General features: G+C 44.5%; 1 protein-coding gene across 1 annotated transcript; it reads right to left on the reverse strand.

Annotated features, from left to right (window-relative positions):
- Nucleotides 1-23,996: 23,996 nt before the first annotated feature.
- On the reverse strand, nucleotides 23,997-238,426 carry SEZ6L (seizure related 6 homolog like). Its single transcript, XM_030915875.1, has 17 exons — nucleotides 238,147-238,426; nucleotides 114,048-114,770; nucleotides 112,747-112,880; nucleotides 110,180-110,372; nucleotides 108,073-108,258; nucleotides 101,429-101,594; nucleotides 96,765-96,931; nucleotides 95,646-95,840; nucleotides 93,687-93,825; nucleotides 65,195-65,391; nucleotides 57,873-58,067; nucleotides 54,409-54,600; nucleotides 39,381-39,575; nucleotides 31,242-31,274; nucleotides 29,047-29,161; nucleotides 26,644-26,746; nucleotides 23,997-24,200 (listed from the first exon to the last, which is right to left on the reverse strand). The coding sequence occupies exons 1-17, from the start codon at nucleotides 238,238-238,240 to the stop codon at nucleotides 24,171-24,173; spliced, it is 3,057 nt and encodes a 1,018-aa protein (XP_030771735.1). The 5' UTR covers nucleotides 238,241-238,426; the 3' UTR covers nucleotides 23,997-24,170.
- Nucleotides 238,427-288,358: the final 49,932 nt, after the last annotated feature.

Consider the following 288,358-nt stretch of genomic DNA (forward strand, 5'->3'; position numbering starts at 1 on the left):
TGCTTCAGGAATTCTTCTTGTAGGCAGGGAGATCACAGGGAGCTGAATTAAAACAGTAAGAAGGCTGTTGCACATAAACATAGGGTTTTTAACACAGTGGAGGGATGGGCAGAATTGGCAGGGAACAATAAATCATGCCCCTAAAAGCACAACCTGCCTGTGTCCTAAGAACACGAGGATTAGAAGAGTTCAAAAGTTCACAAACTGATGGCAATTAGAATATCAGGTATGAGGAGCTACAAGTCTTGAGAATTTGTTTCTTTTTTTAACAAGGTGCTAACTCACCATATCAAGTGGCTTTGCAGTGAGCACCGCTTGCTTGGTGTGTGGAGTCCTTTAGAACAGGGATTTTTAGTCTGAGGATGTGGGTGGACTCTGGTTTGTTGGGAGTCTCCTGAGTTTGGATAGAGCTTTCCTGGTTTGGTTCTCTGGAAGCAGATCCTGAGTCATGGATTCCTCTAGAAGTGGTTCATTTGGAGGTGATACCAGGATGCACCAGAAAAGGGACAGAGAAGTGAGGCTTGGAAAGGAAGAAAGGCAATAAAAGGCATGTTACTGAGCGCCGTGGACAACCGAGGCCCTGATCTCCTTGGGAACTCTGGGGACAGCGCAGAACATGCCTCAGAGGTGTCTTTCCCAAGGAAAGGGGGAGCTGGGTATTTACCCCTCAACCCCATCCCTCTTTAGCTGAGGTCTGCTTCCAGGCATATCTCTCTGGCAGTTCCAGATACCTTATGAGCCACCAACATAGAGTATTTGATTCTTACCTGTGGGTCTTGAATCCTTACAGATCTCAGACTCACGGTTAGAGGTAGGAAAACTGCTTGTACGTTACATCAATATGATAATTTTTCAGATGAAGTATAGGTTTTTTGTGAGTATGACTGAATTCTTAATAGCTCTCTGTATGTGTGAAGTTGGGGTGGGGTGGGGAGACAGGATGTATTTTCTTTCTTTCTTTCGTTCTTTCTTTCCTTCTTTCTTTCTTTCTCTCTTTCTTTTAGACAAGGTCTTACTCTGTGGCCCACGCTGAAGTGCAGTGGCACCATCATGGTTTACTGTAGCCTTGACCTTCTGGGCTCAGGAGATCCTCCTGCCTCATCCTCCCAAGTAGCTGGGACCACAGGTGCACACCACCACACTTGGCTAATTTTTAAATTATGTATATGGATGGGGTCTCCCTATGTTGCCTAGGCTGGTCTCAAACTCCCAGACTCAAGGGATCCTCCTGCCTTAGCTTTCCAAAGTGCTAAGATTACAGGCATGGGCCACAGCGCCTGGCCGATAGGATGTATTTTCTTAATTACTTGAGATACAAATAGTGTTCTATTACCAAGACCTCTTTTAATTTCAAGGGACAGAAACCCAACTCAAATTGGCTTCATCCCAAAGAGAATGTTTGGTTCATATGATTGCAAAGGTGAGAGGTGGGTAGGTCTCACTTTCTGTTCAGCTGAATCTAGCAACTCCAACAGCATCACCAGGGATCTTTTTCTCTTTCTAGGCTCTGTTTTACTTTCTCTTGTTTTCATTTGCAGTCATGATTGCCCTGCATGGCAATAAAATGGCTCCCAGTGGATCCATGCACACCTCCTAGAGGCCTGGGAGCTCCTGCCAAAAGAGCGAGTCAGTTTCCCATTGGCCAGTCTGGATCATGTGACTTTCTCTGTGCTATCGTGGAATCTTTGATCACCCAGGCTGCGGTCAGGTGCTCATGGTGTCAGGAGGCAGGATCAGTTCTACTTAAGCACATAGCCCCAGAGTCCCTGTCTCTTTCCTCAAAGGAGTAATTGAGGACCTGTTACCATGAGGAGAGGACCTAGATTTCCATTATAACCAACATATGGAGTCCCTGAAGTGAAAAAGGGACCCTTCTTTTGGAAAATGTTGAGCTCTAGGCCAAAATGTAACAGGGTCTTTTTAGAGAGACATGCAATTGCTTGGCCATGGTGTATGGCTGCTGTTTCGTCGTTTGAGGAAATCCTCTTGATTATATAACTTCTCAGAAAATTCTCCAGTAGAAAATAGTTGAAAGAAAGGAAGGAAAGACGATGAGGAGGGAAACTGGGGAAGCAGAGCAGAGCAAGGCTTCAAATAGTCATTGGAGAGGAGGGCCAGGTGGAAGTCATCTTCCTCCAGATGGGCTCCTGGAGTATTGAAGGTCAAGTCCAGGCTGATGAGAAAAGATGAATTCTAGAGCCACTAGTAAAGGCTCTAGAGATAAAGAAGCTCATCCTCCTGCTGATTGTCCTTCATAGTCTTTTTAGCTTTCGATGGAACAAACTGTGCTGTGATAAACAACACTGTATAAACATCCTGACCCCAGGTGTTGAGCATTTCTGTGGGATCCGTGGAATAAATTAGGATGCAGCACACTGTGGCCTATAACTCAGCTTTAGAGCTCTGTGTAATGATGTGGAGAGATGTCCATATGAGATATGTTCTTTCTTCCTGAATCTATGTTGAGAGAGACATAAAGATATAGATATATCAATGGCAGGAGCAGGGGGAAGCAAAGTGCATAATGACTTCTTTTTTTTTTTTTTTTTTTTTTGAGACGGAGTCTCGCTCTGTCGCCCAGGCTGGAGTGCAGTGGCGCAATCTCAGCTCACTGCAAGCTCCGCCTCCCGGGTTTACGCCATTCTCCTGCCTCAGCCTCCCGAGTAGCTGGGACTACAGGCGCCCGCCACCATGCCCGGCTAGTTTTTTGTATTTCTTTTTTTTAGTAGAGACGGGGTTTCACCAGGTTAGCCAGGATGGTCTTGATCTCCTGACTTCGTGATCCGCCCATCTCGGCCTCCCAAAGTGCTGGGATTACAGGCTTGAGCCACCGCGCCCGGCCTCATAATGACTTCTTTTGAGGAAAACAAAGTCTCTCATATGTATCTTTATGAGCAAAGAGAATGATGTGGAAGGAACTACACCAAACAATACTGGAAACTGTTGTTTCCAGTTTCGATGTTTCAAAGATGTGGGACGAGAGGGGATGAGAAAGGTTATTAGCTTGCTTACTAGCCAGATGTGTTGCTTGAATCCTATAATCGCATGTGACTTTTTTTTTCTTTTTCTTTCTTTTCTTTTCTTTTTTTTTTTGACAGGGTCTCACTCTGTCGCCCAGGTTGAAGTGCAGTGGTGCGATCTCGGCTCACTGCAACCTCCTCCTCCCAGGTTCAAGTGATTCTCCTGCCTCAGCCTCCTGAGTAGAGTAGCTAGCACTAAAGGCATGGACCACCATGCCAGCTAATTTATGTATTTTCAGTAGAGATGGGGTTTCACCATGTCGGCCAGGCTAGTCTTGAACTCCTGACGCCCCTCAAGCAATCTGCCCACCTCAGCCTCTTAAAGTGTTGGGATTACAGGTATGAGCCACCACGCCCGGCCACATGTGACATTTTAAAGCATGTATATATTTCACATGCCATAAAACAAAATATGAAAAGAAAAACAATTATTGTATTTGTGAACGGTCTCCCAATATTAAACTCTACAGAAATCTACTTCCCCCTACTCCTGCCTTCTTAGAAGGAAGGACACCAAGGAGGGTCCTGCAGGTTGGTGGATGGGGAAGCGAAAAGGGAGACCTTTCTTGTATGTATCTATGTATGCATTTATTCAGCCTGAGATTTTATTCGTAAAGGAAGTCCTCTCAAGCAGTCTTACTTGGCACAAAAGTTGTGAGATTCATGATGTTAGAAAATTTGCAAATCAAATGGTTCATTTTGTATGATACTGTACTTTCAGGTGGGATTATGTTGATTATGCACTATGAATAGCATATTTTATTTTTCTTTCTTTTTAAAAAATTGGTTGGCCGGGCGCGGTGGCTCACGCCTGTAATCCCAGCACTTTGGGAGGCCGGAGACGGGCGGATCACGAGGTCAGGAGATTGAGACCATCTTGGCTAACACGGTGAAACTCCGTCTTTACTAAAAAATACAAAAAAACTAGCCGGGCGAGGTGGCGGGCGCCTATAGTCCCAGCTACTCGGGAGGCTGAGGCAGGAAAATGGCGTGAACCTGGGAGGCGGAGCTTGCAGTGAGCTGAGATCTGGCCACTGCACTCCAGCCTGGGCAACAGAGCAAGACTCCGTCTCAAAAAAAAAAAAAAAAAAAAAAAATTGGTTGTGGCAAGAACACTTAAGATGAGATCTCAACTTTTAACAGATTAAAAAAAAATTTTTTTTTGAGACAGTGTCTCGCTTTGTCGCCCAGGCTGGAATGCAGTGATGTGAAATAATAGCTTACTGTAACTTCAAACTCCTGGGCTCAAGGGATCCTGCTGCCTCAGCCTCTCCAGTAGCTAGGACTACAAGCATGCACCACCACACTCAGCCAAGTTTTTAATCTTTTTGTGAAGATAGGATCTTGCCATGTTGCCCAGGCTGGTCTCAAACTCCTGACCTCAAGCGATCATCTGACCTTGGCCTCCCAAAGTGCTAGGATTACTGGCGTGAGCCACTGCATTTGGCCCCGAACAGATTTTTCAGGGTACAACGCAGCGTTGGAGAACTTGTTCATCTTACGCGTTATTTTTATATAAGAAGGGTGTGGTGGTAGGGTTGCTAGAGAAAATTCAGGATCCCAGTTAAATTTGAATTTCAGATAAACAACACTTTTCTTTTTTTAAGTATAAATATGTCCCAAATATTACACTTTCGCATTGGCCCAGCTTGGCTCATGCGACCATCTCTCCACTACTCATGGAACCTCTAATTGGCCAGACCATGGTCAGGTGTCCCACAGTCAGAACTTTATTATTAATACTACAGGTTTAACTTTCAAATTTAATTGGGTATCTTGTATTTTTATTTTGTACATTTGGTAACCCTACGTGGAAGAAAGTCAGATGGGTAGGGAGTGGGAGAATCCTGAGTTTGGGGAAGGAGAGAGATTTGAGTAGGTTCCCAGGAATGTGAGAGTCTTGGAGACAGAAATGGGTACAGAGGATTTTATAGAAGTTTTTCTGTGTGATGTGCCTGGTAATACACCTCCCACTCCGTCCCTTCTAGAGAACATCAGCACAAGTTAGAGTGTTTGAAAGTCTTTTGTGTAGTTCACTGGTTGGGGGCAGCATTGTATGAGCCCTGGGTCCAAAGCCACCCCATTTTTTATCCGTAACACGCAGCCTGGGCAAGGAGGAGCAACAATGATGCTGGTTTCTTTTACTCACAAGAATGAAGGGCAGCCTGCTCATTCTCCAAATCATATTTTGTTTTACCGGAATGAATCCATTTCATCAGATGTCTTTGTCCAAAGAAAATAACCATTGCGAGGAAACAGAAGTGCGATTCCGTTTCTATAGGATTCACAAGGCCTTCCTTGAGAACCCCATGCTGAGGATGCCATCTGGTGGTTTAAAGGGACCCAGCTTGCCAGTGACATTGGCCCTGCTTTGGGCTTCTCTATTGGCTGATAGTCATTTCTTCACCAAATATTTGAGTGCCTACTCTGTGCCAGGCACCGTGATAGCACCACCAACAATAGTATTAATGACATAGTTTTAGAATGGTATAGGCATACCATGTTTCATTGGGCTTTGCTTTATTGCACTTTGCAGAGACTGATTTTCTACACATTGAAGGTTTGTAGCAACCCTGTATGGAACAAGTCTACTGATGCCGATTTCCCAACAGCTTGTGCTTACTTTATGTCTCTGTGTCATGTTTTGTTAATGCTCACAATATTTCAACTTTTTAACTATTGTTATGTCTATTAAAGTGATCTATGATGGGTGATCTTTGATGTTACTAATATAATTGTTTTGGGGTGTCATGAACTGCACCCATAGAAGATGGCAAAAGTATTCCATAAATGCTGTGAAAGTGAATACTTTCTGAGAACAGCCCCTCTGCCTCAAGCCAATTTCTGCTGAGGCTCATTGGCCAAAAGGAGTCAAGAGGATCAACCCTAGCAGTAGGGGAGGCTGAAAAAAATAAGTGGCAGGATATTCTAAGTAAAACCAACCATGATGCATTGCCTGTGGCCGGGTTCACAGTTGCTCCAAACAAAACTGGGATTCTGTTAGCAAAGGCAAAGGAAACAGATATGGCAGGGTACTTTGGAGTGTCTGCCCCAACATTCTATGACAGTTAGTATAACTTTTTCTCTTTCTTTTCCATGGGGAGGTAGAAACCCCCTCTTGGGGAGTCCCACAATGATGCAGGAGGAAATTTACCCCCTCCAGTGTCCCTCACCCCACTAAGCTGCTAATCATGGCTGGCGTTGAGATTCAAACCCAAAGTTCCAGCTCTTAGCCACTGCCTAATCCATCCCTAACACCTCCTGGGATATGAGCCAAATAAGGCCAGACTCCTGCATTCAGGGCATCCCCAGGCTGAAAGAGCCCTGCTTTGTTCTGAGCACCCTGGGAGGAAGTGGCTCAGCTCTCTGAAGGTTGGCCTTTAGTGATTTCTACCCTGGTATCCACAGGGAGCCAGACCTCCTGGGTGCCGTTCCCTCATGTACCAGCTGTGTGAACCTGGGTAAGTGACTTAGCCTATTTGCACTTCAGACGCCGCCATCTGTAAAAGAAGACGGCTGGTTTCTTTACCCACAAAAGTAAATGAGATACGAAAGTGCATCGAATAGGAAATCTAAAAAGTATTCTAGAATTTAGAAGGTGTATTTAAAATGTAAAAAACAGCCAGGTGTGGTGTGTCACACTTGTAATCCCAACGCTGTGGGAGGCTGAGGTGGGAGGATGGCGTAAGTGCAGAAGTTTGAGGTTGCAGTGAGCTTGTGATTACACCATTGCTCTCCAACCTGGATGACAGAGCCAGACTCTGTCTCCAAAATAAAAACATACCTTGGCCGGGTGCAGTGGCTCACGCCTGTAATCCCAGCACTTTGGGAATCTGAGGCAGGAGAATCGTGTGAATCCAGGAGGCGGAGCTTGCAGTGAACCAAGATGACGCCACTGCACTCCAACCTGGGTGACAGAGCGAGGTTCCATCTCCAAAAAAAAACAAAACAAAACAAAACAACAACAAAATACATAAAATAAAGTAAAAAAAAACAAACAAAACCAACAAACAAAAAAACAAGCCGGGCGTGGTGGCTCACGCCTGTAATCCCAGCACTTTGGGAGGCCGAGATAGGTGGATCACTTGAGGTCAGGAGTTCGAGACAAGCCTGGCCAACATGGTGAAACCCCATCTCTATTAAAAATGCAATAATTAGCTGGGTGTGGTGGCACGTGCCTGTAATCCCAGCTACTCCAGAAGCAGAGGCAAAAGAATTGCTTGAACCCAGGAGGCGGAGGTTGCAGTGAGCCAAGATCACACCACTGTACTCCAACCTGGGCGACAGAGCGAGACTCTGTCTCAAAAAAGAAAAAACAAACAAAACAATGACAAACAAACAAATAAACAAAAACAAACAAAAAATAATTAGCTAGCAGTCAACAAATGCCAGCAATTATTATTATTGTCGTTACTGTGTTATCCTGACAGGGATCTCTTTGGTAACTTTTTTGGGGTCCTTTCTCTCTCCTGGCCCAGGTCTCTCTATCTTGTTTTGTTTGTCTAAAGCACATCTACTAGTGAGGTAGGTTCTGATCCCAGGAGAAGCTCTGTCTCTTCACTATTACTCTAAACTTGGAAGACAGCCAGGCCTGGGAAACAGGATCTGGGTTTCTGAGGCATCTGGGGCATGCAATGACCTTTCCATCTTTTTTCTTTCCTTTGTCCTTCCTCGGAATCCCCATTCTTTTACTGGCTGAGTGACAAGCCCATGAATGATCAGCTGAGCTCTGGACCTGCCAGCTGTCCCAGGTTCACTGAATAGGCTTCTCCCCATGGGGCCTGTCAGATGCCCAGCCCTCTGTTTGCTTTTTTCTTTCTTTCTTTTCAATTTTTTTTTTTTTGTTTTTTTGAGATGGAGTCTCGCTCTGTCACCCAGGCTGGAGTGCAGTGGCGTGGTCCCAGCTCACTGCGACCTCCACCTCCCAGGTTCAAGCGATTCTCCTGCCTCAGCCTCCTGAGTAGCTGGGACTACAGGTGCCCACCACCACGCCTGGCTAATTATTGTATTTTTAGTAGAGACGGGGGTTTCACCATGTTGGCCATGCTGGCGTTGAATTCCTGACATCGAGTAGTCCTCCCACCTCAGCCTCCCAAAGTGCTGGGATTACAGTGTGAACCACCACGCCCAGACCTTTTTCAAGTTTTTGGAATGGTGTCTCACTCTATTGCCCAGGCTGAAGTGCAGTGGTGCAGCCATAGCTCACTGCAGCCTTGACCTCCTGGGCTCAAAGATCCTCCTGCCTCTGCCTCCCGAGTAGCTGGAACTACAGGTGCATACCACCATGCCCAGTCAGCAGCTCTCGGTTTTCTAACCGGAAAAAATTGCACCCCTAATGGAAAGGGGCAGCCCGACATGCACCTAGAATGCTTGCCTGACAAGACTCCCCAACTTCTGTATGTGTTGTGCATTCTCCATGAAGGTAAAGGGTGAGCGTGGAGTCCCCAAATCCTCCTCCTTGGAAACTACCCAAACTGTTGGAGTCCCCCATGTGGCCGACAGAGGGAGTGTCACACATGAGGTCCACTCTTGTCTCTCTCCTACTTCCCTGGGTTGAGGTCTGCCCCTGTGGCCTCTTCAGCCCCCTCCCACTATGTGACCCCCTCCCTCCAGCCTCCAGCCACACTGGTTGTCCCTCAGAGATGCCAGACTCCTGTTGTCCTCCCTCCATATCCTCCATCTGCCCTGAAAACTTTCTCTGACGTTCCTTTACTGCTCCACTCTTGCTTTAGGTCTCAATACCAATCACTTGCTTGACCATTCACCCCAATCACAAGTTCCCCTGGTGCACCCCTGTATCTTTCATTCTTTGCACATTTCCTAGCTTATGCTCCTATGTTTACTTGCCTAGGTAATTGATTAGGGTCTGTCTTCCCAATAGATTATAAGATCTAAATGAATAAGGGCATGTTTTATTCTCTGCTCTAACCTCAGATCCTTGTGCACAGCCAGCCACAGCGTACTACTACATGCTACATACTACAGTCCGTCATGCTGCTGTCTGCTACAGTCATGCTTACTTAGCCACAGGACACTACAGTGCTACTACAAGTCATGTGTCACTTAATGACAGAGATACTTTCTGGGAAAAAACATTAGGCAATTTCAATCACTATGTGAACATACTAGAGCGTATTTACATAAACCTAGCTGCTATAGGACAGTATATGCCTAAGCTATATGGCATGGCATAGCCTATTGTTCCTAGGCTACAAACCTGTACAGCATGCTGCTGCACTGAATACTGTAGGCAATTGTAACATAATGGTTTATCTTTCTGTATCTAAACATAGAAAAGGTACAGTAAAAATAAAGCATTATAATCTTAGGGTACCACTGTCATATATGTCATCCATCATTGACTAAAACGTTGTTATGTGGTACATGACTGTATATATATGTGCGTGTGTGTGTGTGTGTGTGTGTGTGTGTGTGTATATATATATATATATATATAAAAACTTCTAGCTGGCCTGGCGTGGTGGCTCACGCCTGTAATCCCAGCACTTTGGGAGGCCAAGGCGGGTAGATCACCTGAGATCGGGAGTTTGAGACCAGCCTGACCAACATGGAGAAACCCCGTCTCTACTACAAACACAAAATTAGCCAGGTGTGGTGGTGCACGCGTGTAATCCCAGCTACTTGGGAGGCTGAGGCAGGAGAATCGCTTGAACTTGGGAGGTGGAGGTTGTGGTGAGCTGAGATCATGCCAATGCACTCCAGCCTGGGCAAAGAGAATGAAATTCCATCTCAAATAAATAAATAAATAAATAAATACCAAATACTTCTGGCTACCTTTCAATGATCTTAGAACAATAGCTAATACAGTTCATGGCAAACAGAAAAGGCCTTTGAAGTTTCAAATGTATCTAGAGATCATGCAAAGTGACTGGTTGGTTAATCAAATAACAATATGACACTGATACTACAGAATACAATAACATAGGAGCATTTATTCATCAGATTCTAAATTACGAGTCATCTGTACTTATAAGATCCTGGCCTATATATTATGATTCTGTTGAGCTTCAGTGTGAACAAACCCCCAGTCTCAGAAACATCTGTAGTTAAACTACAGAGAGAGATGGTGGGATGGCTGGAGAAGAGTGACAGGAACATCTCCAGCTGGGATTTCAAACCTTCTGAAGGAGGCCTCTTCTTCTTCTTTTTTTTTTCTTGAGATGGAGTTTTGTTCTGTTGCCCAGGCTGGAGTGCAGTGGCATGGTCTCGGCTCACTGCAACCTCTGCCTCCTGGGTTTAAGCAATTCTCTTGTCTCAGCCTCCTAAGTAGCTGGGACTACAGATACCCACCACCACACCCAGATAATTTTTGTATTTTTAGTAGAGATGGGGTTTCTCCATACTGGTCAAGCTGTTCTTGAACTCCTGACCTCAGGTGATCCACCCACCTCGGCCTCCCAAAGTACTGGGATTATAGGCGTGAGCCACCGCACCTGGCTGGCTTCTTTGAAGGCCACCTCGGATTGCATGGATTCTGATTCTCCCTATGGTGACTGTGCCTTCCTGGGTACAGAGGGCATCTCTCCCAGCTCTCCTGTCCTGCCCCGAGCTTTAGGCATGGCCAGGATGTTCAATGGGAGCACTGTGGGATACAGTTGAAGGATGGGCACTGACTCCCTTTATGGCTGGGGCTTCTTGGAATTCCCAAGCGGCCATTAAAAATTTGAAAAAAGGGCCGGGCACGGTGGCTCAAGCCTGTAGTCCCAGCACTTTGGGAGGCCGAGACGGGCGGATCACGAGGTCAGGAGATCGAGACCATCCTGGCTAACACGGTGAAACCCCGTCTCTACTAAAAAAAATACAAAAAACTAGCCGGGCGCGGTGGCGGACGCCTGTATTCCCAGCTACTCGGGAGGCTGAGGCAGGAGAATGACGTAAACCCGGGAGGCGGAGCTTGCAGTGAGCTGAGATCCAGCCACCGCACTCCAGCCTGGGCGACAGAGCAAGACTCCGTCTCAAAAAAAAAAAAAAAAAATTGAAAAAAGTCAGCTCTTCATCGTCTTACTTTTCCCCAGTGCCCCCAGAGATTAAGACAGCCATGGAAATTCTTATCTCTCAAGAAGGGCTCATCTCTTTCTGGAATTTAAGAATTTGGGTGTATTTGTATCCCCGGATCTCTGACAGCTTTGGGGTTTTTTTTAAAATCTTTTTTTTTTTTTTTTTTAAAGCTTAACTGACTTGTTCTCAGGGTTGGGTGGAAGTAATGGTTTCTTGAGCCTTTTCTGTTGCAACTGGAGGTAAATATCCAATAAGCAATTTCTGAATGAATAAATACGATTCTGACCCCTTATGGGAACTTGGCATTACCAGGCTCAAGAGAGAGATGCGGATATTGTTACTGATCTCTATTTCATAACCAATACAGTCACAAAACATCACAGCTAGTTTTTCTATTCTTTGTGTATGTGTGTGTGTGTGCTGAATATTTTGCTGCATTTAACGCCAGAGGAAAGGCTGTAGATGGAACTGTCTTTCTTATTTTTCACCCCTTGGTCCTCTGCCCAATTGCTGGGGAACAGATTGAACTTGAAGGCAATTTTGGTGCCACCGCTTGGCCAAATTGTTTTCTTTGGGCTGTGTCGCTCTAATTCCCATCAAGATTTTTCTTCTGTCCTTTCTTCTAAGCATCATCGGGAGATTGGTTTGTCAAATGGATACAGGCCTGAGAGAAAACATGAACTAAAAAGACATCAGTTTTGTCTACCTCACGTCACCTTCTGGAAAGGCTGTAATGTGATCTTTTTGATGGCTGACTCTAAATCCTATGTAATGTGTAGGAAACATTTGATGGTACTTGGGTATATTACGGCCAAGGAAAGTCACCCCAAAGGCATTTTCTCTGTTGCTTAAGGATGGTAGGGGACACTACTTGAAGGGGTGGCCTGCCCCTCCACACCTGTGGACGTTTCTCGTTAGGTGGAACGAGAGACTTGAGAAAAGAAATGAGACACAGAGACAAAGTATAGAGAAAAAAACAGTGGGCCCAGGGGACTGGCGCTCAGCATACAGAGGACCCACGCTGGCACTGGTCTCTGAGTTCCCTCCGTATTTATTGATCATTATCTTTACCATCTTAGAAAAAGGGAAGTGGCAGGATAATAGGATCATTATAGGCAGAAGGTCAGCAGTAAGACATATGAATAAAGATCTTTGTGACATGAATAAGTTTAAGGAAAACTGCTGTGCCTAAATATGCACATGCAAACATCTCCACAAACCTTTTTAGTGCATAAAGAGCAGCATTGCCGCTAGCACGTCCCACCTTCAGCCCTAAGGCGGTTTTCTCCTTTTTCAGTAAACAGAACATACAATCGGGTTTTACACCGAGATGTTCCATTGCCCAGGGACGGGCAGGAGACAGATGCTTTTCTCTATCTCAACTGCCAAGAGGCCTTCCTTCCTCTTATACTAACCCTCCTCAGCACAGACCCTTCACGGGTGTCAGGCTCGGGGACGATCAGGTCTTTCCCTTCTCACGAGGCCATATTTCAGACTATCACATGGGGAGAAACCTTGGACAATATCTAGCTTTCCTAGGCAGAGGTCCCTGAGACCTTTGGCAGTATATGTGTCCCTGGGTACTTGAGATTAAGAGAATGGTGATGACTTTTCACAAGCATACTGCCTTCTGTGTTTAACAAGCATACTGTGTTTAACAAAGTACACCCTGCACAGCCCAAAATCTGTTAAACCTTGAGTCACCACAGCACATGTCTCTTGCAAGGACAAGGTTGGGGGTAGGGTCACAGATTAACAGCATCTCAAATACAGAACAAAATGGAGTCTCTTATGTCTACTTCTTTCTATATAGACACAGTAACAGTCTGATCTCTCTTTCTTTTCCCTACACTACTGTAATCAAAGCCTTGTTTTATACTGTCAATTCAACTTTTTTGTAGATTTAGGAAACAATCTGTGAGGAAACAAACAATGATGAATTAATTCTCATGCAGTATCATGGCATGAAAACATATACTTGTCCACAGGGTCTTGCCACTGTAAATGTGCCCAATCTTGTCTGATCTTGGAAGCTAAGCAGGATCAGGTCTACTTAGTATCTTGGATGGGAGACCGCCTGGGAATACAAAAGCCTACAGGTGCTGTAGGCTTTTGAAAAAACAGAACGAAAAAACACACACTTATCTTACACTGCAAATCTGTGTCTGTCATGTGAATAGACTTCCAATTTATAAAGGGTAGATCAAGAGGCAGTTATAAAACTCTTGGGTTACCTGCAAACCCTCGTTTAAAAAAACTCTCTATCCTACAGAAAGCTATACAAGAAAGAAGTGGGGCCAGGTGCAGTGGCTCGTGCCTGTAATCCCAGCACTTTGGGAGGCTGAGGCACGTGGATCATTTGAGCTCAGGAATTCAAGATCAGCCTGGGCAATATGGTGAAACCCTATCTCTACAAAACAAACAAACAACAACAACAACAAAACCCCCCAAAACAAAAATTAGCTGAGCTGGGCATGGTGACAGGTGCCTGGAGTCCAGCTACTCGGGAGGCTGAGGCAAGAGAATCACTTGAACCCAAGAGGCGGAGGCTGCAGTGAGCCGAGATTGCGCCACTACACTCCTGCCTGGGTGACAGAGTGAGACCCTGTCTCAAAACAAAAAACAAAAAAGAAGTGCACAGGGTAGACTCTCTCTGCCCAGAGTAGAAGCGGTTTAATCAAAAAAAATTTTAAGCACAATTAAAATCCTTGTAATTCTATGTTTTCTCCCTGCTGACCTCACCAACAGCCACTGTTTTACCACGTCATGTTCCAACACTTTGGTATTACGTATACTATCAATTTCTTTCCTTCCTTTTTATTTTCATTTATTTATTTATTTTTGAGAGGGAGTCTCACTCTTGTTGCCCAGGCTGGAGTGCAGTGGTGTGATCTCAGCTCACTGCAACCTCTACCTCCTGGGTTCAAGCGATTCTCCTGCCTCAGCCTCCCCCGAGTAGCTGGGATTACAGGTGCCTACCACCATGCCTGGCTAATTTTTGTATTTTTAGTAGAGATGGAGTTTCACCATGTTGGCCAGGCTGGTCTTGAATTCCTGACCTCAGGTGATCCACCCACCTGGGCCTCCCAAAGCGCCAGGATTACAGGAACGAGTCACCACGCCCGGCCTTTTTCCTTCTTAACACGCCTATTTTGCCTGTTTTAAGGGTAAGCATTTATAGAAGACAAAGACAAAATGTAACCTCATCAAGACTGAAGACTACCACTCCCTTTTGTTGAGATCTTTCATCCATCCTTTCCTGGTCTCTAATAGCCTCATTTTCATCCTCTTACAATTCCCTCCTAGCTAACATTTTTGGTCCCATTAGTGTTAGAGGTGATATAATGAAACATGAACGCAAAACTAACCAGAATTTTGCCACTCAGATTTTTTTCTTTTTTGAGGAAAGATACAAGCTCTTAAAAACACAAATTGCTGATGCGAGAATTTTGTTTTTTTCATCTCAAATTTTATTACTGAGTTGGAAACACTGGTTTCGAAAATGTCAATTGAAAAATTTCTAAACATTAGGGACTTTTGGCCGGGCGCGGTGGCTCAAGCCTGTAATCCCAGCACTTTGAGAGGCCGAGACGGGTGGATCACGAGGTCAGGAGATCGAGACCATCTTGGCTAACACGGTGAAACCCCGTCTCTACTAAAAAATACAAAAAACTAGCCGGGCGTGGTGGCGGGCGCCTGTAGTCCCAGCTACCCGGGAGGCTGAGGCAGGAGAATGGTGTAAACCTGGGAGGCGGAGCTTGCAGTGAGCTGAGATCCGGCCACTGCACTCCAGCCTGGGCTGTAGACAGAGCGAGACTCCATCTCAAAAAAAAAAAAAAAAAAAAAAAAATAGGGACTTTTTTTTTTTTTTTTAAGAAATGAGCAAAAGAAAAAAGAATTAAAAAACAAAACAAAGAAATGAGTTAGTGTGCCTTCTTTTGAAAACACTGTTTAAACCTGTATTTTAATTGAAAGACATTATTATCATCAGAAGGGGAAGGGTTAATTTTAGATAAAATTACTTTGATTGAAATCTTTAGGCTTTCTTTCTTTCTTTCTTTCTTTTTTTGTTCAGTCAGCTTTCTCAGGTTGAATGACATCTTTAGTCTTTTAAATTTCAATCCCACATTTACTTACATTTTTAGGCTTTCCCACATTTGACCAAGTTACCAAGGTGTTGGCATCACAATAAGCTGCATTTTTAGGTGCTAAAAATATTTGTTGATGAATTGATTGATGATTGACTTGAGCAATAAGTAGGCGTAAAAGATGCTGTAGGTGCTTTGCCCATATTCCTCTGGCAGTCGCTTTTCCATGAACTCTACTTGATGCTTTCTACCTGCAGGCATAGATAACTCTCTTTCTCTAAGCACAAGGAAACCCAGAGGTGCCTAGGAGTTAATGCCTCCCAGAAACAATTGAATCTGTGACAGTTGGGAACTGGTGGATAAATACCCCAGCTCCCTCACTGCTCAGAGGGAACAACCCTGAATCTTTTTCTTCACCATCTCACAGAATTATCCAGCACGACTGATTCCCAGTTGTCTCCAGGAGTAACTTGCTTGACCAATGCACTTTGTATTGGCTTATTTTCCTTTCTAGTCTCACTTTACCACTCCTCTACTGGTACTCTGTGGAATTGCCTAGCAAATACATTATTTGCTCTTGAATTTTGATCTGAAGCTTTGCTTCTGGGGGAGCCCAACCTAAGATGTGAGGGTAAGTCAAATATGTCTATATCTTAAGAGTTGTGGAAACATTCTTCTGTTTCTCTCTGAGAAATAGCAATGTCATTGCAAGACTTTAGCATGGACACCATAGCTCATTAGAGCGGTCACCTTGCATTTATAGGGCTTTGGGAGTGTGACAGTTATTTTTTTTCAGTTTGACTCAGTGATGGGATGTCCAGCTATTTGGTCAGACATTATTCTGAGTGTCCTTATGAGGGTGTTTTGGGATAAAATTAGCATTTGAATTGGTAGACTAAGTAAAGCAGATTGCCCTTCCTAATATAGAATGCTCATCCCATCAGTTGAAGGTCTGAATATAACCCAAAGGCTGACCCTCCCATCAGTAAGAGGGAACCCCTCCTGCCTGACTGCTTTGAGCCAGGACATCATTCTTTCATGACCTTTGGATTTGAATGTAAGTATCTGTTCTTCTTGTGTCTTATGCCTGCTGGCTTCCAGATGGGAACTTACATCATTGGTTCTTCTAGGTCTCAGGCCTTAGGACTTGGACTGGAACTACGTATCAGCTTCCTGGGTTTCCAGCTTCCTGGCTGCAGATCTTGGGACTTCTCAGTCTCCATAATAGCATGACCTAATTCCTTATAATCTCTCTCTCTCTGCCTCTCCACACACACACACTCACTTTATTAGTTTTGTTTCCTGTGGAAGTGGCTTTGGAACTGGGTAATGAGTAGAGGCTGGAAGGGTTTTGAGTTGCATGCTAACCTACATTGCCATGAACAGAATGTTGGTAGAGATATGAACATTAAATGTCATCCTGCACTTTGGGAGGCTGAGGAGAGTGGATTACTTGAGCCCAGGAGTTCGAGACCAGCCTGGGCAATGTGGTGAAACCCCATTTCTACAAAAAACACAAAACTTAACTGGGTGTGGTGGTGCATGCCTGTGATCCCAGCTATTTGGGAGGCTGAGGTAGGAGGATCAACTGAGCCCAGGAGGTCTGGGCTGCAGTAAGTTGTGATCACTTCATTGCACTCTAGCCTGGTAACAGAGTGAGACCTTGTCTCAAGAAAAAAACAAAAAAACAAACAAAAAAACCCCAAAAAACAAAAAAACAAAAAACAGTTCATTCTGGTCTGCTGAGGTCTCAGACAGAAATTAGAAACATGTGATTTGAAAGTGGAATTAAGGCAGTCCCAGTTGTAAGTGAAAAAGAACTTAGCTGAACTTCCTCCTAGTGTTTTATGGAAGGTAGAATTTGTGAACAATGAAACTGGAGACAGTAGTTCTTGCTTATCTATGGTTTTGCTTTCTACATTTTAGTTACCCAAGGTCAACTGCCATCTGAAAATCTTAAATGGAAAATTTCAGAAACAGGCTGACTGCAGTGGCTCACGCCTATAATCCTAGCACTTTGGGAGGCCGAGGCCAGTGGTTGACTGAGGTCAAGAGTTCGAGACCAGCCTGGCCAAAAAATTGAAGTCTCGTCTCTACTAAACATACAAAAATGAGCTGAGCATGGTGGCAGGCACCTGTAATCCCGACTACTCGCAAGGCTAAGGCAGGAGAATCACCTGAACTCCGGAGGCAGAGGTTGCAGGGAGCTGAGATTGCGCCATTGCATTCCAGCCTGGGCAACAGAGCAAAAACTGTGTCTCAAAAAAAAAAAAAAAAAAAAAAAAAAAAAATTCCAGAAGTAAACAATTCATAAGTTTTACATTGAGCCCCGTTTTTCTGAGTAGCATGATAAAATCTTGCACCATCTCACTTTGTCCCGCCTGGGACATGAATCACCCCTTTGCCTAGCATGCCCGTGCTGTCTATGCTACCTACCTGCCCATCACTTAGTAGCCATCTTGGTTGTTAGATGGACTATTGTGGTATTTCAGGGTTTGTGTTCAAGTAACTTTTACTTTATTTAATAATAACCCCAAAGTTCAAGAGTAGTGATGCTGGTATATTGTTATAATTTTTCTATTTTAATATTATTCTTCATCTCTTTACGTACCTAATTTATAAGTTAGACTTTATCATAGATATGTATGTATATGAAAAAACATAGTTCCATCCTGGCTAATACGGTGAAACCCTGTCTCTACTTAAAAATACAAAAAACTAGCCGGGCGACGAGGCGGGCGCCTGTAGTCCCAGCTACTCGGGAGGCTGAGGCAGGAGAATGTCGTAAACCCGGGAGGCGGAGCTTGCAGTGAGCTGAGATACGGCCACTGCACTCCAGCCTGGGCGACAGAGCGAGACTCCGTCTCAAAAAAAAAAAAAAAAAAAAAAAAAAGAAAAAACATAGTATATATAGAGTTCAGTACTATCTGTGGTTTCAGGCATACACTGGGCATCTTGGAAGGTACTGCCCACAGGTAAGAGGGAATTGCTATATTTAGCTGAAGAGATTCCGAAGCAAAGTGTTGAAGGAGTGGCTTGGTTCCTCCTGACTGCTTATAGTAAAATGTGAAAGGAGGGAGATTAATTAAAGAAGTGAGAAGTCACGCCTATAATCCCAGCACTTTTGGAGGCTGAGGCAGGTGGATCACCTGAGGTCAGGAATTTCAGACCAGACTGGCCAACATGTTGAAACCCTGTCTCTACTAAAATACAAATATTAGCTGGGCGTGGTGGCATGCACCTGTAATCCCAGCTACTTGGGAGGCTGAGGCAGAAGAATTGTTTGACCCTGGGAGGCAGAGGTTGCGGTGAGCCAAGATTGTGCCACTGCACTCCAGCCTGGGCAATAGACTGAGACTCTGTCTCAAACAAAAAACAAAACAAAACAAAACAAAACAAACAAACAAAAAAAGTGAGAAATAACAATAGAATTCTCAGCTCCCAACTGACGGAATGAATTTCCTCTTGGCCAAGGAGACCCCAGAGAAACTGAAGCTGAGTTTCTGGCCATGATGGGATGGAGGTCAGAAACACCTCATTATCCCCTTGCCCTCAACAGTTGCCATCAATCTTTCTTCTCTAAGGGCTAAACAGAAACCACCCCTTTCAAAAGACTCTACACTGATAATGTAGATAACTAGCTTATTTCCCCAGGTACAGAACAAAGATGAGATTAATCGTTTCTTCACCCCTCCCTGAGATGTCTGCTTCCTCTGTTCCTTTTATCTTCATTCATCTTATCTTATGTAAAATGTAAATTTTGGGGGTACTAACTAAAGTCTCTCAGCTATGTAATCATTTACCTCATTGCCCCCTCCTTCCTTTTAAGGAAAATGTAGAACTACTAAACCTTTTAAGAACATCTCTGAAAAATACAGCCACAGATGTGTCTGTGACTCACATCTTTCCTGGGTGCATCCTTCAGCTGGCTCCATAAACCTCGACTGATTGAGACACCTGCCTCTGTCACTCGTTTTGGTTGTCAGAAAAAAACAATTAAGCAAAAAGGAAGCAGAACTTGAAGATTTTGCAAAATTTCAGCCTTTCCCTATTGCAAAAAAAAAAAAAAAAAATTAGAAAGCTTGTTCTGAAGAAAACACTGAGAATGTGTCTGAACAATCACGTGGTGAAGAGATCATGAGGCCAGGAATGGCGGCTCATGCCTGTAATCCCAGCACTTTGGGAGGCTGAGGTGAGGGGATCACTTTAGCCCAGGAGTTTGAGACCAGCCTGGGCAACATAGTGAGACCCTGTCCCTGTAAAAAATAAAAATAAAAATTTGAACAATAGAGATCATGAGTACATCTCATGCACTTCATCAGCTATCTTGGCAGAATCCAGGAATGGGATTATACAAGTGAAGACACTGCCAGTTTGAACTAAAGTGGGTAGGGAAAGCAGGACAGAACGAAGGATAACTCTCAACCTTCTTGGAATCTACAGGACCGAACCATAGAGCCATCAGCTACGAATGTGTGCTAAGAATGAAGCAGAAGGTGATTAAAGAATCATCAGGGGTGCCACTGCCACCATAGGCCCCAGAACCAAGGTGTTTTCTCCTCTGTTTCCAAGGGCAGGGCTTTGTCTCTGGTTTCAGCCAGGACAATCCCATCCAGTGCCTCAGGGGTGGACTGCTCTCTGAAGAAAGCTGTGTGAACAAGGAAGCTTGAAAGAGCTGTGGAGGTGATGCTGCCACCTCAGTGGGCCTTTAGGGCAGAGCATCAAACCAAAGAAGCTTATTCTCAAGTCTTGAGATCTAATGGAATTTGCCTTGCTAGGTTTTGTACTTGCTTGAAACCCGACACTCCTTTCTTATTTCTTTCTTATTGTTCTTTCTTATTATTCTCCTTCCTTATTTCTCCCTTTTGGTATAGCAATGTCTATCCTATGGCTGTACCCCCATTGTGTTTTGGAAGCACATAACTTGTGTGCGTTCACAGATGTACAGATAGAGAGCAGTTTGCCTCAGGATAAATCATGCCTTGGTTCTCACTCATACCTGATTTAAATGATATTTAGATGAGACTTTAGACGAGTCGATGGTGTTATGAGTTAAGACTTTGGAGGCTGTTGGAGTGCAGGAAACGTATTTTGCAGTGCAAGAAGGACATACATTTTGGGGGTGCCACGCGTGCAATGCTATAGACAGCTGTGTCTCTCCAAAATTCATATGTTAAAGCTCTAACCCCCAATGTGACCGTAGTTGGAGATAAGACCATTAGCAGGAAATTAAAGCTAAATAAGGTCATAAGCATTGGACCTCATTTGATAAGACTGTGGCTTTTTAAGAAGAGGAAGAGCTGCCTCTCCCTCTTTCTCTTCCTCTCCTCCCCTCCTTCCTGCCTTTTCCCTTCCCTCCACTGTGTGAAGACACAGCAAAAAGGTCATCTATAAGCCAGGAAGAGAGCTCTCACCAGGAACTGAATTGGCTGGTACCCTGATCTTGGGCTTCTCAGTCTCTAGAACTTTTAGAAATAGGTTTCTGTTGTTTAATCCATCTAGTATTTTCTTTTGACAGGCTGAGCTAAGACAGGGAGGATGGTGGAACATCTGATGATGGCAGTGCCGTCAAACCCATCTTGTCCCAAACATCCCTTGAAGGTCCCAGAACCATTCCAGAGTGGGATGTCCTATCTTAGCATCCAAAGTATCAGTAGGTATTACCCCAACCCAATCCCCAGAAACTGGAAACATTCCATTTGGTGCCGTCCTGAAGTGTCTGTAACAAAAATCCCACACACTTGAGTCTTTTTCATCGGTTTTATTAGCATCAATATATACAAAGTGGAAAATGACTTAATTTCATTATTTTAGCTTAGAAAGTTTGTTTTGCTTTTTATTCTGTTTGGCGATAAAATGGAAATGAAGATTTCCCAGGAGAAAGCCTACCTTTGGGGGTGCTGAACAACTCAAATAATATCTGACCTCAAATGACCCATCATGCCTAGTCAAGGACATAGGAAGGTCATGCCCTTTGGATTCACTCAAAGGGCATTTTTGCCTGAGGCCCATGCCTCAGCCTAAAGCTACCCACATATTTGCCAAATCCCTACTTCTTACACAACCTTCCTGATTATGCAGATGCTTTGCTTCCTTCTGGGCTGTTTGGCAGTTTTCAAAGCTATCAGCCTGAGGTTCTATAGGCTCTCCAAGGGGTGAGCTTCAAAAGATCATAGTTAAAGCACATCTATGAAACTAACTAAGAATGGCCATCAGGTAGCGATCAGAATACTTATGTTAGCTAAATAATTCTTAAAAAAAAAAAAAAAAAAGCAAAAAGCTGAGCTTCAAGCTAAAGAGGGTCGAGTGTGTGCATTTTTAAAGCACAGGGTGGTAGCTGACAGATACAGCTTATATGAATTAGCATGTAATACACGCCATCACATGCATTCTCTGAAGCTCACAATCTCTGTAAACGTATTTCCCCACTGTTTTAAAAACAAAGAGTGGCTTGTAGGAAGGCTCAGTCCATTCTCGAGTTTCTCAAGAGTGTATCCTATTCAAAAATATTTAATCCCAATGGGTTTTAATATTGATCTTATAAAAACAGACGTATATGAACTGTAATGAGATGCCTTGCACATTTTTGGCACTATTGTTTTTTTACCTTTACATATTACAAATACACATTCAGATATTTTAAAAAGAAAAATAGACGCCAACCTGTCTTTTCAATCACACTGTACATCGTTGAACTCGTATGATCCGTCTCTAGGCTAAAACAAACTTTTAAAACATGGTTACAGGTGCGGTACTACTAAGACAGAACTGAGACACTGGTCTCCTGAAAAAAACAACAATGACAGCAACAACAACAAAAAAACAAAAAACCCAATGCCTTTTCTATCTTTCCAATAGCGAATAAGAACACCTGGGGTGTGGCCTGGCTAGTTTTGGGGATAGGGTTAGAATAAAGATTTATATTTTGTCAGTCTTTATAAAAGGCAAATGTTTAGTTTTCACATAACCATAATATGTTCTAAAATCAAATATTATTAACAGAGTTCTTCATTCCAGGTGATCCAGGTTTAGGGTTAGACTAAGCATCAAATAAAATGGATTGGGTTCTGCCTTTTAAGGAAAGATTACATTATTTTTCTTGTTATCTTTCTCCAAACATGACATTGTTCACTAATGGCCTGCAACACTTCTCTGGTTCTTGCATTAAATGGGGCTTTGGGTCCTGGAAAACAGCCTTTAGCTATTTCTTGCCGTGGACCACACAAGCATGCCTTCAGGAGTATATATGCAAGATTCTTTTCTGGCAGAAGGAAAATATTCTGGTCTTAGACCCCAAGATTGAGGTCTGAGTTCCTGCTGGCAAGGAGAGTACCTGTGTGCATAAAACCAACTTTCACTATCTTGCTTAAGATGTTTTGAATGTAACCACCAACACATAGACTCCCCACCATTCTCCCTACGGCTAGAAAGATCTTTTCTTGTTTGAAAACCAGCAGACTTGAAACAATTCCAGAGAGAATGGGAGGCACCAAAGAGAGTTCCAAATGCCACTGAGCCCGTGTGCCTGTCCAAGCCATTGACTGTCACCGGTCCCAGGAAAGTGAGTCTGCTTTACACATAGTATTTCTTCCATGCACCCGCACCCTCCACCTTCTCTTTATTCCTGTATTTAGAAAAGAATTTTTCAAAGAGTCACACATGCACCAGCCTCACTGGGTTGGGGGAAAACAGACCCTGATAAAATAGGAGGAATGCCCATGTGATTAGATGTGGGGCTATGGAATCCTTTCTGGATGACATTCCTCTCTCTGTCTTCATTGACGTTCACGTCAGATGATACGGGATTCCACTGGACGGTTTGCTGTGATTTAAAATCCCCTGCCCCTGTTCTCTGCAGCTCCTCAGTCAGCATTCACACCATCCCCCAACATTCAGACAGCTTCAGAGAATAGAAAAATAGATTCTTCTCACAGGACCTCCCGCCCCCTGAAATACTTGATGGCAAGTATATTCGAAGATGACACCTTGTAGAGAATCCGTGCACTTGAGTCTCCTCTGTTTTGAGAGCTGAGAGATATTCCAGAACCCCAGGAGAAAACAGAGCTCACCCCTGGATTTCCAAACATAGCACCTCCTTTTTCCCATCACAAATCCTTGTCACTGTATGAGTGGGGCCGCCGGTGCCTTCTAAGCCTGTGTGTTTATTACCACAGCTTGAGAGTGGCTTGCTGAACATGGTGATCGATTCTGGTACTTGTAGCATAAATTACGTGCTCTTTCATCGTTGAAAGAGTGTCAAAGAACAGAACATTTTATTAACCCACTTCCCTTACCCAATGATCCCCCTCACCCAATTCTTCATTGGAACTCTCAAACCTCTCATTTTTTCTCTGAAAAATTCCCTTTGGTCATTTATCACCTTTTTAGAAAGAAAACGTTTTCTTGTTTTGTCACTGTCCAACAAGGCCAGAGTGGTAAAAGACAAGGTTTATGTAACACCTTTGCTACCTTCAGAAGAACCGTGAGAAGGAGGGGATGTGGTAAAACCTTTCAGAAGTTGGTAGAATGGAAAGAGAGGACACAGAATTTGTTTTGGAGCACAGTTCCCCAAATGGGTTTAAGTACCCATGCTAAATTCCAACCCAAACTAAGCCAACAAGAAATACCCTTTTCCAACCTAATCTTGGGACTTAGATTTGTACTGAAAACACCATGGGCATGGTTCCCAAAGATGCATGCAATTCGATGCAGCCTTAGCATGGCATTGCTGATGGGAGAAACTCCATCTGTTGTTTTGTGTTTTTGCTGCTGCGATTTGCCACTTTGCAAGTCTTCCACCTGCCTTCAGAATTGAGGCTGTAACATGAATTTTGCTGAGGCCGCAAAACATCCAAACCCACACCTATTTCACTTTTAAATATAATAAATACAGGGAAGAAAACAGTAAACCTTCAATAAAGAGTCTAAAGAAAAGACAGTCAACATTCTGGGGTTTCAATCAAATGCCACATGATCTCTGGATGAACGTCTCGAGGAGATTGTGGCTGAGGTTCACAAGTCCCCTTCTCAAGTGTAGCTCTCTTTAGATAGAAACCTCATACTCTCTGGTTTCCTGCAAGAGAGAGAAGCACAGATTTGTCAAACCCTTGTGTGGTAGAGTGATATACATAGGGGGATGCAGTTCTTGGCACCTCCGTATGTCCATGCCCTTGGTCGTGACTTTGCAGTGCCCTCTCACTCTGACCCTGACTTGCTTTTGCCAATGGGTTATAAGGAAATGGGGTACAACAGCTGCTTGAAACATACTTGTATGTTTCTGCTCACATCCTGCCCATCTGTCATCACCATAAGCTAGGCTTTAGTTGCTGCAGGAAAATGAAAGACACACAAAGCAGAGCTGAGTCACCCAGCCATCAACCAGACAATGTCAGGATTACCACCCAGCTAAAACGCTGACCCACAGACTGATGAGCAAATGAATGCTTGTGGCATTAAGCCATTGAGTTCGGAGATGTTTGTTACTCAGCATTACTATAGCTCTAGGTCACGGATACACTCTACTAATAAGTATTCATAATGTCTAGTCTCTAAAATTCTTTATTTCAGTCTGACCTTTTCCCATGATTTCAAAGCAAGCTACATAGAATGCAAAACAACATATGCCCTGATCTACCATTGCCATATGAAATGACTACAACATGTGGGTAGTTGGATTTCTTCAGTATTTATGGAGTGTGAGTAATGTATTCCAAGCCCCAGGAACAAGGAGCAAGGAGATAGAAGAAGTCACAGGCTCAGCCCTGGACGTTGTCACTGTTACATACTTTAACAGAAGTCTCCAGCTCACATTCAGCCAACACAGATATGCAATCACATCTATGCTTCATGGTACATGGGGTGTGGTGGGCAGGCCTCAAGGTGGTCTCCATGATCCCCACCTCCTGGGGCTCATGCCTTTGTGTGGTCCTCTTCTTTTAAGGGTGGGTAGAGACTTGATTCTAACTAGGAGAATACACAGGTGGTAGGATGTCACTTCCATGTTTGCATGACACAAGCTTATGACTTCTATCTTGCAAGATGACTCTCTCTTGCTGACTTTGAAGAAGCCAGCTGCTATGTCATGAGATGCTCTATGGAGAGGCCCAAATGGAAGAAACTGAGGGTGGCCCCTAGAAGACAGCTCAAAGAAATTGAGGCCCTCATTCTAACAACCTGCAAGGAACTGAATGCTGCCAACAACCATGTGAGTTTAGAAGTGGATCCTTCCCTGGTTGAGCCTCAGATGAGACTGCAGCCCAGTTGCTGCCTTGTTTGTAGCCTGTGAGTCATAAAGCAGGCGGTCCAGCTAAGCTGTGCCTGGCTTCCTGACTTATAGAAACTATGAGATAATAAATGTGTGTTGTTAATTTAGGCCCCTAAGTTTGCAGTAATATTGTTACACATCAATAGATAACTAACACAGGAGATCAGAGGAAGTGGAGGTGAAGGAAGGTTAGTGGGACAAGAAACAAGTCAGGTTTATTCCCCCCAAACACTGGGAGATAGCTGCACATCGTTATACAGTGAATTTGAAGGATGATGATTTTGCAAACTCATAACCAGCCTTTTGCTTCCTCGCATATGCCCTGGACCTTTGCACATGCTCTCCCATCTGTCTGACATCCTCTTCAGCCCACTGTCCAAGCCCTAACCACTTCCCATGTCTCAGCTTTACTCTCACTTTCTCAATAATGCCTTGCCCAACTCCAAGTGTCCCCATTATACATTCTCCTAGCAACCCTGTTCAATTTTTTTCATAGTCCTTAAAAAGTATTATTTGTTGTAATCAAAATATTCATGGGCACATTGGATTGTCGGAGGTTCAAGGGAGGCAAGATAGCATGGCAATTAGGAGTGTCAGGTTGAATTTGCATCCTGGCTTCAGGCTGTGCATCCTGGCTGTGCGCCACCTTGGCTAAATTATTCTTTCCTCTCTCTGGACCTCAATGTCCTCATCAATCAATTAGAGATAACTGTGGAACGTATTGCAGAGAGCTGCAAGGATTCAAGGAGATTATGCATTTAAAGTGCTCAGCACATGACATGTATTATTATTGATAATAGTAATTCACAAGACGGTAAGCTCATTAATGGTGGAATCTGTGTCTGTTTGGGTTCATGACTATGTTCCTAGCACCTAACACAGGGTCTGACACTCAAATGTGTAGGGATGTTTCACATGCCATTGAGCAAAGGGTGGAGCCCAGTGGGATGTGTGGGAATACTGCACGTTGCCACCAGACCACCGGTGGTCTGCTGTCTGTGGGTCTTGAGTGCAGCCTCTTTTTTCTGTGGGTGTTCTGCTGACAGTAATCAGCCTCTTGGGCTCGTCCTCAGCACCAATCACTTGTAAAGAGAGCTGGGTTCTCCCAGCAGTTATCTCTTTAGGGCTCTTCGTGGGGATAAGACAGGACCACTGGCTGTGCGCAATAGGAAATGAAATGTTTTGTCTTATTGTTGGTGAATTCAGAGCAAAGAGGGAGGGAACTGGAAAGAGACGAGAGAGATCAACTCACCCCTGTCTCATAAATGGGGTTGTCAAACTCGGTTTCCACGGTGATCTGGCTGTAGGGGTGGGAGTACATCAGAGGCAGGCGGAGATTGGAATAGTAGCGACATCTAGGGGAGAGAAAGGAGACAGAAGTTACTTCTCCCCAGCTAGGAGACACATTACAATATTGAACGGGAACAGTTGGTGCCACTTCCTGAGCAGCGGCACCTCTGTGAATGACAACGAGGATGTGTGCAAACAGCCTTTCGCAGGCGAGAATCCTACTGAGGTGAAAGCAGAAATCATAACTGCTCTCAAATTGCAACCCAGGCAGTGAGAACCAAAGCCTTGTGACCCCCTCTTACTAGGGAGGGGGCGGAGCTTGATTTGTTTTCTCCTGGAAGGTCACTCAAGTCCCTCTTGAATGCAAAGGGAAACAAGAACAAGGATGAGCATTTATTGAGCACCTACTGTATGCCATATTGCCCTAGATCAGCCTTCCTTGACCACCTATTTATTTATTTGTTTTGAGACAGGGTCTTGCTCTGTCATCCAGGTTGTAGTGCAGTGGTGTCATGTCGGCTCACTGCAACCTCTGCCTCCTGGGCTCAAGTGGTTCTTCTACCTGCATGCACCACCACATTTGGCTAATTTTTTGTTTTTTGTTTTTTTTTTAAGAGACGAGATCTCACTATATTGCCCATTGCCCAGGCTGGTCTCAAACTCCTGGGCCCAAGCAATCCTCCAGCCTTGGCCTCCCAAAGTGCTGGGATGATGGGGATAAACCACCATGCCTGGCCCATGACCACCTATTTAAAGGTGATTTCTCTGTTACTCACCACACCTAACCATTTCCTTCATTGTGTTTACCTTAGTGTGTTATAATTTATTTGTGTACTTACTCTACCCTGTCCCCAGTAGACTGTGGGCTCCATAAGGGCAGGGACGATTTATGTTAGGCATGTTCCTGCCTCAGAACCTTTGCACATGCTGTTTCCCTGCATGAAACCCTCCTCTTTCACGTATCTGCATAGGTTTCTTTTGTTTTTGAAATGGAGTCTTGCTCTGTTGCCGAGGCTGGAGTGCAGTATCACGATCTCGGCTCCCTGCAATCTCCTCCTCCGAGGTTCAAGTGATTCTTCTCCCTCAGCCTCCCAAGTAGCTGGGATTACAGGCGCCCACCACCATGCCCAGGCGAATTGTATGTTTTATATTTTTAGTAGAGATGGGGTTCCACCATGTTGGCCAGGCTGGTCTCGAACTCCTGACCTCAAGTGATTCACCTGCCTTGGCCTCCCAAAGTCCTGGGATTACAGTTGTGAGCCATCATGCCTGGCCTGCATAGGTTTCTCATGATCACTTTCAAGTCCTTGCTCAAATGTCATTTCTCAGTGGGGCCTCCTCTAGCTACATTATTTAAAAGTCAACCACCACTTCTATTCCAGAATTCTTGCCCCCTCCCAGCCTTCTCTTCCTGCACTTATCAGTTTTTAACACACATATTTTCTTTTTTTTTTTTTGAGACGGAGTCTCACTCTGTCACCCAGGCTGGGGTGCAGTGGCGCGATCTTGGGTCACTGCAAGCTCCGCCTCCCGGGTTTACACCATTCTCCTGCCTCAGCCTCCGGAGTAGCTGGTACTACAGGCGCCCGCCACCTCGCCGGGCTAGTTTTTTGTATTTTTTTTAGTAGAGACGGGGTTTCACCGTGTTCGCCAGGATGGTCTCGATCTCCTGACCTCGTGATCTGCCCATCTCGGCCTCCCAAAGTGCTGGGATTACAGGCTTGAGCCACCGCGCCTGGCTAACACACATATTTTCTTACATACTTTGCTTATTGTCTATCTTTCCTTGTTAGAACTTGAACCCCAGGAGAGCAAATATTTCCTTCTATTTTTTTTTTTTTTCCACAAATGATGTTTCTAGTACCCAGAAAACTGCCTGGCACCTAGTAGGTGCTCAACAACAGTGAATGTGAATGAATGAGTGGCTATTCTGGGACGTGGTTTAGTATCTTCCTTCTGCATCCAATGCAAGTTTCTATGACCCCTCAACCCCTGGGACAGTGTCTGATATACAACAGATTGCCAATACATATTTGTTGAATAAATGAGTGAATGCATGAGTGAGTGATGGAAGGAAAGAATCAACATGTCTGGCAATATGTCATATCTACGTCCTCCACTAAACCATAACCTCCTTGAGGGCAGGAATAGTATTTGTCTTACTTGCTTGGAGGCTTCATAATTGCCCAGTGTAAATATTTATCCCACAGAATTGGGCTGAATCTGGGCATCTCTGCGATCACACAAATGCCACTATGCCCGACCTACAGGTGGAGACCTTGAGGCTCAGAGAGGTGAACCACCCAGTCCCTCTGAGAGCTGGTGGCTGAGTGCTTGGCAGTCGTCTCCCCCATCAGCTCCCTACCTTGTGATGTAAATGTAGGCTCCTCCCAGCAGTAAGGAGATGATGAGGACCGGGATGAAGATAGCCAGGGCCATGTTCCCCCCTTCCAGCGACGTCTCTGCTGCCGCTTCTGCTACTGAACACAGGAGCCAGTGAGGTCCTCATTTCCCAGGTATCTGACTCCCAGTGAGTGCCCACCTGCCCAGTTCTCCACCCTTTGGAGACGGCTTTCCAAGGTCTAAGGCTCTGTGAGGGCCTTAGACCTTGGAGGGCCATCTATAAAGACTAGAGGAAATGGTGCTGGTCCTTTGCAAGGGGTCCCAGACTCATCCTTGGGTGGGTTGGCCATAAGAGCTACAGAAAATTACACTGTTTGAAACCTGATCGTACCATTCCCATTTTTTGGGGGCTACAGTTAAAATCTGGTTAAAGTCCAATTCACAGGAAAACTAGGAGAAAATCCCAAATTCAGTAACCAGGAAAGCAGATTTGCTGGACATTCCATGGAGTGGAGAAGAGAAACAGGAATGGGTCTGGACCCCAGATGCAGGAGTGGTGGGCGAATATGGGTTTGTGTGTGTCGTTGAGTTGAACAGTGCTGGTGGTTTCTAAGGGATTCTCAGACCTGGTGCTCACCTGTGGAGCGGGGAGCTTGTTGCATGCAGACTGGCGGGCCCCTCCTAGACCTTTTGAGTCCCACTCTCCAGTCCAGGAGTGGGCTCTGAGCATTGGGGACAGCTCTCCGTCCTGCATACCCCAAAGACACCCCAACTCTGAAGGCCCGGTTTTGATTCCCAGAGGCTACCCTTGCACATTCCCTGGCTGCTCTCTCAGCCTCCCATTATTTGTGGCAATTGCAAGAACTATAACAGCTGCTGCAGGGGCCTGGGGCAGAGGGCTGCTTTCCCAGCATAGCTTGAAGGCGGATCCTCCATCCCTTCTAGAAACTTGGCCTCCAGGTTTCCTCTGCCATTCTCCACGGTCACATCTAATAGAGCTTGGCTGTACACCAATCTATAACCCATTAACCACCACTTTATGGGGTCTGAAAAATCAATCCTAATACCCACAATAAATGCACGAGCACAAAACGGTACGAAGGCTCTCATAAGCTCCGAGCAACCCCAGCCCTTTGAGACGTTCTCATGGTTCATTGGTCGGCAAAAGGCAGAAAAAGGATACTCTGAATGGAGACTAACACGAAGTGCCCTCTATTTTCCAAGTGGAGTGTCTAATTCATGCTCCTTCACTTATATTTGAGCACTGGTTCCACCCGCTTGGATTCAAGTGTTGTCTGTTACAAGGAACAGCCACTAGTGAAATGTAATTTACATAGCCCCAGATTCTAAGTGAACTCATTGTTGTCAGAAAGCTAAAGATGGCTCCAGGAATAATCAAAACTGCTTGACTGGGTAAAAACACTTTTTTTTTTTTTTTAAAGAAACAATATATTACAGTATATATTTTAAAAAATATATACTGTAATATACTGTATTTGTATTTACATGTATATACAGTAATATATTACAGTATATATTTTGCATCGCAGCCCCGGTGAGTGGTTTTGTACCGAATTCAATAGCGGTGACATAGAACGCTGGACATTTTACACACGGGAGGGGTTGGAAAGGGAAGGAACCACAAAATGAAAACAAAACTGAAATAAAATCCTGGATAGATTTTAACATCTGCTCCTCATGAATAAGTCTCAGTTGGGAATTTCTAATAAAAGGAGAGCTGAAGTAAGGAGACATGGGAGAAGGGGTGGGTATGTTGAGGGGAAAAAAGACTCAGGGAAAAATGGACCATTGAATGCTTCCAGGGCAAACTCTTCTCTCTGGAGACCAGGGGAGGACTCCCAGCACGGAAGGTGACACGTCACCGGATTTAGTTCCCTTTCATGGCATCATGAAAAGTTTCACAATAGGGTTATGCCTTTCTCAGGCTTATGGGCTCTGAGCTTTCCTTATCTCATTGCTGTTACCATGTAAAGAACATCTGTCAAATCCCTTTCAGGTTACTCGTAGGATCCTGACTTGCAAATCCCATAATTTTTTTTCCCTTACAATATTATTTTAAAATTATCTTTGGCAGTGTGAAGGTAGAAGTTATTTATTTTTTTTAAGTGTCTAAATAAAGATATTCAAAGACCTGCCCTTGTTTTGTGTGCTATTAGTTTGATTTATTAAACTTTTTTTTTTCATTCTGGAACTCACCTTCTAAAGCATGTTCAAAACTGTCTTGATTAACTGAAAGAGAAATCAGGAAGCATTGGTCAATGTAAAGTGAATTCACTTCATTTGCATGAAATGAGGCCAAAAAATTAGATGCAGAAGCCCATGCCATGCTTTAGTGAAGTTAGTGTTATGTTTTGACTTGTCTTGGGCCACTATAATCAGTGAACGTGCCTGGGGACTCTTCACTTCCTAAGTTCCCAAGAGAAGATGAGATAGATAAGACCCAACGTCAACAACAGTGATAGTGAATAATTACTGAACACTCACCGCGTGTCCAAAACTGTGCCAAGAACTCTATATACATTTGCTCATTTAACCCTCACGACAATCTTGTTAGGTCAACGCTATTGTCATCCCCATTTTACAGATGAGCAAACAGAGGTTCAGAGAAGTGAAGTGACTTCTCTGACATCACACAGCTTCTCAGTGATGGAGGTAGGATTTCCATCTGGGCTGCTCAAGCGCTCTGGTTTCTGCTGTCAATCATGTGGTTAGGGTCTTTTCATCATTTTCACGTGGGGCAAAGCACGAATGGATTGCGAGGCCCAAGACCTTTATACAAAATCCAGCCAGAGATGGAACTGTTTTCCTGTTTGGAAGACTATCTATGTACACCTCTCTAATTTCATTTTTATTCCTTTTTATTTGATGAGGCTTTGTATCCCATGTGAAACTATTTTTTTTTTTTTGAGACGGAATCTCGCTCTGTCGCCCAGGCTGGAGTGCAGTGGCGCACAGTCTCTGCTGACTGCAGAAACTATTTTTAATCATTTATATTTTCTGTAAAACTTCTCTGGAGATTCAAGATGATGGGGACTGGCACCCCATCTTTGTCATCAGTCATCGTGGTAGCTGCGCACAAAAAAATACCAACAAGGATGGATGTTTATTACAGGAATGCAAAACCCCAGCGTGAAGGACTTTGACGAAAAAATTGCAGCATTAGGGGATAGGAGAGAGTGGCCACCAAAGGCTCAGCTATACTCATGTCTCCAATCCCAAGACATCCTAATCCATGCCTTGGTTAAAGTCACTCTCTGGTTTACGTCATCATCACACCATGACAACAAAACCAGCTGAAAAGCTAGCTAGCTAACTAAGTGCACACATCTCTGCAGCTTTGGCATCAAGAAAATGGAAAGATTGAAGCAGATGGTCCCGCCCCAAGACGTGAGTTGCACCGTGGTTGAGTGGGAGTGTGTGAATGTCCATGGAATCCTAGAACTGGGAGGAGGCATTGAATCTTGTGTCCCTTGGAACCCTGTGCTCATGGACCGCAGGGGGCATGTTAAATGCAGATTCCTGGGCCATTCCTGGGACTTGCCAGGGCAGTATTCTCAGGGGTGGACCTCTGCAGGTCTCACCAATACCCCAGCAGTTCTGATGCATCCAGTGGGCTCACTGGCTCCTCTTTAGAAACTCTGATCTGGGCTCCCCCAGTTAGTTCACAAAAAGGGAAATCAAGGTCAGAGAGGGAGGGGGAGCTCACTCAAGGTCACACAGGTGGTCCACAACAGAACCGGGCTGGAGCCTGGGGGGGCCACGTCCCAGTCAGGTGGCCTCCCATTGGCATTGAGCTGCTTCCCCTCCTGCAGACCACAATGTCATGCATTCCAGTTTCTTTTTCTGAAGAGGAAGTGATTTATCATTTCCTTACAGAGTTGGTGGTGGGACGGATCTCAGGAGTGGAAATGGGGAGGGAAGAAAGGTGCAGGGGTCTCCCCAGAGCCTTTTCTGCTAGCAATTCCATCACAGTTGTGGGAGAAAGCAGTGAGCTGGTGCACCTTGTGGGGCTTCTAGGGATACTAGCCCATAGAAAAGAGAGGTTTCAGGGATCACCTGCAAAATGGAGCCTCTTTTTATCTTTTCCTGTTTTTTTTTTTCTTTGTTTTTGGTCATTTGTGTGTGTATATGTGTGTGTATATATATATATAATTTTTTTTTTTTTTTTTTTTTTTTACAGAGTCTTGCTCTGTCACCCAGGCTGGAGTGCAGTGGTGCGATCTCAGCTCACAACAACCTCAGCCTCCTGGTTTCAAGCAATTCTCCTACTTCAGCCTCCAAGTAGCTGGGATTACAGGTGCACACTACCATGCCCGGCTACATTTGTGTATATTCTGATGGTAGTTTTATTTTCCTACCAGTTTGGTAGCATTTAAAAAAAATTGAAAACATACAGTGCTGGTGAGGATGTGGAGAAATGGACATTATTACATGTCGTTGGTGAGCGTGGATTGCTCCAATTGCGGGCAACGATTTGGTGACATCCAGGACAACTCTCGGTATCCACAGGCCTTTGCCCACACCATCAATCCTGCTTTGAGGAATCTGTCCTGCAGGATGAAAAGTGCCAGCATCCAAAGATTCATGGGCAAGAATGTTTTTGCAAAACAAAACAAACAAAAAACTGGAAGAGAACTGATGTCTCCATCAACAGAGGAAGGGCTGAATGCACTGGGGAACAGGCAAAGTGTGGAATGATGGGTGGCAATTAAAAAAAAAAAAACATGGTGCTACATTTGTAATAAGTAAAACACAGAGTACAGCATGATATGGACCCCCCCTCCCTTTTTTTTCTTTTGATACAGGGTCTTGCTCCCTTTCCCAGGCTGGAGTGCAGTGGTGCAGTCATGGCTCATTGCAGCCTCAACCTCCTGGGCTCAAGCAATACTCCTGCCTCAGCTTCCCAAGTAGTTGGGACTACAGGAGCGTGTCACCGTGCCCGGCTAATTTTTTTGATTTTTTTGTAGAGATGAGGTCCCACTATTTTGCCTAGGCTGGTCTCAAACTCCCAGGCTCAAGTGATCTTCCCCCCTTGGCTCCCAAAGTACTGGGATTACAGGTGTAAGCTGCCACACCCAGGCTTTTTTTTTTTTTTTTTTCTATAAAACAAAAACAAACATCCCTCTCTCTTTCCAAGTATTTCTATGTGTACAAGCCTAGGGAAAGGTGTGACACTGGGACACTGGAAATTCAGGTGATCAGCACTGGCTTCCACAGAAGAAAGAAAGGGATGGAGGAGAGAGGAAAACTCTGCTCCTTCCATTTGAAACTCTGATTTCTTCTACTTGTTCCATGAGATACCTTTGTAATTAATCCAAGAAGAATTTAAAGAGCCACGTGGCAGATACAAACACGTTGTCCAGGCCAAAGTGGCCCTTTTCATGGTTTTCTTATCTGGGTTTTTTTTTTTTTTTTTGAGACAGAGGTCCCCCAGGCTGGAGTGCAGTGGCGCAACCTCCCCTCACTGCAAGCTCCGCCTCCCAGATTCAAGCCATTCTCCTGCCTCAGCCTCCTAAGTAGCTGGGACTACAGGCACCCGCCACCACACCCGGCTAATTTTTTAAATTTTTAGTAGAGACGGGGTTTCACTGTGTTAGCCAGTATGGTCTCGATCTCCTGACCTCGTGATCCACCCGCCTCCGCCTCTCAAAGTGCTGGGATTACAGGCTGAGCCACCGCGCCCAGCCAAGGTTCATTAAAAAACAAATCCTGCTGTTTTCTCCCCTGCAGAAAACTCATCAACAATGTCAAATTAACTTCAATTAATGCCCATATGACAGTTACAGGGTTTACAGGCAATCTTTACTCAGTAATTTCCCAGTACTTAAGCTCTACAAAGCAGGTTTCCCGTACTATCAAAAATAAATTCAGGCCGGGCACAGTGGCTCACGCCTGTAATCCCAGCACTTTGGGAGGTCGAGGCGGGTGGATCACGAGGTCAGGAGATTGACACTATCCTGGCTAACACGGTGAAACCCCGTCTCTACTAAAAATACAAAAAATTAGCCGGGCTTGGTGGCAGGCGCCTGTAGTTCCAGATACTCGGGAGGCTGAGGCAGGAGAATGGCGTGAATCCGGGAGCGGAGCTTGCAGTGAGCCGAGATCGCGCCACTGCACTCCAGCCTGGGCGACAGAGCGAGACTCCGTCTAAAAAAAAAAAAAAAAAAAAAAAAAAAAGGCCAGGCGCGGTGGCTCAAGCCTGTAATCCCAGCACTTTGGGAGGCCGAGACGAGCGGATCACGAGGTCAAGAGATCGAGACCATTCTGGCTAACACGGTGAAACCCCGTCTCTACTAAAAAATAAAATTAAAAAAAAAACTAGCCGGGCGAAGTGGCGGGCGCCTGTAGTCCCAGCTACTCAGGAGGCTGAGGGAGGAGAATGGCGTAAACCCGGGAGGCGGAGCTTGCAGTGAGCTGAGATCCAGCCACTGCACTCCAGCCTGGGCAACAGAGCAAGACCCCGTCTCAAAAAAAACAAAAAAAAAACAAAAAAACAAAAAAACCCAGAACTGCTTATATAAGTCATTGTCACTCATGTGATGAGCCCCTGCTTGATACCCGGTAAGATTAAACATCCCTTATGCTAGTGTTTCCCATACTTGGCTGGCTGATGACACAATTCACCTGTCTGGTTAAACTGGTCCCTGGGTCCTTGTTCAGACCCAGTGAATCAGAATCTCAGTGGAAAGGGCTCAGGACTCCGTTTATGTTTGCACTAAATGTTTAGAAATCACGGCCTTAAATGGTTCTCAAATTCAAAGTGCATTTGAGAGCTTGTTAAAACGTTTATTCCAGGCCTGCCTCTCAATGATTTTGGTTTGGGAGATCTGGGGTAGATTTGGGAATGTGTGAACACACCTAGGTTTCCATGCTGCGGTGATTGGCTGGTTGGGGGTCTTTCTTAGTAGCCCTGAAGGTGGGAAATTTTCAGTCACGAGATGCGGGTTCAAGTCCTAGCTTTGTCTTGTACTAGCTGTGTGACTTTGGGAAAGTCACTTAACTTCTCTGAGCTTCTCCTTCTACATCTGTAAAACAGGTAAGATGACTCACCTATCTTAGTGGTCATAAGACTTAAATGAAGTGATTCAGGGGATTTTTTTTTTTAGGTAGATAAAATTCACATAACATAAAATTAACCATTTTAAAGTGTTAACAATTCAGGGGCATTTAGCACATTCACAATGTTGCACAACCATGACCTCTGTCTAGTTCCAAAACGTGTTCATCATCTCCAAAACAAGCCCCGTACTCATTAAGCAGTCCCTAGACAACCACGACTCTGCTTTCTGTCTCTATGGATTTACCCATTCTAGATGTTTCCTATAAACAGAATCCTAAAACATGTGACCTTTTGTGTCTGGCTTCCTTCACTTAACATAATGGCTTTGAGGTTCATCTTTGTTGTGGCATGTGTCAATATTTCATTCCTTTTTTCTGGCTGAATAATATTCCCTTTTTTCTGCCACACTTTTGTTTATCCATTCATCAATTGAGGGGCATTTCGGCTGTTTCCATCTTGTGGCTATTGTGAATAGTGCTGCTATAAACATTCATAGACAGTGTTTGTTTAAACACCTGTTTTCACTTCTTTTGGAAATATACCTCAGAGTGGACAAACTAGCTGGGAAAGTAGTTTTAAGTCTCAGAGCTGGGGTTCATGAATAAGGCATTTGGGGATCCACTGGAGTTACGGGCTCCCAAGTAGAGACATAAAACTTCATGCTTCTGTTCCTTCTGGAGGGCAAATTCAGTGCCTTTTGCCTGATTCTCAAAGGGGCATTAATGCAATAAAGGTTAAGATCCACTGGCCTAAAACACTGAACATATTTCCGTTACTATTACTGACTGTGCACTTCAAAGATCCAGATAAACGAATCCAAATTTTACTCAGTGTGTTACAACTTAATTTTAGTGATGAGTGTTCAATGGATTCTAAGATGCAATTTTCTCACTTCACCATCTGGGAGGTCGGGGCGAGGCTAAAAGCAATAGTGTGTAATAATAACTGCCACCAGGTGGCGCTCATGATTCGCCGTGTGCACAAACGTGGGGCGTAAGAGTGTCAGGGTTTGCAGAATGCCAGGCAGCACCCTGGGAGATCACCTCGTAGGCAGTGGGAGAACACTCCTAACCCATGGGAACTAATTGGTTGTGAGAAGGCGGTGCAAGAGGTGGGGAATAATTAAGCAGTGTTCTCTAAGCAGGGGTCAAAAGCAGGCAGAGGTCGGACGTGGTAATCCCAGTACTTTGGGAGGCCGAGGTGGGAGGATCGCTTAAGGCCAGGAGTAGAGACCAGCCTGGGCAACATAGCGAGATCCCCATCTCTACAAAAGTAAAAGAATTTAGCTGGGCATGGTGGCGTGTACTTGTGGTTCCAGCCACTTGGGAGGCTGAAGTGGGAGGATTGCTTGAGCCCAGGAGATAGAGGCTGCAGTGAGTCATGATCACGCCACTGCATTCCAGCCTGTGCAACAGAGCAAGACCCTGTTTCCAAACAAACAAACAAACAAACAAAAACAAACAAACAAATAAACAAAAACCAGGCTGGTTCACAGGGCTGGGACTAGGGCAAGGCGAGAGACGTCTAGGGCGAGAAGTGTACGGAGACTCTTTTTTACAGGCTGTTCTATGGGACACTTGGTCACCTCCTTACATTTTTCGCCTCAGGCACCTCTCTTGCCTCAACCTCGTCCCAGCCCTGCCTCAATGTAACTGCAAGCCCCTCGTATCAAAGACTTTAGTTCGTTATGGACATTCCTACTGAATTCTGCATCCCTGATGCTTTAATGGGACAGGAGCAATATATACATATATAGATATATGTACACATATGTATGTATATGTATACATATACATGTATGTATGTAAATGTATATATATTTTAGTACAGAATGACATTCAACAGGAGCAATATTGAGTGGAAAAATAGGATGTTGAAGACCTGGAGTAAAAAATGATTCTACAGCTGGGTGTGGTGGCTCATACCTGCAATCCCAGCTACTCAGAGGCAGAGGAGGGAGGATCGCTGAGGTCAGGAGTTCTAGGCCAGCCTGGGCAACATAGCAAGACCCTGTCTCTACAAAAAAATTTAGTAATAATTTAGAAAATCAAAAGTGCCAGACTTTGAAGGTAGGGAACTTTTAAATACATTGGAACCAGTTTATTTTGCTTGCATTTTGTTTGTTTGTTTGAGACAGAGTCTCAGTCTGTTACTCAGGCTGGAGTGTAGTAGCGTGATCACAGCTCATTGCAACCTCTGTCTCCTGGGCTCAAGTGATCCTCCCACCGTAGCCTCCCAAGTAGCTGGGACTACAGGCACATGTCACCACATCAGGTTAATTTTTGTATTATTATTATTATTATTTTGTAGAAATGGTTTTACCATGTTACCCCAGGTTGGTCTTGAACTCCTGGGCTCAAGCAATCCTCCCACCTCAGCTTCCCAAAATGCTGGGATTACAGGTGTGAGCCACTGCGCCTGGGCTGCTTATATTTTCATTTCAACATTTTCATAATTGTGATATATGATAAAAGGCTTAACGCTTAAAGACCTTTTTATTTATTTATTTATTTATTTTTATTTTTAGATAGAATCTCACTGTGTCATTCCAGGCTGGAGTGCAGTGGTGTGATCTCAGCTCACTGCAACCTCCGCCGCCCGTTCAAGTGATTCTCCTGCCTCAGCCTCCCGAGTAACTTCAGGCGTGCACCACTATGCCAAGCTAATTTTTTTTATTTTTAGTAGAGATGGGGTTTCACCATGTCGGCCAGGCTGGTCTTGAACTCCTGACCTCAAGTGATCTGCCTGCCTCGGCCTCCCAAAGTGTTGGGATTACAGGCGTGAGCCACTGTGCCTGGCCAAAAGCTCCTTTATTAAGTAAAAATAAAAATTCTAAGCCAGGAGAAGACATTGTGTCATAGTGGAATTGGCAGCATTTTGTTTTTTCTTTTGTAGTGGTGCAAAAAGTAATGGTGACATCTTAGATTTAATGAAGTACAGTAGCTCAGCTTTTTATTATTTTAAAATTTAATTTTTTTGAGATAGAGTCTTGCTATGTCCAGGCTGGAGTGCAATGGCATGATCAAGGCTCACTGCAACCTTGACCTCCTAGGCTCAGGTGATCCTCCCATCTCAGCCTCCCAAGTAGCTGGGACTACAGGTGTGTGCCCAACTACTTTTTTTTTTTTTTTTTATAGAGATGGGGGTCTCACTATGTTCCCTAGGCTGGTCTCAAACTCCTAGTCCAACTTTTTAGAGCAAGTTCAGAACTCCTGTGAGCCAATCCTGACATCTCCAGGCCCCGTGGACCCTGTGTGGTGAGTAGGTTTCTTTACCTTTACACACGGGCAGGGGCCCGTTCCAGTGGGATGGCTGTCCCAGGATGCAGCGGATGGTCACTTCGCCCATGAGCTCAAAGCCTTCGTAACACATGAAAGTGAGGGACTCTCCTGGCAGGTAGAGTCGCTTGTACAGGATTTGGTATCCATTTTCAGGCAGCCCTGGGTTGTCACATGCCAGGGACTCCTCCGCTGAAATGCAAGCCAGAAGGAGCTCTGATGAGATGATACAAATCTTTGGGGAGTCCTGCTCAGAACCTGTGTGATCTAGCTTTGGTCAGCCTCTCCAGCATCCTCTGTCTGCATCACCACCTCGCGTCAGACTGTTTTCTATTTCTCAAACTCTCCTTTCTATCTTTCACCTCTGGGCACAGACTACATATGGGCAAGGTAGAATGAAGTTGGCTGTGGAATCAAGGTTAAAATATGAGTTCTGGCTGGGCGTGGTGGCTCAAGCCTGTAATCCCAGCACTTTGGGAGGCCGAGACGGGTGGATCACAAGGTCAGCAGATCGAGACCATCCTGGCTAACATGGTGAAACCCCGTCTCTACTAAAAAATACAAAAAACTAGCCGGGCGAGGTGGCGGGTGCCTGTAGTCCCAGCCACTCTGGAGGCTGAGGCAGGAGAATGGCGTGAACCCGGGAGGCGGAGCTTGCAGTGAGCCGAGATCCAGCCACTGCACTCCAGCCTGGGCGACAGAGCGAGACTCCGTCTCAAAGGAAAAAAAAAAAAAAAAACGAGTTCTGTTACTTATTAGCTGTGCGATCGTCAGCAAGTGGCATAACCTTTCTGATCCTTACTTTCCCCATTAGCATAATGATGATCAAAGTATTATCTATCTTATAGGCATTTGGAGGACTAAAATAGATAAATAAAGAAATGCTTAAGATGTTTTTGGCATGTCATAGCTGCTTAGTAAATGATGGACAGTGAGGGTGTTTAATTATGAAGTCTTCTCCTTGCTTTTCACCTGACACCTAACCTGTGCATCCATCATGACTAGGTCTTGTCTTTCAACACTCAGTCTTCATTTCTCCTTCTCCAGGAAGCCTTCCTTGATGCCTCTTACCATCAACTGAGTCGTCAGTCTTCTTAGTTTTTCCAGCACTGCATGCACTGTATTGTACTGAATTATTTATGTTTCATTGGAGATGAGCCTGTCAGAGCAAGCTTGAAGCTCGGGGCCTGGGATTTAGTAGGAATGCAATAAAAGGCCCCAACTATTAAAAATAAGCCCACACTGCCATCTGGTGACTACTCTCTTCAGCTGCAGACACAAAGCCCCCGGTAGCCTAAGACACCCAGGCTGGAGTGCACTGGTGCAACCCCGGCTCACTGCAGCGTCAACCTCCCAGGGTCAAGCCATTCCCCTGCTTAAGCCTTCTGAGTAGCTGGGACTAAGGGCGTGTCCGGCCACACTTGGCTTTTTTTTTTTTTTTTTTTTTTTTTTTTAGTAGAGACAGCGCCTTGCTATGCCTCCCAAACTGGTCTCAAACTCCTGGGCTCAAGCAATCCTCCTGCCTCAGCCACCCAAGATGCTGGCATCACAGTATTTATTGGAGAGTTGAACCTGCAGGTTTAACCCATTTCAGGCCCCAAGTGAAATCTAGTCCTTTTTCAGCACCTGGATGGAATGGACAGCTAGCAAATTGCTTCACACACAGGACTACAAATCCTAAAACATTATAAACTTTATTATTTAAAAAATTTTAAATTGTAGTAAAATCCACATAACATAAAACTGACCATCTTAACCATTTTAAGTGCATGGTCCAGTAGGTTAGTGTACTTTTACATTCTTGGGCAACTTATGTCCAGAACTCTTTTCATCTTGCGAATCTTACACTCTATATGCATTAAACAACTTATCCCTAGTCCCTGGTATCCCCCCCATTCTACTTTCTGTCTCTATGAAGTTGACAGCTCTAGTTGTCACTTGTAAGTGGAATCAAATGGTATTTGCCTTCTGGGACTGGCTTTTTTCACTTAGCGTAATGTCCTCAAAGTTCATCTAGGTTGTAAGATGTGTCAAAAATTTTCTTCCTTTTCAAGGCTGACTAATATTCCATTGTAGGCAGGTGCCACATTTTGGTTTTTGTTCATCCATCGATGGACACTTGGGTAGCTTCCCCTTTTGGCTACTCTGAACAATACTGCTATGAACATGGGTGTACATGTTAAGCTGTGCCCAGATTTCTGACCCACAGAAACTGTCAGATAATAAACATGTGTTGTTTGAAGCATCTTATTTTGCAAGATGAATCTCAAGCATCCCTTCAAGACCCAGATTGCTACCCAAAGGCAGGTGGGAACTCTGTCTTATCACCATCATAACTTCAGAATCTTTTCTGGCACCTCTTTCCCAGGCTTAAAACTCATATTATGCTCATACCCAGTACAATGCCTGGTTCACAGAAAGCATTCCTTTATTTACTCAAATAATGTTTTTGAGAAATTACTACGTGCCAACAACATAAGTAGTACTGAGGACACAGAGGTGAATAAAGCAGATACAATCCCTGGTCCTATGGTACTTGTGGTTCAAGGCACACAGTACAATATAGGTCCCAGCTAGAACCCTTTTCTCTGTGAACATGACTTACATCTGGGCTCTACTTAGCTTGAGCAATGTCAACTAAAACAATAGTTACCGAGCTTTCACAAATTAGGAGATTTCAAACAATAACTTAGATTTCTGGATTCTTCTGAAACATTAGAAGATTGGGCAATACTGGGTTCACATAGTTACATGGCAATGACTGGCTGGAGTTGAGAACTGGCTTTCCCTGTTAGACCAGGAATATTCTTTACTTTGGCCCCAATCTCTGCCACTCCCTATTGCTTGGCCTTGTAGGCATTTAAATGTATCACTTTTCTCATGAAAAGATCAATGAATCAATTGATGAGTATGCTTTAGTCACAGTAATCACCACACATGAAGAATCAGGGCTTTGATCTCCTCCAGTGGGTAGATGGGTAGGAATCTGGTTTCTACTCTTGAGGTTGAAGGGTTTTCCTTTATATGTCAATAGCAGTCTTCACTGGTGCTTATGAACTGTTTCCTTCCCACCCTTGAAATCTAGCCCAGAAGTCAACCTGTGGAAAGAGACTTTCCAGGTCACTGTGCAGCTGGAGTTGCGTCTTGGATGACACCATAGATAGCTCTGGCGAGCACCCATGCATTTATTCACAAAATATCTCATGAGTGCTTACTTCATGCCCAGCAATGCATCCAGCAATGGGGTAAGGAGGTGAATCAGACACCATTCCTGCCCTCTAAAGCTCATGGTCTGCATGCTCTAAGGGGCCAAGCAAATGTGTAAATGAACAATGTAATTAAAAATGGCAGGTGCCATAGAAGAGAGAAACTCAGAAGACCCTGGCTGGCTGGAGAAGACCGCTAATGCAGCCAAGGGAAGGGGCTGTTGGAATAGTTGAGCGAGAGAGGCAGAGATGCTGAATGTACTTCCCTTTCCACAAGATTCCCAGAGATGAGGCAATAAGTGGTTCAGCTGACACTTGGCCAAGGCTAATCCTTCCACTAATTGAAGGTCATTTGTATACTTGAAGTTTACCCCCTGGCATTGCAGAGCAGGATGGATATGCAGCCAATGCTTCTGTGTCTGAGCCCAGAGTCAAATCACAAAGCCTTGCTTAAATCAATCATGGGGCTCCCTCCAAGGCAGCACTCTATTATGTGTTTATGGACGAGACCTAAAAGGGCTGGCAAGGCATCATTAACCCTGCAGAGCGTGCCTTGGGGATGGGCTGTAGGAAGGGAGAATTTTATTTTTATTTTCACAGCCTGTGCTTTGTTGTATTTTTTTTTTTTTTAATGCAGGGTGGGTCTGCATTATTTTACAATAAACATAGATGGTATAATGAATGTTTATACATTATAAACCCAGTGCCATTCATGTTCTAATGATTCCTCTGAAAATATCCTTAGGAAGTCTTTGGTCCTCAACCCAGCTGAGCTCACTGCTGCATCCTTGGCAGCCTGGTACAGGATAGGAGCCCAATAAATGTTTCTTGAAAGATCTCACATCGTTTCATTTAAAGGCAAATTGCAGAGTAGAAGCGCTTGGGCTCAAGTGTCCAAGGGCTCAGGATTCAGATCCTAGTTGTACGTCTGTGAGCACAACTGACCTCTCTGAGCCTCAATTTCCTCTCTGAGCCTCAATTTCCTCTCTGAGCCTCAATTTCCTCATCTTGAAAATGGGCCATCTCATGGTGTTTTTATGAGAATTAAATAAGCTCATGCACATGAGATGGGCAGCATATAGTGAGCACCCAAATACACACTGATTATTTTTATGACTTTTATAACTCTTGTCATATTTTCATACCAATTGTACTGTTGTTGACTTAATACGTATATATACACATATATATGTGTGTGTATATATATATATGGAGAGAGAGAGAAAAAGAGAGAGACGGAGTCTCACTCTGTCACTCAAGATGTAGTGCAGTGGCATGATCTCAGCTCACTGCAACCTCAGCCTTCTGGGTCCAAGCGATTTTCCTCCCTCTGCCTCCTGAGTAGCTGGGACTACAGTCATGTGCCACCTAGCTATTTTTTTTTTTTTTTTTGTATTTTTAGTAGAGACAGGGTTCCACCATTTTGGCCAGGCTGGTCTTGAACTCTTGACCTCAAGTGATCCATCCACCGCAGCCTCCCAAAGTGCTGGGATTACAGGCATGAGCCACCACACCTGTCCTCTTTAATATATTTTTGTAAATTTCTATTGACTTGTTTTTCTATTTAGATTGCACTATATAATTTAGCCTCACTCTAAATAATAATAGTCTTATAATCAGAGGCTTCACATGTCAGTTTTAATTTTCTAATTTTCTAAGCCAAACGACTCACAAAAAGTTCGTCAGGACACTGTTTAAAGCCGCGTGAGTACTCCCGTAATGTATCTAATACTCCTACTCCTCGGGAAATGCAGCCCGGTGCACTACACTTTATAGTTTTTGAACTCCTAGAGTCCAGAATACACTCTCCGATTTTTTTGTTTTTGTTTTTTTTAGACTGTAGACTCTGTTCCTCCAACATTCCATCCCTGTGCTAGGAGCTGGGTATGAAGTAGTGAATTAGAGAATCATGGTTTCTGTTCTCCCAGAACTCAGTCGAGTGGGGAACAGAGAACAGTTATCGGGTCATTGCAACCCAGTGTGATCTCAATTGTGCTGGGGAAAGCGCAGAGGAGAAGCCTCACTTTCCCTCCCCCTGGTGGGGGAGGCTTTTTCTTGTTGACATTGGTGGCTCCTTTCAGAGAACACAAATCCCTATTGTATTACCTGCAGTGCAGCAAAATGACCAGCAGGTGGCAGTGGCAACTCAAAAGAATTCCCCCATGAACCTTTCCCTGGAATTTTTCTTTGCTAAATTAAGATTAATTAACACAACACATATTTATTGGACACCTTCTGTGTGCCAGGCATTGTATGCGCTGGGCATACAATGATGAGCAAGGTGAACATGGTGCCTTCCTTCGAGTAACTTAACACTAATTCAATCCTCTATGTATTCCACAAGTATCTCCTGGTACCAAATCAGTGCTAAACACTGTCCTCGCCCTGGGGAGGTATAGGGTGGATAAAGTATAAATCATTAGACCTGGATTTGTAAAGGAGGATATTGACAGCTGACCTAGGAGCAGGACCCCCAGGCTAAGTTGCTAGAGTGGCCTTGGGTTATCCTGTGCCCTGGCTCTGCCCCCTATGGTATTTTAATTTAATTAGTCACCCAGAGGATTCTTTTTAAAACTCTCCAGGCGATTTTAAAGTTTGGCAAGGGCTCAGCACCACTGCTTTGGTATCCTGGCATGGTTAACATATTAACTCACCATTTAATTAATTTCCAAAATATTTGCACAACCATTCTGTATTAGATGATTTGCATATATTATTTCTAATCCTCCCACAAAGTCCTTGAAGGTAATAACATTCATGACCAAAACAGCCAACATTTACAATATTTACTGAGTGCATTCTCTGAGCCAGATTCCATTCTGAGTGTTTTATATCTATGAACTCATTTAGTTATCACAACAACCGTAAGACACAGATGTTATATCTTCATTCCTAATTCATTTTATTTTTATTTTTGAGACAGGGTCTCACTCTTTCACCCAGGCTGGAGTGCAGTGGCATGAACACAGCTCATTTCAGCCTTGACCTCCCTCTCAAGTGATCCTCCCACTTTAGCCTCCCGAGTAGCTGGGACCACTGGTGTGCACCACCATGCCTGGCTAATTTAAAATTTTTTTATGAAGACAGGGTCCCGAGGACCCTGAGGTTACCAAGGCTGGTCTTGGACTCCTGGCCTCAAGTGATCCTCCTGTCTCGTTCTTTCAAGGTGCTGAGATTACGGGTGTGAGCCATCATGCCTGGTCATCATCCCCATTTTATATCCAAGGCAAATGGAGCACAAAACTGTTGGGTAACAAGTCAAAGGTCACAGGCTAATTAGCGGTATAAATAAGATTCAAATCCAGGTGGTCCAAATCCGGTCTTAACCACTGCACCATGCAACCATTTTACAGATGAGAAAACTGAGGCTCAGGTGGAACTCACTGGTGAAAATTCCTCTCAAACAGGAAGTGGCTGAGCTGCGAATTGAGCTGAGGATTCTCTAGCTTTCAAGTCAGCTTGATTCGATTTTGACCCAGTCCTCAGTAAGAGTTTGAAAACAATGTCATATGGAATTTTTCCCCAGCAGGAACCAGCTCTTGGAAGGCATTTGTGTGTATCTTCAGTGCCTAGAAGATGGCAGAAGAGTGAAAGGAATAGGAGCTTGAATTTGAAACTGGAAGCCTGTGTCTGCTGCACCACCTTGAGTGAGTTGCTTATGTCTCCGGACCCCATTTTTCCTGCCCATAAACAGGCTGGATCTTAGCTGAGACATGGCTGAGCAGTGACATGTTGTCACACTTTGAAATAAGATCATCTAAGGCAGGTTTTCTCAACTTAGGGTTTACATTTGGAATGGATAATTCTTTGTGGTGGGGGCTGTCCTGGGCACTGGAGGATATTGAACAGCATCCCGGACCCTGATCTGCTAGAAGGCGGTAGCACCCCTCTTCCTTGACAAGTTGTGACAACTCATAATTTCTCTAGAAATTGTATTGACACATGTCCCCTGGGAAGCAAAATCGCCTCTGGTTGAAAACCACTGGTCGAATGTTTTAAACAACTCGGGTTGCAACTGGAGTAACTCCAGCCGTTCTCTCCCAGGAATGCAAATGAATTGGACCGATGGCCTTATAGATCTAATCACAAACCTACCCTCATTTCTATTTTCTTTTTCCATTTTCCTCTCTCTTTAACAATAGGAGAAAATGTACATTTCTGGAGCACATTTGAACAAAATGCTCGAAAGCAATCCCCTAGTAATAGTTACAAATGGTTTGCAATATACCCTACAAGTAGTGGAGCTTAGAAACAGAGTGGTGATTAGCAGCCAGTGTTAACTGAAGACTTGCTATGTGCCAGGCACACTATTCATTAAAAGCCTTTATATTTATGATTGTCTTGTTCATGTTTCAATCTTTCTGATGAGAAAGCTGGCTTGCATAAAGTCTTCGTGCTTGTAAGAGGCAGGGCTGGGGTACAAACCTAGACGTGCTGGTTTTGAGGGCTGTCCATGTAATGGTTCTGCTCTAACAAAAGGCCCTTCTTTTACCCAAATCCCCTAGGTTATCACGGGTTTCTCTGAGAGACCGCTTTCCCAGAGACAGAGATCTCTAAATGAGGACGGGCACTCAGCTAACACTGGACATGCTGGTCAAGATGTGGCCACAGGAGATGGCTCAACAGTAGAAGCTCCTACCGTGGCCACAGTCTGGCCACAGCACCTGTGGGCTCTGTCCGGGCTGGGAAATCCCTACGTCTCTTATCCCAGGTGTTCTGGGCTCAGGGCTGTGATGAACAAGGGCCTTCCCGGGGAATCGCTGTCTTTTAAGCAAGCTGAGTGACTCCTGGAGAGCCACCCATAAAACCCTCGCTGGGTTTGTCAGATTCTTGTTACTTTTGGTGGTGTGGTTTATGTCTCTGGGATGGGTACCTCAGGAGTTGTCCACCACGTCCCTACCAAAGAGGGGAAGTTGCAGCAAAGCGGAGGTGTGATAAAGACCACGTTCGTTTTGCTAACAATATCAGCAACAGTAATAATCGTTTATTGAGCCTCCTGGGCCTGAGGGTTTCAAGGATCAACTGGAGTCAATCCTAGCAAATGAGTTATGTGTTTGATTCTATATATTTAAAAAAATGTTTTCCCTTTCTTACTCTAGGGAATGTGATTCTACAAATATATAAACAGATCATATCAATAAACTGCAGCAGCTATGGTGACAGATGTCACTGTAGGTTCCATAGGAATTCTGAGGAGAGAAACACAACCCAGCCTAGGGAATCAGGGAGGACTTCCTGGAGGAGGTGATGTTGACGATTCCTTCATAGACCTGTCTTTCCACCCTCCTTTCCAAATAGGCCCCAGGTTCCATGAGAATGTGGGTCATATCTGTTTATACTTTACTGTTTTTTCCAGGGGCTAGTGCCAGGGTTCCCAAACTGTGCACCAACGTGACCCAGGATGCCACCAGGAACTCACAGGGGTGCTGTGGGAGTTTAAAAAAGTTCTGAGGGCCGGGCGTGGTGGCTCACACCTGTAATCCCAGCACTTTGGGAGGCCGAGGTAGATGGATCACAAGGTCAGGAGATCAAGCCCATCCTGGCTAACACGGTGAAACCCTGTCTGTACTAAAAATACAAAAAATTAGCCGGGCGTGGTGGCGGGTGCCTGTAGTCCCAGCTACTCAGGAGGCTGAGGCAGGAGAATGGTGTGAACCCGGGAGGCGGAGCTTACAGTGAGCCGAGATCGCGCCACTGCACTCCAGCCTGGGGACAGAGCCAGACTCCATCTCAAAAAAAAAAAAAAAATGTTCTGAGGAAACACAATGATATGTTGGACCCTTGTGAACTACCAGCTCGAGATAGTTCACCATTTCAAACATTATATTGCGCCACCTTTTTTTCGATGATGACCCATCATTGCAAAGTTGGATTTTTTTGTGGTGCTCGTGCTAAAAAGCAAGAACTGTGACAAAATCAACATGGAACAGGAAATTAGGGTGGTGAAGTCCCATCTGATGCTAACGTTTGAGAAGTTTTGCACAGCCCAACGGGAATACACATCCTAGTAGCAGCAATTGTCATTATTATTATTATTATTATTATTATTATTATTTGAGACAAAGTCTTGCTCTGTCTCCCAGGCTGGAGTGCAGTGGCGTGATCTCTGCTCACTGCAACCTCTGTCTCCCGGGTTCCAGCGATTTTCCTGCCTCAGCCTCCTGGGTAGCTGGGATTATAGGCACATGCCATCACACCCAGCTAATTTTTGTATTTTTAGTAGAGACAGGGTTTCACTATGTTGGCCAGGCTGGTCTTGAACTCCTGACCTCAGGTGATCCGCCCGCCTCAGCCTCCCAAAGCGCTAGGATTACAGGCATGAGCCACCACACCCGGCCAGCAATTGTCATTATTTCATAATAAAAAAACATTTTTCTTTTAATGTATGTGCATTACTTTTTCAAATGGCTACTACGTTGTGAAGAGATAACTATTCATTCAGTTGTTTGTACCTAACTGTTTAATAAATGGAATTGTTGGGTTTTTTGGCCTAGGAAATCTCTGAAATAATTCCTGTGACACCAAGGGTATTGTGCGTTGAGAAAGTTTGGGAACCTCTGTCCTAACGTGTGCCTGCATATAGGAGGCCTGAACAACTGAGTAAGTTGAATGACTGAGTTGCTCCCAACAATCCTTCTTGGTAAAGGGTATTATTTTCTTTCACAGATGGGGGCTCTGAGGCCCAGAGAGGGCAAAGGTCACTCAGCAGAACTGGAGGGTGTGTCTGACTTTGACACCCAGACTCTTCCCTTTAGCTCTGCCTGACCTGTCTGTTCTAAAAGTGCCCTGGGGTAAATGGACTAGGATTAAAAAGACATGGCTTTGAGTTCCAGGGGACCAAACTATGGCTTCGGGCAAGTGACTTGGCAAGAGGCTGTAGACATTCAGAGCTTATGCAGTTTTATTTCCTTTTTTCCTTTTTTCTTTTTTGTTGAGACAGGGTCTTCCTCTGTCGCCCAGGCTGGAGTACAGTGGTGTGATCTCTGCTCACTGCAACCTCCGCCTCCCAGGCTCAAGCGATTCTCCTGCCTCAGCCTCCTGAGTAGCTCAGATGGCAGGTGGCCCACCATCAAGCCTGGCTAATTTTTGTATTTTTAGTAGAGACGGGGGTTTCACCATGTTGACCAGGCTGGTCTGGAACTCCTGACCTCAAGTGATCCTCCTGCCTCAGTCTCCCACAAGTGTTGGGATTACAGGCGTGAGCCACCGCACCACTGGGCCCGTTTTCTGTCTGCTTCATGAGCTTCTTGGTGGAAGATCTTTGTCCACGCTTAAGCACCAGAGATTTGCCCAAAAGCTGAACCGTAGAGTGATGAGGTTGGGAAGATGCTTTCGGGTTTGGTCAGGCTTGAGTTACAATTCTGGTCTTCCTTTCTGTTGTGTGACCTCAGGAAAGCTACTCACCCTCTCCAGTCCTTCTTTGCCTGCTTTTAAGTGGACAGGCATTCACCTGTGCAATGTCTATGAGGGTGAACAGTGTTAGTGCTGGGGAAAAGGTCAGCCTACTGAAGGGGCTCATCAAATCGGTGCTGTTCCCTTTGTTCAGCCGACAAAATGTTTCAAAGCTGTTTTATGTACGACAGCCTCAACCTTAAACATGCCTTCAGAACCTAGACTGCATCCTCCCTCTTACTCAGGAGCTGCGCTGCCAGAATCCGACCATCTCTCGCCTCCTGTGTTATCTCCCATCAGCCTCGCCTGCTTGTCACGTCGCTGCCACCACACGCCAGGCTCTTCTTCAGGCTTTTGGGAGTACTGCATGTCTCCTGACACCCCGCGTGGCTCGTGAACTCATTAGCATGGGTGTCAGGGAAGCCGTCTCTACTCCAACACTGAGATTTCAGGGAAAAGTGTCCCCGAAGGGAGGGAGGAAGGCTTGCCTCTTGGAAATCCAGCAGCAGCTGCAGCAGCTCAGAGGGTCTTTAGAGACTGGGTGTCATTGGCGAAGTGCTTTTTCTTTTTTAAAAAATGATGTCTCCACCTGTCAGTATTTTAATAGAAGCTTTTGTTTTAAGCTTTTCATCTCTGGGTCTCTGCAGCTGGAGTTACTAAAGTGGCTGCTTCTGATCGCTCTTGCAGTCACTAGAAGGAAATGGGAATGGCACTCACATCCTAGGGCTACCCTTGACAAAGGACCACAAATGGAGGGGCTTGGGACAGCAGAAACTTATTGGTTTGTAGTACTGGGAGGCTGGAAGTCCAAAATCAAGGTGTCAGCAGGGCCATGCTCCCTCTGAAAGCTGCAGTGGGGGGATTCTTCCTTCGTGCTCCCTGGCTTGCAGCTGCATCACTCCAGTCTCTCCCTCTGTCATCTCGTGGCCTTCTCTGTATCCGTGTCCCCATCTGCGTCCAGATTTCCATCTTCTTACAAGGACACCAGTCATTGGATCAATACCCATCTTAATCCAGTATGACCTCAGTTTAACTTGACCACATCTGCAAAGATTCTATTTCCAATCAAATCCACAGTTACAAATACTGTGGGTTAGGACTTCAAAGATGCTATGTCCAATCCAGGTCACAGTTACAGATACTGTGGGTTAGGACTTTGAAGAACCAATTTCCAATCAAGGTCATAGTTACAGATACTGTGGGTTAGGACTTTGAAGACCCTATTTCCAGTCAAGGTCACAGTTACAGATACCATGGGTTAGGACGTCAAAGACGCTATGTCCAATCAAGGTCACAGTTACAGATACTGTGGGTTAGGACTCTGACATATCTTTTTGGGGATGGATTGAACCTATAACAGGAACCAACCAATGTGGACTTGGCCCAAGGTTCTGGGGCTTGGGGACGAAGTGTGGTTGTGGTTAAGGGGCTAGGGTTAGTATGTGTGTATAAATACACGCACACGCATACATTCACAAATATATATATAGTGTCTAGAAATGTGTCTTACACATTCAATGAGTGATGATTCTTGTTATCCGTACTTCCCTCTGAATATCAGTTTCCTTAATATATGTGTATATGCATATATATGCACATGTGTACACACATTATATATATGCATACATATACACATATGTACACACTATATATGCATACACACATGTACACATATGTACATGCATATATACACACACACACATATATATGCATACACACATGTACACACATTACATATATGCATGTACACACATTATATATGCATATACACACATGCACACACATGTATATGCACATACACACATGTACACATATATGCACATACACATATGTACACACATGTATGCACATATACACATATGTACACATTATATATGCATATATACACACATTATATATGCATATATACACGCATATGCACACATATATATGCATATATACACCTATGTACACATATTATATATAGGCATATATACACCTATGTACACATATTATATACATGCATATATATACATATGTACACACATTATACATGCATATATACACGTATGTACACACTATATATACATACACAAAAGCACGTATGTTTACAGATATGTGTAGTGTGCTTAGCAGTGTGTCTTATACATTCAACAAGTAACTATTGTTCTTATCTGTACAGTGGGGCAGTTGCATTTTATCTCTAAGTCATCCCGGGTTGTATTCTATCTCTCAGCTTCCCTTCAGCTCTGAAATTTTGGGACTCTGACTAAAAAGACAGATGGAGACACAGGGCTGTGTGGTCCAAGAATCCCTGTTACTTGTGGAAACAGAATAATAAAGTCTGCCTTTTTGAGAAGGGAAAATAAGAACACAGAAATGGAAAATTTTCTCTCACAAGAAAAGGATCAGATGTTAAGGGAAATCTAGGAAGCAAGTGCTGCGGGCCTAAAACTCTTAATTCTTTTGGGGTCTGTAGAGTAAAGTCCTTCTGCGGGCTGAGGAAGCTGAATTTATGAACTAGCAAACGGGAACTTGGCTTTGGCTGGCTCATGAATAGAGCAGAGAGGAAGGTCTCTTGTGAGTTTGAATTTGGCTGTGCTCTGTCTTCAACGAGAAGTGACAGATATCTCCATTTTTATTTTCCTGCCAGGAATAAAAGAGTTAATGCGGCCGGGCGCGGTGGCTCAAGCCTGTAATCCCAGCACTTTGGGAGGCCGAGACGGGCGGATCACGAGGTCAGGAGTTTGAGACCATCCTGGCTAACACGGTGAAACCCCGTCTCTACTAAAAAAATACAAAAAGCTAGCCGGGCGAGGTGGCTGGCGCCTGTAGTCCCAGCTACTCGGGAGGCTGAGGCAGGAGAATGGCGTAAACCCGGGAGGCGGAGCTTGCAGTGAGCTGAGATCCGGCCACTGCACTCCAGCCCAGGACAGAGCAAGACTCCGTCTCAAAAAAAAAAAAAAAAAAAGAGTTAATGCATGCGCCATTCTTAGAACGACACCTGGCATACAGTAAGTGCTCAGTAAGTATCAGCCTATCCAATGAAAACAGATAGACTTTCTTGCTTTCTGGTTGCCTTTCTGCAGTTTGCTCATCTAAATTGTAGAGCTGCTTGTTAGTGTGGTCATCGAAATTTGTGAAGCCTGTTTTAGGTAGTTGTGAGAAGTCACAAAACATAGCCACTATAGGAGGTGGCCAAGTCTATAAATTGTACACAGTGTTACTCACATCAGATGTAGGGGAATTTATAATCAACTTACAAGAATTCTATTTTTTCTTTTCTCTTTTTTCACTCCCCCCCAGAGTTAAATTCTTGGTTCTTCAACACTATCAAGACCTCAGTGTGGTTTCAGGAGTTTGAGCTGGCTGTAATCCAAATGAAGTTGTTCATAACACACTAATTTAAAATATTAGTGCAGCTGACAGTTTCTAACCCCCAAAATACTGTGTAAGACTCTGCTCCTTCCACATAACTTCATGCTTTCTTTATGCAATGACTGTGAACGCTGTTTGTACATCAGAATCCCTGGAGAGCTTTGAAGTAGTATCCTCCTCTTTTTGCACCCAGGCCAGAGTGCAGTGACACAATCACAGCTCGCTGCAGCCTTGACGTCTCGGGCTCAAGCAATCCTCTCACCTCAGCCTCCTGAGCAGCTGGGACACCAGGCACACACTACCATGCCTGGCTAATTTCTGTATTTTTTTGGTAGAGACGGGGTTTCGCCATGTTGCCCAGACTGGTCTCAAACTCTTGAGCTCGAGTGATTTGCCTGCCTTGACCTCCCAAAGTGCTGGGATTACAGGTGTTAGCCACCACACCTAGCATAGTATCCTCTTCTTAAAATGAAACCAGTGAGGCCAAGGCCGTGGCTCATGCCTGTAATCCCAGCACTTTGGGAGGCCGAGGTGAGTGGATCATTTGAGGTCAAGAGTTCAAGACCAGCCTGGCCAACATGGTGAAACTCCGTCTCTACTAAAAATATGAAAATTAGCCAGGCATGGTGGCATGCGCCTGTAATCTTAGCTACTCCGGAGGCTGAGGCACAAGAATCACTTGAACCCAGGAGGAGGAGATTGCAGTGAGCCGAGAGGGCGCCATTGTACCCCAGCCTGGGTGACATAGTGGGACTCCGTCTAAAAAATAAAAATAAAAATAAAAAGAAGGAAAGAAAGAAACCAATGATACCATGCACCCAGGGCTACTTGAGGAAGAAAGAGTGACATTTGGTAGAAGACTTAGAGCAATGCAAGATAAATTTACCGTAAATGTTATAGTATGTGTGCCCCCAATCCCTGTTAGGTACTGTTGTGTCATAGTAACAATAATAAAAGTCCCTGTCGAAAAGTAGAATGCGTTCTCCTAGCAGCCCAGCCTCCCATCGTGAACAAGAGGAAGTGAATCTGCTTCTACCTACTGGGGACCCAATTCAATAAACAGGACTCACAAACGCAGTGGGGCAGGCGAGACGTCCAGATGGGAGTCCCTGTTTCACGGCTGTAGCAGGTCAGAAGAGAACTCCCTTCAAGCACAAAACCGGGGTTGCAGGTGTATTGGATGGTGGTCCCCACCAGCAGCACAGGATCCGAAATTAAGCGGGTCGAGTGATCCACCTCTCCGGGGTCGGTGCAATACATAACTACACGGGATGAAACCAGACCAAGTGGACGTCAGACCTCTGGATGACCATGGGTTTGCTGAGAATTACAGAGTGATTTAGAAAGTTTCCTAACTTGGCCGGGCACGGTGGCTCCTGCCTGTAATCCCAGCACTTTGGGAGGCCGAGGCAGACGGATCACGAGGTCAGGAGATCGAGACCATCCTGGTAAACACGGTGAAACCCCGTCTCTACTAAAAACGCAAAAAATTAGCCAGGTGCGGTGGCGGGCGCCTGTAGTCCTAGCTACTCGGGAGGCTGAGGCAGGAGAATGGTGTGAACCTGGGAGGCGGAGCTTGCAGTGAGCGGAGATTGCCCACTGCACTCCAGCCTGGGCGACAGAGTGAGACTCATCTCAAAAAAAAAAAAAAAAAAAAAAAAAAAAAAAAAAAAAAAAAAAGAAAGTTTCCTAACTTAGTTCTTTTCCTTTTTGGAAGATAATGTATCTTTTGCTTGATAAAGGTGGCTGGAGAACAGGCCAGGAGAAAATAGCCTTGAATTTAATTTCTCCTTTAAGAATTTGCCCCAAAGAGATGGAACGCGGTGGCTCATGCCTGTAATCCTAGGACTTGAAAGGGAAGACAGAGGTGGATGAATCGCTTCAGCTCAGGAGTTTGAGACCAGCCTGGGCAACATAGCGAGATCCAGTCTCTACAAAAAACACAAAAATTAATGGGACATGGTGCTGTACACCTGTTGTTCCAGCTACTCAGGAGGCTGAGGTGAGAGGATTGCTTGAGCCTGGGAGGTCAAGGCTGCAGTGAGCCATGATGGCACCACTGCACTCCAGCCTGGGCAACAGAGTGAGACCTTGTCTCAAAAAAAAAAAAAAACAACAAAAAACATATATATATATATATATACACACACACACACACACACACACACACACACACACACATACACATATACATGTACATATATATGAATTTGCCCAAATAATTTGCATCAGGGTCCAAAGACCTATGTAAAAGGTTGCACATTGCATTATTATTTGTAGTTTTTTTTCTTTTAAAAGGAAACATTGCAAATAGTTTAACAGGGAAATAGTTAAGTATCATGGAATAGCCATCCCGTGAAATTCTGAGCAACTGTTAAAGAGAAGAAAATGAGGGGGAGCCTTCACTGCTTTCTCTGTAGTGCTGGAATATAGTAAAATAAGCATTCATTACTTTGCACATTAAAACATCAATATAGATAAAAGGAAAACAATAAACCAATTAAAAGAGAATAAATTGGACAACATGTATGATATGAAAAGATATCCACATTTCTGAGCTGAAAAAAGCAGATGCAGGATTTGGAAGAAGGGACCTGCTGGGTGCAGTGGCTCATGCCTGTAATCCCAACTCTCTGGGAGGCCGAGGCAGGAGGATTGCTTGAGGCCAGGAGTTTGAGACCAGCCTGGGCAACATAGCAACACCCCTGTCTCTACAAAAAAATGTTTTAAATTAGCTGGGTGTGGTTGTTCACATCTGTAACCCCAGCATTTTGGGAGGCTGTGGTGGGAGGATTGCTTGAGTCCAAAACCTTGAGGTTGTAGTGAGCTATGGTTGACATATGACACATATATAGATGTCTATGTGTGACATGTGATGTATGTATAATGTGCATGTACACACACACAATTGAAGCAATATAGAATACATTTTTAACAGTGGCATTATTTCCAAAGAGTAACATCATCAAAGTTTTTCACTTTCTATTCTATCATTTTACTACTGCTTGGGTACTATAAGTAAGCATCGTTACCAATGTCATTTTAAGATATGGCTATATATGTCTTTCAATGTCAAGACAGGAGTTTAACCAATGAAAGGTGTTAACAGCATCCAGCAACTTCTATGGGGAGACCATTGTGCCAAGGGGTTTTTCTGACCTCATTTCATCAGAAGAGAGAACAACAGAGGTGATTTGGTGGGTCTCCTCTGTCTTGGATGGAGGATAAGTGAGAGATCCAGCATGGAAATGCAAACAGTCCCACACAGAAGGGGCCCAATTAAACTTTATTTGCTCCACTTTGGGCCTTTTCTTGGCAAAAAATGAGGCAGGTAAGAAGACTTCGATGGGGAACCAGTTCATGTTCATTCCAATCTCTTAAAATGGTTAAATAATAATGATTTTTCCCTCCCTTCCTTCCTCTCCTCTCCTCTCCCTTCTCTCTTTTTCCCTCCTTCCCTCCCTCCCTCCCTCCCTTCCTCCCTTCCCTTCCTTCCCTTCCTTCCCTTCCTTCCTTCCCTTCACTCCCTTCCCCCCCATTCCCTTCCCTCCCCTCCCCTCCACTCCCCTTCCTTTCCCTTCCCTTGTCTTCCCTTCCTTCCCTTTCCTCCCCTTCCATTGCCTTCCCTTCCTTCCCTTTCCTCCCCTTCCTTCCCTTCCCTTCCTTGCCTTTCCTCCCCTTCCTTCCCTTCCCTTCCTTCCCTTTCCTCCCCTTCCTTCCCTTCCCTTCCTTCCCTTCCTCCCTTCTTCCCTTTCTCCCTTTCTCTCTTTCTTTCTCTCTCTTTCTCTTTTTCTTTCCCTCCCTCCCTCCCTCCCTCCCTCCCTCCCTTCCCTCCCTCCCTCCCTTCCTTCCTTCCTTCCTTCCTTCCTTCCTTCCTTCCTTCCTTCCTTCCTTCCTTCCTTCCTTCCTTCCTTCCTTCTCTCTCTCTCTCTCTCTCTTTCCCTACCACCCCTCTCAACAGAGTTTTGCTCTGTCACCCAGGCTAAAGGGCAGAGGCATAATCGCAGCTCAAATTCCTGGGCTCCAGCAATCCTCCTGTCTCAGCCTCCTGAGTAGCTAGGACTACAGGTATGTCCCACCACACCCAGCTAATTTTTATGTTTATTATTATTTTTTAGAGATGGCGTCTCACTGTATTGCCCAGGCTGCTATCAAACTCATGGGCTCAAATGATCCTCCCACCTCAGCCTCCCAAAGCACTAGGATTACAGGCACGAGCCACTACACCCAGCCAAATGTTCTTTTTCACCAGGCTACATACACTCCCCTTCACCGGAGTTCACACCACTCCCTAATGTCTCACACCCAGCTTATCTCACTTGTTTACATTATGGGCCAGGTTTCTGAAGGCACCTCAGTCTGTGATCCCACTGAGGGCTATAAAATGACATTTGTGAACAATGCTTGTGAATTGGTGGGGTAGGGGGAGTCCAGATTCTACATTAAACAGCTCCACTGCACCCACCCAAAAAAGATCCCTGGAAGGGATTTGCCACCCAGGGACCTAGGGGGAAGGAAACGAGACCACTCTTACTTTTCTCACAAAATGGGGGGTCGCTGCTCCAGCTGAGGTCCCACTGGCAGGTGAGGGTGTCACTGCCCACGATGTCATAGCCCGGGTCACACTGGTAGGTGATTCTGGCTCCCCGCACCAGCTCCGTGTGAGAAGTGGTTTTCCAGCCATTCTGGATCTCGGGTAAATCCGAGCAGGAGTCATTCCTTGACACCTCTTTGAAAGAGAAACGTCAGCCTTAGATGGGGGAAGCGGGCTTATTGTTGGGGCCTCCTTTTGTGAAGGCTAGAGGGATGAGCGAAAAGAAAAAAAAGCCTCTAGAAATGACCAACATGCTTCCAAAATCGCTTAACTGGCAAGAGCTCGTCGATAGTGAGGCTTTATGGTTACCTCTCTCTGTGGGCCACTGAACTCACTGAACATTGTCTTGGTTTGATAAAACCAGTTTAGGATTTCGAGTCAGACAGAATCCTAGCTCTACTACTTACTAATGGTGTGACGGGGAGACAATCACTTTTTGACTCTGCAGCTCAGGTTCCCTGACCTTTCATGAGGGAGTAATTATAACGACATCTGCCTCACTGTGGCCGCTGCTTACCTGGATGTCACTGGATGACTCTCGCCTCCGAGGGTTTACACTCTTTAAACATTTTTTTTATTTTTGTTTTTCATTTATTATTATTATTATTGTCGTCATCGTTATTTTTACAGGCAGTGTCTCTGTTGCTCAGGCTAGAGTGCAAGGGTGTCATCATAGCTCTCCACAGCCTCAAACTCCTGGGCTCAAGTGATCCTCCCACCTCAGCCTCCTAAGTAGCTGGGATGACAGTCATATACCATCATGGCCTGGCTAATTTTTAAAATTTTTCTGTAGAGATGAGGTCTTGCTATGTTGTCTGGGCTTGTCTTGAAGCCTTGGGCTCAAGCAATCCTACTGCCTGGGCCTCCCAAAATGTTGGGATTACAGGCATGAGCCACTGTACCCGGCAGAATTTACACTCTTGTGTAGTCCTCACCAACACTGAATAGGAGATTGGAAAAGTGGCCCTGGGTGGCTTCTGAGGTTAGGTCATAACCACATCGAGGTTCTCTCCTTGCTCTCTGTTGAATCACTCGTTTCAGCAGAAGTAGCTGCCATATTGTGAGGATGCTCAAGCAGCTCTCCAGAGAGACCCATGGGAAGAGAAACTGAGGCCTTCTGTCAACAGTTGGCATTGATGTGCCAGCCAAATGTGTGAGCCATTTGGAAGTTCATCATCCAGTGCTCATCAAGCCTTCAGATGACTGCAGCTCTGGCTGGCATCTTGACTGGAGCCTCACGAGAGACCACAGGGCAAAGCCATCCAAGTCATGCTGCTCCTGAATTTCTAACCCAGAGAAACTGCAAGATGATAAATGTTTACTGCTAATTTGGGGTATAATCTATGACACAGCAATAGGTGATTAATATGCTCAGCTTCATCCTAAGAATACCTGTAAATCCATGAGTTTGGTGAATAAGTAATATATGCATTTTTAATATTCATTAAGAGAAATAATTAGCTATCAAAATAAAAACAAGCTGGGCACAGTGGCTCCTGCCTGTAATCTCAGCACTTTGGGAAGCCAAGGCAGGAGGATTGCTTGAGCCCAGGAGTTTGAGATCAGTTTGGGCAGTATAGGGAGACCCCTTCATCTCTACAAAAGCAATAACAAAACTAAAAAATGAGCCAGGTATGATGGTAAGTGTCTGTAGTCCCAGCTACTCAGGAGGCTGAGGTGGGAGGATTGCTTGAATCCAGGAGTTTGAGACTGCAGTGAGTCATGAAGGCATCACTGCACTCCAGGCTGGGTGACAGAGTGAGACCCTGTCTCAAAAGAAAAGAAAAACAAACAAACAAAAAACCAATTTGAACAAAAATAAATAAAAATAAACTGTTGGTATATTCTTCAAATCCAATTGCATATCATTAGTGAACATGAAGCATACTCCAGAAAATGCTACCCGCAGCTTATTACTGTGTCTTTCTCTGTAATTGTTCTGTTTTTCTCCTACAAACTCTTGTTACTAAGGTAGCAATGCATGGCAAACTATTACTATTCTTGCTTCAAAGTGCCCACTGCACAGATTTGGAGGAGCGAGCTAATTATGTTGTATAATTAATTTGCAGTTCTTATGTGCTTCTGGGGAACGCAGAGCACCTCCGCCGTCTGCAGGAAAGTCATTCTGAGAACCAAGCAATGGCTTTTCCCGGGATTTCATCATGATTTTATTTGGGGAAAGGAGATCTCATGGGTGTCTGCAAGAAGAAGGGTAAGAAAATAGCTTCGAGAATTGCTTGGTGGGGGGACAGGAGCCTCTATTTTTAGGCCTCTGAAAAATCAGCCAAGCCCTGGATTTGGGACACAGCTGCAGATGCTCAGACTGTGGATGAAAGGGGAGAAATGGGAGCAGACACCAGAAATGTGGTCTGCCTTGAGCCAAATGCTTTGAGACGGAGAAAGGCTTGCTTGTCTGACTTTTCAATATGGGACACCATGGCTTCACACTCCCGTGGGACCTCCTGTCTCCTTGGTGACACCCACTGCATTTGTAATTTCTCAGTTGCTGCCACAATGTAGAAGAAGCTTGGCTTAAATCTTGTCCCCACTGTTTACTAACTGGGTGGCCTTGGCTAAGTCACTTAACCTTCCTGTTCTTCAGATCCCGGGGCCTGTACCCCAGGGACCCTGATTCAGGAACATGCATTTTTACCAAGCACCCTAAGTAGAGGTTTCTAGAATGGTCCATCCCCATGGGCCCTTGTTAACTTTGCTAAGAGTTAGAAAACTGCCCTATAACCTTCCTGTTCTTCGGATTCCAGGGCCTATATCCCAGAGACACTGGTTCAGGAACATGCATTTTTTTTTACCAAACAACTTAAGTGGAGGTTCTGGAATGGTCTGTTCCCACGGGCCCTTGTTAACTTTAGTAAGAATTAGAAAACTGCCCTAGGAGTTGGAAGACTTCTTTTCTAGTCTTCTTTCTTTTTTAAAGAAATGATGTGACTCCAGTCATGCCCATTAACTGCTCTAAGCCTCATTGTTCTCATCTGCAGAGTGGAGTCAATAATTACTGCATTGCCTATTCCAAAGGGCAATGTGAAAGTTAAGTAACATGCAGGATATGATGATGTGTGATCACTAAGATGAGTTAGATGGATTCATTTGTTTGTTTGACTGAGATATTATGAGCATCTTATTAGACGCTACAAATACAGGGATCTGATGTCATGGTTTCAGTCTCATGGTCAAGATTAGCACCAAGGTTCAATTTCTGTGCAAAAGAAATGCACAAATGCACTGAATACACACCACCATCTACCATTTCATGCTCATGGCAAACATCACTAATCAAGAACAGCCCTCTGTTTGTTTGAATCAAGCAGAAACCTCCCAATCCTCAAAACAGCACTCCAGGGAGCCACTGTCATTTGATTGGAGTTGACTTACAATATGGAGCTTAGTTATTACCCTAGACTTAGAGGAATAAACACGCAACAAATAACCAAAGTCTTCTCAAAAAGCACTGCTTACTCACCTCTGTTTCTTAATCCCTTCCATCCCATGCATTTGGCCATAGACAGTGGGCAAAGAACAGGAAACAGTGAATGGGTCTTTGCATCTCTCTGTTCAAAGGTGAATTCTGGGAGGTAGAATTCACATTCCACAACCACGTAGGCCCAGAGTCTTCCTGTGGAAGGCTCTAATTGCAATCATAGCAGATAAACTTTGGCCACCTTCCAGAGCTGGGCTTAGGCATTTAGGTCAATATAGGAGCTTCAGAATTCTCTCATGACCACAGGAACCCCTGACCCTAGCATCTGATGCATCCATTGAATGGGAGTTACATCTGTGTATGGTAAAATCTAGATCCAGAACGGCAAATACCCTTCTCATGCCCATGGCAGGCATCACTAATCAATCATGACACTCTTCGCCATAGACTTTAGGCATGACCTCCTTGGAGTTCTTTCAACATGGTCTTCAACATAAGTAGTAAGCAACTGAGTGGCATCACAATTAGCTAGAACGGTCTATTTGCCATTCTTGTAAAATTAACTGTGTCTCTTTAACAGGAATAACAATCAAGAACTGTTCTCTCTTTTTTTGTTACCCAAACTAGCCAAGCTGTGTATCCTCGAAAAACATTCTCTGCAATCCTTTGCCTGCCTCTTCCCCAGCATCAGCTTGTGATCCTGATATTGTCTATTAATGGGACTGCCTTTCTCGTTTCCACTAATGCCTTAAGGGTAGGGAGAATATTCTATTCATCTCTATATCCTGCTATGCAGAGCCTACCACATAGGAGGTGTCAAGGGATTTTTTTATGAACCAAATCCTCTGGAAAATGGAGACAATGCATTTGAAGATAAAGTAAAATAATATATGTTAAAGTGCTTGCCGACTGTAAGTTGTCACACAAGTCACAAAAAGTTTCAACTTCAATTAACAAGAACACTTCTTCTTCAAGAAAGTGAACACTGGCCAGACTTTCTGGTTAACCTTGACCAGGCTTGGATAGAGTCAGAGTCAGATTTTTTTTTTTTTTTTTTTTTTTGCATCAAGCTGAATGCAGGTTTGGAATACTGACTTGGGCACTAGGGGAGATAAATGAGCAAAACCATGACCTTATCTTTCAGTGGAGAGGGAGAGGACGTCTAAGGAGAGAGACAGGAGCCAGGAGACCAGAGACTTCCTCCAAAGGCAGCTGAGCCTGGAGGGTACATTGTCTGGACCGCCAACATGAGTTATCCCCTGAAGCCCAGGGCACTGCCCAGAAAAGATCAGGGAACCCACAAGAAATTGTAGCAATAACATTCTGAAAATATTTAGCAGCACAATCAAAGGTAAAAAGGCCCCTGGGAAACATAAAAAAGAAGATCAATACTCGTGTTAGCCTCTCTGAGAGGAGGACATGTAGCAGGCAGGGATGAAAAATGTTCACCATATGGAAATAAAAACGCAAGGAATGTACTTTGGCATGCATGAGGCTTCTTGAGACAGCCCATGGCCAAGGGGGTAGCTTGTTTTTTAGGTGCAAGTGCTGGTACAGAGAGGACAATTCATATTATTAGATTGGCGCAGAAGTAATTGCAGTTTTTGCAAATTAAAAACTCCAAAAACCGTAATCACTTCTGCACCAACCTAGTTAGAGACGGACAATTCTTTTTTTTTTCTTTTTCTTTTTTTTCTTTTCTGTCCTTTTCTTTTCTTTTTTCTTTTTTTCTTTTTTTTTTTGAGACAGAGTCTCGCTCTGTTGCCCAAGCAGGAGTGCAGTGGCACAATCTCGGCGCACTGCAACCTCTGCCTCCCAGGTTCACACCATTCTCCTGCCTCAGCCTCCTGAGTAGCTGGGACTACAGGTGCCCCCCCCCCCCAGCTAATATATATATATATATATATATATATATTTTTTTTTTTTAGTAGAGACAGGGTTTCACCGCATTAGCCAGGATGGTCTCAATCTCCTGACATTGTGATCCGCCCACCTCAGCCTCCCAAAGTGCTGGGATTACAGGCGCGAGCCACCGTGCCTGGCCTAGATGGACAATTCTTTAAGTGAAGGGGGAGAAAGAACCAAAGACATGGAATCTTGCTCCAACCACAGGGTCTTTGGTGGTAGTGGTGGTGGCAGAGGGCTGGGTAGGATGAATTCTCCTTTTCTCTGCTCCATCCTGGAAATCAAGATGCCAATCTAATTCCTGGGAAGTGCAAGCACGTTTCCTAATCACTGGCCGAATCCTGCCCATTGAAATTCTTGGGGTGCAACCACCCACCCGTTCTTCTGGATGTCAAAGGATGCTACGTCTTAATTACCCTCTGTGTCTCCCAGGTTCTCTGCTGCTGCCCAAAATGTTGGGGGTGAAGGAAGCGTTGGAGCTGGGAATGAGGAAGTGTGGATGGGAGCTCAGCTCTGCCCCGATGAGAAACCTTCATCCTTACTTGCCCAGGGTTTCTTCTGCTGGGACACACCAGGGCCGGACCAGTTCCTCTGTTAGTGCAAGTCTCTTCTGGGGCTGGGATGAGTGGGACTTCATGGTGTCCCAGTCCTCTGACATCTGGGAATGTTGGTAGTTTGGACTACAGTGGTGACCACAGAAAGATGGGGACACGTGCTTGGATTTGAGACCTATTGTAACAGTGGAGTTGAGAGGATGGATTGGATATGGGGGCAAGGAAGGAGGGAGCAGCCTGAGAAGCCAGGAGCGTTGTGGTCTCATTTCCTAGGATTGGCAGACAGCAGGGGATGCAGTTGAGTAGTGGTGGTGGTGGGTAGGAGAAGAAATCATTCTGTTTTGCCATGTTAAATCTGACATGTCTACTGGATGGAGGCAAGGGAGGAGTTGGCAGGGAGTTGGATAGATGGATTTGGAGTTTAAGGTCAAGGTTGTAAGTACGAACCGGTCAATGGATATTGGTACTGTTTAAATCCATGGGACCAGATGAGGGCACGGAGGGACTGAGTCTAGCTGGAAAAGAAGATACAGTCCAGGATGGAGCCTGGGACCCTCTAGTGTTTAAAGGTTGAACAGAAGTGGGTGATAGAGCCAATAATGAATGAGGGAGAGTTACAGGGTGGGAAATGAGAAGAGAAGAGTGTGATTGGATGAAAGCACAGGAGGGGTTATGGGAGTGTGTGAGCTTAGCTTGAATTTGATAGCAGGTTTTTTTGTTTGTTTTTTTTTTTTTGATTTGTTTGTTTGTTTGTTTTAGGATGAGCAGGAGAGACATGGTTTGGAGGCCACATTGAGGATCAGGAAAGACATCTCTTGCATCTATAGCTCCTAGAGTACATGAAGTGGGAGAGGAAGACTGTCCTTGTTCAACGAGGCTACAGGAAAAGAGGCCTTAGAGGAGAGCTGAGCTTCAGTTCAGGGAAGAAGGTGAAGACAATGTTTGAGAAGTTGCACAAATTGGGAAGAAATTAGGAAGTATGTTGATGTAAGATCTCAGCTGACCACACGTGAAACATGAAGACAACAGGATCTCAGCTGACCACACGTGAAACATAAGTTTTGAGGCACCGTTTACTAAATCCTGGTATCAACCTTGTGGAATAGGTATCACTATTCCCATCTTCATCACGATTCCCGTCTTACAGATAGGAGGGTCAGTAACTTTCCCAAAGCCACACAGACCTCGATGACCGTGCTAGGGCTCAAACCCTGGTCCTCATGACTAGAGAGCCCAGGCTCTTAAACATGACTGTGCCGATACAATGAAAAATCAGTGTAGTACAAAATTGCCGAATAACCTAGAGGAAACCACCTTAACCTGCATCTAAACACAAAGAAAAAATAAATTGACCAGATGACACCTACCTATGTAGTTCATGACGAATCCCTGGCCCTTTCCAAAGATCAGCCCAGCAGGGTCCGAATGGAACTGGATGGTTAAGTCTGGCGTGGAGGAGTACAGCTTCTGGGGGCCACTATTCCCAAGGTACTGCCCCAAGATGTGGGGCATGACCTCGTCGCCATCGTAGATGGTCAAGATGTCACTGTTGCTCAGATTCAGGCTTGGAGGAGAGAGAGGAGGGAGAGTCATGTGAAACAGAGTATGGGAATTCAATAAGCCCTTGATTAACTTTTTCAGGCAATACACAATTGCTTAAGTGTGTATGTGTCAGGCCCCAGACTAGTTGTCTTACCCCCAGGCTGAGGGTAAGATTGGCATAGACTGCAAATGTGACACAGATATTTGTAAGTCTTTTTTTTTTGAGACAGAGTCTCACTCTGTCACCCAGGCTAGATAGAGTGCGGTGGCACAGTCTCAGCTCACGGCAACCTCTGCCTCCCGGGTTCAAGCAATTCTCCTGTCTCAGCCTCCTGAGTAGCTGGGACTACAGATGCATGCCGCTATGTCTGGCTAATTGTTTTTGTATTTTGTAGAGATGGGGTTTCACCATGTTGCCCAGGCTGGTCTCGAACTCCTGAGCTCAGGCAATCTGCCCACCTCGGCCTCCCAAAGTGCTAGGATGACAGGTGTGAGCCACCATGTCTGGCCGTCAATTGGGTTTTTGAAGACACATTGATGCAATGGTCTTGCCTGCATGGGACTCATTGCAAAGTCAAATGCTGCATTGTCGGAAGAATCACCTTCAAAACCCCCATTACCGGCAACCATTTCTTAGGTGGCAACTCTGTGTTAGGCACGAGGCTACAGGCTGGGGCTATGACCTGCATCTTTCATTCTTCTTCAATGCAGAACATGCTGACAGCTTGCTAATCACAACTTGCATTTTTATATAAGGTGAAATGATCTTTCCATTTATCACGGGACAAATTCCTCAAAGTCAACTGAGTTATTCATTATGTTTAAGGGGTAGGGCAGAGGTGGGATGGAGGCACCTTATTTATGAGACATACTCAAACCTGTCACCATTCATACCGTTAAAGGATGACACATTTTCAAAGACTCCAATGCAAGAAAGTACCTTGACACTAAATAATTAAACCACAATTGACAGTTAATAATCCAGAAATCACTTCAATATACCGCAGAAACATGTGCCATCTTAGACATGCTAGATACAATTGATCTCTAATTGAAAGAATGCCAGATAATTCACCTTTGGTTTCATCCATCATGGACAGGTATAAATTCGTATTTCTTTCCTTTTTTCTTATTTCCCTCTCTCTATCTTCTCTCTCTCTCATGTCTTTCTCCTTTTCTTGTCTCCTTCTCTCCTTCTCCTTAATGTTTTTTTTTTGAGCATTTACTATGAGCCAGGCACTGTGCTGTGCTCAGAAGGGTCACAGAGTAGTGATCTATTTAGATTTGTAAGCCAAGGATTGTGGCAGGAGTTATAATCAAAGTAAGAACAGGGAAAATAAGGACAAACTCAGATTGGGGGCTTCCTGGAAGCCTTCCTGGAGGAGGTGATGTTTCTTGCTCTGAAGCCTCAAGGAGTAGGAGACCCCGAGGCAGATAAACAGAGAGTAGGGAGTCCAGGTGCAGTGGCTTACACCTGTAATCCCAGCACTTTTGGAGGCTGAGGTGGGAGATTGTTTGAGGCCAGGAGTTGAAGACCATTCTGGGCAACAAAGAGAGATCCTGTCTCTACAAAAAAAAATGAAAAAAAAAAAAAAAAAAAAAAGAAAAGAAAAGAAAAGGAAGTCCGTGCATGGTAGCTCATGCCTATAATCCCAGCATTTTGGGAGGCCAAGGCAGGCAGATCACAAGGACAAGAGATCAAAACCAGCCTGGCCAACATGGTGAAACCCCATCTCTACTAAAAATACAAAAAAAAAAAAAAATTAGCCAGGTGTGATGCCAGATGCCTGTAGTCCCAGCTGTTCGGGAGGCTGAGGCAGGAGAATCACTTGAACCCAGGAGGTGGAGGTTGCAGTGAGCTGAGATTGTGCCACTGCACTCCAGCATGGGCAGAGAAGCGAGACCCCGTCTCAAAAAAAAAAAAAAAAAAAATTCTGGTGTGGTGGTGCACCTCTGTAGTCCTAGTTCCTCAGGAGGCTGAGGCAGGAGGACTGCTTGAGCCCAGAAGTTTGAGGCTACGGTGAGCTATGATTGTGCTATTGTATTCCAGCCTGGGCAACAGAGCGAGAACCCATCTCACAAAACACAACGAAACAAAAAATAAAACAAAACAATAAATGGTAGGGAGAAGGCAGAGGGAAGAAAGGAGTAAGGCCATGGTTCCTGAAGGAATTTGCCCAGTGGTCAGTGTGCCTGGGGTATGGGGACAGGCATAGGAGCCTGCAGAGTTCTGCAGGGATTAGACCAGGAAGGGCTTAAATTGCCGAGCTTTGACATTTGGACATCGTCTTGCAGGAGATGGGGAGACACTGAAGGGTTTTATACAGGAACTGCATGACTGAGCAATTCAGTGCCAGAGGAGAGGTGTTCCAGGAAACGGCCCTGAGCAGAGTTCCTGAAACTGATGCAGACTGACAGCGGCCCTCCCTGCTGATAGCTTCTTCCAATGACCAAGGGTGGTGTTTGCTGCTAGTCTGGGAGTAGGGAGGCGAGGTGGCAACTACCCATGTTGGTGTTTCAGGTGGTCAGAACGAAACAACAGAAACACAAAGAAAGGTATCGAAAGTTTGCTTCTGGGAGACAGGGATTGTATTTTATTCACCCTAATACCTTCCACCATACCTCTCATAGTTCCTCATGTAAAGTTGCTCCAAGGGGTGGCTTAGGGAGATTTTGATTGCCCCCATAATTTTCATCAGTTTCCCCTATGCTACTCCCAAAACATCTTCTTCAAATAAAAGCTATTTGCTTGCTTTGCACACATGTCTTCCAGACAAAACCCCCAGACTCCTCCTACCCCCTGACAGTTTTTAACTAGATTGAAGCCCCTAAACCTTTGCCATACTGAAATTCTGGAGTTGCCACTTTTTTCTTGCACACACTAGGTGCTCAATAAATGCTAAGGTATGAAAGAGCCTCCCAGAGAGTCTATTTGACAGCAAAAATAGTGAGACTGATGTCAGCTTTGGACCTATGGTAGGGAAGGACCTCTTTAGCTCTAAGTACCATGAAAACATTGATTGTTCATGAAAGTGCTGGATTAGACTAGTGTGAAACATGGTAGATGGCAGATATATTCCTTAAGCCGACTTCACAGCTGATCTGCTGGTAACAGTAGTTTACAGACAATGCACATCTTGGCTTTATTCTTTCACTTCAATGACAAAATGCAGTAACAGCATCTTCAAGGGTGTAGATAGCTTTCATTTTAAAACCATACGGCAACTCTTTGTTCTCCATAAAATAGGATGGAGCAATGTGCTGGGAAAAGCACACTGGCTTGGAAATCAGAAAGCTTTGGCTTGATTCTCAGCTTTGTCACTGTCATGGAAGGTATGTGGTTTTTCTGAAATTTCTTATCTGTGAATCAGCCTTAATATTCCTCGTCTATATCATGAGCTCTGGGGATGAGGTGAGGCAGGCAGAAGGTCGGGACTCAAATTCCAGCTTCACCGTTAGCACCTGAGCAAGCTCGGTGAGGTCATTTGAATGTTATGTTGTTATATTCCACTTTCATTTTTGTCATCATCATCATTACCATCACCATCATCACTATCGTCATCATCATCATCATCATCACCATCATCCTTCTTTGGATTTCTGTTTCTGCCAAATGACATCAGATGATTTATGTCAGTGGTTTTCAACTAGGGGCAGTTTTCCTCACAGGTGACATTTTGGCAATGTCTGGAAACATATTTTTCCTAACTGGGTGGGTACCATGGGTGAGCGGAGGCCAGGGATACTGTTAAACATACTACAGTGCACAAGACAGCCCCTCACCCCAAAAAAGTATCCAGTCCAAAATGTCAATAGGGCTAAACTTGAGAAACCATGACTTACATAAATGCACATTGTAAACTGTGTGCAACAAACTATTAAATGCAATTTACCCTGTTGTCCTGAAATTTTAGCAGTGTCTTCCTAAGCTAAGAACAAGACAATAGGTGCAGTGCATTCCCACTTTCCAAAGAGAGATATTTGGCTGTTGATTGCGTTTGGATTCTCCAGATACAGAGATCAAGCAAAGATATGAATGTCTTTTGAAGTCTGGCTCGTCTGGGAGGCCATCCCAGGCAGCACTGGTGGGCAAATGAGACAAGATGAAGGGAAGGACTCAATGAAGAGTGCATTGATGAGCAGGTTTCACCGTGCATTTTGGGTTCAGTCCTGCAGGAAATTCAGAGATGGTGCAGAACACATCCATTGGGAGAAGGAGCTGGGGTATTTATCCTCCAGTTCCCATCCTTTATTGACTGAGGGCTGCTCCTGGATGTGTTTAGTCTCTAACATTTTTGGCCTGCCCATGTGACCACATGGCATCAGAGAAAGGCTGGAGAATTGGACAGGGGCTTGCAGTAGGAAGTCATTATGGGCACATGGTGGCAAGTATTGCACGGTTTAGACAGAGTACCAATGGCATCATTTACTACCATTGATGCAGCTCTTACAGTCTGAGCCCTTCTTCCCACCTCTAGCTTATATAAGAGAAGGAGAAGAATGCACTGGGCCATTGAGGAGGCTGGCAGGAAGGACTGTCTTGAGGGGAGCGGTCACTGTGGGGCATCATAGGAGGGAGGGTAGACTGTGTATCTATCACCCTCACATTAAGCCTAGTGAGGAGGGCTTCAAGGGAACTCTTCGAGACTTGGCAGGTGTCTTTCTTTTGTGGCTTGGATAACAGTGGCTGGATTTGATGCTCAGTAAGATAAATGATAAAATCAGACTGGGGCTGCATGCCTGCCTCTGGGCAGAACAAGGAGAATAAAAATGGGTATTGACAGTGAGTATCCTATCGCTGATGACAGTAGGGATATGATCTATGTTTTCTGGGTCTAGTTGTGAACTTTTCAGGCAGAAGCCAACTATAGGTCTCCTTACAAGTGGCCTCCTACTGAAAGGGTGATAGAACCCCAGCAAAGGGGAAAGTTAAGAGCAGCTGGGCTTAGGAGACTTTCCCACATTGAATACCCTGTAAAAGACAAAAAAGTCAGCATTCTATATATTCTGTAACATAAGAGTGTAGTCAAATTAGGGTCTCCTGTTCCCTTACCTCCCATGCCTGTTGTCTGCAAAATTCCCAGCCAGAGGAGCACTGTGGAGGGAGGGATGAAGTTTCAAAATGAACGATACTTAGGGTTATAAGATTTTCAGACTGGACTGCACTTATTGTGACCAGAAGACCTATGAAAACGCAGCTTTCACCCAGAGGAAAAAACATAATATAGGATGTGCCTGAAGGGTCACTGGGAGAAAGAATCAAGTTACGCTCTGCCTCATTCTTCTGAATCTGCTTTTTTGACAGACTGGTTCCAATTATGTACACAGAGGCTGGCAATTTAGTTTTTTCCCCTCAATGCAAAGAGAAGCCTACATTTTTCACTTGCTCATCCATGTATTTACCAAGTGCATTTAGTGCCCCTGGAATCAGACCATTGTAAGCAACCAAGATGAAAACGTGTTGAGTTCACTGCAGGGAGAGCCACGGGGCAGAGCGTGGTTTTCCGCTGAGGTCTGAATTGACACGTCAGCTAGATACGATGCAAGGAGGCGCTGGGAAAGCGGGATGGCAGTTTGACTCCAGGATGAAGAGGAGATGGAGAGATGCAGGCAGGCTTGGTCTGACTGTGATTGGGAGTGGCAGGATCCCCTCCGGGAGAATCCCATAGGACCACAGAGCTTCCCAAGACCAGACCCTGTCCACTCCGGCCCCTCTCAGGTGCCAGAGTGAAAGGCTTTCCACAGGCACAAAGCGTGAGCTCCTGGCGGAAGACCTCAGCTCCCATCTCCCCCTCTACAGTCCACCTCTGTCTTCTTGGTCACTGTTGCACGCTATGCTCAGACCATCAACACCTTTCTCTTGGGCCGTTGGACAGCACCTCGGTGGTTTCCTGAGCTCATCCTCACCTGGCCCTGATACTCCTCCCTTTAGCAGCCAGACGAATCTTTCCAGAAGGTAAATCGGATCTGTTCCCTCAACAGATGAATGAATGAGCAAAATACGGTCTATTTGTGCAGTGGAGTTATTATTCAGCCATAAAAAGGAATGCAGCAGTGGCCCATGTGCAGCACTGGTGAACCTCGGAAACATGACGCACAGAGAAAGAAGCCAGCCATGAAAAGCCACCTGTTGAATGACTCCATTTATAAGGAATATCCAGAATAGGGAAATCCACAGAGAAGGCAGATGGGTGGTTATCAAGGGTTAGGGGGTGAGGAGAAGTATGCGGAACAATTGCTTAATTGGTATGGAATTTGTTTTTGGGGTGATGGAAATGTTTTGGCGCTAGATAGAAGTGTTGGTTGCACAACACTGTAAATGTACCACACACATAGATACATACGTTGTATATGTTAAAATGACTAATTGTATGTTGTATGAATTTCACCTCAATTAAAAAAAAATCTTAGGATAGAGTGCAAACTTTTAACCTTAGTCTCAAGGCTCTGTAGGTCTATCTTTTGCATTACTCCCTGCCCCATCCCTGCCACCTTATTTCTGACTCTTTCTTCCAAGCCATTATTTTACCTCCAACCAGACTGCATTGCTCACCAGTCTTTCCAAAGCACGATGCTCTTGGTGACCCCTGGGACTTTCCACATTCCCTTCCCTGTGCCCTGAATTCTCCACCTGGGAAACTCCTACCCACCCCTTAGTTTCAGCCTTCCATGATTCACTATTGCACAGAGCCCCCAGCATCCCCTCCTGGTCTGGGCTGCAGCCCTTGTGCTCACCCTCCTTATGGAGTTCAGTCAGCACTCAGGGCTCCGTTGGTCTGGGGATGCTTGTCTGCAGCAGATCAGGAGCTCCCCGAGGCCCTAGCGCTCAGCACCATGCTGAGTGTGTGTCTCTGGTGAACCAGTGCCAGCTCAGGGCACAGGGCCAGGTTTTGGAATCAGCTCTTGCACAGAGTGGACTGTGGCTTTGACCCCAACCCCTACCTAGGACCCTAACCCCGACTGGACTCTTCCCTGCTCCAACTTTGGGAAGGGGACTTCTCTCAGCCAGTGCCCTGGCTGCTTTCAGCACTTGCTCCCCAGGGGTTAAGTTGAAGACTTTGATATCAGAGGGAGGCTGCCCCAAGGGATTTCTGCCCCGCCTGCCTCTAGGGCTCCTTGTTGGCCATGCCTTCATCCTTCTTGGATATGCAGGTCACCAGAGTCGAGTCCGATGCCACCTGACACCCTGCATGCCTGAGAGACCACTCCAAAGCCAACCCACTGGCTTGTCCAGCTTGTCTAACTTCCTCTCCTTCCCCACACTGACCCGGCTGTGGTCACATTCTGCAGCCCCTACAAGGTCCTGAGCAGCCATTTGTGGACATGCCATTTAGCGTTTCCACTTCTGGCTGCTTCCTTTAACTCCTCCCTTTCTCGGGGCAGTGAAAACACCGGTCCCATTGGATAGCTGAGAAAGCATTTCCCAGGACCCACATTTAGCTTTTGAATAACAACAGTGCTATCCGCCAACTATCAAGCATTCAAACAACCTCACAAAGTAGGACTTGCTCCTTTATACAGATAGGGAAACTGAGGCTCAACCAGGAATGTCAGGGTTCAAACCTAGGTCTGTTGATGCCACAGCTTGAGATCTGAACCACAATTTTATACAACAGCCCATGAAAGCCACATATATATGTTTTCAAGAAGTGTGCCCCGACTGAGTCTTGTATCAGAAAACATGAATTAAAAAACCACACAAAAAATCTTCGTTATAGCTGGGCATGGTGATTCATGCTTGTGATCCCAGTGCTTTGGGAGGCCAAGACTGGAGGATCTCTTGAGTTCAGGAGTTCAAGATCGGCCTGGGCAACATAGTGAAACCTCTATCTCTATAAAAAATAAAAACATTAGCCAGGCACGGTGGCATATGCCTGTGGTGCCAGCTACTCGGGAGGCTGAGGTGGGGAGATCACTTGAGCACTGGTGGTTGAGGCTGCAGTGAGCTTTGATTGCACCACTGTACTCCAGCCTAGGTGACACAGTGAGATGCTGTCTCAAAACAAAATAAAACAAAACAAAACAAAAGAAAACAAACAAAAAAAACACACACAAAAAAAACAAGAAAAAACCAACAGTAAAAAAACAAAAAACAAAACAAACAAACAAACAAAAAATCTGGAACAGGTGCAGTGGCTCACACCTGTAATCCCAGCACTTTGGGAGGCCAAGGTTGGTGGGTCACCTGAGGTCAGGAGTTCAAGACCAGCTTGGCCAATATGGTGAAACCCCATCTCTACAAAAAGTACAAAAATAAGCTGGGCATGGTGGCATGCGCTTGTAGTCCCAGCTACTTGGGAGGCTGAGGTAGGAGAATTGCTTGAACCTGGGATGTGGAAGTTGCAGTGAGCTGAGATCACGCCACTGCACTTTAGCCTGGGCAACACAGTGAGATTCTGTCTCAAAAAAAAAAAAAAAAAATCTGTGGAATGAGAACATCCCTTTCTACCCTTCCAATCCTGGTGTGTTTGTTGTGTTCTTATATCATTGCTAATGTTGGTTTGATTAAACCTGTGATTTCCAACTTTTTTCCCCAACTAAGGTAATATCTCTCTCTATGAGCTTCCTATTTTTTTTCATTTTTAAAAAATGCCTCCAATTTATTTATTTCTAGTTTTTAATTAACATATAATTGTACATATTTATTGGGTACGAAGTGATATCTCGTTACACAGTAAAATGTGTACTAATCAATTCAGGGTATTTAGCATATCTATCACCTTAGACATCAATCATTTCTTTGTGTCAGGAACATTGAAAATCCTCTCTTCCAGCTATTTGAAAATATATAACAAATTATTGTTAACTATCGTCACCCTACAGTGTTATAGAACAGTAGAAGCTATTCCTCCTTTCTAGCTGTGATTTTTGTATTACAGGCTTCTTTTTTTTAATTAAATTAAAAATTTTTTTGAGACACAGTCTTGCTCTGTCGCCCAGGCTGGAGTGCAGTGGTGTGGTCTCAGCTCATTGCCACCCCAAGCCTCTGGGTTTAAGCGATTCTCCTGCCTCAGCCTCCCAAGTAGCTGGAATTACAGGCACGTGCCACCACGCCCGGCTAATTTTTGTGCTTTTTAGTGGAGGCAGGGTTTCATTGGCTGGGCTGGGCTGGTCTCAAACTCCTGACCTCAGGTGATCTGCTTGCCTTGGCCTCCCAAAGTGCTGGGATACAGGCTTGAGCCACCACGCGCAGCCCAGACTTCTCGTTTTAAAAAGATTTTGTCTGCATAACATTTTACATTTCTTGGTAACAAATATTCTTTGTGTTTTATTCGTGGTTATTATTGATCAAGTATAACAGAGTTTGCAATAAAATCAGTGTTAATCTAGTTACTTAGTCTGGGTGGCTTAATTTTGATAGATAAGAGGTTTCTGTTATGGTTTTTGAAATATTTAGAAAGATCTGGGGAAAGATACATAAGAAAGTAATTGCATTTAGGGAGGAGAGCCAGGGAGGGGGCTGTTTGCTGGGGAAGGATAGGAAACTCAATTTTCACAGTAGACCCTTTTGCACCTTTGAATTTTGAATTATGTGAATGTAGTACCTCTTCAAAAAGGATAAAAACAGCCTAAGGGATCCTCATTGCTTTCACTGGGGTCTAGAGAGTGGAAAAGGTGAGGATAGAACGCAAATTAGAATCTGACACAGACCAGCGAACCCATCTCTGGTAATGTAATCCTTCTCCTCACCTGCAGAGGGCAGTGCATGCCTAAGCATGGAATGGGCTGACTTCCCGCAGGTGCCCTTTTTACCCCAACCAATCAGGAGCCTGGATATGGGGAGTAGGTGGTAGGTGAGGTTGGTAACTATTGAACTACAGTCAATATTCCAGAAAGGGCATAGAAAAGCATGATAAGCAAGCCACCTTTCTTTTCCTTATTCCTTTCTAAACAAACGTTTGACCCTTGGCTTAGCAATCTTGCCTTTAAAAGGCTTTTTCGAGGCTCATTCACAGGACGATTTTAGGTAGGCAAACATACTTCAAAATGTCTGATGTTTATGCATTTCTTTAAATGCGAATTAGAAAAATATGTAAATATATGGTTTGCACATCAAACTTCTAATTTCATGGACATTATTTTGGTTGGAGTAAGCCAAGTGAAAAAGGCAAGCCAATTTACATGCATTTTTGGAAAAACAAAAACGGTAACACAAAAAGAAGTAGCTGGTAATAGAACTGGACTGGAAACCGCAAAAATTAGCCCACAGACTCAAGTGCAGTTTCTCAGCCTGACCTCCCAGGAAGTTCACAGCTGGGTCTCAGCCCATCTCTTGCTGTCTCAAACACCCAGTACACCAAGCCCCTTGCAGCCCCTAGACCCTTAAAGCCTCCATCTTTCATGTCTTACCTCATGCTGGTCTCTCTACCTCGAAAGCCCTCTTCTCTCTTCTCTGCTAGACAACACCTTGCTAGTTCCCCAGGATCCCTCTGTCCACCCTGCATTTACAGCTATGTAATAATTAGCTAAGGTTTTCAAGTGCTTTTCAAAGTACTTTACATGCACCATTTCATCTTATCCTCGGACTAACCCTGTAAGTATGACTATTCACACCCATTTCACAGATAAGCCTACTGAGGTGCCCAGAGGTGAGGAAACATGCTCACACTCAAGCAGCTGGTCATATAGCAGTGTCAGAATCCAAGCAGACGTTTTTGGAAGACAAAGCCTGAGCAACAGACCAGCAACCTTCATCTGCCTGTGTCGGCTCCCTGAAGTCACATGTCTTCACCCCGATTCCTTCAGGCCATCCAGGACTTGGCACAGGTGAAATAAAGGTCACTTAAATGAAGGAATGACAGCGAATTTATGTCCATTTTCCAAATGAGGAAACTGAGGCTCAGGGGAATTAAATGACTTTCCTAAGAAAACACTATCTTGCACTTCAGACAAGATCTTTACGGAACGGTAGAGATACTGATGAAATAAATCATAGGATCTAAAGGAAAGAAAAACAAGAATCGAACCTGTAAATTCAGTTGTATGCATTAAAACTTTGATAAAATATTTGTAGTTTTTTTTTTTTTTTGAAGGCCTTAGAAGGGACATGTTTAAAGTTGTTTTGTATCTGTTTTCTCATCCGATCCCCTCACCCACATAGTCAGGTGGTCAGAGAAAAAAACGTTATGAATCCCATTTTACAGAGGAGTAGATTGAGCCCCAAAGGCCCAGATCCTAAGGCCTCTGTGCGCCTTTCAGATGCGGCACAACTTTGCCAGTCACCTCTCAGCACCACAGAATTGCCTAGGGACCTTTGACCCAGTGAAACCCAATTAAATTTGCTTTCAATTTAATTTGATAAAATGGCAGACAGGACAAGAAACCATGTCAGCTCCAGGGAGGACACAGAAAACCAGTATCTTTGGCTCCCTAATAGGACACCTTAAAACACACAAAAATGATGACTTTTCTTTTTCTTTCTTTTTTTTTTTTAAGATAGTGTTTCACTCTGTCATCCAGGCTGGAGTGCAAAGGCATGATCTTGGCTCACTGCAACCTCCGCCTCCCGGGTTCAAGCTATTTTCCAGCCTTAGCCTCCCGAGCAGCTGGGACTACAGGCACCTACCACCATACCTGGCTAATTTTTGTATTTTTAGTAGAGACAGGGTTTCACCGTGTTAGCCGGGATGGTCTCGAACTTTTGACCTCAGATGATCCACCCGCCTTGGCCCCCCAAAATGCTGGGATTACAGGCTTCAGCCACCGTGCCTGGTCTGTTTTCTTAGTCTCTTCATTGTTCTTTCTTTCTTCCTTTCCTTCCACCCTCTCTTCCTCCCCCTTTCTCTCCAAAAATATTCACCAAAACGCTTGTCCACTCCAGGCTGTGAACGCACTACCCCATGGTTCTCAATCCTGGCTGCACATCAGAATCCCTGGGGAGATTTAAAAACTCCTGATCCCAGGCTGCACTCCAGACAAATCAGGCCATCGGAAACTCTGAGGGTGGAGACTGGGCATTAGTGTCGCTTAAAACGCCCATCCCCAGGGGGTTCCCCTGGGCAGCTGGGACTGAGGGCCGCAGACCTGGAGTTTTCAGCCTGAATGAGATCCAGCCCTGACTTCAGAGAGGCTCCCAGTCTCCATTGCTTTTCTTCTTTTCTTCCATTTCTCCATTTCCTCCTCCTTTCTCCCTTTTCTCAATTTCCCTCTTATTCGCAAAGAGAAAAAGAGTAGGAAAGAGATTCCCGTTCTTGGCCTGCCATCCCTCTGGGCCTGCCGCCACAGGCAGCTCAAGCAGTTTTTCATTTCCACTTCCCTGGACTGAGCCATCTTTGAAGGCAGCGGGCGATGCTCTGGCAAGGTCACTGATAATGTTTTACACCCAGAACCATGACGAGGAAACCCCAACAGCTCCCCAGATGCTTTGCCTACAAAGACGACTGTCCTTAACCACCCTGGTGTTTCACCTCCAGCTCAGGAGGCAGCATTAAGAGAACAGGTTCAAAGTCTAGCTGGGGGACCTTGAGGAAGCAGATTAGCCTTTCTGAGCCTCAGTGTTCCCACCTGTAAAATGGGGATAATGTTATTGAGAGCTGTAAATGACAATTAATGTCAGGAATTCCACTACGAGAGCATTTTTCCTCTATTACAAAAACTAGTTATAAGGAACTAGGCACCCTGCTGAGGGGCAAGGGCGGGGTGGCAACAAATCCTGGCATGACGAGACCTCAGTAAGGGTCTTTCTGACCTGTGACTGGACAAGAGGCTTCCCAGCCCGGGTCTCAGTTTCCCCAGATGCAAATCTCAGAATACACAAATTGCAAAGTCCATTAACAATGGTCATGACCAAGCCATTACATGCTTCTCTCTGTGGAGAAGGCTGGATCCACACACTTCCCCCATTTCCCCATTCAATATCAAGGAAGGGGTTGATCTGGGGATACAAGGCTTTAGAAACAGGCTGCTGAGGCCTGAGTTTTCCAGACCTAGGGGTGACCCCAGATGGCATCTGTGGCCCTTCCATGAATTTCCTCTGTGGCATTGCCCACATTGCTTCCTTTTTCTGGATGTAAGCTTCCCCAGTTTTATAAAACACGGAGTGGAACCCAGGGCCTTCTACACTCCGGGACGTCTAAGTCAGGGTGCAAGAGCTCGCCTCAAGGGATGCGTGATCAGCTGGTGAGGTCGGATGTGTATGTGGTAGTATGTGTATGTGTGGTGTGTGGCGTGGTATGTGTGGTGTGTGTAGTGTCAGGTGGTGTGTGGGTCGTGTGTCGTGGTATGTGTGGTGTGTATGTAGTGTGTTTAGTGTCATGTGGTGTGTGTGTCAGGTGTGTGTTTAGTGTCATGTGTGTGTAGTGTGTGTGTGGTGTGTGTTTAGTGTCATGGTGTGTGTGTCAGGTGTGTGGTGTGTGTTTAGTGTCATGTGGTGTGTGTGGTGTGTGTGTGTGGTGTGTGTTTAGTGTCATGTGGTGTGTGTGTCAGGTGTGTGGTGTGTGTTTAGTGTCATGGTGTGTGTGTCAGGTGTGTGGTGTGTGTTTAGTGTCATGTGGTGTGTGTGGTGTGTGTGTGTGGTGTGTGTAGTGTCATGTGGTGTGTGTGTGGGAGGTGCATGTATGGTGTGTGTGGTGTGTGTGCTGTGTGTGTAGTGTCATGTGGCATGTGCAGTGTGTGTGTGCTGGTGTGGTGTGTGGTGTGTGTGTGTGTGCACGGGTGTGTGTGTGGTGTGTGTAGTGTCATGTGTGTGTGGGAGGTGCATGTATGGTGTGTGTGGTGTCTGTGTAGTGTCATGTGGCATGTGTGATGTGTGTGTGCTGGTGTGTGTGGTGTGTGTGTGCACGGGTGTGTGTGGTGTGTGTAGTGTCATGTGGTGTGTGCATGGGTGTGTGTATGTTGTGTATGTGGTGTGTGTACGATGTGTGTAGTGTCATGTGGTGTGTGTGGTGTGTGGTGTGTGTGGTATGTGGTGTGTGTAGTGTCATGTGGTGTGTGTGGTGTGTGGTGTGTGTGGTGTGTGTGTGGTGTATGTAGTGTCATGTGGTGTGCAGTGTGTATGGGGGGTGTGTGTTGTGTGTGTTAGGCTGTGTGGTGTGTGTAGCATTGTGTGGTGTGTGTGGTGTGTGTAGTGTCATGTGGTGTGGCATGTGTGGAGTGTGTGTGGTGTGTGTGGGTGTGTGTGGTGTGTGTTAGGGTGTATGGTATGTGTAGCATTGTATAGTGTGTGTGGTGTGTGTGTGGGTGTATGTGTGTGGTGTGTGTAGTGTGCGTTGTTTGTGTGTTGTGTGTGTGTTAGGGTGTGTGGTGTGTATAGTGTTGTGTGGTGTGTGTGTGGTGTGTGTGGTGTGTGTAGCATTGTGTAGTGTGTGTGGTGTGTGTGTGGGTGTATGTGTGTGGTGTGTGTAGTGTGTGTTGTGTGTGTGTTGTGTGTGTGTGTTAGGGTGTGTGGTGTGTATAGTGTTGTGTGGTGTGTGTGTGGTGTGTGTGGTGTGTGTAGCATTGTGTAGTGTGTGTGATGTGTGTGTGGGTGTACGTGTGTGGTGTGTGTAGTGTCGTGTGGTGTGTGTGTGGTGTGTGGTATACACTACCGCACACACACAGACATACATGTGTGCAGAGGGCGGTGGGCCAGGGCTCTGCATTGCTGGAAGAAGAGCTAACAGAGCTTTTCCCAGCAGAAGCTGGCAGTGGCTGGGGTCGCCGCCTCCTGCCGTTCTGCATCTGCATCCTGCGCATACTCTTGAAGGCCTCCCCTGGAGAAAGCCTTGGTGTGGCCAATCCGAGCAGCCAGAACACCCCCAGGGAACTCTACGCAGGTGCTGCCCCCACCTGTCGTGGGAACGCCTCCAGGAAAACCGAACCCTTTGAAACCTGGAGGGCTTGTCCCAGCTTCTTCCCAGAAGGCCCCAGAGGGGCTTGCAGGAGCTTCTTCAGGCCTTGGCCATCATAGGACCAGGCCTTGGTCATCACAGGACCAGGCCAGGCCAGTGCTGCTGCCCATCTGCCTCCTGCCTGGCTTCCTGCCACCTCCACCCACTTCTGCCTTCCTCCCAGGGGTGCTGTCTAAATGGCAGGTCTGACTACACTGCTTGCTTGCTCAGCTCTCAAGGGAGGGTGGCTGCCCTCAGGATGAAGTCGGTTCTACTCTGTGAAGCAGGGTTGAGGGGTGATGAGAGGTGTGAGGCTGGCACTCCTGGGTCTAAGTGGCGAGCCATTTTACCCCTCCGAGGAGGAATGCTGTTCTCATCTATTACATGGAGAACAAATCATGTGACTCTCCTAGGTAGCTCTGAGAATTAACTAAGAGATAACATGCTCAGAACAGAGCCTGGCACAAAGGTAAGGGCATGTGAGTGTTTTGGCACCACAGTAATCCATGTGAGTGATTATTGTCATCTCCAGACCTCTGACAATTGGATGCAACTCTAGCCACATGGTGTGCCCGCCATAAACACTTGTTGAATAGTAAGTGCAGGAGGACAGTGCGTGTCAGGGACTCGTAAAACAAGCAGTCATGTCTCCCTAAGATGTCAGGTCTAATTGCATTAGAATGCCTTGAGTTTGTAGGGGGCGCACCAATAAGGCAATGTCCAGCTCAGACAGAGAGCAGGTCTCCTCCCAAGTAGGCTCTTGCAATCACCAAGGTGAGAAGAGCGTGGCGTGGCTGAGGAGCAGAACACAGGCATGAGTTGGTGGAGGACCCACCCCTGGTGCTTGTGTTTCCAAGTTACCACCACAATCCCCTGCAAATCATGGGGAAGAGGAAGGTAATCATTCAGGTGGGATACCCGGGTGGGACCTGTCTATGGATTCTCTTCATTCCTACTGTAACACTCAAACTGCAGGCTCAGAGGGATCAGTGTGTGTGTGTGTGTCTGTGTGTGTGTGTGTGTGTGTGTGTGGTGTGTGATTATGCAAAGGAGCTCAGTTTGTACACAGGACCATGGGCCATGGGAGGAATTAATCGTCATCACAGCTGCCAATTAAATTGTTGAGTGTGTGTAATGTACCAAGCCCTTGCCAAGTGCTTCTGCACATGGTATAATTTCATCATCTCAGGAACTCGAAGAGATGGGTGCCACTGTTATTTTCATTTGAAAGATGAAAGAAACCGAGGCCCAGAGAAGTGGGGTGACTTCATCCAAGGTCACACAGCCACTCAGTGGAAGAATTGAGACTAGAACCCAAGACTTCTTACTGTAGGTGAAAGCTTTTTCCTGTCCCTGAAAGAATGAAAGATCTTTCCAGAGTGTCTCCCACATGCTGAAAGCATCATGTAGGGAAAGAAACATTTTCTGAGTCTTTTCTATGCCAGGCACCAAGCCCTAGGTGCCAATCTTGTCTCTTATTCTTCCTAGCTGTGAGATTTTATACAAGTTCCTTCAGCTCTCTGAGCCTCAGTTTCCTCATCTGTAAAATGGGGATAATGATGCTCAGACTTCATAGGATCATTGTACACAGTGAGATCATTTGGAGCTTTGGGCTGGAACCAGGAGACCTGAGTTCTACCCTCCACTCTTCTGTGGTCATGATAGCTTGAGGGCAAAAATGATCCCAAAGCTTGGCCCCTCTCTGTATCCACACCATACCTCTGGGCTGGGCCTTGCTTTGTGGCTTGCCATAGGATATGGCAGATGCGCCGCTGTGCCTCTTCCTAGTCTGGGCTCAAGAGGCCTTGAATGCTTCTTCTCCATTTCTTGAAACCCTGGCCAGTCACCACGGGAACAAGCCCAAGCTAGCAAGGAGGATGAGAGGCACCTGGAGCAGATATCTGTGTCTATGTCAATCCCAGTCTATGCCCACCTAGACCACGACAGCCAACCCACCCCCAAATACGTGAAGAAGGCCAGTGGCCGCCCATAGACCCATCTGCAAACCCAGCTAAGACCAGAAGCACCATGCTGACCTGTAGACTCGTGAACAGAAATACATGCCTGCTGTTTGATGCCAGTGAGTTTGGGATGGTTTGTTATACGGCAATAGCTGACTGATACAGTGGTCTTGGGGCAATGTCTTCCCATCTCTAGGCCTCAATTTCCTCATTTGCAACATGATGGAATTTGGGCTGTATGAACTTTTCTGCTCCTTTTCTAATTCTTCGAACTTTTGGCTCCAGGGAAATCCTGTCTCCTCTTGCTAATGGGCCAGAAGATTTGAGTTCAGCCAGTTTTATTTTTGTCACGGGCATTTTTCCTGTGATTTTTGCTGATATCTGGGAATCTATTCTCCCAGGGCTAATGTTGTCCTCAACTCTTGAATCTCCCTCCTCCTTGCCTGGCTCTCAGGTAGAAGTCTTACAGTCCAAAGCAGCTATATCTCTGAAGAACTGAAGTGCCTCTGGAGAAGGCACTTAATTTTTAGGGCTTGAAATTAACTTAGCACAGAACAGGTTGGCAGCAGCTGAAGAGGACTGTTCCGCAGCTATCAATCATATGGTTACCTGGGTTTGTTATTAGGCCTTTTTATTTCCTGGTTAGAGAACTGTGCTGGGGCTCACAAACAGGGAGCAACGTTGGGAACTTTGCGGAGGAGCAAAGGAAGGCACGCTGGAGCCTGGTTGAGACTTTTTCCCTGCAGAGATAGATGTATGTTCGCAGCAGATGTCCAGGAAACAGGGAGCAGGAAATACTTTGAGCCTCAATTTCTTCTTCTGTAAGATGGAGCTAGGAATTTCTTCAATGTGGAGCACTTCACTACCTTTGTGAGTGTGTGTGTGTGTGTGTGTTTGTGTGCAGGGGGCGGGGGGGTTAAAAACTGGCTTTGGTCTTAGAGACCTGGGTTCAAGTCCTGACTTGCACACATCCTAGTTGTGTGACCTTGGGCAAGCAGTTTCATCTCTCTCAGCCTCAGTTTCTTCATCTGTACAAAGGAGTAGTCATACTGATGTGATGTAGATATTGCATAGGGTACTGACACTGCATTGGAGAGTGAAATGAGTTACTATAGGTAAAGAAAGCACGTAAAGACTGGCACATTGTAAGTACTCAATGAATGTCAGATGTTGGTCTTTCATCATATCATCATCATCATCATCGAGATAATGTGTGCCTGTATTTAACATAAAGTCTGGGATATAGTAGGGGTAAAAATAGCGTTAGCTATGGTTATCTGCCTATCTTGTGTCAGAAACCTTATGTTATTTGTTATTTTAACTTTTACATTATTTAATTAATTTACACACCCACCTCCTCTCTCTCTGTCTCTTTCTCTCTCTCTCTCTCTTTAGAAACAGGGTCTCACTATGTTGCTCAAGCTGGTCTCGACACCTGAGCTCAGGTGATCCTCCCACTTCAGCCTCTCAAGTAGCTGGGACCACAGCTGCTTGCCACCATGTCTGGCTAATTTTTAAATTATTAACAGAGACTGGGTCTTGCTTTGTTGCCCAGGCTGGTCTTGAACTCCTGGGCTCAAGCGATCCTCCCACCTTGGCTTCCGAAAGTGCTGGGATTTCAGGCATGAGCCACTGTGCCCAGCCTTACCGTCTCTTTCATTCAACAGATATTTATCAAGCACTTTCTTTGTACCAGACACTGGGGATAAAATGAACAAAATATCCCATTGTGGGGGCAGGCACCATCACCTTCAATAATCTGCCTGAGGCCACAGAGCTGGTGAACATCAGGATGGACTCACATGCACCTCTTTTTGACTCTAGATGCTTTTATGTCTCCCTGGCCGCAAGGCTTCCTCAAGGTTGTGGCCCCTGTGCTGAGCTCTTGTGGCCACAAGCAGGTTGTCTTTCTGGTCCTCTCTCGCTGTGTGATACTTGCTAAGCTCGGGGCCCCTCTCGGATCTTCTATTCCACGATGCCTTCACCAATGTTAGTTCCCTTATTTTCCTTTCCGTAATTTATTTTGAGAGTTGGGGAGGGCGTGGGGGGACAGAACAAATGAGAGAGAGGAGAGCAATATGAGAAGTCCCTTAGGATGTAAGTTTCTGTTCAGTTGTGTTTTTAGGGTAAGAGGCAGATTTCTGATGGAGCTGGGAGGGATACATGGTGGGATAGGGGGGCATTTGGGGTGTAAAGAAGGTTTAGCCTGAGGGCTCCTGACTCATCCCAAGTTGATGCACCCTCCTTCTTTCCTCCATCCAACAATGCGGGCAGATGGTTCTAACTGACGCTGTGGTTCGGAGCATTTGTTCCATGCCTAATGGTCACTGTCATCACTGCTTGAATCCTTTGCTTATGGTACTTTTCTCCCATTAACTCCGGGCAACTGGCACTCTTCAAGATTCCTTCTGGATGTCACCTTCTCAGGGACATTTCCATAATTCACGGAGATAAATCTAGTTCCCCTCTACCTCCCCAACTCCCTCTCCAAGCCATAGGACTTTGCTTACATTTTGCCAGGTTGTCTGTTTATGGCTGTATGTCCCTTCGTGAACTTTGAGTCCCTACAGGCCTGGGAGCCTTCTTGCGTCATTGCTGCATTGCCGAGACACACAGCTGGTGCCCCGAAAGCTGTTCAAGTCAGTGGAAGTGGAGGCTATGGTGTGTGCTCCATCTTTACTAGCTGTGTGACCTGAGGAAGCCACGTAACCTCTCTGTGCTGTCATTACCCAATCCATAAAGTGGTAATGATAATATCTGCCTTATCTGAGGATTCCTGATAATAGTAGTCTCCATTTATGAAGCACCAACTACGTGCCAGATAACATGCAATGTGCTTGGCATACATTATCTCTAATTTGGGTAATTACCCTTCTGTAATTATCTCTACCCACATTAGCTCTAATTTATGTAATTATTATCTCTGCATAATAATGTTCACATTTATTATTGCTCACGGACCTAAATGATGCAGCTCAGGGTCTACCTAGCACATAGTAGGGTTTTAATAAATGGTAACTAATTAGAACCACCATGCCCATGGTATCAACAGACTGCCCAGTAGACGAAGAGGGAGAGAGATCCCCTCTCGCCTGGCACATGTGGCTTACGTCCTCATTCATGACTCAGCAGACAGCTAAGTCATGCGCCTACTATGGGCCACCTACCCAGCTCGGTCTGCAGTGCAAACTCCCTCCTCCTCGTCGATGTGAAAAATAACAATTGCAAACACTTAGGAGGGCTGAGGGGCCCGGAGGATGGAATTATTTTTACTATCAAACCCAAATTGGTTTACTAAAACTGTCAGTGGAAAACCAAGCAAGATAAATTAAACCCAGCAGCTCTTGGGCCTCACGTAACCCTGGCTGTTGAGATGCTATTTTCACTCCCTCTGTGGGAGGGAGGAGGTGCCAAGTCCAGATGCCACTCTGCCAAGCGTGTGCCAAGCTTGTCGGCGTGAGCCTCGGGCTGGTGACCAGAGGACACAGCTCCCTTCTGCAAAGCTTTAATCTCTTTAAGTGCTTAAACTCTTTTCCTGCTGCCCAATTTGGGGAAGCCCAGACTCCCTAATGTGGCCTTCAACGCGTTGCTGAGTCCCACTCACTGCCAGGCTGTCCTACTTCATGGATGCATCCTTGAACTCCAGACTCACAGGGTCCTGGAGACATGGCAAGTGGGGTGAAAGTCCAAGCTCCACCAGCTTCTAGCTATGTGATCACAGGCACTCTCCCACCACCCCGAGCCTCAGTTTACTCATCTGGAAAATGGAGATAATAACAGAACCCAAGGCATGTGCTTGTCGTGAAGATGTCTAGGATTTAAATGCTTGGGATATCCTAAGTGCTCAGCAAATATTAAATATCATGGACAGTTAAGAAGGGAGCTGTGCTTTCCTGCCTCTGGACCTTAGCACATGCTGTTCGTTTTGGCTGGAACACTGTTCCCTCCATCTCTGCCCATCTTCTCTCTGCCTTTCAGGTCTTAGCATAGATCAGGGTTTCTCTGCTTCAACACCATCGATATTTTGGGTCAGCTCATTCTTTGTGGTGGGGACTGTCCTGTGCATTGTCGGATGCACAGCAGCAGCATCCCTGGCCTGTCCCCAGTAGATGCTGGCGGTGCTGTCCACCCCACCCTCCAGTTGTCCCAACCAGAAATGCCTCCAGACATTGGCAAGTGTCCCCTGGGGCAAGATAGCCCCTGGTTGAGAAAAACTGACTTAGGCTTTACTGTTCTCAGGAAAGCTTCTCCCTCACATTCTCAGCCAGGCTCACCTTCCCTCACTCTGGGCCCCCAGAGGGCTGTATTTCCTCTTGCTGGTGCTGTGTCAGCCTACGACATGGCTCCCAGAGGGCAGGGCTGCATCTGTCTTGCTCACTGCCAGGGCCCAGCCTCAATACCTGCTACATGGTGGATGCTCAATAAATATTTGTGGAATTGAATTAAACTTGCTCAGTGACAAAAATGACAGTCCTCACATGTCCATGATGATTAAAACTGGGACTGAATCGATTTGGATGTCACTGCAAATCCTAAGGCCCCGGGATGACGCTGGCTGCTTGTCCTAACGCAAGTCGTGACAGCTGCCTTGGGGAGGGCGATGCCCCCCTTATTGGCCCCATTTGAGCCTGTCTGTGGTTCCATCATCACTTTCTACTTGGCTTAGTGTCCAGTGCTCAGAACATCCAGGAGAATGAGATAGGCTCCCCAAGCCCCACGGCACTTGGTCCCTGAACTCTGCCAGCATATCTCAGCATCGCTGGATTGGGGGACCTTGAAGTCCCCCTCCCGCTAGATATTCTGATTCTCAGGTCTGTGATGACACATCTTTTGACACCATAACCCTATAAAATGTTCTCTTGGGGAATCCTCCTACTTCTGTTATTTAATACTTTACCTGATAATTTTTAGCCAAATTTATTTCTTATCAACCCAGGTTCCTTGTCATGTAACAAACCTGTATTTATTAAAAAAATGGAGGCCACGTCCCCAGAAGGTCTTTCTATGTTTTTCTGACCCTCTTTTTTTTCCCTCCATGTACATCACAGCCAGCAGAACACAAATTCGGGTTCAAATTCTCCCTTTGAAGCCTCATGTCTGCATGATCATGACAAGCTACATTTATTTCATTGGCTTTTATTTATTAAGCACCTATGATGGGCCATGTACTGGTCTATATGTTAGGGTTACAGCAGTGAATAAGACAGAAAATAAGCTCCTGCTCTTCTCATGGAGGTGACGTTCCAGGTGGAGGTGGTGGGAGATGAAATACTTCAAGATATACTATAACATGTAGTGCATTGGGTGGTGGCAAGGGCTATGGAAGTGAAGCAAAGTCAGAGGATGGAGAGATGGGGAGCAAGCTCTGCAGATATTTGAGGCAGAGCATCCCAATGGCAGAGGAGACAGCAGTGCAAAGGAGACAGCAAAAAAAAAAAAAAAAAAAAAAAACCTGAGGTATGTGTGTGGAATGGCAAGAAGGCGAATGTGGTCGAATATACCATACAGAAAGGAGAAGAGAGGAATAAAGTGATGCTGGAGACATAACCAGAGCTAGATCCCATAGGGCCTTTTGTAAGAATACTGGCTTTACCTCCGAATAAAACAGGGAGCTGTTGCAGAACTTCGAGCAGAGCATGGGTGATATGACTTAGGTTGTAACATGATCACTCAGAGTGTTGGTTAAAAAGAGCCCAGAGCGGGCAAAAGTGGGAACGAGGATACCTCAAAGGCCATTGCAATAATCCTGGGAAGACACGGGGGCGGCTTGGACCCTGCAGGTGGCAGTGGAGGTATCAGAACTGCTTGGACTCTGGGAAGACTTTGACTTTTGAGTAGAAGCAACAGGATTTCCTGAAGATTTGGCCACAGGGTATGGGAGAAAGAGAAAGGTCCGGTTCACGGTGAGTGTGCTGGGCTGGGGGCAGGCTCATACGGGCTTGTGAGAGCTAATGGTTAAACGTCCAGGCATTTGGAGAGCCTGTTGTCATTATGTTGTTAGCTTGAAACGGGTCGTAGTGGGAGTATTTACACCGTGGAAATTGACAGATGCTACCAACTGGGGTGTGGCCCACTATGCCCCCAACTTGCTAAGAAAGCCAGCACTCCACTGGGCCAGAATAACACCAAGGGTTCTGTTTTTGTTGTTGTTTGTTTGATTTTTTTCCCCAAGCGGCAGGTGGAATAGATCATACCTTACACATATGGGAAAGATGGGGTAAAATAGGTATAATAGATAAATAAATATCTCCCTATAAATAGATATAGGGACGGAGAATCAGGAGTTTGACTTAGAATACATTTAATTTGAGATGCCTCTTAGACATCCAAGTGAATTGGTGAGGAAGCAAGAGGATATAATTAAATGTAATAGTTGCACCTACTTCATGGGATTAATCCAAAGAGCAAATAATACAATTTATTTTTAACTTATACAAGGTAAAAATTAATGTTAGTAAAGACCTTGAAAATAGTAAGTGCTTAAAAACATGCATTTCTTCATTGTTGTAATGAGAAAGGAGCTTAATCCCTCAATCACCTTAATCATTTGCAAGAGTGGCAGACTGACGGCCCTCAGTTTGGATGCAGCCAGTAGGCACTTTTGTTTTTTTTTTTGAAGGAGCGGATGCTATTTTTAAAAATTGAATTTATGACTGGGGACAGTGGCTCATGCCTGTAATCCCAGCACTTTGGGAGGCTGAGGCGAGCAGATCAATTGAGGTCAGGAGTTTGAGACCAGCCTGGCCAACATGGTGAAACCCCGTCTCTACTAAAAAATACAAAAAACTAGCCAGGTGAGGTGGCGGGCGCCTGTAGTCCCAGCTACTCCGGAGGCTGAGGCAGGAGAATGGCGTAAACCCGGGAGGCAGAGCTTGCATTGAGCTGAGATCCGGCCACTGCACTCCAGCCCGGGCGAGAGCGAGACTCCGTCTCAAAAAAAAAAACAAAAACAAAAACAAAAATTAGCCAGGTGTGGTGGCGCACACCTGTAATCCCGACGACTCGGGAGGCTGAGGCAGGAGAATCGCTTGAACCCGGGAGTTGGAGGTTGCAGTGAGCTGAGATGGCACCACTGCACTCCAGCCTGGACGACAGTGAGACTCTGTCGCAAAAAATAAAAAAATAAAATAAAAATAAAAATTGAATTTAAATGATTTTAGATAGGGTATGTACTTCCTAATTCATCACAGATCCCTCCCCTCCATGTAATCTCACACCAGCTCTAAATCCTATATTTATGTTGCCTGGCCCTTCATAATTTTGAATTTGCATCTACCTTTGATTCAAGGCAGCCCATCATTTTGCAGAGGAGGAATCTAAGGCCCAGAGAGGCTAGGTGCTGGGTCCAGGGCTGCTGAGGGCATGGAGTATCAGGGCAGGGAGGCAGGAAACTGAGGGTCCTCTCTCCTAGTCAACGTTCAATCTACGACTGTGAAAATGTTCAGAAGACAGAAAGTCTGCCCCCGCTGCAAGGGCTCCCTTGCTGATGCTAACACCAGTGGCATGGCTTTGGGGAAGCTTTAATTGCTTGAGGTTCCCGGATCGGCTGCCCCATCGCATGCATGCTTAGTGGTAGAAATAAAACCCAATCTGGTGTCAGGCTGAAGGTTAATTGAATATTTGATGCCTAGAGATGATGAAAGTAAAGATTCCCATTTTCTTGTTTCCTCCTCCAGACCTCTGGCACCAAAGGGAGATGTGGGCCCGACTTATTTAAGCAAAACCACCCATCTGGGAGGCTTCCTGTGAGGCGAGAAGAGGCGAGCCAAGCAGAAGAAGGGGGATTATAGATGACTTCATGGGGCCTAGAGCTGGGCGGGATCTTCTGCCAGAGAAGCCAGGAACTCAGGAGTTTGTCGTACCTTCTGTTGGCTGAAGACAGGTGGTTTTCCTGGTAACTTCTGGGGGAAGGAATTCATAAGCTGGAACCATAAATTTGTATTTATGGACAAGGACAAGGGGGCAACACAGAAGCCTTCCTAAGGGATGCAGTCTTAGAACAAAGTTTTCCTTGTGAAGCTTCAGCTAAGGAGACCCCAGAGCTTCCCTTGGATCCATTCCCTCTGCAGCCCTACCCACCTGCCATGCTTTGCTCCAGCCACGCTAAACTTTATGCCATTACGTGGCTCACACTCTCTCATTTCCAGGCTTGTAGATGCTTTGCAGATGTCCTTATCATGTAGGTAGGACATTCTTCTTCTTCTCCTTCTTCTTCTTCTCCTCCTCCTCCTCCTCCTCCTCCTCCTCCTTCTTCTTCTTCTTCTTCTTCTGCTTCTGCTTCTGCTTCTGCTTCTGCTTCTTCTTCCTCTTCTTCTTCTTCTTCTCCTTCTTCTCCTTCTTCTCCTCCTCCTCCTCCTCCTCCTCCTCCTCCTCCTCCTCCTCCTCCTCTTCTCTTCTTCTTCTTCTTCTTCTTCTTCTTCTTCTTCTTCTTCTTCTTCTTCTTCTTCTTCTTCTTCTTCTTCTTCTTCTTCTTCTTCTTCTTCTTCTTCTTCTTCTGCTTCTTCTGCTTCTGCTTCTGCTTCTTCTGCTTCTTCTTCTTCTTCCTCTTCTTCTTCTTCTTCTCCTTCTTCTCCTTCTTCTCCTCCTCCTCCTCCTCCTCCTCCATCTCCTCCTTCTTCTTCTTTTCTTTTTTTTTTTTTTTTCTGAGACAGAGTCTCACTCTGTCACCCAGGCTGGAGTGCAGTGGTGTGATCTCGGCTTACCACAATCTCCACCTCCCGGGTTCAGGTGATTCTCTTGCCTCAGCCTCCTGAATAGCTGAGGTTACAGGTGCTCACCACCACGCCTGGCTAATTTTTGTATTTTCAGTGGAGATGAGGTTTCACCATGTTGGCTGGGCTGGTCTTGAACTCCTGACCTCAAATGATCCACCCACCTCGGCCTCCCAAAGTGCTGGGATTACAAGCGTGAGCCACCATGCCTGGCTGGGGCATTCTTCTTTCCCCCCCATCACCTGCCTACCTTCTCTTTCATGCTATTATAGAAGTCACTTCTTCCTGGGAGCCCTCCTGATTTCACTCAGGTGCCCTCACCTGCTTGTCACTGCTCCTTTCACACTGCATTTACTTTCTTCCCTGCCTCACCTGCTAGGGTGAGGACTGCCCTGCTTTTCTCACAACTGTATCTTCAATGCTAAGCCTACTACTGGCACACAGTAGGTACACAGTATTTTTTTCCCTAGAGTTAAGAGAGACAACTTTTTAATATGAATTTTACCACTGAAGGAACAACCATTAGAACCTTTCCAGCACATAAAATTATGCTTGCCTTATAGTAGACACTCACAATTTGTTTGGAATGAATAAATAAGCATCTTATTCCAGACTCTAGAAGTCAGAGAGAAAGGAATGAGGGGAAGAGGATGAGATCTATTTAATTCAATTTTAATTTTAACTTTTTTTGTTAGAGACAGAGTCTTACTCTGTTGCCCAGGCTGAAGTGCAGTGGTGTGATCATGGCTCACTGCAGCATGGAACTCCAGGGCTCAAGTAATCCTCTCACCTGAGCCTCCCAAGTAGCTGGGACTACAGGTGCCACCAAGCCTGGCTGTTTTTTTTTAATTGTTTGTAAAGATGGGGTCTCACTATGTTGCCTAGGCTGGTCTTGAACTCCTGGCCCCAAGTGATTCTCCTACCTCAGCCTCCCAAAATGTTGAGATTACAGGTGTGAGCCACTGTGCCCAGACGAGGATGAGCTTTATTGAGGAGTGAGGCAATGGGCAAGGAACGCGTAAAATCTGCCTCCAGCAGCCACAAAGCATTGATATTCCAAGACCCCCATTACAGGAGAGAAAAACCGAGGCCCAGAGAGAGGCAAGAACAGGTGAGCCGAGACCAAAGTCATATGTGAAGGAGGTGGAATTCTTTCTTAGATTGGCCTGACCCCAAGTCCACAAGGGGCAGCTGTTCAAGCTGTGTAAGTCTCTGACTCCGCTGGAGAAGGAGGTTCTGGGACAGCCTCTGGGGACACTTTGTTTTTTTTTGAGACAGGGTCTTACTTTGTCACCCAGGCTGGAGTGCAGTGGCGTGATCATGGCTCACTGCAGCCTCAATTTCCCAGGCTCAAGAGATCCTCCCATCTCAGCCTCCCAAGTAACTGGTACCATAGGCGTGTGCTACCACACCCAGCTAATTTTTATTTTTTTGAAGAGATAGGATGCCCCTATGTTGTTGGGATTGGTGTCAAACTCCTGGTCTCAAGCAGTCCTCCTGCCTCAACCTCCCAAAGTGTTGGGGTTACAGTCATGAGCCACGGCACCTAGCCTAAGGACACTCTTGCTGCATCTAAGGAACAGCCTCAAAAGCCAGTCACTAATAATTTGAAAATAATTTCTCTTTCTCTTGCAAGGTTCCTCTGCAAAGCCAGACAACCCTGAGTGCTGCTTCCCCAGCCTGCTGGGTTTCAGCACTCTCTCCTCCCCCAACCACCCTCCCGTCTGCCACCTGGGTCTGCCGGGAACTCTGTATTCTGCTTTCTCCAGACACCACCATCTGTCTTTGTCCACTTCTTACCCCCATCTCACATGGGGCAGTGGAAAGAGCATGACTGAGAAGCCACAGAAGCCTGAATTTCAGCCCTGCTACTCGCTGGCTTTCTGGGTGACCTCCCTGCATCTCTGCTGCCTTCGCAGACAGTGAGGTTAATGACCTCCCAGGCAGGGTTCTTTGTGAGAATTACCTAAGACAGAAATGTTTAGAGCAATCACTTTTGCATCTGGCCCAGAGTAACTGCTTCCCTGCAAGTGTCACCCTCATGGGGAGCTAGCGGGGAACATTCTGGATGGAGAATCTAATGGTTACCCCCTGTGAATATGAGAAACCCAGCCGCACAGCCAAGTAAGTCTGTTCATTAAAAACATTTTTTTTCATTCAGCAATCATTTCCTGAACATCTACTGTGTATCAGGCTCTGTGTTAGACTGTGGAGACAGAGCCCCAGCCCCGGTGGAGAGGACCTTCTGGTTTAGCTGAGGGAGACAAACAGGAAAATAAACAACTATAGTCCTGTAAATCAGTGTTATAGTGCCCCCCCTCTCCCTGGCCACACTGGCCATTTGGTCCTTTGAAAATGAGATGCTTGCCACAGGGCCTTTGCACATTCTGTTCATTTAGGATGCATCACTCCAACTCATCTTTTAGTTCTCAGCTTTAGTATCAGAACCTTGGGGAAGACTTTTCTGACCTTCCTCTTTATATCAAATTCCAGTTATAGAATCTCATAGCACCATTCACCTCTCCTTACATCGCTTATTGAAGTTAGAGTATGCAATTATTTGTGTATGCTCTCATTTCATATTTGTTTCCTTAGACTGAATTTCCCAAAGATAGGGACTCTCTCTCTCTCTCTCTCTCTCTCTCTCTCTCTCTGTGTGTGTGTGTGTGTGTGTGCTGCTGTTGTCGATCTCACCATGGGAATGCCTGTTCTCTGCACAGTCCCTGACACATAGTAGATGCTTAGTTACTACTGGTTGAAATAATAAAACAGGAGCAATTTCTTTCCCAATCTCCCAAATTTTGCCAAATTAGAGGACCACCCATTATAAACACTCACAACTGGATATCTAAGAAGATCCGTTTCTCTTCTCCCACGTGGATCTTCCAGATACAGTCTTCACCTTCCACGTAGGGCTCCGGCCAGTTTGGGGACAATACCACCCCAGCCACAGCAGAGAGCTCACCGCCGCACATGGCTGTAAAAGACACACAGGCAGGAAGGCGGACTTTATTTGTAAAGAAGTCAGTGTGGCATAGCAGCTAACCATGTGGGCTATGAAGTCAGACAGCCGTGAATCTCTGCGTATTGTGGACAGGTGCCTTTACCTCAGGCAGCCAGCACGTGTGTGTGTGTGTGTGTGTGTGTGTGTGTGTGTGTAATGATTAAATGAGAGCTGGCCAGCTGCCTGCCCTGCAGCTGGCAGTTGGTAAAAGTTGGGCTAAGGGGCGCTATTGCTATTTCAAGACCAAGGATGGAGCTCAGAATGGTCAGAATGACTCCTCAACAGCCTCTGCTCTTTTGCAGGGTGAGTAGTGGCTAAGAGACTGCCCACTCAAGTTAGGTGGTCCTGGGGTTCCAATCTTGTCTCTGCCGCTAACAGTCTGTAAAAGGAGGTATGTAATTTCTCAGAGCCTCAGCTCCCTTTCTCTATAAAATGGGGGCAATACCACTGCCAACTTTATTGGGTTATTTTGAGGCTTAAGCTCATGAATGTCAAACATACTGGACGGCGCCTGGCATGTGGTAGCTGCTCGATAATTTAGATAATGTTGCTATGACAGGTCCCGGCCCTGAACTGGAAGCAGAGATGTGGCTGTGGCAGGTGCCCTTGAAATTCCACTCTGTGTTTACCGCTTTAGAAAGTTCTCAACATGGCAGAGGCCAAAGCACCAATAAATTCCGCTCTGTTAAACCAGCACATCTAATATAGGGATCAATTCCTCACCATGGCAATGCTGTGATTTCACGCCAACTGCCATTGAGGCTGTGGCTGCCAGGATTGAGGGCACCCTTCATTACTCCACGTGCTACCAGGAGACCCAGGCTCAGGGTGGCTCAGCGGCCTTGAATATGGGGAAACAGGCCGGGCGCGATGCTCACGCCTGTAATTCCAGCACTTTGGGAGGCCAAGGCAGGTGGATCACCTGAGGTCAAGAGTTCAAGACCAGCCTGGCTAATACGGTGAAACCCTGTCTCCACTAAAAATACAGAATTAGCCAGGCGTTGTGGCCCATGCCTGTAACCCCAGCTACTCAGGAGGCTGAGACAGGAGAATTGCTTGAACCCGGGAGGCAGAGGCTGCAGTGAGCCGAGCGAGTCTCCATCTCAACAATGCCAAAAAGAATATAGGGAAACCGGCAGGACAGTCCACTGGAGCCTGTGTAGATGAGGGTTCCCTGCAGCCAACACTGTCCAGTGGGGCTCAGAGCACAGTACTCTGAGAGCAGAGAGACCTGAGTTCCATTCCTGTCCCTGCCAATTCCCCTCAGTGTGTTCTTAAGCAGGTTACTTCACAGCATTAGTTTTCTCACCTGCAAATGGTGCTGATAGAATCTACTTTATAAGGCTATGGTGAGGTTGAAATCAGATAATGCACATACACCCTTAGCAAAGCACTGGTAGCATAATTATTACACACCAATTAAGAACTATTATTATTCTTATTAATGAGATTCAGGGCTGCCCTGGGTTGTTGCATGGGCTGTGCACTGCACAAGCATGCATAGCAGAGGGAGTATTTACGAGCTGAAATCCATGCAGTATTCAGCTCACCAAGCTGTGCACTATGGGACCCATGCCCGGAGGAAGGCGCACCTTTTAAAATTTACCCATTTTGCAATTTTCTCAAGATCTGCAACAACCCTGAACCAAAGGACAGTGAACCCTGGAAAGGGTTCTAATCCTAAAATTGGTATGAAAACCAGGGACAGGCCTCTAAGCTGGGGCCTTGGTCTTCTCATCCGAAGGGTGGAGGTCGCTGGGGTGCCATGGGAAGAGTGTCGTGGGTCCGCTCACCTCTGCAGAGGGGCTCCGTGTCATTCCAGTATGGGTCCCGCACATTGATGCATTCGATGATGGCCGGGCCCTGCTCCAGGGAGTGGCCGGGGTCGCAGGTGAACTCCACTATAGTCCCAATGTTATAGGTGGGGTCGGATGTAGTGAAGTTCCCATTCTGGATGTAGGGCTCGTAGCAGTGGCCTTTCTCAAACGCTGAGGAAGGGAAACAAAGAGAGGCAGCAGTTCAGATGAGGCAGGGACTACCCCATGGTGCTGTATTTCAAAAGATGGGTCTCCTGTGTTGTTTAGAAAAGCCCCAAAGAAAACAAGACCAAATCACATGTCCTGGTTCCAGACGATGTACCGAGAACCCTGGGGCCACCCAGTTGACTCCTTTGGGCTTCATTTAAAAAAATCTAAAATAGGAATAAGAATCTCTGTCTTCTCCACCCTGTGGAGTTGTTGTGTTTTAATACCTTTCCACATCCTATTCCACAGAAGGATCTTCAGAGCCCTGATTTTTTTTTTGCCACGGGAAACTGTAGGGTTGTCTATGATAAAAGCCAACTTTTCTTGGCAAAGCCAGAACAGGAAGTCCCCCAACATACATGAAATGCCCAGCGAATCCCTTCTTCAAGAGTCAGGGTCTCGGCAGGAGGGGCTCTTGCTAAATTCTTCTTGGAAGAAGAAGTGGCTGAATTGTAAGAGGTCTACTAAGTGGAGTGGAGCAGAGCTTGAGGGTTCCCCAGTACAGGATGGACAGAGATCTTAACTCCATCCTTGTTCGCTGGTGGTCTTGGGCAGGTCACCCAAGTTTCTTAAACCTCAGTTTCCTCACCGAAAATCAGATAGAATAACAGTGCTAATGTTTCAGTGTGATGAGGATCAAACATGATGCAGAAGCTGAAATCCAAGCAGACAATGCACAGAAGGCACTGAGCACGTAGTAAGTGCACAGCTAATGGTAGGCATTATTATTAACGAAACCAAGAGCCTGTCTTTGGAAACCAAAGGATCCATGTGGCCACGGGATTTCCCACATCCTTCACAGCCGAGATTTCTATCTCTCCATGCTTTCCCTGCTCCCAGGCTACCCCCAACCCCACAAGAGAAGGGGAAGCCCCCAGGGACCCTCACCCTCAAATCGGATGTTGAAGGTGGAGGCCACTCGGGCCTGGTCGGACGTGAACTCGATACGGATGGTGTTGCCCTCGCTCAGCAGGCCCTCAAAAGGGACACTCTCGGTTTGAAGGGAGTCGTAGAGAAGAGCTGACTTGTTGGTCTGCCCGCTGTGAACTGTCATCCTGGTAGTGGGAGCAGAGAGACAGAGGGACACTGACAGATTTTCCTGGGTTACTGACATGGCAGAGGAAGGGGTGTGCTATGACTGCCACCTCTGGAGCCTCATTACCCGATCCCAAACCTAACTCTGCCTCTTTTTTTTTTTTCTTTTTGATGGAGTTTCACTCTTGCTGCCCAGCCTGGAGTTCAATGGTGCGATCTTGGCTCACTGCAACCTCTGCCTCCCACATTCAAGTGATTCTCCTGTCTCAGCCTCCCAAGTAGCTGGGATTACAGATGTGCCCCACCACACACAACAAATTTTTGTATTTTTAATAGAGACAGGATTTCACCATGTTGGCCAGGCTGGTCTCGAACTCCTGACCTCAGGTGATCCACCTGCTTTAGCTTCCCAAAGTGCTGGGATTACAGGCGTGAGCCACCATGCCCAGTCCTGACTTTGTCTCTTATGTGCTCAGACAAGTGTCATCTTATCAAACCCGTTTCCTCTTCTGTACGATGGGACTAAATGCGTGTCCTGGCTTCCTTATGATTTATTCTGAGGTTGTAGGGAGAGTAATGTATATGATGCAATAAACCAAACGATGAACTAATGAATTGATGTTGACTATTATTATTAATTGAGAAGTTGGAATTAATGGACTAATTTCATTGCCGAAAGGGTGGCTTATGTAGTCAGGCAGACCTGGGTGTGAGTCCTGACTCCGTCACTTCTGACCCATGTCACTTTGCACAAGAACACTTCACCTCTCTGAGTCTCTGTTTTCTCACCTGTAAAATGGGTACAATTGCACCTATATCAGAGTATGGGGCGTGGTGGCTCATGTCTATAATCCCAGCACTTTGGGAGGCCAAGGTGGGTGGATTATGTGAGGTCAAGAGTTAGATACCAGCCTGGCCAACATCATGACACTCCGTCTCTACTAAAAATACAAAAATTAGTCAGGTATGGTGGCGTGTGCCTGTAGTCCCTGCTACTCTGGAGGCTGAGGCAGGAGAATCGCTTGAACCTGGAAGCCAGAGATTGCAGTGAGCTGAGATCGAGCCACTGCACTCCAGCTTGGGTGACAGAGCAAGACTCAGTCTAAAAAAAAAAAATTAACAGGGCACAGTAGGTAAGTTTTCTTTATTAAGCATTTGACCCCCGCTAGGCTCTGTCTCTGATCCCCATTTTCTAAGAGCACTGTGTGGGAAGTCAGGAGTCATAATTCCCATTTCCCAATTCCCCTTCTGGATTAACATTAAGTCTTAAAACATCTTTCAGCCTCAGTGTCCTCAACTGTGAAAGGAGGGACCTAACCATAGTGTCGTTCTGACCTATCTTACAGGTGGGCTTTGAGAATATTTCAAAGTAAAAAGTGCCTTGAAAAATAAAATGTGTTAAACAAAATGTTGGGTATTTATTTTTATTGTTATTGAAGCTATTTGAACTTGACTCCTTGCCAGCCTTGGTTTGTTAAAGAAATTATGCAAAAGTGGCAAAGAAAATAGTATACAAATTAGATAAGTTTCTTTCATGGAGTCATAAACACACATTTTTAAGCCTTTGAGGTTTTTACTGACTCATAAAAATAGTTGATTTTATGTTGCCCAGATGACTTTCTAATGTCACTAAGATGTATAAATGTTGGAGCCACAGTTGGTTTCTTTCGCTATGTGTCCAGTATGGCTGAGGCAAGGATGGCGGCTGTGATGGCGTCCAGGGGGCATCCCAGGAGCGGGAAGGGGCATCTACATAGTCTTCTGATTCCTGATGACTCTGTTGTATCTTCGGGACTGTGTGTTGGGACACCTCTTTCAAAGAACAGGAGCTTTTGGCAAAGAGGGTTGCTCTGGAGGAAAGCTTCAAGATCTCAAAATCTCTATAGTCTATTACTCTTTTAAAACCAGCAATTTTCTAACCATATTTTCTAGAATGTCTGCAATAGTAATGTATTTTCTCTCAAATTCTTATGTAGTCTATAGTCAAATGGATTTGCAAAATACTGAATTAAATAAAAATTAAATTTTTTTTTTCCTGCAGGACTTAACAGTACCTTTGTTAGCTAGTACATATTAGGACCTTTCAAGGCAAGGATAGGGTGGGCACAGTGTCTTCCAGACATGTTTGACCATAGAACTCACTTTTTATGGGGCATGTTATGAGACGAGTTTAGAAAGAGTCCATTTGGAGGAAAATCATCTTAAAATCTTTATTCATGTCCCTCCTCTACTAAAAAGCCTTCCATGGCTCCCTATTGCCTGTAAAAGTAGCCTGGCATTCAAAGTCCTTCAGGATATAACCCCAGTCTACATTCCCAGCTCTCTTTCCTCCTATTCTGATGAGAACTTCTGCTGCAGCTCCCCAATAAATTTACTAATTCTTTCCTCTACATCTTCGTGCTCATCCCCCAATTCTCCATGCCTGGAATACCCCTCCTTCTGTATTTTTTGGATCCATTATCCAGTTTCCTTCCATTTTGACTTTAGGTCAAAGTCTTATTTCTTTTGTAGAGTCTTTTCTAGCTCTGAGTTCTTGCAACTGACATATTGTGGTATTTTAGCCATTTCCCCTCAATAAAGTACATGGGACAGACATAATTGATTTCTCTTTTCTTCTTGGCCCAGAGAGTAGTGTCTTCATTGTTTTTGTGTGTGTGTTGACCTTAAACCTTGATGAACTCTACAAACTTCTCTTCCTACTGATACACTTGAAAGCTGGTTTTTTTCCTGGTAAGTGTCAGCTCATACAGATCTTTGCAGGACCCCAGAGAAACTACTAGTGACCAGTGCCAGTGGGGGGCCCACTTGTCAGGATTTAAACAACTTGCAGAAAATACTCATTTTGATGCATTCTTTTGTCTCTGCTAATTCTTGTTGTCTAGTATAAACTTAAGCTTGGCTCATCTCAAGCACCCCTCAGAAGAGGCAGATCTGAGGTCTAAGATTTGGAAATGGTCCTTCACCAAGGGTTCCCATGCCTGGATTTTCAGAGTCTCCAGAAGAAAGGATAGGGAATCTGATTTTTAAAGAGTTCCCCAGGTTATTATTCTGGTGCTGCTGAAAAGCCATGTTTGGGAGCCCCTGCTTGATACCTTACACTTTAAAGCAGCAATTTATTGATATAGAGTTGTTCTGGATAAAGCTGAACTGCCTAGATGGAAGTGGACTCAAGAGGCATGGGAAAATTATTCAGTTGTCTTTTTGTTTTTTTTAAAAAAGTCTTTCCAACCTAAAGACCTGATAGTCTAGGTTTGACCCATCAAAGAAGCCAAAGCACTAGAATTCTTAGATCAAAAATTCTAAGGTGGGGGCATTCTGGAAGTGCAATAAACACTGCCAGTGCCCTACCCTCTCCTACTCCTCAGCAGTCAACTGCTCCCACATTTTCTGCTGGCCTCCGACCACAAATCTCTGAGAATCAGTCAACTCAACCAGCTCAAAGGGTGGCAGCTGATGTTGGGGATAGTTAGTGCTCCTCATCGCATCTGTCATCCAGTGATGAATGGGAGCTGGTGCATAAATACCCCAGCTCCCTCACTCTTCCAACAGGTCCACTCTGAGGTATGCTCAACACAGTTGCCCAGAGGTCTCCAGTGGACAGAATCCCAATTTTCCCAGCAGTCACCTGATTATTAGTGCAACCAGTATTCACAATCTCACTTTCCCATGCACCTCCTAGTGCTTAGTAGGATCAGCTCCCCAGTAAACTACTTCCTCTCACATCCTTATCACCATGTCTGATTCCAAGGAAACCGAATTCAAGACAGCAAGTCAAAGCAGCTAAAGTCCTAGTTTTCTAGACGATCTTAGAATAAGATCGCAGAATAATCCAGAACATTCTAGAACAAGACCCCATAATATTCTAGAATAAGACCCCAGAATATCCCAGAATAAGATCCCAGAATATTTCAGAACATTCTGGAATAAGACCCCAGAATTTCTAGAATAAGATCCCCAAATATTCTAGAATAAGATCCCAGAATACTAAAGTTGTATAATGCTGGATTCTATGCATATTATTAAGATTCTACAGACGCAGTCTTGCTTAGATACTGCCTGGTAACTTCTCCCTAGTTCTTTCATGTGCATACGTCTAGTTTTTCCTTCTCAATTTCCTATCATGCCAGAAACTAATATTTTCTACTTCTTTCCTATTCTCCATGGAGCCTAATATATGGCTGGGTACTGAGCAGATGATCAATACGTACTCCCTTTTTGTTCAACTGCAAAAAGGGGTGTGCAAGAGAAAGAATAGGGCAGTTCCCTTTTTGCCTCTTCCCCTAGCCTGCTGTGTGAGCTAGGACAGGTCCCTTTCTTTCTGCATGCCCTGGTTTCCTTATCTGTAAAAGGAAGAGATTGAAGCTGATGGTGTCTAAGATATTTGCCATCCACCCCAGCTCTTCTTTTCTTGAATTCCGTGAGTCAAAACTTCAGCGATTTCAAGACTCCAAGTCTCCAAGCCATGTTCTAATATTCTGGGAGGAAACGGAGTTGGGTGTGGACCTTCAGAGCTTTACCTGTCCTTGTCATGCAGCGACAGCCTCTCAAAGTGCAGATGCAGCTTCTGGCCCTCTGGAGCTTCAATCGTCCAGACGCAGAATTGGCTCCCATTGGTGTTTCCAGGGTAACTTGGGGAGAGGACGCGGCCGATGGTGGCATTGTGCACTGTCCCTCCACAAGGAGCTAGATCCAGAAAGGGGTGGGTGGGCAATGTGAGAGAGCAGAGAGGGAGAGAGAGAGGAGAGAGACAGAGAGAGAAAGAGAGAGAGAGAGAGAGAGAGAGAAGAAAGTGAATGTTTCATTCTCCCCTGATCCCCACCCCTGCCCCTTGCCTAGGGTGAAACATCAGAGACCTGGAGCGGGAGGAAACAGGGCAGGGAGAGAAAGCTTGGAAGGGAATTGTCCTCCTGGGAGGAAATCCTCCTGTTTGACAGGAGATTTCACTCTACAATTGGAACCATCAACATGTGTATTTCATGGTAGGGAATGACTGCTATTTAATGACAGTGCTATGGTGCTGGCTGTGCCCTGACTTTTAATCACAAAATGGCAATCAAGAAGGATATAAACAGGCAGTTCACAAAAGAAGGAATATATTTCTAGTACTAAGTAAGCACGAAAAAATTCAGCCTCACTAATAAAAAATGAAATGCAAATCTAAACTGTATTCTACTTTCATCCACCTAATTGGCCAAGATAAAAAGCAGTCATAAAATCTGGAGATGGTAAGGGTGATGGGAAAGGCTCACTCTCATCATAACTGGTTAGAATGCAAACTGTTATGACCTTTCAGGAGGGTGATTTAGTGAAAAGCCTAGAAAACATGCTCAAACACTTTGACCTGGTAAATATGGTTCTGGATATTATAATAAGATGATTTAGAGATTTGCACCAAGAGTTAGGAATGAGGATATCTTGTTTCTAAGAATGAAAAATAACACACACACACACAAAAAAAACCAAGATGAATGTCCACTCACAGATGTTTAGTGAAATACATCATGTGCCACATAACAGTATTCCAATTTACAACAGAGAGCATATATGACAGTGGTCCCATAAGATTTTAATATTATATTTTTATTGTATCTTTTCTATGTTTAGATAAACAAATACCATTGTGTTACAAAGTATTTAGCACAGTAACATGCTGTACAGGTTAGTAGCTGAGAAGCAATAGGCTGTACCATATAGCCTAGGTGTGTAGTAAGCTATACCATCAAGGTTCGTGTACATACACTCTATGATGTTGACGAAATGATGACGGCACCTAGAGATGCATTTCCTAGAACATATCCCCATCGTTAAGTAATGCATAACTGTAAATACACTCCAGCCATTCAGAAATTAAATACCATGTTCTCAAAGAATACTTCAGCATATAGGAAGATGCTGTTTTTTAAGTGAAAAAAAAAAAAAACGGTTAGAAAATTGTGTGCCATACCTATTTTAATGAGCTATTTGCAAGGATCTATTGAGACCATGAATATAAAAGTGATTTGTTCTTATTTCTTACACTTCACTACTTTTGAAAAATTTCTTACCAGAATCATCTATTACTTTTATCATAAAAATCTAATGAAAAATATTAAAAAGTGATTTGTACACTGGAAAGAACACTTTCCAGTTCACAAGCAAGAAGGTGTTCTTATTTTTACTCTAATTCTTAGGAAATATTTGGTTCTGAGGAAATTGTTTTCTCATGTACTATTTGGGAGAGCAATTTTGAATTTTCCTTTCTTTTCTTTTCTTTTCTTTTTTTTTTTTTTTTGAGACTTTTCTTTTCTTTTTTTTTGAAACAAAATCCTGCTCTGTCGCCCAGGCTAGAGTACAGTGGCATGATCTCGGCTCACAGCAACCTCCGCCTCCCGGGTTCAAGCGATTCTCCTGCCTCAGCCTCCTGAGTAGCTGGGATTACAGGTGCCCACCACCACGCCTGGCTAATTTTTGTATTTTCAGTAGAGATGGGGTTTCACCATCTTGGCCAGGCTGGTCTCAAACCCTTGACCTCTTAATCCACCTGCCTTGGCCTCCCAAAACGCCAGTATTACAGGTGTAAGCCACTGCACTCAGCCAGTTTTGAATTTTCTAAGGAGAGCTGGTGGGTAGCAGACACCTCTCACCGAGTGTCGTAGGCAGTCCAGGAGGAAGGGATGTGAAGTATAGCCCAGGTTTATGATTGGGTCCTACACCACGACCAGGGTTTCATTGGGAGCCATTTGTATCTTTTAGGAGGATCAAAGGAGCTTGGAAAATATTTCCTTCCCAAGCACAGAACCCTTGGTTCCCCCTTCATTTTCAGAGAAATAGGAGAGGAAACAAAAGTTGGACAGGTTATTTGGAGCCATCTCACAGATGGCTAAGGTGTTTGTAGGTTCCACAAAAGCTGGGACACTTTTTGTTTGCTTGCTTTCATCATACTACCAGCAACCAGAAGAGCTCCTGGTATGTAGAATGTGGTCAGCAAATATTTATTGAGTACCAACCATTAATTTTGCAAAATAGGAAAAAAGAAGTTCAAGGTGTTACGCCACTTCCTCAAGGACATACACATAATAAGTGGAGCAGTTGAGATTCAAGCTCAGGATGCCTCACTCCAGTATCTCTTACTGAAGTCGCTACTCCGCTGTCCGTCTTATTTATGATAATCTGTTAATCCAGAAAGGTACATGGAATATAGTGGATGCTTTATAAAATGTTTGTTGAATGAAAGAATGAATATTTTTTCTTTTTTGTATCTCTAGTATCAGCTCAAAGCTTGATACATAGCGGGTACCCATTAAATGTTTGTTGAATGACAGTATGACTGAATGGGGCTTGCGGTAGCAGAGAAGGGTGGATAACTCTTCTCTCTGCTCCAGACTGTGTTGTGACCTACAGCAAAGACATTGCCAAGAAGCTCCATACTTCTTTCAGGACCACAGACAGAAAACTAGGTTCATTTCTCTCTCCAGGCTGCCCTGCTGTCCTAGAGGAGAGGTTGTCCTGTGAAATTAAGCCAGCCCTAGGTTCAAACCTTGCCAGTTAGCTGCTGTGGATCTAAGACAATCACGTGAGTCTACCCGCTGTAAAATGGTGATAAGTCCACCCTCCTTATAGGACAGTAGTGAGAAATCAATGAAATGATGGGTACGGGGCGCTTAGTGCCATTCCTGGCACAGAGTGGGCACTCAAAGCATAGCCAGCTCTATTGCCCTGTGGTTCAGGAGCTGAGCGATGGAGGACACTGTCCCTGGTGGGGGGCTCTGGCCATCTGTCCTCCCAAGCCGTTGATCGTTTGCAGCTTCTCTGCTTCCCTTCTTTGCCTAATTAAGCCGACTGATGGCTCTGTTTGGCTTCAATTTGCCAGCCGTGGCTCCCCATCCATCTTTCTTAGCACAAATTGAAGCTTAATTCCTCCCTGATTTCACACATAGATAAAAATTAATGTGAGAGAGGCGTGGAGACCAACTGCCCTATGGTTTTGATTTTTATCTTTGTTTAAAAAAATGAAAGAAAAATTCTGGAGGGCCTTGGGGGAACAATACTGTAACAATTAAATCTCGGAATTCATCATTAACTCTCATTTGCTTTTTGAGCTCCACTTGGCTATGAATAACTGGAGGGTGGGAATTATGTTTTATTATTTCCAATATTCTCTTCACACACGGCTCCTAGCCTGGCACATAGTAGGTGGCAGGGCAACCTATGCTGTCTTAACCACCATCAGGACTTTCGAGAATTCTGAAAGGCTTTTGTTCTCTTGAGAGCTGAAGATGACCAAGGCTGTGCCCACTGGTGCAGGGATAGTGTGGTATAGACCAGTGCTTCTCCAGGTGTAATGTGCACATGAGTCACCCAAGGGACATGTTAAAGTGAACATTTTGATTCATTTGGTTTTGCATGGAGCTCAGGATTATGCATTTCTAATAATTTCACTAGTCTGAGGAGCATATTTTGAGTAAGGAAGTTGTAAGGGAAAGAGCTCAGGAGAGAAGGGTTCTGGACTAAGTTCTGCCACTTCAAGTATGTTACTTCATCTCTCTAAGCCTCATTCTCTTTGCCTATGAAAGTGGTAATCTTATCTCCCTGAGTTCAAGTGAAATAGTAGATATTGTCCATCTTGATTTCCATGGATCCACTCTGACCACCCTCAATCATTTTTGCCAAATAGAAGTCAGAATGATCACCCTTATGCTTACATTTTTCCAGATATCTCCTGCCTAGTCCACCTGTCTTCTCAAGACCTTGAGCAGTACAGTTTCTGACCACTGCCCCAGCCTCCTGTCCTGATATTTTCTCTGCACTTTAGCCAGATTGATCTTATGTATTTATTTGCTCTCTCAAACTCATTGAGTTCCTTCCCACCTCTGAACCTTAGCATATGCTAGTGCGTCTGCCTGGAATGATCCCCATCCCCCCACCGCCCACCATTTTCCACCCTCAGTCTATTTCCTACTCAACTTCCAAATCATGGAGTGTTATCAGGTAATCCTTCCTTGACCCTTCGCTCATCACTGTCCTCCTCCCAGATGAGGTCCTCTATCACATCTTCTTCCTGCACACGTTTTCTCCATTGCAATGCCTCTCACAATCACTGGTGTCTTCTCTGTCCTCACTCTGCATCATTCCACCCAGTGAATTTCTTTCCTGGTCCTTAACACAATCTGTTACCAGCATGTTTGCATCCTTGTTTACTTGTTTACACACTACAGCCTCACCTTGGCTAGAAACTCTGTGAGAGCAGGAACTGGGTCAGGGTTCCTGCAATAGCTCTAGCAACAGGTGCAATGCCTACCACACAGTGAGTGCTCAATAGATGTTTGTTGAATAAGTACATAGATAGGAAAGGCTCTGAATGACAAACAATGCCCAACAGGTGCTTAAAATTCCATCTGTCCTTGAAGTCTCAGATTCTATCAGCTGGCTCAGCAGGCCTACTTCTCTTTACTAGAGGGCATCAGACTGCCTCAGCAGCCTACCTTCAACAATTTCTGGGCTGGGCGTGGTGGCTCACGCCTGTAATCCCAGCACTTTGGGAGGCTGAGGTGGGTGGATCATGAGGTCAGGAGATCGAGAGCATCCTGGCTAACACGGTGAAACCCCATCTCTAGCAAAAACAGAAAAAATTAGCCAGGCGTGGTGGCGGGTGCCTGTAGTCCCACCTACTCGGGAGGCTGAGGCAGGAGAATGGCATGAACCCGGGAGGCGGAGCTTGCAGTGAGCGGAGATCATACCACTGCACTGCAGCCTGGGCTACAGAGTGAAACTCCATCTCAAAAAAAGAAAAAAACCACCACCACCACCAAACAAACAAACAAAACAAAATTTCTATGTGGTGACTGAGTGAGTGACTTCACCTCCATGAGCCTCATCTGTAAAATGGGGATAATGGCTCCCATCCTATGGGATTGCTGTGAGGATTAAATGCAGCCGCTGGCATGGTGCACAACACTATTGGCTGGGCTTGAAAAATAGCAGTAGTTACACTCAAAGCACACGAAAGAAAATTTAATTTTGCCAAATGTAAAAGCTTTGTGCATCAAGTAACACTGTTAAGAAGTGAAAAGACAACCCATGAAATGGGAGAAAATATTTGCAAACTACTGATAAGGGTCTAGTGATCAGAATATATAATGAATGCTTACAACTCAACAACACAAAGACAAACAATCTGATAAAAAATGGGCAAAGGACTTGACTAGACATTTCCCCCAAGAAGATCTACAAATGGCCAACACACACGTGAAAAGATGCTTGACGTCATTAATCATCAGGGAAATGGAAATTAAAGCCACGAGATCCCTTCATACCCATAAGGATGGCTATAATAAAAACAATGACGTGGAAAATAACATGTGTGGGCAAGGATGTGGAGAAACTGGTACCCTCACATTGCTGGGGGGAGGTAAAATGGTGCAGCTGCTGTGGAAAATCGTTTGATGGTTCCTCCAAAAGTTATCCATACAGTGGCCATAAGACCCAGCAATCCCACTTTCAAGTATATATCTAAGAGAAATGAAAACCATATCCACACAAAAAACTTCTGTACAAATGTTCATAGAAGCATTGTTCCTAACAGCTGAAAAGTAGAAATGACTCAAATGTCTACTAATGAATAAACAGATCGACAAAATGTGGCACATCCATACAATGGAATATTATTCAGCCATAAAAAGAAATGAAGTACTGATACATGCTACAACATGCATGAACCTTGAAAACACAGTGCTAAGTGCTAAGTGCTAAGTGAAAGAAGTCAGACATGAACGTCACATATTACATGATTCCATTTACATAAAATACCCACAATAGATAAACCCACGGAGACAGAATGCAGACGGCTGGTTGCCAGGGAGTGTGGGGAGGAGGGAGGGGTGGGGAGTGACTGCTTTCAGTACAGTGTTTCCATTTGGGGCATTAAAGATGTTTCAGAGCTAGATAGTGGTGATGGTTGCACAGTAGTGTGAACATACTAAAATGTCTCCAATGGTACGTTTCATATTATGAAATTTTTTGAATTTTGCTCCAATACAAAAAAATAAATAAATAGCAACAGTCATCTATATTTGGAGCAGTTTCTTCCCCTGGGCTGAAAGCCATTCCCTGAGGTCACTCTTGATGTCCTACAGGTTGGTCTTTCCCCTCTTAGCGGGACCATCAGGTTGAGACTGCAGCATACCTGAGCAGATGGGCTCCTGGCTGCTCCAGTGCGGCTTGGAGGCATTGATGCACGTCAGCATCTTAGTGCCCTGGAGCTCATAGCCCAGGTGGCAGTGGAAGTGGGCCACCCCACCTGAGTGCAGGTCCATCACCGTTACATCCCCAGAGTCAGGCCGGCGGGGAAAGTTGCAGCTCAGCATGAAGGCTGGGAAGAAATGCAGAGGCAGACTCAGTCACTACTCGGAGCGGGAGATCAAGAACCTGACCCACATCCTGGGAGCCAATTTGTGCTGGGGAGAGAAGATGAGGCCCCTGGGGACTCCAGAGCTCCAGAGAACGCTATTTTTGTGACTCTCTTTGATCATATCGTGCTGAAGCTGCCAGGTTAGCACTTTCTTGGGGCTTAAAAATTGCCACCTTGCCTAACCAGAGACAGTGGGTTTGGGATGAAAAAGGAGTTTCCATACCTCCTTTGAGCCTATCTCTAACTATGTGGACACAAAATGGCCTTCTCTCTGGGACTGGGAGGGGCAAGACCACCCACAAAGTTTAGTCCCACCTGCATGCACATCTTGGGTGCTTGTTAAAAATGCAGATGCTTGAACCAGGTCTTTGGGAAATGCCCAAGGATATGAAAGCTTGAGAACTACTGGCCTGTGAGACAAGAGCTTGGGCCTTGGAGGGAAAACCAGTGTTAGTTTACATTCTTACTCTATCAATTACAAATGATGTCACCTTGAGACAAGGACTCAGTGCCTCCACCTCACAGGTGGTGGAGGGGATTAAACGAGATAACACAAAGAAAGAGCCTCCTCCGCAGTCAGTAGATGGGGGTAGTAAAAGGGTGCAGGGGGCCATATTGAATTCCTCAGTTTTCACAAGAGGATGTCAAATTCATGCTAGCTTCTTCACCCTAGACCATAGTCTGACCTCTCCTGCAGCATAGAATATCTGTATTCTCAGTGCTGATTAGGAGGAATACATTCATGTTCACGATTCAAATTCCTTTTTGTTGTTGCTTTCAAATTCACAACAACAGCAAAGGGAAGTATCCATATTGAAAAGTTGTGATGAAGTGGACACTCCCCTATGTAGTCATCCACTTGTTTCAGAAACAGGTGAGAGAAAAGTTGAAAATGAGTTGTTGTTGTTTTCAAATGTCTGGACGATTTGATATAAAACATGATGACTCTCAATATCTGGTTGCATGGTTCACGAATCCACTTTCCATTCATGTATTTCAGCAGTTGATAAGTATCCAAGGGAAAGTTCCTGGGTGAGGCAAAGGAGACCTGAGGTCATGGGAACTGCGCAGGAGGAAATGGGGTGCAGGGAGAGTGGAAGAAAAGAGGAAGAAAAAGGGGGACTAGGAAAGGAGAGAGAGAGAGAAAGAGAAGGGAGGGAAAATAGAGGGTGGAAAGGAAGAGAAAGAGAGGAGGAAATGAAGAAACACACAAGAAAAGAGGGAGGAGAAAAGAAGGAAGGAAAAAGGAAGTAAGAGAAGAGAGGAATGAACAGAGAGCAAAACAGAGGAGACTTAGGAACAGACCAAAAGGAAGAACAGTAGAGAAAGAAGAAAAGAGAGAAGGATCCTGTTAAAGCTCTTTATCAGGAGTCTGTGGATGCACAGGGGATCTACGTATTGAACTCAGGGCCTGCCAACTTGAATGAAGGAAAGTTACTTGCTTATTTTCATTAGCCTCTACCTTAGCTGTGCTATTTCCTGACAACAAACTGCAACATTGTAGTAGAACCTGTGACTTTGACACCAAGAGAAACCACAGATATTTTTCACATCATAATGGGTATCTCAACATACTTCTTATGCTCCTTAGTACTTTGAAATGTCAGCAATTATAAGAACTACTAGAAGATATTGTTTAATGAATTAATAAAAAGCACATAGATTAAGGCATCATAGATTATAACAGTATTTTGATAACTGCAATTCAGTAATACTGTTTTCTTTAAAATTGTATATATTTTATTTTATACTTTTAAAAACATTATTCTGAGAAGTGGTTTGTAGGTTTTACCAAACTGTCAGAGAGGCCCTGGCACAAAAAGTTTTAAAATCCTTTTCTCCAGAGGGAAACTGAGGCTCTTCAGCCTTGGTCTGACCCTACCCTGGTAGTGTAGCTGGAAGGTCCCAAGGCCGTCGTCCTGGAAGGTCCGGAAGTAGACGGAGATGGTGTTGGTGGGGCTTCGGATTACCTGCCCCTCCACCAGGAGTGTCTGGTTGGCCAGGACGGTCAGGGTGGGGCCATCCACCCCGCGGATGGACAGCAGTTCCCCCTCGGACAGGTTCACACTCTTCACCTGGGAACAGGCAGAAGCAGACAGAGACAAACTCTGAGTTGTGTTTGAGACAGAGCCCTCTGAGGTTGCAAAGATGTCACTGAAAAGTAGCCCAGGCACTGATAGCCCCTGGTCAACAGGACCGCTGGGCCCCATACCCAGCCCTCAGGAGCCCTGGGAACATCAAGGTCCCTCTAATTTCCCCAGAATCCAAGGGGATAGAGTGAAACCAAACTGCAAGGCAGAGGCATTGCAAGGGACTTGCAATGTGAGGCCCCCATTGCTGTGTCCTATAAGAGGGGCCTTTGGCAGAGGCCCTGGATGCTAGCAGGTGGGATACATTATCCTGGAGCTGGGAAGTGGAGGCAGCATTTGGATCAGCTTGTGCTTGAGGTCCAATCTCCAGGGAGCCGAGAGAGGCATTCCACCAGAATGTACACTCTGCAAGGATAGGGATTTCTCCATACTGTTCCATGTTTCCAGTGCCTAGAATAGTACCTGGCACATATTAGGTGCTCAGAAAATATTACAAAAAGATTGAATATGTTCTTCCATTTTCTGCATAAATTGGTAAGTGAGGGGTGGGGGCCTCATTTCTAGGGTACTCTCTGGCCCACTCTCTTATCCTCCCAAATCGTGGCTACAACTGCAGGACAATCAATCCCTACCTCAAAGGATCAGGTGCTTGCTTTGCCATTTACACTCTGTGGGATTTGAGAAGAAAGAAGGGAGATACTTTAGTTGTATGCAGGGAGGCTGAACAAATGGTATGTGCGTGTGTGTGTGTAAGGGAGACTTTAGTCAGGTTTCAATGCCCAATTTGAAGACTTATGCTTTCACAAGTAGGGTTTGGAATTTTAGTTTCTCTGCCTCTCCTCTAAACAGGGCAGGCCTTACCCAAAAGCTCTTCTTCCTTCGGGCCTTATATCTTATCCTCTTTTCTCTTGGATGAACTCCTACTCATTCACCAAAGCCCCATTAAAATTGCCCTCATCTATGAGCCCTTCCCTGATTGCCAAGGAGTTTGCCTGTCCCTTTGCTGTGATTCTACAACATCCTCTGTAGACACCAATTAGAGTCCCTATTAAATGGCATCCTATGTATTTCTCTTTTAGGGCAGGCATTGCATCAGTTTTTTATATCAACATATTCTCCTGTATCAACAGCTTTGCCTGGTGCATAGTAATTGCTCAATGAATGAACTCTACTGTGCCTGGTAAAAGGCTCCACACAGTGTTGGACACATAGTGGGTCCAATACTCTTCATGACATGGAGGAAAGGGTTCATTAAGCACTAAAATCATCTGGACTGCAGATTTTCTCCAGTTTATTTGAATTCCATGAACAATCATTAAGCACCGACAGTGTGCCACACACTGTGTAAAGCTCTGGAGTCTGCAAAGACTACAGGTTCTACTGCTGAGGAGCCTACCTTTTGTTTTTGTAAAAACAAAAACAAAAACCCTTCCTAAGGTAAGGTCATACACCTGCCCCAGCTCAGAAACTTTTGACAGCTCTTTATTTCCCATGAGAAAAAGGAACATATTCAGGGTGATTAGCATACTGAAGATAACGGATAACATGCACTGCATGGTCGCGATTTCTGCTGGACTCTGGCCAAATGATCTCTCTCTCTCTCCTCTCTCTCTCTGCTGGGCTGTGGTCAAAAGCTCTCTGCATTGTCATATTTTCTGCTCCCTCAAATTTTAAAAAGCAATAACATTATTCCTATTTTATTGATGGGTAAACTGAGGCTCAGGGAGGTGAATCTCCTTGCTCAAAGTCACGCAGTTTTAACTGGAAGAGGTAGGACTTAAAACCCAGATATTTGAACATTATGCCATCCTGCTTTTCCTCTCTTACTGTGTGGGCAAAAGTTTAAGAATAAAATGTTCTAATAACCAGAAAATGAAGGAAACCAAGCAAACAAGCAAGCAAGAAAGAAAGAAAGAAGGAGAAAGAGAAAGAGAAAGAAGCAAGAACGCAAGCAAGCAAGAAGGAAAGAGAAAGAGAAAGAGAAAAAAAAAGAGAGAGAGAAAGAAACAAGCAAGCAAGCAAGAATCAAATGAATCAGGTGGAGCTTCTGTGTGTGTGTGTGTGTGTGTGTGTGAGAGAGAGAGAGAGAGAGAGAGAGATAAGCAGAGTATCATGGGATTTTCCTTCTGGGAAATGCCTCAGAATCTGTCAGCATATCCCCTCCATCCCTATCAAGATATTTTAGTGAGGCATTGAGTTAAGAACTCCTACTCATTCGCCAAAACCCAGCTAAAGTAGACCTGGTTGAGCAAAGACAGAACCAAACTGGTTAGCATAACAGTAAACGTGACTCATGCAATCCTCCTGAGACTTCCTGCTAGAAGAGGCTGCCTCTTGTGAGGTACCCTCCTGGGGTTACCTGGAGCTCCACCCCATAGCCAGTGTAGACTGTCACGTTGTATGTGCACTCCAGAAAGTTGTTGAGGGGCAGCGGTGGGTAGTCGCTGGAGTCAATGTACCCCTCAGGATTGGAGAAGCTCACACTGCAGAGAGCTGGAAGGAAGGACTTTAATTAGGACACCGAAGACATCTTGGATGTAAGCTCAACCATGGGCTGTGGGCTGGAATGGGGGCATTAGGAGAAAAAAGCATTTTGCTGTTCCCATCTGTCCTTCTGGTGTTAATTCTTCAGCTCCAGAATCGACATGATAATAAAAATAGCAATAATTGATGTGGAATGATCACTTGCTATATCCTGCTAGGCACCATTTTAGCCAGTCAACAGGGGTGACCCCACTCATTCTCATAGGGACTGATAATATTTCATCCCCATTTTACAGGGAAGTAAACAAAAGCTCAGAGAGGGGCCAAGCTCAAACAGCAAGCAGGATTTGGACCCAGAGCTCATATGCTTTGAAGGGTGGCCACATTGCACTTGTCCAAAATCCGTGTATGCTTGACAACTGGGGGTCCCTCTCCCATTTTAAAGATGGTAGAGAAGACTGGAACACAGAAGAGCATTTTGTCAAGTCTAGAAAACACATGCGATGCTAAAAGTAAATGTACTTTGAAAAGGCTAATGGCTTTGAAGCAGGTTAAATGAAGAATTCTGTTCCAAGATGAAAAGATTTTGAATCTTGCTCATCAGCTGTGTGACCTTTAGCAGGTTGCTTGGGGGTCTCAGGGTTTCAGTTGTTTCATCTTTAAAATGGGGATGTTGGCTGATTGTCCTGGCTCATGCCTGTAATCCCAGTGCTTTGGGAGGCTGAGGTGGGAGGATTGCTTGAGCCCAGGAGTTCCCCAGCCTGGACAAAGGGCAAGACCCCCTTTCTACAAAAAAAAAAAAAAAAAAAAAGAAAAGAAAAATTAGCTGGACATCATGGTGCATGCTTGTGGTCCCAGCTACTAAAGAGGCAGAGGCAAGAGGATCACTTGAGCATAGGAGTTTGAGGCTGCAGTGAGCTATGATCGTGCCATGGCACTCCAGCCTGGGTCACAGATCAAGACCCTGTTGCTAACACAACCCCCCAAAACAACAACAAACAAATGAAATGAGGCTGTTAATTCTGAGCCACAGGGCGAAGCTCATAGTCAGTGCTCAATAGACGGTAACTGATGGTAGGGCTTGGGCTTCTTGAGCTTCCTCTACCCCCATGCCCTGAGCATAGTGAATGCCTCATGGCTGTTTCAGGAGGGCTTCAGAAGTTGGGGGCTGCATACCTGGTGCCTGCTCGGTGGTGATGACTGTGGTGGTGATAATGGTGGAGGTAGTGGTCTCCTGGCTCTCTTCTGAGGCTGACCCAGTCAGCTCATTCTCTCCTTTGTCCATCAGGGCCATGGGGCTGGTGTCCTCTTGTGGGGCCTCCTGGGCCATGTCAGGCCCAGGTTCCCCAGGTTCTGACCTCTGGGGGAGCGTGTGGGCCATATAGGGCTGCGAAGTGAAGGGGGAGATTTGCAGGGGTGCGGGTGTTGTGGGGACTGCACTCTCCTTTCGGTCCAGCCAGAGGGGCACTTCTGATGCCTCCTCGGAGGCCACGATAGGGTCCGGGTCCCCCGGTGGGCCAGGCTTCTCCGTGGAGGAGGAGAGGAGACCCAGGCCCTGGGACGCTGGCTGGGACCCCGCCCTTTGGACAGTGGCTGCGGAGGTGGCCTTGGGCCTCAGCTGCTTCCTGGCGGAGTTCACCTCCTTGAGTGAAGGCAGTTTCTTCTTGGGGGGCAAGGTGTGCTTGGCAGGGGCCTCCTCTGGAAGCAGTGGTGACAGGGCTGGGGTGTCATGATGTGCAGAGGGTGCGGTCCCATCCAGCTCCAGCTCTCCCAGCACTTCCCCGGACTGTGAGGAACTGGGGGGCGCAGTTACCAGTCTCTCTTCGGGGTGCTCTTTGCCAGGACTGCCTCTCTCCAGGGCGCCTGAGGGCAGGAGGTAAGGACCCTCGGGAAGAGCGTCTTGGAAGAGGAGAAAAGACACCAATTAGTTTGGGGAGATTTAGGACCTTCACCTGCTGACCTGCTGTCAGACTCTGAGGGTGGCCCTCCTAAGGGCGGTGCCCAAGGCTCGTCAGGCTGGCCTCTAAACCAAACTCCTCCGCGGACCATTAGGTGTTTTTGCTCCTGCTTCAACCTCTAAATTTTCTAGGAGATTCAATATAAGGGAGAGCAGGCAAGCAAGACTGTCTCCTACGAGGATCGGAGGAGCTCTTTGGGGCGTTTTTGAGGGCATTTGGGTATTCTTTCTTTTTCCTTTGATTTCTTCTTTCTTTCTTTCTTTCCTTCTTTCTTTCTTTCTTTTTGTATTCTCTCCTCTTCTTTTCTTTTTCTTTCTTTCTTCTTCCCTCCCTCCCTTCCTCCCTCCTTCCTTTCCTCTTCTGTTTTTCTTTCTTCCTTCCTCCTTCATTTCCTTCCCTCATTCCCCCACTTCCTTCCTTCTTTTTCCTGAAGACTTGGGCTTGATTATGCCAGGACTGAGCTGAGCATTAGGAGTATAGAAACAAAAAGCACAGGTGTCTCACTGCCTGGTTGTATATGTACTGGGAAGGGGGATGGGAAAGTAGACACAATCATATTTGATATGATGAATGCTTGGAAAGAGAAAAGCTTGTGTGCTAGGAGGACAGAGAAGACAGGCCCCTAACCCTGTCTGCAGGACAGGACTGCCGGGTACAGTTGGGCAGATTGCTCCCTGTACAGACATGAGGCTAAGAGGATGAGTGGAGACGGACACCAGGCCACACTCTCTTTTCCAAGCTGTGTGCTCTGCCTGGGCTTGTTGAGGGGAGCGAAGTTTTTTGAAATTCAAGTTTTAATTTTAAGTTCTGGGGCACATGCGCAGGATGTGCAGGTTTGTTACATAGGTAAATATGTGCCATGGTGGTTTGCTGCACCTATCAATCCATTGCCTAGTTATTAAGCCCAGCATGCATTACCTATTTTTCCTAATGCTCTCCTTCCCCCCACCCCAACCCGCAACAGGCCCCAGTGTGTGCTATTCCCCTCCCTGTGTCCATGTGTTCTCATTGTTCAGCTCCCACTTGTAAGTGAGAACATGTGGTGTTTGGTTTTCTGTTCCTGCCTTAGCTTGCTAGGGATAACGTCTTCCAGCTCCATCCATGTCCCTGCAAAGGACATGATTTTGTTTGTCTTTATGGCTGCATAGTATTCCATGGTGTACATGTGCCATATTTTCTTTATCCAGTCTATCATTGATGGGCATTGGGTTGATTCCACATCTTTGCTATTGTGAATGGTGCAGCAATGAACATGGGCATACATGTATCTTTGTAATAGAATGATTTATATTCCTTTGGGTACATACCCAGTAATGGGATTGCTGGGTCAAATGGTATTTCTGGTTCTAGATATCTGAGGAATCTCAGCACCGTCGTCCACAATGGTTGAATTAATTTATATTCCCACCAACAGTGTAAAAGCAGGGTTGGGGGAAGTAAATTTTAAACTGAAAGAGTGTAAGAGTAACCTTGTGGGAGACACAGAAATATTTTAGGATTCAGAATCATGAGGCAGATTCAGAACAGAGGCCTGTGTGAAGACCCACAGAGGTTTGGAAGCTGGGCAGAAGTGGGCACAAAAGAATTGGAAGGGGTTTTGGAGCACAAGTGGAGGGTACGGGGGATAAAGCTGGTATGGTAGGGAGACAGGGGCCAGGCCCTGGAGGGCCTTGTGTACCTTGCAAACTTCTTGTAATTCATTTTGTTTTTTCTTGAGACGGATCTCACTACGGCTGGTTGCAAACTCCTGGGATCAAGTGATCCTCCCACCTCGGTCCCCATCCTTACAATTTATTTTTGTCTTGAAGGTAAAACCATTTAGTCATTTTAAAGAAGGGCTGGCCCAGGCAGCTGTCTGGAAGAATGGTGCTGGAAACCAGCATTGTTTGCTTTTTAAAGACCCAGTTCTGCCAACTGCTGGTTAATGACTTCACTCTCCGAGCCTCAGTTCCCTCAGCTGTCAAATGGGGCTATCATTTCCTATTTCCTGGGGTTGCCATCATTCAGCAAGTTGATGTGTGCAAAGCACTTAGGACAGCGCCTCACCCGTAGTGAGTGCTTAGCAAATGCCAGCTGCCGTCACGGTTTTTACTCTTGTCATTGCAATCACAGCCCCTCGGCAGGAAACTGGAGCAATCAGAACATCCCCGTGATGATGTCTAGATAGAGAGGAATTACATCATGGGGACAAAGGCCCTCAGACTGATAGCTGTCCTTGTCGATTTTCTGCAGAGAGACACTCGCTCAGCTACAGTCTCTAGGCCCTCCAGTGCTGTCATTTAAATTTATTTCAGCAGTCGTTGGAGAGGCTCATTTACTTTCATGGAGTTGGCGGCAGTGGCTTAATCTATATAGACTGCAACAGTTTGCAACTGGCATCAACAAATGTTCCTGTTGTGTAGCATTGATTACCAGCCAGTGTTCCTTCCAGGCCGCCAGTGATGCTGGGCCAGGAGTGGGTATCTGGGAGCAGCGTGAGTGGATGGTATAAGGGCAGGTCAAGGTCATTCAGGCATCAGGCAGATTTCCTAGTTCAAGGTGGGGAGTAGTGAAGCTTCAGAGTTAGGGTTCAAATCCTGCCGGTTACAGTTACAAGCTGAGTGAGTCTGGGCAAGTCCTTGAAACTTACTGAAGTTCAGCAGCCTCTTCTGTATAATGGAGGTATTCTATCTACCTTGCTGGATTAGACCAGACGTGGATCTGCCCCAAAGCAATGGCTTTTATGCTCACTGTCGCTTTTCTAAAATGATTGATGTTGACCATCTTTGTAGACAATGGAGTGAAAAGAGGGGGAAGGGACAAAAAGACAGGGGGAGGGGAGGGGTCAGGACACCCAGCTTCCAAGACCCAGCTGTGATACAACACAAAGTACTTGGATACAACCAGGAGTTGGGGGACCTGGGTGGTGTCCTATCTTGGCCACTATTCACTAGCATGACTCTGAACAGGTCTCCTCTTCTCTCCATCTCCTCTATGTGTCAAATGGGCAGCCAGACTGCATATGATGGAAGAGCCTTTCTAGCTCAGACATTGTTGGGTTTTTGAAATGACCAGGAAATTGACAATTATTCTTAGAGCCATTTGTTAACCCTGCTAAATTGGGGAAGGTAACTGCTGAATCCCAACAGGGAGTTTTCTTTTTTTTTGGATTATCTGGCCAGCCAGCTCTTTTACAAACATTACCCCTTGATTATAAGCAGGAATGAGAGAGAGAGAGAGAGAGCATGATTGGGAACACAAGTTGTGTCATCTGCACACAAGGAGGTGACCAAAAGCACATCAATTCACCTTGGCCAAAATAACAGTGATATTTATAATGTTTTAGTTTTGATTGCTTTGTTGAGTGATTAAGAGGGCTTTGCATCCATTGCCTCATTTTTAATTCTTTCTCAACCTTATCAGGCAGAAATTATTGTTCCTATTTTCTGAATGATCAAAGTGAGGTTTTGGGATGTTAAATCACTTTTTGAGGTCACACAGCAAAGCTGGGTTTCAAATCTCAGTTTTTCTGACCCCAAAGACCATGCTACTACCTCTCTTAAGAAATATGGGGTATTGGTGTCATTTGGCATCCTCCTCCTCAGTTTAAATCTGGCTCTTCCCTTTCCGCCTCATTTTGTTTGTCTCTGTTGGGTGGGCTAAAGTGTTTTTCTAATCTCCAACCCCACCCCTGCAGAATTCAGACCCACCACATCTGAATCTCCAGGGGTGAGTCTTGGGAAGCTGAGGATTGAAAAACTCCTCTGGTGACTTTTATTATCAGGGTTGTCAGGGAAGTTTGGGAACATGTGAACCCACCTGACTTACTATGTGTTCCTCATCTGTTTTGTCTTCTAAGTGCCTGAGCACACAGGTAGCAGGAAACAAAGTACGGGTTTGTGCAGCAGGTGGTGACTCTTTGACTCTTTCCAAGGCGTGTGATCTCCTCTAGCAATCCCAGTCCTCCAAGACCCAAATACAGTAAAAGGAACAGAAGGAAATGCAAGAAAACAGATTCCCTAATTGGCTTCCTCTTCGCAGCTGCTATTCTTACTCTCTGGGTCCTCCAGGGTAAAAGGGTGCTAACCACAGCAGCTATAAAGCACTTTAGGAAGGAAACCCAGCTGGGTTCGGAGTCAGCCTTTTCCCACTGAAAACCTGACCATCAAGGAGAGTTTTGTATCCACCAAATAAATTCATCTCTCAGTCCCTACCATGCCCTTTTCCTTAATCATACACAAGCTTGGATCTTGCTAGCTGGCTCCAAACTTAAGGCCAAGTCCAACACAGATGATATGCATCTGTGGTCTGCAACATAGGCAGCCCACAGGCCTCATTCTTAGTCAGGATGTTGGCCAGAGTAGTGCCATGCAAAACCAAGTCCCATTGGGAATTAGCGAAAATTGTACTTCAGGGCCTCAGCAGGAAACTGGAGCAATCAGAATATCCCCATGATGATGTCCAGATAGAGAAGAATTACATCATGGGGACAAAACTCCGTATCCAGCAACTTTATAACTTGCTCCAATAGCCTTGTTTTTCTTGGAGTCCGATGACCACTGAGTTAAAATAATTCATTTTTTTTCAGACATTTAAAATTTTCAAACACGATAGTCACATTTATCTGATTCTTCCTTTATTATGTACATACGGAGCTCTACTCAAATGCGGTAAATCAATCAAAGTGTTGGGTGTTCACTTTCTCCTACGGTTGACACTCGACACAAGAGAGTGAACATTCTGATATGGCCCCTGCCCTCAAGGAGTTAGGAAAACAGACACACACTGATAATCCACTACAGAGATCAGACAGAAGAAATGGTGCTTTCCTTAAATGCACACTGATGGTGCGTTTCCCCCCAGGGACAGAGCCGTGCCACATCGAAGGCAATTGAACATTTGTTCTGCCGTCCAAGCTGGGGAGGCAGCATATCTCTCTTTCTCTCCCATTTTTCTAACTTTGATGGGGAGATAGGAGATTAGACTAGGAACATCCCATTAAACTGAAAAAAAAAAAAAAAAAAGCACAAGCTTGGCCAGGTGTGGTGGATTACACCTGTAATCCCAGCACTTCGGGAGGCTGAGGCAGGCGGATCACTTGAGGTCAGGAGTTGGAGACCAGCTTGGCCAACGTTGCGAAATCCCATCTCTACTAAAAACACAAACATTAGTCAGGTGTGGTGGTGGGCGCCTGTAATTCCAGCTACTTGGGAAGCTGAGGCGGGAGAATTGCTTGAACCCAGAAGGTGGAGGTGTCACTGAGCCACTCACTGCACTGCAGCTTGGGCAACAGAGTAAAAATTCCATCTCAAAAAAAAAAAAAAAAAAAAAAAGAAAAAGCACAAGCTCTGAAGCTAAAGGTTTGTATCTTAAATCCCCAGCCGCAGCAGAATGCCTGGGAGAGGCACAGAATTCCAAGTAGTAGCATAACACATCATCGTGCAGGCACAAGGTGATGTGAGTGAAGAAACGAGAGCTGGGAGATGCTACTGCTATAATGTTCAGTGAAAAGAACGAGATATAAAATTCTATGGTATGTATGAAAATGACTAGAGGCAACCAAGTAAAACAAATTGCAATGCAGAGAATCATGTTTTGACTTGAAAAATGGCGCTAAGATGGAGGCCCTGGGGGCCTCTGGGTGTATTTTCTCCTTCCTACTTTTTGGCATTTTCCAAAATATGTATAATAAGTACTTAAAAGACTTTCTTAAATGAAATAAATATTTACAGAACGAGCTGACTTTAAGACGCTGTCTCTAGCCCCTGGTGATTGAGAGGTCTAGGAATGCACACACATGGTTGTAACCACAGAAGCACTTCACAGACTAAGTCACTGAGCCTCTTCGGAATGCAGTTTCCTGGTGGAGATGACCAGCATTATTCCCTCATGGCACTATGTGCAGGGACTACCTTTAGGATGCAGGACTGGCAGGTGAATCAATGGATGTATTTTCGGTAAAAGGTACTGCAAAAATGCTAGTCACTATTCTAATCCTCATTAATACCCAATCCAGTGGTTATTTCTTACACTTCAGAATCCACAATACAAAGACTCGCCCAACCTGCCTTGGTAGTTTTTTTGGCCCCAACGGGGACAAAACCGAAAATAAATATCACATCTTAAAGATCAAAAGGCTCCTGGAGATCGTGGTTACAAACTGCCCAGCAAAGGAGTGTGAGGTTCAAAGAGGGGAAGCAGTTGTCCAAAGTCAACACAGCACTTCAGTAGCAGTGAAAGAACAAGGGCTGTTTGAGGCTTGACAAACCACAGCAGAGCACGTCAAACAAAATTAAAAACAAAGCCAGGAGCATCTGGGTAGATGAAGGCATAGAATCAACTGTACTGCAGATCTCAGCTCACTGCAAGCTCCGCCTCCCGGGTTCCCGCCATTCTCCTGCCTCAGCCTCCCCCGAGTAGCTGGGACTACAGGCGCCACCACCTCGCCCGGCTAGTTTTTTGTATTTTTTAGTAGAGACGGGGTTTCACCGTGTTAGCCAGGATGGTCTCGATCTCCTGACCTCGTGATCCGCCCGTCTCGGCCTCCCAAAGTGCTGGGATTACAGGCTTGAGCCACCGTGCCTGGCCAGTGCCAGTTACTTTTATGCCTTCGACATCTAGGCTGGATCATTTTTGCTGGGTGACAAGGGGCTGCTCTGTGCATTGTAGGAAATGGAGCAGTACCCCTAGCTTCTACCCACTAGATGCCAGCAGCAAACCTCCCCCAACCTGTGTGCCCCACCCTCCCATCCTCTGTCCAGTTGTGACAACCAAAAATGATTCCAAACACTGCCAGATGTTTCCCTGGGTGGCACGATTGCCTCTGGTTGAAGACCACTGGGTTAATCACAGTGAACACAGCACAGACGTGATCTGGCGCTGCCCTCAGGACTGAGAAAGTCTTCCCTTCCAATTCCCGGAACTGATCAGCTTTGTGTTGCTTGTATCATTGAATTTTAGGGTCGGACAAGGTCTTAGCTTAATCTCTATTTTATAAATAAAGAAGTTGGATTTAGCGAGAGCTGAGTTTCCCCGTCTCGGGCACGTTTGATAATCGCTTCATTCATCCATTTATCATTCATTCATTCATTCATTCATTCAGGACTTATTACATGCTGGTCACTGGACCAGGCAACAGCTACTATCACCCTGAGGTCCACTTGGAAGGATAGATTCATAGTGTTAATCCCATTTGCACTTTGAGAAGACCTTCTGGAACAAAAGGCAGAGGTGGTGGTGGCCTTGGGGGCAGTAGGGGTCTTCCCTATCAGTCAGTTGCAACCCTCTGCCTGTATGCCCATGCTAACAATACTGATATTCAAGTGGCAATTTATACTCCACAGAGTTCATTCCCTCTTACGATCTCATTCCGCTCTCCAAACAATACTGTAAAGTTGACATCTTGTTTTTCCCATTTTACAGGTGAAAAAAAAAAAAATGGTTCCTACAGGGGAAGTGACCTGTTCAAGATCATAGAGAGAAAACTGGGGTAGAGTTAGACACTTTCTGACATTGTTTCCCGTGCACTTTTCCTGTTTCCCACATCTTCAAATAATTATTTCCTGTGAAATAGTTTATTCAAAAAATTCAAGAATACCTGAGAGGTAAATAAAAAATACAAGCATTTATCTCCCACGTTCTGTTCACCAATCCTGCTTTCTACAGGGTATCAGTGTTAATCGCAATCTTGTTTAAACCGTTGTTAGGGTTTTTTTTTTTTTTTTTTTCTCTCTTCTATGGAGTTCTGTTCTGTCATCCAGGTTGGAGTACAGCGGTGCAATCTCAGCTCACTGCAACCTCCGCCTCCTGGGTTTAAGTGATCCTCCCATTTCAATCTCCGGAACAGTTAGGGTTACAGGCATGAACCAACATGCCTGGCTAATTTTTTTTCTGTATTTTTAGTAGAGACAGGGTTGCACCATGTTGACCAAGCTGGTCTTGAACTCCTGAGCTCAAGTGATCCATGTGCCTTGGCCTCCCAAATTGCTGGGATGATAGGCGTGAGCCACTGCACCCGGCCAAGTCTTGTTTCATCTTTAAATAAAATGTATTGATATAAAAACTGTTACATATTTTTACTTTAAAAGGCAAAATAGCACCTAGGAGTGTGAGATTGGGAGTCAGAACTGTTTGTGTTCTGGACTTAGCTCACCGTTACTGCCGGGAAGACCCTGGACAGCTGCTCCCCTCCTCCGGGGCTCACTGTTCTCATCTGTAAGGTGGGGTTTCATTAGCCTTGTCTTTTGGAGTTGTTAGACAGTAAATTGAAATCATGCCAGTAAAACGCAGAGCTCACACAGCAGCCTGCCAGCCATCATGAACACAGATGTCATTTTCTATCTGTCTGAACATTTACAAAGTTATCACATGGCATATACTGTTCTGTCACTTACTGAGTCACACATTTTGATATATTTCAGTCAATCAAAAAGAGTTAAAGGCTAACGCAGCAAATACCCACATATGTGCACGTTCATCTTAAAGAATAGAATATTCCTGATACAGTTGAAACCCCTGCCTTTCCTCCCCCATAACATTCTCCATCTCCTTCTCCATCCCCTGGGAATGGACTACTGCCCTGAATGTGGCATTTAGCATTCTCATGTATTATGTGCACTTGTTCTTATTTTACTGCTATTATTTATTGTATGCATTTATTTGTTACAGATATAAATATCTGTGAACAATATATAGCATTGTGTGGTACATTTTAAAATATTATATAAATGCTGTCACACCATAGGAATTATCCTGAAAACTGCTTTTTTTCTGTTTTTGTTGTTGTTGATCAACACTTTATGGAATTCATCTGTGTTGATAAGTATAGTTGAGACAGATTCATTTTTCACTGCTATATAGTATTCCATTACATTAGTATTCTACCACCAACTTTGTACTTAGAAGCCATGGGCTTTCGGCTAGAACATACACAGTCACTTTACTCTTTTTAAATGATTACATTAAAATATATACATCACTGAAGCAGTCTCCTATTGACTAATATTTGAATTACTGCCATTCCCCTCCCTTCCTCCAATTAGTACCACAATTAATACGCATCTTTGGTGATTACATTCACATAATTTCTTAAGGAGGGTGTACTAGAAGTTGTATTGCAACCAGATGCAGTGGCTCACGCCTGTAATCCCAGCGCTCTGGGAGGCCAAGACGGGTGGATCATGGGGTCAGGAGTTCAAGACCAGCCTGGCCAATATGGTGAAACCCCGTCTCTACTAAAAATACAAAAATTAGCCAGGCATGGTGGCATGCCTGTAGTCCCAGCTACTCGGGAGGCTGAGGCAGAAGAATTGCTTGAACCCAGGAGGTGGAGGTTGCAGTGAGCCAAAATCACGCCACTGCACTCAAGCCTGGGCGACAGGGCGAGACTCCATCTCAAAAAAAAAAAAAAAAAAAAGTTGCATTGCTCATTGCTCAGCCAAAAGATTTTTACACATTTAAAATTTTGATTGACATAGAGAAAAAAATCACCTTCAGAATAATCTGAACCTATTTACCCTGCCACCAGCTCTATTGGAGACTGCTGCTGCTCTTCAGTAGTGAAGTCAGCATTTCATTTCTGATGATTTTAACTAGACCGTCTAAATTGGAATCTAGGGCAGCTGGATACTGGCACAGGAGGCTTCTAAAAAGCCCCCTTGATGATTTTTGAGGTACTCTCTAGCTTTCTCTAGATGCTGCTTTCTACCTGAAGCCGTGCCTACAGTTGGTCCCAACCTTTCACCTGCCTTACCACACTTTTATCTCAAGAGTATCCAGGGAGCCCATTCTAGGGTGCTTTGCAGACGTGCTCCACATCAACCAGTTTATGTAACAGGTCGGACTGGAGATCCATGGTAAATGAGGGCTAGGAAGACAGTCTGGGTTCAATGGCGTGAGAACAAAAGGGGCTTCACTGAAACAGCAATAGATTTTTAGGTAAACAGGCTGCCTGGTCATGTCCCAAAGCTGAGGGACCTTTGTGGTCATTGACACATACTAGTGTGTTGCAAAGTGTTCACAATACAAAGCATTGTTTACAGTAGCAAAAATGTGGAAACAACATATACACCCATCCACAGGGGACTAGTTATATGATTGTAGAAACACAGTAAAATACCTGCAGGGTTTAAAGGAATGAGATGAAGTCACTGGTGAATAACATAGACTGTAACATGGCAAGAACTTTCAAAATTATTTGTACATCTTCCCTTTGACTCATGAGTCTGCTTCTGGGAATTTATCCTACAGAGAGATGTTTGCCCATGTGCAAAGTGATACTCAGACGGGTTAAGCAATGCAGCCGCATTTGTAGTAGCAAAAGACTAGAGGATAAATCAAGAATACATCAATAAACTTAAGTCAATTACAGAACATCCAGGTGGAAGGCCATGCAGCTGAGACAAGAGAATGATGACGCTATCTATGCACCGAAGAGGAGAGGTGGCCAAGGATTCTGTAATGTTGAAAAGTAACTTGCAGTGGAATCTAAAAGGTTGAACTCACAGAAGCAGAAGGTAGAATGGTATTTACCAGCAAGGTGGGCAGGGGCAGGTAGGGATTAAGGAGATGTTGGTCAAAGAATACATAATTTAAATTAAGAGCTCTTAGTTTGTTTTCCACTGTTTATCACAGAACGTCGGAACTGGGTAATTTGTAACGAAAAGAAGGCCGGGGGCAGTGGCTCACGCCTGTAACCCCAGCACTTTGGGAGGCCGAGACGGGCGGATCACGAGGTCAGGAGATCAAGACCATCCTGGCTAACACGGTGAAACCCCGTCTCTACTAAAAAAATACAAAAAAATTAGCTGGGCGAGGTGGCGGACGCCTGTAGTCCCAGCTACTTGGGAGGCTGAGGCAGGAGAATGGCGTGAACCCAGGAGGCGGAGCTTGCAGTGAGCGGAAATCTCGCCACTGCACTCCAGCCTGGGCAACAGAGCGAGACTCCGCCTCCAAAAAAAAAAAAAAAAAAAGAAAAGGAAAGAAACTTATTTCTTACAATTCTGGAGGCTGAGAAGTCCATGGCTTGGCATCTGGTGAGGCCTTCTTCCTGGTGGGGACTCTCATAGCGATGCAGAGCCTCACGTGGCTGCAGGGCAGAGCATGCTAATATGGAATTATATAGATAGGAATCTCTCTTCTGCTTCTTATAAAGCCACCAATTGTACTCCTATGATAACTCATTAATCCATTAATCCATTAATTCAGGAGTGGTTAATCCATTTGTGAGGGCAAAGCCCTCCTGATCCAACAGCCTCTTAAAGGCACCACCTCTCAATACTGTCACCCTGGGAATTAAATCCCAACATGAGTCTTAGAAGGGACAGTAATGTAAGCCAAAGCATAGGAGGGATAAGTTCAAGGTACCCATTGCATGACATGATGACTACAGTGAATAACAATGTATTGTATCCTTAAAAATTGCTAAGAGATTAGATTATTAGTGTTCTTGCCCCCCAAAATAATAAGTGTGTGAAGTAGGGCATGTGTTAATTAGCTTGACTTAGCCATTCCACGATGCCTGCATATTTCAAAACATCATATTGTATATGATAAATATATACAATTTTATTAGTCAATTAAAAACAGACAAATTTTGAAAAATGAGTTCTCTGAGCACCAGGTTTCCCTTGGGTTCAGCCCTATGTCAATATAGATGCAGCGGAGGTGAGCAGCTCAGAATTGAACTGTAATGACAGTTCTTTGCTCATAAAGGTGGAGTGGGGAGAGGTGGGGGTGTAGGGTGCAGTTTTAGGAATGTTTTCAGACTATATAGACAAATTGGCTGCTTACTCCTACTAGCAATAAAGAAGCCTTCTTCTTTCTAAAAAGAAAACAAAAACCAAGGTGCTGAACGATGTGCAGAGTATGTTACCTTTCGTGCAAAAACAGGGAGAGAAAATAAGGCTACATATATTTGCATTTGCTTACCTGTGCATAAAGGAGCTTTGAAAGAATATACAAGAAATGAACTATGCTGGTTATAGGGGAGGTGGGGCATTGGAAATAGAATCATGAGGAATAAAGGTGGAAAGGATAATTTTCATTACAGACCTTTTCTTACATGCATATATGTGTATATATATGTGTATACATGTATGTATTTATAGGGAGACTATTACTTATTCAAAAACAGTGTAACAAATTGAAAAATAATAGAAAGAATGGCATAGCTGTATGTCAACACAATTCAGTGTGAAGCAAGAACAATCAAGGTAGGCAGGTGTGCATCCCAGCCCTCACGTGTGTATATTTGAAGCAGGTAATGAATGGGCTTTGCCTCAGCAGAGTAGAAATGAGGTGTGGGCTCAAAGAGAGAACCACTTTTTTTTTTTATTGTGTATCATTTTATACAGTTCGATTGTTTTGCCACAAGAATGCTATTTTTATAGCAATAATTAAAGAAGAAATAATTAACTCCCTTTGTCACCTCAATTTCAGAGGAGGGCAGAGAACAAACCCTAGCCTTCTCAGGTTTTCTAACTACTCTTACATTTCCGTGGGGAGCAGGGAAATCTGCATCTCTCCTGCAGGGAGTCCCCAAGAAAAGACACTTGGGTTCTACCTCTCCAGGGGGAGGAGGGATGTTTGGAGGCATTTAGCAAATGCTGAGGAGCTGATGACGTTTCCAGAAGTTCTGTAATTCTGAACGTAGCTGTGCATGGGTGACAGGGAGCAGGGTGTAGACATTACTCACACAAGAGCAAGTGCCCTGACCCCATCCTGATGGAAACTGCTACAGCCTGGTCCTCAGCCTTCTCATAGATCAGTTGTTCTAACTTCCTTTCTTTTCGCCCAATGTTTTCCTCACGATGAACATGGACAGATCTCTATTCCATGTACTTCCTCTACCTGGAGATGAATTTATTGGCAGTGAGAGAGGAAAGGCAGGAAAGAAGAGGAGGAGGCTGGGGCCATCGATTGACTCTCTGTGATTCAACACCTCCAATGTCATGGCACAGGAAAACCCCAAGACCCCCAGCCTTCCTCTTCCTCTTAGTGTCAGTGGCTGGGTGGGAAAGCAAGGCTGGAAGCAAAGCCCCATCACATTCTCCTACAGGCAGTTCACCCTCCATGGGAGGAGAGACAAAGAAAATCTCAATACTGGGTCTGCCTAAACCAGGAGGCCATCCAATGTTCATCCCTTAGGTTCTGCTCAACACTCTGAAAAAAGTCGCCTAAGGCGATTACTTGCAGTGGCGTGGTGCAGTCACAGACAGAGCATGGGAAATACCCAAGGGAAATGCCTAACTTTCCATGGGAAGTGGAGGCACTGGAGAGTCATTCAACGTGGTTGGGTGGGAAGTTGAATGAGCTCAACTTTTCCTTTTTTCCTTCTTTCCTTCCCTTCCTTCCCTCTTTCCTCCTTCCTTCCTTCCTTCCTTCCTTCCTTCCTTCCTTCCTTCCTTCCTTCCTTCCTTCTTTCCTTCCTTCCTCCCTCCCTCCCTCTCTCCCTCCTACACTCCCTCTATCCTTCCTTCCTCTCTTTCTTTCTTTCCTTCCTTCCTTCCTTCCTTCCTTCCTTCCTTCCTTCCTTCCTTCCTTCCTTCCTTTCTTATCTTTCCTTCCCTCTTTTCTTTCTTTCTTTTTCTTTCTTTCTTTCCTTCCTTCCTTCCTTCTTTCTTTCTTTATTCCCTTTCTTTTCTTTTTTAAAAAAACTCATTCCTTTTAGTGAATGGAACACATTTCATTGTTACAATACACCAAAGAACCTGGGTCCCACCACAAGAGAAGCCAGGAGAGCAAGCTGTCTCTTAAAAAGACATTTTTAGGAATATAAGCATGTCCTTTGCAGCAACATGAATGGAGCTGGAGGCATATCATAAGTCAGAAACACAAAACCAAATACCGCATGTTCTCACTTAGAAGTGGAAGCTAAACAATGGGAACACGTGGACATAAAGATGGAAATAGTAGACTCTGGAGACTCCAAAGGTGGAGAGGGTGGAAGAGGGGTGAGGGTTGAAAACTTACCTATCAGGCGCCACGTTTACTATTTTGGTAGTAGGTACACTAGAAGCCCAAACCTCATCGTTATGCAATATATTCATGTAACACACTGCACCTGGACCCCCTGAATCTAAAATTGAAAATTTTAAAGAAAGATATTTCTTTTTAGATATCTTATTATTCCCAGAGCAATTGTTAGGAAAACCCTGCTTCTTTCCTGGCCCTCACTCCACAACCTCCTTGCTGGCCTCCACAGCAGCCAGAGTGATCGTTCTAGACCACCCCCTTCCCTGGCCGGTGGTCCTGCCTGGTAAACTTCAAATTCCTTACCTTTCCCTGGGAAGTTCCTGCTGATCTCTTCCAGCAAATTTCCCCATCCTTATTTCTCACTGCCTGCCACATGGCAACTCAATTATTTCAGTTATCCTGAGTTCAATTAATCAATGCCTCTCTCTTTCCCTCTCTTCTAAGATATCCAGCATTTTCATAGCCTATTATCTTTACTTGGATTTACTCTCCTTCCCTCAATTCTTTTTTTTTTTGAGACGGAGTCTCGCTCTGTCTCCCAGGCTGGACTGCAGTGGCCGGATCTCAGCTCACTGCAAGCTCCGCTTCCTGGGTTTACGCCATTCTCCTGCCTCAGCCTCCCGAGTAGCTGGGACTACAGGCGCCCGCCACCTCGCCCGGCTAATTTTTTTGTATTTTTTAGTAGAGACGGGGTTTCACCATGTTAGCCAGGAAGGTCTCGATCTCCTGACCTCGTGATCCGCCCGTCTCGGCCTCCCAAAGTGCTGGGATTACAGGCTTGAGCCACCGCGCCCGGCCTCCTTCCCTCAATTCTTAACTCCACCAAAGAAATAAGCCAAAACATTAATCACACTCTCATAATTACCTGGCTCCTTTCCTGTCTTCCCTCCTAGGAGGAAGTTTCTTGAGGAGAGAGATCATGTCTACCCTATTCATCACTGTCTCCCCAGAGCCCATTCTGTGGCCGTGGTCCTGACACATAGTAGGCCCCCAGTTAATATCTATTTAATGAATCACAAATGTGCCTGCAGTGCTGAGAAAAAGACTCGGTGTGTATGACAAAGTCGATCTCTTTAAGTGACGGATTATAGATTTGTAGATGGTTTATGCCACTGGTTATCACAAAGGTTAATCTTTGGTAAACTTAATCCTAGATAAACGCTTCTTACAAGCAAAGAACATGAAGGCAGCTCATCCACATAACTCGCATGGTTTGCTTTAGCATTAGGAATTCAAACAGAAGCCCAACTGATTAATTTCCTGCTGTTCTCTTCCTTTTCTGGCATATGCTACGGTCAGACAAATGGAGCGGGGATTTTTGCCACCCTAAACAACACATAAACTGCACATATGAACTCACACCCTGGATATCTCCTGAGTCTGCTGCAGAAACCTAGGGACCTTTGGGGGACTTGTAGCAGGTGTTAAGCGGGAAAGCTTGTGCAGGCAAGAAAAGAGTCTTTCAGTCTGGGTGTAGTGGCTCACACCTGTAATCCTAGTGCTTTGGGAGACAAAGGTGGGAGGACTGCTTGAGCCCGGGAGTTAGAGGCTGCAGTGAGATGTGATCCTGCCACTGTACTCCAGCCTGGGTGACAGAGAGACTATATTAAAAAAATAAAAAAAAAGACTCAGTGTTTCGGCTACAAGAGTAATTATTAGATAATCGTCTTCTGTGAGCTGGCTTCTCCCCCACGAATGGGCCTCCTTTGTAATTCATGTTGGGTTCAGAAAGCCTTGAACATTCTTTTATGTCCAGTTACATCTCATTAGAGCGTTGGCTGGGCCCTGCATCCATCTTCCCCGTGAATAAGCCCAGAGAGCCTGGCACAGGAGCACGATCTTGCCCTTGTATCTTCAGCAATCTGATTAACTGTGGCTGACATCAATGCCAACTGATTAGCATTTAAACACTCCTCTTCCTTCCCTCCTCCACATCCACCTCCCCTCCCACCCCACGCACCCCCACTCCTTTAGCATCTCATGGTACGGCTTTGTGAATCCTGGTAGGTAGCCAGCGAGGGGGAGAGGAATGCAGTGTGATTTATGTGTGTACATACACAAAAAAATCAGTGAGTCATTGAGGGAGGGAGACAGACACACCAGTCAGCACAGAGAGGAAGCTCAGGGTGGGAAATCGATCTGGATTCAATTACCTATATGCTATACTTCAATTACCTATGTAGAGAAATATAATACTTGAAAATGAATCCAGTTTGCCAAGTGAATTTAAAAGCCATCATGAGTAAGTTAACAATTTCTCTCCACCTGTTTGCTCCGATTCCCAGACAAGAATAAAGAGTAGCTTGGCCTTCCCAGATACTTACAAGGATGTGCTCAGAGGGTAGAAAAGATCCGGGAAATCAGGAGACCTGGATTCTAGCACTGGTTTTGCCCCCAAGTTGCCATGTAACCTTGAGCAAATTCCATCTTTCAAAACTTCAAGTTTCCTGCTTTGTAAAGTTTGGACAATAATCTTTGACTGGTTAACCTTAAAGAAACACTGGGGTAAGGCAAGGGTTGGGTTTTAGTTGTTGAAAGCAGTCTAATAAATGCAAGGCTTAATTGGTCTCATTTAAGAGACAGGAACTGTACTGTCTTTAGACATAACAGGGACAACAGTGGCTTTGTGATGGTTAACTTCATTTTAATGGTGAGCAAACTGGGGCTCTGAGAGAGGTGCCACAGCTGGTAAGTGGCAAGGCAGGATTTGAAGCAGGGCTGGCTGACCCACACACCTATGCCCCAGTGAGGTGAGGGAAGGGGCTGTATTTGCTCCATGTCTCTCCTCCAGCCAGCCTCCGAATCCTGGCCTGGCTGTGTCCAGAGTGAGCACCACCTATTACAAACAAATCAGCAGGAGATCTGCTGCAGCTAAAAGGTCCCCAGTGACTCCTCAGGGAAGGAGCCCTGGGATGAAGGAGGACACTTGGTGGCCCCAAAGGTAACTGACAGCCAGGTGCTCCAATTGAGGACTAGACTGCAGAAAAAGGTGGGAGAATAACTTCTGTAAAGGCAGAACCAAAAGGCACCTAGAAGGTGGGGTGCTAGCCTAGCACCCTCATTTTACAGATGGGCAAACTGAGGCCTGTGGTGTGACAGAAAAAGCTCTGGGCTAGGACAGCCAGAAAGCCTTATTAACTCACTCTGTGGCCTTTGGGAAGTCCATTGTCATTTCTGGGCCTCAACTTACCCTCTGTATAATGGAATCACTCCTTCAAATAAAACCTTAAGAGGAATGACAGTATAGGTGCTCTTTGACTTATGATGGGATTACATCCCAACTAACCCATTGTAAATTGAAAATATCTTAAGTTGAAAATGCATTTAATACACCTAATCTACTGAACATCCTGGCTTAGCCTAGCTTAACTTAAACACGTTCAGAACACTTACATAGGCCTACAGTTAGGCAAAATCATCTAACATAAAGCCCTATTTTATAATGAATTTACTATAAGGAATTTTGAATCAAAATTCAAAGTTAGAGGTACTGAATATGTATCTCTTTTGCAACATTGTAAATTCAAAATAAAAAAAAGTCAAACCATCGTAAGTTGGGGACCATCTGTACACTGTAGTGCAGTAAAGGATTAACTCAGCAGGTCTGGGTTGTCCATACCCTGCACAGTCTGGGAAAAGGTTTGGCCTTTGAGCTTGGCTCCAGAGAGGTAATCTCTAAGTCCTTGGAATATCCTGCTTGATTAGAGTCTTTTGTACCTAGGGGCCTTAGGCAATGCCAATGTTAGCAAGATACTCCATGCTAACATTGTGATTGATGGTGGGGGCCTTGGTCTTGGTATTAGCTTGACCTCTGGAGAGGCTGGAGACTAAGGGTAGTCACATGAGTGGTCAATCATGCCTGTGTGACCAACCCCAGATAAAACCCTGGGCACTGAAGGTCAGGTGAGTTTCCCTAATTTGCAATACTCTGGGGGGTGGCCATAACACCATTGCTGGGAAAAGTGCTGTCCATGAGGCCCCACATGGAGAGGAAAGCTGGAAGCTGTGCCTGGTTTCTTGGACTCTGCCTCATGCATCTCTTCCCTTTGTTGATTTCAGTCTGTGTCCTTTCCCTGTAATAAACCTTATGGTCCTGGGTATGATGCCTTTCTGAGCTCTGAGTCCTTCTAGTGAATTATTGAAGCTGAAGCAGTCCAGGGGACCACTGAGCCCTAATAATAAGTAAAAAATAGGGGCACATGGATTTAATCAGGAGTGGGAGCAGGAGTCTGAGAGCAGCTCCCTAAGTTTTCCCCTTACTCGAATCATCTTTGATAATGATGATGGTGATGATGAAGGCCAATGGTGATAAGTGCTTGTTATATGTCAGGTCCTATATTCATGGTCCTGTATCCAAGGTCCTACATTCAAGGTCCTATATCCAAGGTCCTATATCCAAGGTTCTACATGCAAGGTCCTATATCCAAGGTCCTATATCCATGGTCCTATATTTAAGGTCCTATATCCATGGTCTTAATCTTATGGATCATTTCATTTGCTCCTCTCAACATCCCTGGGAGGTATAGAATGTTAATACCCACATTTTACAAATGAGATAATTGAAGCTTAGATCAGTTTAGTCACTTGCTCAAAGCAATATAGTTTACAGATGACAGTGCTGGGATTTGAACATAATCTGAAAAGCACTGGACAGAAAGCTTTCTAACAGCTCTTCCAAATCTCATGTTTTATGGATGGGTGATCCTAAGGTACAATTTCTCTTTTGGGGCCATGGCTGAGAATTGCAGGGCTTGGAGGGAGAAATAGTTTCTGCTTATCGCCTCTGCTCTCTCAGGTGACTCTGTCCATGCCAGGTCTACACCTGCTAACTTCTCGGTCAACTTGAGGAAGAATTTGGATCTCAAACGAAAGAAAAAAATGTCCAGAGTCTATTCTGTTCTATTCCATCCCGTCCTACCCCACCCCAATCTATCCCATCCTGCACCATCTCACCCCACGGCAGCCCACCTCCCAGTCATCCTGTAATCCTGTATTGAGCACCACTTTGAGCTAGGAGGACACAGGGATGCACAACACATAATCTCTACCCTCTTCCTCCAGAGTCAAGGTTCTCACTGGGCAGCGGAGCCCCAGTGCATGTGGGGGAGTAGACTGGCATCATCTAATGCCAAGCCCCAGGCTCCTCCATTCTTTGAGTCGTGGGCCTTGATGTCTGCCTCCTGGAGTCCAGCCAGCCTCTGCCCAGAGCCTAATGAGCTATCGCAGCCAACAAGAACAATGCCTCGGATGTGTGTGGGCCTGAGGCCGAGGCAGTGCACAGAGCCTCCCTTCACTTGCGGGCTTGCCCAGTGGGCAGGTGCTGGGTGTGGGGCTTGGAGAAGCATAGGAGGAGGCAAATTTAATGGTCCTCAGAGTGGCCATTGTCAGCTCCCCACCCGGCAGGGGCTACACAGAGCGCCTCAGTGCCCTGGCGCCCACCTGGCCCCCTTCACAGGCATGATGCCTGCATGCGGTGGCACTAGGCCATTTTCCTGGGGTGGGGGAAAGATGCCCTTTTATTCACTCAGCAGTAACTCTGCCAAGGTTGGCTAAGCACGCGTGGGGCTTGTGACACGAGAAAGAGAGGAAGAGAGAGAGGCAGAGAGATGGAGAAGGAAAGATGCCAGTTCCCCTCACCCAGGAACAATAGCGACAACTTCATTCACATGATGATAGCAACTCTTTCGTAATGACAGCCATGGCTACCACTTTTTTCAACCTTCCAATGTGCTAAGTGTTTTACACGCATTGTCTCATTTAATCCTCAGAACTACTCTGTCATGTGGGGACTGTTGCTGTCTACATTTTGCAGATGGGGAAACTGAGGCTCAGAGACGGAAGTACACACACCCACAAACACACTGAGAGAGGCTGATGGGTCTGGGATTCAAACCCAAGTCTGTCTGATATGAGCTCCATTAACTACTAGCTCGATTTTATTTTAGGTGATGTTAAGAACATTCTAAATACGTTATTTAATTTTCACAATAAAATGAATTCACTCATGAATTCATTCATTCATCCATACCCTCATATAGCTGTTCAACAAACACTGACTACAAACCCAGTGGCTGCCAGGTGCTTTGCTAAGGAACATGAAAGGTAATATAAAATACTCCAGAGTCCCTGCTTTTTCCTCTCTAAGGCACCCACACCTTTCTGAGGCTATGGAACCGGGGCAAGGGCCACCCCAAAGTTTATCCTTCACCCCTGCCTACCCAGTCTGGGTTTTCCACTGGGCTCAAGATGACCAGATACAACCTGGTCCAGTGACAATAACACTGGGTAAAATTTCAGTTTTTTGTGTGTGGCCCAAACACAAACCAAGTGTTTGGGGTCCAGCACCCAAAGTGAGGGATGTCATGTAGAACCTATTTAGAGTCATGTGGTCCTAAGCATATCTTTTCATGGTTTTTATAAACTTTTATTGAGTGTAACTCACACAAAGAAAAATCCCCCCAGTTGTAAGAACACAGCTTGATGAAATTCCTCAAATGAGATCTGGATAAATAGCTACCAGATCAATACGCAAAACATTTCCAGCACACTCAGACTTTTTTGGTTTGCGCTCTTCAAGAGTAACCTCTATTTTGCCTTCTATGGCAATTCTTAAGTTCTGACTACTTATGAATTCTTTGGCTCATTATGCAATGTGTTCTCTTTTGTATCTGGCTTATTTCAGTCGACATTGTATTTGCAAGATTTATGTATGTTGCTGCATGTAGTGGTAGTTCATTCCTTGTTTCTCACTGTGTAGTATTCCATTCTGTGACAACACCACAATTTATTCATCTTATGGCTACCTCACAGTTTATCCGTTTTACTGCTGATGGGCATTTGAGTTGCTTCACAGTTATTATTATGAATAGTACAACTGTAGACAATTCTTCTGTTAGTCCGCTCTCGCACTGCCATGAAGAAATACCCAAGGCTGAGTAGTTTAAAAAGAAAAGAGGTTTAATTGGCTCATGGTTCCACGGGTTGTACAGAAAGCATGGTGCCAGCATCTGCTGGGCTTCTGGGGAGGCATCAGGGAGCTTTCAATCACGGCAGAAGGTGAAGCGGGAGCAAGCACATCACACAGCAAGAACAGAAACAAGAGAAAGAAGGGGGAGGTCCCAGACTCTTGTAAACAACCAGATCTGGCAGGAACTGACTGAGAACTCATTCTTCACCAAGGGAAAGACGCTAAGCCATTTATGATCATGAGGGGGGATCCGTTCCCATGATCCAACACTTGCCACCAGGCTCCACCTCCAACACTGGGGATCACATTTCAACATGAGATTTGAGGGGACACATATCCAAACAATATCAATTCCATTCCATGTTTTTGTTGTGTGTGTATATTCATTTCTATTAGGAATGTTCCCAATAGGATGCTGGTCGCAGGATATGGTACTTTTGTATTTAATAGATACTAACAAAGATTGAGTGCAAGTGTTCTGATTTTGATGAAGAATCTAGACAGCTGCTTTCCTATGATGTAGTAACCAGCAGAGCAACAGAAACCTAATGTTGTTTATATAAATACTACTAGTAATTACTATTTTATTGCTGTTCTATAGGTCCTATCCTTCGGGGACTTGGGAATGAAGGGATGTGCTAAGCACCGAATGAATGGTTTGAATAAAAACCCAGATGCATGTGCACCCAAAGAGGCCAATCTGACATTATTATTCTAATACAAATTGTCATCTTCTGAGGGTCGACTGGCCATGCTTCATCCTTATTTATGTATATGGATCATTAGTGGTCATCTCATTATGCCCTCGAATGGGGATTGCTTCTCACAGCTTCCTCTTTAACTAAGCATGAAATGAGTGCAGGGGCTGGGCTCGCCTTTAATGAAGTTTCAAGGTGGCTGCCCACTCATGGGGGTTGGAAGCTCGAGGCTGGGGAGCAGGTTGTCCGGGCAGAAGGAGGAATGATGAGTGTCCTAGCAGACACCAGCAAGGGCTTTTCCATGAGCGCCAGCCTTAGGCAACCAGGCTTTAAGCTTGAGGCAATGCCTCCTCCACTATTCCACCTGACCCCCTCTTGATGAGGAAGAGATAAAGAAGGGTATAAAGATAAAATTGCACAAATCTTCAGTAATCCAAAATGTAAATCTCTAAAGGATCTGAATGCATGTCCTCTCCCTGCAGAGCACTGAAGATGTCTATAGCTCCTATTCCACACATTTGCTTCTTATTTTTTGTCCATCATATCTATGCTGTTTCTTCCTCCAGGAGTGCTTCACTCTCTAACACACTCACACATACACACACGCACGCACACCCCTCACAATTGTCAGCACCAACATCTCTGTTTCCCAAATCTCTGATAATTCTATTTCAAGTTAAGCCTCCTGTTTGGTGTTTTGTTTTTGCTTCATAGATGCAAAGGAATTCTTATTCTAGAGTTGGGGAAACTGAGGCCCAGGAGGAAAGGTGACTTGTCCAGTGTTACTCAGGAAGAAATAAAGATGACAAGAACAACAACAATCATATCTCCATAATAATCACTGAGCCCTCCCTGTGTGCATTAACTGGGCTGAACATTCTACCACACATCGTCTTATTCAATCCTTCTGTGCCTGGTTCTATTTTTGGGGGGTCCATTTTATAGATATGAAAACTGAGGTTCAGAAAAATGAAATAATCACCATGAAGCTTCTGAGGGCAGGCTTAGCAGTGTCCCTGGGTCTGTCCAAGGCCGGGGCAAGTGTCCTTAACCACTTCTCATGTCCTTGCTCCTCTGAGTCTTTCTCCAGGGTCTTTTCCCTGACACTGTCTTTCTTGTCCCCTTCTGGGATGGCTTCTCTTCCCTCTTTTTTCTGGTCCTTTTCCTTTGTGCATTCGACTTGTAACATGAGAATGACAACTCATTGGCCATAGCAGGAACAACACTAGTGGCCGAGATAATACAATATTGATCTTCCCACGGTAGACTCTATTCCTTGTAACCGAGTGGAAGGGAGATTAATGCCAGGCCCTGGCAGATAGCAAACAGCATCTGTAAGGCAGCTTCTGTGACAGGCAGGATAACATGCTTTATTAGCCTCATGACAAGATGATGTTTTACCACATTTTTTGATCAGAGACTGGGAGATGTCAGCAGCAAAACATGTTTGGGAGGCAGTCACGCTGCATAAATAGCAAATGAAAAATAAAGGCAAGGACGGGAGCTGGTGTGTCGAAGATTGGGATTAACCTCAAGTTTCCAAAGGGACACAGAAAATGCAATAAATGCTCAGATCAGCAAACAACCAGGTTAGGGTTCCAATCTTGACCTGGGGCGGTGTGAGCAATACCTTCTCCCACTCCTGCTCTAGGTTTATGCATCCATTCAAGTTCCTGAGCCCCTGCCAGAGAGCAGTGGGTTCTGCTAGTTCAAGCTGTGAGGGAGCCTTCTCCTACATGAGTAAAAGACCACGTGCAGCAGTATCTCTGGGGCTGATTTTTAAAAGGCAGATTTCTAGGCTTCATTCTGACCCACTGATGTAGGTGTGAGCAAGGTGTTTGCACTCTTACCAAGGACTCCAGGTGAGTCACAAGCCTGTTAACATTTAAGAACCACTGCCTTCAGGAGTTCTGGACATGGGGAAAATTACATCCCATAATACCCCCAACCATGCCATTCCACCAGCACAGCATTGAACAGCATCATAGTTAATCATGTGACATTTTAAGCACTTTTTCATGTCAAGTGCACAGTCACATCCATTGTCCTGTTTGATCCTAGAGCAAAAACCTTTCAGGGGAGAAATTATCCTTCTCACTTTACAGGTAAAAGAATTGAGGCTCAGAGAGACTAAAGGGCTGGGCAAAAGCCCTCACATTGGGTAAATAAACCAGGCAGTATTTATTCCCTAACCCTTCTTCAGACACATGTTGCTTTCTGAAAATTTCCATAAGCCACTGGTTCTCAACTGAGAATAATTTTGTCCTCCAGAGGACATTTGGCAATGTCGGGAGAAAGTTTTAGTTGTCACAACTAGGGGAGTGGTGCTACTAGTGTACAGTGGGTGGAGGCCAAGGATGTTGCTAAACATCCTACAATGCACGGGACAGGCATCTTTCCCACAGCAAAGAATTAAGCATCCCGAATATCAGTTGTGTCGAGGTGGAGAGACCCTGGCCTACGCGCCCTCTGCTCCATCCCATTGGATTTTATTCTGAGTTCATGGAGATGTCTCCAGGGAATTTTTGGCTTAAGGAGTCTTATGATCAGATTAAGGTGCTAGATCCCCTGGCTACTGAAGAGGGAGTGTACTGGACTGGAGAAAGAGTCAAACCAGGAGACCAGTTTAGGAAGCTAATTTAACAGTTGCATGACCTTGGTCATGTTGCCCCACCTTGCTGAACCTCAGTTTCCCATTAGGTAAAGCAGGGGTGGAGGGGCTAGGCAAAACAAGATGCCTCTTAGCACTTTAAAAATATTCTATGATCTAATTCCATCTAATTTTCTGTTCATACCGGGTGACCGAGTTGAGAAAGAGAGACAAGATCTGAGAGGCTGGCCCAGGTGGAGGACAAAGTCATTGTGCATGTTGGCCAATCTGTCTTCCCACCTCATCAGCCAGATTTGTTCCACATTAAAAAGGAAACTCCCGAGGCAGAGAATGCATTGGAAGGAAATTGGATTGGAATTTAATTGATGGCCTGGGCGATTTGCCACAGTCATTAAATTGCCCTGAAAAGCCAGCCCATTGTTCTATAGAGAGGCAACATGGCTTTGTTTGGATAGCGCCATGTGTATGAATTCAGTTTCTTCCCCACTGGAGCCACTGTGAGTAGAAGCCTGTCTCTGATGCCAATGGTCCAGATGCAGCCTGACTTCCTCTTCCTGTTGGTCTTCGGCACATCCTGACTGGGAGGGTCTTGAATTCAGCAAACCCTCTAACTCCTGCCTCTTAATTTCAGTCACCTTCCCTGCAGTCCTGGTGAGCTCTCTCATCTGACCTCAAATCCTTAAATTCCTTCCATGGATCTCCATTATCTATGCCAGCAATCCCCAAATTCACTATTCTATGGGCTATTGAGAAATATGCCTCAAAAGTTAAGTTTGAAGTGCTTTTTCTGCCTCTTGCATGATTGAAATGCCTACTTTCATGGTAGAGGCTCTGACAAGTCCTGCAGCAAAAAGAAAATGTGTTTAGCTTGGTTGAAGCTACGTTTCCCAAATAATTTGTGTAATGAATTTTCCCACGTCCCCTTTACCCAGAGCTCACTTTTTTACATCTTGTAAAATAGTGTTTTGCAGAATTCCAGTTTGGGAAATATTGACCTATAAATGGAACTACAAAGTCTTTAGCTTAGAGTTCAAAGCTCTCTACAAAAAGATCCTTGGCTATGTCACCAGCCTCATGTCCTACTTTCCAGCACTCATTTTACAGTCATATCAAATCCCTGGATACTTGCCGTGTTTTGAAAACTCATGTTTTGGAAGGGCAGGCAGGAAAACCTGGCGGTTACAGCCAAGCTTGGCATCACGGGATTAGTAAAGCCACCGAGGCACATTTTTTGCCATTTCCTAGCAGTGTGAGCTTAGAGAGTTAACCATCGTGACCTCAATCTCCTCACCTGTGAAATGGGTATGAGAGCACCACCTCATATGGTAGTTGTAAGAATTAAATGAGCAGATGCAAGTAAAGAGCCTAGAACATAGTAAATAATAAATGTTAGCTCTTGGTTTAATTATATTACTATGACTCTGTACACACGATTTCCTCTGCTTAAAATACCTTCCCTCTAATTGGCCATCTGGTGAGGAAGAGCCTCTACTCATCTCAGCTCTAACATCATTTCTTTGCAAAGCCTTCTTTAGATCCCTTTGATGGAAATAGGTGCTTCTTCCCCTCTATTCCAGCAGCACCTTGCATTCATTCATTTGTTGCTTTCACCTTGCATTCATTCATTCACTTGTTGGTTTATGCATTTAATTCTGATTGAGCCTCTACTCTGCCTGCCACTTTATAGGTATTGGGAACACAGTGGAAATAGAACTGACCTGATCTCTGCCCTAAGTCTAGAAAGAAAGTCAGACTTGAATAAAGCAAGGCAAAGATAATGAGCTGCAACCAAGATGAGAGCTATGGGGACACTTACTGGGGCCTTGGTTTGTATTCTTGCTCCTAATATGTTGCTTTTTATTTTTATTTTTTTTAACACACAACACAAATGCTTCATGTAATAGTCACAGATCATCTCTGTGGGCCCGGTGGTCAACTCTGCCATCAAGGACCCAGCAGTCGAGCACAGCACAGCCTCCGAGCCTCTTGCTCTGACTCCCATAAATTCCACATACACCCGTGTGCACTGTCCTTGTGAGCTGGTCCTGCCCAGCACCTTGGTGGCCTTGACTAGCTTGATAGGCTGCATACAGCTCATGTCCATGATGGCAGCGAGGCATTGGTCAGGTGGAGAGTCTTATATGTTGCATTATAATGACTTGTTTTCAGGAACATCACCCCAGCAGACAGGGGCCTCCTCCAGGGAGCCAGAGTGAGTTCTTGGACCATGGAAGATGCACCCGAAATATTTACTGAATAGGAAGAAGGCCTGGGAGTAGCAGAGGTTGGGAATGATCCTCATCTCCCCGCCTGCTCCTAGGACATCAAAGGCGTGTCTGCCTCTTGCCACCAACCACAAACCCAAGACCTTAAGAAGGAGAAGAGAGAATGACCTGGTTTATTCTATTTGAAGAACTCAGAGTTCCCAGTGCCCTGGGTGCCTCTTAGAGCTCCATTTTTATTTCTTAAAGAAAAATAATAAACCAGGTTAGCTCTAAAGAAGATGGATAGGAAGGAAGGCAGGCTAACAGGCGGTCTGCAGCTCTCTGAGGTGCTTTCCTTGTCAGTTCCAGTGAGAGGAAGAGAGAAAAGACACGATTCTTCAAATAGCTCTTCTCTTTTTGGGGAATATGTAATCGTCTCAATTAAAACACAGACCAGAATATTTAATGGCATGGAAATTGATTTTGATGCTATTTAAATAATTTCCCCCTAGAGTAGACGGGTATTACTTGGCCTAATTTGATGGAAGTGTTCTTTTTTTTTCTCAGCTCAGAACTTGTGTGAGGGAGGTTCTGTTCACACAAGGCAGATCTGAATTCCTATCAGGCTCAGAGGACTTTTCCGGGTTACCAGAAGAGGACAGAGCATAAGCTAAGGCAATTCGGGTTGACAAGAGAGGTACACGGGGTGGTGTAAGGAAACTTGCCCCAGCTATGACATCATTACCTCCTCCCAGGATAAGTTTTCATGATGCCCAGCCATAGGGATGAGCTTCCAGAAACTGAGGAATATAGGATCTTGCTGTACTGTTCAAAATGTCATTAAGAGTGGGGGCTAAAAGGGGGAGAGATCAGTGATAGGTGGTCCTGCCTGTAAACTTCCTCTACCCCTAAAACACATCTAGTGCAACATGAATGCACTATAACCTGCAGAATGTCCCCATGTTATTGTCTCTAAGTTGCTTTTCTTGGAAGAAGATACAAGGAAGGGAGGAAATAAACTCATATTTGCTGCTTGCTAGGCACTTGCAGAAGCTCCATGAAAACTCCAAACTTCACGTCCCAATCATTTCCCCTTCCTGTGATAACAGAAAATCCATGGGTTTAAAGCAGGAGTTGGCAAACTACAGCCCATGGCCAAATTTGACTTTCCTCCTGTTTTTGTAAATTTAAGTTTCGTTGGAACATGGTCCTGCTTTTTCTTTTTATGTATTGTGTAAGGATGCTTTCATGCAGAGTTGAATAGATGCCCCGGAGACTAAATAACCATCAAAGCCCAAAACATTTACTATTTGACCCTTTAGAAAAAAGTTTGCCAATCCCTGGCAAATATCTGTCCCTTTAGAGAAATATAAACATACAATATTACCATGTATTTTAATAGGCAAACTTTAAAAAGGTCAAATTTTTATAATTTCATGGGTTCTATCTAATGACCCAATTTGTCATTAAATCCTGGAAGTCATACAGCTTGTTTCATCCATCTTCCTCATTTGTATTTCCATAGTAAATAGAACTGAAGCTCAGAGACTTTAAGTGATTTGCCCAAGGTCACACAGCTGCAAAATGACAAGATCAGTACACAAGCCCAGGGGCCCAAGTCAAAGCCTCACAAGCTTTTCCTGCTCCCTGTGTCTTCTACCAGAAAGAGCCCTGACAAAACCTGTGCTCTGTTATCAACCTCAGAACCCTCATAGTTAGCAGATATTCATATCCTCCCATGCAGTGCTTGCCCTAGCAAATGCAGCCTTAGAATCTGCCAAGAATCTAGAATTGGAGTGACCCTGAGTTTACTCTTTGTGTTGCTAACACCAGGTTTTGTGACTGGAATCCTTGATCTGAGAGATGGCCAAAGATAATCTTAGCTGCCCATGTTGCAGGGTTTAGACGCTCCTCAAAAGCAATGGGGGTGGGGCTGTGGTTTCATACATGAGATAGAGGCGACATCACTAGAATTGCAAAGACCACTCTACTTTCTGGCTGGAGCTTCGAGAGGAGTTAAAAGTGGAAGCAAAAAGATCAGTTCATGTGAGAGATGATGAGGTATGGTTAGCTGTGGGGACTAAAAGGTGAACAAGATTTAAAATAGATCTGTTTAGAGTCAAGAAGTGTTGGGATTGAGTTAACTAGAGAGGGGAGAAGGCTATGAGAAGGAAGAGATCAAAGAGGATGCCCATACTTCTGCCTGAGCAACCAGGTGGAGTGAAGACTTTCCTGAACTGTAAATGCCGAGTAAGGACCAGCTTGCGGAAGATCAGATTTGCCCTACAGGTCACTGCATAAAAGGGAAACTGTCTATCTCAGATGATTGTTGGGAAGTGGGACAACATTTGTGCAGAGCTGAACATACGGTCTGTATTCCTTAAATGTGTGATTCGAGAAGATAAAAGGAGTCAACAAAGGCATTATGGCAGGATGGAAAGAATGTGGGTTTTGGAATCACAGAACTTTTCATTCAAATCCAGCATCTTCCACTTACACACGAAGTGATCTTGGATGCTTTATTTTACTTATCTGAGTCTTGATGTCTCATCCAGGGATATCGAGACATGGATAAGCAGACACAGTGCTAAGTGCACTTGCATATCTCTGTTAGCCTTCACACGCACCCTGATGGGTGGGGGCTACTTCTGCCAGGCTTGTTTTACGGATGAGGACAAGAAGACTCAGAGAAGTAAACATATTTGCCCCCATGTTACACAGTAAGCAGTGTTTTTGGATTTGAAATGCAGGACTGTAAAGTCTGCAGGTAATAACTTCCCCCTCCTGGGGGAAAGAGTTGTGGAAATGAATCCAGGGGAAGACCTAATGTGGTATGTAGCACCCAGTAGATTATGGGAAGCATGAAAGTGCTGAGTAATACCAAGAGTCCTTTCCACAGGAATTTAGGGGAACCAGGGCTAGGTGCTCATGGGGGCTTCTTTGTGGAAACGACATTAATTCTGAGACTGAATGGTAGTCAATATAGTAGGGCAAGACCATGGGAAGGAGGGAAAATGGATGTAGCTGCTCAAAATAGGAGCTTAGTGATTTTGTGAATTGAAAAGAAGTCAAAGTTCTCAGTCCTGTGCTCAAACCATTTCCTTATCGTTGTGATTCCCTTTGAAAGTCTAGTGAATTCATGTTGGTCTCCCTTTAGGGACCAAGATTTCTCTTGATAAAGAATTTGGGCTTCATGTCCTGGGCTTTCAGAAGTTCCCCCATCAACCTATGCACGTGCTGGTCCTCCTTTTCCCCTCTGGCTAGTCTTTCTTACCTGGATTTCAGGTTCTCTGCTTAAGCATCACCTCCCTGGCTTTCTAGACTAGTTCTGTCACCCATTACGAGCTTCCTGTGTTAGTAACACTTACATCTGTCCTTCACACTAGGAAAGGAGTCTGAGAGTGGGAATGGTATCTGCGTTTACAAAACTAGTGCCAGAAGCTGCAATATGGGCACATAGAAAAGGCTATGTACTAAACACTTGGATAAAATAATGAATGAATGAGTTTGTGTGTTACATCCTGGTTCCTAATCACATCTGGATTAATATCTTTCCCTTTGTCCTCTCAAAGATTTCTGCAGATTTACATGAGGAGATCTGCTGCAGTTGAGTCTCACAGCTACCATACATATTCTTCTCACAAGAAGGGTCATGTATTTCTTTTTAAAAGAGACAGATGATAGATAGATAGATACATAAATAGATAAAATATATCAATATATAAAAGATGCATATATCTTTATATATCAATATAAATATATATTTGTTTATATATCAATATATTAACGATAGATAGATAGATAGATAGATAGATAGATAGATAGATAGATAGATTCCCATTATGCCTCTGGCCATCAGATTATTTCCAGAATTCTTTTATCTAATAGAACTTACTTGCTACCCTGGAAACAAGAGAAAACCCAAATGGTTTGACTAAGCTTTCAAGACCCTCTAGGGCTGGGTCAAACAAACCCGTTATTTCTCTCTGATTCCCAGTCGTGCAGGCTAACTCTTCCTCACTTCTGGATGACCACTCAGCTGAAATCCACTGGTCTCCTCTGTTGCTCCTCCTTGACCAATCCCACCTCCTCCTTAAAGCTACCTCCAATCACCTTAGTCCAATCTGACTTTTCTGAAATACCCGCATCCGTTTTGTCTGAACCATGCTTTTTATTATTTTATCCCCATTTTTTTCATGCTTATCTACCCTCCCAACTCTATTCTTTCAAAGGAGAGACCTCGTGTTGGTCAATTTTGTCTTCTTATAGCACCTGTTCTTTATGCTTAGTAGGTACACACTGCTTGTCTCCTCTGTGTAACAAACATTTCTCCTGTAACTCCTTGTTCATTGTCTTCCTCATTAGATTGTAAATTTCACAAGGTTAGGGACTATAATTCATCTCTGTATCCTCTGTTTCCTGAATCCATGTAGTATAGTAAGTGGTCAATAAATGTTTGTTGAAGCAAACAAAAACATAAAGTGGGGAAGGGACACCCTACACAACAAATGGTGCTGGGATAATTGGCAAGCCACATGTAGGAGAATGAAACTGGATCTTCAAATCTTATCTCATACAAAAATCAACTCAAGATTCATCAAGGACTTAAATCTAAGACTTGAAACTATAAAACTTCTAGAAGATACATTGGATAACCCTTCTAGACGTTGGCTTAGGCAAAGACTTCATGACCAAGAACCCAAAAGCAAATGCAACAAAACCAAAGATAAATAGGTGGGACTTAATTAAACTAAAGAGCTTCTGCTCAATGAAAGGAACAGTCACCAGAGTAAACAGACAACCCACAGAGTGAGAGAAAATCTTCACAATCTATACATCCAACAAAGGACTAATATCCAGAATCTGCAACGAACTTAAATAAATTAGCAAGAAAAAAACAAACAATCCCATCAAGAAGTGGGCTAAAGATACGAATAGATAATTCTCCAAGGAAGATATACAAATGGCCAAAAAACATGAAAAAATGCTTAACATCACTAATGATCAGGGAAATGCAAGTCAAAACCACAGTGCAATACCATCTTACTCCTGCAAGAATGGCCATAATAAAAAAATCAAAATATAATAGACGTTGGCATGGATGCAGTGAAAAAGGGACACTTCTACACTGCTGGTGGGAATGTAAACTAGTACAACCACTATGGACGACAGTGTAGAGATTCCTTAGAGATTCTCAAACTATCATTTGATCCAGCAATCCCACTACTGGGTATCTACCCAGAGGAAAAGAGGTCATTGCACGAAAAAGATACTTGCACACACATGTTTATAGCAGCACAATTCGCTGTTGCAAAAATATGAAACCACCTCAAGTGCCCATCAATCAATGAGCAGATAAAGGAATTGTGACACATATATATAAAATATATATACTATCAATTATATATATCATAGATACATAATATGTAATATCAATTCTTTCCAGAAGAATTGCCTCAATTCTTTCCAAAATTGTTGTATGTATATATGATGGAATATTACTCAGCCATAAAAAGGAACAAATTAATGGCATTCACAGCAACCTGGATGGAACTGAAGACTATTATTCTAAGCATAGTAATTCAAAAATGGAAAACCAAACATCATATGTTCTTACTCATAAGTGGGAGCTAAGCTATGAGGATGAAAAGGCATAAGAACGATACTATAGACTTCAGGGACTCGGGGGAAATAGTGGGAGGGGGCAAGGAATAAAAGAGTACAAATTGCGTCCAGTGTATACTTCCCAGGTGATGGGTGCACCAAAATCTCACAGATCGCCACTTAAGAACTTACTCATGTAACCAAATACCACCTGTTCCCCCAAAACCTATGGAAATAAAAAAAATTTTTAAAGTAAATGTTTGTTGGATGTATTCAAATGCATGCCTCAAACTGACGTTTATCTTTGCATTGTGTACAATTTATTCCTCTATTAGGTTAATAATAACCTTAAGCATGCCAAATCAGGATATGGGAGGGTGGAGTTGTAATGATTTCCCCACTGAAGTTCCCAGAGGGAAAATCAATTTGTAATTGGTGGAAACATAATCAAATGTTCATAAAATTAGATCCCTACATAGTCACACCTAAATCGTGGTTCGATTTTTTTTCTTTAATAGCACACAAATCACAAGTTTTTCATCAATAAATTAGGAGAAATTATGAGCTCTGGGAGGTGTGACAGATATGATTGACATTCCAGGATTAAAAGGTGGCCCTGCAAGCAGCCCAGAACACAATGGCATTTCAGCACAGCGGACAGCACCCCGCATGGGTGCCTCCTTTAAATACTTGAGCTATTCATGTGGTGGATGGCGACCTCAGCAGATCATGCCCTTACGAGCTCCGACACCTGTGTTAAGAAACCTCGGGGTATCTCTCCAAGTTGAGTCTCCTCTCTGCCCTCCTGACCCCTTTATTCTCCCACGATCTTTCCTGCTGTTTCAATATTTGTACTCAGCTTTTGCCTCTTACCGATCTTGTTGAATTTGTGCTTTTACTTTTTCTTGGTAGGCTGAGTTGAAAAGGAAAACTAGTTGGAGCAGAGTAGCCTTCCAGCTGCAATTACATGGGTTCCTCACCTTTCTCTCCTCCTCGGATTGCCCTTGAAGGCTAAACTCTATTTTGAAATCATTACTATAGATACGTGGGCTATTTTTGCCTCAATTCTTTCCAAAATTGTCAAGGATAGAGAGAGATATCAACAATTATTATCCTGCCTCTCTTGGTGCTGACCATTTCATCCTCACCTTTTCACCCCAACCTTACCCCAAAGCTCTTTTCTTTCTCTCATTTGGGATGAAAAATATTTTTCTTCTCATTTCAGCTATTGTGGTAGTCCTAGCACAAGTCAGAAATCTGAAAATCTCACATTGCTGCTCCCTCTGTATCCAGTCAATCCCAAAGTTTTGTTCGTTTTCAAATTTAATCATTTCCTTTACCTCCATTGGGCCATGTCCACTAGCCCAAACTAATATCATCTCTTCCTTAGATGATTACAACGGTCTCTTCACTAGTTACCCTGACTCCAATCTCTCCCCCAAAAGATCCTCCTTCCATGATGATTTTTCTAAAATTCAAATAGGACCATATTATCCCCCAGCTTAAAATCTTTCAGATTTCCTCCCTCAGAATAGGTCTGACTTTTTCAAACATTGTGTAAAAGGCCCTTCAAGTCTATCCAGGTCTGCACTTGCAGCCTCAACTCCTTCACTCCCCTTCTTAGATAGATATGATATATAGCATAGTGATTAGAAATACAGACCCAACAGTCAGACTGCAATAAATACTGCAATTTGCTAGTGGTATGTAATATCATTGTACCCAAATTTCCTCATTTAAACACAGAAAAAAATATAGTAGGTTAATGGGATAATTCACACAAGAGGTCTCCACATGGTGCCACTTTATCATCAAATGTACTGTTTTCTCTGTCCTTGGTTCATGCTGGTGCTTTTGCCCTTTTTTTTTTTGCATCTGGTTAATTGCTAGCTTGTCTTCAGCTCTCAATTCAGGCATTGCCTCCTCCAGGAAGCCCCTTTGGATTCTGCAGCTGGGGTGATGACTCCCTGCCCACTTCTTACACTGTCCTGTAACCATTCCCATGTCTGACACACGCTATGACTATAAGCAGCGTCTTTCCTTTCTTCATCCTCAGTGCCTGGTGTGGTGCCTGATGTGGGGTTGAAACTCGGGGAGCACCTGTTGAATGAATGGATGTGTAAGAAACTTACTCTTCTATGCATCTTTGTGTATTTCAAAGGTAGAGGCTGTACCTTCTCTTCTGGTCTCTCCTCCATAGCTCTCCACCCAAATCTGGGCAGAGTGGATGCTCACAAAAGACTGTTTAGTTAGAATGAATCGGAGATGACAGACTCATTCCGGAGTCCTCTCGTGGCCATCTTGATAGAGGGAAAGGGCGGCTGGCTGGCAGGAGCACACAGATAAAGCAGGCCAGAGTTGGTATAAGCCATTTATTCTTCTCAAAGAATTAAAGCTAATCTTTCATGAGCAGTCTGGTGGGATTCTCATTTCTAATACAGATGCTATCAGGGTCTTAGATGTGATAAACTCCCTGGGGTTTCTATAAGACTGTGAATGCTGTCTGGAGTTAAATGCCTGTTCTCCTCCAAGCTCCGGAACTCCCTCCAGATCACTGAGTGACAGACACCTGGCTGCAGGGAAATGCCAGGTTCTCCTTACAGCCTGGAGTAATGGGAATAGGACAGCCTTTGTATTACCTGTTCTCTCTCTTCATGGCTGTCCCTCTTTAGTCCTCAGACCGCAGTGTAAATGTCACCTCCTCAGAAGAGCCTTCTCCTGCCACCTTAAATTAAGAAATCCTTATAATTTTACTGATGCCTTTGATTACTGGGAGCTCCCTGAGGGCAGGAATCGTCCATCCGGTCTGCCGTTACATTCTTCTTATCAGCACAGTACCTTGCACTTAGCAAGTTTTCAATAAATATTTATGGAGGAAATTAATAGACAGGAATTAGGAGTGTTATGAGATGCTAGAAAATAATTTCATTTCTCCGGCTTGTTTCGTCTCCTGTAAAATGAGAAGTTAAATGGGATTTTGTAGGTTTTTTCCCCAGATCCGTCATCTATAAGCTTATAGGAATGAGATCAAGATAAAAGTATTTTGCACTGGGTGCTTCTTTTCAAAGACTAGAGCTTGCTTAGGTGCATTTACCTAGATTGGGGTTACATAACCTCAATACAATTGAAATTTGGGCTGGATAATTCTTTATGATAGGAGACTGTCATGTGCATTGTAGGATGTTTAATAGCGTCTCTAATCTCTACTCTCTAGATGCCAGCAGTAACCCCACCCTACCTCCGTTGTGACCATCAAAAACATCTCCAGACATTTTCATACGTCCCTTGGAGAGCAAAATTGCTCCCCGCCCCTGTTGAAAACCACTGGCCCAGACCATGGTGGCTCTGATAATCATGCTCAGGAGTCTACACTTGCTCCTGCTTTGAATCTAACCTGAACATTCTCTGCTGCAACAGGAGCATGTTTCCTCTTGAAGGAATCTCAGCAGACGACAAACTCCCTCCACGGCAGGAGATGTCAGGCCTGAGTGAGCATCAGAACCCCAGGGAGGGCTTGTTAAAACACAAATGCCAGGCCCCGCCCCCCACGTTTCTGACCCAGTAGGTCTGTGGAAGGGTCTGAGATTTTGTATTTTTAACAAGGTCCCAGGTGATGCTGATGCTGCTAGTCCAGGAACCAGGCTATGAAACTAGTGTCTTATGGCAGTGGTTCCCAGTCCTGGAAGTCCACGAGAGTCACCTGGAGATCTTTTATCAATCCTTATGCCTGGGCAACACCTCAGCCCACTGCATCAGCCTCTGGGGTGGCACTGAGGCATCTATGTCCTTTAAAGCTCTCCAGGTGACTCCAATGTTTCAGACAAGGTCGAGAACCTCTGTACTATGGCACAGAGCAAGCCATGGGTCTCTTCTATGTTTTCTACATTCTGGGTACGTTCGAAAAGAGACCTTTGACCATTTTGGCTGTGGGGAAATACTGGAATGGAAGAATCTTGCTTTTCATTCATGTGTTGGTTTCTTCCTCACTCAGGTGGCCTCTTATCCACTTCCTTTGTTCATTTGTTAGCTTATCTCCTTGTACCCATATTCCTTTGTTATTTATTCTTTCATGCACATGTCCCTGGCATCCCTGAATACCCCTCTAGCTTATCTGCCTTTCATTCCTACCTAGTCTCTAATGCATTTCCTTACTTCTCCAACTATTTGCTCATGCTCCTTCCCATTTTTATCTTTGCTCATTTCTCCTTTTGTGAGCAGAGAGGGCAGGAGAAGCATGAATAAGACAACAGGTCTTTGTACATAGAACTCCCTTCCTCTTCCCCACCTTCCTTCCTAATCTTCCTTTGAACTTCAGCTTAACCGTCACTCCCTTGATCTCCCAGGCCAGCCTAAACCCCACTCAAGTGCTCTTCCAACACCAAAGGTCTCACAGATGTAAGTTTACAATGATTTTAAATGGGATGATGGCTGCTTGTCTGCCCCACATGGCTGTCTGCTCCACGAAGGCAGGGGCCCTGGCAGGTGCTCAACACTGCGAGGTCAAATAGACAACTGCTGCATGTTACCCCCTCCTTCTGCCTCTAGGGATGCTTTTGCTCTGCTGGAGAAAGTAGACATGGAGATGACAGCTCCAAGACTCTTTTCCCAGCAACTGTGAGCTGGGATGAGTTCTGAGATTTCCTAGTAGAGATACGAACAGGCCTAATTCCCTCTATCTTGGCAAAAATTATCCTCAGGAGTCATGAAGGATTTCTCAGGGTGGCTGCAATTGCTGGCATTTTGATTCAGGCTCACAAACCCCACAGAAAGTCTTTCTCTTCCATGTAGTGGGCAAGGGAGGCTTCTGTTAGCCATCTTCTTTGTTTGGAGACACCACTTTGAAATCTCAAATTGTCTAATATTTACACAGCAGAGGGGATTCTCCTTCTCTGTCAAGGCCACCCAGATTGGAAAACTGTGGGGGGTTATTCCAGGCCTCCTTCAAGCATTAACCAGGCTCCCAAGGGAAGCAAAGGGCAAGTTTATAAATGCATATGCCTGGGCCTTAGATGGATAAGTCTTAAGATGCCTTCACATCCTATGGTTATGGAAAAATAGGCCTTGGAGTCTTGCACTGATGTTTTCATGGGTGTGTACTCATCTCCATATCCATCAAATTGCATGTAACAAATACCTACACATTTTGGTATGCCTGTTACATCTCAATAAAGTGGTTTTAAAAACAGAGAATTCTAAAGTATTCTTTAGAACTGTTCTTCACAATGTATCCCAGGTTGGCTCCACTGGAGGCTCCTTTATCCAAGGAAACTGGAAACAATGACTTGCTCATCAACAATGAGCTAGGACCAGGTGATAGAATTCTGAGGACAGGAAACAGCCCTCAAATTCATGCCTGGAGACACCCACTCCTTAACAAAGAGAGCTGTGTAGGATATCCCCCTATCCACTGTCTTGGTAGCTGTCCACTATCTTAGCTTGCTGGGGTTGTATTCTACACCCTCCTCATTAAGACCCCTGACACTCACCCTCCAGTAGGACAGATGCTCAATTCCTCTGGTCTCATTGCTAGTAGAGAGGAAGAATTAATGGTGATAGTACTGTCTGTAGAGCACTCAACAAATGCTCAGCACTCTCTTGGGTGTTTTATATGTGCTATTTATTTATTTTTAAAGACAGGATCTCACTTTTTCACCCCGGCTGGAGTGCAGTGTCACAATCGTAGCTCACTGCAGCCTCAAATTCCTGGGTTCAAGTAATCCTCCCGCTGTGGCCTCCCAAAGTACTGGGATTGCAGGCTCAAGACACTGCAGCTGGACTACATGTGTTCATTCTCGTTGACATTTTTCCTTTCCTTCCTCCTTGCTTCCTTTCCTGCTCCCCCTTCTCCTTCTTCTGTCCCTTTCCCTCCTCACTTCTCCTCTTCCTTTTTTTTTTTTCAGTGCTAGCTATAATGAGCATCTTTGTGTATACAACTTTTGCTGCAGTTGAATCCATCTTCAAGCAGAAATTCCCTGGAATGAAATCCTTTGGTCAAAAGGCATGAACAGTTTTACCACTCTAGCTGAACAGATTTGCCATGTTGCTTTCCTAAGGGGTCTTTCAAATTACAAAGCACCTGAGCTTACCAATGTTCTAATAACCTTGCCAACACCGAGTGTTACTGGTTTAAACATTCTAAGCTAATTTAGTTGGTGTAATGTGGTCCCTCAAGAGTAGTTTCAGGTGCATTTACTTGACCTCTATGAAGGATGAACATTTCCCATGAGTTTTCCACTTGTGTTTCATCCTTGGTGAGTTATTTAATTATGCATTCTGTCTATTTATGTTTTGTGGTCCAGATTTTTAAGATTAAAGCTTTGAATGAATTATATTATAAACTCATGCTTATAAAATCTTTTTTCCTCATTATCACCCATCCCAGGAGCCTTTTAAGATGATTTTTGCATGAAAATTTAATACTGCAGATATACTGTATACTTATTTATATACTATAGGAGATCTGTGTTTTATACATACACAGGAACTTAAGCACCAATTTTTGTCCCTTTGGGGGCAATATTGTCCTCATTGAGAATGTATACAGTAAACTAAATTTAACTAAATAATAATGTACTAATGATAAAGAACCAAATAATAATTGAACTAAATAAATAAACTAACTCCAACAAGCATTTTCTGGGCATCTATCATGTACAAGCAATGAGTTGAGCACTGTGGGTTTAAAAAATGAAGTCAAGAGCCCTGATGTATTTTCTTCTAGGACTTTTAATGCAAATAGGTGAAAAAGTTGAGAAAGGACATTGCAAGTGGGGGGTAAAAGGAACAGCCTAAATAAGGGTCTAGGGACAGTCAAAAAAACCAACTAAATATCATCATCAGCAGCAGCAGTACCACCAACAATAAAGGATGCCAGAGGCAGGAGAACAGATGCATTTTACGTGGGAGTGGAGAACTGGAGCCAACCTACGCTGGTGATGCCCTTCTGCTGCATAAGAAGGGGTATCCTGGTGGTCAAAGAGAGGCCTAGGAGCAGGAAGACCTCGTTCAAAGCCAGATGTGTAATTTACTTACACTGTGATTCTGGGCCAGCCACATCATTTTGGATTTCAAATTTATAAAATGGAGGAGAATAATGATACCCACCCCTCTAGGGAGATGTGAGGATTAAATGAAATAATTCACTCTCAACTCTTTATCCCAATGCCTGGCCCAGAGGTAGGACCCAAAGACTGTTTGCTACCATTATTAATATTACTCTTTGTTAAACTTAAAGCAGAACTACCATTTGACCTAGCAATCCTGTTGCTGGGCATATATCCAAAAGAAAACAAGTCATTCTACTAAAACGACACATGCACTTGCATGTTCATTACAGCACTATTCACCATAGTGAAGACATGGAATCCACCTAGGTGCCCATCAATCATAGATTGGATAAAACAAATGTGGTACATATACACTGTGAAATACTATGCAGCCATAAGCAAAGAACAAAATCATGTCCCTAGCAGCAACATGGATGCAGCAGGGTGCCATTTTCCTATTATCCTAAGTGAGTTAACTCAGGAACAGAAAGTCAAATAGTGCATGTTCTCACTTATAAGTGGAAGCTAAACATTGGATACATATGTATATCAAGATGGTCGCAGTAGACACTTGGGCTACTAGAGGGAGGAGTGAGGGAGGGGGACAAGACTGAAAACCTAAAGATTGAGTAATATGCTCAGTACTTGGGTGATGAGATCATTCATACTCCAAACCTCAGCATCATGTAATATACCCATGTAACAAACCTGCACATGTACCCCATGAATCTAAAATAAAAGTTGAAATTACTATATGTGTGTGTGTATATATGTATATATATGTGTGTGTATATATGTATGTATATACATATATTTATGTATGTGTGTATGTGTGTGTATATATATACACACACACACACACACGTATGTTTCTTTGTCAATTTTGAGAACTTCATCTGTATGCCATCAAATATCTGAGGCAGGGAAAGATTCTGCAAAGAGGTTTTACAAGGATCTTGGGTAGAGTCTGAACTTCAGATAGATAACCAAAAATAAGTGCATAAATCACTGAAAAACTAAATTACTTCCTTTCTAGGGTTAGGTTACCCTTTTCTTAGCCCAACCCTTTCCTTTTTTCATTCTGTAGTCCAGCTTCTTAAATTTGAGTGTTCACACGAGACACCTGGGGACCTTGTTAAAATGTAGACTCTGACTGGGTAGGTCTGGGATGGGATCCAAGAGTCTGCATTTCTAACTAGCTCCCAGGTGCTGCTGCTGCTGCTGTTCACAGACCACCCTTGGAGTTATGTTGCCCCAGGGAGTTTAAATAGGGGTGGGGTGGGGGTGATCTCAGAACTCAAAAGGCATCCAGGGAGATGCATGGGGAGGAGGAGGGAGTGGGCCGGACACCCCCACTTACTTCCAGGGGGATGAGTGGCCACACACAGGACCACTCCTTTGCTCTATCAGGCAAGACTTGAATGTATGTTGGGAGATAGATGTCCACCCTGGCTCAGGGACTGTCAGTCTACCTGGCCCTGGGGTGAGACACTTCCATTGCACAAATACCACTGAGCAGTTTCCATAATGACATCCCCTTTTCAGGGGGCACTGATTCTGTGCAGGCACTTTGCTGCCTTACCAAGGATCCCCCTAGCAGCCCTAAGCAAACAAGATGGGATTTGAATAAAAAACTAACTCCAAGCCTCCTCCCACCACCCCAAACACACAAACCCAAGATGCCTGACTTTCTCCAGCTCCCCTTCAGTCTTTACAGGCCCTGAAGTAGCTTCTGGCACATGCAGAGTGTACATAAGTGTACATTATGTGCAAGTCATTATGTTTCCTTAATCTGATTACAATGAGGTAGGAATGTCACCACTCACATTCTACAGATGAAGACATTGTGGCTTAAGGAGACAGTATGATGATGTCGACACCGGAGGCATTCTGAATATTTGGTGTGACTTCTACACAGTACCTGGCACACAGTGGGTTCTGATGCTGGGCTGTCATCAGGGACTTGTCCAGGTATTGCAGCTTTTCCTTGTCCCTGCCCTGCAGTCCTCTAAATGCACCCTGAACTCTTTGTCCAGGTTGGCTCTCTATGATGGAGGCACAGACAGAACTCTCTCAGTTAGAGTCAGGTGACTACCTGGACACTCTCTGGAGGCTGAGGGCAGGCAGGGACATCAATGGGACAGCCCAGGTCAGCGTGGATTCTAATGATGATGGTGTCAATATGTGATCATCTGGAGACCACTTAAGTGCCTGGCACTATTCTACAAGCTTTGCATGGATCATCTTGCAGAATCTGTCTAGTGGGATGTGAGATTTCCGCTACATCATCACCATTTTATAAAATCCCAAAGCCTAGAAAGGGTATATTAGTTTCCAAGAGCTGCCACAACAAATTACCACCGTCTAGCTGGTTTAGAATAACAGCAATGTATTCTCTCACGGTCCTGGAGGCTAGAAGTCCAAGGTCACAGTGTCAGCAGGGCCATGCCTTTTCTGTAGGCTCCAGGGAAACTCCTTCCTTGTGTCTTTCAGTACTGGCAGCCCCTGGCAATCCTTGGTGTTCCTCGGCTTGCAGTTGTATCACTCTCATATCTGCCCCCATCATCACATGGCATTCTTCTCTGAGTGTGTCTCTCTGCATCTTCCCATGACCTTCTTAGGAAGACACCAGTCATTGGACTTAAGGCCCACCCCAATCCAATATGACCCCATCTGACTAATTACATCTGCAAAGACCTTATTTCCAAATAAGGTTACATCCTGAGCTTTTCGGTAGACATGAATTTGGGGAGGGTGGGGACACTGTTCAATGCCCTACAAAGGAGGAATGACTTGCCTGAAGAAGCAGCAGAGCTCAGTGTCGATCCCAGATTCTGTGAAGCCCAAGTCCATGCCTTTGTTTTTTAGCGATTTTCTTCATAACATCATCAGGACCTATATGCCCTACAAATGTCCTTTGTTTACTTGAATCTTAAGTGTGCCAGGTGTGGGCAAAAAGAACACGGCCAGGCAGTCATTTCACATCAGGAGGTGAGGGTCTGGGGTCTTCCTATTCATATAACAGAGTATATCTCTACCTCTCAATTCAGACAACAATAAAATAGCACACCCTTGATATTTGCAAAGCCTTCTAGAGTCTGCAAAGCACGTTCGCACCCAGCACTGTGAGAATGACCTCTCAAGAATTTCACATAGTCCAAATTGTCACCCCCGTTTATCTGACGGAAACATTGAGACCCAGACGGTACCATAAGGAAATGCATTAGAAGGTGGGTTGGAAGTTCCAAAGTACTGTGCTAATGAAGGGGGTTATTAATAACTCTAATTAAGAGCAGCAACAACAATGCTAATCGTCTCTACCCATTACAGATTCAATTCTATGCAATAAACATTTCCAGGCGCAGTGCTACGTACTCAACAAATATTATGTCATTTAATTCAATTAACGGCAACCACCCAGGAGAAATGTTGTGGGATTAATTGACTCAATTGCAAGGAGGAGCAGTAGCGTGTTTGAAACTTTGTACTTTCGTACTTGGAAATACTTTTTTTTTTTTTCCTTTGGGCATTGGTGAGTAAAAAAGGAAGACAGTCTGGAGTTAGAGGAGAAAAAATGACTTTTCCACTGAGACAAATATGAGAGGGTCTGCTTCTACCTTCTTCTCTAGATAAATTACGAGAGGGTCTTGGGATTAGAAAGCAGTATGCCCCATTCTCTTCCTATTTCTTTCTTTCTTTTCTTCCTTTCCACAAATGTGAGGGTCCATCACATTTCCAAATACTCAGATTGGGTTAGGGTTAGGGTTAGTAACGCAATGTGGACTAAATCTGTAGTAGGTAACGGAAGGTGTCTTTCCTTCTTTTTTTTTTTTTTTTTTTTTTTTCCTTTTTGAGACGGAGTCTTGCTCGGTTGCCCAAGCTGGAGTGCAGTGGTGCAATCTCAGCTCACTGCAACCTCCGCCTCCCGGGTTCATGCCATTCTCCCACCTCAGCCTCCCTAGTAGCTGGGACTATAGGCGCCCGCCACCACACCCGACTAATTTTTTTGTATTTTTAGTAGAGACGGGGTTTCACCCTGTTAGCCAGGATGGTCTCCATCTCCTGACCTCGTGATCTGCCCACCTTGGCCTCCCAAAGTGCTGGGATTACAGGTGTGAGTCACTGTTCTCGGCCTGGAAGGTGTCTCTCTACAACAGGAGAGGCTGTGTCTTACAAGGGCCTGAACTCAGGAGTCTCAGTTGAATTTAGGATCACCTAGAATGGAAATGAACATGGAACCCACACCCAGTGAGAGAACTCAGGGAGAGGCGATTTGGTCAATCATTCGGACTAGGACAAGTGAATGGCTAAGAACTACCTCACCTAATAAGTTTCAACTCCCACAAGCAATCCTGTCTTGGTATGTGTAGAACACACCATTTCGTTTTTATGGACTCTTCATGTAACAATTTCTTAAAAACACATTTTTGCATTGTCTGCTTTGGCGTATAGTTTCACATTCTAACTACGTGGAGTATTTACAGCGGTCATCATCTTTGCGCTTTGTAGCAGGTAGCAGCGGCCTAGGTGTTATAATAATAGCAATGATAAAACAGCAATGCTAATAATAATGGTGACAATAGCAGTAGCAGCAACAACAACAATAAAATGAAAATAAGGAGACTGTAGAGCCAGCATTCCCATCTGACACATAAGGACAAGAAGATTAAAGAGAAGGGAAGTGACTCTCTCAAAGTCACACACCAATCAGTGGCCAGTCTCAGAGGAGGACCTGGTGTTCTAAGAGCCAGCATTCTTTAATCGCAATGCCAAATAACAATAACTGCGAGCATTTTGACCTGCTTACCCTGACCCTGGCATTGTGTAGGAAGCTTGGCAAACAATATTGCAAGTCATCACAAAAACTAAAAGGAGGCACCACCATCAGGTCAGCCCATTTTCCAGATGGCCCAAGTCCTCATGGTGTAAAACGCATGCCAAATGGGGAAGGGTGGGCCTGGGAGAGTCCCTCCCTGGAGGAGGGAGAAGGAGCCTGCAGAACAGGTTCAAGGGAGTTCAAGGGCTGCCTTGGGAGCCTGCACCCCTGTTCCAGCCAAACATCTTTGTCTCTGGTCTCTCTTGTGCAATTTTACTGCATCCCAGTTTTTCTAAAGTCAGGCTCTCAGCAGCTGGGGATGCTGGCTTCAGGGTCCACAGGAATGGTGCCTGGGGAATTTGCATAGCTACCTTGGCTACAGGCAAGCAAAAGGTTGCCATGGAAACCCTTCATCCCTTCTCAGACAGCCTCTTCTCTCTCCCGTGATACTCCATCCCCCACCTCCCAACCACAAAGGGGCAGGGGAAACCAGAGCGCCCCAACAAAGGCAGGTGCCCTTAAGGGTTATCTTTTGATGCGAGCTGGCTTCCTTGCCTCTGGCCCCCTTCAAACCCATCCTTGCATGCTGCCCAAATAATGATTACTTGTCCAGTTCAGATCATGTCATTTCCCTGCTCAAAACCCTCCGTGGCTACCCATTGCTGAAGGAGCAAACACAAATCCCTTGTTCTGCTATTTAAGTCTCCCTCTCTGCCTCTCTTCTCCAACTCAGCTACACTGAAATCCCATCAGTCTGTGGGTTCCCAGAGGGATCCCAACAGCCTTGTTCATTGTTGCTTCACTGGTGCCTAGTATAGCTCCTGGTGCATAGTAGGCACTTGGGAAGGGGGAAAAAACAGAAAAGAAGGGAGGAATAAAAAATGCCAATCTTTCCTACCCTCAACGTAGCCTTTGCTTCAGTTCCCTGTGAGACAAATTGGAGTTTGACATCCTTCCTCAAGATGCCTCTTCCAAGACCAGGTAGGTGCACACCTCAACTCCTGCCAAATTCTACCTATCCTTAGAAAGCTCAATGCAGATGCCACTTCCTCCAGTGAGACTTCCTAGATACACTATTTAAAACAAATATCTGTCTGTTCTAGAGCTCCCTGTGGCTGAGCTGTGTGTCCACAGAGCACCTTTCTCTCTCCTTGGGAGGCCCTTTGAATGTAGAAACTCTGTATTCCTCATTCCTGTGCCCTCTCTCTCCCCAGTGGCTAGGACTTAACGCCAAATGGTGCTCAAGAAACAAATGGAAGCAAGTAAGTTTTTAAGTCATTCATATCAAAGGGCATGGTGATTTTCCATGATTTTAGGGCTTCTCAACTGATCTCATTTTAATGCAATGTTCACAGCTTCTTCAATGCACATGCAACTTGGGTGATGGGTCACCCTGCTCATTTTTCTTTTCTTTTCTTTTCCTTTCTTCTTTCTTTCTTCCTTTCTTCCTTTCTCTTTCTTCTTTCTTTCTTTCTTTCTTTCTTTCTTTCTTTCTTTCTTTCTTTCTTTCTTTCTTTCTTTCTTTCTTTCTTTCTTTCTTTCTCTCTTTCTCTCTTTCTCTCTTTCTCTCTCTCTTTCTCTCTTTCTTTCTTTTTCTTTTTTTTCTTTTGAGATAAGTTCTCACCTTGTCACCCAGGCTTGAGTGCAGTGATATGATCTAAGCTCACTGCAGCCTCAACCTCCCAGCTTCAAGCGATCCTCCTGCTTCAGCCTCCTAAGTAGCTGGGACTATAGGTGTGTGCCACCATGCCCGGCTAATTTTTGTATTTTTGGTAGACACAGGGTTTCACAACGTTGCCCAGGCTGGTCTCAAACTCCTGAGCTCAAGTGATCCATCCAGCTCAGCCTCTCAAAGTGCTGGCATTACCGGCATGAGCCACCACACCAGGCCTCCCTCCTCATTTTTCTTCTCCAGGGGCTTAATGGATTAAATCAAATTACCAGACCAAGTGCTTTGATGAACTTAGGGCTCTCTCCTCCTCCTCTTCTTTTAGTTGCCCTACTGTCATCCTTGGCCTCTTTATAATCTATTCTCCACGCATCAGCTAGAGGTATCAGCTAGTGTTGTGAGCGACCACAACAAGGTCGCTCCATGGCTGAAAACCCTCCAGTGGCATCCCGTCTCTTTAAGACACCCTCAGTCTCTAAAATGATTGTTCTCCTCCATCTCCACCCTTCCCCCACTTACTCTGATCCAGCACCCTGGACTTGTTGCTGTTTCCTGAACATCCCCAGCGTGGTCCTGCCTCAAGGCCTTTGCACATGCTCTGTCAGAATGCTGTGCACCAGTTATTTGCATGGCTCATGTCCTATTCACTCAGCTCTCTCTGCCCAATGAAGTCTTCTCACAGAGGCTTTTCCTGCTTATCCATTTTCTGAAATCCTCCTTACCCCTGCTTCACTTTCTCCATGGCAACCTCTGATAAATTCAAAGGATATTTGTTCATCCTTGATATTCTTGCGGTGGGTCAAATTGTCTCCCTCAAAGACATATGTTCAAATCCTAACCCCCTGTACCTGTGAATGTGACCTTTTTGGAAACTGAGTCATTGCAGATATAATCAAGTTAAGATGAGATCATTCAGAATTACAGTGGGCCCTGATCCAATGACTGGCATCCCTATAAGAGGAGGGAAATTTGGCCACAGAGACAAAGAGAAGGTCATGTGAGACAGAGGCAGAGTGATGCATCTATAAGCAGAGAATACCAAGGATTGCAAGGCAAACACCAGAAACAAAGACAGGGAGCAGGTTCACCCTCAGAACCTCCAGAAGGAATCAACCTTGTTGACACCTTGGTTTCAGACTCCTGGCCTCTAGAAGAGTGAGAAAATACATATCCATCGTTTTAAGCTGCTTGGTTTGTGACACTTTATCATGATGGCCCTAGGGCACTAACCAACTCCAGGAGGACCGGGATCGTGTTTCCTGCTGAATCCCTGCCATCTGGACCACTGCCTGGCAAGAGAAGACACTCTACCAACATTTTTTTAGATAAATAAAAGAATTCATTTTTCAAATCTTCATCAAGAACAACTATGTGCCCAGTGCTGTGTTAAGTTCAGGTAAGTTTCAGGTTAATCTGAGGCCCCAGCATCTCCTCTTCCAAGGAGAAACCATATATAGACGCATCTGCATCCACCCCCACCCCAACACCTGCCCACCCACCGAAGAAGTCCAGAATAGTAATCATTGTTCTTTCTTATATTGTTTTTATTTTTCTCTTTTCTCTCTCCAGTTCCACAGGTATCAATAGTTGTGGTTCTTAAACCACTTTTCCAGTTTCTCAAGCACTTTCAGCCCTATCATCACACATGACCCTCACTAACAAGCCGGCAATCCACGAGCTTCAGCTGGACTTACTATCATTATCCCGATTTTCCAAATAACGAAGCCGAGACTCAGAGAGGTAGAGAGTTTTGTCCAAGATCACCCAGCCGGGGAGGGGCTTGAGCCCAGGGCAGTTTGCCTCATACAGAATGAGACTGGCCCCATGGCCCCTGGAGGATATCAGTGAAGGAGCGTCTCAGGAAGCAACCCCGAGGTAGTGTTAGGAAGCATTTATTGAGTGCCTACTGTGTGAAGTCAGCCTCTGTGCTGGGCATGGCATACAACCCCGTGCACTGAGACAGAAATGGGGAATTGGGGCTCCATGATTTCAGCAACCTGCGTGGGCAGCAAGTCTGAACGCCAGCTTCACTGAGAGCTATTTGATTTGGTCAAGTGACACCCTCTCTTTCAGCTCTGGAGACGCGTATAGCGGCATCTGCATCCACCTCCCCTAACACCTGCCCACCCACCGAATAAGTCAGTTTTCCATGAGCCTGTGAGATATGGTGGCTTTCCTCAATGTGCACCGAGTCCCTTAACCACAGTTAATCACAGCATCTCACTTTAAATAAACCTTAAGGGAGCCTAGCTTGTCCTCCTGGTGTCCCTGGTGCCCCGACTCATGTGCCATTAAGCCTGTGACGTTAATGGAGAGTTACTCCAGCCTGTGGCATGAGGCAAAGAGGCTCCTCTTAAGATAAGATGGGAGTCTGAAAGCCCAAAAGCTATATTTAAGGGAATTTTAGAAGTGTTTGTTTTTAAAATATAATGAAATGGTTATTATCAACTTTTTTCCTTTCTCCTCCTGCCTTCTTCCCAAACAGGTGCAGTGAGATTAGTGGTAATTTAAAACGCAGGATTGCCTCTGTGTCAATTTCCCGCTAATGAGCAAAACACGCCGTGTAATTGCTATGCATTGAACGAGGCAACAATACATTTTCAGTGGCTGTTTAATATGCTGGGGCTTGGTTTAACAGATGTTCTGAGACTCGCTTTCCAAGACGGAGGAGCCAAGCCCAGAAGGAGATGGTGACATTTCCCTTTCTTTTGCCTCTGTCCAGTGCTGGGTCCCTTGGAGGGCATGAGACAAGGCCACATGAGACACAGTTGGTGCTAGATTCCTGGAGACAGAGCTGAGGGGCGGTCTTGAAACCAGCGGGGGGTAGCAAGCAGAGGAAGATGACAATTCATTCCTCTTATGATCTTCACTATAAGGGGCACCAAGCCCTGGGTCATGACAAGGTCTTATATTTAGCATGGACTTGCAACCTGACAGGGCTGTCCCTTGCTAGCTCTGTGACCCTCTCATGTGACTTTAACCTCTCTTGAGTCTGAGCTTCACCATCTTTTGAATGGGGATAACAGGCAACACATCTCATAAGGACGAAATGATGAATGAACAGGGTTCCCCTGCCTGGACTCTTCTCTAGAGTGTCTACACGTCTCTCTCCCTCACTTGGGTGCATGGACACCTACTGTACACTGCCCTCCTCTGTCTGCCTCTGGCAAATGCTTTGTGCTGGAGGTTGGTGGACATGGAGGTCAAATGTCACCATCTTCCTAGGCCTTTCCAGAATGCCCTGTTGCCTGCTCTCTCCTTGACATGCTCCTTGTTTCTACCAGAGCACCTGACACCCTCCAACACTCTGTGTAACTCACGTATTTTTGTTTGTTTGTTTCTCACGCTCTATCTCTCCTTATTAGAAGGTAAGCTCCACAAGGGCAAGGATTTATGTCCTTTTTCTTCCATGGATGACTCGGAAATGCCTAGAACAGTACCTGGCACACAGTAGGTGCTCCACTAATGCTGAATGAATGATGCATGTGGAAGGCTGAGTCTAGTTCCCACAACACAGTAGTAGCTCAATAATAATAGCATATAATTTATTATTATTTAATTATTATTAAATTGCCTCAAGCAATTACATGTCCACTGTCTGTCAGGCCTGGATGGGACCAGATGCCATTAACTACATACTCAGTCCTCCCAACAGCCAAGTATAAGGCAGGTACTATTATCACGCCCGTTTGACAGAGGCTCAGGAATGACTGCCCACATTCACACAGTTGACAAGGAATAGGGGGCTGATTCAGCATCACACCTAGGCCTGAGTCCCAAGTCCTCTTTTCAGGACTTGAGTGCCTGAATGTGGGAGGCACCTGATAAATAGGACTCTCCTTCCATCAAAGAGGAGGGGCTGTTTGGTTTGAGCCTTTGAAAAAATGTCAAACATAAGAGAAGGAGAGAGGGTGTATGAGATGGAGGGAACAGCATGAGAAAAGGTGTGGGGGTCTACCAGATGTATTTCTTGTGCATCCTCTATGTGCCCAGCCCAAGGCAAGATGCAATGGTGTGTGTGTGTGTGTGTGTGTGTGTGTGTGTTGGGGGGATACACAAAAAGTTCCTTCCTTGCATTGGACAGGGGGTGGAGGGAAGTAGCTCCCAAGAAACACCAGTGGATAATAAAAGAAAGAGTAAAACAAATACCACAATGTAATCAATATTTGCAGCTCAAGAAGCCCCAGCCCCAGCCTTGTTGAGGGAAGTTGAATTCTCTGAGTTCAGCCAAGGGTGAGGTGAAGGTGCAGGTGGAGGGGGGCTGTGTGTGGTGGCGGGGGCATGGCAGAGGGGATTGGGGTTGGGAGAGAATGAATATTAAATGAATGGCTTTGTGCTTGGGTCTGCAAGCAGCAGCAGAAGGTCACACCAGCAGGTTCAGGATGCATTTGGCCAGCATGGAACGTGAAAGGAGAATGTTTTACAACCTCAGTGGCTCTGCGAGTCAGAAAACCAGAGCAATTCCATGCTGATAAGAAACCAGGGGGAGATAAGTTGCCCCTGGGATCTGAGGAACAGGTAGCAGGTGGAGTTAGAAGGATTTGGGGTTGGAGTCAGGGGTCTGGGGTCTTGTCTTGAATCAGTCCTTCCAGGGGCTCCAAGGCCAAGAGAAAGAACTTTGGTTTCAGAGTACTGGAGGCTTGGATGTAGGTGGGGGTTCTCCTCACTAATTTCAGTTCCTTCTATACAAAATGAAGAATCCCACAATCCCTTTTCATGGTCTCAATGGATAAAATGCTGCTTTGTGAGCAGCATTAAATAAGAGGGTGCAGAACCTGCCTGATGATGCTTGAGAAGGCTTCGAAAGAACTTGCTGGCTAACTGGCAAGTGCCTCTTGACCACCTACTATGAGCAAATGCTGAGGTGTGTGCTGGGGATAGGGGACCTAAAGCCACAGCCCTCTCCATCCTACCCTGCCCCCCAGCTGGCCAGATGCTTCCCCTCCTTTTTTGAGACAGGGTTTCACTCTGTCGCCCAGGCTGGAGAGCAGTGGCCCGATTGTGGCTCACTGCATCATCGGATTCCTGGATTCAGGCAATCCTCCCACCTCAACCTCCCAAGTAGCTAGGACTACAAGCACATGACATCATGCCCAGCTAATTTTTAAATTTTTTTGTAGAGATGGGGTCTTGCTATATTGCCCAGGGTGGTCTTGAACTCCTGGTCTCAAGCGATCCTCTTGCTTTGGCCTCCCAAAGAGTTGAGATTACAGGGTTGAGCCACTAGGTAAAGGCCCAGTCACACTTTCAGAGTCACACTGGACTTTCTGTAGCTTCAACCCAGCAGTTACAACATGGCGTTCCAGTTATTTTGAGAGGCACAGCAGCCTAGTGGTCACCAGCAGGGGTTTGAGTTGGAAGGAACTGGTTCGAATCACGGTTCCTTCCTAACTGCATGAACCTCAGTCAAGTGACTAACCCTTTCCATGCCCCAGCTTTTCCATCTGCAAACTCTGGGTGAAAATAGGACCTATAATCTCATTAGGCAATGGAGAAATTTAAATGAAATAACTTATGCGAAGCCTGGCTTATTGCTGGTGCCCAATAAACAGCAGGTATTCCTATTTTTGCTACTATTGTTACTGCTATTGTTGTTATTTATGTATTTTCTTTATCTGGCCACTTATGCTGCTGCCTCCTGGGAAGCAGTGCCTGCATTTTACTCCTATTTGACATCTGCAAGGGATCAGAACTGCCTGGCTCATCGTAGGTGCTAATCAAGAGTTTCGAAGTGGATGAAGGAGTGGTTGAATGAATGCCATCTTGTCATGAGGCCATCTTCATAAACACGGTTCCTCAACTTTTGTCTTCTTCCAGATAGAATGCATATTTTTAGTTCTTGCACATCCTTCTGTGTTTCCCTCCTGAGTGCTTTGCCCCGTGGCAGCTCACAGTGGGTCTGTACAAAACACCAGCCTGAATGCCTACGGAGCCCTTCAGGTTAAACCCTTCTAGGACACAACCTTTTCATCAACTGCATGGGGCCCGGAGCTACTTCTTAGCCCCTTTGCCCTTCTGCCTACTCTGACCGGTGCCCTGCCCCTTTCATTAATAATGGGGACATGATTTGCTCAAATCCCAACCTCTATTTGTTCACTGCCCTGGGATATCAGTAAGATGTTTACCCTTCCACCTCCCCCTGGGAACTTGGGTTCCGCAGCTCCTTTATCAACAATAATCCCAGGCTGCAGGCCTGATGGTGGAAAATGAATATTCTGGCTGCTTTTCAGTTTCCAGATTGATTGGGGACAAACAGGAACTCAGCCCTCTCAACCAATCATCCAAGGCAGTCAACTGTAGCTAGGTGTACATTTAAACAGCCAGCATATGAAATAGCACGCTTGTGCTCTGCTGATTAAAAAAATATCCAAATCATTATTCCCCACCTTCATAGGCTTGGAGGCCTGGGAGCAGGTGGGGTGGGGTGGGTGGCAAATGAGGCTGCCTCAGTAGCCCTAACCATTTCATCATTAGTATCCACTCACCCACCATGCATTGTACACAATAAAATGTGCTTTGTCTTCCACACTGTATAGGTGAACAAATAACTCACTCAGTTCATTGGTTTTAGTAAAACAATAAGAGCAGCACGGGTGTAGTGTTTACTTTATTCCGAGCACTTTGCATATAGGAACTCACTTCATCCTCCCAACAACCCTACAGGTAGGTACCATCAGGATACTCATCTTACAGATGAAGAAACTGAGGCACAGGGAGGTGAAATAACTTGCCAGGTTTATCCACTGCATAAGTGGCTCTGGCTCCCACTCTGACATTTTTGGATTCCTTCATGCAAACATTTTATTGGGAGTTTCCTACTTGGGAGACGTTGCACCGGAACCTGAGAATACACAAAAGACCTGGTCCCTACTCACTGTGGGAAATAGGCGTGTAATTGAAGGAATGAAGCAGCAGCTAACATTAATTAGAGCTTACTCAGTGGTGAGTCAGTGCTAAGAACCTTCACAGTAATAGTTCTCATGACAACCATATGAGGTAGAAACTTGATTATCCTTGTTTGACACACAGGGAAACTGAGGCTTGGGGAGGGGAAGTGGGGAAGTCACACCTCGAGTTGAGGAGCTAAGCCTGGATTTGAACCTATCCCTGTGTGACTCAACATCCCACTGCCTAGAGACCCCCTGGCAGCTAGCTCAGCGTGGATGGTCAGTGGCAGCTTCTGGGAGTGGGAAGACTGAGAGTGAGGCAGAGAATGAAAGGCGGAGCAGAGACAGGTTCTGGTAGAAGGTTCTGGATATGAATAAGGCTGGTGTGTTTGGAGGACTGTTGTGTATGGGGGATTCTGCATGGCCAGAAGGCAGAGGAGAGGCTGATGGTAGCCGCACTAAGCTGAGGCTCAGAGGCCAGGGTCAGGATGTCATCCTGCAGTTATTACTGATTGATTTTAAGCTGGAAAAACCTGACTCGTTTAGCTAGCACATTCAGCCTTAGTTTTGCTAAGTAGAATCTCCATTAGAGTTTTCAAAACCCTTAGTTTCTCTATCAGCACCCTCCTCCCCCTGCCCATCACTCCTTTCAAGGACTCTTAGAGTCAGGGGACCCCAGATTTGAAACTGGTGGTTTAGTCTACAACCAACTTTTTGAAGGATGCTTTGGAAATAAGTGTCACAACCTCAATCAATCAAGTCCACAGGCTCGGAAAGTTTGACTATCTCCCATTTCCATACCCAATATTTAAAAAATTTACCTTCCCAGAGAGATCGACCAAATGCATAAATAAATGGAATAAAAAATAAGACAGGGTCTGTTTTGGAGAGCCGCTGGCAATGGCCAAGCCACACTGTGAGAGTCATACATCATTCAGGCATGAGGGAGTTTCAATAACACCCAAGTTCTCAAGCAATTAGAGGGTCGGTCCCCCTCTGTTCAGCTTCAGGGGAACTAATGGGTTGGCCATGCCAAATCTCCAGAGCTGAGCCTCACGTTGCATCCCCATCTGCCCTCAAATTCCAAAGGCAATTGGGGCTCAGTGGCAGGTTTAATGGCATGGGTAGATAAAACACTTTCCTGCATCCATCTGGAGGGACTGTCATGGCTGGGAAACTGGTGGACGGGAAGGAGACTTTTGTGGGGACAGCAGCCTAAGATGCAGATTTTGGGTTGCCCGAGACAGGGGGAGGGGATCCAACCTGGAGGGCAGGGCCGAGGCCAGGTCAAGGCTGGGAGGTGCCTCTGATGTTACGAGCACCTTCCAAGGCCGCAAGCCCAGTGAGTCATGCAACTTCATGAAACTTCTCTGCCACTTTGAAGACAGAGTTTTTCTTACTTGGTCTGATCACATTCCTTCTTTCTCTGCTTGGAATTCTCTGATGGCTTCCCCATGGCCCTCCGAATGAAGCAGACTCTTCTTAATGACTGGAGAGGCCTTCTACCCCTCTGGCCTTGGAGATCCATGTTCCAGGTATGAGCTGCTATACTTCCCCAAAAGGGTAGGTTAATTCAAGCCCCTAAGCCTTTTGCTTGTCATTTTCTCGGCTTAGAATGCCTTCTCTTTCTTCCTTGGCCTAGAATGCCTTCCCTCTCTTTCACCTGGCTAGTGTCTATTTATCACCTCATCCAGGGAGCCTTCCTGGAATGCATCCATCTCTCAGCTGCCCTCACCCTACATGCTCCCACAGCCTCGGTGCTTCCCCATCATAGTCTTGTCTCTTTGCCCCTCCAGCCAGGCAACTCTGAGGGCAGCAGCAGTGGCTGTATCTTATACATTATTGTGTTCGTAGTGTCTAGCAATGTGTCTGGCCCATGGTAAATATTGAGTAGGTGTTTGTTGAATTCATTAATGAAAATTAAGTAAATGAATAAATGCATAGATATTCTATGACAGTGGTTTCAACCAAGAGTGATTTTGTCCCCAGAGGGACATGTTTGCTTGGGGACATGGAGGAGGTGCTACTGGCATCCAGTGAGAAGAGGCCAGGGATGCTGTTGAACACCATGCAATGCACAGGATGGGCTTCCCCTTCTCCACCCTCCTGTCCCAAACCAGGCTGTATCCAACCCCAAATGCCAATAGTGCCAAATTTGAGAGACTCAACTCTATGACTAGGTCCTGTGTTCACTACTGTAGGGGATGGAAGAGAAGGCAAAGGCGTATTTCCCGTCCCCAGTGAACATGCAATATGATGAGACACACAAAAGCAACATCCGAGAAAGCACTAGGGAACAGAATAAGACACTAACATTTATTGAATTCCTCCCAGTATCAGCCATTGGGAGTATCTCTACCCTGTTGAACTCCTACTCATCCTTCAAGACTTAGCTTAAATATCACCTCTTCCGGGTAGCCTTCCCTGATACCCTAACCCAGACCCAATCTGTCATTTCTCTCTGCTACTGCAGTTTTCATCACACTTTCCTGTAATTGTTTGTATATGTTGCTGTCTCCCTTCTAGACTGAGGACAGGACTGTGCTCCATTTGCCTTTATTTCTCTGGTGCCTAGAGCATAGTATATAGTTTAGTAAATGTTTGGGAAAATGAACTTCAGAAATAGGCCTATTGTGGCTATCAAGCCAGCAGTTGGGTTTCCCCACCTTCTGCTGAGATGCCCAGGCATAGAGATGAACCCCCAGCCTTATTCATGACCTCATACAGAGGAGGAATGCTGTTCTGGGCTGTCAGTACTTTGTCATTGACTTTCCTGCCAAGCCAGAGAGCAAGACGTTCTCCCAAGGAGCACGTCAACCAACGAGCTATAAATTAGAAAGGAAAAAAAAAGGTCTGCTAATTCCGACCCACTCTATTTTTTACTCGCAGCTGCTAGGGAGGGAATGCACTGGCTTTCAGATGGAACATTTCTTTGGCTTAAGTTTCCCTCTCTCTGCTGGCCCCATTATTTCCTTCCCCCAAGGTCCAGCCTAGCTGGAGCCAAGAGAGCGTGGGCTTTGGGATCACACAAACCTGGGTTCCAATTCGGGCCAATCTGTCTTTCCTGGGAACTTCCCAAGATGCGGCAAGGAGCTAACGTGATGCTTAAGAATGACTCCTCTGTCCCCTCTCTTGGATCCTGACACCCCAGTTTCCACAAGGTGGTCAGAAAGTCCTCTACAGTGTCAAGTGGCTGATTCACGTCCCCCATGCTGTGGCTTCCAGTTGCACTAAGAATACAATCAAACTCCTACATTGGCATCAGAACCCCATGTGAACTGACTACTCCTGGCTTCCCAGCCTCACTTCCTGCACTCCTTTTTTCTTCCCAAAGCCCAGCCAGGCTGAGTGAGCCTGGTCCTTCATCTGGTGCTTGCCCTTGCCTGGAACTGTCTTATTCCAGGTCTCCACCCGACTGGCTCCTCCTCACTGCCCAGGCCCCAGCTCAAATGTCACCTTCTACAGGGGACTACCTTTCTAGGGAACCACATTTACCCCTTCCCCCATACCCTAACACTCATTATGACACTGTCTGTATAGCAGGGGTCGCAATGTCCAATTACCTTGCTTATTGGTGGGTTTACTTGTTTGTCATCTGTGTTCCATGTTCAGACCAGAGGTTTGCATGTAGTACGTGCTCAAAAAATACATGTGGAATGAGAGAATGGAAGTTCTGATCTGGCACGTTCTCCCTCAGCTTGGAGAATCAGGGACTGGAGCAAAGGTGTGGGACCTTGGCCCACATGCTCAACTTCGAGCCTCAGCTTCCTCATCTGTAAAATGAGCATAATAGGCTTCCCTTCCTCACAGTGGTGCCAGGAGGCATGGGGTTCTACGAATACAGCATAGCCTTCCTCTTTTCTTATTATTTCTTCCCCGTGTGGGAAGGTAGAGGGTGAGGACTTGGGGAAGGCTCCTCCAGGGTCCTCAGCCCCCAACCTCGGACACACGTCCACCTTCCACCTGCAAAGATGTGCCGGGGAGGATCACGCCACACATGGCAGGATGAAGGCAGCTCCAGGAAGAGGCGTCGCATGAGGAGAGAAAGTGAATGTCCCTGAGGAAGCGGCTCCGCTGGAGACAGGGGAAGGCTTCAGACAATATCTAATTTGTATTCTCTAAGCAATGCAAAAGGACACTGCATCTCCAAAAAGGGAACAATTGGAGATTAGGGACGATTGCTGTGAGAGAAAACCTTGTTTAAATCTATTACTGAACAAAAATGGTCTTCGGGTTTTGAATGGAAAATTTGTGTCTCTGCGTCAATCTTGGATTAACCCATGGTGGAGCGCTGCTGAGTACACACGGGTGTGTGTGTCGGGGGAGGACAGAGTCTAATAGCTGACATTTGTACAGTGTTTCTAAAACCCCTGGGCAAAATGCTTACCTGCAGGGTCCTTCTGAAGCTCCAGACCACTTTCTGACATCGTCCCCGTGGTCATCCCTGTTTTACAGATAACGAGACTGGGGCTCAAGGGGTTAAATACAGTCATGTGTCACTTAATGACAGGGATATGTTCTGAGAAATGTATAATTATGTGGTTTTGGGGTTGTGTGACCATCATAGAGTGCACTTGCACAAACCTAGATGGGACAGCCTCCTACACACCTAGGCTGGATGCTGTAGCCTATTGCTCCTGGCCGCAAACCTGTACAGCATGTGACTGCACCAAATATTGTAGGCAATTGTAATGCAATGGTAAGTATTTGTGTATCGAACCATGAAAAAGGTGCAGTGAAAATATGGTATTATAATGTGATGAGACCACCATTGTATATGTGGTCCGTCTTGACTGAAATGTTGTTATGCGCCACATGGGTGTATTATGTACAAAGTCACATAGTCAGGGCAGGTAAGGTTGACATTTGAATACATGTCTGTCATTTCCAGAGTTCTGGCTCTTAGCGTGTGTGTGTGTGTGTGTGTGTATGTGTGTGTGTGTGTGTGTGAGAGAGAGAGAGAGAGAGAGAGAGAGACTTAATGACTTTCAGGGCAGGAGGGTCCTCAGAGTTCAGCTCATATTGCTACTTCCTTTCATAGATGGGGAAACTGAGGTTCCCTTTGGGTAAGGACTTTTCTTGGTGCTATAGTTGCTCAGAAAGCGAATGGGAATTCTTTTTTTCTTTTTTTTTTAGACAGAGTCTCGCTCTGTCGCTCAGGCTGGAGTGCAGTGGCACGATCTTGGCTCACTGCAAGCTCCGCCTCCAGGGTTCACGCCATTCTCCTGCCTCAGCCTCCTGCGTAGCTGGGACTACAGGTGCCCACCACCATGCCCGGCTAATTTTTTGTATTTTTAGTAGAGACGGGGTTTCACCGTGTTAGCTAGGATGGTTTTGGTCTCCTGACCTCATGATCTGCCTGCCTCGGCCTCCCAAAGTGCTGGGATTATAGGCGTGAGTCACCATGCCCGGCGGAGAATGGGAATTCTTATTGAATGAGTGCTCACTAGGTGCCAGGAACTGTGTTAAGCCTTCACATTTTTCTCCTCGCCTACCCCATAAGCCCCATTTCACACCTGAGGAAACAGCCTTAGAGAAGCTAAGTGACGGAGTGACGGAGCAAGTAGGTGGTGGAGCTTGCATTCAAACCCAGGTCTGTTGCAGTGCCCCATGGAGTGCTGTTTGAAGACCCCAGGGCAGGTAGCCTTTCCCTCCACGTGCATGTCCCTCATGTCACAGGATGACAAACTGGCTTACCATGGTCCACAGCCATGGCACTTGCAGTTGGCCTCCACTCAGGTGACAGCTAAGGGCCAAGCTTAGGTTGGAATTGATTTTGACTAGTGGTCACTTGCTTAGCCACAGAGGGCTGGGGGCTTCTGCATTGTGGGGGCAGGCAAGGAAGCTCAGAATGCTTTCTGCCTCTGCCAAGTTGTGGAGCCAGATGCCAAGGTAGGGCAGGTGATGAATGACCTGTCTCTTGAGCCTTGACACAGAGTTATTAGCTTGAAGGCAGCACCAAAGGAAGAATACAACCAATGTGGGCAACAAGTCTACTTCTAGGGCCATTACTCAGTGTGGTAGAAACCACATCCCCTACTGCAAGCTCTCACTGGACAATGACTGCTGGTCTCCTTACACTACAGATAGAGACGTCCCTTACAAACAGAAAACTCTGCATAGGCTTCCCAGCATATTGAGAATCAAACTGAGGTAGGAGGCAGGACTAGACACTGGAGGCAGAGATCAGACACTGAACCAAATTGAGGACTAGCTAAACCAGGGCCAGGGTGGAAGCACCTCCCCATAAGACAAGCTCACCAGAGTTCCATGTCAGTTTACCATTGCCATGGCAACACCCGGAAGTTACAGCCCCTGGCAAGGACCAGACAACTCTGAAGTTACCACCTTCATCCTAGAAATTTCTGCATAAACCACTCCTTAATTTGCATGTAATTAAAAGTGGGTATAAATATGCGTGCATAGAGTCTCTGAGCCGCTGCTCTGGGCACACTGTTATGGGGTAGCCGGGCTCCACAGGGAGCAGTATCTCTTGCGGCTGCTGCTGTGCCTTGCTACTGCAATAAAAGTTGCTGCTTAACACCACTGGCTGGCCCTTGAATTCTTTCCTAGGCAAAGCCAAGAACCCTTCTGGGCTAAGCCCCGGTTTTGGGGCTTGCTCATCTTTCATCAAAACGGACTCCCATGCTGGCCTGGAATGCCTTGGGTGACTTGTCCCTAGGTCACCGTGCTGGCCTCATCAATAATCAGCCTCTCCATGGCTCACTATACTTCAGCTGCACTGGCCTCCTTTTGGTTCCCTAGACATATCAAGATCTTCCCCTCCTTAGCATCTTTGCTTTCACAGCTTGGAATGCGTTCTCCCCAGCTCTTCCCAGAACATTCTCCCCAGTTCTTCCTGGGGCTCCCTCCCTCCCTTTATTCAGGCTTCTGCTTAAATATCCCCTCCTCACTGAAGCCTCATCTGGCCCCTCTGGCCAGTGGTGACTGCAGGCAGTCTCCAGTCCATTTCCCTGAAGGATTTCCTCAGTCCTTATTCTAGCAGGATTTTCTGTTTATCTAGCTGTGTGCTGAATGTTTATTATCTGATTTATCCCATTAGAATATAAGGACCACAAAAGCAGGAACCTTGTCCGTCTTGCTCATGGCTGTTATCCCAGCACTTAGCTCTGTTCCTGGTGCAGAGTTAGTGCTCGGTAAGTATTTGCTGAATGAGCAAATACTGACCTGACCAGGGTCCCAAAGCACGAGGGAGACAGTGCAATCAGGGCAGTCTGCATGAAGGAGAAACTCTTCTATCTTTTTTTACCTTGATGGTTAAGGAGTAACCCTCACGTGGTTACCTTTTTTCTCCCTCAGTTTCCCAAACTGTAAAATGAGGGGCTTGATGAGATGGTTCGCATGGCCCTGCTAGCTCTGCCTCTGGGTTTCATGAAACAGCAGATTCTGCTTGTCTCAGTCACCCTTAGCTCTACAGCCTGTAAGCTGAGCTGGAGGGATGCCTGTTCCTGTGGATGCTGATGCCAGGACCACCGCTTAGCCTCAACTCCTACACAGCAGACGTCTTCACAGCTGCGGGCGCTGTGCATGGCTTCTCAGATGCTGTGCCCAGGAGATTATTGATGAACATGATGCCACATGTATTAAGAACAATTCCAGGGCTGAGAGAGAGAAGGTTTATTTTAGCAAGAGAATTTGGGCCTTCCCTTTCTTCTGGAATATCTGCAGGTCCTGACTTGCCTTTCCTGGCAGAGCAGGGGGCATTTGTTAACACCTGCACCTGGCTTTGAACAGCCCTAATCTGGGGTCATGAAATGCTTCTCAGCTCAGTGATGGTTCCCAGTCCTGGCTGCACATTTGAATCATCTAGGGAACTTTCTAAAAAATACCTGCTTCCAGGTCCCATTCCCAGGGACCCTGTCTCAGCAGATCTGGAGTGAGTCCTATGCCTTGGTGTTTTGTAAACATTCCCTAAAGGATGCTGAGGTGCAGTTGTGTTAAGGACCTCAGGCTATACACAAATTCGGGCAGCAGAGTCAGAATCCTCCAGAGGATGTGTCTTAAGTCACAGATTGCTGGACCTCACCCCAGAGCTGCTAAATCAAAATCCCTATTGGCAATGGATAGGGTTTGAGAGTCTTCTAATATGCAGGCTGAGATATTGTTATGCATACTAATTATTTTGATTTCTTTTTTTTAAAACAGCAAAATGGAGACATTATTGACATATAATAAATTACACATTTAAAGAGTACAGTTTCAGGCCCGGGGCAGAGCCTGACATATAGGAGGCACTCAATAAAAGTTAATATAATTGATTAAAATGTCTCTGGAGGCCGGGTGCGGTGGCTCACACCTGTAATCCCAGCACTTGGGGAGACCAAGGCGGGTGGATCACCTGAGATCAGGAGTTCCAGACAAACCTGGCCAACATGGCAACCCTGACTCTACTAGAAACACAAAAATTAGCCAGGTGTGGTGGCGCATGCCTATAATCCCAGCCACTCGGGAGGCTGAGGCAGGAGAATCGCTTGAACCTGGGGGGCAGAGGTTGCAGCGAGCCAAGATCGTGCCACTGTACTCCAGCCTGATGGCAGGGCGAGACTTTGTCTCAAAAATAAAAAAAAAAGTACAATTTAATACAATTCGACATACACACATCCATGAAACCATCACTACAATCAACATAGTGGTCATAGGTAATCCCTCAAAAGCATCCTCTGATGCACCTTAAACTTTGAGCCTCACTGGCTTAGAGTAAAAATTCAAGCAGGTGAGCACAGTAACAAAGGGGCCAGACTCGGGTTCCTGTTCTGGTGCAGTCATTGAATAGCTGTGGGACCTCATGGAAGTTGCTTTTCCTCTCCGAGCCTCAACTGCCTCACTGCAATGGTTCCCTAACCCATGTGTAATTGTGATCATTAAAGGAGATGTTTGGAGAGCACTTTGCTGTAAGCAAGCCCCCAGTCAGTGTCAACCACCATTCGTATTAGATTAGATCCACCATCATCTCTGCTATCCTCAAGGCGAGCTGAGAGGAGGAAGCAGAACCGTGAAGGAGGGAAGGTTGGGAAGGGTGAGGAGGTGCAGAGGGCTGAATGATTTTGTCCTCTTCTCCACTGGGTACCTGTTGCCCAGCACCATGCTGGTGTATACATGGTTTTCAATAAAAACGTGTGGAGTGACAAATGGCATAGTGTCACGTACAGGACATTGGGGCAGAGGGCAGGGGGCAGGGCGTGTATTGTAGCTGTATCTTCCCATCCTAACTCCGCCCCTCACCTTCATTAACCTCGCCCGACCACATTTCCCCACTCTGATTAGGGCCACAAGCCTGAAGCCTGGTCCTTCATCGACCCAGACTCTCATTTTTTAGAGCACGGTTATTTCCTGGGAATACCTCCTTTCATTTTCTAGCTCGTTTGTTTTTCTTCAGAAGTTCATTTGTTCATGGACTTGCTCATTTAATCCATTGTTCAGGCAGGCAAGCATATTCATTTAATCATTTCTGCACCTCTATTGGCGGGTGCCTGTGTTATCCTAGCATTTAGCTGCTTCATGGAAAGTGATTGATAAGCGTTTGTTAGTAAGTGAATGCAGAGGAAGCAGGCTCCCTGTCCTGCACTGTTCCCAGGGATGATTTTATCAACGCACATTATTTTGCCCTTTTCTCCACTCCCACAGGGCCTGTGTCCCTTCTGTGGCCATTGACACATTTTCACAGACGGGCATTGTGAGTTCTCCATGCATGTGTGCAAATCTTTTGTCACCAAGTGAGCAGCCCAGTCCTGGAGGGCAGAGGCCACTCCACAGACTTCCCTGGCACTCCAAGTGCCTATCATAGTGTCTTGTACACAGTCAGCACCCAAAGTGACATTTGGAGGTGACAGATCCAATCACTCATAATCGTACTATGAACAAAGGCTGTGTGTGGTGGCTTCTGCCTCTAATCCCAGTGCTTTCAGAGGCCCAAGATGAGAGGATCACTTCAAGCCAGGAGTTCAAGACCAGCCTGGGAAACATAGAAAGAACCACTCTCCAAAAAAAAAAAAAATTAAAAATTAGCTGGGCATGATGGCATATGCCTATAGCCCCAGCTACTCGGAAAGCTGAGGTGGGGAGATTGCTTGAATCCAGGAGTTCAAGGCTACAGTGAGCTATGATCACACCACTGCCCTCCAACCTGGGCAACAGAGTGAGACCTCAACTCTAAAAATAAAACAAAACCCAACAAATACTATTAACTGAGCTTCTAGTCAAGATCTGACACTTTCTACCTATCAGCTCATTAGATCCTCAGAATAACCCCTTGGGATGTTATCATCCAGTTTTTAAACTTGACGAAATTGGGGCTCAGAGAAATTAAGCAGCCACATAGCCTTCAGCTGCAGAGCAAGATTCTGGGCCTGAATCTACAGGACTCCAAAGACAGTGCTCTCTCCAGTCACTCATTCAGCAGACGTTCACTGAGCAGAGACTATGTGCCAGACACTGCACCGGGGATGTGTGGGGAACAAAAATAGACAAGTGCACATGTTCATGGAGCTTGTATCGGTTAGAATTGAACTGAGCTGCTAGTAACAGGAAACCCTGACCTACTGGCAGTAAGAGGTCCGTGGCTGCCAGTAGGTCATGGACTGGCCATGGACCAAAACTGACCAGACCACCAACAACAGTGACAACAAGGACCCCAACTCCTCTTTCTGCTCCCTCATCTTTATTGTGTGGTTTCATTCTTCATGGTAGAAGGGGTCTTTGTCTCTCTATTTCAGAGAGGAACAAAGGGAAGGGGCAAAAGGAAAAAGGGCATCCAAGTTGAGTCTGCTCTCTTCAAAATCTCTCCTGCAGGTCTCAGCTGGCACCTTCTCCTTACGTCTCATTGGCCAGATGGTGTCACATGGCCATTCCTGGGTGCAAGGAAGGCTGGGAATTCAGCCATTGTAGAGAAAGGCTAGAGAGGATGGGAGGGGGTTGGGTGTTGAGTAAACTTATCCATAGTTTCTGCCATAGAGCTCACCAGGAGACTGATTTCAACTCAATAATCACACACACACACACACACACACACACACACACACACAGAGACGCACACACAAAAACCCACAAAGATACATTTACTAGCTGAGATAAGGGCTCTGGAGGAAAACAATTTGATTCTCTGATATACTTAAGGTTCTGATTTCAAATGTAAGGGTGCTTGTGTGCGCAGAGAGGTGCTATCCAGAACTGATGCTTGAGCTGGAATTTGAGAAGCCACTAAGTGAACTTGGTGAAAGTTGGAGGAAAGTGTGTTGCAGGCCCATGGAACAGCTTGTGCAGTGGTGAGAGGTGGGCAGGGAACCAGATCACGCTGGGAACAATGGATCACATTCATCATTGTGGTCTTTCTTCTGAAAGCAACGGGGAGCCACAGAAGAGTTTTATAACAGGAAGGTGGAGTTGGCAGATGTGTGTTTTGAAAAGATCTCTATGGCAAGCAATGTGAAGGATGGATGGAAAGCAAGACAAGCTGGAAGCCAAAGGCCCAGTGAGGGATGGTTGCAGTTGGCCAGGTGAGAGCTGATGGTGGCATAGACCAGGGCAGTGGCAGCAGGGATGGAGAAAATCGAGCTACTTTGAGAAATATTTAGGAGGCAAAATTAACAGGACTTGGAGCTGGATGGATAAGGGAAGTGAGAGAGAGCAAGGAGTAATGGATGACTTTCAAGTTTTTGTGTTGCTCAACCACACATATGGTGACATCGTTCACTAAGCCAGCAAATAGTGCAGAGAGAGGACCAGGTCTAGGGCATGGGGGGAGTCTTGAGTTTAGAAGTGAATGCCAAGGGAAGATTTACTGCTGGGTGGAACTAGAAGCCATTCTTTCTTTGCAAAGTCCTTCACTTTCCAGACAGCCATAGTCAGTCAGCCCAACTTGTTCCTAAATGCAGCTGCTTAAGGTTTCTCGTGGAGTCCCACTTACTTACTTCCTGTCCAGATTGCAAATTGCCATTTGGGATGGCAACAATTTTCCTCAAGCACATCCCTAATCCGTCTTTCTCAGTGGGGAACACAATGCATTATCCTAACATGGCTAAAAACATCATCTTGTTTGTCTTTCTTCTTTGAGTCATCTAGTTCCTCTGCCATGGATGCTGGGCTAGGGTCACTGTGTTTTCCCTTCTGTGTTTTTCGGCTTGTCCTTGAAAAAAAATCCCCCCACCCTCCTTCTCAAAATCAGTCAATCCGAGTCTAATAGCTTCTGACAGACTGAGTGATGCTGCTGCTCAAAACTAGTAATGGAGGAGCAAGAGCTGGCTTGGGAGTGGTTGTGATTCTTAGTATTATGTGGATGGCATTGATCAGGGGGAGACAAGCCAATCTCTCTGACTGAGTTGGCTTCCTGATCAGTGATGAGCTCATCCTGTGTTTGGTGTGACAAGTTATCTGCCCGACAGAGTTCCTGCGAGTTGCACCAAGCTAATCAGAAAACTGAAATTACTTGAGCCTTGGAGAAATTGGAGTGTTCTTCCTCTCTCTTGATGCCCTGAGTTGTAGAACGGCTGTGACAAATCTTTTCAAGTCACTTTAGGATCAGACCACCACAGATTCTTCAAACATCGATTTTTTTCATTTGTTTAGAGTATCTTATTTGTTTGTTTGCTTTTACATCCCAAAGTAAAACATGTTAATTGTAGAGCCTTTTTTGTAATAATAGCTGGTGACACATCTAAAGCACATTTTCTAATTTGAGCCCAGCTGAACTGCAGATGGCTGCAGAGTCATGTGGTTGCAGTTCTAAATCCCTGAGTTGGGGGTAGTTTGTTACGCAGCATTATCGTGGCAATAGCTGACTGATGCAGGTTATCAACATCTACCTAACTATTTAAGCTCTAATCTAGGAGGCATCCTTAATTGCCTACCTTCTCCTTTACCCTTCACAGCCAGTCTATTAGCACTTCCTGCCAGCTTGACTTCTAAAACATATCCTGTATCTGTATGCTCTTCTCCATCACCACTGCCACCACCCTAATCCTATGTCAAACCTCTGTAGACTCTTATCCAGACAACTGCAATAACTTCCTACCAGTTTCCCACTTTGTCTTTCTGAAGTCTAGTGGCCAGAGTGAGTTTTACACAATCCTGTGAGGCCACTCCCTGATCTAATCTCAACAGAGAATTCCCATTATGCATAGAGTAAGCCCAAACTCCTTGCCATGGGCTCAAAGGCACTAGATAATCTGTGCCTGTCTCCTTCTCTGATAGCTCATATTTCTCTCCCCCTTTGCCCCTGTACCCAGTAATAGAGAACAGAAGCTGAGCCAGGGCCTGCCAGGCTGACTCTTAGTTCAGGTTTCCTTCTGCCCCATACCCCTCGTTGGAGTAATAGGTTTCTTTAAATCTCCCTAACTCCCCCTTGGTTATAGAACCTCTGAGACAGCCAGCATGAGTTGAATTCTTCGTTTCTTCTTCTAACTTGGTTTCTGCCTCCAAAGCTCTTTCATGATTTACAGACTCCTAGAATTAATTGTCAGCAACAGCCAGTGTTATTAGGGATTTTTCAGTTGGCTCCAGGATTGTGTATTAATTCAACTTTTTTATCTCCTTGAGACATTTTATTCAATGACGATAACCCACTGAGTCCACCACTGATCCCTTGATGCTTAATAATGAGGCCAATTTAATAGTAATTAGTTCCAGTATTGAATATATTTTCATTAAAAGCAGAAATGATGGGTCAAATTTAGTAAGTGATGAATTATCAGATCCAGACTGTACCAGCTTTATTTTACAAATGCCTAGTATTCCCCAAACTCTCCAATTTACCACCTTCTCCCTATCCAGGGGCCTTAATTATAATGACAATTATGATGACAATGACCATGATGATAATAATGATTATTGTTGATATTTGCTGAGGGCATTTCATATACCAGGCACCATACTAAGTGTTTTATATGCATTATTTGATTTAAAATGCACAATAATCCTTGTCAGTGGGTTCTATTGTTATCTCCACATTTTGGAGGAGGAAACTGAGTTCCAGAGAAACGGAAGGATTTTTTTTTCAGGGTCCCATGGCTAAAAATCAGCAGGGCCAAGATTCAAACTCAGACTGATCATAAATCCGCATTCTTAGCTCCTAAGCAATACCTCTTACCACTGAAGGGGAGACTGAGGAGCCACAATTTGTGCTTGAAATTAAACTTGTGAAATCCAATTTACTCTATAATATAATTAAAAATAGATTGTGTTCAATGCAAGGAAATGTAGTGGCTTATATTGCAAAATTTTAGTATGTGGAGGATTCATCGATGAGGCAAGAGCAGCACTTGAAATATCATTAACCCTGCAATGAGACCTACCTAGACTTGAAGTCTGATTTTACTTCTTGGTAGTTGCATTATCTTCGACAGGAGACTTGGTTCACATATAATCTATTTTCTCTCTTTTTCTGTTCACATCGTCTAACAGCACTGTGATATATACCCATTTTGTGGGTGGAAGATGGAACAGCTAAGGAAAGAATCCTGTGACTACCATGTCTGGAATGAGCTGCTGCAACTCCTACGGTGGAGGTGGCCGCAAAGACGTCACAACAAAAGTAAAAAGTTCACGTCTTACAGATGAGGAATTCTCAACCTAGGCGCTATGGACATTTGGGGCCAGATCATTATTTTTTTATGGGAGACTGTCCCATGCATCATAGTATGTTAACCAGCCTCTCTGGACGCTACACAGTAGATGCCAGTAGGAAACAGCCCAGGTGTGATCCCCAGAAATGTCTCCAGACGTTGTCAGATGTCTCCTGGTGGGCACCCAGTTAAGAACCACTGTGATGGATAAAATTATAACAACAAGTCAAGGGATAGAGATTTCCCACTGGGTTCTAGTATGTAATATACCCTGTTTACATAAATGAGAACATTTTTTATGTAAACCCATTTTCAAACCATTTCACATGAATATGGGGGTTCCCCCCAGTTTTTCCCTATGATATTGGGATTTGTCTTATACAACAGAGGATTTTGCTCTTCAGCAAACATGATGCTTTCTCTCCAATCCTCAGCCTTTTTTTTCTCCAGAATGATAGGCATGGCAATATCTAGCCTTTAGGATTGCTAGAGGGCCCTGTGTCAAGTGGCTAGAACATAAGAAAGGCTCAATAATGCTGGTCACCTCTTTCCCTTGCAGAGCCAGCAATAACTCCTTCCAGAGGAAGAGGTGGGTGATGCAATGGAGTAAAGGCAGCTGGCCAGTGAGGCCTTCAGTCTGTGTCTTGGCCCTGTCACTGCCTTGCTGTGTGACCTTGCATAAGCCACTTAACCTCTCTGTGCCTCACTTGCTCCATCTGTAAAGTGAGGAAGTTGGACTAGAAACCCTCAAAGGTGCTCCAAGTGCTGCACTCTAGGTTCTTGAGAGGCAGGGCATGGCAGCAGTTCCCTAAGCAAGCACCAGAATCATCTAAGGAATGGACTAAAATGCAGATTCACAGGCTATACCTCTAAAGTTTCTGATTTAGTAAGTCTGGACTGTATCCCAGAAATCGTCATTTTTAACTAGCCACCCACTGCCACCCCCAGCGATTATGTGGAGGGAGCACCGGGCCCATGCTCTGGGAAACTGTCTTCTCTCCTATTGATACCTCAACAGGGAAATAGTATTAGAAGTCCACACAAGCTTGTTGACAACATGGACACAGATTGCTTTTTCATTTGTCTCTGGTTTCCTGCAATAAGGCCATTTCTAAAAGATTGGCTTGGATAAAACCATTGGCGAACTGATTCTCACCTACCATAAATCTTTAGAAATGAAACTTTTTTGACTTGGGTCCAAGGAGAAATCAACCAATAAGCATTCTGGTTATCCAGTCCTGTGCTAGGGAATGTGTGTGTGTGTGTGTGTGTGTGTGGCGCACATGCGCGCATGAGTTCAGGCACATACACATCAGGTACGAGAGGTGGTGCTTTTCTCTTAGAACCTTAAATATTGTTGAGTAGATGAGACAGTCACAGGTTAGATAACAATAGTAATGATAGCCATTGACATGAGCGAGTGCTTGCTATGTGCTGGGCTTCACATGAAGCTCCTTGCATACTTTGTCAGGGTGTAAGTCTTCCTAATACCTCTGTGAAGCAATGTGTCTATTTCACACTTGGAACAATGGAGGCTCTGGGAGTTGGAATGACTTTCTCAGTCAATTTCTAGCAAAGTGACAGAGCCAAAGTTCTGCCAGCTAGTTTTCCTCCTACAGGCCTGTGATGGTAACCACTACCCAATGCTAACAAGTGCTATGAGTGGTTTCAATTAGGGAAGGTGAGAGTGTGCAATCAAGATGTTAATTGGAAATTAGATTGGAGGAACACTACAAGGCTTGAAAAAAGACCAGTCTCTGTTGGCTGGAACAGACCACAGGGGTAAGATTTAACTGCACCTTGAAGGATGAAGGGAGGATCAGGTGAAGAAGGGCAGCGGGTAAGCTAACCAGGCAGAAGAAGGAATCTGATTTGTATTTAATACTTTATTTGTTCAACATTCATTGACTCTTCCAAATGAAATTTGCCTGTTTTTCCCTCTCTCCATCCCTACTCCTTTCCTCTTCCTCTCCCTCTCGTTTTTCTTTTCTTTCCGTTTTTATCCATACACCTTTCCTTCCTTCCCTCCCACCTTCCTTCCTTTCTTCCTTCCATCCAATCAACCACTCATCATATATCCATCCATCCATCCATCCATCCATCCATCCATCCATCCATCCATCCAGTATTCATTGTGTGATGTAAGCACATTCCCCCTTCCTTCCTTTCTCCTTCTCCCAATTAATCCATTCTTGTATTCATCTTGTGCTACCTGAGTGCTTACTGGGTGCTAGACCCCATGCTAAGCTCTGGGGATACCCAGTGGCCCCTGCCATGGATGAGCTCACAATCTAATGGAGGAGGGACAGGCAGAGGATTGCAGGACCATATGACAGTGACTGTGACAGGTTCTATAGGCTTTACACATGGTGACATCATAGGGATGAGTTCCAGCCAGGGGAAGAAGCCTGTGTAGCACCTGTCTTGTCATCATCTCACCTGGCAATGAGATCTGCTTCACCCAAGGCAACCGACAGACAGGCAACTAAGTGGAGAGTCAGGAGCCCTGCAACCCAATGCTAGGTGTACGACTAGGCCTCGGTCTCCTCATCTGCACAATGGGGACACAACAGCTGCTCTGCCTGCCTCAGAGGAATGTGGGGAGAATTGAGGGGGAGAGGGTCAACGGCAGATTCATTGTCATTACTGTTGCTGATTTACAATTCAATACAAATGTCAGCTTCACTGGCATGGTTTTGCCAGTCTTGTTCATTGATGTAGCTCCAGGACCCAGAATAGTACCTGCCTGGTACATGGCTGGAGAGAAGTAAGTATTTGTTGAATAATCAATGTATGATGATGTCCATTTTGCAGATATAGCATCTGTGGCCCAGAAAGGTGGAGCCACTTGCCTGGGGTCTCACAGTGAGTAGGTGGTGGACCTAGGGTTCTAACGAGCTACCAGACTCCCACGTCTGTGTCTTTTTCCACTTCCTGTGAGGCTTATTTCACCCATCAAAGCTCACTGGCATCCTCACCCCAGAAGCCTCTTCACCTGCCTGGTGTGCTGTTGGACAGACACTGTTCTTTTTTTTTTAATTTTTATTTTATTTTAAGTTCCAGGATACATGTGCAGGTGTGCAGGTTTGTTACATAGGTAAACGTGTCCCATAGTGGTTTCTTGCACTTGTCAACCCATAACCTAGGTATCAAGTCCCGCATGCATTAGCTATTTATCCTGATACTCTCCCTCCCCCGCTCCCTCGACAGGCCCTGGTGTGTGTTGTTCCCCTCCCTGTGACACTATGCTCTTTATTTTCGTCACTGTCACCAGGCATTGCATGATCCTCTTTATTGCTGAGGCTACATATGCCCTATTCACATAGCCAGAACTTTAATGATCCTCCTTGGACTTCTCCTCTTAGTTGTTTGAATTATTATTTCTTTTTCTCATGGCCTCAGATTTTTAAAAATGCCCTTAGAAAGTGGTTAATTTACTGGCTTGTGTAAGTTTCCTGGGTTCAGGAGATGGATTCACATCAGATAGGTTCTTGAAGTCTGAGACAAAAGTCTGTATGGAAAATAAAGAAGCAAGTACTATGATTTGCTCAGTGAAACTTTCTAATTTCTTAATTCTTTCAAACTGTCTATATATAAACCAGATTTTGTGGAAAAAAAAAAAAAAAAGGCAAGAGGGCTCAGACTTAGCCAATCTTGTTCATTTTTTCATTGTGGGGTTGTTTTCTTCCTACCTGCTTTCCTACTGATATTTGCCAGGAGCGAAAAAAAAAACTTGTATTTCTCGAACATCTTCTATGAAGAACTGGGAATATTTACAAGATTTGTTTTATTTAAACATTACAACCACCCTGTGAGTAAGGTGATGCTATTTCTACTTTGCTAGTGGAGGGAGCTCAGGCTTAAAGAAGTGATGTGCCAATTAGGGGCATAACCAGCACTCGAATCCAGGACTTTCTGGCTGTGGCTGGGGAATGATTTAAGGCAAAGAAATAGAAAGGAAAAGCCCATGACTCTTCAGGGGGACCGGGTGCTTACTTTACCTCTTCTTTCTTTCTTTCTTTCTTTCTTTCCTTCTTTCTTTCTTTCTTTCTTTCTTTTTTTTTGATGGAGTCTCATTCTGTTGCCTAGGCTGGAGTGCAGTGGCACAATCTCAGCTCACTGCAACCTCCACCTCCTGGGTTCAAGAGATTCTCCTGCCTCAGCCTCCCAAGTAACTGGGATTACAGGCATGCACCACCATACCTGGCTAATTTTTGTATTTTTAGTAGAGACAGAGTTTCACAGTGTTGGCCAGGCTGATCCACCTGCCTTGGCCTCCCAAAGTGCTGGGATTACAGGCATACACCACTACACCTGGCTGATTTTTGTATTTTTAGTAGAGACAGAGTTTCACCATGTTGGCCGGGCTGGTCTTGAACTCCTGACCTCCAGTGATCCACCCGCCTCAGCCTCCCAAAATGCTAAGATTATAGGCATGAGCCAGCACGCCCAGTCTACTTCACTTCTTTAAGTCTCAGTAATATATATATATAACTAACAGTTCAATTGAGAATACATGGACACAGGGAGGGGAATATTACACACCAGGACCTGTTGGGAGGTGGGGAGCAAGGGGAGGGAGAGCATTAGGACAAGTACCTAATGCATGTGGGGCTTAAAACCCAGATGACGGGTTGATAGGTGCAGCAAACCACCATGGCACATGTATTATACCTATGTAACAAACCTGCACGTTCTGCATATGCATCCCAAAACTTACAAGTAAAACAAACAAACAAAGCAAAACAAAAAACCTAGCGGTTCAGAGGGCTTTGGTTAGGGTTGCAAAGGGATAATAATGAATGGATATTTATAAAGTGCTCAGCACTGGCCTGACACAAAGCATGCCCTCAATAAATGGGAGACATTGTTTTTCTTTCTCTCCACCTGATGGCTGTTTATATTCCCGCATCTGTTTTCCTACTCAACTGTGTGTTCAACAAAGGCAGGAAGTGTGCCGGGCGCGGTGGCTCAAGCCTGTAATCCCAGCACTTTGGGAAGCTGAGACGGGCTGATCACGAGGTCAGGAGATCGAGACCATCCTGGCTAACACGGTGAAACCCTGTCTCTACAAAAAAATACAAAAAAAAAAAAAAAAACTAGCCGGGCGAGGTGGCGGGCGTCTGTAGTCCCAGGTACTCGGGAGGCTGAGGCAGGAGAATGGCGTAAACCCGGGAGGCGGAGCTTGCAGTGAGCTGAGATCCGGCCACTGCACTCCAGTGTGGGCGACAGAGCAAGACTGCGTCTCAAAAACAAAACAAAACAAAACAAAAAAAACAAAGGCAGGAAGTGTGCCTAATTTACCTCTGCTCTCCAGCACTCATGAGATTGACAGGACAGAGAAGGGTCTCCAGGAGCTGTCTGCACAGGGAGCCCATGTCTGTATTCATTCCTTGTCGACACCAGCCCCAGAAGTGTCTTCTACGTTCAGAACTCAATTCACCTCTCATGAGAGAAATCCAGGCACTTTACCTTCCATCGCAGCAGGTGGCAAGGGAATTTTAGAAAATGCCGTATGGCAGGACCTAAGGGGAAATCCCTTGAGGCAGAGGAGTCCTAAAGAAGACCATGTTGTATTTGCGAGGCCCACCTGGGGCCACATAAGTTGATCTTGGAAGAACCGTGGGGCCTTGTCATCCATTTTACAGATTGGAAGAGTGAGGCCCAGAGTGGGGGACTTGCTCATGGCCACACAAATTGAAATTGGATGGGCAGGGACTTAACATTACCTAATTAAACAATCACATTAATGTGGAACCACAAATAGATGGATACCCCAGAGGAAGAGAGAGAGCAGTCTTCAGAAGTGACACTTACACTGAGGTCTGAAAGAGAAGTAGGAGGTAATCAGGTCAAAAGTCAGGAAGAGGTTTACAGAAATGTGTAGGAAGAGGGAACAGCAGGTACAGAAGCCCTGTGGTGGGAGGAGCCACAAGAAGATCAGTGTGGCCGAAAGAAAAAAAGAAGGATGTCACTGATACAGAAGAAGATAGCCAGGACCTGATTGTGCATGTCTCATCAATTCCAGAGAAGAGCCTGGGTTTGGTTTTAAGGGTTGGAGGGTTATTGTCAGTGCTGGGTTTTGAAATGACAGTATGGTGGTGGGAAGGGAAGAATGGGGCATTCTGGGATCCCAGCTCTGCTACCTACCAACAGTGTAATTCTGAAGGAGTACAAGTTGCCACACATGCACTTAAAGCTATTGTGTGGAATAAATGAGATGATAATTAATGAGTTACTGTTATCATCATTAGTCAAAAGAGCACAGCACGCCGGGCGCGGTGGCTCAAGCCTGTAATCCCAGCACTTTGGGAGGCTGAGAGGGGCGGATCACGAGGTCAGGAGATCGAGACCATCCTGGCTAACACGGTGAAACCCCGTCTCTACTAAAAAATACAAAAAACTAGCCGGGCGAGGTGGCGGGCGCCTGTAGTCCCAGCTACTCGGGAGGCTGAGGCAGGAGAATGGCGGAAACCCAGGAGGCGGAGCTTGCAGTGAGCTGAGATCCGGCCACTGCACTCCAGCCTGGGCGACAGAGCGAGACTCCGTCTCAAAAAAAAAAAAAAAAAAAAAAAAGAGTCAAGAGTCCTGGGTTCAAATCCCAGTTATTCCCATTTAACCCTCAGGGGTGCAGGAGAGCCCAGTGGTTAAGAGCTCTGGCATTGTGACAACAGATATCAAGGGGTCCAGGCTAAACCCTACCACTTTCCTCCTGGTTATATGGCCATGAGCAAGTGACTTTTCCTCTCAAAGCCTAAGATTTTCCATATGCAAACTGGGGATAATAATGAGAATGACCTAGCGGATGGTTGTATGATTTAATACAAATTAATGGCATGATTTCTGATAAATTGTGGCCATTTTGATGATGATGATGGCCAAATTGGTTTTATTCACATAAGGATGCTGCTTTTACCTGCTGGACATTTTCTTCTTCTTCTTTTTTGTTTTTTTAGATGGAGTCTCACTCTGTCACCAAGGCTGGAGTGCAGTGGCGCAATCTCAGCTCACTGCACCCTCCGCCTCCCAGGTTCAAGTGATTCTCCTGCTTCAGCCTCCTGATTAACTGGGATTACAGGTGCACACCACCGCACCAGCTAATTATTGTACTTTTAGTGGAGACGGTGTTTTACCATGTTGGCCAGGCTGGTCTCGAACTCCTGACCTCGTGATCCGCCCGCCTCAGCCTCCCAAAGTGCTGGGATTACAGGTGTGAGCTACTGTACTCAGTCCCTGCTGGATCATTACTTAGGACAATAAACTAAACACCCACCACTTGGGGACAGGTCAGCTGTCCCCTTAGGGATTGAGTGATTTCTCAGGAAAAGATCTGAGACAGGAAAGACTGATTGAGCAGAAAGAACCAGATCATTTCCAGCTCCTCCACCAACTGACCACCTGGGACTGTGCAAGGTCCTCAGCTCTCCCTGGTTTTCTGTTTCTTCCTCTCTGGGCTTTGCTTCTGACAAGGGCTGTTCCTGTAAGCTTGCTGGATGGTCAGAATGCTCTAGTTTGGGGGCAAGGAGAGAGAAAGATGGGAATCACTCAAATTCAATTTCTGTGGCTTCACCAAGTGCTCCCATCATGCGATAAGGAGCGTCCGGGACCTCTGCTCTGCTTCTGTCAGTGAGAAGTTGGGACGGTTCAGTGCCTTGCAAAGCGAGCTAATCACATCAGGCTGTTCACACTGCTCTGTAGATAAGGCTCAGCTCATCAGTCAAGATGCCCTAAACGTTTCCTCCGACCCCTGCTCACCCCAGGCGAATGGCCCTTCTTCCCAGAGGTGAATACATCTGAAAGGATCCCTGACAAGTCACTGGGATTGAGCCCTCGATCCAAACCCACCTCAGGCTGGGGGCGTAACCTTCAGTCTATGAAATGAAGGCCTGAGGAATTCTTTTCAATCATTCATTTACTTCTTTATGGGTTTTCCTTTTTGCTCCCTTTTTTCTCTTTACCTCTTACAGCTTGACTCTCCAATGTTCTTATGGATTGATAAGGATTGAGCCTTTCCTTTTTTTCTTTCATCCCTTCCTGAGTCTCCATTAGGGATCAGTTTTCTTTTGGAAACAAAAGGAATTGCCTCCCCCATTTTGGTTTGCCGTTTCAAGATGGCGGGAGTCATCTATCCAGCAAGTTTTCCAAGCAAGGAAAAAGAAGACCAGGACCTCACCAAGAACATGCAGAAGTATATCTGAGTGGGAGGTGGGGTGAAGGTTGACAAATTAACTATTGGGTAAAATGTTTAATATTTGGGTGATGGGTGTACTAGAGTCTAACTTCCATCACTGTGCATGTAAAACCTGTGTAACAAACAAGCACATGTACCTAGTGAAACTAAAATTTTTTTAAAAAGAAGTACATCTTAGGCCAAACATAAACTCTACAATGCTCTCATTTAACATCATGATTAAAACCATAAATTTAAGTAAATTGCAAAGTTACTGATACACGTAATTTGGTCTTCGCTTCTAACCAAGTACCATCCATGTGATGAAAGTTCAGAGCTGAGAAACATTTTTCTTGAACGATTCTGTTCTCCTGCCTTAAAAAGTATGTACCACTTTCTATTTCTTTAGTTGAATAAACACTTATTCAGTGCCTGCCCAATGAATACGTACTAAATCACATTGAGCATTTTTTTTTGTCCTATGCAGGCACTCTAAATGTATTCCTTTAGAGTAGTCATTTATATGCTTCTATTCATCAGTGTTATAAGTTTGATCAATGCCATGCCCACCACCCATCCAGAAACAACCCCGCAAACTCTGTCTATTCCCCAAATCATAATTCTGTGTTTTCTACTTTTTCCCCCTTCTTTCAGTCTCTTTCTGACTACAGGCAACCCACTCTTTTCTTCCTCCCCTCCAAATCTGGGCCAACTGGCTCCAAAATCCTTTTGTTGAAGCTTCTGAAAAAAACAAGGTGTTGCTGTCTGTCTGTTCACACCTTTTCTATGGGCAAGCTGCTTCCTTCCTGAAATTCCGCAGGAGATCCGACCAGCATTTCTTATATATAATACTCCACATGATATTCCTGCTTTGTATAGTTCTGGCTCCTTCAGGACTTTAAAGTTTTTCCTCCCTCTTCTTCCCCATCAGGGAATCTATAACCTTTAATCCATGTTCCTGCAAATGTTCTATCTGAGAAAACAGGTCTAGGATGCAAGTAGCTAAGAATAGCTGACGTTTATTGGTTCTTTTCCGTGTGCCGGGCCCTGCATGAAATACTTCACATGCATCTACTTCTTTAATCCTCAGGACAGCTCTGTGAGGCAGGCACTATCACTGCTTCCATTTCTCAGATGAAGAAACCAGGCTCAGAGAGGTGAAGTGAGTTGCTCAGGGACACACAGCTAGGTTTAAAACAACATTTATCCCAAAGCCTTTTTTTCTTAACCACTAGACAGTATAGCTTTTCCTTCCCAAGATGCTCAAGAAGCTCACTGACCCCAAAGTCATTAGTTTCTCTTGCAGTTGGCAGACCTCTTTGAATTCTTGAAATACTACTATGAATGCCACTGGTTATTAAGCAATGTGTGGACAGAGGCCATCATTGGGAAGTCCCTGTACTGCCTCTGTGCCTTGCACTATGTTGGGCTTGTCCTGTGGGTCCAATCCATGCTTGTCCAAGGTCTTTCTTTCTTTTTCTTTTTTTAAGAGACAGGGTCTCATTTTATTGTCCAAACTGGAGAGCAGTGGCATGATCACTGCAGCCTAGACTTCCTAAGTTCAAGCAGTCCTAACGCATCAGCTTCCCAAGTAGGTGAGACTACAGGTGCACGGCACTACGCTCAGCTAAGTTTTGTATTTTCTGTAAAGACAGGGTCTTGCCTAGGCTTGTCTCAAATTCCTGGTCTCGAGCCATCCTCCTGCCTCAGCCTCTCAAAATCCACATTCTAATTAAAGAACTTTGCCTAGTCCAGCTGTGTGCTTGGTGTTAGGAAGAGAAGGGAAGGTTTAATTTCTCTCATCAATTAAGAAAATAAATAAACAAAAGTAACCAGGGGTTGTTAACTTAGTATGCAGGGATAGGCTTGGAGGGTGTCATCTGTGAACGAACTGCATTTTGGGGTGACAATGTCCATGGCCATGAGTTGATTACAATCCTCTAAACAGATAAAGATTGCATGTGTTATGACAGCTTCCATAGTAAAGGCAAAGTTCAAGCTAAAGTGAACACATCAGTGTTCCCGCTCTGCAGATCGGAAAGCGAATGCCCAGCGTGGTAAAGGTTCATGTCCAGGACCACCCAGTTGGTGTCTGGAGCCAGAAGCTGAATTCACTTCCTTGCTTCCTTGTATTAGGTCTCTAACACTCTCATTTGGAATTGTAATAGTCCATTGTTAAGTCAAAGACTCCTTTTCCATGATGAAGCAGCTATTTTGCTTTAAAATAAACCTGGGGGTCAGGGAGAAGGTTATATGGCTAAGTTAAGCCTCGTCTCAGCCAGCCACACAATTCATACTGACCATTATTAGTGGGAGGAATGGAGGGAGCCTAAGCCCACCCATCCTCCAGGATTTATGACTCAGCCCTCCTGGATGCTCACATATCTAGCATTGGGCTTTTGTTCTGCTAACAGGACTTCTGTCTTCATCTGGATCTTCAGCCTATGCCTTGTTAATTCTACTTTATTTTTGCCAATTCCTGTCCCAAGCATGGGAGTTCTGACCCCAAGGCTGAGGTCCATCCTCTCACTCTAATCCCACTCTGATGCATGACCACCATTTTCAATCTTAGTCTCCAGGGACCACATTTGGCCTTTCCTCTCATCTCCAGCTTCTCACTCTTTCTCCCTACAGTGCCATCCTTCTTTCTCAAGGGGCAGGGTCTACTTTCAAGGCCTTTATCTTGGCCAGGCGTGGTGGCTCACACCTGTAATCCCAGCACATTGGGAGGCTGAGGTGGGTGAATCCTTGGAGCCCAGGAGTTTGAGACCAGCCTGGGCAACATGGTGAAACCCCATGTCTACAAAAAATACAAACATGGGTGGGCATGGTGGCACATGCCTGTGGTCCCAGCTTCTCAGGAGGCTGAGGTGGGAGAATCACCTAAGCCTGGGAAGTTGAGGCAGCAGTGAGCCATGATGGTGCCACTGCACTCTATCCTGGGTGAAAGAGTGAGATCTTGCCTCAGAAAAAAAAAAAAAAAAAGCCCTTTGTCTTGAAGTATTGCTTAGAGCAATGGGTTTTCCAACTTGTTTTAGCTGTAGAATCTTTTATTCCAAGGAGAACATATCATGAATCTCAACATAGAAAGAAGATAAAAATGGAGTTTCCAGGCTGAAACTCCATGGGACTGTAAAACCTTTACATTCTATTTATGATAAAGACCAGGCCCCGTGCCATGATCTGAAAGGCTATGTGTGGTCTGAAATTTCCCCATTTCCCTGTCTCATCTCCGCCCACTGACCTGCTTCTAATTCCTTAAACTCTGGGTGTTCCCTCTCATCCCAGGCCTCTGAAATCTGCCATACTCTTTGGAATAGTCTGTCCTTGCTCCCCTTCACCTAATTAGCTTCCACTTGTCCTTCACATTTTATTATTTCACTGGGAAATCTTTCCCAGCCATCAGGTCTAGACTGAAATCCCTGTTATGAAAATGCATGGCCCCATATCCCTCTCCTCATTTATATTTGATTTATTTTGGGTCGGCATGAATTTTGTCTACCTTTGCTTACCATTCTGCTTGTCACAAACAGTCTCTTTCTTTTTTTAATTTTAATTTTTATTTAATTTAATTTTTTTTTAGAGATGAGGTCTCGTTATGTTGCCCAGGCTGGTCTCAAACTCCTGGCCTCAAGTGATCCTCTCACCTCAGCCTGCTGAGTAGCTGGGATTACAGGTGTGAGTCACCACACTTGGCTACAAAATAGGCTCTTAATAAATGTCTGATGATGCTTGAATGGGATGGGAGGCTCTAAAGCCATCTGGCCTGACCTTCACTTTCTTGATTTCTATTGGCTACCGATGGAAAAAAAACACTGGACTGAATTATTTGTAAGGTATCTTTTGAGCCTAATGCTCTACAGAATTATTGTTGCAGCTCCAGTTGCATATAAAATGGAGTAGCAGTGTGGGCAGGTGGGCAGAGCTGGGTCTCTCTTCCTTTAGACTTTATATTCTGGGCCTAGGACCTGAAGGTGGGTAGTTAGTTTGCTTCCTCCCCATAGCCTTGCTTCTGGATGACACTGATCTTCAGTGAAATGGCAAAGAGTTTGGCCAACACCATTAACAGCCCAATGTCATTCCAACAAACTGCGTCCACTAAATGGCAGGACTGAAAGTGTACTATAGCAAAACCTTTTGAAAGAAAAAAGGGAAATCCTGAACTAGTTCTTCCGTTTATTGGGTGGAAATTTCCATCACAACAGTACAGACTTGGTTGGCTCCCAAAGCTCTCTTCTTCAAGAAACAGACCTAGGCAAGTCTGTGGAGAAGATCAGGGCTTGAGGCTTTCAAAGCTTAGGGCCAAGATTGGCAGGGTCAGGTGCCCACAAAGGCTGGCAAAAAATGCAGATGAGTGAAGTGGAGCTGGTGGGTCCACAGTATATAAGAGAATGCAGTGGGCCAAATTGAGGAGCAGGCTACTGCTACTCTACCCCAGTCAACTGTTGGAGTGCGGGAGGGTGAGTCCCAGGTTGTCAACTCTTCCGATTTTTCTAGGGATGCCTGACATTGGAATTGCCATGCAAAGTCTTCTATTTTAAATGTTGGAACTAATCCTATAAAGTGTTACAAAATATTTCCAGGCCAAACCCGAAAATGCATGTGGGCTAGTTTTGGCTTGTGGGCTCTCTTCTGATTAGGAGTTTAGAAAAATCTCCAACTTCTTTTGTCTCCCTAGGAGTCCTTTGGATTATAATAATAATAAAAAAATCATTCTGAGAATGGAGATGAGAAAAGAGGAAATGTGCCCGGTGCTGCAGGGCTGGGATATGAATGTCCGCGCACCCACTCTACCAGGCAAAACACAAGAAACTGCCCCCAGGGAAGCTGACTAGGCCACTGTGGCATGTCACTGACATCGGAATTACATTAAATTATCACCACACGAGTGCTTTCCACTGTTGTTATTTGTGTTCCAAAATATCCCAATGAATTCTAAAAGGAGCGTTATGTTCCCTTAAAGAGAAGAACCTAATGTTCTGTCCTTTATTAGAACCCACTCAGGAAAATGAGCTCATTGTGAATGTGAGCCTTCCCTCCTCTCTGGGGGCAGAGAAGGAAACAGGGAGAATTGATTAAGGCTTTTGATTAGTTCACTGACAAGTTTTCTTTTGGTTTTATTGTTGCTTTGTCTTTCCCCCAACAGAAGTCCGCCTGATGGTCTCAGATCAGAACAAATGTGAAGATGTGGTATGTGCATTGGCCTGAAGGGCAGGGGGAGGGCCATGTTTCATCTCTACTGAGAGGCTTCCCAGATGGTTGGACTAAGTGTCATCCTCCCAATTCCTCACCTTGGTTCACAAACAAATGATATTTTTTGCTAACACAGGTGCATAGTATTTACAGTTTCATAATACATATTTTTTCATTGACCCATCTTTCTGCCTGCCTGCCTGCCTTCCTTCCTTCCTCCCTCCCTCCCTCCCTCCCTTCTTTCCTTCCTTCCTCTTTCTTTTGTTCTTGCATTCTATCCATCTATTTATCTTTGCTCCTCCTTCCCTCCCTCCCCCTTCCTTCCCGCCACCCATACATCCATATATTCATCTTCCTTCCTTCCCTCCTTTTTTTCCCCTCTTTCCTTCCTTCCTTCCTTCCTTCTTCCTTCCTTCCTTCCTTCCTTCATTCCTTCCTTCCTCCCTCTCTCCCTTCCTCCCTCTTTCCCTCCCTCTCACCCTTTTTCCTTCCTTCTTGCCATGCATTCATGCATATATCCATATTCCCTCCTTCTTTGCTTCCTTCCTCTCTCCCTTCTTTCCTTCTTTCCTTCCTTCCTTCCTTCATTCCTTCCTTCCTCTTTCTTTTTTCCTTTCTTCCATCCATCCATCTATTCATCTTTGTTTCTTCCTCTTTCTTCCCTCCCTCCCCACCTTCCTGGCCGCTCCGCCCCCTTCCTCGTTCCTCCCTTTTTTTTCCTTCCTCCTCACCATATACCAGCCATCTTTTTCCTTCCTACTTATTCTTCCTTGTCCTTCCTCCCTCTTTCTTCTTTCATTTTTTCCTGCCATCTATCCATCTTTCTTCCTTCCTTCTCCATCCATCCATATATCTTCCTTCCTTCCTTCTTTCCTTCCTTCCTTCCTTCCTTCCTCTTTCTTCTTTCATTTTTTCCGGCCACCTATCCATCTTTCTTCCTTCCTTCTCCATCCATCCATCCATCCATCCCATCCATCCATCCATCCATATTCCTTCCTTCCTTCCTTCTCCTTCCTTCCTTCCTTCTTTCCTCCTTCCTTCCTTCTTTCCTTCCTTCCCTCTCCTTTTCATCCATCCATTTATTTATTCATGAAACATGTACTGAGCATTCTCTATGTGCCAGGTACTGTGATAGGCAGAATGGGTAAAATGCACCTGGTTGAATCACATCAGATGCATATTGAAATGTATAAATTCATCTATACTAGCTCATGAGAAAGAATGTTTCTTTGAATGATTTGGCTTAATATTCTACAAAGTGAGTATATACCAAGAACCAGCATGCAATAAACCATGGATACCTGTTACTTGCCTGGTTAGCCTCAGTCTTTTCATAACTTTCAAGGCGTGAGCAACTTGCTTCACCAAGTGGTTTTAGATTACAACATAAGACAAGCATGGCAAGGGCTTCTGGGTTTCCACTAAAAGCCATTTCCTTTTCCTCCTGGGCACAAAGCTAGACTACATGCCTCAGCCTCCCTTCCAGGCAGAGAATGACTGAGTTCTGTCTATGGAATGAGGACAAAGAAGCTATGCTACCTCCAGGCCCTGTCCATTAAAAGCTCCTATGTGAACCTCTACATTCTTTCTTCCCTTGTCTTCCAGATGAGTGCTGAGGATCTATCGAAGAACTCTAAGGCCCTGGGATGGTGAAGCCTCAAGATAGAAGAAATCTGTGAGTCTGGATGATCATGAGTAATGTGGCTCGTTGACTTGGAATGTCTGCAAATTGACATTTTATGAGCAAGGGATAAATTATTATGGCTCAACGTTGCTGAGGTTTTGGGGTTTATTCGAAACAGCACCTCGCATTATTTACCCTAACTCATATAGCGGCTATTTCACCAAATGAAGAAATGGTAATCTAGTGTAAGACTGGATTGAAATCTGGCTCTGTTGGATTGATAGAGGAGGTGTGTGGTCCTCCAGTATGGTTCCTTGATATGTGATTTTTTGCTTTAGGAGCTGACTTTAGAGTCTCCACCATGGACATAACATGTGACTTCTCCATATGGAGTATCCTGAAGAATGGCTCACTGATAAAGCAATTCAAACTAAGGTAATAATTTGGTCAAATGAGGAGGTAAACACCTTAACTCCCATCTTCCCAGCACATAACACCCCAATACTTTCAGTCACCATTTCTGCACAAGTGGGATGTTAACTTGGCCTTCTCTGACCAGGTGAATATAGCAAGGAATTCCCAGGCATTCTTTCAGAAACTCTGGTCCTAGATCAGGCTGGAACTCAGTTCAACAACATTTCCAGTCCAGATGGCCTTATTCATATTTGAATAGGGACAAAAATCTCAACCCCAAAGGTTGTGGGTTATAAATGAGAAATACACACACATGTACACACATGTATGTACACACAGGCACACATGTGCACACACACATACACACAACTACTGTGCCTGGTGTACAGCATACTTTTTAAAATCCTGTAAAACCAAAATCAGATTCTAAGACTTTCTTCAGGGATCAAAGAATAGACACCTTTCAAAAATGTAAGAATGTAATGATGGGTCACCCTGACCCTCCCACGAATAACAACTATAACCTTTGAAGGCAGTGGAAAGTGAACAAAAACTCCCAGACTTTGTCAGAGTTAAAACCTGGAAGAAGGTAATGGCATGAGGTAACTCATTTGTTTCTGTGGCATTTAACATTAGAACAGGCTGAAGTCAGTACTGTCTGGGGAAGCTAAAATCCAAGAAAAGCTCATATTCATTCTGGCCTGAAGAAACAGAGGATAGAGAGTTTGGGACAAATACATTTTCTGGAAAATGAGTGGAAATCCCTGAGAAGAGATAGTTGGAGGTTGGGCACGGTGGCTCACACCTGTAATCCCAACATTTTGGGAGGCCAATGTGGGCAGATTGCCTGAGCTCAGGAGTTTGAGACCAGCCTGGGCAACATGGTGAAACCCCATCTCTACTAAAATACAAAAAGCGTGGCAGTGTGCACCTGTAATCTCAGTTACTGGGGCGGCTGAGGCAGGAGAATCACTGGAACCCGGGAGGCAGAGGTCACAGTGAGCAGAGATCACGTCACTGCACTCCAGCCTGTGTGACAGAGCAAGACTTCATCTCAAAAAAAAAAAAGAAAAAAGAAAAAGAAAAAGAAAAAGAAAAAGAGATAGTTATAAATAAGGAGCCCTCAATTCCATTCATTAACTGCCCATGTCCTTATCTGATCTCTGAACTTCACACATATGAGATACAGAATAGAGAGTAAGCTGTTCAGCTAAAGATAGGAGCAAAGAACTGAAATTTCAGTTGTCACACAAAAGGTAGAGTTTTGCTAGAGTCCAACCAAATGAATTGCCAGCTGAAACAAAAATATCAACACTCTTCAAGGAAATGTAACCAAATCTACAGTTTCTACAATATAGTATTAGCAGCATATGGATTTCAACCCTGAATACCTTGACATACGAAGAATCCGGGAAATTTGACACATGCTTAGGACACAAGACATCAACTAAGACCCACTCCACGATGATCTAGATGTTGAAATTATGAGACCAAGATGTCAAAGTAACTATAACTAAGCCTAATAAACTAAAAGAAGATATGGTTGAAATCAATGAAAAGATAGAAAGTGTCAGTAATGAAATGAAAACTATAAAGAAGAACAGAAACTCTGGAATTGAAAACTATATCTAAAATTAAATATTCACTGATGGAGCTTAAAAACAGAATGAAGATGACAGAGGAAAGAGTAAATAAACTTGAAGCTAGGTCAACAGAAATTATTCAATCTGAAGAAAAGAAAGAAAAAAGATTAAGAAGAATAAAGCCCAGGGATTTGTGGGAAATATGAAAAGATTACACACACACACACACACACACACACACAGACACACACACACACACACAGACACACACACACAGACACACACACACACAGACACACAGACACACACAGACACACACACACACACACACAGACACACACACACACACACACACAACACACACACAGACACACACACACACAGACAGAGTCAAGAAGTAGAAAAAAAGAGAATGGGGCAGTAAACAAATTTAAATATATAATGGTAGAAAATTTATCAAATTTGATGAAAAACATACATTTACAGAATCAAGGGGTTAGCCAACTCCAGCAGGATAAATATGAAGAAAACTATGACTACGTATGTCATAGTCAAACTACTAAAAAATCTAAAATAAAGAGAAAATATTGAAAGCATCTAAAGAAAACAAACATATCATATACAGGATGTATTTGAAACTGTGTACATGTTGTATGCATATGCATGATAAGTTGAAACCTCATGGATTTCTCCTCATAAATTATGGAAGCCAGAAGCCAATGAATGAATAGCTTTAAAGTTTTAAGAGAGAAAGCATTTTTTCAAAAGAGATTTCTATACTAAGCTAAAATAGCTTTCAAGAATGAAAAGTGAACTAAAGACATATTCAGATAAAAGTAACTAAGAAAATCTATCACCCAGAAAAGCTAAAGAAAATTCATCAGACTGAAGGAAAATGGCACCAAATAAAAACTAAGTTCTTCAGGAAAAATCAGGAGCATTGGAAGTTGTCAGTATGTGAGTAAACGTAAATAACCAACTAACGTTTTCTCTCAATTCCCTTAAAATACACATGAATATTTAAAGCAAAAATTATAACATTGCCGTGGGCTTATAAGGTATGTAGATGTATTACACACAGCGACTGTAGCATAAAGGATGGTGGATAATTGCAAGGTTTCTAAATTTCATGTAAAGTGATAACTTTAAGTAGAACATGAAAAGTTAAGGATGTATGAGGTAAGTCCTAGAACAACCACCCAAAATACAAAGATGTATAGCAAAAAAACCAGCAGGTAAATTAAAATGTAATTCTAAAATATTAAAAGAATTTGAAAGAAGACTGGAAAGGAGGAATAGAGGAAGAAAAACAGAAGGGCAAACAGAGAAAAAAAATACTAAGATGGAAGAGTTAAATCCACCCATATCAATAAATACCGTAAGTGTTGTTAATGATGATAGCTAACATTTGTTAAGCACTTATGATGTGCCAGGTACTTTACGTGAATTATTTCATCTGATCCTGATAACAATTTTGTAAGATAAATACTTGATTCCATTGATGAAGAAATTGAGGGTCAGGGAAGCTAAATGTCTTGCTTCAGGTGATGAAGCAACAATTGGTAAAGCCAATATATGAGGTCTCACTGCAAAGCTTATAATCGTTTTACAGCATCCTGCCTCTAACTAAGGTGGTCACTAAGCCTCGTGGTGTCAAAGCAAGATGAATGGAAGACTGTGGTGCCTTCTCCTCCCCAATTATCTCCTAACAATTACAGTGGTTGCAAGTGACTTGAAAACAAAACAAAACAAAACCAAACAGAAAAAGAGCACCATAAGAGAAAATACCTGTCCTAATATCTACCTTTGGCAAGAGTGCCCCCATATGCCAACCCCTAGTAAAGCTAATATTGAATTTATGCTTTTTGCTTTAAAGTATATTTTAGATGCATTAAGAAGAAAATAAGCATTGTTAAGGTTCACAAAACTCTGGGTTATTCCGGAGATCTCCATTAGAAATAAATTGTCCCTGGAGCTTTCAAAATAAATCACCGTGGCTTCATCAGGGCTAGAAGATTAGCTTTAAGTCCAATACTTCAATGCCATTTTGAATTTTCTGTCCAGAAAGAGATAGCTCAGTTTCTCTGAGTTCGTCTAACTTTCTCTGATAATTTAGTTTAAAACAAGTTTCTCTAGGTGATGTGACAGCAACTCAAATGGATGCTGTTTTTTTATTTCCTAGGATACTGTGATTATCTCAATTTATACACCAGAGATAATACAATATGGATGGCTAGACCATCTCGCTGCTTCGGCACAGACAAGCACCAGTCTGTGCTTTTTGGGATTTGTAGGTCGCTCGTGTTATTGGCAGCAGTTTAGTGTTAGTCAGATGGCTGTGGTTTTGAATCCTGACTCTTCATCTTATTAGCTGTGTAACCTTGGACAAGGAATTTTACCTTTCTGGGTTTTAGTTTCCTCATTTTCAAAACGGGGATGGTTTCTACTGCATGGGAGTTTTGAAAGGTAGGTAAGATAACACATCCAAAGGATGTAACAAAGTGGCTGGCATATAGTAAGCACTTAATTAAATGTTTTAAAAATTATGGCCAGGTGCGGTGTCTCACGCTTGCAATCCCAGCACCTTGGAAGGCCGAGGCGGGTGGATCACGAGGTCAGGAGATCGAGACCATCCTGGCTAACACGGTGAAACCCCGTCTCTACTAAATATACAAAAAAATTAACTGGGCATGATAGTGGGTGCCTGTAGTCCCAGCTACACAGGAGGCTGAGGCAGAAGAATGGTGTGAACCCCAGAGGCAGAGCTTGCAGTGAACCAAGATCATACCACTGCACCCCAGCCTGGGCGAGAGAATGACTCTGTCAAAAAAAAAAAATATATATATATATATATATATACACACACTATGCAGATATGCAGAACTCTTGGATCATAGAGGGGTGAGGTGCTATCACTGCTCTGGAGTAGGAAGTGGGGGTAAAGGAGGCGGTTCTGGACATTTTCTCAGAAAAGGGACCATTGGGGTTGGGCCCTCAAGGGCAAACAGTAATTTTCAAAGGGAGTAGAATGAAGAGGCTGTTCCAGATAGTGCTAACAGTATTTGCAAAGACATGTAGTGCAGCATTGCCTAGAGAGGTGGGAATAAGCCTGGAAATTTATGATATGGCAGAGTTGTGAAGGGTTACATTGTAGAGTGAAGGAGTTGCATTTATTCTATAGGAGAGGCCACCAAGTTATTGGATGCTGAGAGTGACACACTGCAGGCTCTTTTTGGGGAAGATCACTGCAACAGGTGGGTGAAGGATGAATTCCAGAGCATAAACTGGACACCTGGAGGGTCTGGAAGTTCTGACATGATGGTTCCCATGAGTGGGAATGGTGGCCTGGACAGGGTTGGTATCTCAAATCATCACATAGACTACTAGCTAGTCACTGGGAAATGCTTGAAAAGAAAAAAAAAGATTCATTCTCTTGAGGAGGAAGACATTCTGCTAAATTGATTCTTGAAGAGACTCTCGGGAGAATTACAATTAATTCAAGAATAAAGCAATTTAGTTAGAGCAGTGTGATTGGATTGGGGGAGTTAGTAAAATGCCAGTTTCAGCCCTCCCTTTCCCCATCCCCCACCACCGAGATTTTGGTGTGGAGAGTGTAAGATGGATAATCAGAAACCACATTTTTAATAGTTGCCCCGGGTGATTCTGATGTAGGTGGTCTAGGACTCTCACTTAGAGAAACAGCAGTTTAGAGATAAAAGAGTTACAGGCATGGTGTAGTTAGAAAGCCTTGCAAAACTGAATCGAAGCAAAGCTTTGTGAGATAAGCAATTAAGATAAACCTCAGGAAGAAGGTCAGTTGTGAGCTGAATCACAAAGGGGGAGAAGAGGAGTGGGGAGCATATTTTAGGTGAGAGATTCAGCACTAATAACAACTGATGTCTACTCACTGGCAATGAGAAGACCATCCTGATGCATGTACGTCACTGAACATAACCTTAGAGAGCAAAAAGTCACCAGACTTGAAAGGCCTTGAATGCCGGGAAAGTGTTAGTAATTGGTAGTGTTTAAGTTGACGGACTGCACCAAAGACAGGCATCCCTATTCTTGAACAAAGAAGAGGCAGTGAAATCTGCCACATAAATGGAGCTCCTCTTCTCTTTAAATTTGACATTATTTATTTGCCAGTGATACCAATGGAAAGGAATAATGAAGAGGAAAACAAGGATGAAAGGGAACCAGATCTGGTGGTTCAGTTATCTCTTGGTTACCTGACAGGGGTCTGTTCACATGAAAAGCCAAGTGGGCTGCTGGCTGGCACATGTCACATTGGTTTTAAGTGAGGTCTTTTATCAGAAAGAGAGAGAGAGAGCTGGGCAGGGGCAGTGAATAGAACCACAGCACAGATTGTTGTGGAGTTTCTTGAAAAAACTGTCAGAAGGTCCAGAAAATGGATCCAGCTCATTAGAGCATATCTGCTCCTGTCTTTGGCAAATGTGATGAGCTCCAACCTGCCTGGAGCCTTCCCATATAGCATTCCCTCTGGCAGAACACTCTTCGACCTGCTCTCCTCCTAGGAAACTGCTTCACCTCTTTCCACTCTCAGCAAAAAAAGACATGTCCTTAAGGAAACCTTACCACACTTTCAGACTACATTAGACATGGATTTTAGATAATCTCACAGCAATAGATGTCGGTAGTTAAGAACAAAGACTCTGGCATCAGAATTCCTGAATTTAGGTTATACCACTTATAGCTGCGTGATGTTGGGAAAACTCCTTAACCTCTTCTAGCCTCAGCTTCCTCATCTGTAAAATGGGGTGATATTCGTAATATCTGTTTCATAACTCAATGTGATTATATATTGAGCTAATGGATATAAAGTGCCTAGAATGATGACTAGCACATAGTAAGTGCTATATTTATGGTATGCCCATTATTTTAGAGCCCCCTAACTGTTATTTTGAAGCACCTATCACAATAGTAGTTAGTAATTATGTGTATGATCATCTGTGTCATGACCCACTTCCCATAAGGATTAAGAGTCCCAAGAGGGACCATGCCTGTATTGTACCTTTCTATGACTCTAGTACCTGGCACATTGTGGATACTCAAGAAATATGTATTGAATGGCAGTATCTAATCAAATATTCATAGTACACATGGGAAAGCAATGAGATGTAGGAATGGAAGAGTACTTTCCTGAGGTCACAGAGGAGTGGGTACTAGAATCGCAGAGTAAGTTCTAGAATTAGGGTGTCTGGAGATTTGAAACACTTGGGGAAGCATTTCGGAAGCTTTCTCCCCCATTCAAAGCCATGGTAGTAACAACCCTTAACAACCCTCTTGCCTCATAAAATGCAGGGCAAATGATCAGAAATAAAAGTTGAAACATCGCCTTATCCTCTCCCTCTCTCTGCTCCTACTCTTCTTCAGCTCTTAAGGGGTCTACATTGTTCAAAATAACCCTTTCTGTACCTCACTTGAGGTTCATGTGACGGTTCAGGTCTTGAGTTCTTAAGTGAAACATACCAGGGTTCCAAACCTGGTTGACTGTGCGACCCTGGTTGTGTCCAACACCTCTCTGAACGTCAGTTTTTTTTAACTGTAGCATGGAGTAATAAAGTGTCCATATTCTAGAGTTATTGTAAGATTTGAATGAGAAGATGATGCCTGGCATATAGCATGTGCTTAGTAAGTGGCCCTGTGATTGTTACATCTTATTTTATATAGGAAGACTAGGCTCAGAGAAGAAAGAAATGTGACAAATGACAAATACAAATGAATTGACTCATCCATTCAAGAAGCTTGTACCTACACCTTCTGTATATTTGCTGCTTGCCAAAGATGTGAACAATAAACAGCCCTCATCTCAGAGAACTCAGAGGCTAGGGGGATAGAGCTATCAATTAACAATCACAACATGTCCAATAGCTGCTATACGTGAAGGAACATATCTGGGATTCAGGGAGCACAAAGGCCTCATCTAGCTCAATCTGGAGGTGTCCGGAGAGGGCTAAGGACATTCTAGTCAAAGATGCCTGGCACAGAGATGAAAGTGAGCAACTGGTGACTGACAGCTTCATTTCAACAAATGTCTAAGGAGCCACACTTATGTACCCCACAGGTGTCTAGGACCTAGAGATATGTTCTAGACACTGACACCTTGATGGTTCATAAATGAAACACAAGGCAGAAGCTAAGTTGCAGGCACAGATTTGCAGTAGAGTTGCTTCTCACCAAAGCAACTCTAGGAATTGCTCCACCAAAGGGAGCTGCAATGATAATCTGTCCTCAATGGTTTAAGCAGAAAAACAAAAGTGGTCTGCAATAAATGGAAACTTTGTTACAAATTTGAAAACTAAATAGTGTTCTTTAAATATTATAATTAGGGAAAATTATTGCAGCCCAGTGTTAAGGTATTAAATTATTTCTTTTGAACTTTAGTTAATGATGACTAATGATTCGTCCCATGCAAGCTCGATACTACAGTTAGTGGAGAATACTCTAAATCATCCAGGGGCTGATCATGCTTCTAAAGGTCTGCTCTATTTTTGTGTGGTCGTGATTGAATAGTAGATCTGCCCTTCCACCCACATCATCATTAAATTCTCCCTCTCCTCTGCCACTCACTTCATCGGAAAAAAAGTAAGACATAAAATTGATGAATTGTTTACTGAAAAAAGAATATCAGAGTTAACCCCTGTCACCTTCCCATCCCTCTAGCTTACGATTCTGTGCCTGACAGTGTCCTCAAGGGAGAGTTTTGGGGAGGAAGCTGGGTAGCCCTCTCATCCATCAATCTCAAGGGTTAGGAACATTCCATAGACAGCCTGTGCCTCCTTCACTGTCTATTAGGGAATGTGCCATCATGAATTTATGAAGACCCACAAGAACGTTTATGCTGCTTCAGCTGTACCTTTCTGTGGCTTAGGAGGATGGGGAAGTGACCTTTTCATTTTCCTATGGGATCATCTAGCAATAGATTCTGCTTTTACATGATTCAGAGATTTAACCATTTGTTTAAAGGAATGCATGTGGAGACAGACACAGGTATGAGAGAGAATAAAATATCTGACTCAGCTGCTGTCTTCTTTTTAGAAAATAAAATAATAATAATATCAGTTACCATGTATTGGTCTCCTACTCTGGGCCAGGGCTGTGAAAATGTTTTTGGAGGTATTAGCTTATTTGACTAACTTCAACTACCCTGAAAGGCAGATATTACTTTTCTCATTTTAAAGATTAGGAAACCGAGGCTTAGAGCAATTAAGGCAATTGTCGCAAACAGTGGTAGCATGGGCTTTAAATACAAGTAGTCATTGCTAAAGCCTATTCTTTTTAACATACCACCCTTCTACCACCTCCAGAGATGTTTTATTTTATTTTATTTTTATTTTTTATTTTTGAGATGGAGTCTTGCTCTGTCTCCCAGACTGGAGTAGAGTGGCACAATCTTGGCTTGCTGCAACCTCTGTCTCCCAGGTTCAAGCAATTCTCCTGCCTCAGCCTCCCAAGTAGCTGGGATGACAGGCACAAGCCACCATACCCGGCAAATTTCCTTCTTATTTTTATTTATTTATTTTTGTATTTTTAGTAGAGACAGGGTTTCACCATGTTGGCCAGGCTGGTCTTGAACTGCTGACCTCAAGTGATCCACCAGCCTCAGCCTCCCGAAGTGCTGGGATTACAGGTGTGAGCCACCGTGCCTGGCCTCCAGAGACATTTTAATCAATTATGTTAAGTTTTATTGAGTGTCTACTGCACGCCAGCCTCTGCCAGAGGCTCGGGCTCTGAAATGCATAGAACATACTCTCTCTGGAAGAGCTTATAGTTCAGCTGAGAGAAAAGACAAGTCCACTGAGGAGCAAAACCTAGATGAGATATGAGTGCAAGGACCCATAGGCTTCGAGAAGGCCTGTTGGGGAAACCAGCCCTGTTGGGGGAAATGGAGTCTTTGGATTGGGCTGGGATTCTGCATGGGGTTTTGACTGGGTGGGGTTTTGACTGGAGGACGTAAGTCATACGGAAGATCCACCTTGAACAAAGGCTGAGAGGTGAGGAATGTGTTTGGGAGATAATGAGTCATCCAGGTGGTTCAAGCAGAGAGCGATTGTAGAAGTGAGGTTAGATATGTTACCCAGAACCCCAGGACGAAAGCTGGAACTGGACAGAGGCACAGAGTCTGTTTAATCAGGGGATAGGCATGATGAAAGAAGTCCTTTAAAATGACAAATCCAGCTACTGGCTGGAGGCTGAGAAGGCTGATGGCACACAGGGAGCAGTGGCCAAGCTGGCCTTCAAAGTCATATTAACTAAGACCAAAGCCTGGATTATGCCCACTATACCACATTGCCTTCCTCATCTCCTTCCACCTCAAATAGGGGACCAGTAGTTCAAAAATACTGAGATCTCAGTCCAGGAAGGTGATACTGGGAAGGGGGTGGCTGGTGGGGATTCCACAAGCCCTGTCCACTAACTTGAGGTGGGACTGAAGAAAGAAGGATTTGCTGTCAGCCTGTGAACCCCTTGAAGGCAGAAGCTGTGTCTCTCGCACCAACCACCAAGCCTGGTGCATACTCAGTGCTCAAAAAAATTACTGAAAGGATGGATCATATGCACACAAACACACATACACACATACACAGGCATACACATACATACACACACATACACATATATGCAAACACATACATGCACAGAAACACATACACACACCATCATACACATACTTCCGAAGTTCAATACTGGAAGAAAGAAGGGAAGTTAAAAGGAAATAAATACGTTAGGAGGAGGAAGTGGTTTGAGGCAGGGAGAAGGAAGGAGTGGAATCCAGGAAGGCTTGGGAAGCAGTGCTAACCTCCAGTCCCATTCCCAGCACTTCCTCCTGGTGTGATCTTTGCTCAGTAGCTTAACTACATAGCCTCAGTGCCTCACCTGTAAAATCACAGTACCAAGTTGATAGGGCTGTTGTGAGATTTACGGGGGACAACCCATGTGAAATGCTCAGCCAAGCACCTGACACCTGATAAACAGAGATGTAAGGTGCTGAATACGAGATGTATGAGACTCACTGGCCATGGGAGGTGCTCTAGAGCTGTCAGCTCCCTTTCCTCCTCTTCATATGTTTAGTTCAGCCTCAAGGCCTGTGGGACTGAATCTACAACTTCCAATCTTGGCATGCTGAAAGAGGACTCTATCCATTTGCTGAGAGTATAACTTAGCAGAAGGGAATTCACCAAACTGAGCTAAAAAGCTGCACTGACCGTCTTAAATGAATCCTTGCCTCTCGTCCTGGATGTACTTCTCTTTGCTTAAATTTTGCTGCACAAATATGGTTTGGAAACATTGAGAGGTAATGGAACCTCACATATGATAGAATCAATTAAATTAATCTCTCCCCAAAAGCATCAGGTAGACAAATTGAACCAATGCAATTAAAGAGATTGCTTTTGCCTCTCCTTTAAGCTGTCATTTTGTATAAAGTAGCTCCCAACGTCATCAAACTGTTGGTTTTCTGTCGGATGAATAGACACAAGTTAAGTCAGTTCTCAGAAAAATCTTTCCCTCCCAGTCTTTCTATTCTGAAAAGAACAGGCTAAAGATTAGCCCAGAAGGTAAACAGTAGCTGGAAGCTGGGAGCTGTGTTCAGTCCCTACTAAGCAACAGGCCCTGGGAGCTGTGTTCAGTCACTACTAAGCAACAGGACCTGGGAGCTGTGTGCAGTCCCTACTAAGCAACAGGACCTGGGAGCTGTGTGCAGTCCCTACTAAGCAACAGGCCCTGGGAGCTGTGTGCAGTCCCTTCTAAGCAACAGGCCCTGAGAGCTGTGTGCAGTCCCTTCTAAGCAACAGACCCTGAGAGACGTGTGCAGTCCCTTCTAAGCAACAGGCCCTGGGTTCATTGAGCGCTGGGTGTGGTTCTTCATTTTTGCACCACAGGCTTTAACTGAGTAGTTGGTGCAAAAGGTTGGTTGGTGATTGGTAATGGGCTAATTTTCTCCATTGCTAATTTGTAAGTGATTTGGACCACCCTTTTCCATTCTTTAGGCCTCAATTATCTCATCTTATCAATGGGCAGAAGATTATTTTAGGGACCTGTTCAGAGCTGATAATCCCTGACTTGTCCTCAGTAAGCTAGATGTGTCATGAAGTTTCCGGTGACTCTCTGCTTATCCCATTGTCTCTCCAAGTTACTGGGAACATTTCCATCAGCTTCCCATTGGCCAGAATACAGCCACATGGCCACATCCAACCACAAGGGAGGCAAAGACTTGCAGTATATTCCAGGTGGCCACATCTCCAGCTAATGTGAAAATTTTGTTACTAAAGACAGGAGGAGGTGGGAACGTCTACTGGGAGCAGTCTCAGCCTCACAGGTCCTAAAGGAAACGTCACAAGGATTCTTCCCCTGTGAATGGGATCACAGCCCTTGTAAAAGGGCTCCAGAGAATTAGTGAGGCCCTGTTGGTCATTCTGTCTACTGCTATGTGAGGCCACAGTGTTCATCTTCTCTGGAAGATGCAACAACAGGCACCATCCTGGAAGCAGAGAACAGCCCTCACCAGACACCAAACCTGCCAGTGCCAGCATCTAGAACTGTGAGAAGCAGATTTCTATTATTTATAAATTACCCAGTCTGTGGTATACGCTGGTATTATATCAGCATAAACGAACCAAGATATTTCCTGGTTTTATTTTATACTTGTTGTCCCCATTATCTCTCTGTACATCTGTGCTCTTGCAATGACTGTCCACACCACAAGTTTTCAAAGGAATCCCTGAATCTAAGTTTATAGTCTTTGGGTAATCTCAGTGACAATCAACATTTATATAGCTTTATGGACTTTCTGAAGCACTTTTACATGTGTTATCCATTAGATCTTGGAGAGAGCCTTGCAAAGCCTTTAGGACTAGCCTCATTGTCATCATCATGATAATTGTCATCATTCTGATCACCTCCGTTTCACAGGTGCAAAACCCGAGGCTCAGCAAGGTTAAATAACTTGCCCAATGGAAGCCAAGATTTGAACTCAGTTGTGTCTGATTTGTACACACGTGTAGTCTCAAAGAGCAAAGAGATGGATAATTGCATGATTTAAGAAAACCCTAGGTAGACCGGTAGCTTCTCCTTTTGCCCCAGTCCATCTGTAAGTTTGGTCAAATCTTCAGGGAGATCTGGTGTCATCAAAGCCCTCTGGAGAATCCACAGAGAGAGACGACCATGCCAGGGTTGCCTAGGAATTCCATGCAAGTAAAGGAAGCTACACAGATTGCCCATTTACCCCTTTCTCCAAATCCATCCTTTATTGGATGGTGGCGTTCTCTTTGGTCACAGCAGCTTGAAAGCAACCCAAATGCCACTCGCATGTCTAAGTCACCCAAGTCTACTGGAGATTGGAATGATCAAGGTGAAAAGTCTCTGTCACCTAGGAAGGAAGCCTGTGTTCCATTTAGAAAAAAAGTGTTTCTCTTACATATTATATAACCCCAGGGAGGCAGTTGCTTAGCAACTGAGCCCAGTTGACTGGGCTGGGAGTAGTTATTAACTCTTCCTACAGTCAATCGACATTGTTGAGTCTTCCTGGAAGGCCACCAGCCACCCCATTTCCATAACAGAAAGCTCATGCCTTTCATTTGTCACTACACCGGGACCCCTCCTGTCTGTCTTCTCAGCAGAGCTGCAGTTCTCTCCTCCTGGGAAGGATGACAACATATGCACAATGTTACTTACTCGCCTGGTAAGACCAGCCTCAGGCTTTCCCCAACCTGCGAAAACCCACTTGGCCATTTTAATTACATGAAACTGAACACCTGTCATGCAATAGAAGGTAAATGTACATGTAGCAATGTGAAAAAAATTATGTTGTCAATGAGCGTTTATGGAGCGTGTACTATGTGTCAGTAGCAGGCTTAGGTGCTGGGAATCAATAGGGAACAAGATAGTGCCTCACACTAATGGACCTTATATTCTAGTGGGGGAGATAGAATGAAAAGAAATAAATAACAAGAAAAAAATAAATAGCTCTGATTGTGGTGAGTGTTTTGAAGTAAATAAAATAAGATGATATAAAAGAAACAGTGTCTGTATGGAAGGGGTGTATATACACCTAAAGCTATCTACATGCACCTCTCTAAGATGCATCAGCAAACAAGATGCATCCACATGCCGTATGCACTGTGTTGCTGACAATAGGGATTTTCCATTCAATGTTAGTGTTGCAAGAGCCTTAGAGCTGATCTTGTTTACTCTCTAAAGTCTTTCCTATTGCAGCAAAGTTACCATCTAATCCAGCCAGTCACTCAAGCAGTAACCGGGGAGATGTCCTTGAGGCTATCTTCTCCCCTTTCCCCACATTTTATCTATCAGCAAGTCTATGGACTTTAACTTCAAGATAGACCTTGAACCTGTTGCTTCTCCCTATCCACACAGGGTCCACTCAAGTCCAAGCTACCATTCTGCCTCACTGAGATGAGTACAGCTTTCTGCCTGGTCTTTCCCTACCATTCATGCTCCACCCAGCAGTCAAAGTGAGTTTTTAAAATTGAAGGTCAGACTCCATCACACAATCCTCTGCTTAACACCCCTCAGTGGCTTCCTTCCCACTGTTCTTAAGTTGCCTCCAACTTTTGCTGCAGGACTGTGTGTATTCTGGAGCCTGACTTTGTCTTTCACCCCATTTCTGACCAGGCTTGCCCTCATGTGCTATGCTCCAACTACACTGGCCTTAGTTCTTACTCAGACAGAGTGAGGTCATTGTATTAGGGTGTTCTTGCACTGTTATTCAGAAATACCTGAGACTGGGTAATTTATAAAGAAAAGAGTCTTAATTGGCTCATGGTTCTGCAGGTTGTATAGGAAGCATAGCGGCTTCTCCTTCTGGGGAGGTCTCAGAAAACTCACAAAACTGGTGGAAGGTGAAGGGGAAGCAGACACATCTTCCATGGCCAGAGCAGGAGCAAGAAGAGAAAGGGGAGGTGCCACATACTTTTAAACAACCAGATATCAAGAGAACTCACTCACTATCATGAGACCAGTACCAAGAAGATGGTGCTAAACTATTCATGAAGGACCACCCCCTTGATCAACTCTCCTCCCACCAACTCTGTCTCCAACAATGGGGATTACAATTTGACGTGAGATTTGGGCTGGGACACACCTCAAAACCATATCACTCATTCCTTCCTCGGGGCTTTGCACATGCTGTTTCCTTTGTTCTTGACCTGATAACTCCCTATTCATCCATCAGATCTTAGTTTAAAGGTCAATGCCTCACAGAAGCCTTCCACGACCACCTGATCTCAGCACCCTGATTGATGCTTTTACAACATTTATTTCTATTTTTAATCATCAGATTCCACCCCAGGGCTTGACACATAGTGATAATTTTTACATATTTCTTTTTGCTAAATAAGTGAATAAATACGACATAATAGAATAGCTAGAATATATTGAGTGCTTACTATATTACAAGCACAGTGCCAAACACTTTACATATTATGATCTCATTTAATCTTCATGGTAACGCAGTGAGACAGGCATGAGTACCCCCATTTTAGAAATGACTAAGCTGAGATTACAAAAGAGGCGCTGATAAGACCAAGGTCACATAGCTAGGGAGTGGCGAGGCTGAAATTAGAACTAAGCTTCCTCTGACTTTCCAGGTTGTGCTTTCAAGTCACAATATAATTCCTAATACTCCGAAGAGTTTTACCACACTTTTGTCACTTCCTCTTTGCTTTATCATGTGAGGAATATTTAACTCATTGGTAGTGTATCAAAGACAGCTTGAGAGTTTGAGGTGGCACTTCAGGTAAGTCCAGTCTGGCTGGTCTTGCAAAGTCAGGCAAAGTCCAGTTATCTGAACAACCAGAGCAGAGCAGACAAAAGAGTGAACCAAAATAACTCCCCACACTGAGTCATTCCCAGTTGTGCCTGGGAGGCTTTGCAGCACAGAGCATCTTTCTATTTCTTTATGTCCTGTCCGGCACCAACTGTTATTAAAAGGAATATGTCAGTGGATGTAGCTGACCCCAACCAGTTCTGGAAGCTGAGGGAACTTGGTTTGGATTAAAATAAGATAATTCAAACTGCACCATTTACTGGGCACTTAGGATGTGCTGAACATTTAAGTAAGATCTTTACATGCGTTTGTCCCTCCGGGTGGGAGCTACTCCTGCTCCTATTTGACAGGTGAGGAGACAGAGAAATGCAGTTGCTTGCTTTGGTTGAACAGCTTGTAAGTGGAGGAGTTGGGATTCAGATCAAGGTAGGTAAAAGTCCAGAGTGCAAGCTCTTGACAATCGTATTCTGTTTTCCACACTACCAGGAACACCTCCTCCACATGATCCCTCAACTCTTTTCTAAGAGCCTAGTGCATATTATGTCCAATGGTTGATTCATTGCTGATTCCAAAATGTCATCAGCTTGGCCAGGATTAAAGTTACAGTGGATCACAAACAGTTGACCTGCAATCCAATCTTGCCAACCAGTGACTGTAGTGCCAGGCTTTCTGAATTCAGGGGTAAGGATAGAACTCCATGTGCACATTTAATCTACATCTTCTTAACTTCAGGATGCCCTCGTTATAACAAAGATCTGCAGGATAATCATGCTAGACAATACCATTGTCTTCCATTTGCAGCACACTGCCAATAACATTTGCTTTTGTAAAGGCCAAAAAGAACAACAGAATGTGCTGTCCTGTGTAACAGCACCAAGGGTTTCAAAAAGACCTTGGTTTTCCCATCTGTGACATAGGAATTATGGGAGTATGGTGACATATGAGGTTGCTTTCAACCTGAGTTCTTGCCTGCAAGCTTTGAGCTTGCTCTTTCCTGAGCTTACAATGCCTTTCTCTCTCCCATCTTCACATTGCTAAGTTTTACTCACCCTTTGGGATCCAGGAGGAATCATCTCCTCCAGGAAGCCTCCCCTGACTCCCAGTCTGGGTCAGGTACATCCCTGGACTTCTGCGTTTTATCCCTATCACAGGACACATTGTTCTTTGTCAAAATTGTTTATAAACCCAACCCCCAACCAGCCTCTGAGTCTCTTGCAGGCAGTGATTCCATTCTGGTTAACTTCTTTCCCTCATTAACTAGCACAGTTCCTGACATCCAGGAGATACCCAACATGAGGGTACTGCATACACATCACCATGAACTCCAGCATGGTAATTATTCCTGGAAGAATTTAGTCCAAATAGCAACAGACAATTGAGCAGAATTGAATGCCATGGGAAGCCTGAATATCATGGAGACTCAAGAAGCATATAGAAACATAAAGAGAAAATTGCTTTTCGAAATTGTAACAAAACAAAGAAAAGATTTGCACAGGCTGTTAACAGAGGATTCCTTGGTGCAGTGGGATGAGGATGGGATAATTAACTTTCTCAACACATGTCCCAAATGTTCAAAACTGTCTAATAGAGAAAAAAAAGCAAATTATAAAAAAGAATACCTTTCTCATTTATGCATTTTCCACTATTTTAGGACAAGGTACACCATGTGATAGCAGAACCACATCGGCCAGGGTCAGCCATTGGTCTAGGCAAAAACTTGCTTTGTGATCTTGGGTATGTTACCTCCACTCCCTATGTTGAACATGCTTCATCATTTAAAAAGGGAAACAGGCTGGGATATTCACCAAGGGCTCTAATTCATATACATGCTGAAGCATTAAACCGTATTTGTTTGATGTGAATTTTTTCCAGTGACAAACTGGAAGTTTTTCTCCTTGGGGAATTCTCTTACTTTCCTGTGTTCAAAGACACACAAACTACTCACAATTCCCTGCTGTTGTAAAAGCAATTTGCCTTCATTATCCTAAACCTTTCAGCACTTCTTGAAACCTCTTTTTATATAGGAAAAAAAATGTTCCCAATGTGATCACAGGAGATAAATCTGCGATTTCACATTTCAAAAAGTAATCAAAATACTCCCTGCTAGAGTAGGTACTCATTACGATTTACGGTGAGCCCTTGAAATCATCTTTATCTTCTCCCTGCATCTGTCCAGAATTATTGTTTCTATTTGGGACAGGAATGCTTAAAAGGGTGGAGGGCAAACGTGAAACAGTCCACTTAGTGTGACGTTGATGCTTCATGTATGGTCCCTTTATATATCTATTTTATTATCTTGGGTTGACCAGATAGCTCTTTTGCATAATCTCTCTGTCTTCATCCAATTAGAATCTGGGAAATGCAGGAAGGATGTTTAAAAGACTTCGGAAATGGGCCTATTTTACCCATTAGGCGCTGAGGCCTACAAGCTTTTTAAGAGCCCATGAAAATCCCTGAGAGCTGAAAATAATATATTGGCTCCAAAATAGTAAAAGAAAACTGCAAAAGCAAAATTAATAAAGGCTTAAATTAAATGCCTCCACAACATACCATTATATCAACCTCAGTGTTTTTTAAATTTAGTGTTCATAAAAGTTTCATTATATTTGAAAAGAGTTGATGAGTTAGAGTCTCATTTCACAAGAATTCCTGCATATGCTTGATGATTTTCAAGAAATTATAGGTATATATAAATTGAGAGAGTTACTGGTAACAATATAATTTCAAAAACATAACTTTAATACTTCTTCTTAAATGTTACAATAAGAATTCTTTAAATTTGTATGCTATGACGTGAGTGTGAGACTCCAAAATAATACTGCTTAGATTAAACCAAGGTCTTAAAATGGCTTTGCATAGGATGGGTTGATGAATGGACAGGTTGATGGAGAGATGGAAGGATGGATTGGTGGACAGATTAATGAATGGATTCATCAACAGGTGGATGAGTGGACAGGTGTATGTAAGGATGGACGAACCTGTAGGTGGATGGATGGACAGATAAAAGGATGCATTGATGAAAGGATGGACAGGATGTGATGAACAGATGAATGGATAATGGAAGAATGGATGGATGGATGGATGGATGGATGGATAGATTCATCAATAGAGGATGAGTGGAAAGGCGATTGGATGAAGGGACAGGTGTATGTACAGGTGGATGAAGAGGTGGGTAGATGGATGGACAGAAACTGGATGCATTGATGAATGGATGGACAGGGGATAATGGGCAGACGGATGGATGGATGGATGGATGGATGGATGGATGAAGTGACTTGCTTAATATCACTCAGTGAGTTAGTGGATGTGCCCTGACTCCTGACTTTCGAGCTGTCATTAAAGACATTTAAATTTAGTCACAATCACTTGAACACAAGGACTGGAAGTATCCTGTGAGGCCAGATGGTACAACTTGCTCATTTTGCAGATTAGGAAACTGAGGCTCAGAGAAGGCAAATGACTTAGTTGATGGCAGATTATTTTTTATTTCCAACTTCTATTTTAAGTTCAGGGATACATGTGTGGGATGTGCAGGTTTGTTACATAGGAAAACGTGTGCCGTGGTGGTTTGCTGCACGGATCATCCCGTCACCTAGACATTAAGCCCAGCATCCATTAACTATTCTTCCTGAAGCTCTCCCTCCTCCCACCCCTGACCCACCAACAGACCCTAGTGTGTTTTGTTCCCCACCACGTGTCCATGTGTTCTCATAATTCAGCTCCCACTTATAAGTGGGAGCATGCAGTAGTTGGTTTTCTGTTTCTGCATTAATTTGTTGAGGATAATGCCTTCCAGCTCCATCCATGTCCCTGCAAAGGACATGATTGCATTCCTTTTTATGGATGCATGGCATTCCATGGCATATATGTACCACATTTTCTTTATCCAGTCTACCACTGATGGGCATTTAGGTTGATTCCATGTCTTTGCTATTGTGAATAGTGCTGCATAGAACATACACATGCATGCATCTTCATAATAGAATTATTTATATTCCTTTGAATGTATACCCAGTAATGGGATTGCTGGGTCAAAGGCTATTTCTGGGTGGCAGATTTTCTTTATTCTCATTAAACAAAATGTTGTTGCTTAAATGTTTGCCTCTTAGAGAGACCTGACATGGACCTATTGCTCAAACATCCTACGTATTTACAGGATAATGTTTTACAACTGATGACACCTCACTGCTAAACTCACAGGCCTCTGTCTTGCCACACCCCAGGATCTTTTTCTGCACATTTTCCATGCTTTCTCCTGCAGAAGGCAAGGTGGTAAATGGCAGTGTTGGGTCTGGATGCAAGTCACTTTGTTAACCCTGCTGGGGAGAAACATGTCTGCTTAATTCACAATTGGGTCATTTTATTATTAGCACACACTCAGTTCCTTTACGAGTCTTTCAGATATTGATTGAGACATGGCAGGAAAAAATAAAAAGAAAGCTCTTGATTCCTTAACATGCTGGACTTCTCTGTGACTTTTCTCTTGGCGAACATCTCCTGACGTTCCTTTGGCAAGTCCCCACCTCCCACTTTCAGTCCATGTGTTGGAGGAGGTCAGGGCTGGCCAGTCAGGGTCCTACATTGTTTCGGCCCCAGTGACTTGTTCACAGATGAGCACATGAACCAAGGCTGACTACATACTTAATCCTCTCCACAACCATGTAAAATGGGTACCATTATAAACCCCTGTTAAAGATGATAAAACTGAGGCACAGAGAGATGAAATAATTTGCCTGAGATAAGTGGCAGAGATGGGATTTGAACTCAGGCAGCCTGATTTTAAGTCAGCGTGCTTAACCTATCATCATCCTGCCTTTTAGTGCTTGATGTATAGTATGTCCTCTAAAAATACCAGTTGATGGGTTTTGTAGGTGCTAAAATGTATACATATATATCTTTGCTCCCATCAAGTGCGTAATTTATAACTTGAAAGTGAGTTAATCCCTGGGATACTTGGACTCAATAACCTCATGTAACTTTACACATATGACAACTTGTTTACCTGAAAATTTGCTTCTTGGTAACCTCAGCTATGTGAAAACCACCAAGAACTAACAATGGGTGAAGAACAAAAACTTCCAAATGGCAAATGGTCAAAGTGGGCTTTAAAACTGGTGGAAGTTTTTCTTTTCTTTTTTGATATGGAGTCTTGCTTGGTCGCCCAGGCTGGAGTGCAGTGGCGCGATCTCAGCTCACTGCAAGCTCTGCCTCCTGGGTTCACGCCATTCTCCTGGCTCAGCCTCCCGAGTAGCCGGAACTACAGGCGCCAGTCACCATGCCCGGCTAATATTTTTGTGGTTTTAGTAGAGACGGGGTTTCACCGTGTTAGCCAGGATGGTCTCGATCTCCTGACCTCGAGAGCCACCTGCCTCGGCCTCCCAAAGTGCTAGGATTGCAGGCATGAGCCACCGCGCCCGGCGGAAGTTTTTCATGGAAGAGTCCCTCTTTCTGATTTTTCATATTACAGTTGTCTGTCAGTATCCATGTAAGACTGGTTCCAGGACCCCTAAGGATACCAAGATCCATGGATGCTCAAGTTCCTTATAGAAAATGGAGTAATATTTGCATATAACTTATGCACATCATCTCAAACACTTTAAATCATCTCTAGATTATTTATAATACCTGATAGAATCTAAATGCTATGTAAATAGTTGTTATAGTATATTGGTTTTTAAATTTTAAGTTTGTTTTATTTTCTATCATTGTATTGTTATTTTCATTGTTTTTCAAAAATATTTTCAATCCAGAGTTGGTTGAATACTCAGATGAGAAGCTCTCAGATACAGAGGGGAGGATTGACTGTATTTATATGTGAATGTTATCTGCTTTCTCAGCTCAAAGTAATTTAGAAAATGGTAATCTGGGAGGAATTAAGTGTAGCATTGTGGAAAGAGTCTTTGACTCAAGAGTTAGACTGATCCAGATGCAGATCCCAGTCAGGGAACATAAAATCCCAGACAAGTCAAGGACTTCACCTCTCTGAGCTTCAGCTTCCTCATCTGTGAAATGGTGGCAATAATGGTATCGACCTGATAATATTGCTGCAAGGAGGACATTAAGTCATTGGTGTAAACTGCAAATAGTAGGTCCCTGACAAAGAATATCCATTTTCATTGACTATTGACAAGTTTTTATTCCTTCCCATACTCATTTCCCTCATTTGTAAACTATGATTTATAACAAAAATCCTCCTGGACCATTTCACAAAGTTGTTGAATAGCAAAGTAAGGTAATGGAAATAAAAGTGCTTTGTAAGTGGTCAAATGTCTCTTAAGTATAAGGCAGAATTACATTTATTAGGGCTAGGGCAGTAGAAATTATACTATTGTTAATATTTCCTACTACTATTAATCATCATTATGACTACTGCTATTATTTTTACTGCTGGTACTGTAACAGAATACTGATATTGGCCCTTAGATTCCTGCATTCTCTCACAATAATCTCCTGGGTTAAGACTGACCACACTTGGCATGAACACTTAGAGCCATGGCTTTTCTGTTGAACCTGAACTAACTGCACCTCCTTCGTTGCAGAAATGAATGAGACAAGGGTTCCTTTGTGCAAGGAGACACAGACATAAACCAACGATGGAGTACAGAGTGGCGAATACCTAGCATAGTACCCGCTCAGCACATGGGAACAATGATATATCATGACTTAGTACAAGGGAGTGGTAGGTTATAGATGGCTGCCAAGTCATGTTTAGAGAGCTTCAGCTTTCACTTTTGCTCTTAGGACACTCTCTCTTGGAATGCAGCTCCCATGCTGTGAGAAGCCCAAGTCACATGAGCGAAAACTTACATGCTCGGGTGACAAGCAGCTCAAGCTACCAGACACTCGGCTGAACCCCTTGGAGGCTCAGAGATGATTTGGCTCTTTTCAACACCATGGTGAGCAGAAGAATCTCCATGCGGAACTCAGTCAAACCACAGAATCATGTGAGACAATAATATTTGTTACTTTAAGCCACTAAATTTTGGGGATGGTTTGTTACGCAACAATAGTTAACTAAAACAAAGTGGGTATGGGTACTCCAATGTGATGCCCGTAACTCAGCTTAGACAGGCAGGGATGGCTCCCTGGAAGAGGGTACATGTGCAAATCATATGAGATTTGCTGGTTATGCAGATAAAGAGCGGTCCTAGCTCTTCTCAGTTATGGGTGAACCCTCTTCTCTACATGATACATCTTGAGTCCAAGGCAGGTCAGTAATGAGGACCAGAATTTTAAATTCTCCTCTCACCTGGATAATTGTTTCTCCTCTTTAGGGATCAGCCCCACTTCCCTGGCTTTAAATCAAAATGACAGGGCTTCCAAATTGGTTCAGGTTCTCATGCATTTGTAAAAATGTCTTTTGCTGGAAAAGGCTTGGTATGTCTAATTTCTGCCCCAAGCACATTTTTATAGTTCAGCTATATTATAAATGTCATTTAATTTACCCAGCAATGTTGGCCCTACATTAAACCGAGAGCCAGTGCTAATATATATAAGATTCTTTTTGTACAGTCTGATCAGGGTTTGGGAGGCAGGGAGGGGTGAATTTAATCATCATTTGCCCAAATTTATATTCTTTCCCTCTCCTCTCTCCTGCTTTTTTCTGTATTCTAGACACTATGGGGGAGCAACAAAGAAAACTCTCAAAACACCCAGCCATGTTTAAGACGGCAAGTCTGCAGATGAGTTGGAGGTTTTAGACATAGCCAAAGGGTCAAAGGCTGGGAATCCTGTGGATGTTTTAGCAAGTGCAGAGCATCAGCCTCCCTTCCATTGCAATTGAAAAGAAATTGCACCAGGAGTGGTGGGCTTGGTGGAATGGAATTCAAATTGATGTGGTCTGGTTCTGTGTCCCCACCCAAATCTCATCTTGAATTGTAAGGCAAATTGTAATCCCCATGTGTTGGGAGAGGAATCTTGTGGGAGGTGATTAGATCATGGGGGTGGTTCCGCCATGCTGTTCTCATGATAGTGAGTGAGTTCTCACAAGATCTGAGAAGGGGCTTTCCCCGCTTCACTTGGCACTTCTCTCTCCTGCCACCATGTGAAGATGGACATGTTTGCTTCCCCTTCTGCCATGATTACAGGTTTTCTTAGGCCTTCCTAGCCATGCAGAACTGTGAGTCAATTACCTCTTTCCTTTATAATTTAACCAGTCTCAAGCAGTTTTTCATAGCAGCATGAAAACAAACTAATATACAAATTGTCCCTGACCTTAGTGGGAGGCTAGAAGAGGTGACCCTATCTTAAGTTGGGAGATGTGGGATATAATTAACTCCTTCAAATCCTATCTGTGAGGACCTCCTAAATGATTCCTCTTTTGTCTTTAATGCTCTCATTTTCACTTCATAGACAGCATTATCAAACCCAAAAATCCCCTCCCCTGCTCCTTAGCACAGCTAAGAATACGCCCCCAACACCTGCCAGCAAGTCCTCCCTGCCCTATAGGATCAGGGCCTGGCCACTGACAATGATTCTCTGCTTGATCAAACTTTAATCAGGCCCCTGAGCCTTTTTCTAGGCCAATTTGTGCACTTCCTTGTGGAATCCAATTTTAGAAAAGAACCCTGCTAAGTCACTTTAGCAAGAACCCCACACTCTGGATATCTGATCACCTTCCATATCTGATCAGGTCCCTCATCCTCCACCATCTCCAGATGATGTCTGATCATGCTGGCATGCCTTCAGCAAGAATCCTGTTAGGTGGATTTAAGAGAATCTCTTTTACCCCTGATGTTTCCTTTCGGTAGTTTTCCATCCACTAACTTCCCCGCCCCTACTTTGCACCTTGGGTATAAATTCAAAATTTCCCATTCGTATTTGGAGTTAGCCCAATCTCTCCCACTGCAAAATCCCATTGCAGTGGTTCTCATCAGAGTGATGGTCCTGAATCAAGTTTGCCTTATTATGCTTTAACAAGTATTAACAACTGAATCATTGTTTTTCTTTAACACTTTCTCTTAACTTCATTTTGCCCACTTCCTTCTCTGTTCAGGATATTCTGGCCACACTGGCTTCTTGTCAGTTCTTTAAATGCCCCAAACTCTAGGGACTTATCTCTGGTCAAACCCAGAGTTGAATCCTGAGTGCCCACAGGTCCCTGGCAGCTGCTCCCCTGCAAGTGCAGGAGCAGAAAGGAGGGCTGATGGTAGCAATAATTCATGTCAGGGAGGCTGTCCCTGGTGCACAGCAAACCTGTGCTTGGTTCATGGGCAGCCAGGGTGTGATCAATCACACACTTCACAGGGCACATTTATTTGGCTCATTAAAAGAGTTAACTAGATTTTCAGGGAAGAGAGGATCCAGGAAAGCAGGGCTACCTCTGGGGAGGGAATATGGTGGGCTAAGAGTAGATTCCCACCCCTATTCATACTATAAAGAGGTGGCAAATTCTTTTAAAGTCACATAGACACGGATATGCATGCAGGGTCTTACTAGCTGCGTAATCTTGAGAGAATTGCTTTAATCTCTCCAAGCCTCAGTGGCTCCTGCTGTAAAATGGAAGTATCAGGCCCCACCCCACTGGTCTCATATGTGGCTTAAATGAGATCACATGAGTAAAGGGTTTAGCATATGCCTGGCATATAAATGGTGGACATAATTATCATGAACAAAGGAATCATAAAAGGTCATGGCCTGGGGGTCAAATCATCCAGGTGAAGTTTACTGATGGCCTCAGAAAAATCCAGAAGGCAGCATGTACAGCTCAATCATGGGTCCGACTCAGTAGGCAGGGGTATAGCTGGGTTTCTGGGTCTTTAAAAGCTTTTCATGTGATTTTAACTCATAGTCCATTTTGGAAACTATGATTCAGCCCAGGCCACTAAATTTAGAGATGGAGAAACCAAAGACCAGAGAGGGACAGAAATGGGCCCAAGGTCACACAGCATATTTTTGGCAACCGTGTCATCTCCAGAACTCATGTCTCTGATTCTCATTGGGTGGTCTTTCTGGTAATTCATGCTGAGAAATTATATGTTAGATCAAGGTGTCTGGTTGTGGCTGGTGCCCTCAAGGGCAGTGTGACAGAGGGATTTCCATTCTCTTTGAGATTCTAGATGCTCTCAGAATCCCCCAGCTCTCTTTTTAACCCCTTCACATACATAGTATCCCTTAGAATGTCTGAAGTTCATTGGAAGCCCTTAATCTTGTTTACTATCACAGACTTGTTTTGTTGTTTTGTTTTTAGACAGAGTCTTGCTCTGTTGCCCAGGCTGGAGTGCAGTGGAGCGATCTCGGCTCACTGTAGCCTCTGCCACCCGGGTTCAAGCAATGTTCCCGACTCAGCCTCCCAAGTAGCTGGGACTACAGGCGTATGCCTCCAGGCCTGGTTAATTTTTGTATTTTTAGTAGAGATGAGGTTTCACCAGGTTGTCCAGGCTGGTCTCAAACTCCTGACCTCAGGTGATTCACCTGCCTTGGCCTCCCAAAGTGCTGCGATTACAGGCATGAGCCACCACAGCTGCCCTCTATCAGAGATTAATAAGCCTAACCTTTTTTTTTTTCATATTGTAGGGGTAGGCCATTGTTTCTACCCCATTCTGCAAACATTGAATGATCTGCATGCTTTGGGATATGCAGCCCAGCACACAAAATATTAATGGATATTTATTGAATAAATGAATGAATGTTTTGGACCAGCAAATGAATGAAAGACCACAGGAAGCATACATTTCTTGAGGGCTGGAACTATTAGTTTTTGTTCCAGCACCTACAGCAGAGCCTACAAAATAGACATTTATTAAATATTTGCTTATTGGAGTTGAATCAGTGAATCAGATTCTGAATTTCCCATGGCCTAGTGGGAAAGAGAGATGCATAAACAAATACTAAGAATAGAGCAGGCTCGTTACTATAGCAAGGGTACCAGCCTGGTGCCATGGAAGCATTGTGGCAGGAGTGGGGCAGAGAGGGAGGCAGGCATCTGGTTAGGGATCCCAGAAGTGGGGTACAGGGGCAACCTTGCTTGGTACTAGACACTGGGTGGAGGGAACCATTGAAGACAGCCTGACTTGGGGGAATTCTAGGTCTTGTTTCAATCATGGCAAAGAGCCCCAAGAAGGAGAAAGGCAAGTGATAGGCCAATATGGGCTGCATGCTGACATTTTGTAAGAATCACAAGTCTATATGCCCAAATTGAGGGTCATCCTATAAAACAATGGGTCTGTACTCTTCCAAAATGTCAATGTCAGGATAAATAAAACCAAGGCACTGTTTCATGGTGGAGTCTCTCTGCCCCTCGGTTTGCTGAGAAACAGAACTAATTTTCCATAGTACTAGGGCCTCGGAGTTGTTTTTGACAATCAAATGCAATAATGGGTATCTTCTGCCATGTGCTAAGCATAAGAAATGACTATTTATTTTTATTATTACTTAGAATAAAACTACCCCAGGACCCAAAGGAATTAATTTGTTTCTGGCCAAACCTCATTAACTGATTGTCCAAGTTTATGCTTTATGGAAATAGAGTGCATATTATTTATATCTATACACATGCTCAGCTGCATCTACATAATTCTCTGCAGTTGTGCTCAGGATATATTTTCCCACATTCACAAAAGAAGGAAATGCCAACATATTGTTGCAATAATTGAAGGCAGTAACATCGCTCTCAGCAGGCCCCTTTGGAGTTCTCTTCCGCCTCGGTGAAGTCTGGGATGGTTATTGGAGGTTCTCTTAAAGTGACATATTTATTTTACCCATTAAAGGAACATCAACTAGATTTTTTTTTCTTATTGAAGTTAAGGAAGACCAAACGAGCTTGCTTTGTTTGGATAGCAACCAGGGCTCTAGGGAGTGGTCTCAGGAATTCATGGCTCCCAACCCTGGTCCCTTGGAGAAAGTTGCCCCCTGCCTGGAAGTTATCAGAACAACATAGAAGTAAGGATAGGATAGAAGAAAAGAACTATTCATACCTGGGTTTGAATAATGGTTAGATAAGTTATTTGAGGGCAAGGATGTGTTTTGTTTCTCTCTGCATCCCTAGTACTTGTCAAATGATTGGTACAGAGTAGAATGTCTAAAATAAAGAGAAAGTAGGTCTTGGATGAAAGAATGAATGCGTCATGACTCCAGCACTGTTTAGCCATCTGACCTCAGCTTCCTTATGTATAATCAAATGGCTGTTAGGCACCCTTAAAGGTTCTGCTAACAAGCAAGATTCTGTAAATGAAGCCATTAATAGGGATTCTAGTATATTATAGGAGTTTGTTTCCTTCTCAGCCTTCCCAGAGGTCTGGTTTCTTTAGAAACAGGGAAGGAGCCTGGTAGAGACACAAGCACTGCTCTCTGGAAGCCCCTTGCTAAGAAGTTGTTCCTGATGTCACTCATTCACAGGTGGAAAGGCTCCCGGCAGACAAGCCACATCCTTGTGGTGCCTCCTCTAGGGTTTTGTGGCTGATCTGAGATAAACCTCGATTATAAAACAACAGCCAGAGAATGATGGTTTTATTCACTTGGACCCCTGCCTTCTGCTTGGAACCTTCATTTTATTAAATGAGATAATAACACACCTTAAATTGGGAAGGTGTGCATAGGTGTGGTTGTTGTAAAGTCAATGCTCCTCATTGAATTCCCACAGAATGTTTTCTCTGTGGGGATCATGAAATTGTAAATTCTGTTCTAGCTGGTTATTATACACCAAGGCCCCTTTCCTGTATCGAGACACTTAGGAAGGGCCATGCACTCATTTATTCACAGTGGTATCTATATTGAGTACCTAATTTGTGTGTCAGGCGCTATGCTAAGCTCTTCATCAAAAATTCCTGATTTCTGTCTTACATCAACTCAATGAAAAAGGTACAGTTAGTTATTTTCCTTGCACATGCTATTTCCATAAAGCACAAATATCTTGCCCAAAGTTATGTAGCCAGTAAATGATAAAGCTGGGATGCAGACTCAGGCCTTGGACCTTAAATTCTGAGGTCTTAGCCACCATCACACACCCAATGAGCACCTGCTGACTACCTGGTATGCCAAGCACTGAGCCAAATGTTGGTGACCTAGACATGAGGAGTTTCTAGTCTTCTAAGAAGACAGCCATTCATTCATATGCATGCTAACAAGAATTATTTCTTGCATACTAATTAAGAACAATAACACTTCAGCATTTATTCATTCAACATGTCTGCACTTACTGAGTTTCAACTATCCGGGAGATGTAGTGTTGAGAGGTGGGGATTGGGAAGGAGATAAAACAGTCCTTGCCTTGGAGGGACCTCAGTCTAGAGCGGAGAAAGGCTTTCAAACACATGCACCTCTGGGGTAGTGATTAATAATGATTATAATCCATTCATTGTAAGGCAGCCATGCATCTCATGACTGAGCTCTTGCTGTGTTCTAGCACAATTCTAGGTCCTGAGCTCAAAATAACTTCATGTGGGTACACAATGATATGTAGTTTTTAGAATTTCTTGTAATATCAAGTGGACTACAGACATTGCATACTTAATGATAATGATATAATATGTTGTTATATATTACATACAGTGTATAATTATTGAGCTTCTGCTATGTACCAGCCACTATTCTACAAGTTTTACAGGGTCAGCTCATAACTCCTCACCACAATCCCAGGATGTAAGTCCATTTATCATTTTTATTTCACAGTTAAAGAAATCGAGGCCAAGAGAGGTTAAGTAATTTACTCAAGCTTACGCATTCGGATTAACAAGAAAGGCTTTCTTTAAAAACAACAACTACAAATAGCAACAACAACAAAAACTTTGTTTATAACCCCAACTGAAGTTAAAATATGCAAATTAACCTAGCATATCATTTTTTATTTATGCCATAAATTATGCAAATTTCCTTTCCTGAAGCCCTGGAAAACTAGGCTTGATTCCACATATTTTACATTAATTTCCAAGGTGGTTGGCCCCAAATTAGCTTTCCACTCTGTTAAACCTGCTTTAAAAGGGGGCATAGAAGGTGGAGGCCTGATCAGAAGTCCTTAGGGAATGAGAAGTCTTGGGAGCTCTGTCCTTCTTCCTCTGCAAATTGATTCATAGTTCAGTGGCATACTTCCATATTCAGGGCTGCCACATATGGCAGCAAAGGTTGTACACTGCTTAATTCCAAGGGGTACCATTCACATATATGCAGTATAAATAGCTCCCTCTGGAGTTGTGCAGGATGGTAGTCACATGCATTACATTCTCTCTATCCATCCTGCAGAGAGAGGCAAGGGAAAAATTCTATTCTCATTTTGCAGATGGAAACTGAGGCTTGAGGATATTCAGTGACTCGCTCCAGCATGACTCAACAGAGAATTGGCAGAGTTGGGATCCACAGTCAGTCCTACCTCAGTCCTAAGCCTGTGTTGAGTCCCCCATTGAGAATGCTCACTCTGGGTACGTTGTTCTAAACATCTCCTTTCCCTGTTTGCATAATATTAAAACTTTGTAGAAAAATGGTTACCAAAACCATGCATGGAGCCACATGTTTGAAAAACACATTCTGTGTTCCTACTGACCTCCCTTATTGCACTTAATTCCACTGTCATCATTCCAGATGAATCTCTCATGGGAAAAGAGGAGAGCTCCTGGGACCTCATCTTGAGGCTTGTTTTCATTTTCCACTCCAACCTGATTTTCAATGCCTGGATCACTTTTAAATGCCTAAATACACCAGTTTATGAGGCTCTCTATCACCCCCAACCCCTACTCTAAATCATTTTTTCCTAAGTCAGGTTTACCCAAATAATGTGAAGATTGCACATTTTTTGCAAAGGCTTTTGTGTTCTATGTCCAAACACTTTGAGTCATAGCTGAAGACTGCATGTCATTCATTCATTGGTTCATCCATTCACTCATTTATTCAACGGAATAGCTAAGAATAAAGAGATAATAAAAGTCAACTCCTAACCCTGAAAATCTCATTGTATAGCACGGAGGGAGGCAAGTCAACAGATAGTTACAATGATGACAGGATTCTTCCCAGTTTTCTTGGATGTGATTATCAGACAGGCCACATCTTGATGAATATGTGTCTTACTGGCAAAAGGGTTGCAGAGCCACATCCTAGAAATGAGAAGAGTTGAGAAGCAACTATCAAGGCCAGCAGTGAAAGCATGCGAGACTTCATCAGTGGCAATTGCTCTATCCCAAGGTATGGTTTTGTGTGTTACATGGCATGCTTTCCATACCAGTCACAGATGATTGGATTAAGTATGAAGAACCAACCTATTGCCCAGTTACCCTAGTGCAAAGGACTAGGCAGAAATCATTTGCGCTCTCTCCATGCTGTCTAATATGGCGGCCATGAGCCACACCTAGCTACTAGGCACTTGAAACATGGCTAGTGGGACTGAGGAACTCAATTTTTAATACAATTTGATTTTAATTAATTTTAATTTAAATATCTACATGTGGTTCGTGGCTACCATATTAGATAGTGCACATGTGGTGATTATGCTGGAGAAGCCATAATAGCAAATGGGTAAGTGGAGGCGAGGAGAGATCTATGGTGAGTGAGCAGAAGGAATTAGGCAATAGAGAGGAAGCCAGAACGAACAGATGCGTGGGGAGAAGCAGATGCATGCAAGAGAGAAGTGGAGAGAGTCCTGGAATGTTCTTGGCTCAATATTTGCAGTATCCTTAGAGCAAACCTTCTTATTCTTCAGCTATCCTGAATGAGTCTTTGCTCTAAATGTCTTAGACCCTTTTTGGCTTCTATAACAAAATACCATAAACTGGGTGGCTTATAAGCAACCCTGGACATTATTCCTCACAGTTCTGGAGACTGGGAAGTCCAAGATCAGTGTGCTGGCAGATTCAGGATCTGGTGATGGCCCTTTTCTTATATATCACAGCTTCTTGCTTCCACATTTCCACCTCTCATGGTGAAAGGGGTGAGGTGTGTCTCCCCCTTTTTTTAGATACTGGGTTTTGCTCAGTCACCCAGGCTGGAGTGCAGTGGTGCAGTTCACTGCAGCCTTGAACTCCTGGGATGCAGTGGGTCCCTCCATCTCAGCTTCCTGAGTAGCTGGGACTACAGGCATATGCCACCAGACCAGGATAATTTTTAGATTTTTTTTGTAGAGATGGAGTTTTTCTATGTTGCCCAGTCTGGTCTAGAGCTCCTGGCCTCAAGTGATCCTCCTGCCTCAGCCTCCCAACGTGCTGGGATTATAGGCATGAGCCTCCACACCTGGCCTCAGGCCTCTTTTATAAGAGTACTTATTCCATTCATGGGACCATTACTTTCATGACCTAATCAATTCCCCAAAGCCCCATCTGCTAATACCATCAGCAGAGGGGTTAGGATTTCAACTTATACATTGGTGCTGGGGGAGGGGACACAAATATTCCAATCATAGCACTATACCACAGAAATCACATTAGAATAGATTATTTCCTCTCTCGGAAGCCATCGCTGACCTGAGAATCAGCTCAGTCCATCAGTAACAACAGCAACTCATAATTCCCCTCCTCATCCTCATCACTACCACCCACTCCATCATCTCAGAGTTAAGTGACTTGTTCAAGATCACAGCATTAGGTTGGAACCCATATCTCTTGGACTCCAGGGTCTGTGTATTTTTTATTATGGTGTACGGCTTTGAAGAGCCCATTCCATTTTGGCAATGTGAACTCACCAGTTTATGATGCTAAGCAAAACTGGAAATAGGTGAGACCAGACAAGGAAACTGACAGCCAGAGGCTTATACGCACTAAGACTTGTCCTGAGCTTCAAACCCCAGATGCTATATTGTATCAACCTACCTTGTTCTAATCTCCAGCCCCAAAACATCCCCGGGGGCCACTACTTGCTCCGGGCTGGCACCAACTACATTAGCTATGCCTCACTCAATCTTTCCCTACTCTCCACACCCCAGATCCCCAATGGATTTCTCAATCAGCCACTATCCATGACCCATGGTGAGAGTAAGGAAGTCTAGGAGGGGTACTGGCCTGGTCCCTGGGTCTTCTTCAGCCTCTTCATTTAACTCTTGCTTGCTTGACTCAAGCCATCTGCTTGGATGGCACCATTCCCAGGTGCAAGCTTATCTGCTGGCGTCTTGAAGATTCAAGTACAAAGTCAGCAGGGGAGGGAGCTATGGCTTGATTCCCACTTCTACCAAAGCCTCTTTCATGCGGTCAGTCTTCCATGGACACATAACGTAAATGTCCCATGTGGGTAATAGAAGCCAGTGGTTTACTGAAAACAGATACCCTTAAAACTTCCATTGCCACACTCCTTGGGTCTCAGGACATAAACTTGAGGGGGGTAGGGATTCCGTTTTTCTTGAAAGTAAGTGGAAGTCACTTTAGAATGGGAGTCAGAAGACAGGAGTAAGGGGTTCAAGTCCTGGCTCTGCCACTCACAGCTGGGACTTTGAGTAAGTCCTTTCTTGTCTCTGGGTCTCTTTCCTCAATAAAATGAAAATATCGGGGAGAGGATTGAGGCAGATAAGAATCCCAAATAATTGCTAGAATCTGACTGATATTACAGACAGCAAGGAGGCCTACTCTAACTACACAACCTCTCTCCCACATCATATTATCCCTGAGAAGTGGGCAGAACACAGACTCTCACTCCTATGCAAGGCCCAGTGCCAGCTCAAGGTGACAAAGTGGCTTGACTAAGGATGCACATCTAATAAGAAGCAACAGACTGAAACTCAGGCTGCTCTGACTCTAGAGCCTGGGTTTTTATTCACTTTGCTATACTGTCCCAGTTTTCAGCTGGGCATTTGCTGTTTTTGCAGTTGCCAGAGACCTAAGAGAAGGCAGATTCTACAATAAGCAGTAGGGTGTCCAGAAGGTTTCTGCTTTGAAATGAGCTTAGGTCCAGGGTGAATAGTTGCAACCAATATTTCCTTTGGAAAGAAAGATGGCTTCAGTGAGGACCCAATGAATGGCCTATCTTGTGGTTTTGTGTTTGCACAAAGATGTTTTCTTTTCTCTTTACAAAGTATATTTCTCTCCTTCTTCCATCTTTTAATTTTTCTTTCTCTTCCTCCTTTTTTGTAGAGTTATTTAGTGATTTCACATCTATTATCCCATTGATTTTCCTCCACAGCAATCCTATGAGGTTGGACACTATTATTATTCCCATTTTTCAGGTAAAAAATCAAGGTTTATACAGGCTGCCTAAGACCACACAAGACAGGAGAGTCAGGAATTAAATTCAGACGTCAGGACTCTAACTCCACCTCCCCAAAAGTAAGATTAAGAGGAAAACTAATTTAACACAATGGGTTGAGAACTTATACTGGATTAGATACAGGCTAAGAGACATATGAATAAGATTCAGTTGAGGTTTTCTAAGAGTTCATTGTTTAGGGGGAGGGAATTATGTAAATTGGCAACTCAGGCATTATCAGTGTATGAATTACCCATAGTAGAGGGATAAAATGTGATAAGGGGCCAAGAGAATCACTTATAATTGGCATAGAGAGGAGAGAAGCAAGAGAAGACTTCACAGAAAAGGAGAATTAGGCACTGGGTTCTGAAGGATGAATAGAAGTTTACTAGGTTAATAGTATAGCAATAATGGCAAATTTTTATTGAGTGCTTGCAATGAGCTAGGTATATCCACATACATTGACGAGTCTTAACAAACTTTTAATGTAAATCTAATCCTCTCATTTTATATATCAGGCCAAAACAGGCCTAGAGAACTAAAGTAAATAGCTCAAGATCATGCTGCATAAATAAGCCGGTTGGGAATTTAATTTAGTCCTCTCTACACAACCAGCTGTGCGCTCCTCTAGGATGACAGCCCAGGCTGCAGGAATAGCATGAGTAAGATGAGAATAGGGCTCACACACAAGCCCTCAAAGTAGGTATGAAAGAGGCTGGGATAAACTGTTTTCTGTCTCAGAAAGCTGAGTTGGGACACCTGGCATTTGCCACTGGATGAGAAAGCATCTCCCCTCCTGGAGTCCTGTCAAACCACCTTGATCTCCAGGCTTGCATCAGTTCTCCATTTCCATTTTGCTGTGTGCTATGTGATATCCACATCTTCATGCCCCAGTATCTGGAACAAGTGTGGGCTTTGGAATCAAAGAGTTCTGGGGTTGAATCCTGACTCCACCACTCATTGCCCATGAGACCCTGAGTGAGTGCTTATACTGTTTTGACTCAGTTGCCTTGTCTATAAAATCTAGTTTATCATATCATCTGATAGGAATGGATGAGGATCAAATAAGTGAATACAGGATAAACACAAAGACAGCCTCCTGGCACAGAGTAGGCCCACAATAAATGGCAAATAGCAGTGTTATATTTGCTATAACGCTGGCTACAACAAGCCCAGGAAGAAGCACATGCGGGTGTTTGAGGTCTTCAGCCTTCCATGCCAGCACTTACTTCCTCAAGGCTTGATTTCTTAGTATGTGCAAAGCATCTTAACTCTCTTGTACCATCCCAGCCCTGTGAGGACAGCTTTATTAATGTGGTAGTGATTATTGTGATCCATTTTACAGAAGGAAAAATTAAGACTCATAGATAGGAAATGGTTTAGCTTAGGTCCTGAATTTAGGGACTTACAGAAACCAATTTTATACAGTGTGAGTTATCCATTAATGGTTGGGTGACCTGGAAACTTGAGAAATTGCAAATAGTCACATAATTTCGGTGCCAACCAATGAACCAGTTAGTCTACTCACTCTCTTTTATGAGATTTTCTCCTTTCCTTGACTAGAAAGAACAATCCCTATGTTCATCTTTTTTGGGAACTCCTGAAGGTTGGTTTTGGTCTCTGTCCTGTCAGTCTTTGGAGTTTGGTGCACTCACCCATCCAGACTATCTGCACATTAATGGTGAAAGGGTCTTTCTCACACATTTCATTTAGAAATGCAAAAGGACAAAGCTTGGAAGGCACCATGGATTTAAACCTTGCCTATGCATAACTCAGCTTCTCTAAGCCTTGGTTTCCTCATCTAAAAAATGAAATGATATTGTTAAAATTAGTTAAAACAACCAACGTAAGTGCCTGAGATATAGTAAATGCTCACTAACTATAATGATTGTGAATTAGTTGCCTATAAATAAAATTGTAACCTGTTTAACCTTATGACTCACTTCAATTTGACCAGCTTTACTTAAATGCTTGCTATGTGTGCCAGGGACTGTGTTAGGCATTGAGTACACATCCCATGCGCATCTGGCAAACACACATCATCCCTCCCTGTGAACCATCAGAATCTGCACATGGTCTTGGGGAATGCAGGATATAAAAGGTAGTAGTGGGACTTGATGTTATGATTCTGACACCAGCCTGGGTTTCAGGCTGGACTTCAATCCCTTTCTTGGCTTTGTGATGCTAGGCACATTGCTTAACCTCTCAGTACCCCAGTTTCTCCAGTCCATACAATGCAGATAACAACTGCATCTCTCTCATGGGCTATTGTGAGGATTCTCTGCACACATCCATATAAACCACTTATTTATAAGGCTTGGAACAAAATCAACACTCAATAAATGCTGTTTGCATTGCTTAAACTCAGCCCTTGCCATGTTCTAGTAAATTATATCACGTGGGTCCACTGACCTCCTCCCAACTCACCATCCTTTTACCCTCTCCTCAAAGCAGTTCTATTCCCTGCCCTGCTCCCTATTGTCACAGCCACCAAAGGGATGCTTCTAAGGAACTACAGTAACCAGAGGATTATGCAAACATGCAAATCCACTAAAGCAGTGTTTACCCAGGGCTGTGTGATGCTGTCTGTGCTCAGCAGCTGGGCCTCGCTGCTTTCCGAGAAGATTCCTTCGGTGTCATCACAACCTCTAGTGGACAACAGCGAACACCGCGGCTCAAAGTCCTTTGTTCCAGCTCTCGTCTACCCAGTCCATGAAGTTCAGGGCAGAGCAGGGAGGACAGGCAGGTCCGACAGATTCTCTTTTTTTTTTTTTGAGCGTGAGCATGTGCACCTGCCTACTTTCTCCTCCCACTCGCTCCTCTGTTTCCTCTCTCCAATTCCGCGGGGGTGTGATGTGTTCTGAGAGTGAAGCCTTCAGGATTTTCCCTATCCTACTGTAGAAATTTCTCCTCTGGCTGCTGGTACCTGTCACATCCCCTTCAGGGCCAGCTCAAATGCTACCTGCTCCAGGAAGCCTTCACTGACCACCCCTGGTGAGAATGAAACACATCCACATGAGGTCCCGTAGATCTCCGATATTCCCCCCACCAAAGCACTCACCACATGGCATGGATGGTAGTAGTTTACCTGCAGATGTCTCTTGCTAGGCTGCCATTACTGGGGCAGGAGCCTTATCATATTATAATTCTCCAGCACCCAACACAAGGTCTACTGCATGCATAGTGCTATAGATTGAATGTCTGTGTCCCCCCAAATCAATATGTTGGCGGCCTTATCCCCACTGTAATGACATTTGGAGGTGGAGCCATTGGGAATGAATTAGGTTAAAATGAAGTCATAAAGATAGGGCCTCCATGATAAGGATTAGTTCACTTCTAAGATGAGGAGACCAGGGCTCTCTGTCCCTATTGGTCATATGAGAATTTAGCTAGAAAGTGGCTGTCTGCAAAGCAGAAAGAGAGATGACAGACGCTCACCAGATACTGAGTCTGCTGGCACTCTGAGCTTGGACTTTCCAGCCTCCAGAAATGTGAGAAATAAATTTCTGTTGTTTAAACCACCCTATCTAAGGCATTTTTGTTATAGCAGGCTGAACTAAGACACATAGGAAGTGCTCAGTAAATTCAAATGAATGAATGAAAGGGCAAATATCTTATTCCAGAAGACTTGCTTCTTATGTCTTATTTCCAACCATTAACCTGCTATCCTGCATCTGCTCGATCTCCAGTACCAGGAACTCTGATTCCTGATGGTAATATTGAGGTTAAAAAAGAAACAGCATGAGAGTTTGGACGGGAAGGGTATCTGTACCAGGCAATGTCAAATTCTCATCTGCCAAAGATGAGAATACAGGTAACTGGAGCTACTCACTATCCCCCTTCCACCCCTTTCTACTTTAGCCTGAATTATCCCAATATTGACACCAACATCTGCTTCATGCCAATCACAGAGATTTGTTCTCTTGGTGTCTACTAATAGGAGCAGTTTGCCCTTTGGAAAGCAGGGAAAGAAAACATTACTTGAGCACCTACTCTGTGCCAGCTGCTTTTACATGCATTATGTAATCCCTGCAAGCATCCTTCCAGGCTGGTATCATCAGTCCTTCTTCCCCTGCCCCCACTCCTCAGATGGTGAAATGGAAGTTGAGATAAAATAGTTCTGCTGAAGGCCATGCATTAACAAACAGTGGATCTGGCCTCTGGACCCAGGTCACTCTAATTATGGAGCTACACTTATTTTCCTGGACTTTATAAATCTCATTCCAGTGTCCAGCTCAGTTAAACTCCCCAGAACAGCCTTGCCACAGCCTCTTGGATGTTTTGCAGTTTGACTTCATGAAGGAAACTACAAAAATACAAAAAGGGCAGTTGGATTGACACTTTCATTGGAGCATTCTCCTGGCTTTTTACCTTTTCTTTCTTTCTCACTGCGTGTGTCAAGAGTGACCAATGATTTTTCTTTGAGAAACAGGAATCAAATGGAGTAAGCAGAAAGAGGGAGGGGAGAGATGATGGCAAGGCCTCCAGGCTGAGAGGGGCTCCATTCTGTTGCACACACCTGGTTGTTCCACAGGTCAGAATTCCCCTCTCTTCTGCCCTTAGTCGCCAATTATAGCTTGGAGCGCCCCTAGTGGAGGTCTGCACAGTGGGTATATTGGAGAAATTGTCTCTGGACAGAATAGGAGGGCCAGTAAATCCAGCCCATTTGAACAGCTTGCAGGAATGGACTTGTAAGCAAAAATAAGAAAACAAGCCACTCTGATCAGAAAATATCCTTTTGCCTTAGAAGGGGAATGAAAGGAATGTAACATTATTTTCCTAATACCCAACTGAGCCATATGAACACAAGAGGAATCCCTCAAGCTTAGGTAAGGTGGCCCCTGGCAGGAACGGGCAAAACTCTACAGCAAATAATGCCAATCCGTAATGAAAATAGTCTTTAAGTGAATCTAACAACAACACACGTTAGAGACTGGAGAAGCAGCAAATCTGAGTCTTATTGAGCAGTACTGAATTTGCCTTATTAATTCAAGAGAAAAAGAAAAGAAATTATACTTAGGCTCTGCAGTCTTAGCACGTAGCTACAATTATTCCCCATGTGCATATCTTAGACAATAAGGAGTCTCTTCAAAAACAAGTTATACTTTATCCTTATTCATGCCTTACAGCGAAATGGCCCAGAGAACCATGTGACCTGCATAAGAATGTAGCAACAAGTCCCTTTTGAGTATTTACAAATCCCCTCACTCCACCACAAACAGAAGAACTAGTTTGCAACAACGAGTTAGGTGAATGGTTCTCCATCTGAGTGGATGTTGGGCTCTATATTAAAAATAGAATTTATCGTGGAAGGTCAGTTGTCTCCAAATGCACCACCAGACTCGGCAATGCTCACTGGCCAATCTCACTCCTTCCTTATGACTCAGAACCACACAGTTATTAATGAGCTTTCTGAAGTAGCATATCACTTGACTTTAATTTGGTGGTGACCTGAAGTTAATTTTAAAAAATATGCTGGCTAGCCATAGTGTTGAGCAGTTGGAAAAATAGTATGAAATGTCTTAAAAATTAAACACACGCACGTATCCCCCTGCTCTTACAATGTGTTTGAAGCCAGTGAAGGAAACAGAATAGGAAATCCTTGTCTTAGATGACAATTCAATACGTGCCATTAAGACATTTTTTTTTTTTTTCCCTACAAGGTGGTGTATTGGAGAGTGGAGTCCTCAAAGGTAGAACTGCTTTAGAAAATCCAGCAAGCTGCTGTGTAGCTTCAGGTTCTTTTTATATGTGTGTTAGTCACAACACAGATTCAAAAGCGGGTGGGGGAGGGAGAGCTGGACTCAGTTCAAGGCCACCAAGCCATTGTTAGAAAGAGACAGCTAATTAAGAAAGGCCATGCTGTGGTGGAAACGATGTGTTTAAACCAAATCTCTTTCCCTGTCTTTCCCAGAGAAATTGTCCAGACCTGGTGTAAATTGTGGATATCATTGCCTCGTAAAAAAAACGGGAGGGGGTTCTTCAATGATATGCTTTGTTAAACAAAAGGTGATGAATAATTTCCTTTGCTCTGCACTCTGGGCTCCACATTTAAAAAAACGGGGAAATGGGGGATAAAATGCCTGATTTATGCTGAGGGGGGCACTCCAGGCCACCGGGAAGGGTTGAAGGGAAAGGAACCCAGAGCCAGGGCCCACGGAGCAGAGAGCTGTCCAGGGCCTTTGGTGCTGAAAGCAGGTGTGTGTGCGCTAGGGGTCCAGAACTGCCCGGGAAAGAACACCGCCAGTCCCCCAACTCTGAGTCAAGACGGTGCAAATGACAGAGGCGGTGCCCCAGATGAGCACAGTGCCCGCTTTCCCTCTGTCTTCAGCCTGGGCAGACCCTGCAGCTGCCTGCTTTTTTACACGTGAGGAGCGCATTTCTGGGAACTGGAGTTAGACCTTGCAAGAAGGCCGGGTCCGGTGACCAACTAACGCTCCCATTGACTTTCGCGTCTTCAAGGTGCCTGAGAAAACCGCCGAAGCTCTGAGGGTTAGCTTTGGGTGAGTTAGGCGTTGCACCCCTCTCTCTATCTGGCCCTCTCCCCGACCCATAACTTTCCCTGGGGTACCTTACCGGGGTGGACAGAGGGTATGGCTCCAGGTCTGAGAAGGAGGAGCTGTCATTCTCTGCCAAACTTGGGCCCCTCTTCCCATTCAGCAAACACGTGGTAGGTGAAACTAACACCCCCACCCCCATTCCTAACAGTGATCAGAGATGCTAGGCTGTCGGGAAGAGAGTAGAGGGGAGTCCGTTCAGGTCCCCAACTGCTAACTAACATCTCTTCTCCCTCTCCTACCAAGTTCTCAGAGCCCTCAACCCCCTCCACCGGCCTCTGGCGAAAGCCACACCCAAGTCCGGTATCCTGACGCTTGGCTGAGATCAATCCAGGAACACAGCCCCTCGGGGCAGCCTGAACCAAAGGAGTCAAGGGTTTCTGCGGTGTCGTGGGGGAGCGGCAAATGCACTGTTTGAGTCTAGTCCTCAGTTGCAGGGTGGGTCAGCTGCTCACCCCGCTTCCTGTCCTCTCCCCGAGAGGAAGAGAATTATCTGGCACCCAGCCCCGGGTGCGGTTGCAGAGAAGCTCCGGGAATTTGGGGTTTGGAGGCGACCCCACTCCAAGGAGATCCTCTTTGGCTGCAAAGGAGAATCAGTCTCACAGCCGGGGAAGACCGAAAGGGAGCCCGCAGCCGAAGCAGGGAAGCGCCCGAGTCCTTCAACACATCCCCACCTCCACACTCCCGTCAGCCCGGGCCAAGGGGACGCGCGGTTCCTAGCCCCGAATTTGGGCAGCCACCACTGCTCCCCATCCCGGCGGGTGGTGCCTGAGTCGCCTTGGTCAGCCCCAACCCCTGGCCGCCCCGCTCTCCCGGCAACTTTGCCCCCTGCCCGCCCCGCCCCTCGGGGCGCTTACCTCTCTCCAGCGCTGCCGCCGGGCTCCCCAGGAGCAGAGCGAGGAACAGCGAGATCCCGCCGAGTCCCGCGGCTGGCGGCCGGGCCGCGGGCATCGTGGCTGCAGGGGGCGCGGAGCCGCGGGCTGCGGGGCGGGCGGACGGCGCGGGAGCCGGGAAAGGAAGGCAGCGGTGAGCTAGGAAGGGGAGGCGGGAGCGAGGGAGGGGGCCGCGGGCCGGGGCAGCTTCCGGAGCCCCCCTAGCGGACGCGCGCTCAGCCCCGCGGTCGCTCTGGCCGAGCTGCGCCGGGCGCGGGCGGGCGAGTGAGGAGGAGCCGGCGAGCGAGCGAACGAGCGTGGAGCGAGCGGGAGGAGGGAGGGGGCTGGGGCCGAGTCTGTGCCGAGCGAGTGCAGGGAGGGAGGGGGCGGGCGAGCGGGCAGCTAGCTGGAGGGGCCGCGGCGGCGCCGGGGGTGCCAGCCGCCTCCTCTGGCCGCCGGCCCGTCGGCCCTGCAAAGTTTAACGCCAATTCCCTTTGCGTCCTGGGAGCCGAGCGTTTTCTCTCTCTGCTGACACTCCCAGCAGCCCTGCCTGGCCAGGCCAGGCTGGAGAGCACCCGGACCATTTTCCAGACGGTGAGATGGAGGCCTGGAAACCGAGCTTATGAGCAGCCCGGAGCTTTCCATTGCCTGCCCAGCCTTCCAGATACATCCCATTTCCAGTTCTCTCCAGGCCCCTCTGGGATCCAGCCAGCCTGCTTCCCCGTCAGGGCCCCGCTGCTTCCAAAGTGAGTCCCCATAACCTAGAAAGTCTCTAACTCTGTGGATCTGGTGAGATCTGTGAATCTACTAGAACATTACACATAGCCACAAAATTGTGGCAGCAACCTAACACGAGGGAGTCTGGACCCCTCTGAAGCCCAATCACGAACTCTAAATTAAAGATCCATCTCTACTTTTTAGTCTGAGCCCGGTCTCCCATAACTCCACTGCCGGCAGGCCACTAGAGCTGAGAGGCTTCCTCTCAGGTCAGCCCCTTACCTCTTCCTGTACCTGCTTCCCCATCTGAGCAGGACTGCAAGGCCCACCTCTGCTGCACTCTTGCCCAGGCCTGATTCTCAAGCAACGTCTCTTTTCTCCACAAACAGAGATAGTGAGGGACAATCAATGAGGGAGACAAGCAGATACTTGGGGACAGACATTGGCAGAGAGCTAGGTGGGGACAAGCTTATGCATAGTCCTGGAGACTGACTGTCTCTCCCTGCCTAGCCTTGGCAGACCGGTCAGGCTTTGCAGGCCTCTCACCCAATTTAGAAGCTGTCCTCCTCCCCCTACCCTACCTTGCCATACTATCTACACACTGCAGCCTGAACAGGCAGAGAGAGCAGATGGAGAGAAGGTTGCAGGCAGCAACAGGGGGAGGAATATGTCTTTAGCAGCGTGGTGGAGCCGGGAGTCCCTAGAAAGAATGGGTGGGGGAGGTGAACACTGGATGGAGGAGGAAAGGGGGGGCACTCTGGCCCAGGGTTTCAGAAGACTCTCCACACCTAGAGCTTCCCCATTTACTCACTGAAACAATGCTCTTTTACAGGCCACTCACTATAGGCCCAGATCTGCCTCAGGCTTTGGGGGACAGAGAATCCCCCATAAAATCCTATCCTTGGCTGCAAGAGGTTTCCATTCCTGGCAGTAAACTTAACTGGTTTTTATAAAGAAGGTGGCTGAGGCAGGGGTGCAGGAGGGCTGGTTTCTCTTTTGGAGAAGATGAAGCACTCTTTGCTTTACTGTATGACGCTGCCAGCTCTCTGTGGAGTGACCTTGCCTGTTTGTTTGTGGCTAGACACTCAGGCTCTGCATAGTATAGTGCTAGCATGCAGTGGGTGCTCAGTGAGACTTGTTCAATGGAAACATGAAGAAGCAAGGAAGATGGAGGAAGAGGTGAAAGGGAAGAAAGTGAGCGAGAGAAAAACAAAGAAATAGGTTAGCTCCATACTTGGAGGCAAGGAAACTATTTTTAATTCTTAGGTTCAGGGGTACGTGTGCAGGTTTGTTACGTGTGCAAACTTGTGTCACGGGAGTTTGTTGTACAGATGATTTCATCACCCAGGTATTAAGCCTTGTACTCAATAGTTATTTTCTTCTGATCCTCTCCCTCCTCCTGCTGTCCACCCTCTAGTAGGCCCCTGCGTGTATTGTTCCCCTCTATGTGTCTGTGTGCTCTCATCATTTAGCTCCCATCTATAAGTGAGAACTTGTGATATTTGGTTTTCTGTTCCTGCATTAGTGTGCTAAGGATAATGGTCTTCAGTTCCATTCATGTTTTTGCAAAGAACGTGCTCTCATTCTTTTTTATGGCTGCATAGTATTCCATGGTGTGTATGTACCATATGTATATGCTCATTCATTGATGGGCATTTAGGTTGATTCCATGTCTCTGCTCTTGTGAATAGTGCTGCAATGAACATACGTGTGCATGTGTGTTTATAATAGAATAATTTATATTCCTTTGGGTATATACCCAGTAATGTCAGACAACGTACAGAATGGGAGAAAATTTTTGCAAACTATGCATCTGCAAAGGTCTAATATCCAGCATCTATAAGGAACTTAAACAAATTTACAAGAAAATAAAACCAAACAACCCAACTGAAAAGGAAACTATTGTGTAAAGAATCCACTGTTTGCCAGGTGCTATCCCACACTGAGCACGGTCTCTCATTTCAATTTCATAATCATCCTGATAATGAGGTATGGTTATTGCCATCTGACAGGTAAGTGTCTGATTTTTTGTGGAGGGTCCCAACCCAGCCAAGGTCACTCAGTTAGGCAGCAGTGGGATTTGGCAGATTCAAGGCCAGCCCTGACTACAGAGCCAGAACTTTCACAGGCTACTTCCCAGAAATTTGGTGGCTGCCTCTGTGCTATGATTTGGTTGCTACCTCCTGAAGCTTCAACCCCTCCTGACTACCAGAAGGGCCACGATCACTAAAAGTCCATCATTGGGGGGTTACTCACTTTGGTAAGTGCATTGAACTTCTAGATCATTGCTTGCATGCAGGTGTCTCATGTGGAAGAAGTGACACTGTAAACCATTAACCCACGGAACAAATGGGCAGAGATTTACTCATTCCATTTGCTGGCTGAAACAAGGCACAGAGAAAAGTCTTGAGAAAATGGGACACAGACCTCATTATCTGAGATTGTGATGTTGGGAATGTAAAGTGATTATTTAGGAGTAATATCAAGACTATTTTTGGAAGAAGAAATAACATAATAGAAATAGAGTTCTGAAAGGGACTAGAACAGTTTGCAGATGAAAATCTGCAATCACAATTTTGACAGCCATTTTACAGATGAGAAAACTGAGGTCCAGGGAGGCAAAGTAACTTGCTCGATATCATACACTTGGTTTACATCTTACCTTTTACTCTTTCCATGGCAGTGACATTTGTGGTCTAACAGGGCACTTCCTGCCTAGATTCTAGTGTCAGGGTGAGCTTCCTGCTACCCAAAGCTGCTGGGGAGATAATTTTAGCTTCTCTGCTGATTAGATGATGTGTGCCTACAGTTCTATTCACCTTATATTTTGTCATGTGATAAACAGAGCATCAGCTCTTATGTGGTTAAAATTAGTACAATGGTGACAAAGGGTTATATCCTAGCCTCACCTCTTCCTTACAGGATGACAAGGGTAAGTTACTTAACCTCTCTGAGCTTTATTTTCCTCTTCTGAGAAGTAGGGATAAAAATAACACTTATCACATGGAGTGATCGACATAAATGGGTAATAATATCCTCGTGGATGAGGGGGTATTATGGCACTTGTTTCCTGGGGTTATAGAGAAGATCCCATGAACTGATGGACTAAAGACTAGTGCTGTGTGATATTAAGTGAGTCACCAGTCTCTCTGGGACTCTGTTTCCCTATTCATCTACCCACCTATCTACACACCCACCTATTTATCCATATAGTCACTAGCCCATGCATCCATCCAACAATTCATCTATCCCTCTACCTACCCTTCCTTCTTTCCTCCCTTTCTATCTTCTTTTCTCCCTTCCTTCCTTCCTCCATTCCATTCATCCATTCATCCACCCATCCATCCACTCAACCACCTACCCACTCACCCATCTGTCCATCTATCTACAAATACTGTTTGAGCATTTACTATTTATTGAATGCCTACCATGTGGCAAACAGTGCTGAGTGCTGTGGATGCAACAGACTCTGTCTCTGGCTCTCCAGGGCTGACAGTCTAGTGAAGTCTGGCAACACAAGGGCCCAGACCACTTCCAAAATTAATGCTGTATGCCAGGGGAGGCAGTTTAGCAGAGCAGTTAAAAGCCTGGGCCTTCAAACCCAACCAGCCTCAATTTGAATGGTTGATCTGCTACTAACTAACAGTGCTATGATTTTGAACAACTGAATTAACCTTCCAGTAATGATTTCAACAAAAGGCTATCATTTAGCAATCAATGACACAATCATTATAAAGCACTTAGGATAGTGCCTATGTCAGGCGCTGTCCTGGGCTCTGACGATACAGCAGTGAACAAGACAAAGTTCTTGCTCTCTGGAGCTTATTCTGTACAGATGAGAAATAGACCATAAAGTCATTAATACATGGGAATTTGAGAGAGCTCTAATTCGATGAGGAAGATAAAGCAAGGTGATTTGGGAGTAAAAGAGACAAGTTCTTTTTGAATGATCAGGGATGGGTCCCTAGAATAGGAGACATTCAAGTAGAGAAAGGAACGATGAGACAGACACCAAGTGCAGATTGCAGCACATTCCTGGTGGAGAACACAGCCAGTGCAAGGTCCTGAGGCTAAAACAGGGTCGTTGCAATTAATGGAAGTCATTGTCATCATGTGTGTGTGATCCCATGTCTTTGTCTACTCGGATCATGATTAATCAGGGATGTGATTTTGAGGTCACCAGACAGCCTGTGCTTAGTGACTACTTCCTCCATCAATGTACATTATTCACACCCCCGCCCTGCCAAAACTTGCAGCGTGTATCTCCCTTAGGAACATCTGGTTGATAGGAAGATTTTAATCACTGAGAGAAAAGAAGAGAAAAATATTTTGTCTTAGGGTAAAAATGAAATACAAAAAAAAGACATCTTAAAAGATAAGAAAAAAATTAAAAGAAAAAAAAAAGTCCCAACAATAGTGTGTCTCAGGAGACAAACCCACCGTGGATCTTTCAAGGGAAGGCAGAGTATCCAACCAGTGTCTCCATGATCTGTTTTCAATTCGGTCCTTGTAACTCGCAGATGGGCCTGTGCAGCATCATTCAGGAACGTGGTACTCACATCACTTCGGCCAGATGCTAACAAGAAAATGATCCACTGTGACGCAGCTGACCCCATCCAGTGCATCCACATTACCTGGAAAGAAGCAATTATGCCCCTTTGGTTTACTTGGAAATGCTCGGTCTGTCTGTACCATCCGCCCTGGCTCTTGAGAAATACCCATGCACAGTAGAGCTTTGACAGGGAAACAATGCGTTTATTTTCAAACTGAAAGTTTACAGAATACAAAGTGAGCTTATAAGATGGATGGCCATTCTCCAGAGGCTTGTTGACCAGACAGGAAGGAAAACCAGTGCACCATCAGGAACGTGGAGGAGACTGAAAAAGAGGGACAAACATATTGGATTGGATCGGGCCCCCACAGTCAAGTTCCTGCAAACCCAGCTGGGATATTTTCCTGACTAAGGGTTATGTTCTTGGGCCTCAAAGGTGAGAAGAAAAATCAATTAAAGATACTGTGTATATTTATACACTCTGTTGGCATTAGAAACTGTAACACATACATTTTTCAGTCCATAAAGAACAGGCTGCATTAGCACAGTGACACACATCTATGGGTTTTTCTAAGACTTTTGTGTTTGGGGACCCCACAAGTCCATGTGCCCTTTGGAATCAGCAGGTTTATTTGGAGTCAGACGTATCAGAGCTCTCTCCTATGTGAGTAACTTTTAAAAGTCGATTTATGTGTCGTTTAAGGTGAAGAATATTAGTAACTAGTTCCTAGGGTTGTTATGGGAGTAAAAGAGGGGATGCATGTTCGGTGCTGAACTGATTACCCAGCCTGTAGTAGGTGCTCAATAAACAGGAGCAACGATCAAGGATTATATAAATTGTACATGAAAAATGGAACCCAAATACTAGAAAAATCTCTTCTCTCATAAGGTTTATTAGGTGTCTTCATGGATGTCTAGACCCAGAGGAAAGTCCAACTGGGGTTAAGGGTGCAGAACAAGTAAAACTTCCAAACCCATCAGGGGCTTGGTCAATCTGACCCATTTTTTTGTGTGAGCCTCCTCACTTGAAATTAACTGAGGCAGCACTGTTCTGTTCAACTACAGGAACATTCTCCAGCCCTTCGACTTCCTCTCAAATCTCACCACTTTCTTAGTATGGAATATTGAAAAGGCCAGACTGGGTCAGGTCCCTACTGATCAATAGCCTGTCCTTTCTCTCAGCTCTCCAGTCAAAGCCCAGCCTCTGTGCCAGGGAGGACAAAAGAGGACAGACACAGCCTCTGTGTCAGGGGAGGGAAAAAGGACTAATGTCTGCGGACCCTCCGGGGCTCACAGGGAGGAGCCACACACTCACAGCACCAGGTCTGTGGTTTTTCATGACCCCACACTGTCCCCTAGAAGGAAGTACCACCCAGCAGAAACACAAGCCAAGGAATCTCCCCATAGAGATCATGGCATGGGCTTGAGCTCAATGGACAGTGGGCAGAAATTGGAAAGCCCAGAGCCTCTACTACTAAGTCCTGTGTGACTTCTGTAAGTCCCTTGCCCACTCTGATCCTTAATTCACCCATATGAAAAATTAGGAAAAATGATCTCTCAGTTCTGAAATTCAATAATTCTATGATGTCAGCAACTGGTCCCAAGAGATGATGAGTTCTACTATGGTTGTCTTGATGAAAGTAAAAGCTGACATTTTTTAAGCAGCTGCTTAGAGTTTACCAATTGATATTTCATGTAATCCTTACAACCATTCTAGAAGGCTAGTATTATTATAACCCAGACTCCTACCTTATCCTATAGGACCCATCTGATTTGGTCTCTCCTCCCTATTTGGCCTTATCTCGTACCTCCTTTTATAAAGCCCCAGCTGCAAGGATTCTAATCTTAGATCTTTCTAGGACTTTCCTCTTGCTGCACCCCTGCCTGGAAGGCCTTTCCTTCTGATATATAAGCAGCTCGCTCTTTCTCCTCTTTCTGTGGCCAGCTAGACTGGCATCTCATCAGAGAGAACAACCTTGGCTTTAAATCTTTCTTAGCCTATATCACTATCTACAATGATCTCTCTTATTTATGTGTTTGCAGGTATATTATCTCTGTTCTCCCACTAGACTTTAAGCTCAATGAATGCCAGGACCCTTAGAACAAAGCACATAGTAAGTTTTTGGTGAAGTCTTGTTAATTTTCAAATGAAGGAATAAATGAACGACTATATTTCCACTTTGCAGATCAGTAAACAGAGGCTCGGAGGGGTGATGAAGTTTGCCAACAGTCACCAATCAGTAAGTATGACAGAAGTAGGACTGGAACCCAGGGCTGTCTGACCTCTGGCTTGAGTCTATAACCACTTGGCCATACTGCCTTTCAGTTCCAGGAACAGGTGATGCTTCCTGGCAGTGAGATTCTAAACCAGCGGGAGTTCCCAGCCAGAGACATGATCTAAGTGCCAATGGCTGAATGTCTGTGAGCATTTGAAGTCATTTTAAGAACAGGCAATGTTAGCGGCACCATTAAAGCCTGCTGTTCCTCCAGCCCATCACTGCCATCCCCACCTATTAAAATAATGGTATGAAAAATAAACAGCCTTTATGGACAATTTTATACAGTGCACGCATTGTTTGTTTCTCTTACTGTTTCCATGGCAGTGACGTTTGTTCTCAGGATAACTTCAGGTTTCTGCATGATGGAAGGGAATGGAATAAAATTACTTGAGAGGAAATTGCCAAGCACATACTTTTTCTTCTTCAGATGCCCCACACCCCAGCACTTAATAGCAGCCACACCCTAAAGTCTTAAGCACAGGATAAAGGCTTCCCCTTAACCTACAGCCTTCCATGGCTCCCCGGTTCCCATAATATGAACCCCATGGATCTAAGCCTGGCTGTAAGACCTTTGCTACCTGGCTTCCTCTCCTACCCTTTCTCTCTTTGCTATATAGCCCTGCCTATGGGCAATTTCCCTCCTCATTTTGTCCCTTCTCCCTAGAATTTTTTCAGCAACCCACATTTGTTCATGCTGTTCAGGGTACCTGGGCTCTCCACCTTCCCCCAACCTCTCTACCAGAGAAAACTGCTATTCATTTTTCCACGTTGTGCTTTAGGTGTGATCCTGCACCCGCTTCTTTCCTACGCATTCCTGCATTTGGGTGATGTTTCTTTCCTCAACGCTTCTGTGGCTTTCTCAAGCATTGCGTTTATTCACTGTATGGCCACCCAGACTTCAAGCTGCTTGAGGGCAGGAACAGTGCTTATTCAGTGTCTAACAATGTTCCAGGAACATAGTAGATGCTTAACAAATGCTTGTGGAACCAAATTTGAAAAACAATAATAATCTGGTGGTCTGTGAGTCTGCCTAAGGAAATGGTGTCTGGGTATATCTCCTTCTTTAGGAATAAATATGGAAGATTAAATCAAAGCCCTAGACAGTGCTTCTCAACTTTGGCTGCACTTTGGAATCATCCATGGAGCTTTTAGAAATTCGGTTGCCTAGGTTGCACCCTGAGTTAATCTTGTGAGATTCTCTGGGCCCAGGGATCTGTATTTTTTTTAAGTCCCTGAGGTGATTCCAGTGTTCAGCTGGGACTAAGAGCCACTGCGCAGAAAGTTCCTGTTCAGAACCCTAACCAGGACTTTGCATGGAGGTTGCAGTGACCAGGGGTCTCCTCAGGGGCTGAGTTCACTGCAGAGTCCAAGAACCCAGAGCCAGGACAGAGCTGATCCCCAAACCTGGTTAGAGTGATAACAGCAGCATAGAATGTTGACTAAGCACTGCTTATGTGCTTGGCACATGCCAGCGTGCCTTCCGTAAACCACATCATGATCCTCACTTTAACCTGTAAGTTGATATTATTCAGTTGAGAATGAAAGAGTGGTAGATTGCCCAAGTTCACCTGTCCAGACAATGGCAGAGACGGGGTTTGAACCCAGGTGAACCCAGGTTCATCTATATCCCAAATCCATGCCCTGCACCATTTCTTGAATGTAGGCAGGATAGGGCAGCAGGGAGGAGCTGCAGATGTTAGAGGAACTATACCCTAGCCACCTGGGTCAAAGCCACTAACCCACTGCAGAGGGCCCACAGTTCTACCTGCTTCTCTCCAGCGAGGGTTATACACTCCCCTCCCTTCTAGTGCACTGCTTTTCTGTTCTCTCTCCCTCCCTCCTTCCTTCTACTTCCTCTCCTTCTTCTCCTTCCATCTCCCCCTTTCTTTCTCCCTCTATCCCTCTCTTTCTCTTTTCTCTTCTCTTATCTCTTTCTACTTTCTCTCTCCCTCTTTGCTCTCTCTCCCTCCTTCTGTCTCTCCTCTTCTCTTTCCTCCCTCTCTCTTCCACTATCTCTTACTTCCCTTCCTCCCTCTTTCCTCTCTCCTCCCCTTTCTCTTTTCTCTCTCCCTCTGTCTGTCTCTCACCTCTCTCTCCCTTTCTTTATCTCTCTCTCTCCTCTCTCCCCCTTTCTCTCTCTTCTCTCTCCACCATCTCTCTTTTCTCTATCTCTCTCTTCCTCCTCTTTCTCCTTTCTCTCCCTCTCTCTTCTCCCCTCCTTCCTCTTTCTCTCTCTCACTTTCCTCTCCCTCTCCTCCCTCCCTTTCCTCTTTCTCTTCCTCTCCCCACTTTTCCCTTTCCCTCTCTCTCTCTCCCCACCTCTCCCCATCTCTGTTGGATGCCCCTAATTAGAGCAGTCTGGGTCAGGGTCTGGTGATCTGAAGGTCCAAAAACCTCTGAGGCCTCAGCCTTAGCAGTTCCCAGGACCTGAGGGAGAAGGGGCTCTGCCTGGGACCTCTGGGATGCAACAGCCTCAGGGTGACAGCTCGGGATTGGAGGGTGAGTGCTGATGCTCCCCATACACCCAGAACTGACTTGGCATCTGAATGGCGGCTCCTTCGAGCTTGTTTTCCAGATGATGTTTATTGCGTACTTATTAAGTGTCAGATCCTGTTCCCACAACAACCCTATAAGCCGAATCACCTGCAAAATGGAATTTGTAGACATGAACAAGAGAACACACAACTCTATTATCCAGGTTTTGCTCAAATCTCTGCAAAGTCTTCCCTGAACAAGGAGTTTAAAATTGCAATCCCTCTTCATCTGCCCCCGGTTCCTGTTCCATGGTCTCCCCGTCCTCCTGCCCTGTTTTATCTGCCCATTGCACATCTCAGCATGCAGTCATACTGTTACTTATTTGTGCAGTTTATGTCTGCTTCTTCCAACTAGAATGTCAGTTGCATGAGGGTGGTGTTTTTTTTTAAAAATCTGTTTCATTTGTTGCTTTATTCTTAGTACCTAGAAGTGCATTTGCTTATAGTTGGCAATCACAGTATGTTTGTTGAGTGAATACATAAAACTACATCTTCCTTATCTACTGAGTTATGTTTACTTCATTTATGATTATGTTTACATCAGACATAAAATACATTCCAAGGTTAGAATAATGAGACAACAGAGTGCAGCAAGACACCAGCGTATGACAGGGGCTTTGTTGATATGGGATGACATTCATGACTACACATTTCTTAGGGTTCTTTGGTGGAAAGGACCTGATGCTGACCACATTCAACTAGAAAAGGATGGGAGGGCTTTGTTAGAAGGATAGAACCATCTCGCAGACCAAAGCCAGTTGAAAAAGTAGGCCCGGGAGAGCACCAAAGCAGTTCTGAGGATCTAGGAAGCAGGGACCCTCCCCACTTCTTCAAAGTGGTTGCATTTTGGCATGAATCACTACTGAGGTTGAGTCATGTGCCCCCTTTTGGGAAAATGAGGATGGTGCCTTTCGACTGAAAAGCCCACCAAGCTTGCATCTGATGAGTGGTTTTCAAAACAAAGTTAAGGTACTGGTATCCAAATAAAGGTGAGTGTGGATTCTGGTCAGGGAAAACAATAGATGCCCGCGGCATTTCACATGCTAATTCCACTGGGCACTCCGATATGTGCAGGGGGCTATGTGACTATAAAGGAGCCAGCTGATGCCCCTGATGTTTCCGGCTGTCCACGTTCCTTCCTCTCAGCCATTTAAGGCATCTGAACTGTAAGGGAACCACTTCAGATTGTGTAAAAGGGCATGAGTGTCTTGGCAGATCTCTGGACTCAGGAGTTCCAGGTTCCATCTACTCTACCCAAAATCTGCTCTGGAAGTAAGTCCATCAGCCCCTGAAAGGGCAGTAGCCACCAACCCACTAATGCATTCAGAGCAAGAACCACAAGCAGATAAATTGACTTGATTGATTAATCATTGTTTTAATCAGTACAGGTTAGGGTATGCTGCTGTAACAAACTTCAAAACTTGAGTCGCTTAATGCAACAATGGTTTATTTTTCACTCACAAAAGTCCTGTGGGGTTTCAGCTGCTTTCTGGGACAACTGTCTACCCTGCAGCGACTTGATCTAAGTCACTCTCATTCTGCAGTTTTGTTATCTCTAGTGGTGGCTTTCTGACCACTGCTCTTTCCCTCTCTCCAAATGGAAAAGCCATGTTTGTGTTCATAATCTATTGGGTAGAAGTAGTCACACGGCCTCATTCTAGCCACAAAGAAAGCTGACAAATGCAGGGGAGCAGGTGGAATGTGTGATGAGCTCTACAATCCCTTTTATGATGACAGAAACACTCCCCAGCAACTAAAGCCATGACAATGGAACGCTGGCCTTGTAGGAGGCAGTACTGAAAAGCCAACAGGATGCCTCTTAGCAAGGTCTGGTGATTAGAAACCCAGAAACTATTTTATATTCTGTACTTGCCTGAGATATACCACCAACTAAGCAGTCTGTTGAGGATACAGGACTGGATATGGGAGATGGGAAGTCAACATTGGTTAAATGACTTGTTCCATGCCAGGCATAATCAACATTCCTCATTACATCTTCAACATCCTCTTGAAAGCTGTGCTCATTTTACAAATGAGAAAACAGATTTAGAGAAATGTAATGCCTTGTATGAGGTCACATAGTTTCTGAGTGGCACAGAGTGGAAGGCTACCTGAATTCAAAGTCATGTTTTCACTATGCCATGAAGCTCATTAGAGCCATGACAAGCACTTAAAGAGTTTTCTCTTTATTAAGTGAAAATAATAATGATGATGTAAATAGTGATGAAGATGATGGTGGTGGTGTGGATGATGGTGGTGATGATGATGAAGATGACTGCAACTCCTAATTATCAATATTTCACTACAAGCTGAAAAAACTGTAATCTCATTAATCCTTCCAAACACCCTATTGGGTAGGTTCTATCATTATCCCCATTTCACAGAGGAAGAAACCGAGGCTCAGCTAGACAAAACAATACTTTTTCAATATCACCTATGTAGTAAATAGCAGAGTTCAGACTTGAACTCAAAGTTGTCTGATTTCAAAGTCACTCCACCATACTGAAAAGAGAACAATTCAATCGATTGTTTCATCCGCATGCCTCCAATAACCCTGTTCAGCTAATCATTTTTCTTTTAACCAGTCACTTCTTATTTTGGCATTTCTTAGATGTCTCTGTGACTTGCATCTTTTTTTAAACCAATTTTAAATTCCTCTGAAAAAGGAATGACAACTTGCCCACCAAAGATCCAGGAAAGAAACATGAAAGCCCTGATTATGTTTTGCGGAAAAATATACATTCCCACCTCACTGTCCTTAACAAAAGACAGATGCTAATTAGAGTTTTCACTAGAATTTACAGGCTCGGTTTTAATTATACCAGATCTATCTGAATTTACTGTAGCCCTCTGATTAACAGGGGAAGAAAATCAATAAGCATACCGAAAAATTTGGATGTGTTATACAGCTAATTTCAATTTTATGTTATAATCATGTTTTAATGTGGGTCCTAATGACCATAATTAAGCTGCCTGTGACAGTGCTGGCTGGGACAGAAGCTGTAACTATTCTAAGATGATTTGTTGAAGGTTTTTCCCAGATTCGGGGTGCATTTTGCCATTTAGCTGGTTTGGGGTGCTGTGGGAGTGGGAACAGCATGCCTGTAGATGAAAGCTTCTGGAAGCCTGGATCTTCCCAGGAAAGCCCTAGATCTAAGGTTAAAGCTAGACCAGGCACTATGGCTACATCACTCACATAAGCCTTCATCAAATATTTATTGAGTACTTACTACGTGCCAGGTGCCGTGATGAGCCCTAAGAATATGAAGAGAGTTTTCATTTCACTGGGAAGAAACAGTCATTAAGTAGCTAACTACACAAGAGAAATACCAGGTGATATGGGAGGTGTTATAGTTATAAATATGTGTGACATAATAGAGAACTCTGGGAGGGCTTCCTAGAGGAAGCAAACTCTTGGCTGAGACTTAGTTAAGTGTAAGGGGACACATCTTAAAAGGAGACCATTCCTGACCAAGGAAACAGAATTTGTAAAGATTTGGAGCCGAAAGGAGGCTGATGTGAAGTGTTACGAAAAAGGGATTGAGTGGCAAGGGGAACCTGTGGTCTGAGCCAGGAAGGAAAGAAGGGAGAAAGGGAGGAGGGAAGGAAGGAAGGAAAGAAGGAGGGAAGGAAGGAAGGAAGGTAGGTGTCTCAGAGGCTTGGGGCTCGAAGTAGCCAGGCACTGAGCATTCAAAACACATTTTTTGTACCAGAAATTCAAGTAGCAGATTTATAGGAATCTACCTTGAACTCTATGCATTTGTTGAATGCTGCTCATTCAGCAACCTCTCACAAAGGCTTCCTATGTTTTAAGCATATAGTATGCTAGCCCTCGGAGGGAAGAAGGAAGGAAGGAAGGTAGGTGTCTCAGAGGCTTGGGGCTCGAAGTAGCCAGGCACTGAGCATTCAAAACACATTTTTTGTACCAGAAATTCAAGTAGCAGATTTATAGGAATCTACCTTGAACTCTATGCATTTGTTGAATGCTGCTCATTCAGCAACCTCTCACAAAGGCTTCCTATGTTTTAAGCATATAGTATGCTAGCCCTCCACCTCTGTTCATTAAATCTTTAGCCCTTCATTAATTCAACAGTCATCCTAGCATGGGGTCCCTCAGCAGCTGACCCTAAGGCAAGGACTTGAGTGCAAGCGGTTGATCTGAGAGGTGATCTTGGGAAATATCAGTAGGGGAGTGGAGAAGTGAGAGAGAAAACAGGAAGGGAGCCAAAGACAGCACATGTTATCAAGGAAATGGCCTCCATGAGCATCTGGGGCTCCACTCCATTGGGGGACTCCTACAGACGGTATAGTATGTTTGTTTCAGAGTTATCCTTCCGAGGAGTGAGGGAGCTGGGGTATTTATACACCAACTTCAATCAGTCCTTGGTTCCAGGACTGCTGGAGGTCATGAGCTAATTCCCCAGGATTTCTGGGCTGCCATGCTTCCAAGCAGTAGTGAAAGCCTTCAGCCAAAGACATGTAAATATAACAGCTAGGGGTCAGCACAATGCAACGTTAAGGGCTGAAAGCATATGGGGAACGAGCAGGGGCAGGTATTAAATTGACTTACTATAGCTGCACTGATAATACCTACTATGCACCAGGCATTTGAATTTCACTTAGTGACATACATTTGCTCAACAAGTATTTATCGGCCACCACTATCTGGCTTGCACGTAAGATCCCACCCCACACCCCTTATTTTATCCACCCCAGAGTACACCACTCACTCAGTATTCTGTATCCATTCATTAAACTTGCACTGGGTTCCTGATACATGTTGGATGCCTAGCATTTCAGCTTTAATCTCAGGCTCTGGGATGAAAGGCAGGTCCCCCTAGGGACGGCAAGAGGAGGCTGGATAGATCCCAGTGTACCCTCTGCAGACTGGATGCCCAGCCAATGCTGGAGTGTCCTCCTGAGGTCTGAGCTATTATGGGGCAGGCCAGTTGTGGTTGCTCTGGCTCCTGTCCACGACCTGTGGGAGGCCACAGCAGCTAGGCAAGTAGCCAGGTGTCGGTAGCATCCCCTCCCAGGAGCCTGACATAGCTTTTGAGCACGGAGATGAGAACCAGGCTAACTAGCCCGGGTCAATCGCTTTCTGCCTGAGAAAGAACAGAAAGGAATTTGGAGTTCAACCACACAGAATCTTTAACCACAAAACTGTGTTGCTCAGCCTGTAATAATCCATGAGAACCACCTGTGAGACTTGTTAAGCATGAAGGCTCCTGGGCCCCACCCCAGACTGTGATTCAGTGGGTCTAGAGTGAGCTCTGGGGATCTGCATTTTAACTCGCGTGTGAGTGATTTTGAAGCAGATGGTCCACATGGCAAATTGAAAGAAATGCTGCTTTAGCCTAATGGCTATTTTTCACAGATGGGGAAATTAAGGCTCAGGGAGAGACCCGAGTTGCAGTGACCCACAGGACCAAGACCCAAGCTCCCCACGGCACAAGCCAGAGCCGCCCTCCACTAGAAGAGATGAGATTTCCAGGGCTCTCAGCTACTTGAGCATTTCAGGCACATTCTCTGTTATTGACAGGCACTAATGGGGTAATGAACTAAAGAGACCTGAGTTCACCCAATAATTGCAGGTAAGACTAAAAGAGTAAATATGATCCTCATTAATGTAAAGCAACCTTCTTCACTATAGAAATCTCATGTGAAGCTTTAAGCACAGGCATAGGCCAACCATATCATTTTTAGTTTTGTTTATTCATTCATTTAGCTTTCAGGAAAAATATGTCAGAGTGCTTATAAAATACATACAGTAAGAGAAACAAAAATATGTCAAATTTTCAAACATGCAATCTATCTATATTTGAGTAGGATGGTATGAACATGGACACAGGCATGCATCTATCTGTCCACACTGAGTAGTTACCTGAATGCAGAAGCAAGGTTGAGGAAGAGAAGGCATGAGAAAAAAATGTTTCAGGATGAGATACATTTGGATAATGTTAATTGATGCAGAATATACAAGTCTACATACACATTATTGCCAAGGTATAACAATTTTTTTAAAAAAAATAATGCAGCTATACAAGTCCTGAAAAGAACAAAATAAGAAAAAATGTTTCAGGTAATTAAGGATTTTTTTGGTCAATCCCCACCCCACTCCCACCCCTTGCCCAAACATACACAAAAATAGGAAAAGGAAATTGAGGAGAGAGAAATATAAGAATGTCATAGCAAGAGATAGTAAAAAAAATTACATTCTGATATATATGCCTTAGACTGGGATTCTGAAACTTTCTTGAAAATGAGAATTGTCTGGAGAGTTTCTTAAAATGTGGATTCCCAGGTTGCCCCTCAGAGACGCTGGTTTTGCTTATTTTGTTTATTTCTTTGAGACAGGGTCTTGCTGTGTTGCCCAGGTTGGTCTCGAACTCCTGAGCTCAAGTGATCCTCCCACCTCAGCCTCCGGAGTAGCTGGGATTATAGGGGTGTACCACTGAGCCTGGCTCAAAGATGCAAATTTTTAAAATTTTTATTAAAACACTTTATATTTTTATTCTGTTTTAGCAAAAAATGCTGATTTTAATGAGTCTCTCATATAGTCCTCATTGTCATGAGGACGTAATTTGGTCTTAGACAATAATGCCCTTCTCCCAGCCCTTCCTCTACCCCAGCCCAATTTAATCATGCCCCAAATCCCAGTTAGAATCTATTTTCTGGAACAAGACCTTGTTAAAATGCAACCTCTGTCTGGGTGGTCATCTATTGAGAGTGACCATTATAATACTGAGTGATAAGATGAATCTGACCTTCAGACCCTCTCCTGAAACTGGGTTCATTTACTAAGAGTAACAAATATTTGTTGTCCACTTAGGTGGGCCCAATGTTAAGAGCTTTGCATGCTTTCAGCAGCTCCAGGGGGTAGTACTCTGCTTATTCCCATTTTCCAAATGAGGAAACAGGTACGGAGAGGTCAAGTAATCTGCTCAAGGTCACACAGCTAGTAAGTGGAAGAACTAAGTTTTGAATCCACATTTTCTTATAATTTAGGAATACACTACTTCTCCTTAAATAACGTCAAAGAGAAGAGATAGCATCATGCTCTCGGGAATCCAAAATGAATAAAAAGACACACGAAGAGAAGGCAGGGTAGGAAACCAAATCAAGCCTTCTGACCATATTTCCCAAGCCTAAATCCCTGAGTGTCGTCAAAGAGCCCCCCTTTTTCCCCATTTTGCAAAGACATGAAGCTTGAGATGTGAAGATAAGTAAGTAACTATACTTATTTACATTCTTAAGGAATATGGTATATTCCTTAAAACTACACAAATCTGTGGAAATGAGACTGAATCCCTCAATCAAAATGGAGATATGGACTCTGGGTGTGAGGATTACAAAGGTGGGTCTGAAAAGAGTTCAGCACTTACCTTTGGAAGTGCTTCATTTTAAATTCTCTGATATAGACAGATTTCCCCTACAGTCCGATGCTGTAAAGAAAACAGGTACTGGCCGGGCACGGTGGCTCACGCCTGTAATCCCAGCACTTTGGGAGGCTGAGGTGGGCGGATCACGAGGTCAGGAGATCGAGACCATCCTGGCTAACACGGTGAAACCCTGTCTCTACTAAAAATACAAAAAAAAAAAAAAAAAAAAAAAAATTAGCTGGGCGTGGTGGCGGGCACCTGTAGTCCCAGCTTCTCAGAAGCCTAAGGCAGGAGAATGGCGTGAACCCGGGAGGCGGAGCTTGCAGTGAACCGAGATGGTGCCACTGCACTCCAGCCTGAGCGAAAGAGAGAGACTCCATCTCAAAAAAATTTTAAAAAAGTTAAAAAGTAAAGAAAGAAAGAGAGAGAGAGAGAGAGAGAGAGAGAGAGAGGGAGGGAGGGAGGGGAGGAGGGAGGGGAGGGGGAAGGGAGGGGAGGGAAGGGAAAAAGAAAGAAAGAAAGAAAACAGGAACCATCACTCACTAGACGGATCAGAAAACTCAAGACACCAGTGGTATTCACCGTAAGCCTGTATCACAATTCGTCTTCCCTCTCACCTATTGCGGGGCATTCAGGGTGTTCCCACTTTTTGGTTACTAAAAATAAAGCTGCTACAAGGAGTTTTGTCCAAGTCTTTGTGAGGGTGAGTATTTTACTTCTCTTAGGTAAATACCTAGGAGTGAAATTGTTATATATATGGCAGGTGGATGTGTAACTACTTAAGGAACTACCTAATAGTTATCCAAATTGGCTGTTTTATGTTGCATTTCCACAAGTAGTGTATGAGTCTCAATCACTTAACATCCTTGCCAATACTTGGGATAATCAGTTTTACAAGTTTAAACCATTCTACTGGGCTTGTGGTGGTAGCATCTCATTGCATTTTTCATTTTCATTTCCTTAATGACTAATGATGTTGACTAGCTTTTTGTGTGTTTATTTGCCATCCATATATTTTCTTTGCTAATGAGTATGTTCAATTCTTTTTTCATTTTTCATATTTTTAAATTTTTCTGTTGTGTGAGTTCTTCGTATATTCTTGAGACAGAAACCTTTGTTGGATATGTTTTTTTTTTGTTGTTGTTGTTGTTGTTTTTGAGATGAAGTCTTGTTCTTGTCCCCCAGGCTGGAGTGCAATGGTGTGATCCCAGCTCACTGCAACTTCCACCTCCCGGGTTCAAGCGATTCTCTTGCCTCAGCCTCCCGAGTAGCTGGGATTACAGGCGCCTGCCACCAAGCCTGGCTAATTTTTTTGTATTTTCAGTAGAGGCAGGGTTTCACCATGTTGGCCAGGCTGCTCTCGAACTCCTGACATCAGGTGATCTGCCCACCTCGGCCTCCCAAAGTGCTGGGATTACAGGCATGAGCCACCACGCCCGGCCGGATATGTGTTTTACAAACATTTTCTCCAAGTTTGTGGTTTGCTTTTTCATTTTCCTAAGTGTCTTTTAAAGAGCAAAATATTTAAATTTGATCTCCAACTAACTGATATTTTCTTTTATAGTTTGTGTTTGTTTCATGTTTTAAAAACCTGTGCCATGCCCAAGACCACAATGATTTTCTCTTATGTTTTCTTTTGGGCATTTTATAATTTGAACTCTTACTTTTAGGGTTATAATCTATTTAGAGTAATTTTTTTCGTATATGGGGTTTTTTTTTCTGCCTATGACCATCAGATTGTTTCGGCATCACCTAATGAAAAGATTTTCCTTTCTCCATTAAATTGCCTTGGTATTTTTGTTGAAAATCAATTAATCATATATGCATGGGTCTATTTCTCAACTCTATTCTATTCCACAGATCTGTGTATCTTTATGCCAATACCACACGGATACTGCCTTAACTACTGCAGCCTTATAATACGTCTTAAAATCAAGCAGTGTAGGTCCTTTTTGTTCTTTATTTTCAATTTTTTTTTTTTTTTGCTCTTCTAGGTTCTTTGTTTTTCCCAATTAATTATATAATCTGCTTGTAAATTTATGCAAAAAGGACTGCTGCGTTTTTGATTGGGATTGCCTTCAATCGTGGATCAGTGTTTAGGTGCATTGGCATCTTAATCTTAAGTGTTCTGACCCATACATGCCATTTATCTCTCCATTTATTTCTGTCTTCTTTAATTTCTCTCAGCAGCATTTTATAGTTCTCAGAGTACAGATCTTGAATAACTCCTGCAAGTTCCTCACTAAGTATTTCATATTCTTCATACTATCATGGTAGATCATTTTACTTCAACTTCCAAAAGTGTGTTACTAGTTTATAGAAATGCAGTTCATTTTTGTGTACTGACCTTGTAAAACTCACTTATTACCTCTAGTGGCATCTTTGTAGATTTCTCAGGATTTTCTACAGAGATGATTATGCCTTCTGCAAATAACGTTAGTTTTACTTTCTCCTTTTCAATTTATATGTTTTTGCTTCGTTGCCCTGGGCAGTGTTGAATTAACATGATAAGACTGAACAATCTTGCATGATTCCTCATCTAAAGGAGAAAGCGTTCAGTCTGTCGCCATCAAGGATGATGTTAGCTATAGGTGTTTGTTTGTTTGTTTGTTTGGTTGTTTGGTTTTTAATAGATACCCTTATCCAGCTGAGGAAGTTCTGTTCTTTGTTGTTGTTGTTGTTTTTCCGTTGTTTGAAACAGGGTCTCATTCTGTTGCCCAGGCTGGAGTGCACTGGAGCGATCATGGCTCACTGCAACCTTAGCTTCCTGGGTTCAGCATTCCTCTTGTTTCAGCCTCCTGTGTAGCTGAGACCACTGGCATGCACCACCATGCCTGGCTAATATTTATTTATTATTTATTTATTTATTTACTTATTTATTTTTGTGGAGACAGAGCCTTACTATGTTGCTCAAGCTGATCTCAAACTCCTGAGCTCAAGCCACCTTCCTGCCTCAGCTTCCCAAAGTGCTGGGATTACAAGCTTGAGCCACTGTACCCAGTGAGGAAGTTCCTTTCTACACCTGGATTGATGACTTTAAAAAAAAAAATCAGGAATAAATGTTTATTTTTTTCAACATCTGATGAATACTTTCTCTGCATCTATTGAGATTATTTTGTTTCCCTTTTCAAAGAAAGTCTCTTATATGATAAATTCCATTTACTGATTTTCAAGTTGTAAACCAACTCTGCATTTCTGTACTTAGTCGTAAGAAATTTTTTGTTTTGTGTATTGTTGGATTTGATTTGCTAAAACTTTGTTAAAGGTTTATGTGTCTATGTTTATGAGGAATATTGATCTAAAATTTTCTTGTAATGCCTTTGTCTGATTTTGGTATCAGGCTAGTGCTGGCTTCATAGAATAAATTGGGAAGTTCCCTCTTCTCCTACGCTTTGAAAATATTTGTGTTTGATTGTATTATTTCTTCCTCAAATGCTTTGTAGAATTTACCAGTGAACTCACTTGGATCTGAAATTTTCTTTTTGGAATGTGTTTACCTGCAAATTCAAGTTTTTAAAGATACAGGGCTATTTGGGCAACCTATTTCTTCTTCTTTTTTTTTTTTTTTTTTTTTGAGACGGAGTCTCGCTCTGTCGCCCAGGCTGGAGTGCAGTGGCCGGATCTCAGCTCACTGCAAGCTCCGCCTCCCGGGTTCACGCCATTCTCCTGCCTCAGCCTCCCGAGTAGCTGGGACTACAGGCGCCAGCCACCTCGCCCGGCTAGCTTTTTTTGTATTTTTTAGTAGAGACGGGGTTTCACCGTGTTAGCCAGGATGGTCTCGAATTCCTGACCTCGTGATCCGCCCGTCTCGGCCTCCCAAAGTGCTGGGATTACAGGCTTGAGCCACCGCGCCCGGCCCCTATTTCTTCTTGAGTGAGTTTTTGTAGTTTGCATTTTCCAAGGAATTTGTCCCTTTTACCTAAGTTGTTGAATTTATTTGCATAATGTTACTAATAACATTCCCTAATTAGCCTTTTAATATCTATAACATCAGTAGCAATGTTATCACTTTCCTTCCTGACATTAGTAATGTATATCTTCTTCCTTTACTCATAATGATGGCTAGAGGTTTATAATTTTTATTAATTTTTCACAAAGAACTAGCTTTGCTTTCATTGATTCTATTACTTTTTTCTATTTTATTGATTTATGCTCTGATCTTTATTATTTTCCTTATTTTGCTTGCTTTTGGGTTTAATTTGACATTCTTCTTTTTTTTGGTTTCTTAAGGTAGAAACTGAGGTCACTGATTTGAGATGTTTCTATTTTTCTAACATAACCATTTAATGCTATACATTTTCCTTTCAGTACTGTTTCAGTTGCATGCAACAAATTTTGATATGTTGTACTTTGAAATTTATTTCAAATAGGTTTTAATTTTTTTATTTCTTCTTTGCCCCACTGGTTATTTAGAAGTTTGATTTTGGTTTCTCAATATTAGAAATCTTCCAGATATGTTATTGATTTATAATTTGACTCTATTGTGGTTAGAGAATATGCTTTGCATAATTTGAGTCATTTTATATTTACTGCAGCATACTTTATGGCTCATAATATCATCTGTATTGGTAAAATAGTCCATATTTTAAGGTAAAACTCATAATATGAGCTCATATTATGAGCATTTGAAGAATATGTATTCTGCTGTTGTTAGGTAGAGTGTTCCTCAAATGTCAATTAGGTCTGGTTGGTTGACCATGTTTTTCAGGTCTCTAAACCCTTGTTAATTTTATGTTTACTGTTCTATTAATTATTTAGATGGGATGCTGAAATCTCTGATTATAATTGTGGATTTGCTTACTTTTGCATCTAGTTCTGTCAGTTTGGGGTTCATGCATTTTGAAGTTTTGTAATAGGTGAATACATATTTATCATTGTTACAGCCTGCTAATGAATTGACCCCTTGATCATTATGGAATGACCCTCCCTATCCTTAGGTAGTGTTCTTTACTCTGAAATAGACTTCATTAACATACCAGCTATTTCTCAAAACCACAGAGGTGAAGTCACTGAAGGGATTCATATTGGTAAAGACCTAGATTCATTATGGAGTGACGATAATGACAATGGAGAAGAAAACACCTGACATGTGTTGACGGTTGACTGCCTTCCAGGAACTGTACCAAGTGATTGATGTGCTATTTCACATTCATAGTCTCACTGCATGGTGGCTTTTGCTATTATTTCTCATTTTATGAAAAAGAATCATTTCATAAAATGTAAAAATGTAAAAATTGTAAAATGTAAAATGCTCAAAATGTAAAAAACTTTTAGTGGTCATCTCATCCATCTCCCCTCTTTTGCCCAAGGGGGAAGCTCAGGTCCAAAAGGAAAGGGCACAGAGTAGGAATGCAGAGAGTCATCCTTCAGGAGAGGTTGTTTTGCCTTTCATTATCCACCTTCCCCAAAACAGGCAACAACTGAAGTCTAGGGGTCAAGTTCTCTCTATTAACATATACTTCTTACCATCTATGGCTTTGTACTATAGCCATTTATCAATCTATCCACCAATCTACCCAGCCACCCATCCATCCACCTACCAACCATCCATCCGTCTATCCATCCATCCATCCATCTGCTCACCCATCCCTCCATCCATCCACCTGTGCATCCATCCATCCACCCATTCACTTATCTGTCCATCCATGCATCCATGCATCCATCCATCCTTCCATCCATCCACCCATTCATCCATCCATCCATCCATCCATCCATCCATCCATCCATCCATCCATCCATCCTTCCATCCACCCATTCATCCATCCATCCATCCATCCATCCATCCATCCATCCATCCATCCATCTATCCACTCACCCATCCATTCACCTGTCCATCCATCTATCCATCCATACATCTACTCATCGATTCATTCACCATCTTTCCATCCATCTAAGCCATTATCTAGACATGTATATACCCAGAATTCTTGTTCTGGGAAAAAAACAACCAGACACAATCCACACCTTCAAGGAGCTCACAGTCTGGCAGAGCAAACATCTGCACAGATGCAAGACAGCTTCTTATATGCATTAAAATAGAGAGCTGTGCTTGAGAAACCACAAGACAGTTCTACCCCCTCTGTGTAGGGAGTCACTTTGGACTTCCAGGAAGAGAAGATATTTGAGGAGGGTCTTGTAACAAGAGGTAGAGTTTAAAGCAAATGTTAGACAAAGACCCCTGAGACAATTAAGACACAGCATCTGTCTTCAAAAACTCTGAATACAAACCAGTGGTTCTGAAAGTGTGGTCTGCAGACCAACAGCATGAGCTTACCAGGAAACTAATTAGTAATACAGATTCTTAGGCTCCACTTACTGATTTAGAAACTCTGGGTGTGGGACCCTGTAATCTGTAAATAATAGTCCCTCTGCGTGATTGTGATGCATAGCAATACTCGAGAACCACTGCTCTAGAGAAGAAGGCTACAAAACAATAATTCAATGTGAAAAACCCCGAGGATGCAGAAGCAAGAACTAATAACTCTTCACCTGTAGCCGTCTTGCCTTCTTGGTTAGACTTTGAGCTCCCTGAGGATAAGAGCTGCATCCTGCTGTTCATTCCATCTCTCCCGGGTCTTACCTGTAATAGACATTCAGCAGGTGAAGAATGGTTTAGACAGAGTCCAGCAGGAGGCTGCAAGCTTCAGAGGCTCCAAAAGGGAGAGTAATCTTTTAGGTAACTAGAGAAGGTAGCCATAATGGGTGGTGAAGGACAGGGCAGTTTTCAGAAGGCTTGAACAAAGGTTGGGCTTCTTTTGGGCAGAAGATCTGAAGCTATAGTGACCACTATTCCTCACAGCTTACCCCTTAAAGACTGTGCAAAAGGGCGTTCCCAACCTTAATCTCGCTTTTTTAAAAATCAAGCCTAGGAGGAAGGCAGGTTTATGGCCCCCACATTACAGATGAAGAAACTCAGCCCAGAGAGGGACAGTGACACACCCAAAGCCACACAGCAGTCAGTTTTCAGAAAAGAACAATCTAAAGCAAGTCTTTTGAGGTTCATCCATCGCCCTTTTCAGGAATTACATAAATTCTTGTCCACTTTTCTGAGCCTGGGTTGGTCATTTGGTATGGGCATGGGGTCCATATAAGATTCCTTTCCCTACAGTTTCTTTTTTTCACAGTTCTGGAGGTAGTGATTCAATGATCCACCCCCAAATCTAAAATTCTAAGGATACCAAACAGTTATTTTGACCAGAGATGTGAAAAAATTCCATCTGTTAAAGACAGGAGTTGATAGCATCTCCATTGCTCCCTTCTGATAATCCCCTAGGTTTGTCTTTTGTCAGCTTGCCCACAGGAAAAGTAAGGGAGATTCTCCTCTCCCAGCCAGAGAATAAAGACCTGTACCCAACAGCTTAGAAAAGACACAACCTCATCATTTTTCTTTGGTCCCCCAGTATGGGGCAAGGAGAGTGTCTTATTCCGTGGAGGCTGCTGTAATGAAATATCATAGACTGGGTGGCTTCATCAACACACGTTTATTTCTTATAGTTTTGGAGGTTGGAAAGTCCAAGATCAAGGTGTCAGCCAATTCGGTTCTTGATGAGGCCCACTTTCCTGTTTTGCAGATGGTTATCTTCTTGCTGTGTCCTCACATGGTAGAGCCAAGCGGGGTGAAGGAGGGAGAGAGAGAGAGAGAGAGAGAGCACACACACTTTGTGCCTCTTATTGTAAAGGTATTAGTCTCATCATGAAGGCTTCACCCTTATGACTTGATTACTCTCCTAATACCATCACATTGGGGGTTGGGGCATCAAGGTATAAATTGGGAGGGCCACAAGCTTTTGGTCCATAATAGGGAAGGAACAGAGCAGCCACCCAGAATGACAACACCCATATCTGGCTCTGCCACACCGGACAGCTCAATCTAGGACCAGACAAGCCAAAGCATTGTCTCCCTCCTTTAGGGATCTTCTCTCAATACCCCAGAGTGGTGAAAATCAAAAGTGAGGGTTTCTTGGGAAACAAATCCATACGAATATATTACTTAGGTAATACTAAGCATCCTGAACACAGCCATAGAAGCCATAGAAGAAGTTTGAACCAACCTCTGTATTAACTTGTGAAGTCAAAGAAGTTTGGACTCCGAGCCTCTAACCTCCGTTATGAAGACTTTTAATGCATCTGGTGCTTCTAGAATCTGTCCTTCTCCATTCTCTGTAAATTGTATAAAGACACGGAGTATCTCCTGTATACCATTCATTTACTTAATATTCCAGCTTGGTTCCCTGGTATGTCTTGGAAAAACCATTAGCTACTGTTAAATAAATAAATCCTTACTGTAACTCACCCTGGAGGTATCTCTAAGAGTTACCTGTGTGAGATGCAACCAGATCACAAATTAGCATCTGCAACTCAGTTTGTGGCTTGAGTTCGTATTTGAGGTCATTGTCCATTTCCTCCACTGCATCATCTTAGGACATACAATGCCCTTCCTGATTGCAGTGACTCATAATGCTCCCAGAGAAGCTTTCATTTATATCACCTATATTTTAAGCCAGGCCATTCCACAGAAACCTTTCAAAAGTGGTGAGAAAAAAAAAAAAAAAACCTATATTGCTGCAGTTATCTATTGCTGCATACCAAACTACCCCTCAAAGCTTAGGGGCTTAAAACAATAAGCATTTATTATTTCTCATGAATCTATAAGTCAGTTGGATGGTTCCGTTGATGTGGGCCAAGGTCAGATGACTTCGGACCTACTGTTGCATATGTGATCAGCTGGCAAGTCAGCTGAGGGCTGGCTGTTCTAGGATGACCACATCCACATATGCAGCAGCAGACTGGCTATAAGCTGGATCAGGTGTTTTTCATGCTTCGGTGAATTAGCTTATGCTGCTCTTAGTTGTGACAAACTTGGAATTGTTCTTAGTTGTGGCAAGATTCCGAGAAAAAAAGAGTAAATATTCAAGGTCTCGCGAGGCTTGGACTCAGAGCTGGCACGCCATCATCTACACTGCATTCTTTTTTCTTTTGTTTTCTTGAGATGGAGTCTCGCTCTGCTGCCCAGGCTGGAATGCAATGGTGTGATCTCGGCTCACTGCAACCTCTGCCTCCGAGGTTAAAGCAATCCTCCCGCCTCAGCCTCCTGAATAGCTGGGATTACAAGCACATGCAATCATGCCCAGCTAACTTTTGTATTTTTGTAGAGACAGAATTTCATCATGTTGGCCAGGCTTGTCTTGAACTCCTGACCTCAGGCTGTCTGCCCGCCTCAGCCTCTCAAAGTGCTAGGATTGCAGGCATAAGCCACCATGCCCAGCCTCCTCCACTGCATTCTATTGGTCAAAGCAAGTCATGTGCTTAGCCCTGACTCCCCATTTCTTGATGGTAGGACCTGCAAAGTCACATTGCCAAGAGTATGGATAAGGGAAAGGACAGAGAATTAGAACCATTTTTAGCAATCCAATACACCTGTCTACTATTGTGGTCACAAACAGAAATTTAATTGTATTTTTGTAGATTGAAACCTCAAAACCCCCATAAGCAAAGTATTTGGTTAAACCATAAAAATTGCCTGTATTTGACTTTTTAAAACAGCTTTACTGCAGTATAATTTACATATCATAAATTCATCCATTTTAAGTGTGCAATCCAATGATTTTTAGTACATTTAGAAACTTGGGCAACCATCACTATCATCCAGTTTTAGCACATTCTTATCACTCCCGAAAGATCTCTTTTGCCTGTTTGCAGTCAGTCCTCTCTTCCCACCCCCAGTTGTAGGCAACCACTGATATGCTTTCTGATTCTACAGATTTGCCTTTTCTGGAGATTTCATATAAATGGAATCCCACAATATATATGGTCTTTGTGTCTAGCTTCTTTCACGTAGCATGTTTTTGAGGTTCATTCATGCTGGTGCTCCATATATCAAATACTTAATTCCTTTTCGTTGCTGAATAGTATTCCATTATATGGATATATCACATTTTGTTTATCCATTCACCAGTCTATGGGCATTTGGATTGGTTCCATTTCTTGGCAATTCTGAATAATGTTGCCGTACACATTTGTGTACAAGTCTTCGTGTGTACATATCCCTTCACTTTTCTTGGATGGATTCCTTGGAGTAGAATTGTTGGGTTGTGTGACAAGTTTATGTTTAACTTTGAGAGAATCTGCCAAACTGTTTTCCAAAGTAGCTATACCATTTTGCACCCTCACCAGCAATGGATGAGAGTTCTAGCTTCTTTACACACTCACCAACACTTGCTATTGTCAGTTCCCTCGATTATCAACAGTTTTTGACGTACAAAAATGGCATTTCATGTGGTTTAACTGAATATTACCATACACACTTTATGGATATGAGACTGAGACCCTTGGGTGAGAAAGAAAATTTGATTCAAATTTGCATTGATCTGTCATGTAAACCTAAGCTTTGTGAGCTGTGTGTGTCTGCCTCCCTTTCTTATTGGAACCTTGCCCCTGGCTTGCTGTTCCAGTCACCACAGAGGCATGCTCCAATCTCAGATCCCCTTCCACCCATCTCTCAGTCCCTCTGGAGGCTGGCTGGGCCTACAGGTTTGCAGCCTAGACTCAACTGCAAAAAAAACAACTCGTTCACGCCTGCTGCTCCACACAACTGATGCCAAGGGAAATCAGTGCTTGCTTGGGTGTGTCTGAGCCCCATGTGCTTATTCCCAGATGAGTATTTATAAAAGGAGTTCTTTGGCTTCTACTTAATGCATCCCCTATGCTACGATTTGATTGTGTCCCCCAAAGTTCGTGTATTAGAAAGAATCCCCAATTAGAAGAATCCCCAATCCTCAATGCAACTGCGTTGAGACATGGGACATTTAAGAGGTCATTAGGTCCTGAAGCGCTGCTCTCATGAATGGATTAATGTCATTAACCCTGGAAGTGAGTTAGTTACCTTGGGAATGGGGTCCTTATCAAAGTTGGCCCCCTTCCCTCTCTCTCTTGCTCATAGGATGCCTTCTGCCATGGGAAGAACTTCACCAGATACAGTCCATTGATCTTGGACTTCCCAGACTCCAGAATCATGAGCCAAATAAATTTCTGTTTTTTACAAATTACCTAGCCTGTGGTATTCTGTTTTACCAGAATAAAATGGACTAAGACACTCTGTAAATTGCAAGATAAGCTCATCAGAGTCTGTTACTACTTTGTTGTTATAAAAAAAAAATCCTCTTTTAAGTTTGCTGAATTTGTGCTGTTACCTGGGGAAGAAAATACATATTTTGTGTGTGTGTGTGTGTGTGTGTGTATATGTGTGTGTGTGTATGTGTATATATGTATATATACATATATATTTATGTGTGTGTGTATATATATAAAATGTTTTTTTCCTCCAGCTACTTATCAGCTAATACTTTTCTGGAAACACATTATTTTAGAAATGTGTTCTGACACCCCAAACCTCTGTGCACCCTCCTGCAGTGCCTTGGCAGGGGAGTAAGGCAGTGCTTTCAAAATGCTGGCCTGAAAACCTGGGATGACCTCTGATGAGGTTTCCACTGGTCTTTGTGGAAATGAGGAGAATAATGTTGAGAGAGTGTTCAGAAAGCTACATTTATTTAATTTAAAGGGCTTTCCTGTATCCTGTGATTCTTGCCCCCCACCGTTAGGTGTTAAAATGCCCTTACCTTCTGAAGTAATGGACGTAAAAAATGGTAGTAATTTTTTAAAAATGTCTACTTTGGTAAAACAGAAAATGGAATACGCTCTATCTATCTATCTATCTATCTACCTATCTATCTATCTATGTATGTATCATCTATCTATCATCTATCTATCTATTATCTATCTATCATCTATCTGTCTATCTACCTATCATTTAATCTTTTTTCAACTGCTAAGTGATGTCCAAACATCTAGGAGCCACTGTCTTGGTAGCAAAAACATGGGGATAGGAGAGAAATTATTAAATCTACTTTTTAAAATTAATATTATACTTTCTGTTCTAGGGTACATGTGCACAATGTGCAGGTTTGTTACATATGTATACATGTGCCATGTTGGTGTGCTGCACCCATTAACTCGTCATTTACATTAGGTATATCTCCTAATGCTATCCCTCCCCCGTTCCACAACAGGCCCTCGTGTGTGATGTTCCCCTTCCTGTGTCTAAGTGATCTCACTGTTCAATTCCCACCTATAAGTGAGAACATGTGGTGTTTGGTTTTCTGTCCTTGCAATAGTTTGCTCTGAATGATGGTTTCCAGCTTCATCCATGTCCCTACAAAGGACATGAACTCATCCTTTTTTATGGCTACATAGTATTCCATGGTGTATATGTGCCACAGTTTCTTAATCCAGTCTGTCACTGATGGACATTTGGGTTGGTTCCAAGTCTTTGCTATTGTGAACAGTGCCACAAGAAACATACGTGTGCATGTGTCTTTATATCAGCATGATTTATAATCCTTTGGGTATATACCCAGTAATGGGATGGCTGGGTCAAATGGTATTTCTAGTTCTAAATCCTTGAGGAATCGCCACACTGTCTTCCACAATGGCTGAACTAGTTTACAGTCCCACCAACAGTGTAAAAGTGTTCCTATTTCTCCACATCCTCTCCAGCACCTGTTGTTTCCTGACTTTAATGATCGCCATTCTGACTGGTGTGAGATGGTATCTACTTTTTAAAAAGAGACAGGGTCTTGCTCTGTTGCCCAGGCTACAGTGTAGTGGCACAATTATAGCTCACTGCAGGCTTGAACTCTTGGGTTCAAGCAATCCTCCTGTCTGCACCTCCCAAAGTGGCCAGGACTGTAGGCGTGCAGCATCTTAAACCTCCTTTTGAATTCTACAATCCTGGTTTTAAATGTAACCCTGTCTCTTTGTTGCAACTTGGTCTTGGGTAGTAATAATCATGGCAACAACAATGGCAGAAATAAATACCTGCAGTACTCTTTCTATGTACCAAGCACCATTCTAAGTATTTCATAATCACAAACTCATTTGGTCTTTACGACATCTCAGTGAGGTGAGTGCTATGATCATCCTCAGTTTACAGAGGAGGGCACAAGATCAGAGAGGGGAAGTCATTTGCCTCTGGGGCAGGAGGATGCCGAGGTAAGGACTCTAACTTTAGAGACACAATGATGCCACACTAGATCTGCCACTTCAAACGTCTGAACCTCAGTTTCTTCATCAGTAAAATACAATGAAAATGACCAGGGTTGTAGTAGATAAATTCATGTGAAAAGGGGCAAATATCTTGATCAACCCACAGTATGTGCCTAATTACTATGAATGTTTCTTTCCATCTTTTCCTCAGGGCAAACTCTCCAGGTTTCTCATAGAAGGCAAGTTAGCTGGTTAACTGCTTGAGTTTGGGAAGCTCGCCAGAGCAAGTCCTCGATTTAGGTCCTGGTTCCTCGGTTTGTTGGCTGTGAAACCCTGGGCATATTGCTCACCTCTCTGTGCCTCAGTGTCCTCAACTATTTCAGGTTGAGAGCAGCTGGGGTCATTTTTCACTTTGTATAACATTTGTCCTCTGACAGAGGAAAGGACAGACATGAGGGACAGGGATGCTGAGTCTTGATCTGCCTCTCTTTCTCTCCTCCTGGCCTGGGTCCACTGCCAACGGCAGTCATGTGTCAGTTAGAGTCTCCCATTCTTGGCCCGGCAGAGCCAGCTTCCCTGTAACCCCATGCACCTAGCCAAGCTCAGCTGTGAGGCCAGCTCTAACCCCAGAGGAGGCAGGCCTGGCCAGCCACAGCCAGGCATTCACAAAAGCCTGAGTCAAACTTCATTTCCTCTTGCCGAGGGAGCCTCACCAGCCATGGGCCAGGTGCCAGGCCAGAGTGTTATTGGCAAAGAAACTGATGCTGTGTGAAATCTCTGCTCATTGTGCCAGTGAGAGCAGGCAGTCACATACCCATCCTCTCCCCTGCCATCATGGAGCCCATGGGGACACCTGTCCTTAGGCCCATAGTCCAAATGACAAACTGAGGCTTGGATAGACAGGGTTTCTTGCAAAGCATCCCAGAGCGAAAAGTGACAACTGGAGTTGATTCCAGGTCTCTTCCAATGCCAGTTGTCCCTTCTTTTACGCCATTTGTTTTCCTTGTTTGCTCTTAGGTACAAATGACTCATTCACAAAGTTCGAAATGTGAGGCTGTCCTCTGAGAGCTGCATGTGAAGAATGATGTCTTAACCGCAGCTGAGAGAGAGGATTTTAGTGGCAAAAGAATTGTCTCGTGGAGTCTAGAATGGTACCAAGTATCATTTCCTGGGCACCTAAGATGTGCCAGGTGTTTGGACAAAGGGAGGCAAGATGGCGCAGTTCCGGGTTCTTCACCGTCAACTTTCCCGCGCCCGGGAGAGACACGGGTCGACTGCGCAGGCGCAACCCGACCTCCGACGGAGAAAAACCGGAACCCGCCTAGCCACGCCCACCGACCCGCCCCCAACCCGCCTACGTCCCGCCCACTGCCCGCCCACTCCCGGGCCCAGGACATAAACGCCGCTCCCGGCGGGCGTGCGGAGCAAACTTCCTCGGCCCCTCCTCGTACGCGGGACCCGGGAACCTGCTCCGAGAACGCTGGAGCGAACTTCCTCGGCCCCTCCTCGTGCGCGGGACCGGGAACCTCGTCCGAGAACGCCGGAGCGAGCTTCCTCGGCCCCTCCTCGTGCGCGGGACCCGGGAACCTCGTCCGAGAACGCTGGAGCGACTTCGTCGGCCTCCACCGCTGGAGACTGGTGAACCTCGCTCCCTCCCTCACATTGGCTTGTAAATAGTTTTTTTTGCCTTGCCTACTTGCCTTTTCTCTGGCATTTGCTCTGGGGGTCGCATTAAAGCAAATCACCAGGGGTTGGGCTTTTCATATCTAATTGAATCCTTACGATAACCCAACTAGGTCAATACTAACAGTCTCCATTTTCCAGATGTGGAAACTGAGGCTCAGAGAAGAAAAGTAGCTGGTCCAAGGTCACACAGCCAGGAAATGCAGGGACCAGAATTTGAACTCAAGATGGGGGCTTCAGAGCAAATTCTCTGTTGCCTGTGAATGTCAGCCCACGTGGCAGTGACCTGTCCCTCCTGTGTGTAGCCCAGGTGGCATGCTACACCCACATTCACTTGGGATGAATCTCTGGTGCCCTCTGTCTTGTACACACATGATGTGATGGCCACAAAAAAAGTTATAGGTACTGCAACACGGAAGTCTGTGGCTCTGGCAAAACATTCCCAGTTGGGGAGCAGAGGCAGTTGGTTTGTTCTTTTTTTAAGTTTTAAAACATTTTAAATAATTTTTTTTTTGAAACAGCGTCTTGCTTTGTCACCTAGGCTGGAGTGCAGTGGAACAATCAAAGCTCATTGTAACCTCAAACTCCTAGGCTCAAGCAATCCTCCTGCTTCACTCTCCCAAGAAGCTGGGAGTATAGCTGTGTGCCGCCACAACTGGCTAAGTTTTATTTTGCAGAGATAGTATCTCACTTTGTTGTGGCGTGAGCCACTGGGCCCAGCCCTGGTTCTGTTCTTGACACTGCTACTCATCATCTGACCTTTTCCTCCTTAAGCTTAAATTCCGATTCCGTCAAGGGGGGCAATTAATTCCAGCTTACATACCAACTCTGATCAATTGGAAGTTGCTGTCTAGAGTGCTGTAGTGAAAAGAATCGTGAGACTCAACAATCAATTAGAAACGTCTATCACTAATGGGTAGAGGTGGTTCAAGGCAAAACATGTGCTAGGCATTTGCAAATCCCAAACCAGTGGATTTCTAAGGTCCCTACAAAGAACTCCAACACTGTCTCAAAGATCAGACGGCTTCCACTTAAGCACTAGGAGAGGGGGGCCAAGAGCTTAGGGTCATCAGATAAAGTATGAGCATCCTGTATTTTTATTTGCTAAATCTGTCTACTCTGAAAGAGTTACAAATCCAAGAGACTCCGAGAGTATTTCTAAGGCAGCTAGATTTATTCTGAACCTTAGCCACAGCAGATATACACAGTAGTCTTCCTTTATCCTTGTGGGGGTATGTTCCAAGACCCCCAGTGGATGTCTGTAGTCGTGGATGGTACCAAACCTTGTAAACTATCTTTTTTTCCTATACATACACACCTGTGATAAAGTTGAATTTATAAATTAGGTACAGTAAAAGGTTAACAATGATAACTAATAATAAAATAAAACAATTATAACAATATATTGCAATAAAAGTTATGTGAATGTGCATTCTCTCTCTGTCTCTTAATACCTTGATATTTTTGGATGGCAGTTGACCACTGGTAACTGAAACTGCAGAAAGAGAAGCCACAGGTAATGGGGTGCTATGGTGGTCACAATGGCCACAGACTTCTGAAAACTTTATTCTTCTTTACAATAAACTCAGTTTATCACCCATGAGCCTTTTTTCTACCTGCAACTGGAGATACTCGTCTTGTGGAATCAAGGCCTCTGAGTCATTTTGGGCAATTACCTGGTTAATTCAGCATTCTCTTTCCTTGCCCTTTTTCCTTATCCTTAGGTGGCATCTGAGTTCAAGGAAGGCTTCAGGTTGAGTGTGGTTGCTCACCCCTGTAATCCCAGCACTTTGGGAGGCCAAAGTCAGAGGATTGCTTGAGGTCAGAGTATGAGACCAGCCTAGGTGACATTGTGAGACCCCATCACTACAAATAATTTAAAAAGTTAGCCATGTGTAGTGGTGCATGGCTGTAGTTCCCAGCCACTCAGTAGGCTGAGGTGGGAGGATTGCTTGAGTCCAGGAGGTCGAGGCTGCAATGAGCTGTGGTTGTGCCACTGCACTCCAGCCTGGGCAACAGAGCAAGATCCCAAATCTAAAAATAAAATTTAAATTTTTTTAAAAAGGAAGGCTTCTGTCCTCGCTGGCTCTGCTAACCTCCTGCCAGGGCCCAGGACACAGCCGTCACCCTGCTAAGGTATAAAGCACACCCACGTCTACAGTTGGGCTCACAGGCCATTCTTCTTGTTCTAGGAGATAGCTTTACTGCAGTCCAGGGAGCTCTGAGTGGCTTCATGAGGTGTGGACAACTCCTTTGGCCATGTGCTTCTAACCCAGGAGTTATGGTGAATGTCAGCCTATCAATGAAGCCTGTGGTTTGGAAAGCCAGGGGCCTAGGATGTATCTTGACTTACGATGGTTCCAAGGGCTACTGTCTCTTATTCAACCTGAAAGTCAGGGCCCTGGGACCCTTCTGAGGGACTCTTGCTAATTCTCTCTTTCAGCTCTGCAGCGTGGAAAAATGGATATTATGCCTTCACACATTCTTCTAATTTCTGGTTTATGCTCTAGGTTCTTGATATCTGAAGCCAGCTTCCAGACTTTTACAAAAGGTGGGGGGGATTTTTTTTCTGTGCAAACATTTGATATTTCAACAACACAGGCATTAGCATTAGCATTATCCTTGTCAGGATTAGGGTTGAAATACATGGGTTTCCAAACCATGGTTTCTGTTATAGATTCACAAACGTCTATCCAAGGATGCAAAGCTGATACTTTGATTCTTGATTCTTTTTTTGTGTGTTCTTTTGACTCCCTTTCCTGATGGCATTCTGATAGCATCCCTCACTGCCGCTAGAAAGATAGGCAAAAAGAGGGAGTACAAGGACTTGAATATAAATACAGTTTTTAATATCAATATATTATGCTGCTATGGATAAATTTGGAATATGTTATAAAATCCACAAACCAAAATGATTCCATTCCTGATACAAAAAAGAACCATGTAAACACAAGCTGTGCATCTCGTCTGACTTATTTCCAGGAGTGCTTATATATCTTTGGCTATGATCCTACTTTCCCAAGGGTATTTCTGCCCATCCATCATCACACTTCCATCTCAACCACACTGTGAGAAGGCTGCACCAGACTTCTTTCTAGAGTCCTAGTGCCAATTTTTCATTCCTCCTCTCTGTTATTGATCCATCTATTCACCCATAGTATTTCTTACCCCTGCACTCTGCGTTAGGGATCCAGTGATAAATCAACCAGAGACAGCTTCTGCCCTCATGAAGCTCATGGTCAAGTATATAGCAGTTTCAGGAAATGCCTGGTGAGTGAATGAGAAAATTCTGGTTGAATAGCCTTTGGTTAATGTATAACTTTGCTTGGGCTGCCATGATGAAGTACCATGGACTAGGTGGCTTAAACAACAGAAATATATTGCCCCAAGGTTCTGTAGGCTGGAATTCTGAGATCAAGGTGTCAGCTGGGTTGGTTCTCTCTGGGGACTGTGAAGGAGAGTCCATTCCATGACTCTCTCCTAGCTTCTTGTGGATTGCTGGCAGTCTTTGGTGTCCTGTGGTTTGTAGAAGCATCTCCTGATCTCTGCCTTCATCTTCAGATGGCATTCTCCCTGTGTATGTGTCTGTGTCCAAATGGCCGTTTTATAAGGACACTAGACATATTGGATAAGGGCTCATCCTAATGACTTCATGTTGGCTAAACTAATTACACTTGTAATGACCCTATTTCCAAATAAGATCCCATTCCAAGATACTGGCAGTTAAGACTTCAACATGGGCCGGGCGCGGTGGCTCAAGCCTGTAATCCCAGCACTTTGGGAGGCTGAGACGGGCGGATCACGAGGTCAGGAGATTGAGACCATCCTGGCTAATACGGTGAAACCCCGTCTCTACTAAAAAATACAAAAAACTAGCCGGGCGACAAGGCGGGCGCCTGTAGTCCCAGCTACTCGGGAGGCTGAGACAGGAGAATGGCGTGAACCGGGGAGGCGGAGCTTGCAGTGAGCTGAGAGCCGGCCACTGCACTCCAGCCTGGGCAGCAGAGCAAGACTCCGTCTCAAAAAAAAAAAAAAAAAAGACTTCAACATGTAAATTTTGGAGGGACACAATTCTATCCATAACAGTTACATATGTGGCCATGTAGTTCTCATGTCCAACCGTAAACTCCTTGAGGACAGGTTGCATCTTACACTTGAGTATCCCCAGGAACTCGCAAAGGACATGGCCTGTAGGGGGAGCCCCATAAACGTGTCTTGACCTAGAAATTAGCGACCAATTTATGGAAGAAACTATGGACACAGTGAGACTAATGACTGGCCCAAGGTCACAGGTGCAGCTAGCTAATGCACAGTGTCCAGCACAGAGTAAGAACTCAAGATAGCTTCTGGAATGAGGGAAGGAAGGCAGTACCAGAAACTAGGCTGCCTGACCCTTGTCTAGCGCATTATTTGCCAGCCATGCAGCAGGTGAGGACGTCAGTAACAGGTAGTTATGTGTGTATGTGTGAAGGTCTGTGTGTGTGCATTTGAGTGGCAGGTGAGTGTGTAAATACTTGTTTGGATGTTATTGTGAGAGTGTGCCTCTGCGTGTGCACATATGAATATGTGTGGGAGTATATGCGGGTGTGTATGAGTCTGAATGAATATGTGTGAATGTGCATTAGGGTGAATATGTTATGAGTTATGAGTGTGCAAATGTGTGGATTTATGAGTGTGAGAGTGTGTGTGAGAGTATATGATTATTGGGCATATGTGCGAGAGTAGGTGTGAGTCTGTGAGCAAGTGTGGTGTGTGTGAGAGTATATAATTATGCAAACGTGCATATGTGTGAGAGTAGGTGTGAGTCTGCGAGCAAGTGTGAGTGTGAAAAGATGGAGGTGCATGTGGGGGAGTGATTGAGTGTGTGAAGGACAATAAATGTGAGCATGGAAATATACATGAGTGTGGGAGTGAAAATGAGTGTGTGTCTGTGTGTCTGAGTGTAAATGTGAGAGCGAGTGTGTCTCTGTGTGTGCATGAGCGTGTGCATCTGAGTCTGTGCTTGTGGTAGAGTGTGTGTTAATGTATGTGGGTCTGTATGAGTGAGACTGTCAGTGTGTGCTAGTGTTTCTGTGTAAGTGTGAGGGTGTGAGTGAGTGTGTAAGTGTGAATGTAGGAGACGATTTGCATGTGTGAGAATGGATGTGCCTGTGTGAGAAGGTGTGTGTTTGAGTAGGGGTGAATCTGTAAGTGAGTGTGAGATTGTGTTGTAAGGATTGAGAGTGTATGAGTGAGCTGATGAGTGTGCATGTGAATGAGTGTGAGTGTGGAGTGTGCAAATTTGTGGGTGCATGTGTGTATAACAGTTGTGAGCAAGCGTGAGGGTGTGGGTGCACGTGAGTGGATAAATGTGAGCATGGAAGCCTATACAAGTGTGTAAATGAGAGGGTCTGTGACCAAGCTTGAGGGTGTGGGGCTGTGGGAGCATGTGAGTGTGCATGAGTGTGGGAGCCCACACGAGTGTATGCGTGTGAGTGTGGAGAGGGGAGCAAGGACTTCCTCAGAGTCTTCTGGATGGGTGAATGCCTGAGCTAGCTCTGCGGGCAGTGAAGGTGAGAGTCAAGGATATGCAGGGAGAAGGTGGGGGCAATCCCAAACCCCATGGCTTCTTCTTTTTCCCGGCCTAACACACTGTTGTTTTTAACAAACTCACATCTTAGCAAGAAGCCCATTACACCTGAGGTCAAGGATAATGCTAATGCTAATGCCTGTGTTGTTGAATTTTCATTACCAGGACCATGACATGAGCATGAGAAAGATGGTACAGGAGAGAGATTCAGAACTACTGATCAATTTTTTATGAGGTGGAGGTGATTGACCTCAAAGATACCTGGGCTAGTGGTACAGTAAAAGCATGGTAAAGTTTCACAAGAACAGAAAACCAAACACCGCACATTCTCACTCATAAGTGGGAGTTGAACAATGAGAACACATGGACATAGGGAGGGGAACACACACACCGAGGCCTGTTGGGGGTGGGGGGCTAGGGGAGGGATAGCATTAGGAGAAATACCTAATATAGATGGCAGGTTGATGGGTGCAGCAAACCACCATGGCATGTGTACACCTATGTAACAAATCTGCACACTCTGCACATGTACCCCAGAACTTAAAGTATAATTTTTTAAAAAAACATGGTTAAGTTTTCAAAAGTCTCTTAACCTCAGAACTTAGCATTAATAATTAATTATTTTACAGGCTTTTGATACCCCAATTAGAAAGTTAAAAAAGTACTGAACACACACTTCTGTGGTAAAGGCTGCACTTTTGGCTGGTAACTTGTACACATTACTGTACCCTTAATATAGTCAATTAATTGCTGAACATTTATTGAGCACCTATTCTTTGCCAGGCCCTGGGGTAGGTACTAAAGATATGGTAGTATTAATAAATACAAAAGAGACTCATGCATTCATCCATTCACTTACTCAGTCATCACCTTTCTGACTACTTCTCTGTGATTCTATATTAGAAACCAAGATTACCATGAGGAATTACGCAGGGATACATTCATTCATCCAACAAGTGTTCATTGGGTACTTACTAGGTATCCAACAAATTCATTCATCAAATCTCTGACTCTTACCCATGGTTCTATGGTAGACATCGAGATTACCATAAATTACATAGGGATATGTCAATTCATTTGACAAATGTTCATTGAGCATCTACTATGTGTAAAACAGTCAGTCCATCCATCCATCCATCCATCCATCCATCCATCCATCCATCCCTCCATGCATACATGCATCCATTTATTATATATTTATTGGGAACCTATTTCATGCCAGGCTAGTCCCAGGTGCTAGGGATGCTGTGGCGAACAAGATAGATATGGTCTCTGCCCTTGGGGCATCTGGCAGAGTCACCCCTTTGTTGGTGGCTTTAGGAAATCAGAAAGTCTAAAGGAGAGAGACCATTCCAGGTGATGGGACAAAGAGGCTTGCTCCAGGCGTCCATCTGAGGAGCTGGAGGTGAGGATATGGATGGGGCTGCATCCTCCAGGTACCCAGAACCTGTCCTTCACTACATTCCTTACAGGCAGGCTCTGCTGCCACATGTGAGCATTCTCAGAAATCTCTGCTCACCAAGGACAGGACTGCATGATGCCACTCCCTGTGGTGCAGACTCTCTTGACCCAGGTGCAGCACTTTTCTTCCTCTGAGTGGTCCTGCCTTCAGCCTAATGTGTGGATATTTCCATTTCAAAAGCACTGTCATGATGCATATCCACCTCATCCCTCTACGCTCAGCATCACAGAGCTGATGTCTGACTGGGGGTGCTGCACGTCTCATAAAAATGCTTGTTATTACAGTCAATACTTACCCCAGCCTCCATTCTGAGCACACAAATTAAACATCACACTGGTTTCCCCTCCAACAGCTTCCCGGTCCTGCCTCCTCTGCAAGAACTCTGGCTTCAGGCAACTTCTCAGGGATTCCATGGCTTATTTTTGCCTGACCAAGCTGATTTTTTTCTCCTCTCTTATTCTCTCAAGGTTTTGTTCCTGGCACAGTTGCTGGAGATGCTCCAGCTTTGCAGTGAACCAAAATGTTATTCGTTACAGGAAAAAAAAAAAAAAAAAAAAAAAAAAAAAAAACCAGCAAAGACTGCAGCTTCCCATAAAATAGTGTTTTAACCATTAGGGAAAAGCTGTGGTGAGGAGTGGAAGTAAGAACGTAACTCTTGTGGCAACATTCTTGCTACTAATATTTGCTTAAAGTAGACTACTTGGATTCTAATCATTAGGAATCTTATTAGGAACAGAAGCCAAGAAAGGTATTGGACAGAGAGGCAGCCCAGCCAGAAGAGTCTCCAAACAACCAATGTTTCATTCATTCACTCATTAATTCATTTCAATAAGTATTTATTGAGCACCTTTATGTGCCAGGCACGGTGCTAAGTGTTTGCAACACATTTATGAGTGGAACAGACAGTCTCCCTGCTCTCTTGAATCTTAAAGTCACGGGTAGAGAGATAGACTATAAAAAATCATCCAGTAAACTATGATATGGGAGAAAATATTTGAAAGTTGAATATTTGATAAGGAGTTAATATACAGAATATATAAAGAATTCCTACACTCAGCAACAATATAAAAAAAGCCAATTAAACGATGGGCAAAGAACTTCAACATACATTTTGCACATGAAGGTATGCAAATGGCCAACGAGCACATGACCAGGTGCTCAACATCACTAGGCATTAGGGAAATGCCAATCAAAACCACAAGGAGGTACCACCTCTCATCCATCAGGACAGTTACCATCCAAACAACACAAAATAACAAGTGTTGGTGAGGATGTGGAGCGATTGGAACCCCTGTGTACTGGTGGTGGGGATGTAACAAAAGTGAAATAAGCCAGTCACAAAAGACATGCAGTGCCAGATTCTGCTCAGATGAGGTACCTACGAGGTCGAATTCACAGACAGAAAGTAGAATGGTGGTTGCCAGGGCTAGCAGGAGTGGGGGAATGTGAAGTTATTGTTTGTTTGTTTTTTGTTTTGTTTTTTGAGATGGAGTCTCACTTTGTCGCCAGGCCGGAGTGCAGAGGTGTGATCTCGGCTCACTGCAAGCTCTGCCTCCTGGATTCAAGCAATCCTCCTGCCTCAGCCTCTCAAGTAGCTGGGATTACAGGAGCATGCTACCATGCTCAGCCAATTTTTTGCAGTTTTAGTAGAGACGGGGTTTCACCACATTGGCCAGGATGGTCTCGATCTCTTGACCTCATGATCTGCCTGCCACAGCCTCCCAAAGTGCTGGGATTGCAGGCGTGAGCCACTGCGCCTGACCAAAGTTATTGTTTAATGGCTACAGAGTTTTAATTTTGCCACAGGAAATAGGTTATGGTGACAGATGGCAGTGATGGTTGCCTAACAATGTAAATGTACTTAACACCACTGAACTATCCATTTTAATATGGCTAAGATGGTAAATTTTATGTTACATGTATTTTACCACAATTTAAACAAATTCCCAAATGCATGCTTTTAAACTTTAACAAATACTATCTGGGAAAAGCACAGAGTTGTGTCCAAGGTACAATGAGGAAGATGGTGCCCAAATTCTATTTGATGGATGGCAAGAAAAGCTTCCCTGACACTTAAGCCAAGACCAGGAGGAGGAGTTGGAGGAGTTAAGAAGACAAAGAAGGAAGGAGGGAAGGACATTCCAAGCACAGAGAATGGTGTGAGAAAGGCCTAAGATGGGAGGCAGGATATCTATGGACAGGGCAGGCTGAAAAAAAATGGTGATATTGTAGTAGGAGGTGAGTTTGACGAGGCAGAGGAGACCACAGCATCTGTCTGTATCTCAAGTTCAGTGGGAAATCGTTGGAAGGTTATACCCAGATTCCTCCTGACCAGATTAATATTTTAAAGAGCTGATTCCAGCCTCATTAAAAAGATCACTCTTGGCCAGGCACGGTAGCTCACACCTATAATCCCAGCACTTTGGGAGGCCGAGGTGGGCGGATCACAAGGTCAGGAGATCGAGACTATCCTGGCTAACACGGTGAAAACCCACCTCTACTAAAAATACAAAAAAAAAAAAAAAAAAAAAGAGCTGGGTGTGGTGGTGGGTGCTTGTAGTCCCAGCTACTCAGGAGGTGAGGCAGGAGAATGGCATCAACCCGGGAGGTGGAGTTTGCAGTGAGCCAAGATAGCGCCACTGCACTCCAGCCTGGGTGACAGAGGGAGACTCCATCTCAAAAAAAAAAAAAAAAAAAATTACTCTCTTGCAGAATAGACTGTAGAGAGCAAAAGCAAAAGGGAAGAGACTAAGAAGGAGATTACTGCCTTAGTCCTGGTGAGACGTGATGGTGAATTGGCACCCAGGAGTGGCAGTAGGGGCAAGAGTTAGTGCAGCAGCTGACAGTGAGTAAGGAGACCTCGCAAGTGAGGAATCAGAAGCCAGGTCTTCAATGGGACAACTGTGCCAGGTTCTGATCTGAGACGGGTAAGATTGTGAACTGGGACGTAGTCATGAGGTCAAAATTGGAAGCAAGAAAGGAGAGACAAGGTCTGGGGCAAAGGGCTCAGGAATGAGCCCTCAACGCTGGAGGTCAGCTAGCATGCACTTCACAACATGCAGGCAGACATGATGCCCGGAAGGGCTGGAATGTCTCCATATGTTTACTGTAGTTGCACAAGTAAGTTTGCAAGCTAATGAAACCTTCTAACTGACAGTAAGCTCTTGTTGAAAAATTCTAAAGCCTGTTTCTGTTAAGGTGGGTGCCCTAAGTGTCCTATTCTTGTATCACAATGCTGAGCTCGCGAGAATCAATGATCGCTTTCAGTTTTCTGTGCTGCTATAGTAACCTTCCTTCATGATGAAAGTAAGACCCCCATAAGAATGGAACAGACTAAATTGTCAGTATCTCAAAGAAAGATGGATCGCATGATCTCGGGGAAGAAATGTCTCTTCAGGTTTATTAAGAACTTGCCCTGCTGTTCTGTCATGAACATGCTTTATTTGTGTACAAAAATAAAATAAAATAAGGGGGAAATACACTGGTTTCATTCATTGTCAGCGGCCTCGTGTATGAATACAAACAGTCACAGAAAGCGGTGGGGGCAGCGAGATACTAAGATTTGTAAATTGTTGATGACTTTTGTTGCAATAACAGTACTTTTGAGATCCTTTCTTCATGAAATAATCCTAAATGTGAAATAAAAACTTTATGGATAGAATTGTGTTAGCTGCTGTGTTACTCGTAACAGGTGAAATACTGAAAGCAACCTAACTGTGCAAAACTACAGCCAATAAATTCCGCACCATTCCACTCAACAGAATATCATATAACCATTAAAAAATGATGATTACAAAATACGTATGCCAAACTGGGCAACGCTTATAAAAAAGTTGAGTGAACGTGTATTTAATATCAACTACAGAAAGACAAATCCGCAACAGCAAATATCATTCAGAACAAAACTGGAAGGAAATGTATCAAAATATTAACCACTGCTGTGTTGCAGTCATGGAACTGTTAATAATTTTCTTCATTCAACTTTATGCAACAGTATTTCTATAATGTGTACATGTCTGATAATTGAAGGAAGTTATTCGAGTAAGAAAAACCATTGCCAGTTAGCTTAATACTGGAGAAATGGTCTGAGCCCTGAGAGAAGCCAGGTTTTCAAATGTTGATACAGGGATCAAAGGAAGGAGGAGATGAAGGCAGTGTAGGGAGGCATGTTGCATGGTGCTTATGAATTTGGCCTTGGGCTTGGTGTTAGACAGATTTCGAGTCTTGGCTAGGCAATTTACTGACTGTGACCTTGTATAAAGGACTCAACCTCTCTGTAAGTGGTTCCTCTTCCTCATCTGCAACATGGAGATAATAATAGTGCCTCTACACAGGGCTTGTGAGGATTATTCAAAATGATGTGGGTAATCACTTAACAATGTATCTGGCATGTAGCCTGTCCTCTATAAACATTAGCTATTCTTAATATTATTGCCAAGGGACTGTCTTAAAGAGACATTTGTAGAAATTGATGACTGCTGAAAAATTCAGATTTCTTTAGTCCAAAGGAAGCAGGCTGCATGGGCTCTTTGCCCTGAAAGGAGAGTGATGGTGTCATTGTCTACTGAGCTTTGTAAATGGAGTTCGTGGTGCATGGTTGAGACAGAAACTCAGGCTACTTGTGACTCACCTTCTCCCAGGAGCTGCCAAGAGCATCTGTGAGAGGTTTAGCATCAAATAGGCTCATGCAGTCACTGTCACACCAACTCAGGCCACTGTAGCTGTTCCCCAGCTGAAAAAGCAGCAGCTATCAAAGGGACATTGCCCCCGAATTATCAAAGCCCCAAGTCAAGCTCTTTGGCATAACCTCCTCAAAGTATGGACCAAGTTGTCTTAGTTGCTGGATCACAACCCCTATTTAACCTCCCCCAATTACTGGGAGAAAGTAGGCTCCCAAAATTCAATTCAGGGTCCAGATTCACATTTTCCTCCAGTTGGGGTGTATGATTTTGCATTTCTACAGCTCTGCACAGTCTATTTTCTTCCATTTGAACGTTTCTTCTGCCACTTTCACCTTACCTGTGAACTCCTACTCAGCCTTCAAAACTTAGCTCAAATGTCACCTCCTCCAGGAAGTCTTTCCTCAACACCCCTTGCTCCAGAATTAAGGCCTCTCACAGAAATGTTTTCCTACCTTGTACACTGTTAAAGGTGCATGTGACTTCATTATAACCCATGCTTTTCTTCTCCTTTGCAGCTCTTGTCACCACCATACCAAAACCAATGAAAGCAGGGATTCTGTCTCTCTTGTCATGGCTGTCATTTTGAGCAGCTAGCAGGACTTGGCACACAGCAGTTCTTCAATCAATATTGAATAGATCAATGAATGAATGATTTTTCACCTTCCTAGTTACTCCATGTTGCTCCACAGAACACCTTTGTTTTTTCAGATAGAGGAAAGCTCTTTTGGAGGGGTGGGATGGCGCTTTTCTTGTTCATCGTCCTGTCTCCTGTGATGGACATGGGGATGCAAAGCCCAGATCCCTCTTCAAGCACTATTGGCAGATGGCCCTCTGCTGTCAGGGAAGCCTCAGCTGCAGAGAGCTGCCTCGCCCCAGGGCATGGCCTTCCTGGGTAGAAGGGGGTAGAAAAGCCTGATCTCATTGGCCAAATTTAGGACATTGCTGAAGGGCCATCCTAGCCCAGGCCTCCCATGGAGATGGCCAAGACTGGCCTTGATGTGTAACACGGTGCCTCATCTCTCTCTGCCCAGTTCTGCATTCTTCCCCATTCTTTCTACAAGTGTTCCTCCTAAAGATTCTCTCCATTGCTCCTTAACTGTCTCAGGGTCTGCTTCCCTGAGAACCTGACCTGCAACATCTTCAGTCCCTGCAGAGTTTGGGGGTACTGAGGAGCTACTCACTAAACGTTTTATGCATGAATAAACGGTGGAGTGAAACCCTCTCTGAATGCATTGTAGCTCTGCCTGCCTCTCACTCTAGGCTGTGAACTCTCCACAGGGAGCTACTGTGTCTTTTTCACCTGTTACCTCAGTACCTAGCACCATTCCAGGTACACAACAGGTGATCAATAGGTGCAGGAGGAATGATGGGCACGTGTGTTCCATAGGAGGATGGATTAGGCAAGAGAACGTGGATGAATCAGAATACTCCCATTTCCACTCTCAGACCTTAAATTTAAACAATGCTTTCAGCAGCTGCTTTGCCAAGGGTGGGCCAGAGCACCTCCCTTTCCATTTTCATTTCCTTTTCATTTCTAGAATGATCAGGTGGAATGGGTGGGTTTTCTCCTCTGCTTCCCTTCTCAAGACCCTTTTGCTACTGCATGTTTGAAGAGTAGGCATGGGCTTGGAACACAGCTGAAGATGATAACAATGAATGTCTCTTTACAAATGACTTCCATTACCTGCGGTCAATTTGAGGCTTGCAGGCCATAGAAACAGGTCTCAGCAGGCTTGGAGTTGTGGGGGATTAGTGCAAATTGATTCTGGCAATTAACTCGGCAGTTCTCTAAGGCCCAGGCCCATGAGAGGCTGCTCATCTTGCTGCAGCCTGAGTTCTGAGTGCAGATGCACTCAGGGCTGCAGAAGGCATCTGGCCTTCACCGACAACCTAGGGGCCATTTTCTAGCTGAGTAATCTCAGGCACAGAGCCTCAGTGACCTCCCTTGTAAAACGGGGCCACACCAGAACAGAGCCTCTACCAGAACAGAGAAGAGCAGCAGTCATTGCAGGCTTACGATGAAGGAATACAGACAATTTCCTTCCAGCGAGACTTTATTTTATTTTATTAGCTTTTAAAAATCATTTTTTAATTATACTTTAAGTTCTAGGGTATATGTGCACAACGTGCAGGTTTGTTACATATGTATACATGTGCCATGTTGGTGTGCTGCACCCATCAACTCGTCATTTACATGAGGTATATCTCCTAATGCTATCCCTCCCCGCTCCCCCCCGCCCCACAACAGGCCCCGGTGTGTGATGTTTCCCTTCCTGTATCCAAGTGTTCTCATTGTTCAATTCCCACCTATAAGTGAGAACATGCGGTGTTTGGTTTTCTGTCCTTGCAATAGTTTGCTCTGAATGATGGTTTCCAGCTTCATCCATGTCCCTACAAAGGACATGAACTCATCCTTTTTTATGGCTGCATAGTATTCCATGGTGTATATGTGCCACATTTTCTTAATGCAATGTATCATTGATGGACACTTGGGTTGGTTCCAAGTCTTTGCTATTGTGAATAGTGTCACAATAAACATACGTGTGCATGTGTCTTTATAGTAGCATGATTTATAATCCTTTGGGTATATACCCAGTAATGGGATGGCTGGGTCAAATGGCATTTCTAGTTCTAGATCCTTGAGGAATCACCACACTGTCTTCCACAATGGTTGAACTAGTTTACAGTCCCACCAACAGTGTCAAAGTGTTCCTATTTCTCCACATCCTCTCCAGCACCTGTTGTTTCCTGACCTGCTTCCAGAGGAAGGATCAACCAGCAAGACTTTAGCTGCAGCTTGAACTCTCCACCCCATGGAAGCCAGCTTAAAGGCTTGATCAAAGCAGGATTCAAGCTAAATCTTGAATCAGCTGGATAGGGTCTAAATTGCAACCATGCCCGCTTGCTAGCTGTGTGACCTTGAGCAAGATGATTACCTTCTCTGAACCTCAGCCATTTAACCTGTAAAATGGGGGTAATAATACCTATTCTTTGAGGTCAATGAGAGAATTAAAATAGTGCATGGAACACATTTAGTGCACTTCCTATAAGCCAGGGTTTGCTACTGTAATAATTCAGACTATGAATGCAGTTCTATGTCCAAGGCAATTATTTCAAAACCTCTGTGGAGTCTACAAAGTGGCTGACAGAGGCTGGACCATGTACCCATCACTAGCTGGCCAAGTTGTTTTTTACCAACCTAAATCATTTTTTTAAATATTAAACTTCAATTTTTTTATGATTATATAAGTAACACATGTTCATTGTAGTATATTTGGAAACCACAGAAAAGCACAAAGAAGCAAATACATATCACCCAGAGATAAACATTGCTAATGCTTTGGCTTTGTTTCTTGTCGTCTATATTCTATGCTGTATTCACATATGCAAACGTGCATAAATGTTGGTGCTTCCTCCCTTTGTTTGGATCACATGCTATTAGATGGCATAAATCAGACAGTAACCTGGCCTTTTTACTTAATATATTGTGGGCACTTTTCTGTGTAATAAAACACTCTTTTGTAACATGATTTTAATTTTTTATTTTATGGTATTCTCATTTACAGATGTATCCTTATTTAGCCATTTTCCCTATTGAAATTTCCTCTCCCCCCAAATTCCATTATTGTAAACAACACAGAGGTGAACATCTTTGTGCCTAAATATTTGTAGGGCTTTTAGATTATTTCCTTAGGACAAATTCTTCAAGAGGAATTCTGAGGTGAGAAGATACACATATTTTTGAGGCAGGATGCATGCATCCAGGGGTCCTGTGGTATAATATGATCTATTTACACATTAAATATCAACATGATTTCTAAGTATTCTGTTGCCAACATGTCTCTCTCCCCAGAAAGGCTTACTAATTTCCACACTTTCCAGTTAGTGTACAAGTGTGATATTTCCTCATACCACGCCAACTTTGGTGTCTTGGTCCATTTTGTGTTGCCGTAATAGTATACCTAAGACTGGGCAATTTATAAAGAAAAGAGGTTTATTTGGCTCTTGATTCTGTAGACCAAGAAGTTCAACAGCATGATCCTGGCTTCTGGTAAGGCTTTCACGCTGCATCACAACATGGCAAAGAAGGTAAAAAGGCAAGCAGACACGTGCAGAAAGGGAAAAACAGAGGAACATCCCAGCTGACATGGTCTGGGTGTTTGTCCTCTCCAAATCTCATGTTGAAATGCAATCCCTAGTGTTGCAAGTGGCACCTGATGGGAGGTGTTTGGATCATGGAGCAGATTCCTCATGAATGGCTTATTGCCATCCCCTTGGTGATGAGTGAGTTCTTTCTACGAGTTCATGAGAGATCTGATTGTTCAAAAGTGTGTGGCACCTCCCTGCTCCTCTCTCACCATGTAACCTACTGACCTCGCTTTGGCTTCTGCCATGACTGTAAGCTTCCTGAGGCCTCACCAGAAGCAGATGCTGGCACCTTGTTTCATGGACAGCCTGCATAACTGTGAGCCAATTAAACCTCTTTTCTTTATAAATTACCCAGCCTCAGATACTTCTTTATAGTAATGCAAGAATGGACTAACACGCTGGCTGTATAACAATCCACTCTCTTCCACTCTCTTGGGAACTAATCTACTCCCAAGAGAACTAATCTAGTCTCACTGGAGCAAGAAACTCACTCACTATTGCAAGAATGGCACCGAGCAATTCATGAGGGATCTTCGCCCATGACCCAAACAGCTCCCACTAGGCTCCACCTTCCAACACCTCCATATTGAGGATCCAATGTCAACATGAGTTTTGGTGAGGACAAACAAACCATATCTAAATCATGGCAGTTGCCTACCAAAAAAATGTTTTTAAGCTTTGTCTAACGTGTATTTTTAAAATATAGAATCAACGTGAAATTACGTTCCTTCATTCATACTGGTTTCCACCACCAGCTTGCTGCATAACCTTGGGCAAGTCACTTCCCCGCTCTGGACTTCAGAATTTTATCTGTCAAATAAGGGGGTAAACTTTAACAGAATTCTTTTGGCTGCAAGTGACAGACGCAAAACTCAACTGGCTTTTGGCAAGAATGAATAAATTAATGGTTCATGCAACCGTAAAACTCGGTGAGTAGAAATTCAGGCACAGTTGCGTCCAGTACTCAAATGATATCAAGAATTGGTTTCTTCTGTCTTTCAGAGGCTTCAGTTTGGTTTGCTTCTTGGGCAGTCTCTCTCTCTCTCTCTCTCTCTCTCTTTCTTTTTTTTGAGACAGAGTCTTGCTCTGTTGCCCAGGCTGGAGTGCAGTGGCTGATCTTGGCTCACTGCAACCTCCACCTCCTGACTTCAAGTGATTCTCATACCTCAGCCTCGCGAGTAGTTGGGACTACAGGTGCGTGCCACCACTCCCATCTAATTTTTTGTATTTGGCTGTGTTAACATCACTGTGTTACCCAAGATGGTCTTGATCTCCTGACCTCTTGATGCGTCTGCCTCAGCCTCCCAAAGTGCTGGCAGTCTCTTTTGGTCAGCTCTGGCACCTCTAAGCTGACATTCTCCAGCTTAGCAGCACCTCTCTTGTCATAAAATCCCAAGATCCATTCCAAGTGCACCGGCATGAGGCGTGTGCCCATTATAAACCAATCATTGTGGAGAAGGAGGGAGGTCTATGCTGATTGACCACATCTATATCTTGGAATCTCCCAGTGGCTGGGGAGAGATAACTCCAGACAAACCCTGTGGATCTTCTAACCCCGACTTCCCAGTAGACCAGGACACTCTGGTTTCCCCAGCTTATTTCCTGCAGAGGTTTTGCATATGTAGTTCCTCCATGGCCAAAGTCTCCCAGCCATTAAATCTCATGAACACCTCATTTCAGTTATCTGCGCTTTCCGGGGGGTACTGGAATGGATGGGGAGGATAATTATCATATAAATTTATAGACCTCTGTTTGACAAACAGGGGACTTTCCTTGCGAAGGCACAAAGCCAGTTTCATAAATATTAATCAGAAGGAAATGGCAATCAACTCAAGTGGGAGAGGAAATGGCAAATTGCTTTTTCCTGTCTAGGACAGAAGAGCAATATTCATTGTTGTATGACCAGAGTGTGTCTGGCAGGCTGCCTGTTTCTGCCAGCTTTCAGTAATAATAATTAACAATAATATTAGTAGCTGCTACTGATGATGTACCTACTGTGTACTACACATAAATGCGATACTTCACATGCATTCATTTTAACTCCTGTTTTAGAGATGAGGAAACCAAGGCTCTGGAAGATAATGTCACTTGTCCAGGAAGACACAGATAATATGAAGTTGAATCTGGATTCAAACCCTGTCTACCTG

The sequence above is a fragment of the Rhinopithecus roxellana genome, chromosome 13, assembly GCF_007565055.1.
Source record: "Rhinopithecus roxellana isolate Shanxi Qingling chromosome 13, ASM756505v1, whole genome shotgun sequence".
Classification (NCBI taxonomy): Eukaryota; Metazoa; Chordata; class Mammalia; order Primates; family Cercopithecidae; genus Rhinopithecus; species Rhinopithecus roxellana.

What these genes read in the sequence shown, in the direction of transcription:
- SEZ6L (XM_030915875.1), bottom strand. Translation starts at nt 238,240, where the DNA reads ATGCCCGCGGCCCGGCCGCCAGCCGCGGGACTCGGCGGGATCTCGCTG. An exon ending in GCTATGGGGTGGAGCTCCAG is followed by an intron (nt 110,373 to 112,746) that starts GTAACCCCAGGA and finishes GCCTGTTCCCAG; the next exon opens with GTGAAGAGTGTGAACCTGTC. An exon ending in TCGCTGCATGACAAGGACAG is followed by an intron (nt 96,932 to 101,428) that starts GTAAAGCTCTGA and finishes TCCCACTACCAG; the next exon opens with GATGACAGTTCACAGCGGGC.